At 37.6% G+C, this 243,793-nt stretch overlaps 6 protein-coding genes across 6 annotated transcripts; 4 read left to right on the top strand and 2 right to left on the bottom strand.

Annotated features, from left to right (window-relative positions):
* Positions 1-245: 245 nt before the first annotated feature.
* Positions 246-12,890, bottom strand: LOC139138781 (WD repeat-containing protein 18-like). Its single transcript, XM_070707307.1, has 10 exons — positions 12,655-12,890; positions 10,692-10,802; positions 9,743-9,876; positions 8,715-8,862; positions 7,361-7,504; positions 6,271-6,353; positions 4,338-4,462; positions 3,273-3,430; positions 734-790; positions 246-408 (listed from the first exon to the last, which is right to left on the bottom strand). The coding sequence occupies exons 1-10, from the start codon at positions 12,862-12,864 to the stop codon at positions 286-288; spliced, it is 1,293 nt and encodes a 430-aa protein (XP_070563408.1). The 5' UTR covers positions 12,865-12,890; the 3' UTR covers positions 246-285.
* A 511-nt stretch (positions 12,891-13,401) lies between these two features.
* Positions 13,402-34,402, top strand: LOC139138780 (ATP-dependent RNA helicase DDX4-like). The gene is given in 19 exon segments (XM_070707306.1): positions 13,402-13,681; positions 14,315-14,474; positions 15,203-15,265; positions 15,629-15,709; positions 15,976-16,053; positions 23,459-23,722; positions 23,725-23,741; positions 24,037-24,124; positions 24,489-24,544; positions 24,547-24,664; positions 25,647-25,772; positions 26,317-26,495; positions 27,294-27,584; positions 31,184-31,496; positions 31,756-31,855; positions 32,337-32,607; positions 33,450-33,557; positions 34,155-34,228; positions 34,230-34,402. Coding segments are annotated over 19 exon segments (2,487 nt in total). The 5' UTR covers positions 13,402-13,615; the 3' UTR covers positions 34,264-34,402.
* Positions 34,403-37,770: 3,368 nt separating this feature from the next.
* LOC139138778 (tubulin polyglutamylase TTLL7-like) lies at positions 37,771-92,078 on the top strand. The gene is given in 18 exon segments (XM_070707303.1): positions 37,771-37,882; positions 48,657-49,269; positions 64,145-64,339; positions 66,087-66,144; positions 66,574-66,637; positions 68,254-68,321; positions 69,746-69,904; positions 76,419-76,635; positions 81,085-81,249; positions 81,938-82,096; positions 82,636-82,824; positions 83,349-83,606; positions 84,669-84,899; positions 84,902-85,015; positions 86,171-86,305; positions 86,672-86,913; positions 87,535-87,708; positions 88,211-92,078. Coding segments are annotated over 17 exon segments (2,652 nt in total). The 5' UTR covers positions 37,771-37,882; positions 48,657-49,184; the 3' UTR covers positions 88,350-92,078.
* Positions 92,079-97,878: 5,800 nt separating this feature from the next.
* On the bottom strand, positions 97,879-110,242 carry LOC139138779 (CMP-N-acetylneuraminate-beta-1,4-galactoside alpha-2,3-sialyltransferase-like). The gene is given in 7 exon segments (XM_070707305.1): positions 97,879-98,309; positions 99,533-99,673; positions 100,161-100,273; positions 100,276-100,346; positions 103,077-103,172; positions 108,993-109,059; positions 110,140-110,242. Coding segments are annotated over 7 exon segments (774 nt in total). The 5' UTR covers positions 110,177-110,242; the 3' UTR covers positions 97,879-98,060.
* A 39,480-nt stretch (positions 110,243-149,722) lies between these two features.
* Positions 149,723-163,829, top strand: LOC139138022 (CMP-N-acetylneuraminate-beta-1,4-galactoside alpha-2,3-sialyltransferase-like). Its single transcript, XM_070706242.1, has 8 exons — positions 149,723-149,861; positions 152,059-152,155; positions 153,231-153,296; positions 155,239-155,337; positions 155,887-156,066; positions 156,887-156,902; positions 157,118-157,258; positions 157,693-163,829. Exons 2-8 carry the CDS (start codon positions 152,064-152,066, stop codon positions 158,059-158,061), a joined length of 963 nt encoding a protein of 320 aa, XP_070562343.1. The 5' UTR covers positions 149,723-149,861; positions 152,059-152,063; the 3' UTR covers positions 158,062-163,829.
* A 5,690-nt stretch (positions 163,830-169,519) lies between these two features.
* Positions 169,520-242,293, top strand: LOC139138777 (dual specificity testis-specific protein kinase 2-like). Its single transcript, XM_070707302.1, has 10 exons — positions 169,520-170,137; positions 198,208-198,329; positions 202,382-202,430; positions 211,040-211,186; positions 213,777-213,856; positions 216,203-216,287; positions 233,727-233,810; positions 234,321-234,407; positions 235,401-235,536; positions 242,138-242,293. The coding sequence occupies exons 1-10, from the start codon at positions 169,823-169,825 to the stop codon at positions 242,200-242,202; spliced, it is 1,170 nt and encodes a 389-aa protein (XP_070563403.1). The 5' UTR covers positions 169,520-169,822; the 3' UTR covers positions 242,203-242,293.
* Positions 242,294-243,793: the final 1,500 nt, after the last annotated feature.

Raw genomic sequence — 243,793 nt, 5'->3', positions numbered from 1 at the left:
GTCATCGACATCAGCGTTCCAGAAATACTTGATTTTTGTCACTGCTGATGAAACATTTGCGGTTTTTATTAAATGTCTGCCTCAATGGTTCATCAGTGGAAAATGGCTCATCCACAACCTCTGCATCCACAGTCATCCTTTTGCCACCAAGAAGTCGTATGAGCCCATTGTTTTGAATAGGATGGGTGGATCCATTCATGTGGAATTGGGGGTGAAAGGGTTAGATACAAACAATAACTCATAAATGTTGATAAATCAAAAAGATCATATATTTATTCATGTTTATTAGGATTGGGAGTGTGTGAGCAATTCTTTGACAGCAAATTTAAAGAGATTCTTGTTAGCTGTTTGTAATTGGCGACATTCTTCTTGCAGCTGTGATGTCGTCACTCTGTCAGTGTCTGTCATCTGTTGAGAGCATAGAAAATATCAGATATGGTCAGGATTCATTGTTGACAGTTTAAATACTACAAAGTAACAAACATTCCCTCTTCGATATTTTTATTATAATGCGCATGAAGCACCTGGAGATTAAACCACAAACTGACACTATGTTCTGTACATTTTTCCTCTTCACAATGAAACACTGCATCTTTTACAGCAGATGCCGCAGATGAACTTCCCTTCAATTGAGAATCTGCGTTGGCAAAATGATAAAACAAGCAATATATGACAATTTGAAACATTTCACAGACAAAGATGACAAGACATAGGTACATAAAATGTTCCTTACCCCTTGAAGACACTCTTGCAGTCTTCTCTGTGTGACAGACATGTCTTCAGATTCCAGCTGTTTGCAAAGAGGGAAAAAATATCAACAACTTGAAACTTGTATTTCAACTTTTTTTTCACACGTGGTGTCCATCCTACTGTATTTAAACATGATTTCCTCCAGATGAAAGGGTTAAAGCAAAACATAGCTCATGAATGTTGATACTTTAAAAGATCGTATTTTGATTCATATTCCGTAGGACTGGGAGTTTGTATAATTATCATATCAAGATGGTTGGTCTTTCAGGGAGAATCACATTTTAAACAAGACTGTCTGAGATGAATTCTTTCAAAAGGATATATTCAAAAGAAAGATATATGCAGATAATATATGCTGCGGTTTTGAAAAGGTCTGTACATGGGTCAAAATGTAACATACTGCAATTTCTGAACAATTTCACCCGGGTACCCAAAGATGTCTTCCACTATTCAAAGAAACCATGGTATCATGTTATTTCATTATGTGTGATCCGTAAAGTTCACCTGAACACCAAATGACTACAATTGGCATACTCTGTGACAGTCATGGCGTATATGTTCAGCACTGAAGGTCTGGATAATCTGGCAATTGTCATGTTGTAACAAAGTGATGTGCCATCTTTTAACTTACTAATAAGGCAGCCTTTTGGACTCTCTTTGTATTAGAACAGCAATATCCTTCCGTTCTACATCTAATTCTAATTTTTTTCAAGTTGTCTGTCTGACTTTCATGTAAAGATGATCTAATTATTGAATTTTTGATTACGGTGTCACATTTTAGATAACAACTAAAATTAAAGCTGCAAGCAGCGTTGGCGGGGCCCAAGCGGTGAACATGTTTGAAAAATCTTGCACTAATGATATTATGTGCAAAATTCGAGCTTGAAAAAGTAGGATTTTGAACATCATCTAATAGTTACTGTACGTTTCACTTGGAATTTAATATTTTACGGAAAATCCAATATGGCGGCCAAACCACGAGACCGATCAAAACCTATTTCACAAACTTGAAACACATCACTTTAAAGATGGTATATGCAAATTTCAGTCAATTCGATGTTTGTTCGGGAGAAGAAGATTTTTAAAGATTAAATCACGATTTTCGAAAAATCCAATATGGCGGCCAAACCATGTGACCGATCAAAACGCCTTTCGCAAACTCGAAAGAGATCACACTTAGATGTTACATGTCAAATTTCAATCGAATCTGTGTATTGGTTCTGGAGAAGAAGATTTTTAAAGATTAAATCACGATTTTCGCAAAATCCAATATGGCGGCCAAACCATGTGACCGATCAAAACGCCTTTCGCAAACTCGAAAGAGATCACACTTAAGATGTTACATGTCAAATTTCAATCGAATCTGTGTATTGGTTCTGGAGAAGAAGATTTTTAAAGATTAAATCACGATTTTCGCAAAATCCAATATGGCGGCCAAACCATGTGACCGATCAAAACGCCTTTCGCAAACTTGAAAGAGATCACACTTAAGATGTTACATGTCAAATTTCAGTCGAATCGGTGTGTTGGTTCTGGAGAAGAAGATTTTCAACGATTAAATCACATTTTTCGCAAAATCCAATATGGCGGCCAGACCAGTGACCAATCAGAACGCCTTTCGCAAACTTGAAAGAGATCACACTTAAGATGCTACATGTCAAATTTCAGTCGAATCGGTGTGTTGGTTCTGGAGAAGAAGATTTTTGAAGATTAAATCACGATTTTTGCAAAATCCAATATGGCGGCCAAACCACGTGACCGATCAAAACGCCTTTCGCAAACTTGAAAGAGATCACACTTAAGATGTTACATGTGAAATTTCAGTCAAATCGGTGTTTTGGTTCTGGAGAAGAAGATTTTTAAAGATTAAATCACGATTTTTGCAAAATCCAATATGGCGGCCAAGGTCACGTGACCGCATGCGATTTTATTGGCAAATTCTTAAGACATTAGGCCATGCTTGCTATACAAAAAATTTCAAATCGACTAGACCCCTTGGTCTTCTGGAGAAGCCATTTTTAGGTTTTTGGAAAATCCAATATGGCCGCCAGGTCACGTGACCAATCGAAATTTGTATACCCAGGTGCACGAGATCTCATAGGTACCTATTAGCTCTGCAAGTTTCAGAAGTTTGCGGTAAGCGGTGTTCAAGTTCCAGGTCGACAAAAAAAGAGCGGAAGAAGAAGCAGTAGAAGAAGAAGAAAGTTGAACTCCTACGAAACCAATAGGGGCCCAGCCGGTAGGCTTGGGCCCCTAATTACATGTGGAGAGGTGAACATCAACTTCAAACATTAACTTGACACATTGCAACAAAATGTTTGTGTGATGATAATATTCCTGTTATCAGATGAACTAATGTGTGGTTGTGTGTGTGTGTGTGTGTGTGTGTGTGTGTGTGAACTGAGAGAGAGAGAGAGAGAGAGAGAGAGAGAGAGAGAGAGAGAGAGAGAGAGAGAGAGAGAGAGAGAGAGAGACTGTCAGTCTGTCTTTTTGTCTGAGGAGGAAAGGAAACAGGTATTTACCTGAATAGAGTGTTTAATTCTCATATCAAGAGAGTGAGTCTTTCCATCACTGTCTGTCTGTGAACTTCTCTGGAATGGTTTGATAGGCATAGCTGTTTTGTTGACTGTACTGAACATCTGAATCGGAGCTTGTGTGAACATGGCGTTGGTGACAATACCTGTGAAGACACATCATACATTTTGCAAGTGAGATACTTGGTCACATAACCATGCATGCCTGGCCAAGTGCTAATCCCACGCTCTTTGAGAGTTTATATCTGCAGTTAACTGTGAGTACAAACAGACAATTACTACGGAAGGTTTTCAAGGACCATGCCAGCATCTAATCTGATTTTTTAAAAGTTTTTAACTTGTCTATACATATTGTATTTCTATTTGGAATCACAGCACATGCAGCACGATTATCGGATACATGAAATGAGATACGAGACCTTTGTGTTGAATTGACTTTGCCACGTTTCATTGTTCTGGATTTCTCTGTTGTCTTTTCAGCCGTAAATACACCTGACTATTTACGTTTATGCTTTCTGTAATTTACGCCTTTTGCTCTTGCCAGTTTCTATCATGATATTGTAAAGGTACCTCCCAAAGCAAACACGGCAATGACCTTTCCAAGTTCTAAAAGGTTGTGTTCTAGAACTGCTTGCGCTCAGTGTTACTTAAAAGTTTACACATTCAGACTCCTGGTCAGATAGACAATAAGAAGTTAAATAGCCACACATGATACATGTATGCTTTGATAATATCTGTGATGTTTTGCCATAAAAAGTATCTCGATGTTTAAAATTCTTTTTAGGTCTAAGATGCCTTGGTTCTAACAGGGTTTGAAAATGTAATCATCAAATATTTCATGCAGTACACAGTAATCACTTGCAATTCACTGAACAGTTTCGACAAACTGTTGGAAAGTCTTTTAACTGATCAATATATATCATGGTAATACAATATTGAACAGTTTTTATGGCAATGAGAACCTGTCTGTCCTTTTTTCATAAACTTATTTTTTCCGGAAATTTTTTAAACAAGATGCACCTCAGCTATTTTGTGACTGACACAATAGCCTACCTTTGTGATTGAGAACTCTTATACACTGTCTGCTGGCTATATCCCATAATACTACGGTGCAGTCATGTGACCCGGAGAGTAGCATGGTGCCATCTATAGACACAGACAGACAGTTCACTTGTTTACTGTTGAAAGGAAAGGAAAAACAGTGTAAACAGGATTTTCTCGGTGTGTACAGATAGGAGAGTTAAATGTATGGGTAAACAAATACATTCAATTTATTCCTTTGGCATGGCCATTATGGATGGTTCACTTTTATCGTCTTATTAATCAAAGCACACCTCACAAAAACTTTCTCTAATTGTGACAGTTGTGATGAGGCAGTTGCAAAAGACATGAACCACTGATTTAAAAGACCCACAAAAATATTTCACAAAATGGAGAAATATAAACATTTTGGTTACTGCTATCATTCACTCAAAAGTCCACTAATAAAAGGTTTTCTGACTTCTGTTCTGACAAGCAACTTTAATACACTGTTGCAGATGCCTGAAGTCCTTGTTTGTAGATTAGAACCCAACTGCCTCAATTCACCATGATCAGTTCATTCAAGAGGAGACTATGTTGGTTTATCACATGAAGAAACACTGATCTGAACAACAACATGCATGATGTAGTTGTTTACAACACTGTAATTCTGAATAATTTATATGTCAGCACTACATTTTTTCTCGGGGAAGGACCTTAAGATTTAATCCTGTTTACTGAAAGGTCTTTTTGTGGTGATGAAAATCAAGAACTTTGAGAAATTGAAGTTGAAACATTAAACCATCAGCATTTTTGTCTGTGTTTGATATTTCAAGAATATAAATCCTTACTCAGACTATTAAATGTGCATTAATGAATGACTTATCTAATAAAATGAGAACGTAGTTTTAAAATAGTTTTATCTGCACATTCATCAAAAACTGCTGATGTTTCCAACCATAGACGTTGAAGGAGAAATCAGTCTGGTGATTTTTTACTGTAATCCATTTTGGAAAAAAGGATTACGTGGTAATTTTCAGTCCAAACATTGTAGTTGACAAATTTCTCGCTGAGATGTTGCCTTTATGCGCATACAGACACAGAAGCAGATATATTGTTACAGTTTAACAAAACTTTGAAAAAGCAACACTCTCTCATGAGGATCATGTGACACCAATACAGCAGTAATTATCCAATTTCGTGGAAAGGGCGCAATCAGTTTATTCTTTCAAAACAATGATGGAAGTTTCTTCCAGATGGTACAATCGATCAGATGACAGGTGAGATTACAACTGGATCATTGCAGATTGAATCGGTTGTTGAACACCCATGGAAGTGCTTTGAACATGTTGATCTGTGTGAAAATCACCTCAACACAGCATACTAGGCATGCAGTTCTTTCTGTAAACTATTGTGAATCAAAACGATCCATTCTGGAATGATGCAACCAGTTTTGCTGATATTTAAATTTGAAGAGGAGAGTAGAAGTAAAATACAGAAACTTGCCCGGGTCAGAATTATCACCAATTGATGTGTGTGCAAGATAGAATTTTTTCACAAATTGTTGACCGATGACTGTTTCAGTAACGTTTCTCTAGTGACATCCTACCTGGTAACTTGTTTCTCTCATTTTCACTTACAGCTACTCTTTCATTTGATGTGGACTCTCCTTATTTGAAGTTACTCAGATTTTGTCGTATGACGCGGCCATGAGAATGCCAAGTGTCAGTCAAAGCTATGAAGGGTGCTGTGAGAGTCTGCTTAGTGGAGCTTGGAACAGGCAATTTAAGAAGCAAAAACAAAAGATTACAACCCCTTTTTGTCAGAAGTCAAATGTAATGGTGCATTATTTGTGAAGTACAGTATGCAGTATTCAACAAGACCACACACTTAGCAAACAACCATATTGTTTCATTTTTAAAAGAAAACACTGTATTTTATCGACAGCAAAGTTTCTGAAACTCACCTATGCCTGACAAATGTCTGTGTTTTTCCTTCATCATCTGTTGTTTCACTCTCGCTGATGACAACGCGACCTTTCACCTCTGCCTGAAACGATATGAAGTGATGCAAATTTATTACACTGTGGCAATTCTACCGATGCTGTTGTTATGAAAGAGACAAGAAAAGAAATGTTCCAACTGATACCAAAATATTTCCCTCCCATGCGTGGATACGCATCTGTTTGTGTCCCAGCAACATGTTAAATTTGTCAAGTTTTCTATGAAACTGTTCACTTAGTGTATGGTTTTACCCTTGAACTTTTTTTGCAGATAAAGCTTACTGTGATGTCAAAGGTCAATAGAGTGTTACGGTGTGATCGGATATAAAAACATATTGAGCTTGGAATGTTATGTTGTTGGTCCATGAGCAAAAAAACACATTGAAACCAAAGCCGTTGTTGTTTCAAAACTTATTTCCTGCTTAATGTGTTGAAACAAAAGTGAAGGAAAAGTTTCCATGGTACAGACGCAAAGAACTCATCATAAGAATAGCACTAATGATGATTCATTAAAACTTAAATTTCACGCTGTCGATGACACTGGCTGCTGCCAATGGATATTTGGACAGTGTGTCTGTATTTACAACCTGTGTTTATTGCTGCATCTTGCAGCCTGTTCTTGTGACATGGAATTTTAATTTGTTTTTCAAATTGTAAGATTATTACATAAGTTGTGCACATACCATGCTGAAAATAATGGTAGCAAAGTGATAATTTCACTATCATTTCATCAAATGGAATTTTCGAAAGACTGGTGAAAACTTTCAGACAAATATTCATTCTTGTAAATGACTTTTGAAAAATATGATGCCATTTTAATTTGAAACCCCCATATTTGAGTTTCCCCATGAATAATGTAACAGCTTTGTGTGCTTCAGTAAAGGTTCAATCTTGACTCTACTTTCTCAGTTTTTGACTTTACCAGATCCACTAAAGCGCTGTATGGAGACACAAAGCCTGCGGTTCCTCCACTTGAAATATCCACTTCAACCAGAGCTGAAACAAGATAAGACGCATTCACAACAACTGAGTATTTGCTGCCATGGTTACGAACCTGACTGAAGAGGTTGATCTGGTAAATGCTGCCGTTGATACCACCAGCAAATAATCGATACTCTGCTGTATCCATGGTGACAGATGTGATGCTGACATCATAGACAAAGCAGCATAGCTCCTGGCCTGACGACAAGTCCCAAAGCTGTGGATAGAACATGGAAGAAAAATAAAATATTTCAGTCAATTAGTCTTGAATTTTTTGTGAATTTGTTTGCCGCATTGTGAGTTTCATGTAGAACAGCAGATTGTATTAACAATTCGTCACATCCATGGCTATGAAGTTTCATAACTTTTTAGGATAAACCTATTGTGGCAATGACAGAAGAAAAATGTTTTTGACACACTGTGTCACCTCTTTTGACCTCTTGTGACCTTTGATGAACTTGATCCAAGGGATCAAAGGTCATGCATTTCAAGCTTCACATGAGCTGAATAGGATTTTGCAGTTATCATATTCTGAGTCAGAATCAAATACTTTGTAGAATGTAGGATGTCGGAATGCCCGTCCATTTCTGGATGAAACTTCAATAATGCAAGTAGTTGTGTCATTGTCAGTGTTGTTCCCTCTTTCTGGATTCCACAAATATTTGAATATAAAATATAATGACATACTTCAGAAGGTTTAAATGGTGGTTCAGCTACTAAGGTCAGGGATCATAGGCTAAGTAAATGATTTCAGAATAAAAAAGGTACATGTGTTTCTGCTGCCCTATGGTATGAAAGAACTGACATGCAAGAGTAGAACCCTGGTAAAATTCCAACGTATCCTTGGAAATATTTTACCAGGGTATGGCACTGAACAAAGCCCTGTAAAAATAGAAGACAGGAAGTTATATACAGAGATTTTGAGATAACTGAATGGCCAGGGAAGTTGCTATGGTCAAATATTTTAGAGAAACTTATTATTTGCTGCATGAAAGGGCTACATAAGCATATTTACTGCATGAGAAATCTACATCTTCCTTTGAAATGAGCGCAAACTGTTTGTCAAAATAGTATCTTTTACCTGAAGATCCTTAAAAGCAAATGGCTAGAACTCTCTGCATCTATTTCTATGTAACAGGACAGCAGATAAGTGGGTCAAGCTTGAGATTCAATGGCATCCAAGTGTGCAAATTTCTATTTATTTCCTATGAAAGGGTGCACCCCTAAGACAAGTGTATCACCATTGAATGAAGCACTGAACCTACTGTCCTACTAATATGCTGTGGACACAGTGGATAATACTGATGAGTGCTGCATGGCCAGCACAACACTGGACAGCACTGACAAGCAAGTTCAATGAATAAGTACTGGGTGCTTTTTTGGAATGATCACATGAACATTATTGAAAAATGGTGAAGCTCTCTCACCCTGCATGTCTGGTCCAAAGATGACGATACCACCCTTGCTAATAGTCCTCCACAACCACAGTAGATGTCTGTCACCGGTAAGGAGTGATTTGACCAGACATACATTGGTTCCAGTCTTGCAGAGATACCGCTGTGACTCTGCAGAATACTGTTGACATGGAAACATGAATAAGAAATACGTCAGGGTAGTCTCTAGGTTTTTGAGTAATTCACTCTGCCTATCTAATACAATGAGAGTTTCAATGGTTGCTTTGATCCTAACGTTCTTGCTTGTTGAAAGTCATGGTATGTCATTGATAGCTTGAATCCAGAGGTCTAGTCAGCTTGTCCAGCAGTCTAATTTACTATTCCTATAGTCAAGTTTGCTAGTCATGTAGTCTAATTTACTATTCCTATAGTCTAGGTAGCTAGTCATGTAGTCTAATTTACTATTCCTATAGTCTAGTTTGCTAGTCATGTAGTCTAGTTTACTAGTCCTGTAGTATAACTTACTAGTCCTGCAGTCTAGTTTGTCTGTCCTATAGTCTAGGTAGCTAGTCATGTAGTCTAATTTACTATTCCTATAGTCTAGTTTGCTAGTCATGTAGTCTAGTTTACTAGTCCCATAGTATAACTTACTAGTCCTGCAGTCTAGTTTGTCTGTCCTATAGTCTAGGTAGCTAGTCATGTAGTCTAGTTTACTAGTACTATAGTCTAGTTTACTAGTCCTGTAGTCGAGTCTAGTTTACAAGTCCTGTAGTTCTAGTTTGCTAGTCCTGCAGTCTAGTTTGCAAGTCCTGTATTCTAGTATTCTGTCCTACAGTCCAGTTATCTAGTTGTGTAGTATAGGTGTGCTAATCCTGTAGTCTCATCGGTGCTAGCCTTGTAGCCTAGTTTGCGAGGCCTACAGGCTTGTTTGCCAGTTCCAAATGCGGCTGTGACACCTTGCTGCATTAGCTGTCAACTGGATAAGACTATTTCATAATGTCATATTACAATACGTTGATCTCAATCTAAAAAAGACCATGGATTTAATCTTGATAGCTTACCTGGCCATTGACCAGACCAAAACCAAACTATCATTTCCACCCGATATGAGACAGCTACCATCATCTGTAAACTTCAGACATGTTATATTCTGGTAGTGTCGGCTGAGTATTGCTACAAGTTTACCAGTGCTTACCTGTAAAACAATAGAACACAACCGGCTGCTGATCTGATCGAAAAAAATCGTTGCAATTAATGAAAGAATTAATATAGGAGAAGAGGTAGTGACCAACAACTGTCGGGCCAAGTTTGTCTCAGCACAGACACAGAGGGCGCTATACACACAGAAAATCCTGCAGACTTCTAAGCATTGAAGAATTGCCATGCCTTGGCAGCTCAGGGAACGTAAAAAATTATAGTATGTTTCATGTATATGAATAAGTGCCATCCTAATATTCTGATTGTAATTCAATGACACTAGTTAGGATTAGTGATACAAAAATTGTTTTGCTATTTCTAGATTAGTGCTGTAATTACATTATGCATGTTGGCTGCTACGTATTGAGATTACCGGTAACCTAAGAAGAAAATAAGGTGGCTTGACCCTTTTGATTTTTACTCCAAAGGGCAAACAAACTGAGCTTCTGCGATTTTCATTTATATTTCACAGGTGAAAAATATTTCATTTGTCCATCAGTAGTTGATATAAATTATTATACTTGATGTATAACACTAAAATATCTAACGTCCCTTTGACATCGGATTTCTGACAATTTGGATCACCCGAATGGGCAACAGGGATGCAAAAAGGTTCACCCTGACAAGAGGAATAATAAATTTTGTTCACAGCAGGCCTACCTGTAAAGTATAAAAGGATTAATATTGATGAACTTGTATTTGTGGTTGTACTTGAACGTTTGGTTTGGAGGCATTCCTTGGACTTATCAAATGGTATTAAAGTATCATAAACATTTCACAAAAATGGAAGTTTCACTGGGATTTAATACTTACATGCCATACGTGTAGTCTCTCTGCAATACCAGCTGCACAGTAGTTACCACACGGTGACGTTGCCAATGCCGTAACCAACCCTGGACATACTATCCTCATCTGTTGTTGCTCCTTATTCAAATTTAAAGAACAACAAAATGCTATTGTAACACCTCGTCAACACTCTCTATCGTGATTTGTTAGTTTACGGGTCTTGAGTTATGTATCATTTTCATGCTGATATATGGAAAGAGCAAGTTACCGGTTAACAGTTTCCAAAACTGTGTACTGGTTTCATGTAAAAGTCCAGAACAATTGTTAATAGCGCCAGTTACACATGCGTACATTCTAGAATGTGTAAAGAAGATGGCAGTGTTGTCTGCGGAGTGATGCAAGCTGAGGAAGAAAATTGTATGAAGTGTGTTACGAAACGCATATTAACGGGCCATATTTGGGTAACACCATACATTTGTTTGGGCCTGAGAGTTGCCCAAAACAGTCTGTTACCCTCGGCTTATGGCCTCATGAAACAGACTGTTTTGGGGCAAGACTCTAGTCTCAGGCCCATGGGCAACAAACCTATGCTGTTACCCTCATGGCCAGTCAATATGTGTATACTGTGAAATTCCACATGAGAAGTTAGGGCATCATCTGTGAACTTTGCAGGAAAACCTTTAATGATTCTGTACAATTTACATGCAGCTTTGGTAGTCGGTTTTCTTAAAAATGAAATGGGTGTTTGGCTATTGATACTATATTCAAGATCTTAGAATCAGTGTCGATAATAAGAATTATCTTCAAATACACATGACTACATTTTCTTTGATACATACCATTTCCCCTTGGAGAGAACTAACATAACTTTAAGAATTATCAGGTAGAATGCTTTTTGGGGACAGATATTCTGACTCCGATTTTACAGTGTTTTTCTAGTCTACCGCTCGTGGAGACTCATTTCCATGCTCTCAGAGTAAGGCTTCCCCTTGGTATATCAATGCAATCAGACTAGGGGACAGCTGAAACGTTACCAGGGTTCCTAGCTACAAAATTGTAGCTCTATGGTGAGGCGGTCGGTGAATTTTGGTTTTTGTGACCTTGCTCACCAGTGGCTACAATGCTGAAGGCCCTGTAGAGTTCAAAATAAGCATGTCGCACATGGTGCAGCATGTTGATGAGAATCCCACATATTTACTACATTTGGTCGTACTGATTTATCACTACTGAAGACTAAACACTATACTACACTAAACTTGTCATTTATGGGTTTTGGTATTTGTTCAAACACGTCGATAGCATTCCAAAAACATTGAGCGTGTTTCTGGGTACCGCCATTACTGGAAGTTGGTAATGGCGGCTCCCACTTAAGGAATGTTTTTGGAACACGAAACCAAAACTCACCCACCGCCTCACCGTAGAGCTACAATTTTGCAGCTGCCAGGGTTCCCAGATCATTTACCAATGTTCCCTAACCTTAGCAAAGTGCTGAAATTTTTATTGCACATCCGCGCATTTATTACAGAGAATATGAAAATGAGCTCACCATTGTCATTAATGTGTACTTACAGCCCTGTCCCGGACTGCATTATTTGGGAGGTTATAGCCAAGTAATTGAAGAAAACTCTGGAACTTGACTTATACTTGCCTGATCCTGAATTTAATATTACATGTAAACCTTACTGTGAACCCTGTTTTTTAAGAAGATTGCTGACTGCTGTCCTAAGGTGTGAACAAAACAGGTTTGACATGTATGATGTAATGTACCTAAAACATTAAAAAATAACCACACTGAAGAGGTTGAAATGAACTGCCATCTTCACAAAAAGGAACTAAAACCTAGTGGATAGATTTATTGTATTTCTTGTCCTCCGGCCCCTATACAAATCTATCCTCTAGGAACTATACCTGTGGATGGGACACATGTCGACATGGCCATGTTTTTGCTGATATTGATGTTGTCGTACATGTGATTGATTCTTGAGCTCACCTGTCTGTGCAATGCCCACACGTGGATGAGTGGATGGTTGTTGACACCCGATATGATGTAGTCTTTGCCTAGGAAACCTAAAGTACGAGGCGCACTGCTGCCGCCTTTATATGTGGTTAGTGTCGTTCCATTGTGTGGGTCCCAAACGCAGGAATTCCACATCTGTCCAGAAATTTCGCTGCTCACGACCACCTCGATGGGGGCTGCCATATTGTTGAGTATATTACTTCGTTATTTCTTTCCTATATGATAAAAAAAGGCAGCACGATATGCTAACTACTGAGGGCGTTGAAAACTTTTAGCAAAACCCAGCAAGCCGGGTCAGGTCGCTATGTTTTGCTCCTCAGCCAATCTTATATTTGATCCTGCTCCAGTATTTCTTTCTCATTTGTCTTCTTTTTCTACAGTATTGTTCTATATTTTACACTTAATGATCTGTAATCCTAGAATTAAGGCGCCAACGTGTGGTCGGTCGTGCTGAGGCGGTGCGATTATCTGATGTTGCAAACTCACCGTTTTACATACTTTGAAACAGTGAGATGTACAATTCCGACCTTGAAAATAGTATTAAGATCACACCTTTCTTTTAAGTTTTCTAATTAATTGGTGCATATTGAACCGAATACATAGATATGTGTAATTTTATCAAATATTGAATATTAAGGGGACAAAATCGACCCGGTGAAGTCTTGAGATTGAGGGAAAAGGGGACTATATAGCCGTGTATTGATTTTATTTATGTAACTGTGAAGTAACCTTATATCCGGCCTGACGCACATGTTTTTACGGGCAGTCAAACTTTTCACCAAATCTGGGAAGCCGTTACAAACCTCATTTCATGTTCTGGGTGAAAAAGTGTAAGGCAAAGTACATTATATTTCCCGTGCAACTAATACAGCTTCGTCGACCAGTAAAACTTTAGCAAACTTTTCCTTTGTAACGTAACCCAAATTTTGTGAAAATGTCTGAAGATTGGGATGAAGAGAGTGCTGCTCCAGTGTTCGAAAGCACAGGCAACTCTGTCCAGGTACACACTTAACCTCTCCTTTCTATACATATGTCACAGGAAGTGAAGTGATAGATTGCAATATTGATAACGCATTTTGCACGGGCGTCAAAGGGGAAACTGGCGGGGATTTTTGGACACGGGAGATAGGCGCTCCTGGAAGGCGCAGCCGTCGTAATTTGCACAAACTTGTCTTGCACACCCCAGAGATTGACATGCCGAAAGACAGGTACATGTACTTGGAAAGTTAACCGTGCAGTGATGTAAAAAGGGGAAAGGTATGGCATGGCCTTTGTCCTCTTGGGCCGTAAAAGCCCAAATGCAGTGTTTTTCCAGCTTTATCTCTTGAAAGAGGAGAGATGAAAGAGGAATGCCCTCTGCGTAGAAGTTAGGGTATATCGTCCAGAAATCGTCATGCAAATTTAAATTATGCAAATTGAGGTTTTACTAGGTATAGCAAATATAATTAAAACTATTATATTACTCACTGCAAGAGTTTTTCAAATTTTTTGCTCTTATCCATGTAGCAAACATGTTAACTATAAGCTCACTCAAATCATTCACACTTCATACTAGCTGTGAATACACCTGCTTAAAAATGACATGTGAAAGTGTAGTGGAAGAAAAATTACCGAATAAATTTCTGATGTGCAGAGTAATGGCTTTGGAGGCTTTGATCAGCCCAATGAAGAAAAATCAGGTGGATTCGGAAGCCGCTTTGGAAGCCGAAAAGGCTTTGGCCAGTCAGGTGACTCTGGGTCTTCTGGCTTTGGTAGCAGAGGTGGGTTTGGAAAATCATCAGGTGGTGGTGGAGGTAAGTATTTTTTATGGAAACTTTGTGTCCCATATTTTTACATCACAATACATTTTATTCTGGTACTTAGCCCGAGCTCCTGCCATGATAATTTTCAATCCACCAGTTTAGGCAGAGGAGGATTTTTATGACAAGTCTTTTATGATAAAGTGATATCAGCTTCAAATAGAAAGAGCAATCAAAAAGACCTTTCAGTTTAACCCTTTCACCCCCAGTTTCCTGTGTACAGGTCCAACTTTACCATAGAAAACAATGGATTTGGGACAAACCATGGTGGTGAAAGGGTTAAGTCACAAATGGAGAATTTAGGCGGTGTTCCTGTCAGTGACTTTTGTCAGAGGAAAGTGAGAAACTTCAGTGTAACATACCCAAGACGTGTGTTTCAGCATTCAGATTTTTACAATGTTTCAAGTCCTCATAACGTGTTGACTTATTTTGAAGCCTGTTGAGTAATTTAGGTTTCCACTGCTGTTTTTGTGAAGATTGGAAGTTTACACAGGGTATTGCTGCTATGTTGAATCAAATGTTTGTAAAATTTTAGGAATTTTTTCTAATCCAGATCTTTGTATGGTGACCAACATTTTGTGATTTAATGAGTTAAAGGCTTATTGGGAAAAGTTACAGCATAAGTTTTGAACCCTAGTTAAGATGAATGTAAAATGTAAATATTATCAGCAGTCAAGATTTCTAATCAGGGTCTGACCTTTTCACCTATCATTGTTTTTCAGGTGGACGTGGATGTTTCAAGTGTGGTGAAGAAGGCCACATGAGTAGAGAGTGCCCACAAGGAGGCAAGTCTTTTTGTGTGTCCCTGTGTATATTATTTTAGTCTCCCTAATAGTGCTAATTTATGACAATATCACTGACCGGAAATACTACGCTGTTTTTTTGAACGTTAAGATTTGTTGTGCCCGATTAACAATGTACCTTAATATGAGAAGGAAATTATTTGTGAACTTAAAAAGCAGTCAATTACTTAAAATACATTACTCTATGAAACTTCTCAATGCTTCCAGTTTTAAAAAAACCCGCAGTGTTCGAATTCATATTGTGACAATCCAGTCCACACCAAAGATGAGAGCTGGTAGAGATTCTGGAAAGCCTTGTTAAAAATGAAATAGTATCATCCTTTCATTTGCCATCCTTATTTTCAGGTGGAGGAGGAGGAGGGGGTGGCCGAAATTGCTACAAATGTGGGGAGGAAGGACATATCAGCAGAGATTGCCCCAGTGGAGGTAAAGATACTGCAATGCACTGATATCATTGTCATGAAAATAAAGGAGTTTCTTTGTGAAACCATTGACAAGTAAAACAGTTGTTTCAAAGTTTTCAGTCAAACTTGTCAAAGCTTTTAGGTTATCAAAAATATAATCTTGCCATTCATCCACTGAGTAGATTCATAGTATCTAATGAAGCATTCCATTCAAAAAATGCTTGATTATCAAGTTCGGTGTTGACCAGAAATGACAGAGTTTCTGCACTTTGCTGTCCTTAAATTCAGGTGGAGGTGGAGGTGGCAGCCGAAGTTGCTACAAATGTGGTGAAGAGGGTCATATGAGCAGAGATTGCCCCAGTGGAGGTAAGATCAGCATTTTGCAATAAGTGATGTTATGGCTATTAAAACAAATCTTTTTGAAAAATTGAACTGTTGACACATTTCTGTCTCAATTTTAACTTCCAGTTTAGAATGGGTTATGATCTATGGTAAGTACACTCTGTTGTAGACTCAGTACCAGGAAATTGTTGTAGACTAAGCACCAGGAAAGTACAGCAAACTGTTTCACAGGAATGCCATAAGTGGGTGTTCATGGATACTAACAGGGACAACGTTGGCCATTTTTCATGAATTTTGTTTGATACAAGACACTAATTATATTGTTCAACATGTTGGAAGATGATGAATGGGTGACCATGCATATATTCAACCCCAATTTTAGACACAATACATGAAACCAACACAAAGAATAAATGGTCATGACGATTTATTCATTCTCACGATGGTTTCATTTATCTAAAACCAGGTCGAATATATGCATTGTCACCCATTAATTAAGTATCTTTCAAAATGTGAAACAATATAAAGTGTCTCGTATCAAACAAAATTCAAAAAAATGGCCAACTTTTCCCGTTAAACAGGAACTTCCCCTATAAATGCCGGATTACAGTAAATCTATGCAAATGTAAGAAAGCCACGCTACTGATCCTACGTGCCGTGTTTGGCCCAAGAATCGTGTCATTTTACAGTGTTCAAGCTGTTTAATGTCACCGAATGTCGTATATATTGTCTATGAATATACAGCGAATGCAGTCAGGTCGAAAATAAACTTTGAAAATGTCGTAATTTTTGTCAGACCCGGCATATATTTTCAACAGTGTGTTCCGGAACGAGCATTTGACCCCCATTTGCAAATGTCACGACAGTGTCAATCATGAGTATTCAAATTTATCACGTGGTCAGAGCGATGTTTACCCCACTGGCCGAGACAAATATAACGCACCGACTTATCAGAGCAATGCAATTAGATAAAGATTACGAACAACAAGTGCTAACACGCATACAGGGAAGGAGTCCACGATACACGGTTTTCTCTCTTTGGAGCATGTAGTGGTCCTGAAAAGGAGCGTTGGCATTTGGTCCTGAGAAGGGCTGTTTTTGTGGTTATAATACCACCTGTGTCCCAAATAAGGAACGCCTTGGGGATTTGGGTATAAACCTCGAACTTTGGTAAGCACCCAGTCGCGCATTTCCCTGCGGGTGAAGACGTCGTTTCTGTTAGTCAAGGCATGGCATTTCTTCTTCAGATATCTTGGATCTTTCCAGCCTTGCTATTTGTCTATCAACCGCCAAAAGTCTTTTTACATGCTTCTTCTCAGGCCGGGGTTGTAATGCGAACCCAGGGATGCGAAGGAGCCATTTCTGCTCCCTTGCTGTGACGCATGGCTGGCGAAAACAATGTTGACATTCGGGCAGCCCTTCATCTCTCTGTACTTTTGGCGTTGGCACTTCCGGAGGAGGCAAAATCTCTGTCTGCACTACGTTTCCATCTGCCTGTCTCTGTACTTTACTTGAGCGTTGATCAATAAGACAAAGCTCCCATCCTGATCGAGCAAAGAAAGCGCGGGTTGCTTCCTTTTGATCTTCGGATAGGAAAACTCAGTGTGTGGGATAGGCATAGCCGTAGTTGTTACCGTTGCAAACGACCAACAAGAAATGACGCTGAAACTTAGTACCAACGGCTAGCAAGTCATCATATTCATGACAAAGATGACGCATAATAAATCAGCGTTTAGATTTGCACACGTTTTATTGCAAGATGTGACAGCAAGTCTTACCATGTCGTTACTAGATAAAAGTTATAGAGGTATAGCATGACAAAAACGTAAGGCCTAGAAAATTAAAATAAAAAAAACAAATATATAAGTGCTACTTCACTGTATTCTCGTACCATAACTTGAAATTATGGAGGACATTGCCAGCTGATGCTATTGGGCATTCGGCTTTTCCGTTCACGTCCAATTTTCTCACGGTCTATTAGTCTAAGACAACAAATTACACCTGTGTACCCTAATCAAGACACAGATGTAAACATGTGAGCTTTGGATACCCTACTCGTGACACAGGACATGTTCCAGAAACGATTCACACATTCAGCTTGCGTCTATAGATTGCCAACTTGGAGGGACCGTGCTTCTTTGTACCGTTTATCAAACTTGATACCAATGCCTGTCGATCCGTGTCGACAAATGTTACTAGTGATTGACGAAAAGCGGGCAAAGACGCATCTGTCTTTTCATTTTCGACAGTGTCGAAACGTTATCAGGCTTCGGAACTTAAGTCACCAGATAAACGAAAAATGCAAAAACTGCATGGACAGACAAGCGTCATTCGCGAGTATAGACAACTCTTGACGGCGATGTATCCGAACAAGCTTACTCGCGCGATCGCGGCGAACTACACCACAGCGTCATGAAAATTGAAATATCAACGCTCGGATTTACAGTATTCCAAGTCTAAGTTTCAATGTCAATGGAAAACTTTAAGTTTTGTTATGGTTTGTCACAAAATTTATGCATCGTGCGAATTCCTGTAGGCATATCGTATCGTATGCAGTCAAAGTTTACGTTACCTCAACGTACATTTCACCTCAATTACGTCACCCCGGGGTCAAAATCCTGCCAGTGACAGTCACGCTTCACTTCGTTATGGTCGGTGTTGTGTCCCATTGTTTGTGAATTTGCGGCAGTTGTCGGACGCTGCCAGCGCTGTTTATGTTTTCAAATAGAAGGCGAAAATGTTGCCTTTGATTCATTCCTTATAACAACTGAATTAGTTATACATAAGATGTCATCATGCTGTAGTATACAACGAAGTTTTAGTCGACGTTACCCTGACTGCAGTAGGCAGACCTCAAGCCCGGGACCTCAAGTTGGACGGGGTTTACTGCGGCCATAAAATGATCGCGTTCAGTTTATTTTACCCGTGGAGACAAATTCCTTGTTCAGGTTTCCATTACATTTAGACGGAAGGTGATAATTGAATGCTCTAAATCCCTCTTAATCGGTAACAGATAGTGTTTACCCCTCCATTAACCATCGTCCACACGTGACTTCGAAAAATCCCGCCCAGTGTATGTAAATTATGAGCGTCATGAATAATCGCTCTATTGTGCGCCCACGGTCCTGTAAGTTCCTGTTTAAGTACTGAGCAGGTAATACAGCTGAAGTTCCATAACTTAAGGGTTGTCATAAACACAAACAGTTTTGTTTGGACTCTGTCACAATCTAAAAGCAAAATTTGAGCTCCCATTGAGTGACAATCTGCATACTACAACGACCTAAATAGGTGTACAACTATGTATAATGAAGTAAAGATTGCAAGCAGACAGACAATGCAGTTCCAAGTTCAAAACTCCACTACTAAATCAGTGATTTACACAGCAAGGAAAACAATACATAACTTGCCGGTAGACAAATGGTTGGTCAAAATTTTCAGAATAGGAAATATTCATATCACAGCCATGCTATCTTCTGGGAAGATGAGCTGATGGATCATTCATGAAATCTTGACAACATGCTCCTGATTTTCAAGTTCTCTTTCATGTGGAAATTAAATACTTCTGCATTTAAATGCAGGTGGTGGAGGCCGGAGTTGCTACAAATGTGGCGAAGAAGGACATATGAGCAGAGAATGTCCTAGTGGAGGTAAAATCAGTAATGTTTTGATGTGTGGACAGAGAGTTGCCTTTAAAATGTTCCTGAAATACTCCAATGGTTGATTGGAAAATGTGTTTGCATTGACCTGATGTGTACATTGCAGTTGCAGGAATGTTAGTTAATCTGTGACTTGAGTCTCAAGCAGTGGCTATCTCATAGCACACATTAATTTGCTCCATCACCCAGCAGACAGTGCTATAGTTGCAAAATGCAATAGAGGCTGGAGGGCTGCCGTTACCTTTATTAGTAGTAATTAGGATTTGGAAAAGCTTTGTAACATTAGGCTGGTTTCAATCAATCCTGTTTAAGGTAGCTTTCCACCTTTGCGACGACCTATTTTCAAATGTGAATTTTGCCATCAAGATGTGTACTTTTACCCAAGTATTATATATCACCTGAAAGCTATTTCTATGAATTTTTTTGTTTTATCAAGAAATTAGTGTGCGATGAATATTTTTGAAGATCTTAGTGAAAGTGTAAAGAAAATGGGTGGTGTTCACGTAAAAAAGTTTAGGTCTGAGCGGAGAGGGGCTATTGTTTAGGTGTTAACGGGCAATTGGTCTTCAGAATACTAGCTACAAAACCGTGTCTCAGATTTTGAAAAAGGCCTTAGTTTTTTCACATCGTTGAGTCAAAGTTTATCCACCGATTAGTCTTACAATGCCGCCTAATTAAGCAGCAATAACTCGACTTTAAAAATCTTCATAAAAAACTGAGACACGGTTTTGGAGACAACCTACTTGACAAACGTCTGTGAAAATCTGGTGAACTTCCGTTCACGCGTTCTCGAGTTAAACTCTTTTGAACGTGCTGCAATGTGACAAAATGGCGAACTGAGAAAAAGGCGATTTAGTAAATTGGTTCGGGTTTTTCCTTTTGAATGGCAATAAACGATGTACTCAACCGACAAAATACTAAAACCAGATAGTGAAATAAAAGTGTTCAACTTCAACAGTATATTCACACATTGAAATCAGTGTCAACGGTCGAAATGAGGCTAAAAAGGATGATTTTGGGAGCGTTGTACTCTTTTTAGAGCGCAATCTACACAGTAGCTGATGAGTAAATAAACTTGGGGAGTGCCAGGGAAGGGATTATGCATAATCTGTTGACTGATTAGTTGTAAGGTGTAAATAGAGTATTAACTGTTCGACCTAACTGTCGGAACTGCTACGGCATCTCGATGCCGTCTACACGAGCGCTTGGACTAATTACCTCCATGACAAGCGTACACTACAGTGTAAGTTTATGGCAGCATTCGATTCGACCTCGAAACGACTCACGGAATGAAAGCGAGCCCGATGAGTGATATAGGGAAAACAATATTGGCTGACAACAAAAATATCTGCGTTTGTATGTGGATGTACATTTGCGGTGTCTGTGATCATGGAGATAAAAAGAACAGCTCCATGCTGTGATTCATTACGGTTAGAGTAACCGAGGATTCTAGTGAGCAGCCATTTTTAGATCTTCACGCGCCTTGAAAACCGATTAACACTAATCAACTACGAGCATTTCTGAGACAATAGTTCGTCCTCACTCTGTACAGCATGAGCAAATCGCCTGTCGGCGGCATAAAAGTCAAAGGAGAGAAGTTGAGAAAACATGAACGTACATGAACGTACGTCATTTCATCAAGCGCAAGTTGCATGCGATAGACCGCTAGTCAAGCGTCATACGTCACAGATAGATAACTCTCTGCTGTTTTTCGTATCCAACATGATTACCATCGATTCCAGGCGAATATGATATCAGACCCGTCTTCATTACATGTAAATCTCAGGATTTAGGATGGTGTTTTGCACTGTATTCAAGTAGTTAGCCCGTAAGTGTCTCATTCAATGGTTTACCGACCAATGATGACATGTTGATGAAAACTCAGGGCGATTACGTTGTGACGGTCAAATTCATATTGAAATTTGTCTTCGGTCCTGCAGCATTTTGGCTACTGCCATGATAACTGATAAAAATGTTGTCGTGTCCATTCCCATAAAATCATTTGATTCATATTCGTCCGGTGTACGATGAACATTTGTTAGTCTACGTATGTTTTTACCTTGTCAAGGTCGGTAACGAAATGGGACAAGGAAAAACGGGACAGCGGGATTGAAACGACTTCGACATTATCAGTTCACTGCCATTGTGCCAAAACGTCTGCAAACCAAAGCAGATATTGTTTTGTGGCGTGTGATTTCTGCATCGCTACGTATTTTGCCCTGGGAAAATCTCCTGTCGCTGTCTTGAAGCCCATGCAATTTGTTTCCACCTTGTATTTTCTAATCCCAAGTAGTTCCAGTGCCGCGGTTTCTGATATTTCATTTTATTCATAAATTGTTCAACTCACTCAGTATTCTCATCGAACGGACAATGTCGGGTTTCTAGACCTTTTGGCGCAAAGTCGTTTTGGCCGCACAATTTCCGACGCCAAGACGTTTAGGCAACGCGACCAAAGACGTTCGGCACTACCTGGTTGGGGGAACTCGTGCCAAATGTTACAAATCAAAACACTGAGAAGTATAGTCTCAGAATTCACATGCTCTAAAGTTTGTGAGAACATGGTGAAAAACCGTGAGAAAAGAGTTTCATATCATTTTCAATAGCAATAGCCACCGACACTGCCAAAGTTTGAAAAGCGGCGCCTAAACGGCACTGTAAAAGTCATACTGGTCAGAACGCAAAGGTCACGCTTATGAATATGACTGGTCTGTCAGTTGCTTTGAAGGGAAAAAAATAAATCGTAACGGGGGTGTCGAAATGTCTTGGGGCCAAAAGAAGCCGAAAGAGGCCGAACGTTGCTTGAATATTGAAGATGTGAAGGGTGTCGGTTGCGGTATTCAAGTGTTCCCGCTGTCACCAAGGCCGCCAGTGGAACGTACCATTTATGTATACGGGACAGCCTCTTCAAAGATGTTTAACATTACGAAACTTATCCACCACTCCTGGTGCTTTTACAAAAGCACGAAAATGTCCCAGATAAAACATTAAGTGTGTGGGCCATTGTACCGTCAACAATGTCACAAGTCTGACCTTGTCCGATTGTGTCGATAAATTGTGATCTTTTGGGAGCGGCCACCCTATGAGAAAAACGGTAATTCCCACCTTTCGCCAGGTACACTCTATGGTCTTGACCCATGCAGTGAACGGTAGGTGTTAATGGGATTTTCACAGCGCATGTTGTCTAAGTGCATGTGAATACTGTGACGCTGACTGCTTAGCGTAATCCCTTGTCAATCAAGACTTAACGGTTGTCTCAAACGCCAAAATCTACACCTGTGCCTCTCGTACATTTTTATTCCAAAATTTCACCCAAAAACAGGAACTTCACGACCAAGATATTCTACACACAAGGAAGATCGATATTATAGGAATACTTTTCAGGGATAAAAGAAAAATCGTGTTTTTATCTCAAAATACCAAACAAAGGCGGAAAGCTACCTTAAACCAAGTGTACTGTTGCAGGAGGTATCTGTTGAGTTAGTGACATCTTCAAATATGCCGTATTAGAAATTGAATTGAACAAGCCTTTTTGGGGGGTTGGTATTTCAAAAATGAATGTACACATGTGACAACATGTTGACATTCGACAACACATCGTGATAGATTTAGCTCATGGAAGATAGTTTGTTGTAAAACTTCATCAAAATCAAGCGTAATTTCAATAAAATTCAGTCTTGTCCCTGCAATTGCAAACTTGACAGTAGAAGTATTTTACTAAAGTGGTGATTAAGGTGTGATGTGGTGAATTATTTCCACTCGGAATATTTCTGTAGGAGGTGGTGGCAAAGGCAAGAGTGGTGCTTGCTTCAAATGCGGTGAAGAAGGGCATATGAGTCGCGAATGTCCCAACGGCGGTGGTGGTGGTCAACGTCGTGGTGGATTCGGCAAATCAGATGGTGACTCTGGAAGTGGTGGTTTCGGAAAGCCTCGTGGTGGATTTGGACAATGGAACAATGATTCCGAAGATAAACCACAGGGTGGATTTGGTAGGGGGAGAGGTGGATTCGGCATGGCAAATGGTGATGCTGACAAACCTAAAGGTTTGGAGGATTTGGAGTGAGTTGTTACCACACTTTAACCTGTTCACCACAGTGGTTTGAACCAGTCCCATTGTTTTCTGTGGTAGTACTAGTGAGGGAAATGGGATGAATAGGTTAAACATCACACTGTCATTGAAGTAACCCACATCAGCCTCTCTCGTCACTTGTTTAGACCAGTTAGTGTTTTAATTTGTGTTGAGTCTGTGAGACACGAGACTAGTTTCATATAAGCTACTTGTGGCCACTGAAATCATACAGAACCCAGATGTTGAAATGTGAGCAGAATTATATTTCTTTTCTTTCTGTTTCAGAAACGAGGTGGATTTGGAAGCAGTGATGATGGTGATGAGATGCCAAGAATAGGCGGTGGATTTGGAGACAAGTCGGACAAGAAGTCAGGTGAGCTGTATTTTAAGTACTCATTAACAAATTTAAGGGCAGTGTAGTTTTTGCCAGAACTGGATGAATGTCACAAGCATTACAAAGAAAGGATTTTGCTGAATATGGACAGATGATTTGCAGAATCTCAGAAGCTCTTAGTCACATGGTTGGCTGAAACTCTTGAATTATTCCTAAACAGCCAATCAGCTATTCAATAGCCCTTATTTCAGACATTCTTTGCACATTGCTAGAACATCATGAACATCAATGCATGCTCATGAGCACAAACGTTACCTATTTGGTACAGTGTGCAACATTTGATCTGCCATGTTGGATAATATCATTTGTAGATCCTTGATTTTAATGTTGGTTGTTTTTGAAGGTGGTGGCTGTTTTAAATGTGGTGAAAGTGGACACTTCTCAAGAGAATGCCCAAAGCTGCTGACTCGAGCGGTGGCGGCGGCGGTGGTGGTGGAGATGGTAGCTGCTTCAAATGTGGAGAGAGCGGACATTTTGCCAGAGAGTGTCCAAATGCCGAAAAGAAGGAAGGAGGCGATGGTGAGTGTGCTTAAACTGAAAATGAATTTAACTGTGAATTCCTTGTTAAATCAAAATTTCAAAATAATTTAACCCGAACTGTAACCACCGGGTATTTTAAACAGGAGATGTTTGTAGTCTGTGCATGTTCAATCAGAGATGATAGACAAGTGAGTTGTCAGTTACCGACTTTGTGGCATTTGTCCCTGTACAGATTGTTTAAAATCCACATAAAATCAAGGAACCTTTTAGTCACTGAAATGCTGCCATCTTTATTTTTGTTGGAGTAAGTCTATGAAAAACAAGTACAACAAATATACGTATGTCTTCAGAGTCTTCTAATGCCCAAATACATCATATGAAACACATATATATACTCTCTGAGGTTCAAACTTTACATAATGGTGACAGATTAACCCTTTCCTGCCAGACAGTATCACCTCCCCATCAGCCAAGTCAGTGAAAAGCGGTATTGAGCCAAAACATGACGTATTTTCGATCACCCACTTGGCTTGGTCTGTTATAGCATCTTTAGTCCAAAAAAATCAAGTTTACAGTATTTATGTTTTCAACAGCCTTCAAATGTACAGTATTATGTTAAAATACACCATATGGAATATGTTGTGTTTCATTAATTTTAACTATCTTGACCTGGTGGTGAAATATGGACTTGGCAGGAAAAGGGTTAAACTGGCAGGAACATGGTTGACCCTTTTGCCACTATGGTTTTGCCCAACCCCGTTGTTGGCAGTGGTGACTGCGGACCTGTCAACAGGGAATAAGGGATGCATGAACTTGTTAGGACAGACCACTTCTGATCAGTCTTATCAAAAGTCTTGAGACTTGCGGAGACTACTTTGAAGGGTTGTGTTCCTTTCCTCACTACAGTAAATTTAAGAAATATTTGTGAGAAAACTACCATCAGAAGGGAGAGAGACAGCCATGTGGTGCTTTCTTCTGTGTGTCAGTTGGCAATAAGCGTAATTCTTTTATTTTGCAATAGGTGACAGACCTGCACCCGTGACATACATACCCCCTCCCCCGCCAGAGGAAGAGGCCGAAATATTCAAGTCAATAGAAACTGGCATCAATTTTGACAAGTACGATGAGATTCCTGTTGAATGCACAGGTAAGTGTCAGATTTTCAAAATATTATACCTCTACCTTAATTGTGTCAAGTGCTAAGTGTTCTTGGTCAGATTGTGAGGTGTATTTGGCCACAAAGAAGTTTGCCATTTTCGTGACCCTGCTAGACCTTCATTAAAGAGTTTCCATTGGTATACGGTTCCATTGATTTAACATTTCACATTAGCCAACCATGTGACAGAATTCCTCATTCCATTACAGACGGGACTCAGTTTCAAGTGAAAACTTCATACCGGTATCTTTCTTACAGCTTAATGTTGAATTTTATAGACAACATATCGGTTTAAATACCATGACGTACAGTCATTTTGATCTTGTTCATGGCATGTTTTCCATATAACCACTCGATTGGCTTATGTCCTAAGACAAGTTCTGCAAATAATGACATTATGCTTCACGAGTACTTCAGCCACATAAAAGGCCAACCAATTGATAAACTTCAGGAAAAATTGATTTGATTTTATGCGTATGGAAGCAACTACATCCTATTTTGCCGAGTCAAGAGAGTAAAATCTTGTTTTTTGCAGGAAGAGATGTCCCAAAGTTCATTTCGTCATTTGAAGAGGCTAACCTATATGAAACATTAGCCAGCAATGTCAAGAAAGCCGGCTATTTGAAACCAACTCCAGTGCAGAAGTACAGTTTACCGGTTATTTTAGGTGGACGGGATCTGATGGCATGTGCTCAGACTGGATCTGGTAAAACAGTAAGTAATAGCCAGTGTAGAAAAAGAACTTTGTGAGAGATGGAATTCATTCGAAGCCAGCCTGTCTGAGAGAACGTTTGAAATGAATGTGGTTGTAGAGATATTGTCAGAGACTAACAACTGATACATCAGAAGAGACTGCAAATTATTGCTGATAACTCTTATATATAGTGTTTTCTGTATGTGGACTTCAACCATCATTGTACTCCATAACTCTGTGCAACAAGTTGAGAATAACTGAATTACATAAATTTGACATGTAATTTTCGATATCAAAAGTAGACTTTCATTTTCAGAATGGATTTTCAAATCAGTGAAGCGTTAGTGTAAAATTTCAAATTCATTTATTGCTTTCAGTTTTACTGGGATTCAACTCATGAAATTTGAATTTTATCCGCCAAGAATAACTATTAGTAGAAAAGCAAAAATAATTGAAAGCACTTTGCATAATGTGTTGTTGATGCAAAATGAAAATTCATCCGGTAACCTTTGTCAGTGTGTTGGTGCCAGTACCATGGCAAATTTTACTTGGGTTCCCCTCAAAATATCCGCGCAGTTCAGGAGAGGATAATGGACATGATACTGGGTTCCCATATTTACCTAGCTGCCAAAGTCTTAGCAATTAAACCACTTGCTTGCACTTAATTTCAGATTATATATAATGGTATATGTGTAGTAGTCCTTTATTCTTTGTCTGTGTAGTCCCCTTTGCTGATGCTCTCCCGTTTTGTACAGCAAAAGTTAGTGTTCTAAGTGAGAATATAGGACACATGTTTGAATGTACTTTGTCTCCTGCAGGCTGCCTTCTTATTACCAGTGCTGACTGGCATGACCAGAGATGGCGTTGGAGGCGGAGCATTTTCAGAAAGCGGTGCCCAAGAACCCCAGGCTCTGATAGTGACGCCGACAAGGGAGTTGGCCCTCCAGATCTTCCATGAAGCCAGGAAATTTTCCCACTCGACCATGATAAGACCGGTTGTGGCCTATGGTGGAACCAGTGTGCAGTATCAGCTGAGAGAAATCTCAAGAGGCTGCAATCTATTGGTGGCAACCCCTGGGAGACTGATGGACTTCATTGAGAAAGCCAAGGTAAGGATGTGAACATGCATCAGATGCATGAAGAATAGTTACTACCACAAGTAACCATCACCTGACAGAGGGGAACTTTGTCAGAAACCTACAATCATACTTCTGAATATAGATCAAAAGTCGAAACTGAACTACTTTAAAATGCCATCACCTGACTAAACCACAGGAAAAAACCTGATGGAATTGTTTTTGAAAAAAAAAATTATTTATAACATTTATTGTGATGCCACCTACATAAATTGACACTTTTGTTGGTGAGGCAGACATAGCTTAAAGCGCAGTGGTCGTCGCGCTGCGCATCCTCCTTAGGGGGTCCCCCTCTGTTGTAAACAAATCCAAGAACGCCGCACATGTTACGGGTTGATTGTAATGTTTGCGATATTGCCGCTTGTTAAAATGGCGGCTGATCTGTCACAAGCATACCAACTATCCAAATGTAACACGCAATAAAAGGTCAATTAATCGAAGTTAAATATCTGCTGAATATTGAACAATGATTGCACGCTGGATTGAGATCACATTTGCTCATGATTTTCTTGAATCAGTTGAATGGGGCTCGGCTACTGTTATCGCTCGAGCCATAGAGCTAGACGTACGCATGTATACGCCAACAGACTATCAACGACCGGGCTCTAGTTTTCGACATCGCTAGCAAGGACGAGAGCTTTCATTTCAAGAGGCCCGACAGGAGTACAAAGACAACAACCCAAACTACAGAAATCTACAGCTCGCAGAGCAATGCCCGCTGCAGCAAGAAGCATCTCTGCATCTGTTCCGTTCCGTGGTCTGTATGAACGTCCGTGTCACACCGGGTATATGACGCGCTACACTCGGCTGTGGAGAATCCAACTCAGCTACAAAGTTTTCCCCGTTTGGGGTGCAAACGAGAATCCGAGTACAGGTATCAAGTCAAGCGAAGGACCTTTCATAGGTCCTCTTGTTATGTGGGGGTTATCTCACTTGAAAGAGGATTCAGACCTACCCGGCAATCAGGAGGTACAACAACGAAGTTTGCTCAGCACCGGTAGGCTTACACCAGCTAGCGGTTGGATCACTGCCATGACCGTGCACAGGACCGGGGCACAGGATCTCTCGATACATCTATGCACGGTGTAGTCGTGCAATTTCCCTGCCAAATGCCGCGAAAACCCGCTCTTTTGTTTATTGTTCCTGTCATTTTACTATTTCTTACCACGTAATACTAGGAGAAGTAAGACATGGTGATCAACAGTTGGTTGTGGGCCAAGTCGTAGCGGGCCGGTACGTTGTGGGACCGGATTCTCTATATCCGTGTACGTCAACGCGGTGACCGTCTCCCAACAACATCTCACGTGTCCTGCTCTGGCTTGCCGATCATGGTCTTGAGTGTAATTTTTAGCTCCCATAGCCATATGTATATATGGCAATGGAAGCTATTCTTATAGGCTAGGAAAATGTCTGTATGTCTGTATGTCTGTATGTCTGTCAACATCAAAAAACTCCAAAACCGCTGCACATTTCATCTTGATATTTGGTGTGTACATGGATGATGGGCTGTAGATGAGATTTTGTTCAAATGAAGTTGTCATTGCCAAAAATATGCAAATAAGTGCCAAAAAAGGCGTTTTTGGTAAAAAATCTCCTTCTTCATAACCGCTGGTCAGACAGCTTTGATATTTGGTATACAGGTCCCTAGGGATAACCCGACTTGGATTTGTTCAAATTGTGATGAAATATGCAAATCTGTATTTTTAAGGAATTTTTTTGTCATTTTTGGTCAAAAATTTATTTCATCAAAACCTCGTCTGACAGCTTTGATATTTGGTATACAGGTCCCTAGAGATAGCCCAAATTTGATTTGTTCAAATTGTGATGAAATAAGCAAATCTGTATTTTTAAGGAATTTTTTGTCATTTTTGGTCAAAAATTTATTTCATCAAAACTGCTCGTCTGACAGCTTTGATATTTGGTATACAGGTCCCTAGGGATAGCCCAACTTGGATTTGTTCAAATTGTAATGAAATAAGCAAATCTGTATTTTTAAGGAATTTTTTTGTCATTTTTGGTCAAAAATTCATTTCATCAAAACCGCTCGTCTGACAGCTTTGATATTTGGTATACAGGTTCCTACAGATAAACTAAATATGATATACAGAATATATGATGAAATCTGCAATTTTGTATTTTTGGTGCAATTTTTGCCATTTTTGGTCAAAAAATGTGTTTCTCAAAAACTACTTGTCTGATGCCTTTGATATTTGGTATACAGGTTCCTGGGGGTTCTCTTAGTGTGATATAGTGAAATTTGATGAAATCTTCAATTTTGTATTTTTGGGTCAGTTTTTGCCGTTTTTGGTCAAAATATTTGTTTCTCAAAAGTTACTCATGTGATAGCTTTGATATTTGGTATACATTTTTATACATAATTATGATGAAATCATCAATTTTGTATTTTTGCAGCTAATTTTGCCATTTTAGGTCAGGCCATCCTGAAATGAGCTATCAAAGATCTCAACCTTCTTCATCAATACATATGTCACAAAACGTTGTCTCTCTTCATAACACAGCAGAGCTCTGTCGACCATTGGGTCGTTTGTTAGCTCCCATAGCCATATGTATATATGTTTACAAGTTTACATTTTATTGAAAATCTCAATAGCCACTGAGCAGATTAGATGAAAAATTAGCATGTAAGTACTTTGGGCTGACCTGAATGATTGTGCACATCTGGGTCAGTATCTTGGACTTGCTATTTTTCATGAATTTTTTTGTAATTTTCTCCCATTTTTGGTCAAAAAATCTTCTTCTCTGAACCACAAGTCTGATTGATTTGAAACTTGGTATGGAAGTGCATAGGAGTGACCTTCTCAAATCTGGGCAAATCGTGGTGAAATTTGCACATTTGCATTTTTTGGCTATTTTTTTCATTTTTGATCAAAAATTTTTTTTAACTCTGAAACCACACGTCCGATTGAGTTGAAACTTAGTGTAGAGGTTTTTACGGGTGACGTCAGTAAGATTTGATCAAATTCTGGTGAAATTTGTATAATTTTATTTTATTGGGGAATTGTTTCTATTTGTGATAAAAAAATCTTTTAGCTTGATTTTAGCTTGTTTTGATAACTATATGGGAGCGACCAGTGACATTGTCACTATTTTGTGTTAGGCATTGTGGCTTGTTACTGGTCTACAATATATAGGCACTGTTGATCATTTAATGATGTTATTTTTACTGTACTGTACATAGCATTGTGTACAACCAGCGTGACCGCACGCGATCAAACCCATTTGTTCACTGTGTCTGCGTGCAGTAAACTCAGCGACATAATGTACTGAGTGTAGTGTCCAATGTTCGTAGCTCTACACGAGTTTATAGATAGAAATACACCACTGAAGTTCGTTTCCGATCTTAATATTTCACTATTGCATGATGTTGAGTCTCACAAAGGCCTTAACAAGTGAAGGACTGCTCCCATCTCACTCCTATTGAAGTGGAGAAGACTTATGTTTAAAAAATTTATGTTTATCAACAAAATAATCACGCACGCGCAGCGCGATGACCACTGCGCTTTAATATACTACTAGCTGCTTATATTTTCCTCCATCTCATCCACAATTAGGTTGGTTTGTCCAAGATCAAATATCTGGTTCTGGATGAAGCAGACCGAATGCTTGACATGGGGTTTGAACCAGTCATCCGGCGATTAGTTGGCAGCCCCAATATGCCAAATAAGGGCGAGAGACAAACACTGATGTTCAGCGCCACCTTCCCTGAAGAAATTCAGAGACTGGCAGGAGACTTTCTCAATGACTATGTCTATCTGACAGTTGGTAGAGTTGGAGGAACAACCCCTGATATCGAACAGACTGTCCTTCAACTTGACAGCCAATATGCAAAGAAAGACAAGCTCATTGAAATCCTGAGTGATTTGGGTAAGTGTCATTAAGAGAACCGGTGATGTGAGACGTTTATTCTTGCTAAAACGCTTTCCACCCATCAAAACAAGCTGACCGTAGTTGTCTTTGCTTGATGTTTTCATCAGTTTATACTTTGTTTGAGTTTGACTCTTGTAACAGCCACTCACAAAGTGGATAAGTACATCTATGATGATGGAATGCTGTTTTGTTGACTTGAATATTTTCAATAGTATAATTCCTGTACTATCTCTTGTCTGTTTGTTTAAATTTGTAGGAACTGATCGTGTTGTAGTCTTTGTAGAAACCAAGCGAAACGCTGACTTCCTGGCATCATATCTAAGCCAATCTGGTTTCCCAACGACTAGTATTCATGGGTAAGTGGATCCTTATTTTTGCCAAAAATAGAATTTTGTTGTTTCTACTGTGCCTGTGCAATTTGAAAAATATTTGAAATTTCCAGTTAAAGGGTAGTTATGATGTTTCAAAATAAACATCTACATAGACACTATCAATTAACAATAACATACAACTTTACTCCTAATCAAACTGAACTTGTTAAAGATATTCCTATTTTAAAGTTCATTGACAATTGAAGGTTCATTCAACTAAATTCAGTTGGTTCAGTGGGAATTGTACTGACCATCTGGGAACAAATTGAATGGAATAATAGATGCTCTTTCTTGGTAATTGTTGTACATTTGGTTCAAATATAAGCTCATATGAGGTTCTTTCTCTCCAAATGAAGTATGAAGTAATGGGAAAAAAAACATCTCTAGGTTAAAAACTTTGCAGCTTGCTAAGTAGGCATTTTGCAGCTTGCATCAAAAATATTTTAATGATTTTGTGTTCATTCAGTGATCGTCTGCAGAAAGAAAGAGAAGAAGCCCTTGATCACTTCAAGAAGGCCATAACTCCTGTCATGGTGGCAACGTCTGTAGCTGCTAGAGGGTTAGACATCCCTGGCGTCAAGCACGTCATCAACTTTGACCTTCCTGATAACATTGAGGAGTATGTGCACCGTATAGGACGTACGGGCCGTGTCGGGAATCTTGGAAAGGCGACAACGTTCTATGAAACTGGTAGAGACTCTGCCATTGCAAGACCTTTGGTGAAAACACTATCAGATGTAAGTCGCACCTTGCCTCTGATTCCTTAGCATGTGGAACTATCAGTTTTAAGAAAGATTGCTGGTGTTTGCAACCTTTGTAACTTCTGGATCTTCAGTACTGACTCTGTTGTTTTCTTTGGTGCCTATGATAGATGTAGCACTGTGCATTCTCATCAGCAAATCACTTGTTTCTTTATTGATAACCATTTGTTGAGGAACGTACATTCTAGAAATCTATACTGAAAGGAAAAATGTTACCCACTTCTTGATCAGTTCCCCTCTTCTTTGCATTCAGTAATGTGAGCATCATAAAATTGTAGCTTTTATGGTGTCTTTCATTGCGAAGTATCCCAAAGAGATGGGAGCACCACTTTTTCTTGGCATATTTCTACCGTACTCAGTGTAACCTGCAACATGAATTGATCAGTAAAGAAAATAACAATATTCTAACTTTGGGCTGTCATTTATCTTATGAGTGTTCTTGTAGACCAGCAAATCCATGTTGTATTTGATCAGGCCAATGTCAAGATAATTTCCTCTTCAAGCAACTGCAGTCGTGTGCGGCGCTTTCTCAATTATGCACAAGGAAAGTGATCTCAGCTGTGCCCAAACTACTTTGTCCAACTGTAACTGCCCACTATCACGACTATGAGTGGTGACAATTTTGCAAGAGTGTTCAGCTTGAGAAATCGATCACCGTTTCAAACCAAACAATTTTGTACAGTAGACCAAGGGTAATAGAGACGAGAATAACCAAGGGTAATAGAGACGAGAATAAATCACTCTCTTCATTTTGGATAAATTACATGTAATTTTATTTATGACAATTATGTCACCTGTTAATTCCATTCCATCTACAGGCACTACAAGTCGTACCTGATTGGTTGGAAGAAGCTGCTGATCAGGCGGTTGGAACCGGATTTGGACCAAGAGGAGGAGGCAGGTTTGGATCCAGAGATGCTAGAAAGGTGAGAACAGTAGTTGAAATCATTATTTCTGATAAAGCTGCAAATCTCAAGAGTGCCGTAATATGTTTTCTTACTGTCACTTTAATGTCTATGGACAATTGTTTACACTAGTATGCATCTCAAATAGCTGTAAGTAAAATAATGATACTCAAGATTGTCTATAAAACTCAAATTCATCTGTGTGGAGTCCATCTTGCCCATTAGACCATGATCAGTAATATTGATGTTTGTTATCAAACGTGTGTGACAGTTATCATGTCTTCTACTGTCTACTTCATGATCCCCAAATGTCATGATTGAAGTTCCTGCTAACAGAGAAATCAGATAACCACCTCACACATCTGAAAAATTGTTCTTACTTCCGGTCGATTTATTCTCTTGTAGTAGCCCAAAGTTCTCAACTAATATATTTGTGTAAATTCTTTTATTCTGAAGGATGTTTAAGCCAGGTACACACTGTAAAATGTTAAATACAATATAAAGTGGTAACAGTAAAACATGCCATTGAGTTCATGCATTCAAAGTTATTGTTTTGTCCTGAGATATATACCATGCTTTTAAGTTTTTAACCTTGTTTGTTTATGTGCTTGTTCACAGCCAGGAGAATATGCCAAGAAGAACGATGGTGGAACTGGTGGTGGTGGCTCTGAAGCACCAAGCTTTGATCACTTGGAAACGAGACGAGGATGAAGAGTCCTGGGATTAGAAACATGGAAAAAGAAGCGTAACACGGAATGTTCAAGATTATAAGCCAATGGATTTAATCTTCATTTGTCAACAACTTTTTGATGAGATGATAATAATCGAAAGTTGGTAAATAACTTGAACATTGTTGGAACTTCAGTTTGTTCGGATTTGGAACTTCAGTTTGTTCTGATTTTGAAAAAATTATGGTGACCTGTGTTCCAAAGGGATGCATTCAAGTTGTTCCAGTTTTGATAGTTTGTTCGCAAGTTGTTACTTTCTGTTTGTTAACATGTTCTATTTAACAAGTATATTTAACTTTAACGCGTCTGCCTAGTACAGAGGATATGGACCAACTGCTGTTGTTTTGTTGATGTCAAAATGGACCAAGAAACTGGACTTTGTTACTGATGTCAAAAGGGATGCAATTCATTGGTATTATGAGAACGCTGCCCTCATTGGAATAATGTTGCAATGAGTTGCTATGGCATTACCGGACATCGTAGTCACATGACATGACAAAGCAATAGACTTCTGCCTGGCCTGGATATAAACACAGCATTGTGCTGATAAGATGGTATCAGCAACCCAGTACATGTATACCCAGGTCAGGGGCAACACAAAGACTAGAGGTAACAGTCTCAAGATTCAACTCATTCACTGCCAGGCCTTTGTACTTCCCTCTGTTGTCAACAATAGGCTGGTCAGACCATCATAGCAGGGAAATGGCAATGAAAGGATTGATGAGATTTACTGCAGATTACACATTTGCCGACGGTGTCGTGATGGTAAAGCTGATGATCAACATGCTCCTTCCCAAGAAGACTCTAAAAAGTGGAGAACTCTAGTGTAAAGGTAGCATCATGTCATGTTGAGTGACCGTGTTAACCATTTTGCATGATAAATGGTCCCCCAAGTGTCAGAACCAACTGAATGAAATGCGGCTTATAGAATGTGAATTTAGCTCTGTTGTAAGCAATACACTGTCAATGCATTCAGACAATCCTTAGAAACTGAAGTAGAATCAGAAGGAAACTAGGTGAAAAAAGTTTAATAGCATCAGCTGAACTGAATTTTTGTGTCAAATGGTGCAAGATTTGAGCAGGACAGCATGCTACAAGAAGGTCAAAGATGCAACTAAATATGTGTACACAATACAACAAAGTGCATGGCCATGTGCAAAGTGAACAGGTGGTTAAACATTGATGAAATAAGTCTCAGGGAAGTCTGAAGAGGCAAAATTGAAATAATGTAGTATGTTGCACTTGTGTAGCACTTCATTTTGGCAGCTATTACCAGATGTTTCACCTCTTCACAATGGTAATCATATAAAGTACTGTGCGCATTGACGCGATTTTATCAGCACAACAGTTCAGCCAAGGCACTAGGTAGCCTTCCCCACATGAACTGAGAGGCTAGTAGTTGTCTGATTGCCTTGAAATGTTCAACTGCATCATCATGTATTGACACTGTACAGAAAGATCGTATAGAAATGTAAGACTTTAAAACTGGTTTACGGGACAGTTCTGTAAGTCGTCAGTTCACAGGGGATGCTTTAGAGAATTGCATGTTCATCTTCAAAGAAGATCCATTACCAATCATGACACCAAGAAATTGTTTATTGTGCAAGACAGAAGAACTACCTCAATACGAAACACATGGCAGAATAAAAAAAACATTTGTTCTTTCATTAGTGGTCTGGTTGGCTTTTTTGTTCCAAGTACCTTGTATAAGAATGAAAGACAGCTTGTCTGAGTGCTGTTTACAGTCTGAAATCGTGTTCTCAGAAGAAGTGCATTGTTTCAAAATGCAATTTTGTTTAACATTTATGCTTTCTGATGGAGACCTGAACGTAATGAGTACATGCAAATACATGCACCACAAATATCAAAAGTTGAATATTCTATATCAAGTGAAAAGAAAAATGTTCCAAGAGCCGTTGTCTGACAGCTGTTGCTATTTGCCAGTAGGTTTCCATGAATGAGCTCATGCAGGTAATCTAAGACTGAAAAATTTGACCTATGGAAGTTCTGTAAATATCCACACACTTTGCCAAAACACTTTCTGTTATTTGTCTGATAGTTTTCAAATCTTTGAGAGGTCTGTTTGTGGGCAAGACACCATTTGAGTCCTTTCAGCTGATAAAAGAATATGCTTACATAATTTTTTTTGAGCCAATTTAAAGATTTTTGTTGAAATTTCATTTCCTCTGAAGCCAACTTCGATGCACAGGAGAAGATCAGGTCACATGCTGTCTTGTGAACAGGGATGTGATGTAGATGTTCTCGTTGACTAGCGCCCTCTAGTGGCCACCTTACTTTCCCAGTTGACAATGAGCTCGAGTTTTACAATGCTCATCGGTATACTGGTTGTGCTGAGGACAGGCTGTGGCTTAACTACCAGTAGTTTTGTCAGAGCTTGCATGCAAACTCAACTAGTATACATATAAAATATCTAGTATAGTTGTGACTTCCAAAATATTAATATGCAAGAGTAGAAATAAATCGTTATGTTTCAATTATCTAGTGTTTCTTCAAGTTATAGCACTGGAATGTTTCTAGTTTTGCAGCTTAGTTAGCAATTTGCGCAAGAGAATTAATGTAATCCAGAATATTACGTGCCACTTATGTACGTGCACAGAGTTTGTCTAAGTTAGGTTGATGAAAGTTTGAAAGATTCCCTGTGTTGGGATAAGACTGGGAAAGGCTGAAGACTGAGCGTCCACTTGTAACTCATGATTGCACACACTTTTACATGTAACTATACCGAATGGCAAGATCTGGTTGTCAGACAGTGCAGAGTGCTTGTAAAATTTGACAGCAACGGCTTTGCATATTGGACTGAATAATTGCTATACTCTGGAAGTTAATTCACAGATATATCTAATAACCCTTGGTTTTTCTAGTCTTAGAATTGCACCTAACATTCTATCACTCATTACGAACTCGAAGAAATATTTTCATCTATTGTTAAAGAATACATTAACAAAAACAATAGTATTTTCTTATTGATATATTTGGAAATTATTTGACCGATATTTTGTTATGTGCAGTTAGTTGTACAGTAAATGATTGTCTTACCGATCTCTTTGAAATCCGTTGACTATCTTTCGTTTGAAATGTATTCTTTATTGGCTCTCTCAGCATTGGATTTGATAAGGTCATCCAAAAACTATATTTTGGCTAAAGAAGCTATATGAATGGATGACGTGTTTGCTGTTTGAAGATGTCAACAGCATCTATATTGTCTACGGACGGTATCCGGTATGACGGTATCCGGTATGAGATTATTTTGATGACACTGGGCTCTGACATAATTTTTACGGTTAGTCGTTAACCATCTGGCTACAACACGTCAGACATGTAACTTGCACAACACTGTAATCTGTCTATATATGTTTTTAAAAAAATAACTGAGTCGTATATATATGTTGTCAAGCACAGCGCGGCTGGCAACACCGCACCGCGGTAACGGTTGTCAAGATGGGGCGACTGGTGATCACGTGACATGATTAGCATACCTGCCTTCTGACAGCTGCCCAGCTTGGTCGGCCATAGAATGTGTTGATATTCACTGCTGGCACAACGCGTGAGGGTCCGAGTATTTAACGTCTGAAATAAGACTGGAACAATTAATAACAGGTGGGTACATGGCTATTTTAGCAGCAGATCTTTAGTTTACACTCAGTGACATCGTGGCGAAGGTTTTATCAACGTTTACGCTTGTGTAAGAGCGCTGTCCCCAGCGACTTCAAATTATGTGTGTGTTACCGTACGATCGATTGGTGAAAATGGCCGGTCGATGGAAACTGTCGGTGTTCAGACAGAAAACGGCACGTCTTACATGTAAACTTGGCATTATTGTCATCTTTGCATGGTCTTTGCCAATGGCAACCTCTGTTTGTGCATGGATGTAAAAAATACATCCATGGTTTGTGGAAGCAACCATCCCATTGGGAAGCGAGATAACTTTATGACAGCGGGAACAGGTCAGGTTTGGGTGCAGTGATGTAACACAGTCTGCCTTCAACAAGAGAATACATACAGTATGTGGTGTTGAGTTGCTGTCAGAGTCCGGTCACCTTGTGGTTGCGACGCGTGGACATCTCGCACTTCCTGGAGTTAACAAACGCGTTCAGTTATTTCTATTACATACTCAAGTTGTACAGGTTGTTTAGCAACCACTTTCGTCGATAAGCAATTCGTCTTGCTTCGTTCAAAATAGGTGTGAATGTGTCTTTTCATTAACGACAGACAGGTATTCTCACACAATCGTAATCAGCAGACTTGGCTGCCTGTCCATAGTTGACTCAGAACCGTTGTATGTAAATAAACGTATTCACAACTTGACACAAGCAGTTTAAAATCATATCATGATGCTTTTAAACCCGGATATCAGTCAGCGGTCTGCATTATTAGCTCACATATCAAGCAATAAATGTTACATTTGTGTATTTGATTTACAATTTTATATGTTTATTTTGATTTAAATGAAGATCGCGAGTGTAGAGCGAGACATAATTCAATCACAAAATAAAAATTGTAAGATATGATACCCCTGTTGACCTCTAACAATTAGCTAAAACAATCATACCCCATGGCAGTAACAAAAAAGATTATGGTGAAAAGGATAAAAATTACAACAAAAGAAAAAGAAAGGAAAAGTAAAACCAAGCGAACTTCTGAAAGCATATCTGGTTTGGCTGATATTCAGATATTAGTACACAAAACCTTTTGTCCAGTATAAATAATCACCATTGAATTATTTATGAGAGGTACTGCTCACTGAATTATTAATTTCCAAGTTATGACGATTTTGTAATATTGCTAGTCACGTATTGGTCAGCCATGTGAGCTGGAGCCATTTTCAGAAAATGTCACTTTTGAGCTCGATTTAATAATGGATGTTAATCGCAGCAAAGTTCAGCATTACTTTGACATTCAAGTGCATTACTAATAATGGTTTTTATAATCACTGAACCTAGGTTACACAGTTTGCTTTCACATTTGTTTAAGTCCCCTGGGTGCCAGCCAAAAATCCTAGACAAGAATGGCAAATACTGTATGAAAATTGTTGTAAACCAAACAACTTCTTGCCTTCTCAAATGCTCACACATGGTTGTCTCATCAGCAGCAATGTCTGATTAGTCAAATATTATAATTGTGCCTGATTCCCAATGAATCACTGTTATAATTGCAACAGTAAATATTTGTCGAAATTTTCATGAGACTTTTGTGAAATCAGGCTTACAGGAATGACAGGATTGGTTGCCAGGGATGTTGTAATTTGGACTAAATATCACAGGTCAAGCAATAAAAACAGGTGCAGAAATTTGTCCGAGTGTAGATACAATGGAAGCAGCCAATATGGAGCACATTGCTATATATGTTTACAGTCAGCATGAAATTCCAAGGTGCTCTAAAAGTCTAAACTTAGACAACTTCAAAGCTGAGGCAATTTCATAAATGTTTAATGTGTATATAGTCTACTATTTACAAGTTGCTCTTACCTGAGTCAATTTCATGGCAACAAACCTCCAGTGGTGAGAAATGGCACTGTTTTCTCAGTTACAGACATATTACTGGCCGCATATTGTTCATAATCTGCTGTTACATACTATTGCAAGGTTGTCTTTTGGTAGAATCACAGTGTACACAACATAGAAACAAAGTAACGGTATTCATAACTCTAGATTTGTAGGGAGATAACATATCAGTGTATATTTATGTCATTGTCAAAGTAAAACTTAAATTTACTAAAAAATGGTGCTGGAGATTAAGGGTAATAACAAATTACGTGAATACATATTTGAATTATTATTTGTCTATTTTCCCAAATGTATTCAGATATTTGCCCACATAGGAACTTTGCAGAAAGCAGTTGTAGTCTGCGACACGTCAGCGTGCTTTGTTTACATTCCAACAGGATGTTCATGCTTAAAGGTCATAGTGACAAAAGTGTTCCCATGAGATACATGAAAACTCAGTATTTCAGTATTTCCTCATGTACTACAGCTGTATTTCTGTCTTCAGTTTCAACCATTAAAACCTCTGAAAAGAATGGGCTTGTAGTTTTTATCATAGCAGTGGGCGTGAACAGGTTTGTTTTTCCCACAGATACATGTATTATAGCAGCCATATTAGTAAGATGTGCAGAGTTGATATTTTACAGTATAGGTAGCGTTTTACGATATAGTGTAGGTGCTTATAACACATTCTGACAACACCTGTCACTAAGCATCCATATTTAACATTTGTGTTGTCTATCAAGTTTATCAATAGGTACACTTAGTTACTCCTCATGTCATAGATATTTTTCCCTGCTCTTGATTTTTTTTACACATGCATGATATTAGAAATTATTTGAATGGCATTGTAGTTTCAATGAATATCGAATACGTTTTATTTCTGAGAAATAATACTAAACATTTCAGGCTTTGATAACCAGTATGTATTCATGAATGCTGATTGAAAAGCAATAAATTCAAATCATTCTGTATTTCAGATCTGTCACGTACTCATTGTGTTTTTCAAATGTTTTTAAGGCTTTTACCTCAGATTAACAGAGAAGGTGTCTCATGCCATAGAGGATACTTTGAAAATAAATAGGTATATTGTAGTCCACTGAAACAGACTTTGCATTCAGTGGATCTGCGTTTACCGGGGTGTTCAGTGCCCCCTACTATTCCGATAGCTGGTGACTGTGAGACCTAAATTTTGTGCGGACACATGACCGTAGCGTGCGCGTACATAAGGGTTGCAGTAATGAGTTATGTAGAAAATACACCAGGCAGATCACCAGCAGACTATTACATCAGTTGGAAAATATCCGTGAGAAACTGGGTATTGTTATAACTGCAACTGCCATGAACACCTTGCAGTTATACATAATATTCGCTATTCAGCCCAGCCTCCTGTGGAGTAAACATTTGAGCATTTATATATACATGTAAATGGCGACAACAGACATTCTTCTTCCAGACAACTTCATCAATGTTATTAATGAAACAATGTCTGTGATCATAGTTATCCCTCCAGAGAAAAGAATTCAATATTCAAAAATAGCGTACAGACCCTGTTATGAAATCATTGCAAGCTTTCTGTTGGTAGCAACACAAAAATGTCTAGATTAAACCACATGTATATTGCAGTGAACATTATGCCTCAAATTTTACAAACCCAAGAAATATGAATTACTGAAGGACAATCGAGTCTGGACTGAAATATCTGTAACGTTTGGGGTGAAGAGGAGGCAAGTGGGGTCCAGTGCCCCCATATGATGGATAATCTAGTTTACATCCTTTTACTGTATTTATCCATGTAAGCACCCCCCCCCCCCCTTGAAACTTTCACTGAAAGCTTCAAATTGAAGTGATATTCAAGCATGTGCCCACCCCAATTTTTTCAGGGTTTTTTTGTGAGGCCATTTGCCAGGCTAGTTTTGGACTCTGACATTCTAGGGAACAAGACTAAAACCAGGATTCAAATCTCTAGATACAAATTACATCATCTTGACCCATGCATTTTAAATGTAAAATGTGCGAGTATCATCACATAGGAATTGTTTGCGATAAAATATTCATCCAGGTTCATAGAAGATAATGCTGGCCTATGAATTATTCAAAAACGTCTGCATAGGTTTCACTGCGGGGTGTCCACCTACAGCATTGTACATGGTATACACAGCGGTAATGACCTGCCTAAGGATGTTGTAAAGTGGCCAAATATTTAATAAACGTGAAATGACAACATGTATCAAGCATAGCACTGTAGGAGCTGTGTAGTTGCCTTTAATAATGCTGACTTTGCTACGGAGATGTGGATGTTTTTTAGTTTCGGAAAATTATGAAGTCTGGCCTCTAAGTTGATAAATCACTAAATTTCACAGATCTAGCTGTAATAATTGTAGCCTGTGCTATGTGGGTATAATGGCATGTAGGTACCAAATGTTTCAGGCCCAGCATGAGTTACAATTTACATGGCTGACTGCAGAATTTAGCTTTTCTGTCCACAAAAGGACAAGCATATATTAAATGAAAGAAAAACCGGTGAAAGAAGAGAAATATGAGACAAGTGAATTCTAGCAGCTAAATTATACTGAAGGTCATCTCTAATTGCATTGTTATTTTATGTTTGTAAACAGTGCAGTTCACCTTCAGAAAGAAATGCCTCCACGGAAAAATAACCTGCCTTCCCATATGGCGAATTATTGTCAATTTTCAAACAATAGCTGATTTATATCATGTTAAACAACTGTTAGAGATGTGTGTGAATGGTAGAGACAGTTGCCATAGAGTTAGTAAGCGTCTTGAAACTGAAAGACATAAAATTTTGTGCAAACTTTAGTCAAGGAGACTTTTGCCGTTTTAGAAATCAAAAGTAGAGATGGGGTAACTATGCAAAATTTGGTAATAGAGACACAAATTACAAAATATTTACTGACTTTTGAAATTCAAAATGGCCATTAGCCCAGTGTTAACTCTGTTATATGGTAAAATCAAATTTTCAATTTAACAAAAATAAGATGATTAAAACTGTTTACTGTGAAGAGCTTCAAAATCAGCCCCTCCACAAGTGGTACATCAAAAAAGGTTTTTTAAAAGTTTGAGAGTCAGAATATGTTCCCGAGGTGCCGGGGCGCGGTGCATTCTTCCTTATTTACAAATATATGTATAGTCTGCAGTGATTTCAACTCAGCTACCGGTATATGAGGAACTACTGCAAAAAATCTGATTTTTGTACTGTGGTGGGACCAATGTAACTTCACATGAAAAGTGGTCTAGAACAGCACTGTTAAAATTTCTCATTACCAGTCAGTGTCTGATAACAAAATTCCAGCAGTAGCGTTACTGGAGAGGGTTTCAAATCTGGGGTCAGTAGGTGTCAATAGCCTGGTTACCAATGTGTGACTTCACGTAGATCCAAGTTACCAAGGCTTAAAAAGAAATTATTGTGCACACATGAATCAAATGAGCAATTATTGACCAAAACTTTTGTTCTTTCTATCTGTTAAGTTTTCTATATATGTATCTTGCATGCAATTACAGGTCTTCTAGTTTGAAAAAAACACGATCTAGACAGTTGGCCAATAATTCATAGAACTCTGGCATAGCAACAATACATAAACAGCCAAGGTAAAGTTGTACAGAGTACAGAAAACACATGCACAACAGCATTGCAGCTGCCACTTACTTTATTACAAAACATCGTATGATATTTTAATAAGTTAACACTTTAATTAAACAAGCGTGTACCCACACCTGGTAACTGGACGTGCAGAGTTGTATTAATACACCTCTGTACACATTTACCAAGGAGAATTCAGCCAAAGTAAGTTGTACATTTCCATTCCTAAGCATGAAGTTAGTGAACTTCTCATAGAAAATGAAGGATCGTGCGTATGGTCCAAGACAGGGTTTTTTTTATGGGAAACCAAGAAGAAATTAATATTTTCATGAATATGGCGGTGAAACATAGTGAGTTGTTCATCCACTATGATGAAGAATTCATGAATGTTCGTGAATGTTCATCAAATAATGAAGTTTCACTTGTCGGGGACTGCTTTTAATTCCAGTCTGTAAATAATTTAAAGCCCCAATCCTACATCCCCAGTTCTTGCATTAGTTCTCTTGTTGAAATAGACAGTTTGTGTGGTTTAGTCCAAATGTTTTCCCTTCGCAGTGTGTTTACGATGCAAGGTTTACAGCGTTTCTTTCACAGACATAAATCAATTTCATTAATGGAAAAGCCAATTACGATCAACGTCAATAAGAGTTGACGTGCCATGTTGAGTAATGAAACATTCATGCCACTAATTATGACTTACCCATCCTTTTATGATGTCTTTGTTAACAGCAAATTGCATTGTACGTCGGTAGTTGCACACTTGCCTAAATAGTTGAAGTAATAAGTAAAGATATTAGATTTTCCTTCAAAATATTTAAAAAGATAACACCTTGTATGGTCAGCATTTGTTCAAAGGTTTCGGAACATACACATGGTTTGTCAACTCCAATATGGCTCCTATTGAAAGGTTTTAATACTGAACAACTACATACTGTAACTTCACAGTGAGGGTAACCGCAATTCTTCCGAATGCAAAAATTTACACCTTGCGGTTGAAATTCTCACCACACAGACCGGCAGTCCGGCAATTCAGCAAATTCATGTAAAACAGAATCACATACAAACTCAGGGCTCGAAATTAGCGGTGGTCTTGCGTCAAATGACCACCATTTTTCCACGCTTGACCTCCAAATTCTGTAACTGGTGGTCATTTTGAGCACCATGGAAAAAATTTAGTATTTCAGCGGTTGCAGGTTTGTCTGATGGCGAGGGCACCGTGTCATCAATACAACATTACAATCGGCCTTGAAGAAATTTATACACATAACGTTTTGTTCCTTTTTGTGGCGCAGGGCCTTCACAGGTGCTAAAAAACAAAATTTCATTTTGCAACATTTATGCAAATATTTTGGCAACGGAAAAAACAATTTCAAAATCCTTCTACTTATCATTACAAAACATTAGACAATGCAGCGATCACTTTGGAACTCTTGTAAGTATAAAAGTACGATTGCAAGATAGACAACATGAACGAATTGTGCCACCTATTTGCATGTTATTTGGTTCCAATAAAGCACGAGTCAGTAGATGAGAAGTTGTTGGCAAAATCATTTTCAGTTTTTTCCAACATAGGTATAATTTTTTTTTATCAACTGTACAGACATGTACAATTTGGGTACAGCCATGTTCAAAGACTCCCTTCACAACATGGACCTCTCTTTTCGTGAATACAAAAAGCCTGATAATGTAATTGAGTTCAAAAAAAAATATTGACCACCAGTTGACCAAATGAAAATGTGGTGGTCAAAATAACTACCAGGATAAAATGTTAATTTCGAGCCCTGAAACTATGCCGATAACAAGTCTTAGTATCTCTATGTCCATTTCATACATATGGAATATACTGAACGGACTGAAAGAAACTTGACTTGCTCGACCTAAATTGCAAAGCTAGAGCTATGGTCTTAGGCCATAACCGTTGCTATACACCACACACATCAGTTTCCAGGAAATGCTCAATTGCCCACAGCAAACAACAAAGGCAGTAAAAAGTGATCTGTTTGGGTCCTTATCTGGAGTCTACCCTCTCATGTCAAAAGTTAATCTCCAGCTGTTATCATGCCTAAGTATATCTCTCTTGTTTATGTGCAGATAATGATAAGGCATTCAATGAAAGGAGATTAAAGAGCCACTTTAAACCTCTCCAACATTGGACAGTGGTGATGGCTACATTATTTATATCGAAAGCTATGAATAGTGTGTGCACCGTGTATTGGTTTCTGTTTTTGGAAGACAATTACGGTATTTCAGAAAGCGTAGTCTGTATTGGATATTGCCTTTACCAATATTTGGTGGTAGAATTGTGTTTGTTAATAAGTTTTTGAAAAAGGCTCGTGTTCATTATCTTCTAAAATTGAAAATTTAATATATTTTTTACGCTCCCATATATGCATATATATATATATGCAAATGGGAGGTATTCGTATAAGGAGGCAAAATGGCGTCTGTGTGTATGTATGCATGGATGTCTATTTTTACATCCATGATGTATGTAAGTATGTATGTATGTCTGTTAGTCCGTCCACATCAAAAACTCCTAAACCGTAGCACCTACTGTCTTAGTATTTGGTGTACAGGTGCACCTAGGGGTGGAGATGTGAATTTGTTCAAATGAACATGTCAGTGCCAAAAATATGCAAATGAGGGGGGGAAAAAGGAAAAATCCTGCAAATGGCTAAAACTCAGTAAGCATTGGTCAGATTTGGTTGAAACTTGGTATGCAGATTTCTTTAGGTATTCTAAATTATGTGTGCAAAAATTGGGATGAAATTTGCATGTTTGTATTTTTAGGGTATTTTTTTCCGTTTTTAGTCAAAAAATCTTGTTCTCTGAAATCGCTCGTCTGATTTGCTATGAAACTTAATATTCATGTTCCTCAGAATGACCTCAGTCATGCTTGTACAAATTGTATTGATATTGTCATATTTGTAATTAAACTCAAACATGCCAGGTGTATGAATGATAAGCCATGAGATTTGACTCACTGAACAGTTCAAGATTACCACAAAACATTTGTACCAATTTTAGAAATTAGTGTTGAACAAGTGAGAGAAATATTCATACTACATGTACCTCAGTTAAGTTAGTGTACACCTCAAAACTGAAAGACTTAAACTTCTGCTCAAACTTTCCCCAGGGACTTCTATTTTAAAATCAAAGTGAAAATTTTTGGTCACTGTGCAAATTTTGGTACGAAAGAAGCAAATTGCCCAATATTTATCGACATTTGTAATCGAAAATGGCCGTCATCCCTGTGTGTATAAACCCTATGGAGAAGAATAAAGTTTTTGATTTGCACTGCCACAATAATAAGATGGTGAAAATTTCATTCAGTCCAATATTTTCAAAATGAGCCCCACACAAGTGGTAAATCAGAAAAGAACTAAAAAGATGAGAGTCAGAATATCTGCCCCAAAGGCACAGTCTACCTTAATGTATGTCTGGCGGATAAAGTACAGGAGCAATATATCGGGTGCAAAACTATCAAACATTGAATGAGCTCTGTAATATTTAGATATATTTTCATCCTGAAGATACATTTACTGTTCCTTTAGTTTATTGATTTATCTAAGTATATTTCTTACTAGAATACTTTGTACTTATTAAATATTTCATTTGATTCACAAGTTTTAATGTTTTGTCGAAAATTTGACTGCAAGATGCTGCATCAAAAGCTTTGACCACAGTGACAGGGGTACATCCATTATGTATAGCGTAAACCATGCCTGTTGTATGTAGACACAAAGAAAGGCTTTATAACTTGGACCTGTCCCTGTATGGCTAGGGTGAATCTATTCAATTCACATGTGAAGTTTTAAAATTAATAGATGTCTCAGTGGCTTTGATGTCTCAGTGGCTTTATGGTGAACTTTGTGTTAGGCGAAGAACAGAGTTTAATCATCATGATAGAGATGATTTTCTTTGGAATTTAGACAACACTGGGTGCTATATTGATTTGCTGTATAATATTTTCTTGTGAAACCGTAAAAATCTTTCTCATTAATGTCACAAAAATTGTCAGTTGTCAATAGATGCCGGGTATTTTCATGCAGTCATGCAGTTATGTCAATACTTATGCAAGCCGTTGCAACAACAAATAGAAGTCATTCAATGGGACTGAGAAGTCCTCTTTGAAATGATGGTTTGTAAGCGGCTATGGATTGCATTGGTAGGGCTGTATTGATCCAAGCTATTGTCACCCTATTCTCTCTGACACTTTCCCCCATTGAGAGCAGTCAGTGACTCGCCAACATAGCCAAATGATTGGATTATGTCCGCCCATTGTTCCCCAAATACCGTTAGACGCATACATTAGAGATCTACCTGCCGACAATGGAGGTCTGGGACCCAGATGGGATGGGTTTACAGTAATTCTGAACTATCATAAAAACATGGAAGTTTTTCAGCGATTTGAAGCGAGCGTCAATCCTCTACATTGCACATGCATTTCCCTGTATCAGACATGTTGACTTTGTGAGTCGAAAGTTTTCTTTTGAAGTATAGTTTCTATTAATGGCATATAGGTATTCAAATATCAACAAAAAATGCAAATTAATCGAAGTGAGCTATGTCTATAGAATGTTCCACCACAACCATAACACAAAAACATTGTACAGGGTAGATTAATCTTGCAATGATTGAGGGCCATAACTGCCCGAAAGATATTCGCAAATTTCTTTCATTGCACCACACAATGTATTATGTTGTTTACAATTTAAAACATGGTGACTAAACTGATAGTCTCTGTTACACAATATACTTGAAGTGTATTGTCTTATTTCTGTACATGATGCATTTATCAATCAACCAAAAAATCTTTCAATTATAGTGTCTGTCTGTCCTCTGTTCCCTAAGTACAGTATGCAGTAATTCAAACCCCTCCAAATAATTACCGTTCAAACTCTGAATTTTTTGGACAAATTTAATCCAGTACCAGATTGCTCAGTATTGTTTTGTATGTTTTGTTGTTTCAGATTTTGCTGACTTGGTTTTCTCATGTATCAAATATATAGCTAATGTATACATGTATGACAGGTATAGCCTCATTGCATATTTCCACCTACAACTGTTGCAGTTTCACTCAATCAACAAAAACTATGATTTTACATGTAAATCTAAAGCAAAAGTTCCTGCCAATGTTTCAGCCTACCTCGGTATGCAAAATCACGCACAGTGGGCGACTGTCACACTTTAGTGAACAAACAGAAACAGATTTAGTCTAACAACAGTATATGTGTTTCAGCACAGATTATGTGAATTTTAATCAGATTTTTTCCCTTCTTTCTTTCAGGGGGTTTCTGTCAACAGTACATCAGCTTGCTTTGTTTTCATCTAGTGAAATCTGTGGTTTTAAAGCCTCGACAAAGAATTCCCTTTAGCACACGGGGGTCAACTTTTGACGTCACATCCCTGATATTTAAACGTTGGACGTGAAGCGTGCAATTTGACAAGAACCAAGGCGTCTCTCGTTTAGGTGCTGCGGAGAGCTTCATAAAGTACGGCCGCAGGTGGGACCAGGTGGGACTGTGTGTGTCTTGCATGTACTGTAATATGCATCGGGCATAGCACGGGTACAAAGTTGAATCACCTTGGATACAGGGACAATACCATGTTTGCGTAGGCTCTGACAGCCACACATCACAGCTGACAATACACAACAATACATCCCACTGTCTCTGTGTTCAGGCCGGCAGACTTTTAAATCCTTCCTTTCCCATTGGTGGACGTTGGGGAACTGTATGGTTGAATTTCAGGACAGCTGTTTGCACTGCTGACAGGGACAATGTGACAAACAAAAGAACAAGGAGTTGTCACTACCATGCCTTCTGCATCAGCACCACCGGTCCACAAAACATCACTGACGAGCAGTAACTCACTTTCATCACTGTCATCGTACGATAGAGGTGAGTTTACACTTTGTACTTTTATATTTGGGACCAAATGTTTAAATATTGTTTCATTTCTGCCAAAGTCAATTTTGTTGTCACTATGAAATATAACTCAGCCAATTTTTGTCAGATTTTTTCCAAAAATTTGATCAGAAACTGAAGCCAACGAATACTGAAGTTCGCTAGGTCCAAAATTACCAAAAATTACAGAAAAATTCGTAAAAAGTGGTGAAATGTTGCACTAAAATTTTGGCGGGAAAATTACAGCACTCAAAGGGGTAATATACCCTGATTGGAAGCAGGATGTTGGTTCAAGAGTAGGTAAACTCAATTATCTGAAATGTAATCAACCAGAAGTTTTCAAGAGGAATGAAAATTTGTGTACATGCCTCATTTGTTCTTAAAGATATATACGCACATAGCAAACCTTCCTGCAAGCATTTATTTTCCTGTGAGAAAATCTGACCCCTATACATTGAAAAGGACTCCCAAGGTTCATGGTTGTGTATTAAGGTAGTGTGTATCTCAAAATTGAAAGACTTAAACCTATCCTCAAACTTGCCTCAAGGAAACTTTCAACCATTCAGTCGGAAAAATGAAGAGTGAAAATTTGAGGTCACCTTGCAAATTTTGGTTCTATAGAAACAAATTTAAAGTAACTCAAATGTGCCGAGATTTGAAATTCAAAATGGCTACCATCTTTGTGTTAACTCTATGGGGATAAAAATTAAATTTTTGATTCACAAAGACTGTGAAAATCTTGTTTCCTTCGAGAGCTCTAAAATGAACCTCCACAAGGGGTATATCAGAAAAGTATTGTAAAAATCCAGGAGTCCATATGTCTGCTGCCAAGACGCATTCTACCTTAAATATTGGGTAACTTACATATGCATCTCTAAGAACCTGTTTTCCTAAGAGATAGGGGAGCTGAATTTCAGAATGTGAAATGTCAAATAAATGTCAGGGCCTGAAATTTCCCTCTTTTCCCACTGGTCCCAGGACCAGTGACCCGTTTTTTTTCACTGGTCCCACGATAAAATCCACTGGTCCTCAAAAATTTGCATAACAATACGAGAATGATTCATTTCTCGTACTCATGTTATATATGCATTTCTATCAGATTTGCTTGGGATTTACATACAGCAAAAACTGTCAATCTTTGTAATATAGACACTCTGCATAAACATTTACTTGGTAGACTTCTCAAGTTCTGGTACACACACTTAACATTTTATTTTTACTATAGCTATAAAGTTCATTTTATAATTGCCCAGCGATTGATTCTTTTCCATTTAAAATGCAAAAAAAAAAGGTTGAAAACACCAAATATCTGAGAAGAACTTTTTCCTTTGATATCAATAGCAAATTGCCATAAAGCTGTTTTGACAAGCTAGGCGGTTCTTGTTAAGGTCAGCTACAATCGAGCTAGGGGGTCTTGACTATATAAGGAAGTCAGCATACCAGCATGGTGACCTCCTAAAATCTGAAGCTTGCTTGCTACGGACGATCGGAAACTTATAATGAGACTCCTTCCAGAGAAATTTACTGCAAAATACTACTTTGATAGACAGACATATAATATTTTCACACAATTTTGGGGTTGCTGATATTTTTAGGTGAGACTACGGTCTGGTTTTTGCCACGTTACATTTTACATGTAAGATGAGTTCATGGCCCAGGGCCCAGTGCAGTTAGTCTCGCATGCCAGACCTCGAACCTGCATGCGACGCGAGCGGCGAAGCCGCGAGCAGCGAGTAACCGCAGGTTCTAGGTTACGAGGTCTGGCAAGAACCAACTGCTCAGGAATGTGATGACGTCAAAAGTGGGCTGTCTTTCCTATGCTAATAAGTATAACTTTGGACCACCGCATACAGACGGCCATATACACATTTTCACTGTACTTGTCCACCACGTTTCACATATCTGCGCCGAAAAAACACTCAAGCAAAAATCAAAGGCGAGAATTTATTTGTGAGGCCATTTACCACCAGCTCATCGGCAGTTGAATGGGGCCAAAATCTGAGCTTCGTTTGAACGGAGCAAAATGAAAAAGCAAGCTCCATAGAGGATGTCAACGATCAACAAAATGCAATCGCAAGCAATGAAGCAAGGCCATATCTTGTCGGCAAATTCACGGAAACGTCGTCTCCTTCCAGATAATCTATCATGGCTACCTCCTGCTTCGGTTTCAGGCTGTCCATCACCACTTTCTTCAACGGCATAGATCATTTTTGCAGATTTTTTTCATAATGGTTACTGGGGATAGCGTAACCGTGATTTCATGAAGCCGTACTGTCTGAGGTCAACGTAAGGCAGTTTACTTTGAATGAAACATTTCTGGATGAATGACACAATCATTCAGTCAAATTCAAAAGGCTATTTTTAGACGCTCCACCTACATTCATGAATAAACAACAGATGTACTCTTTCATCCAGCCGATTTTCGAAGCATTCTATTGGACAGTATATATAGCACGTCGGTTCTAGCCAGACCTCGTAACCTGCGGTTACTCGCTGCTCGCCGCTTCGCCGCTCGCGCCGCACGCAGGTTTCGAGGTCTGGCATGCGAGACTACAGTGCAGTGGCTAGTGGACGCACATTGCCTTGCTCATATCATGAATTGCTACAGAGTAACTGATTTTGTAGCTAGAAGACGTAGTCTCACAATGGACTCTTGGTGTCGGTGAAATTCTAGGCCTGATTTTAGTGCGTCCCAGTTACTCCCGTATTTTGGGGGACGTACCGGTAGTTTCCAATTTTGCGTCAAAAGACACAAGAACACAATCTTGGAAAAACACTGGAAACTCCCTTGCGAAGTAAATTGACTCCCGTTTCTACTGGTCCGCGGACTTTTAAGGGGTAATTTTATACTGGTCCGGGATAAAAAATCACTGGTCCGGGACCTCGGACCAGCGTAATTTCTGGCCCTGAATGTAAGTAAAGATTGTAAACTTTTGATTAAAAAAGCACAGGATTAATTTAAAGTATGTCTTTCATGGCCTTTACAAAAGACTAAATAAATATCAAATTGATCAGGAGAAAAAACAGGTATGAAATGTTGAATAAAGGAGTGAGAAGTGTGTCCGTGAATACCAATATTTGGTTGACCACCACTATTTCAACACTTATTGACAATGCCCTTTTCAAGTGTCATTTAGTCTAGGACTACTATGCACATATTGTTAATACCAATATTTGGTTGACCACCACTATTTCAACACTTATTGACTATGCCCTTTTCAAGTGTCATTTAGTCTAGGACTACTATGCACATTTTGAAAGTCAAATAGAATGATTCAGTTATGAAAATATTGCCAGTGTTTGTAATATTTTCGTGTGCAGAGTTTTCAATGAATGTAACATCAGATTGGAAAACTCCTGTTCCCTGGCTGGCTTACTTTAGTTATTTATTCATACATCTATTTGCTTATCTATTTGTTTACAGTTGCATCGTATGAGATTAGTCCTTGGAATGTCGTTTTTTGCCAAAGAATTTAGAACAACCATTTTAGCATTCTACCATGGTTAATATACTCTGAAATCTTTGGTTGAAAATGAAATTTAAAGAATGTTAATGTGGCGTAGTGAAAATATTTCTATAATATCTTTTCTTAAAAACATTGCCTTCCTTCTACTACGGTAAATGTCAAGATAACTAAAAGGCCTAATTTCTATTTTTTGCAAGTATAATTGCAATAATAGGTCGTAGCATTATGCAGATTTTTCATATACCATGCAAGTGAATGCATCAAATGTATTGTAAACTTTATGATACTTTTGTAATCATCAAGGAAATCTGTGGCCTTGTTAATGAGAACAGCACAAATGTCATTTCTATTGGACGTTAGAAACAGGGTCACTGCAGACAGCTGAAGGTCACCTTGGACAATGACTTGGGGGTCGTTCTTGTCAAGGCAGCTTTTAAAAGACTTTTTATTTGACAGGCTGGTTGTGGTTCTCTCAAAGATGACCTAGCTTTACAGTTTGAAAAGTGCACCCACCACCGCTGTTGTCAAGGAGTAACGGCCCGTGTTCTGTGTTTACAGTCATCCGTTGTTCCGCTTTGCCTCTGATGAAAACAGTACTCTACCCTTTCATTAAACGGGGACGTTTGTCCCCATCTGTTCTGTTGTCAAGTATTTGTACCATTGTAAATGCCTTCTTTACTGTCGTACTACGAGTGTTGTAAAGTTTTGATTGCGTTTTGGACTCTGGTGAAATCGCTGGGCAGAGCATGTTTCGTGTTCACTCCAGGGTGGAGTGACCAGTGTTTACGTTTGTTTTAAACAAATGCAGCTCAAGTCATCATAGGAACAAGATATGGGTGTGGATTGCCGTATACACTGTGAAAGGTGCTTGAATTCGACCAGTGGTCACAAAGCAGTTGCTATACGCTCCATGGTGCAAATCTACAACAGCTTGCTCTTTCTCGCACAAAAATAGAAAGTTGATGTGAAAAAACATGAAGAAAAATCAAAATGGGATCAACGATGTATTTAAAACTTAAAATGTAATCTATACATGAATTAAAGTCTTACTTGGCTAGCAATAACTAGAAGCTATATGGCTGTACAAGATTTTATTGTTTCGATGACAGGTTTTGATTTTCACTGGATATAAAATGAAAGGGTTATTTCTATGAATAAGTGGAGTGACTCATGCACTACTCTGCTACTAAAATATTTCAATTTTAATGTAGAATCTGCCCCATGAACAGATTTTAGGACTTTTTGAACTTTTTCAATACTCTTTGTGGCCTACAACTTGTTTGGGCTCATTTTGAAGCTCATTGGAGTAAACTTAAGTTTTCACAGGCTTATTTTTTTAAATTTCAGATGTCAATAAATATTTGATAATTTGTTTCTCTAGTACCAACTTTTGTGCGGTCACCCCAGATTTTTATTCTTGATTTTGAAAGTGAATGGTTGAAAGATTCCTTTGGTAAAGTTATAGCCTTTCAAGCCTGCCAATTTCAAGGCACATATTACCTTATAGACAACTTGTTCTATCACAGTATCAACACTCTTTTACCCATTTACAAACGGTATTATCTTTGCACTGAACATACTTTTCTTGATAATCACAGGTCTGATTCGTTGTAGTCACAACATATCACTCTTTGTTAATGGGGGCTCTTTCAACTTACAATCACCTAAAATCCATTCCATCAATTCAACTGGTCAAAGACATATAATTTAATTTTTATTCCATGAGCCATGAGTTTGTCCTGTCAGAAATCATAATAATTTTTTTCTGGTTGAACTATTATGGTAATTTACTACAGGAAAAAGATACTCACTTTTTTATCGGAACAGAAATTAAATATTTATGTAGCGTTGAATGTTCAATATATGTTTGGTTACAAGGACAAAAGCTGTGTCTGTTGATACCTGTTTCCTTTTTTTAAGAAAACAACTACATCTTCTCTTTCCATAGGAATATTGCATATTATCAGCCTTGCAGACACAACACGCAATGTTATGTTGACAAATGAATTCTTGTCTGGACTAAAATTCTGTCACCAACAAAAAAATTGAGCATTACACATAATAGATGTAGACTATATATTGACAGGCTGAATACTAAGCTTTTGGAGTACAGTTGAACAAGAAACTGCATTTTACAACCAGAAAAATTTACTGACCAGTTCAGATGTAGGGATGGTTACATCTAATGTCTATAAATCTCTCACTGCCATTTTTACTGTCCAGCCACTTCAATAAAAAACTGCAGGGCATGTCTTCCAGTCTAATAATGGCGACTTTTACTAACTGTAAAATTGCAACATGCCCAGAATTCACCTTCTCTTCAAAAATGGAAGCCAAAGAAAAGGCCAAAAATTACAAACAACTTCAGAAATATGAAAACAACATATTCTAGGTCTAATACTTTTGTCAATGTTTCTCTCTGCTATGAGGTAAAGATAAACATTTTTCGGCTTGAACATGATGTTCATAGCGATTATTGAAAGTTTTTTTTCACATGTGCGGAAAGTAAAATCACCTCAACCAAGCTGTAAAAACATCCTAAACATTACGTACATTCTGACAAATGTTCAGTGTGTAATTCAATTGACTATTTCCCAAAAACACTCATAATCTGAATATGCTCAGATGCATTTTTGTTTGAAAGGAAGAAAATTTGTCAGCTAAATGAAAATTATGGGCAAGTTAGGACAAATAGAAGAATATTAGATCAGAGTACGCGATACAACACCCCATAATCAAATGTTTCATGAATACAGGTGTTTGCAGTCATATATGCATTATACATGTCAATGAGAACAGCACAGCAAAGCATCGTGGCTTTTGAATTACTCATATCCCGCCATGCAAGAATGATTATTCTCAAATGCCTATTAAAGGGCACTGGGGTTCAGGGTTTGCGTTACCATGGTGACACGATGGCTGTTTGTACAATGTGTGTATAAACACAAATTAAATACTAATGCATTGTGGCATATCTAATTGTACTGGTGGGTTTGTAATAAGTAGAGTATTAATAATAATACATTCAAAAGTTTTTAGGGAAATTATATAAAAAAATACGTACACATACACTCTCACACACACACACACATACACACACATACATATATATATATATATATATATATATATATATATATATATATATATATATATATATATATATATATATATATAGCACACAAATATATATACAAATAAAATTTATGTGTAAAATTTATGTATAATTATATACATATATATTATTTATACATATATATATATATATATATATATATATATATATATATATATATATATATATATATATATATATATATATATATATATTATATATATATATATATATATATATATACGTATACTTGAGATGTACAGATAGCTCCCAGTGTTGTTCGTAGCATGGTTAGGTAATAGTGGATGAATAAAATTGCACACGTCTACTGATCTGCTTGTATATTTTCTGTTTATTCTGTTGGTAATTTTGATACAACGTTTCGTCCTAAAAGTAGGACTTCATCAGGTTGAAGATGTCTACAAGGGAGAATACAGACAAATACAGAACAGTGTAAGGATAGTGTTGATCCTAATTAAATGCTAAACGGACTTTATAGGCTGAGTAAATTAGAAAGTTACAAAGGATATAGAATATGACAATTCTTACCGTTTATGTGTGGCGCAGATGGAAAGTGGCGATTCAAAATTGGCGGTAATGGTTATTTATAGTGCCTGTCCGAGGGCGCTGTGAGCAATTGTTATTTAAATTGCTTTTAGCTAAGAATGTTGAGGCCGTTTGGTGACAATGTATCCAGTTTTGAAATCCAGATGGATTCTATTTTCTTGCGAAGCATGTGTCATCTTGTTTATTTATTTTGATAATCCCCATTATTGAAACGTCGTTAATGGTGTGTTGATTTTCGTTGAAATGAATCGCGACGGGAGTGTTAGCTTTGAGTCTTATGGTTGATAGATGGTTATTGAACCTGAGGCGAAATTTTGTTTTAGTTTCTCCAACATACTGTTTATTGCATCTGTTACATGTGATTAGATAAACAGGTTTTGGATTTGCAAGTAATGTTATGTTTGATGGTGTAAACGGAGTTTGTTACGTGACTTTGAAATTGCGTGGCATTAGTGAAGTACTTGCAGATGTTGCAACCTCTGTTAGAACCGCATTTGTAGAAACCTGTTGGAAGTTTTGACTGTTGTATGTCGCTATGGACCAAGAGGTCTCGTAGATTATGACTTCGTCTATGAGCTATTATTGGTGGATTTGGAATGGCAGTTTTGCAGCGAGTTGATTTGTGTAAGATATCGAAGTGGGAATTGACAATTTGTTTGATGTTGGGGTGGTGTGGGTTAAACGTTGTTACTAATGGTATGCGTGACTGGTCTTGTTTTGATTTATATTGTAGTAGGGCGTCTCGGGATATTGTTTGGCGCGATGTATTTGATCATCTACGAGATTTTCTGGATAGCCACGTTTAACGAGTGATGCTTTCAGTTCATTTAAACGAACATCCCGCCAGTCATTTTTGGAGCAGATGCGGCAGATACGCAACGCCAGGCCGTATGGAATGCCTGTTTTTGTATGCCTAGGGTGAGAAGAGGTAAATAGCAAATATTGATTGGTGTCGGTCGGCTTTTTGTAAAGGTCTGTTTCTATGTTTCCATCTTGGTCCACGTGCTGTGTAACATCAAGAAAGGGGACAGAAGTGTTAGAGACGGTCATAGTGAATTTGATTGTAGGGTGAATGTCGTTGATAAATGTACAGAACGCGGTAATTATTGATCGGTCACATGACCAGATGGAATTGACATCATCAATAAATCTAGCCCAGTCAAGTGGTTTGTGAGGTGTTTGTGCTAAGATTTTTGATTCCAGTTGGCCCATGAAAATATTTGCATAACTTGGGGCCATCTTTTGACCCATCGCTGTGCCGAATATTTGTAAATAATGTTGACCATTGAAGCTGAAATTATTGTTATGCAAAATGAGGTGAGGAATTTGATTATGGTTTTTGTTGGCGGGTTCTTTTCTTTGCGGTTTTCCAGGGCAATTTCACATGCTTTGATTCCTTCATCGATAGGAATGTTAGAGTAGAGGGATGTTACATCAAATGTGGCCAAGGTACTACCCTTTGGAACTTTCCCTAGGTTTTTGAGTCTCTGTAGAAAGTGAGTTGTATCTTTGATGTGGGATGGAAGCTCGGAAACAAGTGGTTGAAGAAAGTGATCTACAAACTCTGAAATCTTTTGAGTAGGGTGATTTATAGTGGAGATTATCGGACGGAAAGGTATACCAGGTTTGTGTATTTTGGGTAAAATGTAAAATTTGCCAGGGGTTGGGTTGGTGCAGATTAAATAATCTTTGGTTTCTTTGGTTAAATTCCCCTCTTTGTATTCTTCTTCTATTGCGTTTGTTATGATTTTGTTGATTTTGTTAGTGGGGTCTGATCGAAGTCATTGATAATGTTTGGGGTTGTTCAGGATTTTGTCAGCTTCTGCGATGTAATCAGTCTTATTCATGACCACAGTGGATGAACCTTTGTCCGCTGGTTTGATTACTAAATCTGGTCTTTGTCTTAAATTTGTCAATGCATCTCTCTCTAGTTTATTTAGGTTGTCCCGAACTTATTAATATAGGGTTGGTTATTGATGTCATCGTTGACAAAGGCGATATAAGTCTCCAGAAAAGGGTCACGATTAGGGGGTGGCGTGAAATTACTTTTTTTGCGAAACGGATTTAGATCCTTGGTCAGTTGAGCGTCATCGTCAGTATGAAAAAATTCTGTGAGGCGCAGACGACGATAGAAAGAAGTCATATCTGTATCTAGCTGGATTTTGTTTGCTTTGGTGGGGGTGGGACAGAACGTGAGTCCTTTTTCTAGGAGACTTACCTCGGCTTCGCTGAGAGGAACACTGGATAAGTTTATAACGGTGGATGGGTACAATTGAGTGTTGTCAGTACTAGGTTCAGAAGTTTGTGAGTTCTTGTTTTCATACTCGGTTGTTGGCGGGCTTTCAAACCGTTTATAAATATACTGATGGAATCGATGATCGGAGAGTTTGACGTTGATGCCATCTCGGTGAAGTTTTCGTTGTTTAGTGTCAGTAATTCTTCGTACCATGTCGGTTTCCCATTGTTTGAGTTCATCGCAGATAATGGACAAAGCATCTGGTTGACATTGTTCTTTCAGTGTTGAGATGATGTCGTCGACATTTTTGTAGTAATCGGCTGCTAGACGCCTACATTCCTTGATCAACATATTTTGTAGAGTGATTGTTGTCTTGTGTATTTCTCTATGCCATTTCTCGTGGAAAGCTGTCGAGCTTCTTGGCAGATTCGGTTTCAGCTTGATTTGTAGTCCCTTTGGAACCATACTTTTACGTTTATAGAGGCGTAAAGTTCCACTATGTGATGTAAAGGATATGAGTCGTTCTGCAGATCTCTTGAGATTGTTAAGAGTCTGTGGTGAGTAGCACATCTTTTACCAATAAACAGTACAACAGATTTACACTGGTTCCAATGCCGGAGTTTAAGGACTATCGGAATGAATACGTATACTTGAGATGTACAGATAGCTCCCAGTGTTGTTCGTAGCGTGGTTAGGTAATAACGGATGAATAAAATTGCACACGTCTACTGATCTGCTTGTATATTTTCTGTTTATTCTGTTGGTAATTTTGATACAACGTTTCGTCCTAAAGTAGGACTTCATCAGGTTGAAGATGTCTACAAGGGAGAATACAGACAAATACAGAACAGTGTAAGGATAGTGTTGATCCTAATTAAATGCTAAACGGACTTTATAGGCGGAGTAAATTAGAAAGTTACAAAGGATATAGAATATGACAATTCTTACCGTTTATGTGTGGCGCAGATGGAAAGTGGCGATTCAAATTGGCGGTAATGGTTATTTATAGTGCCTGTCCGAGGGCGCTGTGAGCAATTGTTATTTAAATTGCTTTTAGCTAAGAATGTTGAGGCCGTTTGGTGACAATGTATCCAGTTTTGAAATCCAGATGGATTCTATTTTCTTGCGAAGCGTGTCATCTTGTTTATTTATTTTGATAATCCCCATTATTGAAACGTCGTGAATGGTGTGTTGATTTTCGTTGAAATGAATCGCGACGGGAGTGTTAGTTTTGAGTCTTATGGTTGATAGATGGTTATTGAACCTGAGGCGAAATTCTGTTTTAGTTTCTCCAACATACTGTTTATTGCATCTGTTACATGTGATTAGATAAACCAGGTTTTTGGATTTGCAAGTAATGTTATGTTTGATGGTGTAAACGGAGTTTGTTACGTGACTTTGAAATTGCGTGGCATTAGTGGAGTACTTGCAGATGTTGCAACCTCTGTTAGAACCGCATTTGTAGAAACCTGTTGAAAGTTTTGACTGTTGTATGTCGCTATGGACCAAGAGGTCTCGTAGATTATGACTTCGTCTATGAGCTATTATTGGTGGATTTGGAATGGCAGTTTTGCAGCGAGTTGATTTGTGTAAGATATCGAAGTGGGAATTGACAATTTGTTTGATGTTGGGGTGGTGTGGGTTAAACGTTGTTACTAATGGTATGCGTGACTGGTCTTGTTTTGATTATATTGTAGTAGGGCGTCTCGGGATATTTGTTTGGCGCGATGTATTTGATCATCTACGAGATTTTCTGGATAGCCACGTTGAACGAGTGATGCTTTCAGTTCATTCAGTTCGTTTAAATGAACTGAAAGCATCACTCGTTCAACGTGGCTATCCCGAAAATCTCGTAGATGATCAAATACATCGCGCCAAACAAATATCCCGAGACGCCCTACTACAATATAAATCAAAACAAGACCAGTCACGCATACCATTAGTAACAACGTTTAACCCACACCACCCCAACATCAAACAAATTGTCAATTCCCACTTCGATATCTTACACAAATCAACTCGCTGCAAAACTGCCATTCCAAATCCACCAATAATAGCTCATAGACGAAGTCATAATCTACGAGACCTCTTGGTCCATAGCGACATACAACAGTCAAAACTTCCAACAGGTTTCTACAAATGCGGTTCTAACAGAGGTTGCAACATCTGCAAGTACTCCACTAATGCCACGCAATTTCAAAGTCACGTAACAAACTCCGTTTACACCATCAAACATAACATTACTTGCAAATCCAAAACCTGGTTTATCTAATCACATGTAACAGATGCAATAAACAGTATGTTGGAGAAACTAAAACAGAATTTCGCCTCAGGTTCAATAACCATCTATCAACCATAAGACTCAAAGCTAACACTCCCGTCGCGATTCATTTCAACGAAAATCAACACACCATTAACGACGTTTCAATAATGGGGATTATCAAAATAAATAAACAAGATGACACGCTTCGCAAGAAAATAGAATCCATCTGGATTTCAAAACTGGATACATTGTCACCAAACGGCCTCAACATTCTTAGCTAAAAGCAATTTAAATAACAATTGCTCACAGCGCCTCGGACAGGCACTATAAATAACCATTACCGCCAATTTTGAATCGCCACTTTCCATCTGCGCCACACATAAACGGTAAGAATTGTCATATTCTATATCCTTTGTAACTTTCTAATTTACTCCGCCTATAAAGTCCGTTTAGCATTTAATTAGGATCAACACTATCCTTACACTGTTCTGTATTTGTCTGTATTCTCCCTTGTAGACATCTTCAACCTGATGAAGTCCTACTTTTAGGACGAAACGTTGTATCAAATTACCAACAGAATAAACAGAAAATATACAAGCAGATCAGTAGACGTGTGCAATTTTATTCATCCGTTATGTATATATATATATATATATATATATATATATATATATATATATATATATATATATATATATATATATATATATATATATATATATATATATATATATATATATATATATATATATATGTGTATACATACACACTTTGACATCAGAAAGACCATAGAAATAGCAGTCTGAAATCATAAATCATAGATTGCAGGCAATAGAAGCAACATATGGTTTTAAAAATCTGGGAAGGGAAGGGAAGGGAAAGTGTATCATGACTCTGTAATCAATATTGCATGTCGTGATCTCGTATAACATGCAATGGTATAAGATAATTTAATAGTATGAAATTAAATGATATATGATATTATATCATGCTTACAGGGTTGATATTTAAGCAATAAAGCACATCCAGCGACGGTATACCACAAGATTTTGACCAGTTCACGACATATATGCACGAGCGATAACGAGTGCATATATGAAGTGAACTGGTCTAAACCGAGTGGTATGCCGTCACTGGTGTGATTTATATCATAACAGTATATTGAAATTGTGGTATGGAACGTAATAAAAGGACTTTTTCTCAAGCCAAGAGCTAGTGCGCAAGCCAGCCGTGGTATATCGCCAATATACCACGGTTCTTTTCGCGTCTCGACCAATCAGATCACTGTATTTGCACCATCAATATACTGGTATGATATAATATTGACTATAATATGACAAATGTATGAACAGATATGGAAAAGAATTATGATCTTTCTGCTTTTATATGTAATGATGTCATCAGTAATAATTTGATATTGCAATGAAATAGAGCTGAATCAGTAATACGCCTGTTTGTTTGATATAATTTACACATTTTATAGTTTGAACTAAATTTTGTGATCCAGCCTTGTGAATTTTGTTCTGCTTAAATTTACTATGGTAAAGTGATTTAAATGTACATTCTTTTCAGCACACTTGTAGAATTTTCATAGAAATTGGTAAGCTGTTCAGCTTCAAAGTTTAACCATGGAGCATGTTGCAACTGCATATACAGTACTTGTGCCAGTTGCACCCTGATCAATACACAGTTTTTAGAATTTTAACCCTTTCACCACCATGGTTTGACCCAAACCTATTGTTATCAATGGTGATCATGGACCTGTTTACTGTGAATTAGGGGGTAAACAGGTTAAAGCAATGTGAAAAATCACCAACTTGTAGAACGACTCTCCTTCCTGAAAAAATAAGACATAGTGATCATATCAGAAGGGCATTAAACTCTGAACTTTCACCTCTGTTGCCATGGATTAGTGTGGTTGTTGTCAGGTAGGCGTGGATTGCAAGGATTAACCCTGTGAGGGCCGTGCAAGTGTCTACAAGGATAAATACTTTGGACCCAGAATACATAAAATTGTAATCCCTACCCCTACTCTCAAAATAGATGTAGCAAGTGAGGCAAGCTTTTGCCTTTCTTTGATTGTTATTATAGGTGTTTATTGTGTTTTGTATTTAATTATGCTAATGATGTGTGGTACGGAAGAGTTCGTCATGGTAACACAAGAGTGATGAAAAGAAAGGAAAGATAGGTACACTTTCTGCAAGGAAATGCGTCTTTTAGTTTGAAATTTGCTTCAAACCTATTAAACCTGTCAGCCCGCTATCCACTTTTGCATGTCCAAATCACCCCATTGGAGTACAGGCATTAAAATGGAGCTCTACTTTGACGAGGGTCAAATGTACATGTACTGTGTAAACATTGGTTTCATGCAAACTTTCCGTTTCAAAGCTACAGTGCTAAGATACAGGCCTCACCTTAAATTCCACACAGCAATATTACAAGCTCCTAACAGTGGTGACAATAAAACTGGAGAGTGGGTCGCTACTTGAGATGTTAGAATATTAGGGTGATTATGTTGAATAGTCATTGGTGTCTAGTATATACACGGTCATAACATGAAAACTTGTCACTGGAGTTTTTATCAGTTTTTTAGGGATAAAAGTGGTAAATGAAAGGAAACAAAAATTTACTTTGTGATAATAAAAATGTCATTTCTTGTTATTTGCCCTGTGATCAAATTGTTCAAGTTTCAGCTTTCTTCAAGGGCCATTAGCTATAACTTTTGATAATTTTTTAACGTTTTATTCTTTTTTGTGTGTGTACATGTATGTCAATTGCTAGTTCTTGTTCTACTCTCAAGATCATTTTAAAACACCATTTAGCTTGTCAACACAGTCTCTTTACATGTAGAGTGCAGTGTTACTGTTTAAATTTGAATTCTAGTGAGAACCAGAATTCACTTATAAACCTGCAGTTGACACAAGTACAGGCTGAGTTGACAAACTGAATACTGTATATCTCAACATGCTTGAGGGAGTAGAACAAGAAACTGTTGTTGACATCAACAACAAAAATAGTGAAAACGATAGGTTACAGCTACTGGCCTTTTTAATAACCAACTTAACTTGATAGTGACTGAGGAAGCTGGCAAGAGGAGAGTTTGTGTCCTAATTTCATCACTTTATCCCGGATAACAATAACAAAGGGTACATCAGGTCTTAATGGAATTAGAAAACATTGTGACTTTTCTAAACATAAGTTGATGTCTTGTTGCATTGCAGGAGACTTGACTCATAGACAGAGTGTGCATCAGTCAATGTCCAACACTGTGATGGAAAATGGAATTGACGACACTGACGATGAGAAACAGACAAGATTATCCTCTTCCTCCTTGCTCAGTCTGAATCAAAGAAAGAAAGTGAAAAAGAAACGTCTACCAATCACCATCAATCTATCTGGTACTAAATATGATGTAGGTAAGTCTATGTTAATTTATCTGTCAACTCATTGAAATAGGTAAGTATTTATTTGTGTTTATTTATGTGTATGTTTTTATTTATTTATTTATTTGTGTGTTTGTTGAATGTTTTACTTTGCAACCTATTTACTTCACAGTATAATAGATTTTTAGAGTTAACTTACCATTACCGGGGCATAGGTTTTGCGTCCTGCTGTGCATTAGCAGATACTGCTGTGCATTACCAGATAGTATTTTTGTAGTGGAAAGTATGAGGAAACATAGTTATGTCCCACATTTTCCAAACTTTACGGTCTAGCAAATGTTTATCAGGAAACATTCAGGCTGTTGGTTGTATGGCAAAGGAGAATGCCTGTTCAGAAACCACAGCAAGTCTCAATTTTCAAAATGACTTTGTTCGTTGGATCAGCACACACCTTTAGTCAATAGTTATACTAGCTCTGCCTTTCTTACCCAATGCTTGGGTTCTTGTGTTGATTTGTGTTATTTGCGCTTATAATATGTACACATTGCATTGAGAAAACAGAGTACTGTTGTCTCTAGTTTCATGTTTTTTTGCAAATAAATATGTGTTTCGGCATTAGATAATTACAGAAACTCTACCCAATCTGGTGTTACCATGCTATGTTATGCATTGCTTACTCTGCTTAAACAAGAAACCCTGTCTAACCGTGTCTTGTAACATTTTTGACATTTTCAGTTTTGTTGGCTCACCAGTTTATCTGAGCCTGGTGACATCCAAAGTTTCAAAACACTCTCAGAGTTGGGTTTTTTCTTTAGAATTAGAAAAGATTTATTTTCATCCAGCCCATGCCAAGATTCATTGTGCAGAGCAAAGAACCTTCTTTGCATCAAAGAGAACTAAAGCTAGCGAGTGGTGTAATGTGCAAGCCCTGGGGAAAACTACTCTCTCTTTGCAAAGTTTCAGTGAAATAGTCTTTTAACTCTGAGGAAAATTATTATTTTATACCGCCAAAGTATGGATGAAAGGTTTATGAGAAACATTTTTGGAAAAAATTAGTAATAATCTGCCCAAAAGCTTTGAAACGAAATATCTCAGCGTGCTCCAGAAAGTATTGATGAAAGAGTTGTGAAAAGCATATCAAAACAAAAAAATGTTTGTAAAGCCTAGAAATAACATTGTAAGCTCATATGTGTATCAAATGTGAGTTATTACATCATCATAAAGAAAGTTTTCAAATAGCAGTTACGTTCCGAGTCTTTCCACAAATTCTGTCTCTTTTATGATGAGCAGACAGGCCATAGGGAGTCTGAGATGCCAGATACTGGATTCCACACATACCATATCCAACTTTCTAAAGTCTCCAGACATTGATTAAATGACATTATATCCATGGAATTGTTTCAACCAGACTTTCTTGAGAAGACTGTTTGGGGCGTCGCAAAGCAACCATTGAAAGTCTAAATAGTACACTGTATGATGTAGTTTTTACCCTTTCACCACCATGGTTTGACCCAAATCTGTTGTTGGCAATGGCAATTGTAGACCAGATTACAGGGAAGGGGGCTGGTTGGGGATATGTTAATCCCTTTGATGTCAATACTGTGTTTAGGGGTTCTACAAAGAAAATGTTAATGAGCAACATAAATTATAACTGATTTCTCTATGGTTGTGATAAACAACCAGACTTTTGCAGGACATGTACATGTGTTTTATTTTCTTAGAAGAAGCTATTGTAAGAAAAGTTTATGTTCTGAAAATACATCTTGTTCATTTATTACAGTGAGAGTAGTTGCTGAAAAATTTGGTTTGGTCACTCATAGAGAAGATGACGCAAATAGGTAAGTCTTATATATTATCATTCGAATTTTTCTGTGTCCTGGTATTTTTCCATGTTTTCCAGATTAGCCAGTAGCAGGTGCAGTTTCTCGAACTAAACAGAGCAAAACGTTATGTAAGAAGAACTCTTGAACTTTGAAAATGTTCATGCAGGGGTACTCATAGACATATACAGATGCACAAATGGCTAAAGAAATACAGACAGACCAATACAGACAGATACATACAGACAGATACATAAACTCATACACACATATGTACAATGGAAAGTTTTATCGGATACAGGCAACCCGTACAACTTTTCAAAGTGAGAGCATATCAGTATTACAACAATCATTATTTCATTTTCACTATATACTTGAAGAGGAAAGACTTGACTCTCCCATGTGAAGAATTTTATGATATTAATTATTGTACATTTTTTGTTTCAGTTTTCTATATTGGAGTGACAGTTTTGTTTCTTCTGAAAGGATCGTTGACCTCAAACCATACCAGGTAAGGCAATCTTCGATATTCAAACTTTCCTCCTCAACGTATACATTGATAACTTTCACACGAAATACGTACATCATATCAGCAGCTCAGATGACAATCCTAAGTTCTATTTGATGTGTGTATGAGTACGTTTGCTGACACATTCTGTTGCAAGCAAAGTAGAATGTTGTAGACGAACAATTTGTATCATTTTGAGTGAGAGTCATGAGAAATGAACAACCAAGCTGTGGTGAACATTTCTTCATCTCTTTTTATACTACATAGAATTTTGCAAATATCCCACCTCTGTTATAATATGGCATTTCCAAATATTAATTCAGCTCAAATGGACAGACAATAACAAGAATCATTTTGATGGTAATAAACAAAATAACACTTATAATCAGAATACTGTTAGTGACCAAACAGATGACAGATCAAATCAAATTGAACTTGTGGGAGATAATTTGAACAGTAAGGAGTTCCTCTATAGTTCCCGGTAGTTAAGAATGATAGTCGCCATGCCCCCCCCCCCAACCCCCCTCCTACATCATCTACAGCATAATTTGGTTCTATGTGATTGAAACACCTGTTGGTAACCAGAGTTGAAGTCTTCATGAGCGCATATAGATTTTATGCAGAATAGCATGTCAAAACATATTGATTGATGCAATGGGCAAACAGTAATGCTACGTTACATGTTTGATATTTTACTGTAGGAAAAGTGGTCTAAAATAAATGCTACACGTATGAATCAGATTTCAATTCATTCATGTGCCAGAATCAATATTTGTTTCATACATGTCTGTTTGCTGTAACTGTGCAAGGAAGTTGCCATTTGGAAGTGTCTGTACACACCGAACAATCACATTTATTTAAAAACTAGTCACAACTGACATATGTAACTGAAGCAAAGGTGTATTGCCATTAAAAAGCAAAATGTCATTTTTAAGTAGTCTGTCGTCGAGTTCCAAAGTTCATCCAGAGTTGACACTCCGCCACCGCCAAGCAGATGTTTTGCATCGGTTTTTAATTTTACAAACCCTGCCCTTAGAAAAAAAATATTCTGATACTTTCACCTTTGACCTCTTGTATTTCAAAAGCACATGGAAGGGTTCACTGTTGATGAAAGAAAGATATGCATTTTTTTGAGAAAACTCCAGACACAAACTTCTGATTTGATAAAAGTATATTTGACAAAGTATGAACTGTAATGACGTCAGTTATACCTAATTCCTATAGGTTGATATCTCTGATCAGCTGACACAGATGAGAGAAATTAATACTTCTGTGAGTATTCTGTGGGATCATTGCAGAGACAGTGATTTGAAAACTGATCTGTTCCTGTGTCAAAGATTTCTACTGCAGTATAAAGACATCAACCTCACCTCATTCCAGTCTGGTCATTTCGCAAAAAAAGACTTTAAACCAGTTAACCCCATTTCCCTATCTGTGTATCAACCCATCCTAGTGAAACAATAGGGATATACCAAAACTAAGGTTTTGAAGGGATGGAACAAGGTTGACCATACTGGGGTCATGTCTTTTTGTATGAATTTGTTTCTTTTTTTTTTGATTGGCCACTGTTTCTCTCTGCATTCAACTTGTCCGCTTGTTTGTTCGTCTTTTCCTTGCAGAAAATCAATCATTTTCCTGGCATGGGAGAGATCTGCCGGAAGGACTGTCTAGCCAGGAATATTGCAAAGTAAGTGATGATCGATCACCAGGGGGAAAAACAGACACAATATCCTGGTTGAAGTTTGTTTTTAAAATCAGTCTCAGTCATGTGCAAACGAGCTGATCTGACCCAAGTCTAGAACTCATAACCTCTGAGAAGTTTTGTGAGTGAAATCAGCTTTGATATTTACCATGAGAAAACACCGAATGTATGCTGAACTAGAAGCATTGATAATGACACATGAAATATCCATTGCTACAAGCACCAATCAAGGAAAACATTCTGCATCAAGTTGAATACATTTTACAACCCAATGAACAGTGGTTCTGATAATGGCTGAAAGCAGGTGAATATTACCCAGGGTTCACCTTGGTATATCAATCAGATTAGAGGACAGCAGAAAATGTTACCAGGATTCCCGAATCATTTACCAGATCCAATGTTCCGAATCCTCAGTAAAAAACACTGAATGAAGCAGCGTCTCTTACGGTTTCTATTGTTTCTTGTATCTTCTTGAAATCCAATGGTTACAAGGGATAGATCATAGATTAGATGCATGATTCATGGATGTAGGGCATTGTGAGAGTGAAACTTTCATCAGTTTAGTGAAATAGGATTAATTCAGCATGATGTCAGAATTCTGTGATCAACAATAAGCAAAAATGAATATTTCTCCAAAAATGTTCACGTGACTTTTGGAAATTAATCTTGCAGGAATTGTGAAAATGTTACCTTAATATATCCACAAATGTTCTGCATGAAACTGTCGTTATCATACCCCTAAGAATACAACCTCAAGCACCAGTAATAAAAACACATGCACTGAAACAAACCTTGTCCGTCAAGAGCTGCAAATATCATGTGAATGTTGCTATATTTAGTAACAAACCAACAGTCATGATCAGTGCTGTAGAGGCCTCTCAACCAGGCTGTTCAGTATTCAAAGCACAAACAAGCTGTTTATACTTTTCATCATCAATTTTCCATGCATAAATTCTGTTGAAAGGTCTTGATGACTGACACAAATATATGCAAGTGAAATATGAAATGCAGTGAATTTTGAAAGCCAATTCCCTTCAGGCATACAGCGTTGATGTATTATGTTGACAATGTTAAGAAAAAAGTTGTATCAAATGTAAAATAGCCGAATGTAAACTTCTGTACGGTAAATAGTACAGACTTCTGCATCCCAACTTTGTACATTCATAGACCACATTTTAATTTACGACCAAAAGTGTTGAAACCTCAAGAGGCTCATTTATGTATGTTCATTTGTACAAGAAATTTACATCAAGGCTGCTGGTGTATACCGTACTTTTATTAGTATATAGCTTTATAAATAATTAAACTAATTTTCACTGTGGTATTAATGTGCACATTGCTTTTAAAAGAGATTAAAAAAACTATCAATAGCATTAATTCAGATACATGTGTGTCTATGTGTTTTCCAGAATTGCCAAGGCTCATCCGGAAGAGTACAGTTTTTCTCCCCGCACATGGATCTTTCCCTCGGAATATAATTCATTCCAGTGCCATGTCAGGGATCTCAAGCGCAAGAAGAAACACAAGACATTCATATGTAAGCCTGCCAACGGTGCCATGGGCAATGGGTAAGTCTGCATCCACCCCTCAGACCCTACACTACCCCTGTATGGGCATTTGGTGTGTCCTCAGCGTTGCAGAAAATCAGAAGGGTGATACTATTGCATGAACGTAGAGAGGGGTGTGCAGGTCCCTGTGACTGAGTAAGGGCCTCCTTGATATTGATAGTGCATACATTTGGATACGGAAGATTTTGTCTGTTACTGTTTATCTTTCTTCACTGGTTTTTCAAAAATTTTGAAAGTACCAGTAGGTTGATCGCAGATAATGTCAGAAAAAAGAGTTCAAAGTGGAATCCTTCCCTCAATGATTAGAAACTAGTTGGGCTACAATAAGTGAAAGCTTGTCTGCATGTCCGGCAAATGCATTGCACATGCCCACACCAGTTTGTGCAGAATCAAAGACTACTAATATGGTAAATGATGCACTGTATTCTCAAATACACTGGTAAACATGTCAGGGAAATTGCAACTCAATGTTAGGGAATTTAGACTGTTTCAATATCCTGCAGCCTATGTTTAAATGACATGCCACACAGTGTGATTAATGGGATCAAGTTGTTATAAGTGTACTTGACAATGGTAATGATATCTTAGGTAAACACAGTGGCAATTCCGTCTACACAAACATAATAACAGGGATATCTGTCTGCTGTGTTTGTATTGTGTGACTGATTAGATTAAGGAAACTGTGGTAATTTGACAACATTTATGTGAAAAGTTCAACTTCCTCTTGTGAAGGAGAGATAAAAATAATGAAATAAAAGGGAATTGAGAAGTATTATGTATTCACAAACCTGTGATGTCTATGTAGCAGTGAAGTCAGAGTTTATAGGGATCTGTCTGTCTTAACCTTTCAAGGACGTTTGATTATAAATGCTTGCTCTTGTTCTGTTTACAATTACCCTGTCTCTGACAAGCAGACTGGTGTTTATGTAAAACGAAACGCTATGATTTCTGTGCTTGGCTTCTCTTGAAGCACAGTAACACAGATCGTAACTTAATTGCAGCTTTGTGACTCCCCCACCCTGCCAGAATCCCTCTTCGCAAGATTTTGAAGCCGAGTTTGGCGTCAGACTTGTTTAAGGTAGTATGCACCTCGAAAGTGAAAGACTTAAACTTTTGCTCTAACTTTCCTCAAGGAATCTTTCAATCATTCTCTTTCAAAATCAAGAATAAAAATAGGGGGTCACCGTGCAAATTTTGGTACTAGAGAAAGAAATTACCCAAGATTTACCGATATTTGAAATTCAAAATGGCCGCCATCCCTGTGTTAACTCTATGGAGCAAAAAAAAAAATTTTCGAATTTCGAAAAACTAAGCCGATGAAAAGTTTTCTTTCACCAAGAGCTTTAAAATGAACCCCCATATGTGGTATATCAGAAGAGAATTGTAAAAGTTTGAGAGTCCGAATGTCTGTCCCCAAGGTGCGTTCTACCTTAAGGATCAAATTCAATGCACTGCCATCAGCTGTAGGCTGAAACTTGTATCAGATATTGGTGTGGTGTGAAGGAGGGGATTTTGTTACTTGATTTTCAACAAGCAGATGTTTGCACAGTAATTTAGGAGGGTTTATGAGACATGTTTTCAAATCCACACTTTTGTATACAAGTCACTGTATGGATTGCACCTGTTTTTTTCCGTCCATGAATCAAGACAATGCCATTCTCTTGCGTCATGCAGATTTAAAACGCATTGTCATCTGTAAGCAGCTGTCTTCGCTGACTAAATCTCTCCAGGCAAGAGTCTAGCAGCTTTGACTTTTGAAAAGCTTTTCACTACCTATGTCCAAAAATTATGCGTTTCCTGTTCTTAACTCACAAGATGTGATACATTATGTCAAAGACTTTGCTATTTTATTAATTCATAAAAGATTTCGGTCTTGAATAAATCATGTATAGTATACAATACACATGAAGGAACTGTTGAAATCCGTTTCACACAGATGTAAAGATTTCAAATGTGCTGAGTATGACTTTTTGAAGAGCCTCCTCAGAATAGAAGTTTTTTCCGTATTGAATATTCTTTCAAATCCCCATGACTTCTAGCTGTCTTCTTTGCTCCGATACAATTACAAATTAATTCCGACGTTGAAATACTGTGAAAGAATTCATTGTAAGCTGGGAACTTGCGTCACATCAAGCTAAAATTGTTACAATAATTGACAATGGGGAGATGTTACAACTTGTGTCTGTGACGACTGTGGCAGCTGTCACCAATCCCCTGACAGGGCCGTGGTGTTGAGACGTGCTCAGTTGATTTGGTTGTGTAATAAAGTGCAATGGAGTGTATCCCATTTAGGAGATTTTCACTTGGATCCATTGTTGAAGAGCTGAAACCTCATACAATGGCGAAAGTCTACTAAAAAGAAGTATTGGAATTTTAAATGTAGTGTGAGGATTTGAGCCAACCATTTAAAATAATGAGGTCATCAATAAATATAAACTGTAATTTCAATCATAAATTTGACTGGAATTTGCTTTTAAATAACCTAGAGTATTTTTATATGTCGTTTCTTCATCTGTACAATCCATTCAGTTAGACATGACGAGACATTAAATGTGCCCTGTAAGGTAATCAAGTCTTCTGTCATCTGTTATGAACACAAATTGTCATCTTTCTCCTTGGATATTGGCTAAACTTTGCAATTTTTACCATAAGTGTGAACACTGAATTTATAACACAACTGATAATGGTCATCGTGAATGTTAAGTTACACAACCAATAGATTTATACCAAGGAAAAAAAATTATTAGCAACGCGTGGGTGAACAGCAAACGTGTCAAGAGATTGATCGGTGAAATTTATATAATTCAAGGTTCCCAGCCCAAAACATTTTCACAGACCTCTAATCTTTTATACATTGTCTACCAGTGATATTACTAAGGCCAAACTAATTAAATTCTTTGTTTTGCGTCCCCACCCACTCAGGTTTTTAAGCTTTCATGAAAAACACACACACTGTATTTAAATAGGAAATTTAGGACATAACCGCTTAGCTTTTCTGAACTAAAAATTTTGTTACAATTTTTATTGCTGCAATCAAATCACATTGTGTTAATTTTCTTGTGTGTGTTTTTCAGCCGCTTAGACGCGTACCTTTTCCCATTTAGAGTGGACGCAAAACAAAGAATTTTATTACTTTGGCCTAAACTATTATAATAGTTTTCTGAGACAGGGAGGGGCCAAAACCTAGCCAGGGAATATATTCAGAAATGTTAGCAAATGCAGTGGAGATGAGCATGTCATGATGTGTGTTGTCGTAGATTGCCCACACCTTGATTCTGATGGAAGCACTTCAGACTGTATTTCTACCAGTCATTACCACAGAGCACCGTGGCATAGAGTAACCGTACACAGAGAAATTGTTTTTTTTTCAATTACTGTGACAGGATTTTCAGTATTTTTTGAAAGGTCCAAGTAGAGTACTTGCATTGCAAAAGAATTTTTTTGTTCGTGCAGTCGATCCCTGATGAATAAGATGTGCTGTTAGCATATAAAGTCAGATACAACTCTGCCAAATGCAGACTTTTGTGACGATAGCAGAAAAATCAGTGTATCGCAGGCACAATTATTCATAATCGTTTCATCAGAGTCTATCTGTTTTTTAGATTGCATCAGTATCTGCCAAACTTATCAAAAATCTTGTCTGCTACATCTCTATTTGTATCACTTTTCTTCTCAAAAATATCATCTCATTTTACTTTCACATCCTGCAAATTACTCCATTCCGACAATATAAGCTGTACCAGTTTTGATACGGCATTCCTTTGTTATATGTCAGTATTGTAAATATACAGCAACCATATTTGAAGGTCCTGTTTCAAAACTACTGCTCTGTTGTTTTCTGGGCTGGTTTCATTCAACACACAAGCGACATCCGCTGTTTCAACAAAGCTGTATAACAGCAGCTATATTTTAGGTACATGCCAAGATAATTTTGTATATTGAAGTTTATGGACATTGTTTTCTGGTACAAACAAGTGGCTATGTGATTACCCGTTGGAGCTCAATAAAGTGAAAAAATCTCTTAAGAATTTAAAAGACATGAAACATGTGAATTGTGGATAAATAGAGTTAAAATTCTTTCTATCAGGAGCTTGGTGTTTTGTTACACAGGGAAATAGACAATCTTAACCCTTTTACCACAATGGTTTGGCCCAAAACTATCGTCATAAATGGTGATGGTGGACCTATTAACAGGGTATAAGGGGTGAACAGGATAAAACTCAGCCATTTGTCACCGTCTTCTGACCTCACAAAATTTAGAACACTAATTTTCCGGGCAGCAGAGAACCAACTGGAAATACAGTGGGTTTTGAGAAAAACAGCAATTTACTCAGTGATGCATGGGCCAGTAGTATTGCCCGCAGCCATATAAATAACTCATTGATTAAAACCATCTACCGGTATAGAACATGTGGAAATGTCAATGTGTATGATTAGTGCCCTGGAACAAATAGTCAATTGTATTCTGTAGACTGTTTCTACAGAACAAAAAGAATATAGTCTGAAGCAATTATCAAGATGGCGTGTTATTATAACAAGAAAAAGTTCAATAATTAGTTTTTCTTTAATCAGTAGGGCAGTCAGTGAGTAGAAAATTGCTTTTTTTGAGCTACTCCATTTACCATAGTAATTGGAAAGTTTGAGACGATATGTAACTGTACATTGTGAATGCCTAACTGCATAACCAGGTATGTCTTTGAGATATTGCGTCTGTTTCAAAGGCTGCACAGTGTGGTCTTTGCAGGTAAATGTGTACCTGATTCTAGAGCAGATATTTCTGAGTGTAAGGCTGGTGTAGTACCCTTTGGCTCTTCAAAAAAAAATTGACCACATTGATTGGATGTCCAGGGCTGTTATTCCAATATCCCAAACCCGATTTCTTCAAAATTGACTTCAAATTCAGATACTTACACTTATAATACCAGCAGGGACTGGATCATTGACAGTGACTTCTGCTTTTACCATCCATGCTGAGGAAAATCTGTTTGATCATGAATTTTAATGATATTTTGCATTAATTTTATTCTATAAATCTATATGTATATGATGTCATTGTGGACAAATGAATTCTAGTCTGGACTAGACATCATTCCTCAACAAGTACATCAGAGATAGCACACATACTGACTGTGTTGACCAGTTGACCACCGGGCTTCATTTTGGGAATATGACAAAGTAGTTGAATTTTTAAAAACACAACACCAACAATGGAAAATACATCAAGACTTACACAACTAATGGAGTTAAGTAGGTGTTTGTATGAATGTCATAAATGTGTAAAACATTGATCAGTAATCTGCCAATTTTGAGTTAATGCCCAAATTCATGTCGTATCTGTGCATTAATGAATTTATATATAGGTATGTTGTCAAGCTGAATGAGGTGTTCCATTGAATCTTTGAAAGCTAAATTTAATAGAAATTGCAATCTTGCATGCAATTCTCCAATTTTCTTAGGTCTAAAATTGGTACTTTGCCAATTTGGGGAGAGAATTCAAGATATTGCAAACCAAATTTCACTTCTTGTTCAGAAAACCAATTGTTACTTTGAAATTAATCTGTTTTTATCATCTTTCATTTTCCCCAAGAGCAAAAAGCCAACCAGTATGGCCCATGTGATTTAGAGAATTCTGAATTCTAATATCAGCATTACAAAGTTAATGACTAAAATCAATATCGTTCTGTTCCACCATATGCAATTTTTATGGCTCAGCTAAAATGGCCTGGGGAAGTTTGCAAAATTTCAATGAGTCTTTCCTGAACAGCTGACTATAGTACACATACTCATTCTAGTCATGTAAAAATTGGTAGAATCAGCTCTGAGTAGCTTTATGCAGGCTTCCGTCATCAGGATTAGAATCTCTACAAATAGAATGATGACGTAAATCCCTTGTTTGTCAGTGCCTAAATATATTGAAATCAGAAATATTCCGTATAGTTGCTCAGGGCTATAAGATAGTCTTTCATGAGGTAAAATAATTTGATTCATTCTCTCAAAAACTTCTTGTATGTTGCTGGTCATCGAGCTGTATCTCTTTCTAGCAAGCCGGAATTTTATTTCAAGGGACATAAGGGTACCCTGATTGTAATCTTCAACACAATGTAACATTGTGTGGTCCTCTTGACCAAGGTCAAAAGTAAATCCAGTGGCTCAGAAACCACAGATTCTTAGTTGCAGCAGAGTCAGGTACTATGTGCTAACACTGCTAATGTATTCATAGCTTGTAGTATAGTATAGTAGTTGTTGATTTCTCTGGTGCATGGTAATCCAAAAACATGCAAAGTTGGATGTTTGTAGACCCATTAGAATTGCTCATCCTCTCTGCCTTTGACTCCATAAAAGAGTAAGGCAATAAAATAGTACATTACAGGTTAGAAAAATGAAGTTTTGTCCTTTATTACATGGAAAAGTGAATTAATATAACAATTTTCAGTCTCGGATCCAAATTCCTTCCAATTTTCGTGCAAAGTCATGGAATTAAGTTTAACAGAAGTGTAATTTCTTGTGTCCACAGGATTGTCCTGTACAGAAATGGTGAGAAGATACCACAGCACGATCACATGATCGTTCAGGAGTACCTGGACAAACCTTTCCTGATTGATGGTTACAAATTTGATCTGCGCGTGTACGTACTGGTGACGTCTTGCGATCCACTCAGGATATTTCTCTTCAACGACGGATTGGTCAGACTCAGCACGGAGAAATACTGCCATCCGTCAGATTCCAATGTGGTGAGTAGCTTGAAGGGGACAAGCAAAAAAATGATGCAGTTGTCATGGTGATGTGTGGTAATTTGATGTCATGGTGATGCTGCGTGCTCCATTGGTTGTGTCCATATTGTGCAATATGTGAATTCAGAGCCAATTTAATAGTTCATCCATTACTTGGATGGATAAACTAACCTCAAGAGCAGTCTATGCACAAATGATATTTCTCACAGCTCACCGTAGAAAAGCAAAAGAAAATTTAAAAAGGGAAACTGTCTTTGCGGACATTCAGCAGTAGAGAAGTGTCCAGGTAACATTCTATTCAAATTGCAATTTTCAGCCTAACCCTTTCAGCAACATGGTTTGGCCCAAATCCATTGTTATCAATGGCGATTAGGGAGCTGTTTAAATGGAATGTAGGGGTGAATAGGTTGTCAAAAAGGTGTGAATGTAGAGGTTTCCCAGTGAGAGAGGTGACTATGTAGACAGGTTCCACTGTGTCAAGTTTCACTTATACCCAAGGAACAGGGCAAAAGGTTCCAGCTTTATTGCTGAGTAACAAAAGAGCTCTCACATACTTGCATGGTTCTCTTTCACTCTATGTATTGCTTCTCATATTCCTATATTATTTCAGAGGGCGTTCTAACTATCATATAGAGACAGGTTCTGTCAGATTGCAAATTCGGTATTTCACGTCCCGTCATAGGTACCCTCTCTTAGCAATTGTATTGAAAACAGCAGTACTGACTCAAAATGCCATAATGAAACAATTTTTTTTATGTCTCCTTACCTCCCCCTACCCCTTGAGTCAAGCAGAATTACCTCCCCTCCCCTTGAGTCAAGCAGAATTATCCCCCCTCCCCCTTGAGTCAAGCAGAATTACCATAGCTGTGCAGTCAAATTTATTGAAGGATTATACTCATGGCCTTTCAATCTGTCAATAAATTATCCATTCCATTTTGTTTTCACCAAAATCAAAACCTTTGTATATTGGTGAATAAAGGTGTGATTTTACTGTACAGATGGTGTCTGGGATGTCTTTAAAGTGCTCTTCAATTATATAACAGGACATTCATAATTTGTGAGGAGGTCACTCACTGGATTTATTGATTTTATTAATGCTAAATACACACTTAAAACAATTATAAACTCTGAATGCAGGATGACTAATAATTAAACAGTGTAGCTCTTTCTTGACGACATCTTCTGTTCTTCACCCTTTGTAGTTATAAACCTGTCTTGTTATATCACAGTGTAAGGACAATATCATATTTGTCTGTAAACTCGCATCAGATCTCAATTTGTGAAAATGTCAAGATAAAAGTCACCAAAATCAACCGTGATAGTATTATCAGTATTATATAGTAGCAAATTAGATCACAATTGATATTTCAATATTCATTATTTGAAAAGTACCAAAAATGCTATGTATTTGAACTATTCGAACTGGTTGGAATGAATTTTTTTGAGTGTTTGCAGTGTTGACAAGGGACAGCCTTCATCATTGTATAGACATAGTACGTTTACCATCTCAGAGCATTGTTGTCTGTATTCTGCTGTCCTGTGTTTATCAAAAGAAAGGCATGCCGCATAAAGCATTGCTCTAGATTCCCCAAGTGTAAACTCTGAAATCGCTGTTTTCACTTCTTCTTTTTGTAATGTAAATAAAGCAAGGGATCAAGGGATGTAATTTACGAGATTTTGAACTTCTCTACAGAGAGTTTCTAGTCACCTTTTGTTATGGCCATTTAATTATTTATGGTTGTGATTGTATAGGTCTTCTGTTCTATCTAGGCATCCTTTTCTGCAGTGTAATCTGCAAGTGTTTAATCTGTCTTTTCAAACCTGTATATCTATTCTCTATCCTGCTTGTTAAAGTTTGTTTTCTATATCATATCTCTGTTGATTTTGTCGTCAATCTCTAAATCCACTCAAGCACACACTGTCTCTTTCGGTCTCTCTCTTCCTGCAAATAAAATATTGTACAGTGTAACCCTGTTACAGAAATAGTTTGGTCCACTTCTATTGTTTGTTATGCCAAAGCTGGCTCTCCACACTAAGAGATAGGTACAAAAAGGGTAAAGATATCCAAACTGAAGGACAAGAATACATGTACATGCTTTATATTCAGATTCACAATGAGTTTCCCCATGCCCACATTTGATATATGGTGGCGTTGAAACTTCCTCACCAAAATCCTGGCCCCCAAAAATGTAGCCCATTTGCCAATTGGTTCTGATGGCTTTTAATCATACCAAAAGTATGATAAAAAGAACATAATGATATTTAATCATAACAATTTCAATAAAATATCTTGATAACTCTTATAGCTAATCATGGAAAGAATGTTAATGTTATGAGTGCAATCAGTCGGAGAGTTTAAATTTGAAGTGCAAGATACACAGTGTTATCAAAACCATCCAGTGGACTTTGACATAATGTGATGAAGAGATACCAAGAGGTGTCTACTTCCTCATAATGCCAGCCACATCGCTGTGTTACCAAGAAAGACTATTCCTAATAGTAAGTACATGTTGACATTGGTGGATACTTGCATAAAATTCTCCCACAACTTTCTAATGCAAAAAATTAAAATATGAAAATTGTGTGTGTGGATCTTTTTTACAATGATATTAGCTGATTAATTGTGCATCCAGTGTGGCTAACGTATACAGTCATTGCCGTCTCTCTTTCAAATGGGCACAATCTTGAACCTTTATTTGTAGTAGTTAAGAAAATTTCCTGTAAAATGCAAGAAATACATCCAGGGCTTTGAAAATTTGAAAAAAGATCTAAATTTATTAAAGAACTTTTCAGTATGGATGTTTGTGTCTATCCTCTACGTTAACTCTGTCAGGAAGAACTAATTTTTGTTCTTCAAAAACTGAAGGTGAACACTCCTTTTCATTTTCAGTTTTGAAAAGATCCTCACTTGTATTTTGTCATGAAGTATGAAAAATATTGGGACTTGCATTTCTATGACATGCTGCAACAGTTTATATAAGATCAGTGCATGCAGAGAGGGAGTTTAGATAGGTGCCAAATATGTCAGATAGGGTTATCCAAAATAAGTTTGTATTTCAACAATAAAAGAGGCTTGTATAACAAAGTCAGAAAAAATCCTACCCTAGTTGTGTACGAGGTAGTTAATCTTATGGCAGAGAACAATGGGTGATTTATGTTGTCTTCAGAAAGCAGAAGTGTTGGTGTGTTGGTGATGTGGCTACACTCATTAGATGTCATACACCTGTCTGTCTGATTCTCTGAGGGTCAAATCACTGTCTGGTGGTTTTGTTTAGGTTACCATGTCCCAATGTGTGCACATGTACATACACGTGTGTAGTTAGTTATCAAAGGCAAGTCCATTGTTGCCTACGACTGTTGTATCAACAAAAATACCTTTATACATGCCTGTAGCCAGACATCTCAACTGCCGGGACAAACAGCCTGTAGCGAAATCAAACACAGACAAACAAACTAGCTATCCAACATTTTTATTAATTAAGTTGTTGTTGGTATATGATGTTATCAACAAATATTACACAACTAAATTTTTCCTAATGCGATTTCTTTTGTCAGACCAAAAAAAAATGTACAAAAATGTAATACTGGTGGAAAAGTTCCACTATGAAGGCTGAACTTTGTTGTTGTGACTTGTGAACCAAAGGAAGCATTAAACTTTGCCAGTGGTGGCGCTCTTCATGTCATCAGTGGTTTGTGGTAATCAAGGCAGTCTTGGGACAATTTTGTTAAGGACAGCTGAAAAATGAGTTCCTAGGAAAAATTTAATGTCTATGGATGAAAAATGTGTAGAAAGATGTAAATTGTTACTATATTCCTGGTGCGTATGGTCAAAGAAAATCATGTAGTTGATGATCATGAATGTCATTTTATGCAATCTTTGACATTTGATATATATTGCTGCAGTAATTTTTTGCATCATGTCTATCCTATGTGCAATTTTATAGTTGGCAATCCAATTGATGTCATAACTAGAATTCATATCTGAACCATAACATTGCATATGATTTGTAATTGTGATGTATTGGCATAACAATGACTGAAATCTCATCATACCCCGGTACTTTAGGGATGAGAAGAAGCGATGGTACTTGCTTTATAGAAAAATATTATGAACATGTTGTGGCAGTTGATGGATATGGGTCTTTATCTTGTGATGATTCTGCATCAGTACCAATATGATGTTTATTCCTGATATGCAAAAGATGTGTTTGGAAGATTGAAATTCAAAATTTGTAATATATTTTCTTGCCGTGTCTCTTTGTGGAGCCAGTAGAAATCAGTGTGATCCAAGTGTAACAGTACTATACAGACTAGTAAAAATGAAACTGCTGTTCAGATACATTTTCCTGACTGATGCACCATCTCTCCCCAACAGGTTACAATACACCTTGTGTCTTTTGATGTTGATATCTTGTTAAATCATGGCATGTATGTCTGACTCTCTTGCAGGATCAACTTTTCATGCATCTTACGAATTACTCGGTCAACAAACGAAGCGAGAACTTTGAGAAGACGGATGACGTGGACAGCGGTAGCAAACGATCCATCAAGTTTTTGAACGACTTCCTCAGGAAAAACGACTATGACGTGGCAGCCATCTGGAAAAGTATAACGGTGAGAGAAAAAAAATAACATCTGTGTTGAAAACGATTTTGAAATTTGTTCTATGGATAGAGATCCCACACTTGGTGATGAGCCAATAGGATTTGCTTGTAAGTTAATTTGCATATGATTTGACCAATTAGAAATTCATTTACTTCCTTGCAAGTCTGTGCAATTTACCCCGGAAGTTTTTGAACATACAGTCTGGCTCACTTCTAATGTTTCGAAATTAATTCAGAAAATATCAGATGATCATGGACATCTCTTTGGATGATTTTTTTAACATCAAGTGTAAATAAATTGCCCTCAAATAAAAAAGCTTGAATTTTAATAAAATGTCTGTAAATGGCGCATAGAGCAGCAACTTCAACGTGATTGTTCTGTACACGGAGACTTGCAGAAAAGTTGTGGCTTTTAGTTTACTTTCATATATTTGTAGAAGGTGCAAGAAATTATAAATCACATGTTCTGTACCTGTTGTATCAATCAGTGTTCTAAATGTAATGTTTTTTAGCATGAATGTCAAATAATATAAGTGACTTGTCATATAATACAGCATCAATGAAAATAATCTCTGCAGAGAGCAACTTTTTCATTAAATTGTACCCAACCTGTTTGATGCCATATTAGTTAGAGCGTTCAAGAAGTCACTTCCAAGGTTAATGTTAAGTACATCTTCGTTTTAATTTCAATATTTCAGGATCTCATAGTGAAAACCATGGTCGTGGCAGAACCACACGTCTTGCATGCATATCGTATGTGTCGTCCTGGACAGCCGCCGGGCAGTGATAGTGTCTGTTTTGAAATTCTGGGATTTGACGTCCTCTTAGACAGGAAACTCAAGCCATGGTTGCTAGAGGTGAGAGCTGCAAGAATTTATGTCTTTGTGTCACGTATAGAAAATAGTGAAAATTCTTGCAAACCAAAGACAATATTGTCAATATTTTCCAAGCTATTTGAATCTAGCTTCAAAGAAAACAACAAGAATAAGAGAATGTATGCTCGCTTTACTTTTCAATGGCTGAATGAATGGAATCAAGACATGATAAGGAAGCAGTGATGACTTCTGTCAGGGTAGGAAACACATCAACATACCACTAATAGATTTTCACAGGGCACACGTGCTTGTAATGTAAGCAAAAAAATGGGATTCTTTCAAGCAACCAATCCCAGTATATTTGTTAGAAGAGGAGTCATCATTTGAACATTCCATATATATGGAAGAAATACATTACTAGCTATGAATTATTGTATCCCTTCGCTGTAGAGCTGTTCTTTTGTCTTTGCTGCCATCCATTGGAAATGTCATATTTCAAATGATTATGAAATCTTCATCATCAGAATATCACTGTTATTGTCTCCATCTTTGCTGTATGTCATCTCTTTTCACACACACAGATCAATCGATCGCCTAGCTTTGGCACCGACCAGAAAATTGATCAGGAGATCAAAGGTGGCTTGCTTGAAGACACGTTCAGGCTACTCAACATCAAGGCTTCTGACAAACGCAAAGGGATGGCCGCCCAGAAGCTGGAGTCACAGAAGAGATTGCTGAGGCCAACAAGGAGATCTGAGACTGAACTCACTGTAAGTTAGGATGTTTGGCTCTCACGTTTCACTTCTCGGACCCTGTCACTGCCATGGTTTAACCCAAGCCCATTGTTATCAATGGTGAATGTGGACCTGTTTATAGGGAATTTGGGGGGTGAACAGGTTAAAGTCGACTGTTTTGCCGTGATTTACATAATCTGCCTCCATACTGTATGTACAACTGTCTGTGATGCCAGGCACTGATGTTATGCACATATACCTATGTGAAAAGTTTTGCGATAGAACATACGGATAATTTGTTTCAAAAGTATGGTTTCACACACAAATCATTTTTAGAAGGGAAATAGTGTGCCTTCTTGTCTGCTATCTATTCTGAGTGAAAAGAATTGTGAAGAACTGTCAAAGTTTGACCACATCAGAAGTGAATCACAGAGACTGAATTATTCATGACAGAGTCTGACAACAAACCAAGACATGATTTGTAACACAGTGACACGTCAGACATTTTCTCTATGCAAAGCTCAATAACCTGATTGTATACCATTCCGTTGAACACACAGGAACTAGACAAGAAGAAAATCATCGTAGACAAGAGAAGGGAGGAACTGAAGGAGAGACTGGCACAAGTGAGAAGGGAGAACGCGAGGGAGGAGTTTGAAAATCGTAACATGGGACGTTTCAGGAGGATCTTCCCACCAACGGACAAGTTCAGCATCGATAAGTACACGGGGCTTTTGGCAGATGCATTCCAGCTGTTTTTGTCCGGCAGAGCGGCGTCATTACAACGGGAAGTTACGAGGACTTTCAGACAACTCAGGGTGAGTGGCAAAGCAAAGTTTAAGTATACACAAATCATTTGCAAAGTTCTTATTGAAAAATTGCTTTCATGTAGAGAAAGTGGATGTTCTGATAAATTTGTTATGGTCCAATCGTGATGCAGAATTGTTTGCTATCTCTGTCTGATGTATCACCAGTTTTGTCGCTGTAAAGATTTAGAGAATTGAATCGTATTTGACATATCAAAAACTAATTCCCTTGATAGGACTGGTTTGAACACGCCATAATAAATTGACTTGCACACGTATATATAACGTGCACTTTTACTTGAGCTTCAGTTTAGCCCCTCTACCAACCAACTTTGATTAAACCCTATCATTTTAAACTGGTTGCCATACATATGGGTTGACCTATATACCTAAAGGTGGGGGTCCAAGGATAAAATTATATGGAGAAGTATGTTAAGGTAGTATGCACCTCGAAAGTGAAAGACTTAAACTTTTTCTCTAACTTTCCTCAAGGAATCTTTCAATCATTTTCTTTCAAAATTAAGAATAAAAATAGGGGGTCACCGTTCAAATTTTGGTACTAGAGAAACAAATTACCCAAGATTTACCGATATTAGAAATTCAAAATGGCCACCATCCCTGTGTTAACTCTATGGAGAATAACATAAATTTTCGAATTTCGAAAAACTAAGCCGATGAAAAGTTTTCTTTCATCAAGAGCTTTAAAATGACCCCCACATGTGGTATATCAGAACAGAATTGTAAAAGTTTGACAGTCAAAATGTCTGTCCCCGAGGTGCGTTCTACCTTAAGTGAAGCAGAACATTAGTACCATGCCATAATCTACATCAAAATCATAAGTTCCCACCATGGCCATCTGTGGTAAACAGTAAAACTTGAATGAATATGGCACACACTTTCTCCATGCACACACTGTTCCATAGCATAGCTGAAACAGATCATCAGGTATCGCTTTATACATGGATGTATGCTGATTGCATAAGATAGGAAAACAGCAAAAAAACTTAGAACCACTGCCACATAGTGTGTTGAAATAACTCATGTATTTTGTTTTGGTGGTATTCTGATACACAGGAAGATGAAATTCTTGACATGTTACAACAGTGTGAGATGGATGGCGTGGACTTCAGAGATGGTAAACTAATACCCAGAGGGCCTAAACCACTGTCATCCATGCCCAGTGCTGCCGACTCAGTCGGCGACGAAATGTCAGAACTCTCCCCGCCAAGCTCCCCCGAGAGAGCCGCAGCGGTCGCTCTGCGTCGCGATCGCAGCAGGGTAGCATGGGAAGAAAGTCGCGGCCAGTGTCGGCGCAGAGGCCGACAACAAGACCACAGTCTGGTGCTAGGTCAAGATCACTAACAAGACCATTATCATCAACCCACAGAATCACACCAGTTGGCTCTATCAATCCAGTTGTGGTAAGTTTACTTCAGCTACTCAAAAATTGGAGTCTAGTAAGTAACACACCCTTCTCTCCGCCACATACACACACCACAGGTTACATATTCCTCTTAGCAGCACCCAAAGTCATCATAGACAGTCACACAATGCTTTGCTGAAATATCTGTCTTCATAATTATCCCAACAGTACTAAGTATTCTTTGAAATTAAAGGTATACAGTCACCTGTAATCTAAATATGCCCATATATGGTCAAAGGGGTGTTCCTTGGTATTCAAAATGCCCATGTGAGGACACTGTTTTTAAAAAGCAGCCACCCGCTTAAAATCTGTGATTGGTGAGATTTTCTCTTTCCATGGTAACTGTGGCAAAGTTGGAACAGGTGACAGTATACCTTTAATGAAATTTCATTTATTATAAATATGGCAACTCATCTAGTATTCTGACAGCAAATTTATATTTGATATCTAAGCTGTTTGTACAATTACAGTTGAGCTTCAAATCGTAATAGTGCGTACTCAGGTATATCACATTATATCTGCTTTTGCAATGTTCTATGGACCTTAACGTTTCAAATCACATGAGCAATCAGGCAGAAGTGGATACATACAGTGTGTGCATGTATCTACATTTATTCACAAACTCAGTGTGTTAGTACTGCTGTACGTCTATATGCATTCATGGTTTATACAGCTATGCAACCATGACTGAAACCTCAGAATGCAACGTTTTCAGACATTGATCAGAATGAAGTCACTCCTTTGATGCTGTGCACAAGACAGTTATTTGATATCAATATGTCAGAAAAAAGATGGATACAATAGTAACTTTATTAACTCATATTTCTTTGGGAAATGGCAATGGTTACAAAAAATTAAAGTAAAAAAAGAAATACAAGTATTCAGATTGGTATATAAATGTCAAGGAAAAAAAAGGATCAGTAAAATTAAATATAAGTTTCAGTTTGAATAAATAAATCAACTGGAAAAAAAATCAATGCATGGACTTGTTATGGTTTTCAGTGGAAACACATGCTTATAACAGATTTATACATATATGCCATTCATGAAAAAAGAATTTACAAGTGTGTTTAAGCATTTGCATATCACTATGGATACTACATGTACTGGATAGGATGTGAAAAATTGGAAATTCTTTATTTGATCTGTGCAGGATGAGGCCTTTATCACAGCAGCAGTTAGAGAAAGAGAAGAAGAAATGACAAAGAAGACGTGTTCTGCTCTGACCGACATGAGGATAAAATTCCCTGGCAAGACAGATGAGGAAGCAGAGGTCATCTTACAGCAGGTGAGGTGAATTAAGGAACAAATGAGTGTCTCGATAAATGACGATAAATGACGTCATTGTTCTCTTATTATATTCAAAAATAAATATCTTTCTGGAAATGTACATTACGCTGGAGAAATAAGAATGCACGCATGATGCAAATAACTTCATAAGCAACTGCCAACATTACAGTGAACACTAGGAAGACATATTAATGGCTCAGACAACAAGCTGCAACAACAGCTATGCATGCAACACTGACAAAATTGTCCGCATTTTAAGCAACAGCTTCTGATGTTGCATACTATTTAGTAATAAATCTTCAACCACGAACAGCGCTTATCGCTCGCACTAATCAAAAGTTTCCTATCTGTGTTATGTCAACAGTTACAAGACAACTGGAAGTTTCACAAGCCACGGATAGCCTCCTACTGGCTTGTCAAACTAGACTCCATCAAGAGAAGGAAAGTCATCGACATAGTCCGCTCCAACGTGCGAGCGGTATTGCAACGCACTTGGCGATGCAACGATGTGGAAACTTTGCGACTTTATCGCATTTTCAACCGCGTGTTCAATCGTTTGTTGTGGAGTCACGGCCAGGGTCTGTGGAACTGTTTCTCAACCTCAGGGTAAGTGGAGAGCTGTCTTCCCTCGATAGTACATTGTAGTGGTACATTGAGGATGTATTTTCAATTGCTACATTGGATTGTACCACTTTTGAATTGGGAGGTTTTGTATTGTAGGTTATGATCAGCCATTTCTGTGATAATCTGATTGGTGAAATTTGGGCACATTACTGAATACCTGTACCAAAATATTTGCACTTTAAAATCAAGCCTAAATGTCCCTGGAACGCTGTCGCATGTTTTAAACCATTTTGAATTTTTCAGAGCATGAAAGTATTAATGTAGGAGCAAAGTCAATGTCTGGTTTTTCATGTGAAAATGATTTAATTTGTGGTGACTCTGTAGTATGATGAATGGTCAAACCAAACAAAATTGAGTAAAGACTGTAACCAGTTAAGCTGTTCATCCCTGATATCTAGTGAACAGGTCCACACTCACCATTGATAAAAGGTGGGTTTGGGTCAAACCACTATGGTGAAAGGGATAAACATATATTTTGATTTGAACTGGTGTGAGACCTGCATACATGTAAGTTGTCAATAAGCAACAGTATAAGATCACTGAACAAGAGTACACTTTATTTATTCCGTCATTAATTCCGTGTTCTTCCTTGGACTTTTGCAGGAACTCATGGGAGACCATTTTCAGTAAGAGCACCGATGTGATATCTGGGGCTGAAATGAATTGTTGTCGTCGCATAGTACAGCTGTGTCGTGATTGTCTTCTCATCGTCTATCAGTTCGCCTCAGAAGCGAAAAGTACGCTGTCAACTCCCTCTGAAGGACCTCCACCAAGCAGGTCTGTGTAACTTTTGTATAAATGGTTTTGAAGCATTGATGACATCTATAAGTGACCTTAATGCTGGTAGCATTCTGTGAACAACACTTCATTATACAGCTACATTTGGTGTCAGTTTTCTCTTATTTCGTTGGCATCTGTCATAACTGTGTTTGGGAAGTATTCTTTTTCTGAAATGACCATTTTGTCAAAAAAAAATCAGTGGAACAGCCATTTCAGTTGTCTTCATATTTGATTTTTAGATTCTATGCACAGAGACAGTACATTATTAGTGTTCGGGGGTGGGGTTTGGGGTGGGGGGGGTGGGTGAAAAATAACAGTGGAATTACATCGGCCACCAGGCAGCTGGGTTGGTTCACTTTATAAGGAAATTGAAATCATGATGTTTACAGTCAAGAAGAGAATCAAACTTAGCAAAATTCTGTCATCATTCTGTAATATCTAGAAAGCATTGAAAAAAATAAAAATTGACATGTTTATTCCTTGCCTTCTTTCCACACAGATCAATGTCTGTACGGCCACCAAGACCAATCATGCCAACATCATCGGTGTCTTCGTTCTCACAACAGACAACGATGAGTCCTGTCAGTCAGAGAATGTCCAGATTGTACAGCAATAACCGCTCTGTCCTTGACTCATGAAGATGACATGTCTGACACACCGGGAGTTTGTCAGCTGTACAAAGCACAGTGAATATCTCAAGATGTGTATTGCATCAAAATTCTTGAAAGTGTCCCGGTATATTTATTGAGTAGGAAAAGCCTGCAATTCGTAACTTTTACTTCAATCTTTGGACTGGCAATGGACCTGAAACGTTCCAGAACCTACAAATTATGAAATATTGAACCTCAGAAATTTAGACAAAAGTCTGACTGCTGTCTGTGAAATGCTTTCCTTCATTTCTGTATACAGACAAAAATATATCAATATGTTGTCCCACTTTTCTCACTTTCACATTTTACAAAGTTTCCTAAGAGAGAAATCAGCAATCATGTTAACATTTTAGATTGTAACTGATAGTTTTACTAAGAAGCTTCTTCAGTTGCACTATTTACAAAAAAATATTTAATTTTGAAATTTTTAATTTCGTGTAGAAAAAATTTTCCATGAACCACAACCTAGTGACACATGCACTAATGCTGTTCATTGAAACTTACAATGTATGATAACATTTACATGTATAAAACTGCAAGTACACAAATCACTTTATTTTGCAGTCGCTTTCCAAAAAATTCAAATTTTCGTTCAATATTTACGAGACACCATTGTGCAGGATTTAGAATTTGTCTTGATGAGAATTGTGTCACGGGAGATATCCAAGAAGTATGTTGCCTTCTTATTGTCATGAAGTGACACTGATAGTGAAGTAAGTTCTTTCAGATTACAAGCAATATGAATTATTATCCGTCGGAACGACAATCATGTGTTCAGGAACAGTTGAATACTCATTCTCCAAATCAGTGGTTTGTTGTTGTTTCCTTCTTGAGTAATTTCTTCTTGGCAGCGTTTTTGTAAAAAGTATGACCAGACTTGGTCTGTTCTTTGTTCCAAGTTAACAGACCAGCTGCTGATTGGGTAAGAAAAGCAACAGCTGTTTGGTTCATCAGAAGCCAACTGCCGATGAGCAGATCGATCAGCAATTAGTCACTGATTGGAAGATCAAAATGCAGCCACGTTTGGATATTTAGAAACATACTTATTCAATGATGAATCAATACAAGTCAGTGATTGGCTGATCAGAAAAAAATGATAGGCTGATAGATGATTAGCTGATCAGTGACCAGGTGTTGATTGTGTCTTAAAAGAGGCTGTCACTGATTGAATGATTGAACTCATTAAAACACCAATGGCAGATTAGACGACCATGAAACAGCCACTAGTTGGTTTCTGAAAAAAGGCCATTGATTTTGTGCTCAGAAAGTAACTACTAACACGGAAGGAACACAAACCAGCCACTGATTTCATAATAAAAAAATGCAGCCAGAGATCCAGCTGCTGATTGGATGATCAGGAAAACAATTTAGACAAAAAAGGAGCCAATCAGAATCAAGACTAGTGAAGTGTCAGTTTTAGTTTTCTCTCAGAGATGATGGCCATGTGTTGCATAGCATGCACTGTTTTAATAAGTTATTTTTATGATCCCAGTACTTACATTCTCAAGAAAGGTTTTAAAGGTATTTAAGTTGAAACTTCAAATTTACAAGCTTTCTCCAGACCAAAAGTTCGTACCCACACAAATAACCTAATCAGTCACAAAGAAAATAGAGTAGCTAACAGTTGTAAATGATTTGTAAATACAATATGTGTAAGAATATTTTCTAGATTTTGTGTAAAAAGGTTTAATCCACATATTACAGAATGTAGTGTTTGAGAAATGGTTTTTAGCATTTCCTTTGATTCGTGTTATTTTTTTCGTTTTAAAGTGTATTTTACAATTATGTAAGTTTGAAAATTGAACGATGAATATTGTAGGATAGCTGATGATGTATGAGATAATTACGCACACCTTCCTCAGTAAGAAAACAAAGCAGTTTTGCTGTTGGATCTGTGATATCGAATTGTTATGCAAGACTTCCTATGTGATATCGAATTCTTACACAAGAATTCCTGTTTTTGTCACTATTCAACCAACAAGTGTTGTGAAACAGTCTCAGTGCAACAGAACCAGAGCTTTAAATTCTGTATTTATCTCAGAAAATGGCTTTCATTCTCTTCTTAAGCAGTGTAATCTTCTGACTGAGTCTCTTTGGTTAAACCTAGATGTGAGGGTTTTCCATCTTGATGGTTGTAGCAAAATGAAGCTGCTGAGTCATGATTCTTGGTAGTAATTCACTGAATTGTGGGATATTTTCGCTCAGTTGTCAGATTTGTCTCCTGAAAAGGACAAGTCACCTCATTCAACTGCTAAATTTTCAGACAGACCATCTTTGGAGTGTCAGGTGGGACCTGTACTTAGGGTGTTGGGGATGAAATGCAGAGAGAGTGGTTTTGGTATGTTATGCATCTAATGCAACGCGGTCAGCTACGAAGACATAGCTATTTATAAAGTAAGTCAGTCCGTTGTAGATAAAGGTACTGGGATGTTGCATTGTGAATGCAAGTTTGATGTCATTACCGTACACTTTTGAAAAGATAATGTAGGGTTGAGGTTTATATGTTATGATTGTTCAAATGTGATGAGCCTAGCGCCTGGCCACATTTTTACAAGGTTTTAGTGGGATGTCATGTTCATGACATATCTAGAAAAATTGCACCAATGGCATATATTTCTTTTATTGTCAAGGAAAATTTTGGATGAAATTGGGCAGTAAACTTGACCACTTTGTTTTGAAATTAGCAGTGATAAGTTCACGCAAGAAAGAGCAAGTGGAAAATGCACTCTCTAAGAAATAGAATGAAAAATTGCGCCAACTTCTATGTTACCGTGGCTAACTAGAAATTGAACTAACGGTAACCCTTTTATACAGTCACTTAATAATCAATAGCGTTTTTGAAGGAAAAATGAGAATTCAGTATTTGAATCTACAGTTAACCTAATGACCAAATTTATGGCGTTTTATCGCAGGTTTTGGTTATTGTTTATCCAGATTTTTTGTAATTTGTAATATTTCAGTAATGACTTCATCATTCCATGCGCCTCTGTTCAAATCTTGCAATGGTTGCACAATTTTATCAGAACTATGAAGACATTCCAGGACTTATTTCAGTGAGTTGTGAGGGATGTTCAATTCAATTCAATTCAATTCGATAGAACTTTATTTATCCCAAACACGGGCAATTAAAAGCTTGATGTTATGTATGAAGTTGTGAAGGGGTCCTTCATAAATATTTTGGGTTAAGATAAATGCAAGCGGTAGATGAAAGTGTAAGACCAGGGTGTAAATCTGATTTGCATATGAAATGCCGGTATTGACTTGGGCTCATATGTAGAATATGTGCTTCAACTGTGCACCTGGTCCTCTTCCAATCAAAACTGACTCTTTCAAACAGCACAAGAATACACAATCAAACTTTACACATCTCATGTGAATATACCGGTATTGCATATTACAGAGCGCCCTCAAGCAAATTAATCCTGGTAGTGCAGGAGAAAGATTGGCCTACCAGTTGACTGTTGTTACAACTGGTTATGGAGAATGTCCTAAACCTGCAAAATTTTTCTCAATTTTCTGTGGTACATTTAATCACCTAGAGTACAATCACTTTTTCTATTTAAACTCAAGGTTTGAGCACTCATTTCCAAACGAAAGAACTGTAAAAAATTTTGTCGCTAGGGCATCACATCTCCAGGTCATTTTCGTGGCAGGCTGTGATCTGGAACAAATTCCATTTGTGTTCAAAATGAACACATGTTCAGTCTCAAATTTTTTGGAAAATGTTTTCAGTCTTGTAAACATTTGATTATTATACATTCCATGAGATAAAACATGCCAGAATGAGATTTTGTGAGAGCCTTATTGTATCACACTCCGTTCTGTTATCAACTTTGTGTGAGGACAAGAAATGTGAAGTTTTGTAGGCTACCCACTTCTGATGCTAAGTGAGCTTGTGGAACAATTGTAGATGATCACAATCCTTGCTGTTGATTTCTGAAGAGAAGAACACCTGTACATCTGTAAATAAAATATGTTTCTATGATACAAGAAAGTCTGCTTGGAGTCTAATTAATTACCGAGTTACTGTGTGTGGAATGTTTGTTTGCGGCTGTTGAAATCTCTGAAAATATTAAAGAACAAAGTCAAGTTCAAAATCAATGAACAGATTTATTGTTCAAAAACAATCATCCATATGCGGTTCAAAAACAATCATCCATATGCAGACTCTTGCTCAGTGTTGTACAGATGATATTCAAAACCCATGGCATTTGTAAGAGGTAGCATAAACATCAAATTCAACCAAGTAGTGGTCTGGCTTTGAAAGTGACATTTGACCCTCACTTTTGAAATGCTATCCTGTACTGTACTGTGCTGTACAGAGGTAGGATTAAACACTTTATTTTTGACTGCACAATGCAAAACGGAACAGCATTTTATACCGTCTCAGACTGAAATATCCGTCTCTTGGGGATGCTCTCGAGCGGCAGATCTTTCAGTCTACTACAGTGCATGCAAAGGACAATTTGTCAGAATAAGTTTTATGTTCTCCAATTTCACAACAGAACAATGTATACTGCAAAATGTTTAATACTCTATGTTGCAATGGAAAAATAACAACACACAGGTTGAAAAATATTCATTATCATGTTCTACAAAAACAGCTCTCATCAACAAAACTGATAACTCATACTCTCCCTCTAAGGAGGAAAAAGGTAAGGATATTTATCCTATAATTTACAAATTGTTGGGACGTTCTGGTTTTTGAATCAACAGTAAAGCTGCTTGGACAATCTTGTTTGATCGTTTGTTTGACATGGCCGGCATGGCCGGCACACAAAACACTTTGCAAATACATCTTGCAAAAAATTTCACTGATTGAAAACAGGATGACATGTCTGCCCGTCTCAGAGAATGCAAAGTTTCCATACACCTTGCAATGCCAATAATGATGTAATCAAATATTTGCCACAGACAAAGACGAGGAATACACCTACGAACACACCTAATAAATTATGTACTCTTGTTAAATTTTAGTTAAAAGAAATACGTTTCCCTATACATAAAAGATACAATAAATAACCAGTATTTGACTGCAGACTAGGAATGAGGTCCTGCAGTTTTGAATACCATCGTAAATAATTAAAATAATTGAAGTTTACAAGGACAGTTTGTTACTATTTACATACCTACATAAAGAGTAAATTAAACTCACAGAGGAAAAACACAAGTTGTAAATAGTGCAAAGTTCATTAATCCTATGATCTTACAATTGGCAGTGCCATATGCTACGTTAAGAGTGCTTTTATAAATTAGTAAACTGCAAAAATATAAAAGAATAAATAATGATAATAAGGACACACGTGAGGAAGACAGACGAAGCAGTAAAACAAGGCAATAACACGATGTGGAAAAAACTTTTTCTCCAATGCTTTCAAAGATGACATTCTGATCACATGACCTAGAAATGGGAGTAAAGATTCAGTGAAGGAAACCATAGAGATTTGTTGTGTATGGCTTACACAATGTTTATTACCTATGTGCATCTGACGGCACATAAATAGCTTATCAAACATAAAGATTGACACACTCATGATGGCTTTGATTAAAGGTCAAACAGCTGCAACTTTTTATATTTTCATTATTCTTGTCTGAGAAAACAGGTAGAAATCCATGTTCTCTGTTGTTGAAGTATGGAGAATTAGGAAGGGAAACCTTGGTACATTGTGTACAATATGCTCTGTTTGGTTTCAATGAAAACGAATTACAGTCCAGGTTACCAGTTGTCAGATTATCAACAATAACAGTGAACATTATACACACACACACAGGTTGGGGTGATGAGTTTAAACATGAGGTATTTTGACACTACGGCGGGACTAGAACAAGAAACTGTTCTTCTCAGCAGAAAAGATAAAAAGAAATAATGGTAAAAGTGAAGTCACTGAATGGAGCGTGAATGCATTCCAAACTGTTTCTCTCAGTGATATCATACTGTATTTCAAGTCCCTCCCCTATCCCCCCAGACATCTAGATGTGATCTCTCTTGTTTACATTAACACCAAACTGTTACACAACAACGTTAAAAGAATACTGGAAGAACATAACAGGAGTTGTAAACACTGCAAGAGATAGTGATTTACAAAATATTACAAAAATAATCTACTTTCTGTCAAAATAGTTTTCTAACTTTTATAAATCCTCTGTTAAATCTGAAAATAGGCAAAATATGATATATCAGTTCAGGTAGACCATAAACTTTACTTTTTATAAAGGCAGAATTGGGCCTAAAGATGAGAAAATGACCTACTGTATGTGTACTAATAATTACAGAGATATTTCTTTGGAAAGTTCTTTTTTTAACATGCAAATTGGGTCTACTGTCAAATTTGGTGTAACAATATATTTGTCTATATATACTAAAGTCTTGATTAAAGCCCTTGGACAAAACAAATATTCTATACCTTTACTCAAAGGTTTACCTACTTTCTAAATGCCATGGGTAAGTATTGCTACAAATTCTACTCTACATCTTCTGAGATGGTCTATACTGCAGCTTTGAAACATGAATGCTGCATCATAGTCTGGAGGTCAAATGAGGTCGTAGCATGCAGCAATGGAGAGCCTCATGTTACACATTGGAACTACAATGTGATAGTCAACTTAATACAACACACTCAAAGTTTGCATAGACCTTGCAAATTTCACTGTAAATCTAAACCAAAAGCGTGATTTTTAACTACCTTTGAGTTGTCAGTCTCTATTTGAATGTAGCCATAAGAATTTGGCAGAAATCAGTGTGCAGCTGCAGCTACGAAGGTCATCTCAGATAGGTTTCAATAATTCACAGCAAGGCTATTTGTGTATACCTGATTGGCTGATCTGAAATGACTCATCATCATCAATGATATTCAGCCGACCAGTAAGCTACAAGCTTCTGAAACACGCACACAGCAAGAAAATCAATACTCTAAATTTGGTATACTGTCGACTGACCATATATATCTTAACAGCAAGAAGTCCTTCTGTTTGAGCAGTATTTTTTGCCAGCCGAATCAATTTGTCTGGAATCTGAAAATGCGCTGAGATGAGGGCAATGACAAAATGACAATGAACCAAACCTAATGTAACAAATTACATACACCTTTCTATAAGGAGAGTAATATTACAGTTGACCCCAATCTGATTGGTAACCCTTTGAGTGCTGTAATTTTCTCCCACCAAAATTTTAGTGCAAAACTTTACCATTCATGAATTTTTCTTTAATTTTGTGATAAATTTGGACCAAATGGTCATCACATTTCATTGGCTACAGAGTGTTATCAAAATTTTGGCAAAAATCTGAGAAAAATTGACAGGGGTTTATTTATAGAGGGGACAAAAATAGACTTTGGCGCTCAAAGGGTTAAAATCAGATGTAGAGTACGGCGACGTCTATACCTACGTGGTATTCTCTTGCTGTCACCTCTCACTGCAGCAAGACAATACCACGTAAGTATATACGTCGACGTACTCTACATCTGATTTTAATCAGATTGAGATGACCATATATCCTACCAAGCATCAACATCACTTTGTTTCATGGATGCTTTGGGTATTTCATCATGTCTTGTAAAAACTGCAACAAAAAGTGACTTTTTCCACTTGAACAACTTCAAACCAAAATACAAAAAAAAAATAAATACACACTGCTGTTAGCAAAAATAAGTCAACGATGACGAAAAGGTAAATATAACATGGAAGTAAACATACATTGATATATAAAAGATGACAGTCAACACATTCTGACATATCAAAAATGGATCTCTCATTGAAATTTTGTGACATTTCACAACTGAAGTGGCATATGCTTTCCAGTTTATCGTTTCCCCTTTTCAATAGTATCTCTAATGAACACTCATGCTTTTGTATAGAACAAAAGACTTTCTTTAAAGGGGGGGGGGGGGGGATGGGAGGAATATCTTCTCTTTCAAAAATATACACAACTGAAATGAAATACTATTGCACACAGAGATGAAAAGCATTTGATCACATTCAAATGTTTCAATATTTGATAGGATGTCAAATTCCCATTCCTTTTGTCACTTTTGAGCTCACACCGGCTCTATAGAAAGATAGTGATGGTAAAATATTTTCCATTTATCGGTAACCCCCGTTTTCATTCCCTGAAAAGTCAATGAACTGGATCCAAATAAAAACCTTCAAAATCCTATGATGTATTCTATAACTGTACATTCCGCAACTTGCACAGAAATATTTATATATTCAGCTGTACTTGGGCCAGAATAATTTAAATTCCTAGTGATGTATCTGAATTTATGATCCAATCATTATAACTGTAATTCCAAAATTTCTGTAGGAATAATGCAGTCTAGATCAAGTAATTATAGGCCTAGGGAAAGTACAAAAGAATACAGTTGCAAATGACCACCATATAGACATTACATAATTCTATAATGAGGACGGTATCACTTTTATTATACTTTCTCTAATGACATGGTTAGATAAACACATCATGAGTTCCAGGCACATAGTGTATCTACACTATGTGACCATCAGATAGTATCTATACCAGATACCATATCAATAAGATCAAGTGATATCAGCCTTAAAAAACTCTCAGGCGTTGAGTTTCTTCTCCATTGATGAGGTATGGTTTGTCTGGACAGTGATAAAGCCTTGTAAATTAAAGTTAAAACCCTGTGAAGTAGAACCAAGCACTTTAACCCTGTATCCGAGTTCAAGGTCATGTCAAAACTGAAGCAGAACCTTAGCACTGTGTCAGAGTGACTTTAAAATGCAATAAACATAGATTGCCGTAACACAGCTGCTGTATACAATAAAAAAAAATGTTTTCAGTAGCAATATGGGTAACATTAATAAAAGATTGCAGCACACTAGCTGTGTTAAGAATTTGCAAAGGTACTTATAAGTACCATAGAATTCCTCTTTTACTTCCTGTAATCTCTTGACAGTGTGTGATTATACTTTTGCTCTCCTAAAATGAGATTTTGGACCTGTCCTTCAAGTAGCAAGGATAAATTTTTGTTTTTAATGTCAACCACCATTATAAAATGGTAGTTTCTTATTCTACAAAAGCATATTGAAACACTGACTATTTCACTTGTCAACCACATCAGTGTCTATATGTGTAAAACACACTGTTATCATTTACTTTTGAAATTCTTGTCCAGACCAGAATTCACATGTCACATAATTGACAATGCTGTGAGTACACATACTGAGCTGACAAGCTGAATACTAACTGTATATCCAAATCAGCAGCTTCAGGGAGTAGAACGAGAAACTTTGATAAAAAATAAAACTAGTGAAAAAATGAGCACAAGTTAGAATTACTGGCCTTATAAAGGAACGGAATAGAGAAATATTACAAATACAGAAGCTTGGAGATGGCAAAGAATTATAACTGAGGTGGTTTTCTTGACATCTTTGGAAAGGAAAACACATACTGTCCTATCATGATATATTGCATACATGGTAACACATGATATATAATGAACCTGTTCACCCCTAATTCCCTGTAAACAGCTCCAAGTTCACCATCGACAATGAGGAGTTTGGGCCAAACCATTGTGGTGAAAGGGTAAATATGAACAACTGAGTCTGGGCGGATAGTTTGCCTCTTAAATATTTACAGCTTTGTCTCAGTAAAAAGCTTGAAAGTTATACTATCCAATTCCCTCCAGACTAAAACATTCACTACAACCAAATTAAAAAAGTTAACACACAAAATATACCCTACCGATTCATGTGTATCCCCCCTGTCAAGTCTTTAATGACGCCTTTTTCCACTAATTTTCGAAGGAAAAGTTTTTCTTGGCTTAAGTTGTGGGTAAAAAGTGATGGAATGCTTTTCATTTTTGTGTTTTCATAGTAGTGAAGATACGCTTCTGGATTATTGGTCTGGTAGCCGAATCCTGCCACGTGGACCTCATCGCAGAATCGCAGCGCCATCACTATCGCGATGGTGCCAGTGGTCGGTACGTTCTGAAATGGGAAGAAAAAGAAGGCGTGAATTAAGAATTTAAAAGTATAGTAATACATAAACTTTAAAATGCCATGCATATTGACAATGGCGCTGTTTCGCGTCGCAGGTTTGTTACTAAATATAGCAGCACACGTGCAACGTCAGACACCGCTGCTTGAAATGTGGACAAATTTTGTCCGTGTTGTATGCATGTCTGTTATCACAGCTCATAGTCTGAGCTGTTAATATGTCTTTCTGCTGCTCATGGTAGTACTAACAGTCAGCTATGAAGTTAATCCCCTCGTTATTGCATGCGTAATTTCAAAAGGATGTAATCTAAATTGAGGACAAATATTTATTTTTGCATACTAACGGCAGTTCACCATGACGTCATTCGCAAACAGCTCTATTGAAAACATTAATTCATGATATCCAAAGTTAACCAGTTGTTCAAATGATATTTGTGAGCACCTGAATGATTAAATTTGGAAAACATTTTACTCAAACAAAAAGCAATGAGAAAGACAAATAACTCTATCTTCCACTAAATGTTGAAATGATGGTTGTTGACAAAGAGGTATCACTGTGTTGAGCACACTTCCTCACAACTGAGGTTTGGCAAAGCATATTGGTATGCAGTAGGTTTTCTCTCATGAGACTCATAAAGACTGGTCACACTTGTATAGACTACAGGCTGTTTATCAGCTTCATCTCAAAACAAACTGATTACTTTTAAAATACATTCAAAGTCTGACAAAGGACTATACTGTCATGTGTATGGTCAATGTTGACAAGAATTGTATGAGAACCAGATATCAAAGAGTCTGAGGAAGCACCTTGAAACAGAAAGACTTAATTATCTTTTTTGCTCAAACTTTCCCTTGAGGAAACATTCAATGATTTTCTTTCAAAATCAGGAATAAAAAATCAAGGGTAACCATGCACATTTTGGAACCAGATAAACAAATTACCCAATATTTACCAATACAATTCAGAATAGCTGCCGCCCCTATGTTAACTCTATGGGAAAAAGTTTAATTTTTGATTTTAATGAAAATGAAACTGTGAAAACTTTATGTCGTCCAAGAAGTACAACATGAGCCCTCACAAGTGATAGATCAGAAAAGTATTGTAAAAATTTGACAGTCTGTTCCTGAGGTGCAGTCTACCACAAGAACATTTGGATTGCCTTGCCTGACAAAGAATACCAGCCATCATGATGGTGGGACAGTATATCACTTACTTTGCTCATTCGTCCCTGGTTTGTAGGATAGCCGAGGAGATCAAACGCCGTCTCTCTGACCAGCATTGGATTTACAAGGCGGACTTGTTCCGGCCTCTTTGGCAAACTCAGGGCTATTTTGGTCCAGAAACCTTTGCTTGGCTATATGGATGAAAAAAAAATATGTTGAAGTGTGATAACTGAGCAAACAGTGATAGAAAGTTGCAAAGACTTTCCACTTTCGTCTTTCAAGAGTCAATTTCCCCCTTTTCATGCTGACTCTAACAATACAAAAATTTGGTCAGTATCTAGAAATATTTAAAAAAAGAGAAAATATCTTGGAACAGCTTTGGTAACAGTTCTCTGTTATAATCAGTGTGACGCTTTGGGGTAAAATTTATCACTTAAATTCATAAAACCACAAGTAGACACCTACACAATATAGAAATGTGAAATATTTGTCCTTAAGGAATTTAAATTTAGTCTAGAGTCCATGCAGGATAGAGTAACACTTATGTAAATTTACTGTTTTCAACCATATTCAATTATTCAATTATTACAAGTTAAAAACAAAGGACAGAGATATACCGGTATAGCCATTACAAGAAAGATACACTTCGTTTTACATGTTGTATGATGCATCACTTACTGGTGCTTTGTCATGAATGACGTTCTGCAACCACTCCAGATCTTTGGCTTTGAACGCCACCATGGAGAACAGCGAATGTCTGTCATATCCACTGCTGGTTTTAGGGCTGCCTCTGGGTAGGCAACCCGGATAGTTGTTTTGTTACCAACCATTGATTCATACCCTCGAACAGGGGCAGAGTTAATCCTGTCAAATGGGGAGAGATGATCCACAAATATTAATAATGGGGAAAAAATGAAGTACTCGATCATGCTAAAGTGAAGAAAAATTTGGCTAAAATATCTGACAAACAAATACATTACAAGAAATAACTTAAATCATAGGGCCAAAGTCCCTGAAGCTACTATAGACATGGATACAAAATTAAGTATTTCCTGACTGTATGAAACTATCTCACTAAGGTCATCCTAGGGACCTGTAAACCAAATATTAAAGCTGTCTGACCAGCGGTTTTGAAAAAACAAGTGACCCAACAGTTGACAGAGCTCTGCTGTGTTATGTAGAGAATAACTTTTTGTGACACATGTATTGATGAAGAAGGTGGATATCTTTGATAGCTCATTTCAGGATGGCCTGACCAAAAATGGCAAAATTAGCTGCAAAAATACAAAATTGATGATTTCATCATAATTTCAATATATTACATTAAGATAAAGCCTAGGAACCTGTATACCAAATATCAAAGCTATCAGATGAGTAACTTTTGAGAAACAAATATTTTGACAAAAATGGCAAAAAATTGACCCAAAAATACAAAAATTGAAGATTTCATCAAATTTCAATATATCACACTAAGACAACCCCTAGGAACCTGTATACCAAATATCAAAGGCATCAGACAAGTAGTTTTGAGAAACACATTTTTTGACCAAAAATGGCAAAAATTGCACCAAAAATACAAAATTGCAGATTTTGTCATATATTCAATATATCATATTTAGTTCATCTGTAGGAATCTGTATACCAAATATCAAAGCTGTCAGACGAGCGGTTTTGATGAAATAAAGTTTTGACCAAAAACGACAAAAAAATTCCTTAAAAATACAGATTTGCATATTTCATCACAATTTGAACAAATCTAAGTTGGGTTATCCCTAGGGACCTGTATACCAAATAACAAAGCTGTCTGACCAGCGGTTATGAAGAAGAAGATTTTTTACCAAAAACGCCTTTTTTTGGCGCTAATTTGCATATTTTCAACAATATCAAAAAATTAATAAAATCAGTTTCTCAAAATCATATTTTTGATCTACACAAGTAAATATCAAATCAGTAAGTACTGCGGTTCTCAAGATATTTGAGTGGACAGACGCCTCACAAACGGACATACATACATACATACATACATACATACATACATACAGACAGACTGACGATGGACGCCAGACGGATACCCATCCCAATAGCTTCTATAGACTATAGTCTATAGTAGCTAAAAACAACATTTTGGGCAGGTACGATAATTGAATATTTCTATCTCACTATGAAACGTTCGGTAGTGATAATTGCCTGCATGTTTAAAGGGGAAGTTCACCAAGGATGATTTTTACATATGTGCTAGCTTTGTGGTCACTTACCCCGGAAAAGCTATTTTCGCCATTTATAACTTGCACGATTTTTACAAAAACGATAGAAATAGTACAGGAAGTTGCCCATGTAATTTGAATCATGGGAAAAAGCGCCAAGCTTGGAGCTTGCATAATGTGATATGGAAGGGACCATTTTCCCATGGGTATGGCATTGTCCACTCACCCATGCTTAAACCAGGCTATGCGTATTTACATAACTTTTGTTTATACTGAGTATCCTTGCATAAACGATGAATCACTTATAATAAACTGTCCACTGTCAGATTTTGTATTGCTGTTTACTACTGTGTTACTGTGAGTGGACAATGTGGGGGCCATACCCATCCGAAGATGGTCCCTTCCATATCACATGATGCAAGCTCCAAGTTTGGGGCTTTTTTCCCATGATTCAAATTACATGGGCAACTTCCTGTACTATTTTTTCCAGTTTTGTAAAAAATTGGGTGAGTTATAAATGGTGAAAATAGCTTTTCTGGGGTAAAAGACCACAGAGCTATCACATATGTAAAAATCATCCTTGGTGAACTTCCCCTTTAAATAGCAATCTTCAGATACCTTTTGAAAGCTCATTTAGGCATGACTTTTGATTTATTTTCAAGTAATTTTGATCTGTTTGAAAAAAACAGGTTTTGTTTACCCAAAAAAATAATTCTGTTGGAATGTTTAGTATCCACCTTATCAATTAATAGTCTGCATGTTCTTACGCTGAGGTACATTATCCAACACAATTATTGACAACTTTATTTTAGGTCAGGATTAAAATTTGTTTGTCAATAGTAACACTTGAATTTTCATCCCAACTTAACATCAAGTCATCACAATTAACAAACACAGCTCATTGTTTGCAAGGCTATTACTTCGGTTTAAAGCATACTTCAAGGAGAATGGAGCTGTGTTGTGTTTACAGAACAAATTTAATGAACAAATTATCAAAAATTTTACAGTTATTGTCTCTTTGACAATACAGGTGAATAGCACGGTTACAGAAAGCTCAGCTCATATACATTTAAGCATGATGAAATTATGGAATATAAGTCTGACTAATCCCTGAATACCTTTGGAAGATGTGCACAGGGTGACTGCACCTATGGAAAAGTAGTAAAGGGCGCCCTCTAGAGGCAAAACTTCTGTCATGAGAAGGAGACATTGAATGTTTGTATGGGTCATGTGATTGTGTGTGTACTGGTAAGTTGATTGGATGAAATCTGAGAAGACATACAGTGTGTTTGATTTATAAGAGTTGAAAAAATGTGAAGTAAGATTGAGAGAGAGAGAGAGAGAGAGAGAGAGAGAGAGAGAGAGAGAGAGGAGAGATACATGTACTTACCTGAACACTACATCATATTGATCAAAAAGTTTTCCAAGTGTTTCTCTCTCAGAACTCCACCACTGCCCACAATGGACACACAGTTTACATCCATTTCTGAAAATCAAAATTTTAAACAGACTTTTGGTGACTACAATTATGGATGTCTTCATGTATGCACCAGTTTATAACAGACTGATTATTGTGTTGAGCAGCACCATAGGCAATTTAAAAAAATATGTGCTTTTCATGATCAATACCGATAGTCTGATCTCAGATCAATTCACAAATTCCTGCGTCCACTTGTGACTGAAATGACATTGCAGTGGTGTCAGGATATCGTTCCTGAACAGTATCAAAATCCCAACTATCAACAACTCTCATCTCATTTCACTTTTCCAAAAGATGTTATCTAGATTTCGCCACCTGAAAACATATAAATTTTTTTTTTCCATTTCTGCAAAATTTAAAGCAAAATATTAATTAAGTCTTTTAGTGGTCTTTACATTAAAGAGTGATGATAATAATAATAATAATATTGGGTTCTTATATCGCGTACATATCCACAAGTACATGTGATCAAGGCGCTTTACAATTATTATTACCCCTGGTCACTGGTCCTAATATGATACCACTCAACTCCCTGGGGAGCAAACAACAGCTCACATGTGCAGCCCTCCCAAGTCACAAAAACAATGATTTTGAGTTTCATTGTCATAAACAATCCTAAAATAATCCACCTAGAAATTAATAATTTTGTTTCCGGTCATCGTTTGATTAAGTTCCAGACCATCACTTCACATCCTATTTTTTCTACTGCATTTTAATAGGTATGTTCAAACAAAGTCCTTGCCGTACTGTGATATTCAAAACACAAACTTTATCAGCACACAAACAAAATAAGAGACACATGATCAAATTGATAGATTCTATGGTGGAGATCAACGGCTGCCTTCAATACTATAAACGATATGAGAAAGGTATTTCGCAGTCAATAAAAATAAATAATTGCTATGTGTGTAGAGTCCAACCAAAGGATCAAGGAAAAAAGAGAACTATAACAGAAAACGCATCATCATGCAACTTTTTGCAAGATGTGAAGGACTAGATACAAATCTCCATCTCTAGCCTAAGTATTAATTGTTTTTGACTTCTGCAAAGTGCAGGGGCAGCCAACAAAGCTGCCTGTACATAATTTCTTTGTGGGCAGACGGGGAATATTTGTCCATAATAGCGGGCGGGGAAAGGCAGTATTTCCTCATTTGCAGGCGGGGAAATTCATTCTGCTGCTCAGTAAGGCCAGCAGGAAAGATTATTATTCACATTTTGTTAAAATAGCATATTTAAATGTCAAAACACTTATGGTTACAAATTCCGAAAATAGGTTAGTTGGCGGCCCCTGAAAGTAACATACGTCCACTGCTGATTACAGGAACCAACATAAGGTCTTCAAATAACACAACAAGCCATAAATAATGATTAATTGACTGCTACTAGTTCTCTTCTACTATGTGGAAATGTCAAACAATAAATAATGATGAAACTCTTTCTGGACATTCGATTAACACGCTACGTTGTCCATCCATCAACGTCTCTTTTTCCAAACCCCAGAGTCAATTTAACAAAAAATTCAAGGCCTATTTGCACATGATATCCTAAGCATATGTGACGTTACATGAAAACCATACTTTGTGTTTGATGCGTCGCTTTATAGATCATGCCAATGGTGTAATCTTTTCTACAGATGATCATCGACCATTCAACTTAGTCTTAAAGGGAGGTATATGCTACAGGAAGCTATTAAAATCAATGGTTTATTCTTTTCTCCTATCTGAAATCATAAACTCACATTTGATCAAACAATTCCACAAAAAGATAAAACACTGATAAAAATTGTACACACTTCCAATGCTACATCAAAATGCCTGTTGATTGTTTGAGTCGTGACTGTTTATGATGGAACTGTTCATGCATAACTACATAAATGCAGTATTTTGAATACTGTATTTACATCAGCATCTTTCATATAATTCATTTGTATAGAGCTGTATAACTAATATTATTCACACAATCAGGAAGTTACAAAAAATACAAGCACAACTTCAATGTGGAGTATGTGTTTTTACATACATATCATGACATCTGTGAACTGCACTCAATATCAGTGATAAAACTGGATTTGTTTACTTCATGGTTTTGCAAATGAATTGTACATCTACCCGGATGAAGACTCAAAGATCGCTGTTTAATTTAAAACGAGCAAGAGTATTGATTTAAGTGTCTCTGTGTGCACACTCAGACCCTCTGCCAGAGTCGATCTACCTGTAAAATGTTTATTGGCAAGTTGAATGTTTATTTGTTTTCAACATATCATGATACATGACACAGCATGGCAAAAACCTAACACAGACCTGACAAGCAAAGCTAGCTCGTGCAATTGTATATATAGAAGTAAACACAACAAGTGTAGATGCAATTTCTTTGTGTCACATTTCAGAATCCAGGTGTTTACGGACAACCAACTGTAGCACGATCAAAGGTAAATGACTTCTTGACCCCAAATTCAACAGTTTTTTAAAAACTAATTGTTTTTTTGATATTGTTAATAAATGGTACATGTAAAACTTCAAAATGATTACATGATAGTGATAATGACATTAACACTCAATATTAATATTGCTATATAATAATAATAATTACTTTCTTGATTTTTGTTGGCAACAAAACTCCCAAATTTCCTGTCTGTAGACATAACTTGAGCAACACTTTGAATATTGAAAAGGTTCTGTAATTTGTGATGGTACAACCACTTGTTATAATTTGCTGTGTTCATCACTAATATGCTGTAGTATATTGTAAACTAAAATGAATATATAAAAACGCCCTGAAAATTGATTTTTCTTGAGGTCAACTCGGTGGCCAGTTTGAAAAGAAACTAATTTCATATACAGCTTATACCACAGCTGGTATGGGTATTTCACACAATGGACTTGGACACTATATCCATGGTCAGTTATACATGCACACTTTGTTGTTCATTGAATTATAAAGGCAAGCACAAATTACATAACTGACATCCACAGATGATGTTTCTTGTAAATATAACATAACAGCTGTCAGTTCACTGTATTTCACAGTGACAGCTTATTTTGCTTAAAAGTTTCATTCACAACCTGTTCAGTTTTATTCATGGCCTTTTCAGAGAAAGCTGATCCAAAACAAGTTCATCTTCTGCATATTCCCTGTAGGACTGTACTTGTCCTACATGTAGATTTACAAGTGACAACATTCGTTACTTGTACTGAGGTGATTCCTGGCTTCCTTTTAAGTTAGTATGCGCCTTGAAAGTGAAAGACAAATTTTTGCTCAAAGTTTCCTCAATGAAAATTTCAACTATTCTCTTATCAAATCAAGAATAAAAATCAGGGGTCACCATGCAAAGTTTGGTACTAGAGAACAAATTAGCTAACCTTCATGGATTTTTGAAATTCAAAATGGCCACCACTCCTGTGTCAACTCTATGGGGAAAAATAAAAATTTTGATTTTTGAAAAACTAAGATGGTAAAAATGTTTCTTACTCCAAGAGTTTTAAACGAGCTCCCACAAATGGTAGATCAGAAAAGAATTGTACAAATTTGAAAGTCCCTATCCCCGAGACCTATTCTACCTTAACGGAGGTGTTATCTTCCTTCAGGTATCAAGAACTGCTGCTCATACCATGAACTTGCACCATATTCATTATCCTGTCTTGAATTTCATAGAAACCTTGACTTATCCTTGACTTTCATGGCACATTATCTTGAATAGTGTTGCTGTTGATTGCATCCTACAACTTAGCTGATAAATATAAATTTTTCCTTCAGTTTTATTTCTTGCTCAAAGCTAAAAATTAATAAAATATTAAATAGCAATGTCCAAATTCACAACTGACATAAAATTTCTGTAATACATAACAAAGTAAATTTACATTCTGACTTGCTTTCTTTGTGTCTTTGTTTATTTTAGCTTTCTGTTTAAATTGTTGTATTGTCTTTTATTCTAGCTTTCTGTTTATGTTGTTGTATTGCGCTTGTTTATTCTAGCTTTCTGTTTATGTTGTTGTATTGTCTTTTGTTTATTCTGGCTTTCTGTTTACCTTGTTGTATTGCCAGCTTTCTGTTTACGTTGTTGTATTGCCAGCTTTCTGTTAATGTTGTTGCATTGCCTTGGCTGATAAAGCTACCTGCAAAAGCTGAATTACCATTTCCTGATGAGAAAGTTAATCATGTCCAATTTCCACTCAACGAATGAGGTGTGACTGTCATCACTATCATCAACACACTCAGGTTGCGTACACAAACTCTGACGAACACAACATAATATTTTTATCAAGTTTCCATGGGGAAGTCCTGGTAACCATGGATCTCCAAGAGTTTCACTTACGAAGGATCCTGATGCAGTAGAATGATAAGAAGGATTGATACACTAGGACAAGCCGGAAAATTCCATCCTTTGTAGTCAGCAAATTACTTTCTCAGCGACGACATTCTCGAGAGCAGTTGACACAAAACATTTCACATTTTGTACAGGCTTGATTGAAAAACCAGGAAACTTCATCCCGTTTCAATCGACAAAATTACTTTCACAGAGATGAGGTCCCATCAAAAAAGGTGACACAAGATTTGATATTTAGAATCCAATTTCATCAGGAATGTCATAGGGGGGGCATCTTGCAGCGGATATGTGCATTGTCGCTGACAAGAAACACTTGACATCATGCACAGGATAGGATGGGGATTGATATATTTCATTAACCTGTTCATCCCCAATTCCCTGTAAACAGGTCCACTATCACCTCTGACAACAGTGGGTTTGGGCCAAACCATGGTGGTGAAAGGGTGAAAACTAGGATATTGTCAGTCAGCCAAATTTCTTTCAGTTTTGAGGTTCCTGAAAGAGATGACAAAGGATGGGGCATTTTGAACCAAATTTCATCAGGAGGGAGGTGAGCATATCTCGCATGCGAAATATCATCACTAAGATGACCAGTGAGGCAAGCAGTGATGTGCCAAAAACATCAACCATTTTTTTTCTCCCAGCCAACTGTCATGAACATTTTTTGAAATTTTTAAAGACACAGCTGCAAATACTTTAATAATGTTTCTCTGCAGATTTTTCCCATCGTTTGACCATCCCCCCGCTCAAGGTTTACCGGTCAACCTCTTAGCTGCACACATCATCAAAACAATTAAGATCTACTCATTCAGACTTGGGTTGCATTTCTGCTATAATATATATTCTTTTTTTCAATAATTCTTTCTTCTTCCTTGGTTTAATAGCCTTAATTATGCTTGATAAGGTTTCGTTTGGTAATTTGATCATATATATATATAAGGCACCTGTTACGACAGTATGAGTAAACACGTATTGTAAATTATCCTCCTGGAAGTAATATCCTTGTTTTTACAGCATAGCAAGAAATTAACACTTGCAAGAACCTGCCATCTATCTAAAAATATTATTTTTCACTGTTTACTCACAGCAAATGAAACATTTGTTTACACTACAGTCTGTGGTTTATGGCTTCATGGCTAAATAATCATTAAATTAATGATAAAAATTTTCAGTGCTCTCTTGGCCTGACAGAAACTTTGTCTTTCATGTCAATCATCCAAGTTTGACTCTGAATGCTAAGGTATTAATCTCTTTATTGAATAATTTATTTATTCATAATTAAGTTTTGTAGATATTTAGATATGCACTTAGCATGACGCATAAAGCTGTATTCAATCATATCTTATCATAAAATCATCGGATTTAACACTGAATGCCTCAGATTTTGACATTGGAATAAGGATAATCAGTTTTATGGATCACTTTCAATGTTTGATATATTACACAGTGTTACTACCGAACGCCATTCTTTGTCATGAAAAAAGTGAAAATGTCAGACTTACGATTGGGTGATAGATGCCGGAAGACTTGAATCTGTCATTGACTGTAGGAGATGATTGATGACAGTTTCTGAAAAAAGAGGACAGGAAATTACTCTCTTGATTGTTTTGATTGTTTTTGTTTCCTCTTGTCGAAAGGGAAGGAAACAACTTACAGCATCCAATGGCGCTTCAAGTCAAAATAGGCATCCTGCCACTCAACATCATTAGCATCACCATATGCATTTCATGCGTAAATCACAGTTTCATCAGAGGCAGTTGATAAAACTGTTTAAGCAAAAAGTCTGTTTGCATGTGATTTCTTTGCAGGCAAGCAAATAGGCAGTTTCTTTTTCTGTATCAGCTGACGGGCAGACAGATCCCCAGTGTTTCCTCATTACATGTACATGGGCCTGGACATTTCATTCCACTGCTCAGTAAAGAACACAAAGGCCCAATGGGCAGGCAGTGAATATGAGTTGCTTGCTTTGAGGAGTTTCCTGATGAGCAGGAGAAAAGCATGTGGCAAGGAGATAGCATTGGGAATTTTTAATAGTGAGTAGAGAAGAGTGAGTTTTTTTGGAGGGGGGTGGCCAAGGGATATGGGAAGATTTTTTTCATAATACATCAGACTAGCATATTTATATGTAAAAGCATCCCTCGGTTACAGATTCTGAAAATCAGCTGATTGACTGCTCCTGTTTCACTTGTTTTCAAAATTGGTAAGTCTTTTTCACTTCAGAGATTGGATCAAGTTCTTCTGCTTGACGGATGGTGGCTGGATATTTGAAATATTTACAATTTAATATATCTTACATAAAATCCTCACTGGCCAAATACAAATCTTCATTAATAAAGACTGGAGCTGAAAGTTCCACAACCTCAGATATATGTTCACTTTTCAGCAGTTTTCAATTGACATGTAATTCAATACTCTTTGTATAGGGGCCTGTCTATGTTATGAGAAGGTATTAACACTTGCATCCCCAATATTACCATATTTTTGGGGAAGGACATTACCATTGTTCGAGTAATAGATTAGTCAAAATAGCTTTGTAGTTTTAGTACAAAATTTATCACCAGAAACAAAGCCATCTAAAAAAGGTTATCCTTTTTTAATGAAAGTGCCATTTCCATTCTATATTTTAAGAATTCTTTCCCCAATACATACCTTGACCATTAAGCCCAAACGGTGGTTGAAATTGCATGATTCTTGAATCCCATGACGTGAAACCAGGGGATATAAACACTGGCTGATTTTCATTGAACCTGAAATGGTGAAAAAATAATTTAATCCAGTACCGGATGCCCAAATTTTACATATTTCACACCACATAGATAGAATATTTTGTACTAGCCACTGTAAAACAGTACTGGACATCAACAAACTGGGTATTCAGGATAAAAACCACTTATACATAGAGCAATAGAAAAGTGACTGTCGTGTGTAACCTTTTATCAATGTGACCAATGATTGCACCAGAAATGTCTGCTTTCTATCCCTTTACTACAAGTGGTTTCAGTGGTTTTGATTTTGAATATCAATGTTGTTTGTTTCTTCTTATCCAGCACAGCATAGTGATTTCACTCTCTTTTACAATGTGGTTTCTGATTACATTTTATGTCACACTGTATATCTCACTTTTATTCAAAGCTCACAGAATACACCTTGGAGAGATTTTCAGATTCCAAATCTATAAATCTATTTCTAGGTCTTACACATACTTAGGATGGTGTGCATGCCGCAAGTTTATGTACGATTATGATGTTGTCTCCTCAACATTTCTCCGCGAGGTGACTGCTATATATGTCTGACATACCTAGTACATGGATGATAATTAATACACTCAGAATTTTAAAATTTCAGTGTTGTAAAATTCAAGTAAGTATTTCAAAAGACTTTTCCACTATCTTGAATAATTTCACAGCTATCTTTCCTAAATAAAGCAAAATAATCCCCTGTTTAAGAGGCTTAATTCATGTTATAGAAAGACTACAAGTACCTTGGAAACAGGAATTTACAAATTTTGACATAAATTGCTTTTGTATAAACGGAACTAGATACATCATTGCTAAGGTTATTATGCAAATCTGCATGGTAATAAACTTGCTTATTAGAGAAAGATTAATTATGAAAATTGAAGTGCTGTACAGCACCTTGACAATGTCATCGCTGTACACAGTAATCAATTTAATAATAATATTTGTCATGGTCGACAGCTATATGACCTTTTACATCCACGCATGGTTTGTTCAGTTTCAATTAAACTAAGTACTGCTTTTCAACTTTTGAACCGCATTGTCATTTACATGTAAACTGAACATACTGGCCACCAAAGCAAAAAACAGAGGGATGCTGGGTTAATATATGTACCAAGAAAACTAAGGTTATGTAAAGGTCAGACTCATAACACTTATTGTGCTTGCTCTATTTTCATGAAAAAGATTTTCCTCTATCTAAATAATGGCATTTCAGAGAATATTTTAGAAAATTCTGAATTTTTTTTATCAAAAGCAGCTGGTGAAAAACATTTTAAATGGACAGTATGGAAGGTGGTTTCACAGAAATCCTTTCTTTGATGATATTATAAATTACTCAGATGCAAAAAAAACACCCTTTAGTGACTGGTATACTGTGGGAGTTTTACCAGTTCACGAAATACATACATGAGCAATGGCTACGTGCATACATGGAGTGAAGTGGTCATAATCAAGTGGTAAACCCACATTGCTGAAGTGGTTTATTGCTGTTATATTACTGTATATTTAAATTCTGGTGTGAAACGTTCAAAAAGGCATATTTCTCTCTGTGATAGCTTGTCTACGTTCCAATTCTGCTACCAGTATTTCTGAATATAGCACTGTTTTCATGTCTCGACCGATCGTATCATTTTATGCTCATTATGCAGGGATGTTAATCCATTTCAATCGCATACATGCAGATATATGATGTATATCTGCAGCAAACAGATTACAGAATAATTGGCGAGCTTACAGTCAGCTTGCACGGAGTATCCACAGAGTTCAGAGGTCAAAAGGAAAGCAACAGCTGTGAAGGCTGTCTCATCAACATTTTTTATATAAGAGCATTATCAATATATGACGTCAATTTTTTTTTAGTGTATTCTTCTGTTCATGCAAATATGTCATTAAAAGGGGCTTGATAATGTTATTTTATGGACCTTTATTTCGGTAGGTATAATTGTAGCTTAATGCAGTGTTGTTTCTTGGCAACAACATTGCCTAGCAACCCATATAGCAACCTTATCATTGTCAATTTCTGAAATGTGCTGATAACAAACACTTCAGAACAGCATAGTGCAATGCCCTGTTGGAGATTTGAGTGCCACTCCACTGTATATGTTATGCTGTTGACATTATCACAAGTACTTCCCTTTTCAAACACATCCTTCCTTCAATAGAACTTCCTTCTGCTAAGACTGAGTATTATTGAACAACATTCTAAGCCACTTACATTTGGAAAGAAAATAACATATTATACTGTGGTAAAAATTACAGGGCTCGTTATGTGATATTGTGAACATGGACACTGACTGCTAACCAATGATGGAGATTTTGATGAATCAGATCTCATAAAACATGAAGTGGTTGTGATAGTAGACTCTGACAAACACAATGTCTAATTGTTGGTTCTATGTTAAAATTAGGCCAAAAGAATCAAGGCAGGGCTCTGCACAAGGAGATTTTAAGGATTGACGTGGTTTTTTTAGCAATCTATTCATATGTTAATGACCATACAAAAGTTATATTTTCAAAACAAAAGAATATGCAAATTATCCAGTGTTATGTAAATCACTTAACTCAAGAACCTCACGTTTCATGGGAAGTTCCCTCTTTCAAATTCTATACCTTAGATGGCTAAAAAATTCAATGCCTTGCATTTGCCGAGACATTTCCTTGTCTTGGTCTAGTACCAACACCTCTGTTTTCGGTTATATTTGCAGTTCACAAAACACAGAATAAACCATATAGATACTAGACTGCCTGTCTCAGAACCTCAGCACAGTCCTGCTTTGATATGCAATGTGAAAATATGAGACCTTTGTGATCCATGTGAGTGATGAGTTCATGCCTTTGAGTAGTATAAGAAACCTTGAAATTTTTTTTTTCCAAACATGATCAATATACTTACTTGCTGTATGTGCCTTCATTCTAGTAAGTGCATACCGTGGAACACAGGAAAGATTTGTGACAGTTGGGATTGTCACACGTTGATGGGCTTCACAGTTTTCTGCTCCACAGTCAGGCTGACATTAACTGCATCGTGAGTTACAATTACGCTGAAAGTTTTAAAAAAAATATGCTAGTTTTTTCTTTCATCATCAAGCTTGTAAATGCTGCATCTATAAAGTATATTTCTGCACTATGCAATACTGATGACAGTGACATTATGAAGATAAGTACCATATGACGCTATAAAATACAACAATGTCAGAAAATTATCCCTTGCTACTGCACACTTTGCAGATTGCACAACCTTTTGTGTTCAGGACGCATGTTGTCATAGATTTTCGTTATGGATGAACATGGCAGACAATAGCATGACACCACTGACAATTAATGAAAGTGCTGTTGGCCATGGCCATCTACATATAAAACATTCAAACTGCTTGTTCAAAATTGCTTGTTCCACCATGGAATATCAAACATTAATGCAGTATACAAATACATGTGCTGAATACTGTGTATCTCAATATGCTTTGGAGAGTAGAACAAGAAACTATAATTGAAATCAAAAACAAACCAGTGAAAAATCTCTGGAAAAAATTACAAAAGTTACAGCTACCGGCCGATCTAATATTATTTCCCTCTTCAGCCGAAATATGTTCTTCAAACTACATTACTAATGATTAATTATTTTAAACGGCTAAGGATTTGAGACAATTTGCAGTCTTCAAAACTTTCCCCCATGTCCCCGTTTTGCATGCCCCTACAGACAATAGAACTGTTGCAAAATTTGGTTGTCTAGGCGTAAACAGGCTAGCTTGTCTGAAATCAGGTTATTGACCCTTACTGCAGCAGCAATGCTGTGCTATTGGACTTGCCTCTCAGGAGGCAATGTTCACTGAAGCTTGAAGGTCATATTCACTTCTTCACACAGCAAACCAAAACTTGGTTCCTTCTTTGTACCCACTATTCATTTTTATGAGAGAGTAGTTTAGAGGGCCAGTAGCTGTAACTTTTGTTTTGTACATCAACAGAAAGCTGTGTGTTTCAGCTGCCCCCCCCCGCCCCCCCCCCCTTGCTTAGCTTTTCTCATCAGCAGGTACTGGTTAACATCACCCCATTGCATCTAGGGATGGACTATTAGATCTTGGCAGGTGGGGGTGGTCACAAACAGATTGTGAATATTTTTTTTATAATTGTAAATTTATTAAAATTTTTTATTCCAAGTGAGTCATGATGTGCTAATTTTTTCTTCTACGTAAACTGTCTTATTTATAATTTTTTAGCGTTCTGTTATTTTTTTTAATTTGCAAACTAGGTTGAAGATTTTTTTCATAACTTTTTGCTTTGAAATTTTTTTTCTGTTTTTGACCACCCCCTTCCCAAGATCTAAAGGTCCGTCCCTTACCCCATGATCTATGCAACAACCTCCTACCAATATGACAGTCTGCTTGAAGTTTATTCCTAAAATTTATACTCCAAAATATTTCACAACACTCAATTTGCAGTTTTTCAACACAAAATCTATATGCCTAGAATACATTTGAAGTCTATGGTCTTAACTAGAATTCACTTGTCAACAACAACGATGTAGTCTATATGATGCAGAGGCTGAGTTGACAAGCTGAATACCGTGTATTTCAACATCCTTTGGTGAAAAAACAATCTATACAATTCTAAATATTATACAAGCACTTCCAGGGCTCAAATAACGTATTACAGACATGCTATCAAACATACTTACCTTGTATTAATATTATTGCTAATGGAGTTGTTCTTTTCTGCAAAAGATGTTTGACAAAAATTGTTTTGTTATTCTCTGACGAAGCATGGAGGCAAAGTGAATACTATGTGCAAATCATTTTCACAGTTGCAAGTTGGAACCATTGAACCATGAGAGAAAATGGAGGGGGATCTTGAATATTGAATAACCAATGCTTAAAGGATCAAGTACAACATCTTGGTAAGTGTGGTTAGAAATCTGGGGATGTGGGCGGGAGAAATTGCACAGCTACATTTGTTTATAGAATTTTACAGTGTTCCTTTCATTAAAAGCTCAGTTGCTGTTCTTTTTGTTGCTTTTTTTTAAATATTTTTGTTCTGTATGTCAATCACAAGTTTTTGCTGAACTCCCAAAATCATATCAAAACACCGACAAGACATATAGCTTGTCAACACAGTGTCAATATGTGTATAAAAATGTAATGTCAATGTTGATATTTGAATTTAGTTAGACCAGAGTTCACTTGTCAACGATAACAACTTAGTCTACTGGTAGTACAAGCCGAGATGATCAGCTAAATACTGTGTACCTGACTGGCAGCTGCACCTCAGACCTGATTGCTCTGATTGTCAAGACTTATTGAAATGGAGAAAAGACGGCTATCTGCTTTATTCAAATTTCAATGGACATTTTTAAGATTATACAGTCTCAATTTTCATAGATTAGATGTTTGCCAATGGTAAACATACCTATCATGGATTACACTTCAAGATAGGTGTGGGGGTGTGAGCCACATATTTTGGGAGCTATGCACCAGGCACACAGCACACTTGTAGACACAATCAGAGCTCTCTGATACAATGTACTTTCTGGGGGTGACTGGCAAAAGTAAACCTTCTATTGTAAACTATGATGCTCATATTCACAATACATTTGGACCATGAGAAGCCGATATGCTGTCGAACCTTTGAGTGCTGTAATTTTTCCCGCCAAAATCTTAGTGCAACATTTTGCCAGTTTTTTGTGAATTTTCTGAAATTGTTTTGATAGTTTTGGACCAACTGGACATCGCATTTCATTGGCTACAGTTCTTTATCAAAATTTTGGCCAAAATTTGAAAAAAATTTATATTCTATAAAGGCTACAAAATTGACTTTGCTGCTTCAAGGATTAATATGGTAAGTTGGGAAACTGGTATTAATCAATGGACAAATTGTTTTTTATTGGCAAAACAATCAACAATAATAGGCAAAAAATTACCATTTGTGTTTTACAAATTTGATTTAAGTACATTGTCATGTACAATGGCAGGGATCATCTACATAATAACCTGCATCTTGACTTTTTGTTTCAATGATTTACGTCTTGTATACGCACATCTACACGACAGTACAAGTCACAGTAAAGCATAAAAAGATACTAGAATAAATAGGAGAACAAACAGACAATCAAAGTATTGGTTAAAGAAAAGATTAACTTTGCCATATTCCAATTTAAAAGTATAATAATATAATTGTTGTGTTCGCACACTGTCATTTGAAATCACTATGTTTTTGTCGTATGTTGTGTTCATACCTTGTAATTTGACATGTACAAATGAGTCCTCTTCAGCATGTCTGTTCCTGACAAGCCTCTTTTTGTCCAGGAGCATCAGGTACACCGACAGAATGACGGTACCCAGAACGCAGATGGCGATGAGCTGCCGGCGTGCATGCCTCATCATCTTGGCTTTGTGGTGCACAGTTGTTTCAAAAAGAGTCTGCAGGCTCAAAGCACCGACAAAAGGCGAACCATCCGGTATCTGCAAAATAACTAGCGCCAAATCAGAAGAATATAGGATTACGTGAAATCATAAATCTGTTTCCAAACACTGGCAACTGGGAGAAAATGTACATTGAAGCCTGGACCCTTTAACAGCCAGACAGAAAAAATGTTAATTGTTTGAAATTTGGGGTATCAAAGATAATTATTTCAGAATGGACATAAATTGTTAAAATATGCACATTGTGGACAACACGGTATGTCAAGTTCACCAGCACTGTCCATTCTTTTCCTAAAATGTATGGTAGTTGCCACCTTCCTGGCTAGTCTAGTATCTGTACGTCGGTTTACTACTAAGTGCAGTTTATAGAGCCCTGACGGAACTGTATAGAATACTAGACTACAACCTTACAGAACTGTCTAAAATAATAAACATTCTGTTGACTATGATAGACTTACAAATCAACAGTCGGTCTCATGAAGATGTCATACTTCACCTTTTGAGCATGAATTATACTTTTAACCCTTTGAGCGCCAAAGTCAATTTTTGTCACCACTTTAAAATGTGCCCAAGTCAAATTTTTTCAGATTTTGGCCAAAGATTTTGGTGAAAAACTGTGGCCAATGAACTATGATGTCCATTGGATCCAAAATTATCAAAAAAATTACAGATAATTTCATAAATTGTTAAAATGTTGCGCTGAAATTTTGGCGGGAAAAATTGCAGCACTCAAAGGGTTAATATGTGGACAAACTCTGTATGGGATTGTAAATCTTTGAGCTTTGCTTGTCTCACACAAATGACACGCTGTGCTGCAACACATCTATACAGCTATACATCATCCTCTGATTAGGAGCAGCTTAATTAAAACTGTTACTATAGCAATAACAAAGAATATTCAGAGTAAGGCCCAGCCTTCCTCTGTTTCTCATCCTCTCGTGCGTCAATTCAGACCCACTGTGTCAAAGTTTTTTTTCTGCTCATGAGGAAATAAAATGAAAAACAACCCACAAAAATACACGACGATAGTGCATAACACAGTGCTGCATAAAAAAGACCTATAAACAAAATAACTGACACTAACATTCCATTCAGAACTGTACACATATGTCACTGTTATATTAAGCTGTCAAAACTCTGCATTGCTGCACTAAACTTCAAAACTGTACACACATGTCACTGTTATATTAAGCTGTCAAAACTCTGCATTGCTGCACTAAACTTCAAACCACTGTTGCTATACTAAAATACTGAAGCAACACTGCTGTGCATTTATCTGTGCGTGCATTCTAATGTTGTTTTCATGTTGGTTTTTTTTGCGCATTCTTGTTCGTTGAAGAATAAAAAAAAATTGTCAGAAGAAAAAAAAAACCTGCGTTACCGCATCAGTTTTGCAATATGGGTAGGATGAGAAACAAACTTTTTGTTTTTCTTGGCCTAAACATAAACATTATAATAGATTACGTTTTCATTTTCTAAATGTAAGTTTTAATTTTTAATACATAGATTTTTTAAATGTCAAGTGTGATGGTGAGGAGTTGTATAAATATAATTGGTTGAGGAATAAAATAATGATATCTCTGACTCAAATTTGATTATAGGACATGCATGTGTCTGAGGCAGGAAAAGAAAACCTCTCCATTGAAAACGGTATCCCTACGGATTTTGCCCATAAAATATGTCAGGTTCTGTGTGTCCATAGTGTATTTGCATTGTGTCTGCACTGCCTTGTACATGCCGATACTGTGATATCAGCTGGGCAGAGTCGTTGTCAGGGACAACATAAATGCCTTTGATATGATCAAACACATGCCAGCATTGTATAACGCGTTCAATAATGACAACAACAGCGTATACTCCTCTTCAAGGTAGAATGCAACAGAAATTCAGACTTGTAAATTTTACAATACTTTTCTGATGTATCACTCGTGCTGGTTCATTTCTTTTCTGAAAGTTGAAAATTTGTTTTTCCCCCTTTAGATTTAACACAGGGATGGCAAACATTAAATGTCATTTAATTTCAGGTACATGTAATTTGTTTCTCTAGTAATAACATTTGTACGGCACTCCCGATTTTCATTCTTGATTTTGAAAGAGAATGGTTATAAGTTTTCTAGAAAAAACATTGAGAAAAAATTTTAAGTCTTTCACTTTTCAAGATACATATTGTTACCTTGACAAAGTGACTTATGATTTTGAGATGATGGTATTTGCGTAAGATCCATTATAACATTCAATATATGGGCTGGTAGGTACTGGTACAATCAAACTGTAATATGGAATAAACAGTGGAACCAAAGCACAGATTCCTGTAGCTCTGCGTGGCAGGTCTGCGTGTTACCAGCGTTATACGGCCTGTAGTGGGAGGCTGTTAACGCCGGTAACACACAGCCCTGCCTCGCAGAGCTAAGATTCGTACCTAATATTACATTTCCACTAAAATATCTGGAATCACTGTAAATTCTTGACTAGAATAATTTTCTGCCGATGACAGATTATGGACAATTACAGGGGATCGCGATGTGCTGTATTATAATTCACTATCTGAGACCAAGGGTTTGCTGTAATCTGAAGCCCTATAAAACTGCTTTAATCTGCCTTGGCTTGGGGTAGCGCCCCCCCCCCCCCTTGACGCAACACATTGGAAAGGAGGGTGGGGCAACAGATCGCTGCAAGGGGTAAACTGGAGCCTGTGTAGAGCAGTGATGTTTCAAGAGACCCAATAAAATCGACTAACTGTATGGAGGTGACCCTTTCTTTACGCAAAATGGCAATAGGGAATACCGTGCGGACTATCTAGTAGTTTTACCCGTCATCCGATGCAAAAGTCATGATTTATTCGCTATTGCATCTGATTTCATGCTTTTAAGAGGTCGTTACCTCCTTGGTTCATTCCAAGTCCTTCACAGACACTTCTCCGTTCACTTCCACCGGTCGTACAATTAAAACAGCAATGGAGGAATATTGATTTGAAAAGCGACATTGTCCACGTCTTTTTGTTATGCTCAGACTGCAGAACACGACGCACCCAGTACTTGTAGTACCTCTTCTCGATTAAACTTTTTCTCTGTATGTTATTTTGAGTTTGATTTCTCATATTTACTTAATATGTAACAAATGAAATCACAAAATATAGGACTTCCATGATACAAGGCCTTCAAATATCCTACAGAACCTAAATTGAGCAACGTGTTCAGAACTCGGTGACGGATCTGCTCCAGTGATCGCCTGAGAGTGTGAGTCTCGCAACCGATTCACTGTTTTCAGTCTAGTGAATGCATGAAGCTACAAACGGTGGTGAATGCGACGTTAGGTCCCAGGGCGTTGGGTACAACAGGTTTCGTGAATAACCGTTGCTCCATTCTTGTAAAATAAGGGTGATTCGAAAATCTATAACACAGTCTGGCTCATTGGGGTACTAGAAGCACAGATGACTTACATTTTTACTAGTTTCCAGCGGTCAAGTTCTACTCGGTCCTTGCCACAATCAAGCGCAGCGACAGCGCTTTCGGTGAATCACTTTCGCGAGAAATCAAAAACAATCAAAATAATAATCTAATCCTACCTGTTATTTCGCGACCTCAAGTTTCTCGGGATACCTCTTCGCCAAGTTGGCTGAAAAGTTAAATTTAAGCCCAATCCACTTTCACTTGTCTCATTGTTAGCCCTTGGCATTCGTCCGTATGCAACCGTACTCCCTATATTATTAGGTAATGGACGGCTACGTCATACAAGAGCCCCTAAGTCTCTATAAAAAGTAAATCCATCCTGGCTATAATTCCGGACCCGAATTGTCAATACTGAGGCTTCGTTCACAAAAAAAATGGTGGGGGGGGGGGGGGGGGGAATTAAGGGGGGATTCGAAAATTTTTGGGGTAGTAGAGGGAGGACTTGAAAATTTTGCTCAACCTGTAGGGGGTACTTGACAATTTTTTTGGTTCTCTTTTTTGTTTTACATTTTCAAATTCCACGTTTTTGTAGGTAATTTAATGAAAAATGAATACGATTTTCATTCCATCCAATTATTGTAATGTTAGTAATAATTTAAGAAATCTACAACCATTTTGCTACATTTCATTACTTTTATCTCAAAAAAATCTAATCATATGTGATTTGTTGTAAAAAACCAAACTTGAGCGTAGTAACAGGGCGGAACATGCAACTGTTGATGATTTTTGCAATATTTCTATGCAATTTATCAACTACAGTTTCTTGCTATCTCCCTACAGCATGCTCAAACACATAATATTCAGTTTGTCGACAAAGCCTGTATAAATATGTATTAGGTGATAATTTAATTAGAGTCCAGACTGACAGTCAGTTGTCAGTGATACAAATGCATGGTACACATACACAGGCTGTGATAGCAAGCTGAATACTGAACAGTTCAACATGCTGTAGGGAGTAGAACAAGAACACAGTTGTATACACTGAAAAAAAAATATATTGCCAAATTATCAAAGTTAATAAAGCTACTCCCTACGGGAAGTGTCACTGTCAGCTACCGCCTTGCTATTGCAGTGTCACTGTCACTGTCACTGCATACCTGAAAGAGATAGCTCTGACTCTGATGTACTTGGTTGCTGAAGAAAGAGTTTGGGTCAAATGACGCTCGACAGTGAAACATACTTGAGCACAAGATCAGGCCAGAGAGTAACACATGGAAGACAAGGAGACTTGAAAAATTATTGGGATTTTTTTGAATTCCGGCATAAGAGAATAATAAAATATTAACCCTTTCAGGCCTGACTTTCTGGTAACTTACCAGAGGTACCGATATATATAGAGGTTTAGGCCTGAAATGTTTAAAGAAAAAAGATGGGGTCAACATGCTTGATTTTCTAAATTTTCACATTCTTGTCATAAAATAATTATATACAAAAATAAAACTTTGAATAGTAAAGACTAAATGAAAAAATATGTGACTAAATTTGCCATTATAACACCCAAAATTTCAGAGATTAAAATATTTATCTTATGGAATATTTTAACCTTTCAGTATTGTTTGTTTTGAGTAGCATCTAATTCATATATGTCTTGTACTTTTGAAACAAATTTTTGGTATGTCACTGTGCTCAGTTTTATATAATATGGCAATTAGCCAGAATTCACAATTTGCCTACTCTCCCATGATCGTCATTTTGTGTGCTCTTCGGCAGGAGCAATTAACCTGGCCAGATTTGGATTAACTCAAGTTTGCTTAGACCGATAAAACCAAAAAAGTTCACCGATGCGTTTAAAAATGAATCAATTTAAGAACTTGCCTTAAAAATATTACTTAACAAACTGCTAATAACAGATAGCTTTGAACACTTGCGAGCGGAACCGCGCAATACGTGTTTATTTTTTCTGCGCGTACATCCTTTACAAATATGAGGGCTTGTGATAGTTTGGGGGGGACTTGAAAAATTTTGATCATATAGAAGGGGACATTTGAAATATTTTTTGGGTATTGAGGGGGTGATCTGAAAAAAAATTAGATGTCATTCGTGACTCCTCCAGTCCCCCCCCCCCCATAATCGTTATTTGTGAACGCAGCCTAAGACACGTTTCCCCGAAGTTAAAACCAAATAAAGTGATCTTCAAGAATTGAAGACAGGCCGTATAACGCCGGTAACACACAGCCCTGCCACGCAAAGCTAGGCAAGGACTAACAAAAACGTCCGCGCAAACAATCAAGAACTAGTACATGTGGCTGTGTGTACTGCTATAGACTCCGCGTTGTCATCACAGAGCCTGTATAAAGATGCTATTATGTAAGCTGCAGACACAAACACTTGTCTTATTAATAATGTGATACCGACTTAGCAAAATTGACATTAAAAAAATGTCATAGGCCTATTCATTATACTCAACAATTGAAAGGACGCTTTTCAAAAAAAGCTGTTTGTCAAAAATGAAAAATGAAAAATTCAAATTATACTCACAGAATTTTTTAGGTTGTCTACAATAAGTATTTTAGCTTATTTTAACAAACGACGAACAATATAGGTTAAAGGGAAACCGTCGTCGGAACTGCGCCTGTGCGAGTTTTTTTGTTCACATGTATTTTGTGCACGATATTTAGATGCACCTCACCATCATGTCATAGTTGCAACATTTATATTATACAATGTAGATATGAGAGACATGTTTTAACTTTCACCATCGTACATTGGATACAGTGTTTACAATGGTCGTATGCGTCCCATACGACTTTTGAGCACTGTATCCCTTTAACGTTTGTAAAAGTATGTTGAAATTTTGTATAGGTCGCAACAGGAAACCTTATCGCGTCTCCCCTTTTTTCATCGCTGATGAAAAGTTCAGATCCAGGACACATGGTGCAGGCACCGCCGTAGTTGACGGCTCTTTTAGTATAGTGGCATTCAGTAAGGGACCTTCCCTTACTACTACACTAAAAGCGATGTCAACTACGGCGGTGCCTATGATCCAGGAGGGGATAACAAGCTGTGGACAGGTGCATTGTGCTGTTTGGTTTATGAAACATTTTACAGTAATTGCATATTATTTGAATTTGAATTATACATGTATTTGTGTTAGACGAGGGCAATTTATTACACGACGCAACTCACCTGCAGCATTAGATGAAAATCACGGTTGCATTCAACTTAAATCGCCTATGATCCTCATAGAGATCGATAAAATGACCACGGTGCGAAGGAAAATGCTCTATTCCCGCAACGAACTGTTTCTCTCTACTTCAAAAGTTTATTTCAGTCCGTGATAACCTGACTACACATTGTTGTATTTAGTCCACAAACATCTGAACATGTCTAATGGCAAACTTGTCCATCTTTATATTGGAAATGCTGGACATTGAAAGGGTAGGACAGCGTTAATTGCGAAGCCAAGGACCATTTTTTTTTTTTGCCAGTTTCGTCCCTTTCTATCAACGCAGAACGCGCCTGTGGGAAAGATAGTCGGACTCAAATTTCTACAATTCTTTTCTGATCTACCACTTGTGGGGAATTATTTTAAAGCTCTTGGGGAAAGAAATACTTTCATCGTCTCAGTTTTTCGAAAATCCAATTTTTTCTTTCTTATAGAGTTAACACAGGAATGGCGGCCTGTATTTAGTCCACAAACATCTGAACATGTCTAATGGCAAACTTGTCCATCTTTATATTGGAAATGCTGGACATTGAAAGGGTAGGACAGCGTTAATTGCGAAGCCAAGGACCATTATTTTTTTCTTGCCAGTTTCGTCCCTTTCTATCAACGCAGAACGCGCCTGGGGGAAAGATAGTCGGACTCAAATTTCTACAATTCTTTTCTGATCTACCACTTGTGGGGAATTATTTTAAAGCTCTTGGGGAAAGAAATACTTTCATCGTCTCAGTTTTTCGAAAATCCAATTTTTTCTTTCTTAATAGAGTTAACACAGGAATGGCGGCCATTTTGATTTTCAAATAACGCAAAATTTTGGGTAATTTGTCTCGCTAGTGCGAAACTTGCCACGGTTACCCCAATTTTTTATTCTTGATTTGGTAGGAGAATGGTTAAACGTTTCATTAAGGAAAGTTTGAGCGAAAGTTTAAGTATTTCACTTTCGGTGCTCATACTACCTTAAACCGGTCAGCGATAATCGAATTAAACCTTCGAAAATATGACCCCAAGTCTCTTTGTTTTCGTTTTCACCATGTCTCAGCGGAGGGTCCATCTCTCCCCTACCTGGGTCCAGCCGTAACTGAACAACACATCATAACTGTTACTGTAAAGGCATTCTGTACCCCTATGAGCTGTTAACGAGTTGTGTAGTTAGGATGATAATCGTCCGCGTTGTTGACTGAAGGCAATAAAGGAGGGTATTAGGGTGACAAACTATCTTGAAAGACTGTACGAAGATAACGATAGGGTAGAGACACAGTGACAGTCCAATTGTGTGTTATGAAATATTTTAATATGTGGTATTTATATATCATAAGTATCAATCAAAGTCGTTTTCGTTGGCCCATACGATCACAGACTTTAATTGGATATAGAGTTTCACAGTTTTTGTTGGACAGTCTTAGTGTCCTCGTTTCAGACTTCAACGCGAATATTACGCTTACAGTTTTTATAACTTTGAAGTTCAAAGCGAGGGTTACATTTCAAACGACAGAGTTAAACTTTTGCTTTCAGGCCTGAACAGGACATTAGGTCACGTAGTAAATACCAATGATGGCAATGAAAATATTAGTGTATCGGATATATTGATAACGTGAATCCAACAAAGCAAAGGATAGGTCACTTTTGCAGAAGGTTGAACAAAAATTAAACCGTGGCTCGTGGAGAAAGTACTAAAGAACTAAACACAGTCCCTCTATTCACAAAAATATGTGAAGTTCATGTACTATAATTCTTTATGATAAAACGCGTTTTTCCTCCCAGGCTCTCAGAAGTCTCATACGCTCATGTGATCTTACCTTTGACCTATCCAACTCGGCGTGTGCATCTTTCCGTCCTGTATTTTAGCATTTCTCTTTTTACCACTCTTGTTTTATAATTCTGTGATTATGATATAAATTTGTTCAGATAATAACCGACTTTTTAGTATCGCTTGCATCGGTAAACTTCGCCACATAGCTTCTCTATTGCACATAATGTAATGATGTCTTGCGATCATACTGATTCCCGTTTCAACCGCTTGGTTGCCTTAAAAATTGATCAACAAAATATCGAAACTGGACTTTGGAATTCTACTAAAATGTGATGTGGGACAAGGTCACGAGGAAAGATTGGCATTGAAACATCGGGTGTTGAAATGATGCAGCGTTTTCAGGTATGCCGGTATTAGCCCTCTTCGGCTGTCGTGCGTAACGTCACGTGCGTGGTGATCAAGAATTCGTGCGACCTTGTATATTCACCTGCTGTAGATTTAAATGTTGAGATTTTATTCAGATTTACCTGTATAGGCATATCGTTTGTTGTTGAGGACCAGTCGTGCGAACATTTAATACGCAAACACACCTCACAAGAGGCGCATCTTCCCTCTTTAGATAAGAAAGGGTGCCTGGCAAGCCGGTATATCTTGGAAAGCGATAGAGATTTTGTAAGAAAAATGAAGTTCTGTGCATATTATAGCCCAAACAAGAGACATGTCCTCGGGGACAGGTGACCATTTGCCCGATGTCAGGAGGGCAGATGGTCTTCTGTCTCTAGGGTACACAGTCCCTTGTTTGGGCTATTATGTGTTATCACATAGTTTTCACTCCAAAGTTTTCACTTCAAATTTAACAATCATATGTTTTATTTCCATGTTAAACGAAAATGCAGTACAAAAATAGAACAATTTTCATCAGCAAGGCGCGCATCGATATATTTAAATAAACTGTTATGCGGTTTATCGAATATTTTGCATAATATTGTGAAAACACTATTTCCTATGTAAAACATGTAATTTGGTAATTTAAAACCCAAAGTTGTCAAGTAAAAAATGTATTATGAAATGGACTGATAAGATAATCAGTGCGAGTTGAATAGTCGCGACATTTTTACCGGGGTGGGGATACTCCCATAGAAAGGTGTACGGGCATGTGCCGCCAAATGGATCACTTTTTTCGTGGGAAAAAAACCTTAAAACTTTCACACCTAAAGATCGTTTTAACAAGGAAATGTCCCCATACTTAAGGATAACCATCACATTCAAGAAAATAACGGTAAAATTCCGGCAATTTGTCGAGAAAATCCCTGACAATGCAGGGCTTGAAATTAACTTTTCACTCTGGTAGTCCACTTGGGCTACCATTTTCTGAAGTTGGTAGCCCAGTGACAATGGCTGGTAGTTCATGAATATTTTAGTTTAGTGATACTGTACTCGTCCGAGTATAAGCCCCGGTTCAGCAACTCAAAATAGCAGTAAAACTAGGGCTTCAACTCGGGAAACTCCATGTTATGTGTCACGAACGCTCAATTTATGCTAATTTATGTACATTTTAACATTTTCGATCACTTTCAAAATCGGCTTACACATCGAAATTGTAACTTGAGTAAAAAAAAAAAACCAGAAAAAAATGTTCTCATGATCTTTATGAACTGGCATGCCTTGTTACACCCGAGTCTCTCTATACAGAACATAATACATAATACTGATCGACAACCATAGATAGCTTAACTGACACAGCGTTTTATATTACTATTTCAAATCAAACTGATTACACAATCTCTTGATATAGAAGTGACAGTTTTGTGAAATTTCAGAATCAAAACCCCAAAACTTGACACAAGTACGTCTTGTATGCTGCCGATCAACAGCATAGTGTGAACTGGCATGCAAAGACTGCACACGGAAAAGCAACTCAACATTCTAGTATCAAACGCTCTGCATCTTGTGAAAACAGCAACATAGCTGTGAAAATTGTAATAGTCACCAGAAAAAACTCTTCACAGATGAAAGGATAATTGCTTCAAACAAATGAAACTGCATGTTGACTGCATTTAGCTCCTCCGAAAGTGACGGACATCACACGCCAAGTATTTCATGTCCCAGGCTTTGGTAGTCTGAGTGGGCTACCATGTCGTGGACTTTGGTAGCCCCAGGGAAAAGTTGGTAGTCTGTGGACGCGGGACTACCGCTAATTTCGAGCCTTGCAATGTGTCATATTTTGGAATATGAAAATGTTAGGAATACCTCCTCCCCAAAAATGTTTGCAATGGATGAAAACGAAACACCAGGGTATTCTAGGTGGCTGCAAAAATATAAGTATCTACCAGGTGCAAACCTTTCCCTAATATAATTTATAATTGTTCTATTTTTATTTCCTAAGACGAAAACGACGATCACTATTCGTATTTCTGTCCGTCAAAAGGCATTTGAAACTACATCTTTGAAAGCCGTTATCTTGAGTATACCTGCTTATTCGTATTTCTGTCCGTCAAAAGGCATTTGAAACTACATCTTTGAAAGCCGTTATCTTGAGTATACCTGCTCACACCTGATTTAATCGTCATTGTCGTGTGGTGGCGCTGTCACAAATGAATTTATGTACTTCCAAGACTGAATCACTGTGGTTGTGCGATAAAGGCCAAAGTAAAGTGAATTCTTTGGTTTGCATCAACTCAGAATTCCGAAACGAAGACGAGTAAGCCGTTTAAAATAACACACACACACACACATAGCTCACAATTTAGCACAAACGTGTTCGAGAGTTTAACCATACAAGGTGCACTTTCCTGTAACTGAATGCTTACAGAGGGTACGGTTTTACGTCCCCACATTTGGATTGTTTGAAGTTGTACAATAAGTGCAGTTGGGAAATAGTTGGTCGCAGGGTATAGGTCATAGCTTTGTTTTGCGACAGAATATTTCCAACGATGGGAATAACTTCCGCAAGAAGAGTTTGTGTTTTCTCCCGAACGAAAGCCTACGCGAACGCAGACGCAAAACAAAGAATTTACTTAGTTTGGCCTATATGAATGCGCAAACATTGAGAAAACTGATGGCAAAATTGTGAGGAATTCTGAATAAAATTTAAGAATGCTTTCGAGATGAATAAAAACTGGTATAGCTTTATTAGAACAGTGGCCTTATAACAAACCTATAGGACGAGAAGAAGTGAAGAAGTGATTATATGGATTGAATTTGATTGTACAATTATCTCTATTATATTACATGTATATGTCATGAAATTGCATCTCTTAAGCTTTGTAACGGCCAGTCTAATTACTGGGTGACACACCACTACAAATCGGAAAAGCTGTGTATGCAAGTTATCTTGCAATTGGAGATGCGCTTATAAAAGAATGACGGCGTCACGATTGGAACTAATTTGGGATGATTGGATCTTCATACTTTTCAAATTTCTCAAAAGTGTTAGGTGCCCTATAGCTGAATGTTGCAATATTACAAATTACTAAAAAAACAAGTGTGTAACTTAAAAGGAGAGGCCGATGAGCTTACAGTTAAAGATAAAACCGACCTTATATCACCATCCAATTATCCCAAATTACTAGTAGTTCCCATCGTGCATGTACTCTAAATTTTTGATATTTTCATGCATTCTTTTAATATCTCTCTCTCTCTCTCTCTCTCTCTCTCTCTCTCTCTCTCTCGTTTCCTGAGTGTCAATATCTTGCGGAAAGAAAGCAAGTTACATTGGTGCCAGTGTAAGTTTTACTTTGATTTATTTTGCCTAGCCTCATGGAAGAGCCGATACTGGTATACGTTTGCATAAACAGCAAATATTGATATCTTTCGACTCAAATAACTTCATTTTGACATGTAATCATATGATATTGTAATTTTTAAGTTTTGGAAGCACGGGTGTCTTGCCTGAAAGAAATAACCAAAGCGAACTGAGACGTAAAATTGATAAGTCGGGCATCGTTGAGGGCGCGCCAACGTGTCGTTGAGAGAGTTGTCAAACGTGAAAAAGCAACAGATATATGTTGAACAAGAAGAAATCAAAAGGTCTATGAGCAGGGAGTTTCAAAGCCGCGTTAACTCTATTGAAGTGACTGATTTCTCGAAAAACGTGTTTCGAACTATTGGGATCGGATTTTGAAATAACAACGTGCATAAAGATAACCGGAACCCAGTGACGGAAAAATTTACAAATTGTCTCAAGATAATGGATTTTGTAAACCTGCGCTTTAAAAACGGAGACAGAGAGTGCTCAAGTAGAGCTAGAGCTCCTCTATTGCTATTTTTATTTATTTTCCGTCTGTTTGTTCCTTTTTTCAACAGCACCTTCTTTAAATTAACTGTTACAAAATCATGTCTGGATACCGATACGTGACCAAGTTACCGGTACGTGATAATGTCCTTGTCATTGTTGACAATTTGATTTCTAGTCGATTAATATCTGTGCGATTGCATATTGTGCAAAATGTGATATGTTTGCAATATCAATATTAATTTTTTGCAGAAGAAGAGTTAAGAAAATGTTTTCTGTTTCAAAGAATGATGATGTCATCAGAAGTTGGGGCAATTGTCCCTTCAATAATGTTATCGGCTGCTGCTCGACTGTGCAACGGGAAGTCGAGCACCTATACAGTATTAATTGTATTGTGATAGACAACTGAAGGCGCTCGACCCCAAACACACCTGACGTTTTGTATACGTATAGATAGTATTGACGTATAGGTGTATATATATAAAATAGGGCACTGAGATAAAGGACAACCATTATAGGGAAACGTCGAGAGTATGGCGTATAAACATGGCATTTGTTTCACAGCACGTAAATTGTTGTCCGGTATAACAACCATTAGATATCGTGAAAACGGGTATAGACTACTGTTCTTTGTATCATTGATGATAGGTAACGGGGAAGCAAAACGTCAAAAAGTCTAAGTTGTCACTGCACACACACTTTGCATTGAAGCTTAAAGTAGAATATAGAGGTCTATAGACTGTTTTCAAAGTTGCAGTATGCATGCTCAAGTGTATCGGTTTCCTGTACCAGACATGCCCGACTTAAAGGACAGGACACTTTTCCACGTACGTAGCTCGTCAGATTTCATTGGCATTTTGCCAACTTGTTGATTTCAGTACAAAACATGTTAAGATTCTGGGTCACATGAACAAAACATATTTTCTCAGTAAAATTCTCATATTCATAAAACCTGATGTTCCAGCTGCTACCGCTAGTCATAAAATTAATAAGTTGGTTTTTTTTCTGTATATTTGGCAAGCATTAGATCGTTATGCTTCATCAATTTCACATACATATGATACACGTTTATCTACTGGCGACAATTTTGTTGTTCCAAAGGTAAATTTAAAATTAACTCAAAATAATATATATTATTCTATTGCTAAGCATTGGAACGAAATTCCAAGGACGATAAAATCTGTACAATCAAGAAATTTATTTAAAACCTCACTTAAAAATTTTCTTTTGAACTCAGAACAGTGAATCTCTGTATTTTTTGGTTTTTTATTTGTTTTCACCTCGCTGTTGAAATGTAATATGTACTTCTTGAAAAGGATGGCAAACTATATTACTATGATATCATGATTTGTATGAATTCTGGGCCAGGGACTTGATTAGTTCCACTAGAACTACTTCCCTGGTCCCCACCAGTAATGTTGACACATTTTTTACTGGTGAAATAAAGTCATTATCATATCACATTATCAGTACCTATCAGTCATTCATATCTAAAAAATATCCTAAAAACATCACATGAGATTTTTGCTAAAATTCAGGGCCTAAATATCAAATAGGAATAAAAAATTAAGGATTTAGGGGTGTCTTGGTATAAAAATAAGGTTATACTTGAATGATACAGCTACGTCCTGGCAAAATAAATGGAGTATAAGAAGGATCAACGTTCATAATATCCCGACAGTGACTTTTGTAGGATGGCTTGGCATACCTGTGTTCGTTCCCTCCGTTTCACGGACTGTTTAGGAATAAAAACTGCCCCTTTTGCACAAATCTACGATAAAATCAGACCTAAAAAATCGCCCCTGGCATGTATCAACACCTTGGAGACTTAGTATTTAGTATCTTTCACCGTTTTTTTCTTCTTATTCTCGATTTCATGGGATGGGGTAGGGGATGAAAAAATACCCTTTTTCTGAAGAAACGCCCGAAAATTACGTCACCATCAACGTAAGGAATTTAGCCTGTGCGTATTTTTACACGTCGCGCTGGTTTGTTGTGTGTAAAATCATAGACTACTGTCTATGGTAAAATTAAGCTGTTCCAATCGACATAGTTGTTTGAGCACCTGCATAAGTTAAGTAGCACCATCAATCGATCCACACAATTATACATGATCAAATTCGACCGGGCCTTTTAAAATATGAATTTGCAACAATCTCCATGTTCGGAAATAAACCACTTGATCGTCAAATTTTCGCTGGGTTTCAACAAAATCGATTTATTGCATTTTGGATTTTTTTTCATGTCTTCAAGTTTGCCATCGTGTTCAACTGCTTTCACATTGCAATTGCATCAAAAATTACATCGAAACCACAGAATGGGTACCGTTGCTTGTCTTTGGAGTGAGTTCCGGTGTTGTCAACACGTATGTACATAGTTTTCACTGGCTGACCTAGGAGGCCAGTAGGCTTCCTTAGCCGACTCGTCGTTTTCGATACAAGCATAGCAAGATTAGTGCTGTGGGCTGAAACGGCTGATGCTATCAGTGATAGTGGTGGACTTGTATTGTTTCGGAACAACCAGAACAACTCGTCTCATGCCAACAAGTCACAGTAAGTGTTCACCACCTCTGTTCATCTATATATCAGGCATCCTGTGATAAAATAATTGGACGGACGGGGAGGACACGGCGCACCAAAACATACCATGTAATCGCCAAGTTGACTCACTTCTCATTTTTGTACGCGCGTCTAGTCTCCGGGCCGGCGGGTGCCTTCGTGAAGGGGGTTCAATCAAGGACACGTCACCCGCATGGTAACGTATACACGTCTCGAAAACGCTGCGTTGCATGTATAGCTATGTTTGCGAAAGATTTGTGCTTAGATATTTACATGTAGTTGCCTAAATCAAAGTGGAAGGGGCGAAAGTTAAATGTCTGTTTCCCCATGTTAACGCCATATTCTATACAGTCAACACAACCAGTAGATAGCTATCACTACCTACGCATGACTACTAGACTAGTCTTTTAGTTATGAATCATAGTGTGAATGGACACTTCAAGCTGTCCGTTGCGAACCACTGGTCGCGGAAGTGGAATGGCGAGTTCCACATCAGCAAATGACCAGTGGAAATAAAATGGCTACTTGTTAGAAACGGAAGGCCATCTCTCCATTTGCTGCGAAAACGAGCCCTGCCACTCCTTTGCATGTTCTTTTGGGAGTGGGGGCTGCGATGTGGAGAACTGAAATATCACACAGGATAGTATTACACATGCATAATGCCGATGCGCACGGAATTTCGAACGGCGCGACTTTGAACGCCAATGTTCGATCTTTACGGAAATAATTTCCATACACTTGGTCCAAAGTCCATTTAGCATCTATCCATCGGAAGATGTCTAGGTATTCCTCAAGTTTACCTACTTTTAACGGGTTTTTCCAACTTTAACCGACGATCGCCTTGAAATCACCGCCATCTTGAATTTTAGTTGCTGCGAGTATCGGTAGCATTTGCCACTCGGGTAGCTTGGTCATTGGAGAGAAAAATTACAAAACACGGGAGTAATTATTGAGCGGGTAGGTTATATGAACACCGGACACAGTCCTTTTTGAAAAGTTATGTCAAATTTGTGTCTTTGGAAAATTTCTGGCGAAGGCCGTATCCTGTGCGATATTTGCGTGTTACACATCGTAGCCTAGCCACTCCAATGACCAAGCTACCCGAGTGGCAAAGGCTACGGATTCGCAGCAATCTCTCCATCCGACCGTCCGTGGAGCCATTGGAGGTACATGGATATCCCAACAAAGAGAGATGCCCATCTCCACGTTCTGTGTAGTTCGAAGTTCATAATCTTATTAAGACAGCTTTGCTAAAGTCGGGTCTGATATCAGTCACGGTCAGTTCTTGCCCTCAGCTCTATTTCGACCGTATGATTTTGTAACACGGGCACCCGTGGGCTGGGTAGTCTGCTTAATTAATCGATTTTCTGCTCGATCCCGTATACTCGTACTCGATCTATCGATCTGCCCGCCACTGAAGTGCACTGTAAGTTTCAGTGGCGGGCAGATCTAACAGAAATCGATTGATCTGGCAGACTGCCCAGCCAACGGGTGCCTGTGTTTTGTTGACCATCGAGTATGTACACGGGATAATTGGTGGGCAGAGGGATTGTGGTTAGATTTCGCCTTTGGACCGATGAGGTAGCATGTGACATTGTGCAATCTCTATTCTTTAGTACACCTCCATGATTAACCCTCAGGCTATTGATACTGAGAGAGCAAAATCTATCATCAGATTAGAACATCCGCTATACTTTATAGTTCTGACCAACTTTACTATAATGAGATATCCTTGTTTGTGTATATAAACATCCTGATTGAGCTTTATCAAAGATAAGGTCAACAGGTCTACCCCACAGGTGCCTGGAGTTGCCTGTGTAGTATATACATTGAGAGAAGAGGCGCTTTCTCTATGTACACTACACTGGCAACTCCAGGCACCTGTGGTCTACGCTGATAACCTTAGACGTGGCCCAGCTTGAGATTCTGCTGCTAGATCGTGAACAAGGGGATGTAGAAACATAACAACATGCCCTTCACAGCAGCAACTGTTTTGCTGACTCAAGGGCAGCTGTTCAAATATGTAAATGATCACAGACTATAAACCCACGTCTGAGAGAGAGAGAGAGAGAAGAGAGAGAGAGAGAGGAGAGAGAGAGAGAGAGAGAGAGAGAGATTGCATATCCTCCATTAATGTTAATTAAATGCACAGTGCCAGTGATGAATGTGGAGTATGAAAGTGAACTGTTTAATATTAATTAATTTCCATGCAGAACGTCTGCTGACCTAAATTGTGTACTATAGTACTTAGCATCATGTCTGTCATGGTTACCCTATTGTTTATAACTGAGCACATAGCAATATCATTATGCCACTTTAAAGTGGTATTTGCTTGCAACCAATCCTCGTCTTCTTTGTGTGCAGGAAGCTGTAATGATGTAGTAGAGAGGTTTAGTTACACGTAATTACGTGTACAACTGATGGCACGCAGAAGCGTAGGTGTCTGTGCTTATGTGTGAATATTTTGGTGTACATGTAGTTATGCGTACTCAACCATTTTGCTGCATTTTCAGTGTTCTCACCAGAAAAAAAATTTTGTGGGACATTTTGTCCCGCTGACCAAAAAAAAGCGGGACAACGGATGATTTTTGTGAGACAATATATAAATATGTTAAAAAAGTCAAACTGCAAATACGAACCTTATTCTATGCATGGAAAAAATAAAGGACTCAACAACTCATTCAACTTAACAACTTTTTTGTAAACATTCGGTAAACATATCAACTGATATTGAATATCAGTGCCTTTTAATGAAAAGTCTATGGGACTTTCGTTCTTTCCAGTGTGAAAGTCCATTTCGGGGCCCTCTACAATAACAGTAGTTGCTAGAGTGTCCAGCCGTTCAGCTCCCAGTTGATTCCTGTCATTAGTTACGTTTTTTTCGCACACTAAACCCCCTTTCACAACCAGCAGAAGGAACAGGCCAAGTCAGCATTTATTTAGATCAGGAAACATATCCCTATGATGTTTGTAAACAATCATCAACTTTTGACGTGAAATTTTGGTCGCCAGCCAAGGCTACAAATTTTGTCAATTGATTGAAGCATGGAAAAAAGACGTCCATGTTCTCACGTATAAGTTCGCCTGGAATAATATACTTATCACATGCACAAGCCAAGAATTGATAATTTTTTGCATAATAGAGAACTTTCCTCCAACTATTCCACATTTAAACCTCGGAACTACTTTTGGAATAATATTATCAATCGGCAGTGGGCCAGTTGTCGATCATTTCCAGTCGTGGGTACTAGGTCGCATGGGCGAGGAACGGAGCAAATGCCTGATAACATCACATAACACGTATCTCCCGCGAAGTTTATACATGATTCCAAACATAGCAAAGACCTAAAAATTATCTCAGACAAAGTTGCGTTATTTTTCGAGAACAAAAATTCACTGAATCTCAACGGCACAAACACTATAACGTCGTTCCCGTCAAGACCCTGGTTGCCATGCGGAACTCACAGTACAATGCTACCAGCTTCGAGTTCGTTGTTTTCGAAAAATGTTCATGTAATTCCTTAGAGATATACAAGCTTTACATTCTTGTGTTTTCGTAGTTCGGATTATTGTTGTCGTAGCCTATGAAAATATTTATCGTGCCCATGACGCCTCCAGCTTCCGCGAATTCCGTGGACATGTACCGGTATGCATGCAAGGCGAACACGTCCAGTGCGTCAGACTACCACAGTCTCGTGTGGTTCAATACACGACGGCCGCTGTGTGGTATACGTAATCCATCCACAACATAGGCCATCATGTCCCAAGTGACTGTGGCTTAAGTACGCCCTCTGACGGGTATTGCCTCCAGATTGCCTCGGTTTCAACCAGGAAGTGTAATTACTCACGTCAATCATTTACGTCCATTATGAAAAGTACTGGCTGTATGATACGGCCGGCCGGAACAGGTGTTCTGCCATCTATTACTCGTTGCCATCTACACTCCGTTTGACCTTTGACACATACACTGGCATATCACTCAAATTGTTATGCAAATAAAATATCGCATTCAATCTATACTCCGCCCTTGACACGGCTCAGGGAAATCGGGAGAAAACATCTTTTACAAGTTGAATTTACGATGAACGGGCTGACTTGCCCAAGCAGAACCATGACAACGACTCAACAAAGCGAGGGCTAGTATAGTCTATGGCCAGAAGAAATGGTTGCAGGGAGTAAAGATGGCAATGGGTGGAGTATAGATGGCAAGTGCACTTGCCATCCCCATACTCCATGGCCATCTATACTCCATTGCTGTTGATACTTTGTTGTCATCCATATTCCATCACTATCTATACTCCATTGCTATCTATACTTAATTGCTTTCTATACTTAATTGCTATCTATACTTAATTGCTATCTAAACTCCATTGCTATCTATACTCCATTGCCATCTATACTCCATTGCTGTTGATACTTTGTTGTCATCCATACTCCATCGCTATCTATACTCCATTGCTATCTATTCTTAATTGCTTTCTATACTCAATTGCTATCGATCTATACTCCATTGCTATTTATATTTTTTAACCTTGACGAGAAAGAAGTTTTGAAAGGTACACAATGAATTCTGAACTGAATTCATTTTCTCTTAGGCCGATTGATTTTAATCATTCATTGTTTGATTCAGAACAATGAAAACTTCACTGAGGTTTATTTCTATAACAAGTAAAACAGATTTCTTTTTTTTAATTTTTATTTAGTCCATCATCCAACGGGCACTAGCCCATTTACAGGATGAGGTACCCATAACCCTCTACCCCAATGGAGCACTGAAGAGTAAAGTGCCTTGCTCAAGGGCATGAAGATTCACTTTATTTTAGACATTATGTTTGACAGTGACTCAACAAATCAAGGGCTAGTATAGTCTATGGCCAGTAGAAATGGTTGCAGGGAGTAAAGATGGCAATGGATGGAGTATAGATGGCAGGAGTATAGATGGCAAGTGTGTTGCCATCTATAGTCCATTGCCATCTATACTCCATTGCCATCTTTACTCCATTCAGGGTTCGAAATACCCGGTGGTCATGCGTCAAAAAGACCACCAATTATCTCATTTGGACCACCAGATTCTGTTGTGGGTGGTCAATGTTGACCACCAAATTTTCGGAGGTCACACTAGTGCCGCAAAGCTGTAAGTCTTACATTCCTCTCACAGTTTATTGCTAGGAGTATCCAGAAACAATATATTATCCTCAGAGATAGATATAGCAGTTATCTAGTACACATCTTTTCTGTTCAATCACAGTCCCTCCACTTTGGTTCAATGTCAGTCCTTCAACCCCACTCCAATCTACCCAAGTGAGGCTTTGGATAGACAATGTCTCTCTTTGTTTTACTGTTTACTGCTATGATTATTGTGATTAAGTCTGCAAATGTTGCATAACATCTCATTGTACAAAACTCTGACAAAACTTCATAAGTCCAAAAAATGCAATAATTGTCATGTTATCAGCAGTAATTGTCATTTCTTGATTACTCAGTTTGTAATTCTGTCAAAACTTACAGTCAGTCAGTCACTCATGCACTCATTTCAAGTTGTGAAAATACTGAAAATTTTCTAGTGGATTTTACTGGGCATCCAACATAGACCAACGTAATACGAGTAGCAGCATAGTGAAATGGTTCCAGAACAAGATATCAGCCCACTATTTACCCTATGGACCCTGACCTCCACAAGAATTACACTCTGACAATGACAATTATTTTTGACCACCAGAATTTTGCAATTGACCACCAAAATTTGAATCTGGTGGTCAAACTTGACCACCAAACAAAAAAATAAATTTCGAACCCTGCCATTGCTATTTCTATTCATTACCATGACAAGAGAGAGGTTTTTGAAAGGTACACAATGGATTCTAAACTTAATTCATTTGATCTAAGGCCAATTCATTTAAATCATATACTGTTTTGATTCAGAACAATGAAAACTTCAATGAGGGTGTTTTTTTATAATAAATAAAAAAACTGAGAAGAGACTTCTTGGGGCTGGTACATTATTTCTTTGTTCATTATATTTCATGAGGATTTAATTTATTTTGAAAATAAGTTTGACAATTACTCGACAAATCGAGGGCAAGTATAGTGTATGGCAGGTAGAAATGGTTGTACGGAGTATAGATGGCAGGAGTATAGATGGCATGTGTACATGCCATTTATACTCCACTGCTATCTATACTCTTTTGCTGTCTATACTTTGTTGTCATCTATACTCGATTGCTACCTATATATGATAGGTTCTGAACTGAATTTCTGATACGGAGCTTCATTGTAAAAGCTGCACTGACATATTTTTAATATACCAAAGGGACAGTGAATAAAGACGATTACTGCTGTGAGTTAACGGAATCATTGACAAATTCTGCCAGTCAGCGACTTTGGTAAATGGATGCTTGGAGTACAGTTGGCAATTGCTTTCAATAATCAAGATTACAAACTAGAAACAATGCCTTTCACTTCGGGCGTTTTGCAAGAAAAAAATGTTAGAAATGGATCTGAAATATATTAAAGTATTAGTACATTACGGACACAAACAAAAAACAAAAAAAAAACAATGAAAACATGACTGACAACACAAAAAACTACCAAAATTCAGAATGTGAGTTCACACAAAAATATCATGGATCAACCAATTGCCAGTATAGCTACGGGACCCGGGCCACTACCCATGCACTGTACACCCTATGAAGTTCGTACATAGAGTTCCGATCTGGAAACTGGTGAGCTTAGGTGTGCACAGTGCAGTGGGTTCTGCAATGAAATCAAACATTTATCCTTTTGCAATTTCTTTAACATTGGGAAAACGATATTTTTTTCTGTTAATAAAAGTGGAGTATAGATGGCAAGAGAGCATAGATGGCACCTTACACTGCCATCAACACTCACACTGACAGTTTTTTGCATAACAATGGAGTGACATGCCAGTGCATGTGTCAAAGGTCAAACGGAATGTAGATGGCAACGAGTATAGATGGCAGAACACCGGCTGTACGGCTGGCACCGCGAAAGTTTATAATTTCAAAGGCGCGCCACTATTGGCGCGCACGCCCAAGAAATCCGCGACAAAAACAGAAAAATACGCGAGAATGTCGCGGAATCGCGGCCTGGTGAGAACGCTGCATTTTTTTCTCGGAAACATGCGAAATTCATGTACTTTTTAGAAAAATATTTTCTTCATATGACGACTATTCTTATCTTATACCTTGTTCTACCTTTGAATTAAATTGGTCTATTTTCTCTGACACAGTTGTTTATCAGATTTAATAGATTTTTTCGAGGCGTCAGACAAAATGTGGAATTAGACTTCAACATTTCGTTCATATTGTGAAATCAGTGTCAAACATGGTTTAAAAAAAACCATAAAAAAACTCTGACTTTAGCCTCCCTTGCCTCATTTTCCTTAGCACTCAGCAATGTTGATGAATAACAACAGGTTTTGGACAACAGCTGGGACTAGGAAGAGCTTACAGAGCAACCGTCAGTGCTATTCACCCCCCCATTCCCCATAGACAGGTCCACAATCACCATTGATAGCATTGGGTTCAGGCCAAACCATTGTGGTGAAAGGGTTAAAAGACATCATGATGTACCAGGAGTCCATTGTGATCTGTTCATCAAAAATATTAAACCATTTAACAGTAGTGACTGTTTATGAATGGAATAAGAGAACAGCAAGTAATAATTAAAATATTTATAAAAATAACAATAACAATGACAACAACATCAGCAATAATTGTCATAATAATAATTTACATAAAAGCAAAGATCATAGGAATGTATTTATTTACATGTTTATGTCCCATAGCATCAATGTATATATAAAACATAGGGCCAAAGTCCCTGAAGCTACTATAGACATGGATACAAAATTAAGTATTTCCTTAAACTGTATGAAATTATCTCACTAAGGTCATCCTACGGACAAGTAAACTAAATATTAAAGCTGTCTGACCAGCGGTTTTGAAAGAACAAGCAACTCAACAGTTGACAGAGCTCTGTTGAGTTATGTAGAGAATAACCTTTTGTGACACATGTATTGATGAAGAAGGTGGATATCTTTGATTAACATTGTGAGTTCTGTTTAATAAGTTGAGACTGTACATACTCAGAGAAAGCACACTGAAGAGACAAAGGTTTGAAACTTAAGAAGTTCAAGGTCATCAAAAGCATTATAAGGAATCATGTTACACTTTCATTGCACTGTTTACACAGATTGCATAATTGCTATAAATAGCACATGAGGAATCTTTATACAGCCCAGCTTTACCATAAAAACCCTATCACTTTGACCACTCTTTTAATTGACCACTCTATTTTTTTCCTCAAAAAGTAATTTTATTTTATCCTTACCAAGTCAACCATAAATCGAAATTAGAACTTTCTCTATCTCTATCTCTATCCCTATCTCTATTGACTATTTTGAGCAATTTCTTTTAGATAACATACGGCACAATAAATGACGGTTCAGAATATGTCAAAGTTGGGATTCAGGAAAGTTGCCTTTACATGTTTTAATCCTCCAAGATGGTAAGCATTTCACTATGAACTGTCAAAAAAAGTTGAACTTTCTGATAATTCTACACTAAAATTTTTTGGCTTGATGATTTCCTAATTAATTCAATTATTTAAAATCATATTAATTATTTTTTTCTGGGTGAATTGATAGGGTTTATACAGTACAAGAATTACATACAATGTAAGTCAAATTTGACCAAAAATGACAAAAAAATTCCTTAAAAATACAGATTTGCATATTTCATCACAATTTGAACAAGTCTAAGTTGGGTTACCCCTAGGGACCTGTATACCAAATAACAAAGCTGTCTGACCAGCGGTTATGAAGAAGAAGATTTTTTACCAAAAACACCTTTTTTGGCATTAATTTGCCTATTTTCAACAATATCAAAAAATTAAAAAAAATAGTTTCTCAAAATCATATTTTTCATCTACACAACAAATATCAAATCAGTAAGTACTGCGGTTCTCAAGATATTTGAGTGGACGGACGCCTCACAAACGGACATACATACATACATACATACATACATACATACATACATACATACATACATACATACATACATACATACAGACTGACGACGGACGCGGACGGATACCCATCCCAATAGCTTCTATAGACTATAGTCTATAGTAGCTAAAACCACAGTAACAGGCATGAGGATACTATCACCAGCTAAGGTAGAATGTACCTCGGGGACAGATATTCAGACTTACAATTCTTTTCTGGTCTACCACTTGTAGGGCTCACTTTAAAGCTCTTGGAATAAGAACAATTTTCACGGTCTTAGTTTTTTTCGAAAATCAAAAATTGTAGTTTCCCCCATAGAGTTCATTCAGGGATGGCAGCCATTTTGAATTTCAAATATCAGTGTTCTCTAGTACCAAAGTTTGTACACTGACCCCAAATTTTTATTTTGTATTTGGTAAGAGAAAGGTTAAAAGTTTCACTGTGAAAAGTTTTAGCAAAAGTTCAAAGTCTTTCACTTTCGATGCACGTACTACTTTAATGACAGAATCAGAAGCAAAGTCAAACAAATTAAAAATTACCAGAATCAGGAAAGAATTGTACAATCGTAATAAAAGAAATTGGCACTAAAATGTGTGTGAAAAAGATATCTGTAATGAAAACAGGATTGAAAGTATCAAAGTTTATAGTGGTTAATTTTTGGAGCGCATTCCATTAAAATAGGAGTAAAAAATACTTTGTAAAAATTCAGAGACTGATTATGTAGTATAGATATTGACAACCAGATGTGTTCAAACTTGATTTAGAGAAATTTGTTATTTGAATCTCTGAAATAGCACACAGATACACATCGGCAAACAGAACAACGTGTTCAACATGTTACGCTTCTTAGAAGAGTCATTAGGATGCATTTAAAGAAACGAGTAAGAATTATTGAACACCTAGGCAAGACTTAGCAAGGGCCGCACTGTACGCAGAAAGCACTCACATGCTGCCACAACTTAATTGATGCATATTTGCATGTGTAGGAATTCATACCTCCCAAATGATTTCTCTCCATCACAGAAAGTCTGCAATTGTATTCAAAATTGCTGCCAATCGCCTCATTTTTCAGAAATACAGTCACGACTCTGCTGGTGTAATTGTCCGCCTAACAAATCATAGGAGAAGGAATTTCACAGCTGTTCCAAAACTAGGGTATGGAGCTTACATCGGTATGAATGTATCTGGATTTCATACACAAAGAAAGCATTTCAACTGTGTTTGAGCAGTGCTCCAGCAATATAATGCGGGGTTATGGATTTATATGAGTATGATATAGTAGAGAACATTTTATATTTATTGCACAATATCTACAACGCCTACTGATGTATTTCCCATGTTTTACCTTTTCAACACAGATGGATAATCAAAATAGAAGAAAACTTTGAGAGCCCAGGGTTAATGTGCAAAACGTTCAACTCAGCCATGAAGATCTGATATCATTTAAGGGGGAATCGATATCATTTAAGTGGGAATCGAGATGGTGTTCAGACATTTCCGGAAACTCTTACTGGCCACCACTTTATCAAGTATTTTCGTTATTATACTCAGTTATTTTATCTTTATCGACAAAACTCCACTCATCGTGCCTCGTGTGGCCACCATCACTGGACACTTCAATATATTTACAGGTATGTGCCATATCTGATATTACATTTTTTTCCACATGAATCTGCTATTCATAATTTCTATTATTAAGCACTGCGTCTGTATCCTATGGGGTTTTGTCATATAGTCAGTTTCGGTATCAGAGGACACGGAGTCCAATAATTTTGATGTGGTGTACAATTACGTTAGCTGTTATTGCATGTTATTTGACCTTTGACCTCAACACCTGACGTCAACCCGGGGAAAAAAACAAGATCTGAGCTGAACATGTACACTTTGATGTTGTCCTTGACGCTACGTGTCTTGGACGATACCTCCACTGCGCAATGTACCGGTACTCAAACATAAATCCTGGTATTTTGTGTATAACGTTATATCATAGTTCACGTGCGGTCCTCATTCTTATCAGATCGAAATCTTATCATATTTGTTCTGGTGTGTATTTCCCAGTAACGTCATTTGCTCTATCCTTTCTGTCCGATTGACTGACTTCAATATCGAAGTTCCTTCAGAATGATGCAGAAAAATACCCTGACTGAAATTTTAGACACAACTTATTGGAAATTGCTTGTACAGAAATATTCCCATTTGGACTTATATGAGTACCATTATTTCCAAGGAAACCATAAAAATCACATGACAGTGACTCTATCCATGAGGTGTAAATGGTAAATGCGGGGACAAAATTTGTCTAAATTTCTTTTTGATATCAACCAATCTTGCATAGTCATCGATATATTGTGTAGCAGACCTGATATTACAGGCAATGCTATTGGTCAACCTTTAGATCAGACTAAAACCTCCAAGATGTGCCATATTTCACATCACATCGGTAACTACCAGTAGATAAGCTAGTACCCCTGACATCAGGAAACTATTATATCATACATATATACTGGCATTTCCAGTGACTGAACTTCTCATACCTTGATGATCCTATGTAGCAGTTCACTTCAACCTTTAACCTTACAGCCTGACCTCACACCCTAACGTTCTCATATGTGACCCTTTCTCACAGTCGTACAAAAATCAGATACACAGATGTGATCGGTTGTTCAACTTTCTGTTGATTATTTTGCCTTTCATGGATTGGCTACCATACTATGAGTCCTTGCAAAGCAAGGACAAATACAAAAGAGTACCGCAAAACAATAAGGAAGAGGACAAGTCAATCCCTGCCTCTGGTCAGATTGTTTTTCTCATCATCAGCAAAGTGTTCCATTCACACTGCTTTCAATGCAAAGTTGTACTCATTATTGGAAGGAAATAAGGGTGTAAGGCATACAGACTAGTCATCCACTTCACTGTCGCATAACTTACATAGCATACAGTAACTTCGTTTTGGTTGATTAACCCCCAGGGATTAACCATTGTCTGCCATACCTCAATTGCTGTTCTTGACCTCTTTTCCCCTTTAACCTTTCACCCTATTTTAAATTTACATATAGGCATCCAATACTGCAGGATTTCCTATGAATTTGACACAATTTGTACCTCATGGTATGATAGTGTACTGTTTAAATGCAATGGATATTTTGTTATAAAGACTGGCTCTTTATCAGTTCATTTACATACACAACACTCATATCATACATTTTCCATGTACAAACATATTTATTTAGGAAATGAAGTACGTGTAATTATACTGGAATTGTGTCCTACTGGGCTCAGCAGTGCTTCACTTTGCACTTCAATATGGCAACCTTTATGAGGCTGACGATCGATCCTCAGTCAGGGCTACGAGCAACCTTGAGAAACTTTTTTCCGTCAGGGTTTACTGATAATCAAAGGAAGGTACCGGTAGTATTGAAACTCAATTTTAGAGGGCTTTGACGCCTTGACAAACAGAACTTGAAGTGGCAAGACCATCCCACCATTTTGCGTCACTGAACCCAACCAGACATTACTAGTTTGTATTTACCATTCCTGATTGGTTCACAAAATTTAAATTGGCAAATGTATGGCTACATATGAAACTTCAGGGTTTACAAGTAGGGCTTGTTTTGTGAGCGGGTATTATACCAACCATGGAGCTACAAAAAGCTCCATTTGCCAACCTAGCCAAGCATTGCAGATCGGACAATGCGCTAGCTCACTAATGCCATTTGCTGTCCTTGAACAGATTCCATTACATTACTCTATTGTCATAATCCCATTGAGTAGAACTTCACCTTTTTGTGTTGACTGCGAAACATGTTTCATGTTTGCATGAATATGGTGTGGTCTTGATGTACCGGTAAAATTTGACGAGGTATGCAATATTGGCAAAAAAGTAACACTATATGTATGGGAAGCTTAGGATAAAATTCACACACTATAATTAATCATTATGAGACAATTTTACTTGATCCCTTTTGTTGAAAACACCATCAAGAAATTAAATAAATGTGTTTATAGTTTACTTTGTCGCTAGACTACAGGTGATTGCAAAGTAATACTGATTTACAATCAATAGTTGTATTATGCAATCAAACAGATGATCGTTCGGAAAGGACCGCAGTGTAGCTTTAAAGTATTCAGGGCAATTCTTTTCAAAAGTAATGACTTCCAAATTGAGTTTCAAATTTCATATTGTCAAATTCTGGTGCTAAAAACGTGTCGCAATAAAATATAGCCTTTTGTATTATATACAGCAGTGAATTTGCATGTGAAGTGGTAACACTCCATGATAAGGAGTGCATACAAATAATCAAATACATACACTGTTAGGTGATTTTGATTTTCTTTGCAACTTGTCAGCAAGCTTACAATAGTGGATCATAGCAAATTATATTTTTTGTATATTGTCCATTTTTTTGGGTAGGGGGTGGGGGTGGATTGTTGCAGGTAGCAATTTATGTTATTGCCATTAACACTGTTAGTGCCAAAGTCAATAATTGTTGCCTTTTATGGAATATGATGCAGACAATTTTTTCAGGTTCAGACAATTTTTTTCAAACTTTTTCTAAAATTTTGTTAAAAACCTTAGCCAATGAAAATTTATGTCCCCTGAGTCCAAAATTATCAAAATAATCACCAAAAAATTCATAGAAATTGGTAAAATGTTACAATTAAATTTAGGAAGGAAAAATTACAGCACGTTTCAAAAGGTAAAGGATATCTCAGAAACATCTCTGCTGGTAAATGATTGAGCATGTGACACTGCAATCTCACTATTTGCTTTTGTAAAGAATTTAAAACTCAAAGTACGCCTGCCATGGTTGTGAAAATCAATATTTTGAAGTGAAATTTTCTAAATGATATCCACCACACACATCATGCAGCTCCGCATGTACATATGTGCTCTTGAATATTCCATTTTGTGCTTTTTATAACCCGGGGCTATTTTCAGTCGGACTACAACCAGCATACAAGGCTGCACTGCAAATGTTTACAGCAATAGACAATGGACAAGTGACTGAGCAGAGGTACGCCTACAATTTCTGATAACTGCAGGTCGATGGAAATGTTTTGTCTGTATCTACATGCTATAACCCTCTGAGTCTGCTGGCTTGTAATTAATACTGTCGGTAGTGACCTTAAATTTCCAGTAGCGGTGAGAAGATGTACAAATTCTACAGGAGTTTTCCTGAAATGAAAAATCATAAAAATTTTATCAAAAGCCACGGCTAATATCCCTTCAAATTCAATGAAACTTGTAAATGGGGTGATATTTCTTTCACCATACTTAGGGGGCTTAATGCCATGGCCCCCATAGGGAAGAAACAAAATTAAGTAATGGAGTGTGGCAATACCTGTAGAGCTTCAAGTATTGTTTACTATCATGTGGTTTAACCTCACACAGGGAAGTCTCTTGCTTCTATTGATGAATTGTCCTGAATAATTATGTCATGTTGATTCTTTAGGCGATTACCTGTGTTATCTTTTGACTTTATCTTTTTACTTTTCCTTGAAAATGGTTGTCTTAATGTGCAGATCTGTAGAAACCTTTGTGTTATTGCTTTGTTGTTTTCAGACCTGTTGACTTAAAATTGAAATTGCCAAAATTATCTTTTTTCTTTGAATTTTTACAAAAAATCAAAATGCAACAAACTGACTTCACAGTTTTTTAGCCAGTTTGCTATGTAAATCATGGCCGTGAAATGTAATAAAAGTTGGTTCCAAAAAATGTTCTGCAATGGTCCAAGCTAAAACTACCGTTTCAAGTGTAAGCCATCTTTTTACAGGTATTTTTTTCAGGGTAATGTTGATGTAGGATGGGTCATAGGTCTGAGACTATGGTCATGCACTTTTGTAGTATTACTTCAAAAATGTGACAGGATCACAAGAAATGACATACATGTAGATTAAAATGACCAATACATTGATAGGTAACCAGTCATTTTATACTGATTATTGACCAAAATAAATGTATAACTATGAAGTGTTTGACAGTGTTCACAAAATTGTAGCCGGTGCTTGAACAGTGTTTACAAATGTTGTTTACAAAAGTGTTTACAAAACTTTAACAATTATGAATACAGTGTCCAAAAAACTGCTGCCAGCATCTTCAAATGATATACATGTAATCACACCAAATTTTGTGATTCCTATCTGGATCACCCCTATGTCAGGGATTTTGGGCTGTGTACAGTTTGTACCGATGTGCTGGCAATTAGTTTTATATCCATCAGTGACAGTTGCCATAGATTTGTGTACACAGCCGACTGCCCTGATTTGACAGACTTCTAGACGAGTGCTGCCACGTTGCTCTCAAACCTGTCAGCTGTAGTATACTTGTGAAAACAGTTGCTATATACTGACAAGAAAAGGCAACATGTTCAAAGTACAAATGGGAGAGGGCAGTATGCCATTGTGTGATTTTGGAAGGTTAAATCATTGCCCCCAGAAAAGATAAAATTCACATTGTATTCAATCAGTATCCTTCTGTTATCATGGTCCAGCTGTTTTACACATACAGGAGGGTCTTGGTCTAGGTAAACCTTCATCAAGGTTTAATATATATATATATATATATATATATATATATATATATATATATATATATATATATATATATATATATATATATATATATATATAGATGGATAAACCTGCACCAAAGTTTATTCATTGAACAATGTATGTATACACATATTTAACCTTTAAACAATATATTTTTATATATATATATATATTTATGTCTCTAGATATGTATGTATGTATATGTACACACACAAACACACATACACACACACACACACACACACACACACACACACACACACCTTTGTACTCAGCTGTCATGAATCACATGAATATTAGACAAGTTGGATAAAATTGCTGGCATCACACAGTCAGCCATATTACCATTTTGTATTATCATAGGGTGTATCATTCATTGACAATAAAGTAACCTAGACAACCCTGGCAACATCTAAAATTGCCGTAGTTCACTGGATATCATTGATATTGACAGACATTTAATTAGACAAGAACTGTAACTCTTTAATGTAGTAGATTTTACAGTCTATAATCAAGAAAATGTGTGACATTTTTACATTATCCTGCCAACTGTATGTTGACATAAAAATTTCCTTCATTATAAAAGATATTTGAAACAAAAATTTCTATTAAATTAAACTCATGGCTTGTCCACTAGTTGTTACTTTTCATGCATTTGGCATTATTTCTGTTCAGTTTACGAAATAGCGTTTACTTTTTCCGTCCCAATATCACGGCGAGCTTCTGAGTGTTGAAGTTGTCAATGCACCTGCATGTGTCTTATTTTCTATGTTATTGGCCAACAACTGGATTTAAGTCTATACAAGTTGTTATCAACAATAATATTATGTACTTGTATTGTTCACAATTTGTTGTTGTAAAGTTAACAGACAGAATCCAAACATTTATTGCGATTGGAACTAATTTGGGAGAATAGGATATTGTAGTAATGTTAGTTGAATCAGCAAATCTAAGTTCATTAACTTTTCTTTTAATGCAATTCACATCTTCTTATGGGAACATGTAAATTTGTAATATTGCAACTTTCAGCCGTAGGGCACCTATCACTTTTGATTTTGATAAATTTGAACAATTAAAAGATCCTGTTCTCCCAAATTAGTTCCAATCATATTATTTATAAAAAAATCCCCTGTTATATGATGTCATCTGAATAGTTAGATACATGTAAAAAAGGTGTTATTTTTTTTATCATTTATATATACTGGATATATACTGGATCTTACATACTGTAGCAGTGTTGTTGTCAATCATAATGTTATCTGAATGAGATGCCAATCATTTTACTACAGTTTCTCCCAGTGCATCAACACATTTATTAGTTAAACCCCTAAACTAATCACCCACAATGTGTACGTCTACATCCCCAACATTTACAAAATCTGATATATATCGTTTCTAGCCAAGGCATATATTGCTGTCCTGAAGTCTCCACCCCAAAATCTCCTTCGTCTTGAAGACATATTATGTTTTTGATAAATCATGCTTATCCTCAAGTGAACTTCAACCCCATGCTGATATGCTGACCCTGAAACCTTTCAGAATAATGTGATATATGCTTCCATTCATACCATGTAGCACTACATGTATGTCAGCTAGTGGGCTCTAGAAAGCCTAGGACAATTTGAGTTGCTCATCTGTTTCTTCATATTTTTGTTCTGCATGCAGCAAGACATAATCACAATGCAAGCACAAGTCTAACAGATGATAACAAGGTTATAGATACAGTCAATGTTCCTCTGATAACTCCTGGACAGAATGGCAGGTAAGTTGAACAGAAGTTTATTAAAGATTTTTCTTATTTATTGAAAAACTAAAAGAATCGGCAAAGTTCTTTCTCTCTCTGTCTCTCTCTCTCTCTCTCTCTGTCTGTCTCTCTCTCTCTCTCTCTCTCTATCCACACACATTTATGTCTGTATGTATGTGTGTGTATATATTACTGATAAAACTTATATCTGAACTTGATTGAAATCTCTAAAGAATTACTAAATTCATATTTACATTATTGATAAAGTTCAGCATCAGACAAGGTGAAAATGTGAAATAAGACAATCCATTAAAAGCTTGATACAAAATGCGATTTCAATTTTGGTCTTGAAATAAACAATCGATAAACTGGAGAATTAATTCATCATGTACAGCAGAGAGATCTCACCATCGGATGTGAACATCGTAAAAGAAGAAGTTCATGAGCCCATTGCTGTCCCTGGCAACACACAAAGTTCATTGAACCAGAGTCAGCACATCGTCATACCGACAGCGAAGCAGAGTCTCGCTCCAAAGACAGTACTTCAAGTGAAGCAAGATGTTCCTCACCAAATCTTGCCGACAGAAAGACGTGATAATGCTGTTCCGAAGACCATGTTGCAGGCCAAGCCCACGGAAAGGCGTGACAATCCTGCTCTGAAGACGACACTGCAGGCTGAGCCTCCGAGTGCATGCACTCCACATCTAGCCGTCAACATGATGAAGAGGATGACATCAAAGTAAGTGAGAGAGTAGACTATCGACAGGTGCTGCACCGCTTGTGCTGTTTTCGGTCTTAATTTTTGCTGAATTAATAGTCTGATTCAGTTTGCTAGCTCAGACCCATTCACGGCCCAATAACTGTAACTTTTGATTGTTTTGAGTGAGGTTTTTGTTACATGCGTCAGCTGCAGTTTCTAAGTCTGCATGTTGAAATGCTGGTATCAAACTGGTCAACATTGGCTATCTACATGTATGTTTGTCCGAGCCTGCGTGCAGTGCATGTTCGTGTTGTTAATCAAAATCAGGACAATCTGGACTTTAATTTGTTTTGTCAACAATAACAATTCACGTCACAATGATGAGCTGCTTTGAAAAACCAAATCACTTGGTATATATACCATAGGAAGTACACTGAGAAACTATTTGACACAGGGAACGTTATAAATACCGAAAAAATTGCCACAGTTACTGTACAATAACTTGACACTACACATATTACACTATGGTTTTTAGCACGAATCAGTGGCAGTGAGACCAGCCATGATATGATATGATGCTAATTTAACTAACAAAAGGACACGAGGACTGTCAAACATCTGATGGAAGAGACTTAAATTTCTGACGTTTTCTGATCAGCATGTGTTTGATACAGTCGTCTGTGTCTGTTTTCTCAGTATGCTATTCTTATTTTGAATTTTGATTTCATGACAAATGTGCTCCATTTTGTATTCGCTTAATAACAACAAAATGGCGACACTAATGAAAATTAACATATCAAATATAGTGATGTTAATATTAAATATTATTTGTGGGATAATATTTATAAAAACCACCCTATAAAGGTAATGCTGGTTGCGCAGACATGAAGAGGATTTGAAACAGAATGCTCTACAGTTAATGCCAATAAAGCAATGGATATTGAAGAAGAAAATCAACGATGCAACTTGTCATATTTTAGCAAATGTATATTTAACTAATTAGGTACGATATCACTTGTTGCTATAACAACACCCTACTCTCCAATGTGGATGATTATGGCTCTGCTATAATCATGGTTAATGCTGAGTTAGGGCACGGAGACCTTGGCCATGTCTACTAATCTGTGCAAGCTAACTCACAGTGGTCTCATATCACCCCTCTGCTCCAGTAACACATCAAGACTACACCAATGAAAGCCGCATCCGCCCCATACTCATTATCACCGTCTCATAAGCATGCCATACATACTTGCATGACACCCAGTCTGATACCTATCTTTGGTTGCATTTCTCATCGGCCACTAGTGATAACATCTCCCTGCTCATTGCCACATTGCAGCCATTTCAACTTCCTCCACACTGACATTCACATCACAAATTATTGGCCAAACCTTTGTCTCTGTGTCTTTTCTTCGTGTTAACACAGCTTATTGAAAGCAAACAAACCAACGATAAAATTCATGCATGCCTTTACAATCAACAGGTGTTAGTGACAGGTGAAAATTATCAGTATGTCAAAGAGACACCTCCCAGAAGATTCCACACCTGTCCCAAATGTTTGTTTTTTCATGCATATTACGTGTACCCATTAAGTGCATGCCAATAAATCATTGCTACTATTGTCGTACTATTATTCATGATATTGTCAGAGAACATATTGTGATGATGTCATCAGTGTTGAGTTAACTTAAAATGTATTATTCAGCATCATCCTTTCACCCACATTACCCTTAAATAGTTCAGCCCAACCCATTGAAAACAATAGGGATTTGCCAAGGTCTGGTCTTGAAAAGGGTTAGGTGCAAAATTAATGCTCATGTATGTAATTCAATGTCAACGAAAGTAGTTTGTTGCAATAGTAAGGTTTGAATGCCCTATACATACAGTATTTATATTTTTTGGTTCAAGTGTAAGGCATAAAAGTGAACAACAAATAAAAAGAAGAATTTTTACATCACCATGAAATCCAGGTACATCAAACTACGGCTGATTCAGTCTATCTTATAATCATGAGTTTCAGTTCCAAAATGCAATCCTGCCACGATAACTCTAGAATTTCATGGATATACTCACATATGGCAGTGTTGTACTGCATACCTGAAATAAGAAAGAGAATGGCAAATTTGCGCTGACAGCGTCGGGACAGAAGATTTTATCATCGCAAAAAAAAATCATGCCGCTTTTTATCGTTGGTGCTTATGCATTCATGTTTACTATCATCTTATTAATTTTGCAGATTTGATGAAACCATTCCAGTGTTTCTATCAACAGGATTTGAAACTGGAATCAGAAATTGATGCAGTACGCACCACCGTTTGGTCTCAGGAATCAAGGTTATACTCAAATCTTTTGTCATGTTTAATTGGAGAGTAGCTGTATGATTTTTTTACCATTTTTGGTTTCTGTATCATTGGCGCGTTCTTGTTCTACTCCCGGCAGCATGTTGAAAAAAACACTAATAAGCGTGTCAACAAAGCATGTATACAGTAAAGTGCACTGTTACTATTTACATTTGAATTTCAGTCCAAACAAACATTCACTTGTTACCGTAGCAATAACAATTGAACACAGCCTACAGGACCTGTGTACTGTGTATATATGGATACATTGAAGCTGAGTTGACTAGTTGAATGTTGTGCATCTAACATGCTTAGGGGAGTAGAACAAGAAACTGAAGTTGAATTGAAAAAGAAAAATAGTCCAAAGCATTAAAAGTTAAAGCCACTTTCCCTTATTATATTTATGCAGGTTAGCAATTGTCGTATATATGTGAATGTTTTTTATGTACTTGTGTGTGTCTGTGTGTGTGTGTGTGTGTGTGTGAGAGAGAGAGAGAGAGAGAGAGAGAGAGAGAGAGAGAGAGAGAGAGAGAGAGAGAGAGAGAGAGAGGATGGGCAACCAAGAGATGAGAAAAAATGCAATTATAGTTTTATAGAGGCAGTGATGCATGTAGGTAGAATATGTAGTATTATAAGAGGTATATGAGAGGGTCAGACAAATGTACAAGCAGTAGACATCTAAAAAAATTACATGTCAAGTGAAGTCAGTGTTTTATCATGGTAATTCTGTCACAGATCTGCAGTTCACTCTGACACATTTTGTTAAATTTATTGTCCAAGTGAGGATAATCAGTGTAAAGCTTGCAAATGTGGAGGAAATTACATAGGACATAATTATGCAGTCAGCAAACAAGAGGTACAACAACTACGGTATGATATTTGTCACATTTATGCGCTGATGAGTAAAATGACCTGAGCATCAGACAGGTGACAATACCAAGTGGACAGTCCTTAGAGGAAAAGCACTGAAGCTGTAAATTGATTGAAACCCATGAAAAAATTATGTATGCCTTTAAATGAAGGAGTTAAAATATCTGACAGTGTTTGCCATGTTGCTCTTGTCTTTCAGTTCCCTTAGTAACCGTATGTTAAGTCTACTCACCGATTCAAGGACGCCAAGAGAGATGCTTAACAAGTAAGTTGGAGAATCCAGGGTGAGATATCTTTCTATTATCAAGATGTCTGCCGTTTGAGTACTTTCTCTAGGTGTTCATCAGTATTTAACGACATTTCTGAACTCTGTGGATCAACTTCTTGAAATTTCTTTTTAATAAGCCCGGCAAATAATGTAATGTGTAAAATTTCTTTTGTTGATGAGAACTCTCTGAAATCATTGTGTATGAATTTCACATAAGGGCATGTGCTAGTGTTCATTAAGAGGGGTAATTTGTACCATGCTTATAGAAGTGATGAGAGGGCAGGAGAGGTCAGCCTTGGGTCTGTAGAGGTGGCAAAAGTTATTTGGCATTATAATGGAAGGAGGTGCAATCGTCTTACCCAATTCTTTTCTATTATTTTTAAGTTTTCTGGTTTGGCAGTCACAAATTATTCCATAAAAAATAGCATATGAAGCAAACTTGTTTGTATTTAAACTTTATTGTTTCAAGTGTGAAGAACTAAATGTTGAAACAGAAGAATACAGGTTGAAAATAATGTATTTAGTAAAAGGATCAAAGCCTCGGATAAATCGTATTCGGTTGATCAGGCAGCCACCTTTTTTGGCTTCCAATACTTTTTTAAACTTTGATTTGCAATAACAAATTTACTTGAAGCTCAATTAGTTATAATTTTGATATGTTTTCCAGTGTTTTTATTTTGTTTCATGAAATGAAGTTTCTGGTTCTATTCCTGAAATCATGTAGAAAATTCTTATAGCACAACTTGTCAACGTGGCCTGTATATATGTACACGTTCAATGTTTTTGTTGACGATTAAATTTTAGTCAGGACTAGAATTCATTTGTCAACAATGATATTGTTAGCGATGCTGATACTCAGTGTTTCAACATATTGTAGGAAGGAGATCGAGAGAAAAGTATACGTCTTATGGAGTAATATTAATGAAAATATTATGTAGGGATACAAACGCCTTTTCTGTAATTAATGCCATGATCTCTGTAACATTGATCTGTCCATCTGTGTTAGTGTACAATCAGGTGCTAATTAATATGGACACATAGCAGCCACTGAAGACGAGGCGCATCACGCCTCATATCATTCAGTAATTTACATTTGTGGATTGACTCCATAACTCATTCAGCAAATGATGTTATTTGAAGCATGTGATTGAGTTGTAATCAATAACCAGATGCAAAGAGCTACTAGTACAAATGGTATACTCTATATGCTTGTTACTGGGTTATATGTCAATAATCTGACCCCCTCTAGAAACCTACTACACATTGAAGTTACGGTATATCTGAACTTATTCAAGTCCTTGGGGACAATTAGTTGGATGCTCAAATTTTTGCAATACTTTTCTGATGTATCTGCTCATTTTGAAGCTCCTGGAGTGAATAAAATTTTCATGGTCTCATTGTTTTGTTAAAATTTGAAAATTTACGGTTTCTTTGAGGTTTTGCGCGGGGATGTCAGCCATTTTGAATTTCAAATATCAGTCTTAACACAGGGATGGATGGCAACCATATTGAATATCAAATATCATTATATCTAAGGTTTTTTCCCATATTACCAAAATTTACACAGTGACCACCAATTTTTATACGTTACTTTGAAGAGAATGGTTGAACAATTTTTTAGGAAAGTTCGAGCAAAAATCTAAGTCTTTCAAGGTGGTACTACCTTTAGGAAGGTGTGGAAACTTTTACATGTGTACTTGTAATGACAATGAATGTTTTCAGTAAGAATTATCTTTGGTCAGTTGCAGGTCAGTTAATGTTAAGGGCACAATGGTTGTGCTGTGTTGTTATTATAAGGACTAATATTATTATCGTTATTGTTATTTTTAAGGTGTCACTGTTCAGTTGCCTGCCCCATCTAGAACATCTACTTGTAACTTCATGCAGCAGATATCATGTTGCAGTGTTTTTACTGTGTCATTTTTACTTTGTTTTGCAGTAATAATGGTTGTGTACGCTGTGTCATTGTTGGCAGTGGTGGCATTATGAAAGGGACCGGATTGGGCAGTGTCATCGACGGATATGATTTGGTTTTCAGGTAGGTGTGTGTGTTCCATGAGACTGGTTAACCCTTTGAGCGCCAAAGTCAATTTTTTTTCTGATTTTTGCCAAAATTTTGATAAAAAACTGTAGCCAATAACATGTGATAACCATTTGGTCCAAAATTATGAAAAAACTTTAATACAGAAAAGTTCACAAAAATTGGTAAAATATTGCACTAAAATTTTGGCGGGGAATAAATACAGCAGTCAAAGTGTTTATGATGCTGTTTCCAATTGTTACCATAGTTACGATATTACAGAGTTAAGCACAAAATCGATAGCTGTGTATAAGTTCACCAAAAATTGTAGCCACTTACAAACTCTTGTTGCAAATTCAATGTAAATCTGTAGTAAAGTTTGAGATAAAACTTGAACTGCTCTTGGTGATAAAAACTGAAAGTGATCAGTTCTAAACTTCAGAGGTTAAAACAAAAATCTAAATAAATCCAATAAAAATCCATGTCCATTGTGCTTTTCATCATGTTTTGTTATTCTCCTCAGTGACAATGTTCTTTTCTTCAAATTGTGTACAGTGTATGCCACAGGCTGAATGCGGCACCAATTGCTGGCTATGAATCCGATGTTGGAAGCAAAACCAGCATGAGAGTGGCCTACCCAGAAGGCACGCCTAGTTCCTATGGTGATCCAGGCTCTCTCTATGCCCTGGTGTCTTTCAAAGACAAAGATTTCTATGGTTGGAGAAAGTCGTCCAGGGGCAGAAACCGGTAAGTGCGACATCGAGTCTACCAGTAATTTGTTTATCCTGTGTCATCCCTTTAACTGTCAATCTCCATAATTTTCAGAGATGTCAAGCTGTTGCTGCTGTTTTCATGATGCTAACATACCCATAGTTTGACTGGACAAATGTTCTGCTTGTTTTCAGAATAACTAAAAAAATTCATAAAATAAACCTGTTGGTGTGCTGTCTGTGTGTCAGCGAGTTTTTTTGAATCTGTGCCATATTGTACAATTTACACGTGTGTTATCTGTTTTTGAAAAGTATGATGCACTGTGCATAATTTACATTTAATGTAACCTTTGAGCGCCAAAGTCAATTTTTGCCACCCATATCAAAATATACACCAGTCAATTTTTTTCTAATTTTTTTGTAAAAATCTGAAACCAATAAAATGTGATGTTCATTTGGTCCAAAATTGTCTAAAAATTACCGAAAAATTCACAAAATTGGTTAAAGTTGCACACTATATTTTGTTGGGAAAAATTACAGCGCTCAAAGGGTTAAAATATGTTGTGGCATTAAAACCAGTTTGTACATGTACATCTGTCAATTGTGCTTGTATATCTTCCCTTTGAAGCAATCATAACTAAAAATATCAAATGTACGTAATTTATTTTTCAATTATACCTTAGAGTGAATGTTCAGTCTGTGCATAGGCCCTAGGGCTTGTGGTCTATGTATAAGTAAACATTTTTTAAATACAAATACATGTAATTAGCCTGTACAGGAGGATTGATATGCCGAAAGCCAGAACAGTTCATATTAATACCCTTTGAGCGCCAAAGTCAATTTTTGCTCCTTTATAGATTTACCCGAGTCAAGGTTTTTTTCAGATTTTTGTCAAAATTTTGATTAAAAATGTAGCCAACAAAATGTGATGTCCATTTGATCCAAAATTATCAAAAAAAAATTACAGAAAATTCATAAAAATTGGTAAAATTGGTATTGAAAATTCACCCAAAGTTGCTGTTGACGGAGCTTGATGAGCGGATGTTTCTAAAACACAATAGTTCACAAAAGATTCATTCTTTTTGTAGTCCACTTCTGGATTTTGGAAGAGCGTTCCAACGGCGATGTCAAAGAAACCATCAGAAGCACGGCTTGTCAATCCGTTGGTAGTGCGAGAAGCCTCCTTTGATTTGATTGGATTTCCTGTCAATAACGGAATCATGAGTAGGGTGAGTTTTTTATTTCATTCTCTGTTTTCAAATAGAATGCACCGTGGGGACAGATATTTGGACTTCTATCATTACAATACTTTTTTGTCACCATATGTAGGGCTGGTTTTGAAGGTCGTGGAATAAATATACGGTTTTTACTGGTATTTTTTAAAAACAGAAAATTAAATTTCCCTCATCTAGTTAACTCAGGAATAGCAGCCATTCAGGTGTCGGTAATATTGGATAATTTGTTTCTCAGGTGGATTACATTTGAACATTTCCCATCGGTCAACTTTTAAAAAGTTGAAAGATATCAGTGGATGTTCAGTGCCACCTGAAAAGCAAACTTTGATGTCATTTGTAAAAAAATAACTTGGCTAAAAGATCAATGTATTTATTTTTGTCAACTTACAGTGTTTTTTTCTTTGGTTTGACATTGATATTTTTGACAGAACACACCGACTACCGGTACTATGTTGATTTCCATGGCGATCAGGATGTGTGACGAGGTTCACGTGGCGGGCTTCGGCTACGACTTCAGCAAGCCGGAGTTACCCATACACTACTATGAGAACACAAAAATGAAGGTGATTGCTTCTCATCACACCCACAACGTCCCGCTTGAAAAGCAGTTTCTGAAAAAATTGGTGGACCTCCGGCGTCATCAAAGACCTGACGGGAGGTATTCACTGGGGATGAGGCTTGAAATCGTCCAGGAGAAACAATTGGAGCTCTCATGTACTGGTAAAGTACCCTTGAACGCGGGCAGCCATAGTTTGCTGTGTGTTGCCATTTTATTGCACAGCACACCAGGGTTTTAGACAAAAAACGGGATTTCCAGTACTAGACTACATACGAAACCAAAATCAGTAAATTAAAACTTTTTACAGTGACTGAAAGTGTTTAGGGATTTTTGCAATTTTATACTGCAAGTAAACAACTTCTTGTCATCATATCTCTAAAATATGATGAAACATCAAGTTCACCTCTATTAAGCATTTTGTACCATTGAAGCATTTCATTCCATTATCATCAGAGATCAACTTCAAGGGTAATGGTGGTATGGTAGCTGTGTAATCATAAAAATTGATATATTTATCTTATTCAAATGTGGTGACAATTTTATCATTTTCATAATTGCTTGGAACTAGAATGTTCATAAAAATTGTCAACAACCACCAAAATCCTGTCAATGGAACCTATTGTCTTGCCACTGCAATATAAAAGATTTTTTGTAGGAAAGGATTTTTATTTTGAAACATATTTCAAAATGTGAGCTATTTGTACAACTGAGATTACATAAAATTTGAGTTGCAGATGGCCTCTAGAGGGCGCCCTTTGGAATATTGCTTTTTGCTCAATGGAGATCGTCCTGTGCCGAATTAAAAACCTAACTCTAACAATTGTGAGGTCATTGCATCAACAGCCTTGATGTGCTATATCCTTCAACGTTGTGTCCGTTCGATGTAAATGTACTATGTATATGTGCTATGCGATAAAATGACGGTCGCCTGTTCTAACTGATAAATGTGTATCACAATAAGTAAAATGGCAATTTTACATGTTTTATTTTCCATCTTTGACAAAGATATTTTGTCTTTGAGAACTTTTTAAAGACTGACCATGCCATTCATGTTGTGAAGAGGACTCATGAAATATGAGGAAACATTGCACAACATGCATACACAATGTTCATCGGTTTTTATCTCCAGACTTTAGTATATTTGTTTTTAGAAATCAAAGACTACATGAAATTTTCAGTACTGGGTGTTTTTAATTGTGATTATGCAAATGTCATTTATTATGTAGTATTTTTATGATAGGTATGTCTGCCAATCTTTGTGGCTGAACTTTGTAAACTCATCAGCTGTATCCAAGACATCCCATAATATTATCAAACTGAAGTTTTCAGGGGAGGGTAGCTTGCTTTTTCTTCAGTATCGGTAGACCTAAAGGCTGAAACTTTCCATAAATACTTGTGCAAGCAAACCACAAATCCTCACTGAGATATATTCAGTGGTTATGTTGGACATTTACAGAACAGTTTTTCCGTACCAAAAATCAACAATCGATGGGCAAGATACCTCTTTTGCTCATCATGTACATGGCATTTTCACTCTGCAACCCCTTTGTTGAAAATGGATTCATCCATTTCCCTCTGAAGAGAATCATTGGGGTTAAACCAACTCGAGGATTGGTCGATGCACATTGATGGACTGTCTTTTTTTTTATCAATGCTGCTCTTATCTTTTGATGATTTTTTCACTGTTTTTTTTACTTTTTTGTTGTACTCCCCAAAGCATGCGGAGATACACATTATTCAGTTTGTTAACTCAGCCTGTGTGTGTGTTTGCCACATTGTTATTGTTGAAAACTGAATTTTGGTCCAGACAAAAATTCAAATGTAAACCATAAAGATATAGTTATATGTACAGAGACTGAGTCGACAAGCTAAATAGCAAGTGTTTCTACATGCTTTGAGGAGTAGAACAAGAACTTGCTGGTGACAAACAAAATACAAAAGTAAAAGCTTCAAAAATTACAGCTACTGGCCCTGAAGATATTTCAAGCATTTCTGATCACATGCACAGTATTTGTCAAGGCAAAATTATCCTTTTATTACTGTGCCTAACATTAATGAGCATGTCGTTCTCTAGTATCTTTAATGAAGACACAGGTTTTTTTAGACACAAACTGTAAAGCTGCTAAGAATCACAACATTTTGTACAATATTTTAGGTTAGTACCGGTATAATAATCATCAGGACTTGAATGAACTGCCTAGCTGTCATGTTTTGATAACAATGTGTATTGTACACCTTGCTTTCTGATAAAATTTTAAATTTTTATTCTGTGATTCTACAACTCTTTATCAACTCGTGTTTTTGGCCGGTCCTCGCCTCAGTGACAAGCACAAAGAGGCAGGTAATGGGAAACTGCCATATATGGAATTATGAAATCTGATTGGTTGAACCATGGGGCGCTGTCATTGGCTGTTCAATTTTACTTGGCAGTAAAGCTAAAATTACTACAGCTTCATGATGCGAACGTGGCTAGAATTTAACCAAGGATTTAATAGCCATACTTACAAGTATTGAAATATTGACAGCTACCAGACAAGACTAAAAAGCATGTGACAAAAACGGACGCACTATGTGCGGACATGCGCAATTAACAACTTCCAGGAGACCAAAAACTAGCACATTTCAAAATGGCGGTTTGCCTGTATCTGCGTCTTACTACATGTACATGCTGCTTGTCTGGTCACGTGAGACGCTGTGATCAGCAAACTCGTTTTTAGGATTTTTTTTTGTCACTTACATAGGTATTGTGTAAGTAAGCTAAAGTGTTTTATCACCTGTCGCAGTACTAATGTTTTTATATAAGTGCTACAATGTCATGCAAGTCCCTTCTGAAGGATCGTATTTTAGCATCAAGACAGTACGAGGCTTTCTTGAAACGAACAAATCTGACATTTTTGTCTTTCAATATCATGTACTTTTTACTCCTGGCAAAAGTTCTTAAAGGGAGGAAATATTGACTTTCTTATATGTTAATCAATTTTATGGAAGAAGTGATCTATTCCGTTATTCAGATTAAAAAAATGCTAGGAAATCTCAAGCCATAGACAGTGGCTATCACCATGATACAGACGTAATGTGTGAATATTTCCAAAATTGATTTCCGCTGTGTGTACAAGTACAGTTCGCAGATATTTTATCCGTACAGTGTTTGTACATCCTTGGTCAGCAACCCATAGATAAATTGCAAACACACACATACTCATTCAGTACTTTAGAATAATGCGAATCACTTTTTTTTTTGACATCAATAATGATAATATTTTAGGAAGGCAACTCGGTGTCGGAGAAGTGAAATAATATTCACATCAGTTCTATAATCATACAGATGTTTTATCTCAATCTTTTGTCAGCCATGTCAACAATTATCGAGTACTGTTGTTACATCAGCCTTTTTCACCCAGAAACAATAACTAGTGTTGGGGGTCTTTTCTGTGCAATAAAGTCTTCTAGACATCTCATTAGATTTTTTCCATTTTAAAAAGATTTTCTGAAAGAAAATGCTAGTACTAAGCTCAATATTATGTTGTTGCTTTAAAGGTACACGGTCAGGGGCGGGGCTTAGCGTACTACCCTGTAACACCTGTGGCTGTCATTCCTCTGTATTTTATACGTCAAAGTTCATGCAGATGACGCTACCAAGTATGTCATGGCTAGTTGTGTGGGGGCGCCCTTTTTTAAAAGCAGTCACCTGCGTAAAATCTGTGATTGGCTATTAAAAAAGGTGACCGAATACCTTTGTGTGGCCTGAATGACTTGTTGTTTTGTGGACCGTATCACTGCCAACGAGCATTATTGGTCACTGTATCAAAAACATGTCCGAGTTTTGTGTCAGAGAAAAAAACACACTTTATGGTGTTAAATGAGAAGTGTTTTGAAGAAATTTTCATATACTCTGTATGTATTTAGAGAATGCTGATGTTTGTTTACTGTTGTTCATGTATAAAATAAATAAAAGTAGATTTTGTATTTTACTTTTTGCAAATCTCGCTTCTTGCCGTCAAATTTTACATAAAATGGGATGTTCATGTGCCTTTCAAAATCAAATGTACTCTTTTACATTTTTATGCTGATATTAGGAAATGTTGATAATTTGCAGATCTATATGTATTCTGTGACTGTGCATGTTAGTATGGTATTACAATTCCTTTCAGAAGTCATATCACCTCTAGAGGGCGCACAAGCAGGTCTCCCTATCATAACGACCAAAGAGTTCATTTCTAAAACTTTGTCAGGTGAAAGAATTCTTATTGTTATAATTCGATGTAACCATCTCTTGAAATCGTAAAGATTGTTCCATTGTTGAGTCAAACTAAATTGAAAGATAAATTGGCTCGATGAATCTTATTCAAATTTTTTTAGAGGTAAAACCTTTGACTATGATAATAATGTCAATCAGTTTGATATGATCTTTTCTGTATTTTATCAACTGTTCTATTAACACTGTTCTTGTGCTTAATGAATTTCATTTTGACAAGAAAAATTATATCCCTGGAGAAAAGATAATCATGATGTGTGTATACAATATACTTTACATCACAAAATAATGTACCACTGTGAAGAGTTTAATCTTGATTTTGTTTCTGTCTTGACGTCTTATCTAGAATAGATAAAATGTGTATATTAATGTTACCCGATGTCAGAGAGGCTGTAACAATGTTATCTCACTTTTTCTGCCTAGATATGCCATATCAGATTTTATTTTTGTAATCTTTTGGAAGCCTTTGAAAACTGCATACCAGTGTCATATTTGATTTTTTCAGTCCTATGTTGTTTTGTGTATTGACTATTGGGGCAATGCCCCGTTTACAAAGGCAATTCTGTTTGTCATTGTTGATCACTGAATGCGTGTTTCACGATAGACAGTGGAAAGGACACATAATGTATCCTGCGTGCAGTAGTAAATCACGAGTTTCATGAAATGGATACAATATTATGCCATATTAAGTAACAACATCAAGGACACAAAAACCAGGAAAACTTGTGAGGTGTAATGTACTATAAAATACTTTACAAGTCTCTGGCCTTGAATCTTGCCATTTCTAAACTCTTGCCACATTTCACTGGGCTGGTTCACAGTACGTCTATGAAAATGTTTCAGAGAAATTGTCTTCTGCATGTTCTGTGTCATAACCCATGGTTGTAAAAAACGCACAAGTGAAACTTTCAACACTGAAATTCATTGATTGAAAGAGTTGCTGCTTGATTCAGTGATTGGTCAAGCCTCTTTTCCCTTGATGTACAACACAATGTAGACTGGAAGATCCGTAAGAGCAGGGGAGCGTAGGGAGCGTCCTCAAGCGACGGATCTTTCAGTCTAAACACAATGAAGCTTGTCCTGATTATTATCCCAAGTGCTAAGTTGAATGTGCCTTTATTATAGTTGACAATCTTATACTTTGAATGTAACGTCATTTCTTTGTGTTTTAGATCTGTAGATTGTACTTTAACAAATCAAAATAGGAAAGTGGTATGAAGCTAGCAAGTGTAATATGAAGCCGTGAAATCGCAGAGAAATGTAAAAAGCTGAGTCAGCGTTTTTCACATTTTTCCCGTCGTCGGTAAAACTGCTGACAAAACTAAGCACAGTGGTTATTAGATTTACTGAACCATTGAATGTATTTTGTTGTGACTGGTGTCACATGCAAATTTCACAACAATGACAACAGTTTTTCTAGAAATTCTCAGTTTTAATAATCCAAGGGGAAGAGTAAAAAGTCCTGGTCTCCTTCGTGTGTGAGCCCTTAATAAACTAAAAAAAATAAATGAACAAGTATTCTCTGATTGGTCATCAGGAATTCATCTCAATTCAGAACAAATACAAGGTCATCTCAGTACTTCTCATTAGAGGAGTTTTATTTTCTAGCTCCCTCTGATCGATCCTTCTAGCCAACATATGAATTTTATGAATTTCCGTAACTTTTTCTCTCATATTTATTTAGCTTATTGTAATATTAACAATTTATCTGCTGTCTTTGAATAAAATAAATACAACAAAATATAAAATTATCCTTGTGCTTTGAGTTGTAATTCCTTCACCCTAGTGAAGCTGAAAGCAGTTTCCAGAATTGACTAATCCAGTGGTCTGCCGTCATAGAGGGCGCACTTCTGAATACGACTGCTTGATTTCATGTAACAGTCGCACAAACATGACATTGTTATGGAGTTACAGTTCATCATAGTTATATGAAGTACCAAAATTGCATATATCATTATTTATGTACTGTCTGGAAAATGACTCCATCTACATCACACGTAAAAGTTTCGTAAAGGTGCTGTAAACAAGCGCTTTAGCATTGTCCTTCGCAAACTTTGAGCAAATCGAGTGAATGAGATGTCTGACGATGTCTACATTGCAGTTTAGTTTTTACAAAAAAATTATAATTTTATTATTTATTTCAGGACTCTATACATCCCATATGAAATACACATCTTACTTTAGTATAAAAATAATTATATTACAGCTTTGTAAGTACCAGTGAGTTTTGTGACGTCATCCCCTCTGATTATTACTGATAATGTATCCGATTATCCAGGATTGTGGCCTAAGATGTTTTCTACATCTACAAATTCACTGGAATTGCCAATATTATAAAATAATAGCATTAATGTACCCCCTCCCAGCCCATAATGGACTCAAGCAAACTTTACTCTCCGAATGCACTCAGCATCACCTCGTAAATTATGTCGCACAAATTTACTTTCGTCCAGTCTGGTCCGTGGGGGTGAGGGTACATTGTTGTTTAATTAAAGTACACTTACAAACAACAAGCAGAGCATCAAGATCAAAAAGAGAGAAGAAGCAAAGAAATAAAAGAAGATAAACAACACGAAACAGACCTCGAAACAGATCTCACACGCGACACAGGTAAGGCTTGTGAAATGAAACCTGTGTATACCGAACCCTGTCTATTAAACTGGAAACCTGTTTAAACTGGACCCTTCTCCCAGTGCCATTCCAACAGAACTCTATGTTAAAAGGACCTCTCTTCAAACTAAACAATTTTCTCAGTCCCTGAACGATTCTGTTTAGACAGGTTTTACTATATAATGAAAAAGTTTTATACATGACATTTATTGATCATAATTCCTAGAGGAGAAGTACCTAAATACCTTGTGTTCTGCCTGCAAGTCACCAGCAAATGGTGTGGATCGTTTGTTCATGTCACCATTTAAAGGGTTAGTGGTGTCTTCTTGGTATATGGGTAGCTTTTCCCCATATCCTATGAGGTCTTTGCACTGTCTGTTGTATTGAAAATGTTACTTTTTTTCTATGCCACCCTGTGTATACTTTGATAATGTGGAATGTTTGTAACTATTCTTGATGTCCAAATGGCGGCAGGTACACTTCATCGGTGGTTAACGTTTGGAAGAAAAATCCTAGGGGAAGACAGTAATAAACGTACGTGCACAGAGTAAATGGAGAAGAATACGAGAGCATATGAGAACATATGGCGAAATGTGATAAGAGAGAGAGAGAGAGAGAGAGAGAGAGAGAGAGACAAATTTTACGCGAAAAGGGGAATATTTACAGAAAGAATATTGTATGGTTGCAAAAGTGTCTTATTTAGCTAACTGTCCTACACGGTCCTCTGAGTGTCAACATTTATGTTATTTGGCTTTGTAATAGTAACAAACATAACTATAAGCCCTTTAGAGGATGTAAAATAGTAAGTAAACTCGGTTGAATATACTTACCAATACTTAACAATGCAACCTGCAAAGAAGTGAACCAAAAGCACCCAGCCAAATCCTTGTCTCCGTATATGGTCTGAAGATATAGGGAAGGGGCGGGGTGGGAAAGACAAAGATGGTGATATAAATGGCGACAATTATGACTAAATTGGCAGAGATGAGAAAACGTTACGGGACAAACGAATTCAATGTAAAGAGGAAAACGTTTCAGGGAAGACTCAGACGGGCAATGAGGAAGATGAACACTCTGTGAATCAGATAGCGGCAGAACGAGCTCGAGGGACGCGATCTCCACCTCTGGCATCACAGATTGCATTGAGGGAGTAATACACCACTGGAAATATCATATACTCCGAAACTCTAACAGAAAACGCATCAGATTCTGTAGTATGTCAATTAATAAAGTTTTTCCAATAACGATACCTTCCCTGTTGTGTGCCTTTTTCTTGATTGTTGCTGGAGTTTATAGTAAATAAGACTTTATGGAAATGTTTATTATAAAGGTTGATTTTCTATTAAAGTGGGTGTTATTTGTGCCGGTTTGAGTGCGATTTTACAGACGTCACCTTAAAACAACATATCGTTCAAGTCCAGATTCCGTGGTGAGTAATATAATTATAACTTTGGGCGGTACATGCACCATGGTCAAATATAGCATAATGACATGTTCGTTTGCTTTTCTCCGAATGGTTCGAAAATGAAATCGCCTGCACTTCATGGCACGTTTGTGTTTGCAATAAATGTATGTTGCTCTATGATCTTGTATTATATATTTGTTGATTTGTTTCACTACTATTTCTGTTCTGTATGTCGGTTGCAAAAAGCATGTTGAAACGCCCACTATTTACAGTAACCTTTTTGTCTTTGACAGAATAACTGTGGAAATTTAAGTGTTGTATACATGCAAAAATAAAATAAAAATACAGCTTTGCCGGATAATTTTAAAATTGCGGTTGAACTATGTTTTATCAGTAATACAGCATTTTACATTGTTTGTTGTTTAAACCATTAACGTCGGAGCAGCACGTGTAATTCACAACCGTTTTAGATTTAAAAGTTTTTTTTAATTCTCGCATATGCAAATTTTTTTTTAATGCTCATACAACTTGATGAGATCATCTCCAAAAATCCATTTATCAAATTTGAAAATGTCAGACTAGCGATGTCCCAGAAAATGTTTGATAGAAAATGTTATCAGCTCTAAAATATTGCAAATGCAAATTTCCGTACCATAAAACGTCATTTGTATATCACATATAAATGATTTCTAAGTGGCAGTTCCAAGAGAGAAGTTCAAAATTGACAGTGGATGGCAAATGCAAACGGAGGAGCAACCTATCCGACTAGCTACCTGTCACTGACAGTGGAGCTAGCAAATGTCCACATCTGATAATTGCCGCCTAAATCTCCCTCATTATAGACACAGATCACCAACATGGAGGATTATCACCCTCACCAAATGACTTGCTGTTTTCAAACTCTAAAAGGGCTTTTCCACCTCACGAAACCAATATAATTATTTGGACTGGAATAATTAATAGCATGTTGCACAGTATAATCTGTGTCTACACATTACCACTGAGTCGAATGAAAACGACCCCTGTACGTGTCATTGCTATCGGATACTACCGATGAACAAAAACAAAGTATGTGGCTATTTGTTTCCCATGAGGGCGGTATTATTGGCCATTCTTGAACAAAAAGACCCTTATTTTGAGAAGTATACGAGGAAATTAAACCAAAAAACATCCGTTATTAGTTAAACTATCTAGGAGCAGGAGAGTTAATGCCACATTGTTAAAGCCATATTAATAGTAGTCAAATGAGATTGTTTTAACACGTCAACGTAGTCTATGTCTATCGAACTATTCGATGTCCATAAAATTGCAGTACAACTGCACTTTCATTCCAACAGATGAACACAGAACATATTCTAACCACAGAGCTTTCACACGCACAGGCTGCAACTATTGTATTGTTTTTGTGGAACGATCTTTGTTATGATAGAATACCTTTTCCCGCTCATCTCGCCAAATTGTTGACGAATCCGAGGGAACTACGTGACCGACTTGACCGTAGAATTGCAATTTTATCAGCGAACAGCAACCCTCAAAACATGTATTAAAGACTGCATGGGGAACGATGAATCTCCTTTATTAATATCATGGGACAAAAAAAATTATTGGGAGTACAATCTGGATAGAAAGGGGACGTTGCATAAAAAGTGTCAGCTTATATCAGAAGACGAGGTTGAAGAACTTTGAGAGATATAGTCGCTCAGCATTTCACCGAATTTTGAGAGCATGCTACTGGTCTCAATAGCTATTGCGATTAAATATTGTCGTAAATGTTTCGCAGTTGCTTCAAATATTTGTTTCTAATGACCAGCATCGGATTCTCAAAGATAAGATTCTCAATCTCATTTAGAGTCGATTTTTACGTTCCCGATGTGTTACCCATTCAATATAGCGCTTCTCAGAGGCCGGCCACGTAGGCACCAAAGATATGTAGTGGTAGAATTTTTGAATATTCTTAATGTCAAGAAAAATAACTCTTCCATCCTATCAACCGGCCAACCATGAATGCAAGAGTAGAGTCGATCCATGGTCTGTCAAGTGTAACACCGTGGTACGGTATTGTTTGTCAAAGCATGTTTGTGTTTGCAAGAGCAGAAGTCAACCCCGTCAGCATATTTGTCTGGACAAGACTTCCCGCTTCCTTTAGCTTATGTACTCCAAAGGGAACGGTATTGATCTCGTAATTATGAATATTATCAATAAAATTATTCTTGTATTTTATCAGGGTTGTGCTCCTTTCACTCTGCATTACCTACGGTAACACCTGACAGCGCCATCAACGGTGTGTGCGATACTGCCAGTTCCGTGATTTTTAGTAATCAAATATTATAGAGCGGAAAGAAATTCCATTCCTAGTGGAACACCACTTAGACTTTATTAACAATATTTATGTGTCACAATTATTATGTTATGTAGATTTTCTTAAGCTACATACAACTAGTTATCCTGTGTTGTATTACACGGGAGGGGTAGGATGTTGAAACTCTTTCGGGCTGTTTCCTGGTAAAAACATTGCAACAACTTAACCAGATAAATTGCGACGATGACTTCGGATCTTTACTCTAAACGCAACCTAAATCACTTGATGTACAATTAATTCTTCTCGGTATTTTTCTTCGGAATGGTAGAAAATAATGACTTTCTGAATGAATTTGATATTGACTCAGCATACAGTGTCAAAAGTTCAATTTCAGTTCTCATAAGCTTACCTCCGACTTGACATCTTGCCATGTTGAACAGCAAAAAAAAAATAAATAAACACAAACAAAACCGGAAAAGCAAAACAGCAAGAACAACAAAAAACAAAACAAACAACAAAAACCCCCAACATTTTTTATAAAAGTTTACCTCCCTAGGTTGTTCTGAGATTCTAGGTTGTTCTGAGATTGTTCTGTTTCGAAAGCAGTTTTTTTCAGTGTCAGAAATATAAGAAATGTAAAAGGGAAATGTGTGTCATCAACAAAACATACTCCACATAGGCCTACGCTTACTTTAACTTCCCGGTAAGGGATGGTTATTTTGAACATAAAAAGTTTCCACCTTTTCCTGGATGGGAGTATACTAGGCCTTTTATGTAAAATGTAAGCTAATGAATTTGGTTTTCACACCATTTCTGCTTGAGCTTTTATGCGCCAAGAACTGACCGCGCTTTTGGAATCTCTCCCACGCAAACAGCGTTTTTGCATGGATGTAGGCCTACAGGTAAAAAGTAGACAAACTGGAATTAATCTCTATTTAGTCACCGCTCTTCATCGCCAACTCCATCCGCACAGACAAAAAATCGCAGGGAACAGTTCCTAATTTCTGACCTCCTATTAAGCCTAGTTTAAAATTTTCTCCAACGCTGTCCTTGCCCATCCCACGTAATAAAGGCTGCCATCGTAATAATCAAGATTAACTTAAGGGTACACATCGGATGATAAAATCGTTCGCATGTCCAGAAGTGACATGAAAGACAGTGAAGTGGACGATGTTGTTGTTATTGTCTTTTCTCGCGACAACTCTCAAAATATGTGAAGTTTTCAGTGTATCCAGTAGCTCTTGTCCGTGTCACCCTTAGGTGTTAGGAATGTTCTGGAAGTAAGTGCTGTTTCCTTTCTGAGCACTTGTAGTTTGTTGCTGTGGTCATGAATTCACCCTTACAGCAGCAGCGTGTATCGATCACAACAACAGAGTGCGTTATGCAGAGCTTATCAAAAGCAAAACAACTTTACGAATACTAGAAAACGGATGCCAGGTAAGCAGAAAATCGACATGAATAGAGTCGATAGCGATTCAGTGAGCTGCAGCACTCCGCATTTGGTCAACGGTAACAAGGAGAATGAGCCAGATCCAGACGGACCTTGGAACACGAACGACTATGGCGACCCCGTTTTCGCCAGTACACCAACAGATGCATCGGGCGACCAAGCCCCCCTTCCCCTGTGCTACCGCAGACAGGGGGCATCGTTCAAGGCCCTAAAGACAGCCGTCAAGAATCTTGCCAGCATGGACGACTTCGTCTCTGAGAAGCTTGGGTCAGGATTTTTTTCCGACGTGTACAAGGTAAGTGTATTACGGTGTGAAATTGTTTATTTACCCAAACAAGTGCATCGCGTCGTTACGTCGATGGTTTGGAGACAGTGTGGTGTGTACCTTTGTCATGGCCACCAAACTGTCCAACCCACCGTATTGATTGCCACACACTGTCTCACTCACTGTACCAGATTCACACATCGCAACGAGGGAGGTATTTCGGTGCCAGCAAAAATGAAATTCGTTATGTCATTATTTTTGCACCCGAGGCCTTGTTGCAGCTGCAAGCCCATCATAAATTATTTCAGTATGCTTATCTTACATAACAATAACAGCGGAATACTTCTGTGGAGTTTGATTTAGTCGTGACAGCATCAAAACCATGGTCAAAACCGATACTTGCTGAATAATAAACTCGTGCAATTTCTGCAAAGGTTTATTTTTGTTGTACAAACTTGAGCCACAGTACCCCGATGGATTAGCTCAGCGTGGCAGGACTGTGTTACCGGCGTATAACGCCGGTAACACAGCCCTGCAAGCAGAGCTACCCGATGGATTTGCTTCAACCACATATTACTAGTTGTACTGTCTCCGGACTTGCTGCTCAATATAGTATATTTGTAAGATATTTCATCTGTAATCACGTTAAGTAGGTTTGATGGATTTTTAAGTTCAAGATGGTTATCAAATCAGTAGCGGGGCGATTGCCCCAACCTAGAAATACTTGGGATTTTGAGACTTCTTCAAAACTTGGAAGAGAGTCATCAGTTTTCACTTTCCTTGTCAGATACTGAGAGTTTCTGGCGTAGAAACATAACTGTCATGTTTGTTTAATACCCCTATGTGTATGCATTTTCAGCTGCGCCCAACTTGGTGCACCAACATGTACTCTATACATACATCTCTGTAACAAACCCCTATCAGTTGGCAATCCTAACAAAAAAAAGGCAAACTTAAAAAAGTGTGTTCTTCAGCCATGTATGTCTGTAAACTTACAAAAGTTGAGGGAAAACTACTGAGTATCGGGTGTGTGTGTTGTATGGTCAGAACTGTCACCACTCTGAATATTGCAGATTCAAATTTTTTCAAATAAAACGTTATTAGATAACGGTTATCTGATAAAGGTGTTTACACAGGTCTATATATAGAATCTTACTCCTCAGAGATAAAAGGCATTTGTACAGAGGTTCTGTCCTCTTGTTATTGAAGTTAACATTTTTCCATCAACAGAGTAAAACAGTGACAGGAAAGTTGTCAAAAAAGTTTGTTCCCATTTTATATGCAACTGCCACTGTGTATATTGATAATGTCTTGCATAACACCGTTGGACATATTTAAATCCTGTTTATTGTCTCATGGACTTGCTCTAGGCAAAGACTTAGTGCTGAAACAGAAATATTCATCGCAGTCAAAATCAGGAAAATGACTTGGCATTTTTACCAGCATCAGACTGACAACTTGGCCGTCACCAGTCATTTGGTTTGTGTGGCAAATCTATTGTAGGATTCTAGGCAAGACCTTCCCTTGTTCTAATACTGTATAGCAAATGTTAATGTATTTATCAGTGAAAATTGCAAAAATCAGGTAAAGTAACAATGTGGATAAATGCCAGAAGAACCAAATAAACATTCAAACAAACACACACAAACAAACAAACAAACAAAAACAAACAAATAAATGAATAAATAAATAAATAAAATAAATAAATAATTGTGCAATGGTGATTTACTTTGTGGTGTTTAACACTATGTATGCAAGGTCTTTGGTGTAGCAATACCTTTGATGACTGTACAGGATACCATAGGTCAAGTTAAAATTCAAGTTGTGTTATCTCTGTTGATGTGTTTTCATTGAGGGTGCGGTCTTCAAGAGTGCAAACTTTGATTATTTAAATGGTAACCAGAAATAAAAATAATCTGTCCAGAAATGAAAATAATCTGTCATTGTTTGCCTTCTGGCAAAGGCTAGGCATGAAACCTCCATGCAGTCATCATTATTTTGCAAAATACATAAGTTAAAAATCATGCATTTGAAAATATGCTGTGGTCTTGTCAAGGTCAAACAACATACAGCAACCTTTTTCGACATGATTGATCAAGTCCAAGGGTTTATCAGTGACTGTGTACTTGTGGTCTTGTTGCTAAGTACTGTTGACTTGTTTAGAAGGGTCAATGTTCTGTAAGCTGCTGCTCAGGGTTCTACCAGTACGGTGGTGTAACTGCAAATTATGTAAATTTTGCTTGTCTAATTTTTAGGATTTTTATTACATAACGATTATTACCATTTTATGTGGTTTTGACGTGATTGTTTTTGATGTGAGAACTGCGCATGATGACTTTCAGTTTTTGTCCTACCACTTTGCTACAAACCATAAGTAATAGGTTCAGCAGTGTGGTGTGTGTGCAGGAGGCTGGCCTTTTTTGGATTGAGTACATAGGTACACACACGTAGAAATGATGTTTTATGAGGTAATTTAACCCTTTGAGTGCTGTAATTTTTCCCACCAAAATTTTAGCGCAACATTTTAACAATCGTTATGAATTTTTATGTAATTTTTTTATTATTTTGGACCAAACGGACATCACATTTCATTGGCTACAGGTTTTCATCAAAATTTTGGCAAAAATCTGAAAAATTTTTTACTGGGGTACATTTCATAAAGGTGACAAAAGTTGACTTTGGCGCTCAAAGGGTTAAAGCCAAGAGGCCCTCATGATTTGCATTAACAGAGCCTTGTAGCCAATGAAACTAATGTGTCCAAATCAACTAAAAGTGAAACCTGTACCACCTGAAAACCCACCAACTCTGCAGCTTTTCTTGTACTTCAAAAAATGAATAATGATTTTGCAATTTTTTTTCTCCTTTGATGGCAGCCATGAGAAGGAAATTGTTTCCTGGAAAGTTTAAGCCAACCTTTTTTCCAGAGAAAATATATTTCTTTTGAGGGGCTGTTACACCTCTGTAAAGTTCCCATTCATTTGTCTTATTTCCCCGACTTCTCCAGAAATTCAAGCAATGTACAGTGTACACTGGTGTCTGTTTTTATCTGTAGTAATTTTGGAAAGGCATAGTTCCTTCCAGTCCACAGGTATTTTATCAACCATTTCTTAAATCGGTTCATTATATCAATTGATAGCATGTAACTGGGCATGGCTGATTCTTATTGTAGGTTTGGTACTGAATATTGGATGTGGCCGTCAAAACTCTTATGGTTGTGTCTTGTATATTGTCTTCATTTACTGCGTATAAATTGTGAAATTGTGATTTTTATCGTAATTTAGGTAGTGACAATGTACCACTGATATTTTCAATCTGTGTCGCCAGTACTCTTGCATGCATAATTCTTTTGTGAGTCCAGAATAATACCAGACAAAATTCATTTTTTGCATATCAACGTTAGAAGTGTGATAGCATTCAGAATCAACTGTATGAGTAAAAGCTGGTCTATAAATTATCGTGCGGTTATTTTTCCAGGAAGTGAGTGCAATGCGTTTATCTATTTTAAGTATAGTCAGTTCCCCACAGTGTCATGATTTTAGTTCCACGTAGTCACCCGAGTGTCATGATTTTAGTCATGATGCAGAACTGGGCAACATATTTTTCACAGTGCGTGCCAGCTCACAATAATAATATACAAGCAAACCCTGCGGATCCCTGCTTCTGCTCCGTGTGCACATTCCTGTGGCAACATTCTTATGGCAAATTTTATTTTCTCCTCGCTGACAAACGCCAGATTATTGCAGATGTTTTTCCGTTCAGACTTGCATGTGCATGTCACTCGTTGGTTGCAAGTCAGGCATGTGTTTCTGGAAGCAAAGCCAGTGGTAAAGGTCCCCAGGCAAACACACTCCTAAATCTTATTTTCAGTGCGATTGCTCACTGCTGAACTCTGCCAAATCATTCTCTCAATCAGAATTTCTCAAGCGTATGATTATGCGCATTGTTAATAGTCACAGGTGATTTATTGCTAGAGCGCTGTTGATAATCTCTGAGATTAATGTAATTATGTGTAATTTTATGAGTCGGATGGTCAATTTTTTTTTCATTTGTGAAATTGCCTCCCAAACCCTGTAATTCATGAGTTACAGAGTTCATGGAGCCGTTTCTCTCAACAACTGACTCATGTGAACGATATGTAGGTCTTTTGGGAGAAGACTTGAAACAATGCCGCCTTTACTACAGCGGAACAGTAAACTGATAAATTGAACCACAAAACAAACAAATATTGAGGACACAAGTCATAAATAGATAGGGAGATCTAACAGCCAGTTTGAAATCTGGAAGTTCCTGGGAGAAGTTAATGTCATGTTATAAACCCCCATAAAGATTGTAAAATGTACACAGTATCCTGACTGTGTCCTCCAAATGATGGCCATTATATGTGTGTAATGTGTGGTAATGTGTGTGTGTGCGTGTAAACATTGGTGGAGTTCAGCTTGTTCTTATCTGTATCGTAGAAAAATATATAAGTCCTGGTGTTTTTATCAAAGAACTCTTGAACCATCCAGAAATTTTAATTTAATTTAATTTATCTTTTTTGTACTGGTAATTTTGGCTCATTATGAAAAATTAGTCTTGTGTTTATATCGATGTCAGTAAATTAAAAGAGCCAGTGCTGGTACTGCAGATGTAACTTTTGATGAGTTTTTGCTATTTTTTTGTTTTCAATGTCAACCGCAAAATTTCTTGTTTTCCTCCCAAAAGCAGGTTGAGATAGATGGTTGGAGCTGGCTAGCTCAGTCTGTATATGTGTAAACTGCATTGTTATTGTTGCTAAGTAGAATTCTGGTCTTGACAAGGATTAAACTGCGAACAATAACAGTGCATTTTACACATCTAGATTGTGTGTTGACAGTTCAATTTGTATTTCAGCATGTCGGGGAGAAGTAATCGTCAAACAAAACAAAAATAGTGAAAAAAAGCATTAAAATTTACAGTGACAGGCCCCTTACTGCTCACTGGAGTACACATTTTTGCAATGACCCTGTAATAGCAAAAGCAATACCTAGTCTGGTTAATGTTGTCTCAAAACATTTTCTTGTCAATAATGTGGAATGTTTGTTTTATATAGTACCACACAATGAAAGGATATAGGAAAAAATTTAGTGCTTGATTATTATCAAGATGAACGATAAATGTAAGGCTACTCATAGACAGTAGAAAAAAAATGTAGGGTCTATGGGCTATTTTGTTTTTGGCAGCCCCATGAACCAGACTACAGTACTGTTAATTTTTTTATTTTACAATATTCGTACGTCGTACATAGTTTTGAAATATATTTTGACTGGTCCTATATGTTGGAAAGAAGAAGAACCGAGAGGTTAGCTGACATAATGAATAACAGATTGAGATGTGGAAGTTGGAAATTCACATTCTTGAAATATGTGTGTGCAAGCCTGGTATGTGTTTGTACCCATCCACTCCCAACGGTGCCATAGTCAGTTCCTTCGCTACCTACATTTATACCAGATTGCATTTTTTGGTCATGATTTTTTTTTTTAACATCAGAGGCGGTCACGCTGGTAATAAGATCCCAGGGGATTGTACAAGAACAAATCGGAATAACAGAAAGTTCAATCTTACTCTGGAATGTTGAAGTGAAAGCCGAGACTACGATATAATTCAGAATTCCTGAGTCAGACCTTTCACAATTCGGGGGTACTTCCTTTTCAATCAATCCTATTACATATAACAGAGTAAAACTGAGAAATGATATTCCAGTTCTGAACAAGTAGGCATCGGTGGTTCGCTGTTTAAGCTGTGAAATGTGCCAACTAGGTGTGTGCCCCAGTTTGCGACAATTTGCCAATTGCTGTACACTAATAAAACAATAAAAGCTAGTCTGTTATGATGGTTTGGCATCGACATGCAAATATAATTTGTATTTATCTATGGTTTACACTGTCATCTGTGACATTGAATTACTGCAAGTGGATGTCAAATATTCCATTTGAAATGGAAGAGAAAAACCAGAAAGGTTTATACTCTGTAGTTTGTGTTTGGGAAAAATCTGGAAATTGAGTATATAGTACTTCTTGGTATACTGGTTCTAGTATATTTACATGTACACTATAGGTAGTGTGGTATGTGTTTAAAAGGAATGGATATAGTCTGTTTTCTTTACTGTTTGTCACTGCATGGCAAATAAGACTGATTTTATGCAGTGAAGGACATCACAGTAACGCAAAAGTAAAATGAATAAAGCAATAAATCAAACTGATCCTTTGTGACGTCACAGTTCTGTAATAATATGCAAAAATTTAATTAATCATATTAATGTGAGAAATTTTGATCCTTTGGAGTCATGCATATGCAAATTCATAAAAATGGTACCTTATAATATTATGGGAATCTAAAGTAAATCTCATAATATATGGTTGGTGGTGTGTGTACCACTGAATTGCTGGCCATCAACTCATGGCCTTCCTATTGTTGCTAGAGGCAACACAACCATGCAAGTCTACTTGTTCAATGATCTTACATAATTTCTGCATGCCAAATGTTGTGACTTTCAATTGTACGCCAAGTGAATTTGACAGTGCATTGAACAGACAGATGGTGTTTTGAAACGATCACACAAAGTGATTAAGTGGACGATTTTGAGACGTTTTATCTGTTTGGACAGAGGAGTAAGGCATTTTATTCAGTAAAAGCAAAAACAATCATTTTTATTGGACGGATGCAGTTATGAATTGTATTTCTTGGGATTTTGTTATTTTTGTTTGATTGTGATTGTTTTTTGCGGTAAGAACTGTTTACAGGAGACAAAGAGATCCAACAGGCTGTCTGATTGTTGCAAGACAACAACAGTTACGTTACAATGGGAACGGAGTTTGCAAAGCCACGGCTTCATGGTCATCGGTTTGCTTTTTGTGCTTTGGGAAAATAGTGTTGAGGAGAAATCAAATCGGCTACAGTTATGCAATGTACCTTTCATTTCGTTGCAACCGTTCAATGGTGTTGTTGTGAAGCCCGTGGGATTTCTTTGGATGACGCAGTTTCCAACAGGGCAACACACGAAGGATGCAACGATTGTTTTTGACTGTATGAGTGTTAAAACTTCCTGACACAATTTCAAGAACGAAAAAATCCCAGAATATTTTCCCTTGTCACATGCATTTCTATCTCATTTGAATATGCATACATGTATGGTATGCAAATATTTCATTAAAAAGATATCTTCCATTTCCCATCTACCTTGTTCAATCACAAGAGTGATTATGTTTTTGAACTTTCCATCCCTGGCAGTGGACCCAAATTAATACAGTAAAGATTAAATCCTTCACAACATGATCGTGTAATCTGGCGCATCTGGACAGCAATGTCGTTGAAGTAGATTTGAGTATTAAAATTTTACTTGAACCACACAAATATATCACAAAATGTACAAATTTGTGACATATTTTAGTTTTAAGCCAAAGCACACATTGAAAGGCTCCACTCACACAGTTCTGAATGTACATATACCTCAGTGTGCCTGCTGTCTATGTACTGTAGCGGGTAATGCATGGCAGTTACAGCATAGTGTTATAAGTGTATATGTAACATTAAAGAAAAAAGACATCTTCTTCATCATTCAAAGTTATCGTTGGAAAGTTTTTTTTAGCCATACAGGTATTGCATAGAGTTTGGAGAATTATTTTTTGTGTTTTCAGAATAACTGGATTGAAACGTCCAGTGGTGGAAACCTTATTGTATATAGGTACACGTAGGTAGGAATGTCAGTCAAAGGTTAATGGCCTATACCTGTCAACTTGTCAGATTAGATGAAATGGCCACCTCTCATGGCAAACGTATCATGCACAGTATATACAGTGTACATTGTCCATTGAGATTCATATCTGTTGCTTTTTGCAAGCACTTGACCTTTAGTCAAGTACATATAGGTTAAAGTTTTTGGGTTGACCACAACTTCACAAAAGTTAGCAAGTCACCTCAAGTGCATATCCCCCTATGTAATGGATTTTCCATAGCCCACAGCACGCAAACATTTCTTAGGGGTTAATGGCAATACTGGTCTGCCCATGAATTAAATATGTATAGTTTTGTACATCTCGGGAATTTATGAAAAGAATATATTTGTTTTCAGCTCATTATACATGCAAGATAGATACTTCTTCATTCCGGACCAGGGTTTACTTCCTACCTGACCTCTGAAGTGTGTATTACTCATCCTCATACCTTTGAGTATACTCATGTACCCATGTATAAACATCAGTTGATTTCAGTTAGTGGCTTTTCAAAGATTAGTCTATGTACAGTGCCGGGTAATGTGATTTTACAGTTGTAGAATGAAAAATCTATGTACAGAATACCAGACAGTCTCGTAGACAGACACAGGTTCTACTCGGAGGATATTTTAATTACCTGTACATGTGTGTATCTGTGAGACAGCTTATCTGTGTTCAATGACAACCATTTTTATCTCCAGACGGAAGGCTTTGTGCAGATTATAAAGTAGACCTGAACTTGTCCTTGCTGTTGCTTATCAAAAGACACTATGCATATACTGAGTATCTGATAATGCATTGCAGGACTAATGAAATATTTTAAAGTCATTTGCATGTTAGTGAAATTTGTGAAGTCGGAACAAGTGTTTACTAGAGATATGAGTACCTTTATGTAGTGAGGACAGAATGTACCAGTATGTTGTTGTTTCCAGCAGAAGGTTTATCCCCTACACCCCCAATTCCTGGTACGAATATCCAGCCATACCAGTTGAAATAATTGGGCTGTACCACGTGATGGATTTAAAAAGGTGAGGCAGGGTTGAATCGCCCATTTTCACATCGTATAAATCATGAAAATGGAGACAAATCGAATTAAATATGAAATAGTTTTCAATGCTTATGACACCAAAAAATGAAACTATGTATTCTAAAACCCCTTTACCGGCAGACTTTGATCTTGTCTATAAATCATCTTGCTCTATTTTGGCTCAAAAGTTTTGTGTTTGCCAAACACAAAATGAGTATAGCTGGCTTCTGGATGGACTTTGGCTTGTTTCCAAAATCTTCCCATGATTAGAGTGTGGTCCATTGCAGTATATAGGGAAAGGTATATTGAAAGGATCAGGCTTCCACCATGCATCATGTATCCATAGATTGAATCTAGAAAATGTACCAAATTCAGATGTACATGTATGTACATGATATCAATGTGCTTATTGTTACATTTCCAAATGAATGCAGAAGAACCAAGCTTTCAACCTTTCCACTCTGAGCCTGTATTTGTGTAAAAAATCCAATGTGACTGTTGACAGCTGAATTTCATCCCAGACTAGAATTCCCTTGTCTTCAATAACAAATTCATTGTCTACAAAACACAATGTGTTAGCAAGGCAAATGCCATGTATTTCAACAATCTGTAAGGAGAAATATCAGATAAACGTTCTTACTTTTTAACACAAAACTAACTTAATACAAAAAAGTTACAACAATTGTCGATGCCCCTACTTTATATTGACAAGTAATTCATTCTTGTTCATCCTTCCACCTATTTCTAAGTTTTGATGTCATCGGTGTAAAAAGCTCCACCTTTAATAGGTTATAGGGTTAGGGATTGTATGTATGTGTACTGCAGCACTTTCACACAACTGAAAATTTCAGTCTAAACATCCAACTCTGCTGCATCGAAAACATCCATACTGGTTATACCAAAGTTTGTTGGTGAATGGTGTTACAGTGACTTAAAACCTTGAACAATTGTATTTCGTGTTCTGTGTGTCGTGCATAGTTTCTTGGTCTGCATCCAGACTTATGTTTGAATACTGTGAATACTGCAGTACATTGACCCATTACGTGTATTTGGTGTATCAACACAGCCAGCATTTGTTTGATGGTCATTGCTGCTCTTGTTGACACTTCAATTTAGCGGCATATTAGCCTCCATTGTGGTAAAACAGTAGTATGTTGGTACGATGTGTATATCTGCATATTGTGTTGACAAACTGCACAAATATTTCTCAGCATCACTAATGTGTGCAAAGAAGCTGTGTTTATAGACACCCTAAACAAAAGCACAAAACCATTAACTAATTATCAAGTTCACAGTTGTGGGGGTGATACTAGTATCTCCAAGTTGTATGGATTATTGCCAATACTACTGTGAAGGCTTCCAGACTTTTGGAAGCAACTACCACAGTGCTAGGGGGTCAGAGATTTGTGATCGCTCCCCAGCTGAACCCTGATGTGTTTGTATTGAGCATCAGTGGTACATTGCCTCCACAGCGTAGTGCATTGACTTTCATGTGCAGCTTAACAACTGATTTATAGTTCTCTATCAAAAAAATGCATTACATCATCGCTAAAATACTTTCAATTGTTTTCAAACTACAAAAGTGCCAACTTTTTCTCATGATAGTTTCGGTTGCCTAGTGTTTTAATGAAAGATAAAAGTGATTTATTTTGCCTGTACAGATAGAAATATGCTTAGTTATGGACCATCAGAAATTTGCTCCCACTGCGCATTTAGAATGTAGGACATAAATTACAAAATACTTGGATAGCATAATTTTTGGCATACATCAAACATTACTTCATTGATATATTGGTATGTTAGCAGTAGTGCTGGCATAACTTGAGAACATCTTTTCGCAGCAAAATTCTCATCTTACAGTGTTTTTGTCAGTGGGGTAACCACATTACCTCCAGTCTAAAAGCCGTATTATGGATCGAGAAATATTTGCAGTTGATATAGTGACATGAGGATCAAAGTTACCACATTCCAGACGTACGTAATGGACATTACATGGAATTTCCTTGCCAGCTGTCGAGTTTCAGTCTTTGATGTAGCTCCCACCTATATTTTGTAATACTGGTTGCAAGCACACCTCTGAGACATGCTTGGTATTGGGCTGAATAGCGTTGATCGCGATTTCGGATTTGTTACTAAATATAGCTGCACGCGCGCGACTTTCGGACAAACATGCTGAAATTCGGACAAATTTTGTTGTTGCATACGCGGCTGCTGTTGCAGCTTGTAGTCTCAGTCATCAATTCATACGAATAAGTGTGACGCTAAATATCCATTCTAACACTCGCAGGTTTTATTTACGGTCGTTTATACGGAAAATGCGGAGAAATGTTTACTTATGCATATTAATGAGATAGGACAGTGACGTCATTTGCGATCAGCGCTATTGCAGTCTTAAAGAGGGATGGAGAATCAAAATTCAAAGCTATGCCATTTTTGTGATTGCATGGTTTCAGTGTCATTGATAGAAGTTAGCACATTTGTAGGGCTAGCAGCTGTAACTTTTCATGTTTGTTTTTCATTTCTTGTGATTTTAGGTAGAATGCACCTCAGGGACAGATATTTGTACTCTCAAACTTTTACAATATTCTTTTGGCTTACCACTTATGGGGGCTCATATTGAAGGTTATGAAGTAGGCTTAGTTTTGTGAAAATCAGAAATTTTAGTTTTCCTGCATAGAGGTAACACAGGGATGGCAGCCATTTTGAATTTAAAATATTTGTAAATATTAAGTAATTTTGTCTCTATTACCCAAATTTGCATGATGACCCCTGATTTTTATTCAAGATTTTGAAAGAAAATGGTTGAAAGTTTGCTTGAGGAGAGTTTTGAGCAAAAGTATAAGTTTTTCATTTTCGAGGCACCAAGTACCTATATTGTGAACTGCAGTTTCTTGTTCTACTTTCCCAAAACATGTTGAGATACACAGTATTCAGCTTGCAACTCAACCTGTACATGTACAGACTGCACTAGTATTGTTGGCAAGTGAATTCTGATCGGGACTAGAAATCAGATATAACAATAACAGTGCATTCAATACATGCGTAGAGGATGTGTTGGCATGCTAAATAGTTGGTGTTTCGACAAGCTTTGGGGAGTAGAACAAGAACTAGCAATTGACATACAAAACACAAATACTAAAAAAATTTATCAAAAGTTACAGCTACATGCCCCGTAAATAATGACAAGTGCCCTTTCAATAATATTAATAATGAGAAAATTTACTTTACTGTTCCTGGCATTCAAGCTTTAGGATTTGTCGCCTGGAAATATAATGTGCTGTTTGATTTTATGCAGCTTACATGTATAATACTGAGAAAATCTCAGCCTTCAGAAAAATAGGGAGTTGACTAACCTTAGAACAGGTTTCTTAAATGTTCCAATACAAGTGATTTTCAAACACATGAAGACAGAAGAGGGTTACCGACCTAGTAGAGTGGTACAAGGTCTCTGTTTATAAAAAGATATTTAAAAAAACCCTGCTGAGTTGGCAGTTTTTCATGTAGAATTTTTAAGGAAAGGTATACTGTAGCTATTTTACCTTGAAACCAAGTGGAGCGTCTTATTGATACCATGTTTTGTGTACATTTTTCAATTCTTGATGGCTTCTCGTGCCAAGTCTTATGAAAGTTTCGACAAGATGACAGAATAACTGGTATTTTCTTGCATTTTAACATGTACATATTTATATGTCAGTAGAATGAGCTAAAGCTTGGATGCCCAGTGGAAATCTGCCACCTTAAAAGGATTAAAAAAATGCGAAAATAAGTCTAACTGTAACATGTATGAAATATTGAATGTACTTATGTGTTTATGCCTGCTCATAGACAAAAAAAAATTCAACCTATAAAATAACAAACCAAAGATTCAGTGTAATCGAGAGCTCCAATGACAGTAATACTGGGACATATAGCCTCAAAAAAAGGGAAAATCTGAGCCATACTGGTATGTATAAGGGGAGAATGCAGCCTGTTGACAGATATTCGCACTCTCGAACTTTCATAAGAACTTTTTAGTCTACCCCTTGTAGGGGCTCATTTTGAAGGTCATTGAATAAATAAAGTTTTCACCGCCTTATTTTTGTGAAAATCTCCCCATAGAGTTAACACAGGGATAGTGGTCATTTTGAGTTGCAATGTCAGTAAATATTCATGTGGATAATTTGCTTCTCTTGGGCCATATTTTGCTCGGTGACCCATACTTTTTAGTTGTGGAACAGTTTAAAGTTTGCTACGAAAAGTTTGAGTGAAAGTTAGAATCTTTCAATTTCAAGGCATGTGATGTACCTTAACCCTTTTCCTGCCAAGTCGGTGAAAATCCGCTTGAAATTCGGTGTAGCTAGATCTGAGCAGCCACGGCCGTTATCCTGCCAAGGCGGTGGAAATCGGGCTACTTTTTGGTACCCCCTTTCCTGCCTAGTCGACGGAACTACGTGTAGCAAACCCTTGCTCGCGCTAGGGGTCGTTCGAGGACAGGTTTTGGGCGAGGAATGGCGTTTGCTCTCGAAATGGGTTCACAGAGAGTCCAACGACAGGGAAAGGTGCGGAAGCTACCCAGCCAGTCCCCACCCCGGTGGGGGACTGGTTTTTTGGGGACGAGTAGCGTACTTGGCAGGTTAGCACGTTGACGTATTCTAGCGGAGTTTGGGTTAACTTGGCTCTGAGGCACTACATAGATTGCGGCCGAAATTGACCGTCTCGGCAACGCTAATCTGTAAGGCAACCGCCTAAGACCGCCTCAGCTGGCGGTGCAATTTTTTGCCAATGGTGCGAGACGAAAATCACGGACTTGGTCCTGATTCACGGGAAGTGCGGACGGATTTGACGGACTCGGCTTTCTGTAAGGCAACCGCCTAAGACCGCCTCAGCTGGCGGTGCAATTTTTTGCCAATGGTGCGAGACGAAAATCACGGACTTGGTCCTGATTGACGGGAAGTGCGGACGGATTTGACAAACTCGGCTTGATTAGTCCCTGACATGGAACTGATCTGAACGGACTTGAGCGACATTTGTGAAGGGTAACCACCGCTTTTAACCGACTTGTTACCTTCTCGAAAAGACTACCCACTCAGATGTCGGACGTTGTCGGCTGCACTTGGCTCTAGACGTTCAAGCCGTGCAACGAAACACACCGCCTCAGCCTTGCCATTCAGGAACATGGCCTCAAAATTTGATACCATTGTTCACCGACTTGGCGGCTGCGGTTAGGTGCGTGAACCGTTGTTCACCGACTTGTTACGCCTATGTTGTCCCTGTGAAGTTCGGCTAACGGCCGAGTCTAACGGGAGTTGGCAGACCTGTGTTTGGTTTATACCGTAGTATGACCGACTCAGGTAGAGGTACCTGTCGGTATATTCCGAGTTTTACGCACTCGGGCGTCAATGACGGGTTGTCATCACCGCTGATGACGTAGACGTGCTGGCCACGTTATTTGAAGGAGCCATGTTTGCCCAACGGACGAGGCCGAGACAGCCGTTGACAATTTTGGCATCCTTCATCTTTGACCGCCTTAGTTGGGTAAGCCGCTCGGCAGGCGACGGTTATGACCTAAACAAGCCGCTGAAGCACTGTTCGTTGCCGTACAAGAACGAGACGGCCAGTCCATTACTGCTTAATGGGCGATCTGTCGGGTTGGCTTGTCACCGACTTGGATGACAATACGCCCTGCGCAGGCGTACTTAGAAGGGACATGAGGTTAAAGATACGGGTTTCCCACCCGTACTAAACATGGGCTTGGGCCAACGTCCTTGGGTGGCAGGTGCGCATGCCACGTACCCAGCTGGACGGAATGTCAAGTTGAGATGCTAATGACATTGACTATGTTATGCTAAGTGCTCGAGGGATTTGCATCGCAAATGAGTATTATTAGCATATCAAATGGTGCGGACAGGCAATTTACATGACGGGTAGGAATGTCAGCGCCGGTTGGTGGACTGATTGCCGTAGGTCCATTATAATAACAGGTGGATGCATATATTAACACCCCTGCGTCCAATCATGTCCAGGGCTTTGCTTCCCTGTGGCTTTAAAAGGGAGGGACCTGCTAGTCTGTCGACACTGTTCCAGACATGAGCTTGACGGACCGCAAAAGTTTTCTGAAGGCGAGCAGACGACTGAAGCTCAAAGCTGCAGAGTCTCCGGGCGGTAGTGGTAGCGATCGTTGTGATGTCCCTAGTAAACGTTCTAAGAAGTCGGGCAAGAAACGCTCCCGTAAGGCGAAGCCATCTCCGGCTGAAAACCCAGTGGTAAGCGTAAACGTAAGAGCGATCGTTCTGCCGATGAGGATGATGACGGGTCACCGGTCGCCAGTGGTTCTCACCCGGCTGCTCCGGGAGAGACTACTTCACCTGCAGAGACTACATCTGCTCTTGTGGGAGATACTTCACCTGCACAGACTACGTCTGCTGCTGCTAGTGAGACAGTGAGTAACGAGACGGCTGATGCCATTGGTTCTCCCCCGGCTGCTCCGGGAGAGACACCACCTGTTGCTACTATGAGCCCTCATCCTGCGTCAGGAGAGGTTCCTGTGCCCAGTGCGAAAGAGCTTGAGTCCTCGTCATCAGCAGAGGCTGCCGAGCCCGCTCCTGCCATAGTTTCGTGTGCTGCGATGTCCCCGCCGAAAAAGATAGTGCGGAGGGTTCGTTATCAGGATAGCCCACCTGATTTTGAGCCAGATATGATCCTTGATGCCGCTACGGGCGAGTTCAGGCCCAGACGCCCAGACGACGGTGATATCACCGCTGAGTCCGACTCGGAGGTTGACGAGGATGCGGCAGAGGACGATGACTTTTATGACAGGCAGTATGTAGGTGAGGCAAGCTCTGACGACGATGATGACGTTGCTGCTGTGTTGGCGGAGGACGACACCCCTCCTGTCTGGCGTATGTCGGAGACTACCGATGCTAATATATTTGAGGAGACCGATTTTGACCATGAGAGAGGACCGACTTTCACCTTGCCCAGCCACTCCCGTGAGCTCGATTACTTTTTTATTCCAGCTACACTGATCAGATTGGCCAAGGAGGAGACTAATAAATACGCCAAATTCCACCAGCGATATATCGCTAGGAAAATAGATAAATACTGGCGTAACGCTGACTACCGAGAGGTGCAGGCGTTCATTGGCGTCTTAGTCTGTATGGGTGTCGACCGTAAATCATCAGTGGAGGATTATTGGTCTAGCGATCCCTTTCTGAGAAACCAGGGTATTTCTACTGTGATTACCCGCAGTCGCTTTCAGCAGCTTATGCGATACTTTCATCTGGCAGACCCAGAGAACGATCCACGTCGTGATCCTGATGAGGCACGCCGCCGACGTCGGTGTCAGGAGGATCCCCTGTATAAAATCAATCCATGGATGGAGCCCATAGTTGACCGGTGCGTAAATAATTATAAGATGGGTAGAGAGATCTCCATCGACGAGGGCATGGTGCGATTTAAGGGCCGTTCTAAATTTAAGCAGAGATTACCGCATAAGCCTGATCGAGACGGTTTCAAGATATGGCAGCTGTGCGACTCCACCACTGCATACATCGCTAACTTTGCACCGTACCTAGGTGTGAAATTTCGGGATCGGACTGATGGGGACGGCAGGAGCGAGGTGTGGTGAAAAGAATTACGATGGAGCTGGTCCAGCCATTCTGTGGATATAATCACAGCCTATTCTGTGATAGCCTGTTTAGCACGGTCGTTACTGCTAGAGAGCTGATGGAGACCGGGATCTACATGGTCGGGAGTTTTACCGCCGTAATCGTCGCACCATGCCCCCTCAATTAATTCCGCCGGGTAAGAGGAAGCGCCTTCCTCTGTCTGTTGGGGATATGAAAGCCACGACCAGAACGGACTCTCGTCTTAACATCACTGCTTATCAGGATAGTAACGCTCAGGTGCTGATCTTGAATACGGTCTATCCACCCTTGGAGTGCGTGCCAGTGGGGGAGGGAGACGAGCGGCGACAAGTGCCTCTGTCGCTGTATAATTATCGCCGGTACATGGGAGGCGTCGACCGAGCCAACCAGAAGCGCAAGTACTTTCACACTGGGCGCAAGAACCACAGATGGTGGACATATCTGGCATGTTACCTGATTGATGTTGCCCTGGTAAATGCATATATATGCTTCAAGCATGTACACCCTGATAGTAAGCTGACCCATAAGATGTTTCATCTGCGTGTCGGGAAACAACTCATTGGCGGTTATTGTGGGCGATCGCAGCCCAGGGGGAGAGAGGTCGAGGCCACCGTTTTTCTTTGCCTCGTACATCAATCCACAAAATCAGCCGATGCACGTTGTCAGCCGTTTGGAGGGGCGGCAGAAATGCTGTAAAGTATGCAGCAGAGAGGGTAAGACCACTGCGAGCGGACGACTGTCTGAGACGTCCAAAGGATGTAGTCTGTGCGGGGTTCATCTTCACGAGGGCGAGTGTTTTGCGGCTTTTCATCATCGCATGATGCTACGAGGTAAGAGGAGCATTGGCGTGCAGACCTCTACTCACACAGCCCACCCCACAACCGACCCCCAGCCCGCAAGACACGACACCCATCAGCAAGAGAACCCGACGTAAATAACGGACAGGGACAGCTTCGCCTAACAGTGGCTTGACTGTATTCGAACACGGACCATGATCACATTTTGAGCACGGTTGTGCCGTTTGTTTGTGCTTTACGATCCCGCTGATTGTAAATTGAAACACGGATTATTTTGTACAATCCCCGATTGTAATCTTTGTAACACGGACCATGCACTCGGACGTCGAGACAGACTCTGAGATTTATTATTCGGCATAATGTAAATTATTCCCGAATAAAATACTATCTATGGATCGCATATTTTCGTTTGTTTTGTTTAGACGGATTATTTTGTACAATTCCCCCTATTATAATTTTTGAAACACGGATCTGCCACCCCGATTGTAATTTTTGAAACACGGACCATGCACTCGGACGTCGAGACAGACTCCGAGATTTATTGTTCGGCATAATGTAAATTATTCCCGAATAAAATACTATCTATGGATCGCATATTTTCGTTTGTTTTGTTTTTACCCCCACTTTCGTTTTTGGCAGATCCGTAAGGACGCTATAGTAATGGATGAACGTGCGTTGTATCACGTGGGAGGGGCACAGCCCAACGGAGGCTGTGCTCGTGCGACGTAGACGTTGTACCAACCATCTGTCGTTGGGGTTAGTGCATAGAGCAGTTGCACTGTCCAGAGCTAAGGTGGTACAAAACTGCACCTTAGTAACAACTGCACAACTAACCTGTTAGGAAACGGTAACACTAACGAGCTAAGTGTTCACTGAACTGGCCAAACTACGTACACGCCTTCCTTCAATGGCGAACTATGTCGGAACTATGTCGTTGACACTACGTCAAAGCAGACTGCACTGTGCGACTCTTCCAAGTCGTTCAAAGTACGTGGCCAAGTGACACAACCCAGGGGAAACAGGACAGGTTTGAGGGTGCTCCCGCACCCATAGCACTAACCCCTGGGTCTTCTACTAACCCACGAGAGAGGTGACGTTTCCCCGGTGTGGCCGTGCATGCCGGCGAACGAGCTTTACTTCCGCGAAAGTAAGCTAGAAAAGGGCATAAAAGTGCACGTCCCCCGGGGCAAACAACGCCCGTGACCTCGTCATTTTCTGGACACAACCTCATCAGCGGTTGCCCCTCTATACGGGCATGCAAAAATTTTTGAAGTCTAACACGTATATGGTCGGTAATCGTACCCCGAAAATGCGGTATTTTCCCGCCAAATGCCTGGCAGGAAAGCGTGCAGGAGAGCCTATCTTCTGTAGACACGGAAAAGGGGGCCGGTTTTGACCGACTTGGCAGGATAACGGACAGGGGCGCTCGGCAGGAAAAGGGATGTACCTTAATGAATATTCAAGTTTATAATTCCTGAACTTTTGCTTTTCCTGGTAAGCAATATTGTTACATCCTCTGTTCCTGCGCTGCATCAAGCATTACAGAACAATAATTCTTGTCTCAAGATTTCCAAGAAGATCATTTGTTCCTTGAGACATTCCGGAAAAAGGGCCACCGAATACACATGCAGTAGTCCGTCTGCTAGCTAAAGCGCATGGCTGAAGTAATGGATTTGTTTTCCTTGTTAGCAATGCTGTTTGCTGTGTAAATAGTGGGCAGAATGGACCACAGAGAGTAATGTCATACCTGTGGCGTAACCTCCCGAACCTTGCAATGATTCTTTGAATGCTTTGCTTTCAAAAAACTCCTTGTCAGCTTGTTAAGGTAAACATTCGAAGTCAGTGCGACAATAAAGTTATTCTTTTGTGCCACTGTTGAATAGCACAGTGCGCCTCCAAGCACGGCAGAAAACAGTGTGAGGGTTGTCAGTGGTGTAAATTATGTCAATACAATATCTACGTTCTGCACTTTGCCTTCTGAGCAAATTTGCGTACCCGGGAAGAAAATTTGACACAATTCAATGTCCTGGAAGAAATTTTTGGGCAGATGCGTTTAGAAAGTTCAAGAATTCCCTACATTTGTTTAATAAAGTAGAGGCAGTTCTTACCTCGAAAATTAAAGACTTGAACTTTGGCTGAAATTTTTCTGAAGCAAACTTGCAACCTTTCTCTTTCAAAATCAAGAAAAAAAAATCGGGGGTCACTCTGCAAATTTTGGGAGAAACAAATTACTCAACGTTTACCAATTTTTGAAATCAAAATGGCTGCCTTCCATGTGTTAACTCTATGCAGTAAAATAAAATTTTGATTTACACCCCTCTAATTGTGTGTCAAATTTTCTTCCAGGTAATTATTATTCCAGAAGCTCAAAAATGAGTCCTCACAAATGGGTGACCAAAACACAATTGTAAAAGTCTGAGAGTTCGAATGTGCATACCGGAGACACATTTCACCTAAAGGGTTCGTAAAGCCCAAAAGTTCTTGAGCATACTGTTACTGTATTAAAATGAGGAAAGTTGAAACTAATCACACAAGAAAAAACCCACTCCTTTGCATTGTTCATTCCACAAAAACATGGTCATAGCTTGTGGGTTAGAGTTCATGTCAGGACACTGTGCACAGTGGTGTAAGACAACAGTAAACTGGCCTGATCCAGTTGTTCAGTGTCACAGAAAGTTCACAATCTGACCTTACATGACCTTTTCAAAATTTAATGACCCAAGGCAGAGAAATTTCAGTCTCCTGGGAGAAAGCCTGTTTCAAGTGGTTCTTAAAATCATCTGTTCTGTGTCTCACATCTGTTGGTGACTCATTAATTATTAATAAATTCTCTTGGTGGCCAAGTTGAGTCCTGCTGAAAGCTAGGTCTACGGCTCAGCAAGAAATCCTGCAAATTCTGGTTTGACATAGCTGACCAGGCTACAGTGTCTACTTCAAGTGTGAATTTGATATCACAAGAATAAACATTGGGCTGTGACTACCAAGGGTCATTGAGTGGATGGTGTGTAGGTAAAACAGAACTTGTGTGAAGTTCAACAGGCTTGAATCACAATGTCATTGAGTTTTGCACTTATAATTAAGCTGAAAAAAGGTAAGTTTGAATTGGAATTCTTTTAGGGGAACGGAATTACAAAATTTAAATAGAATCGTAATCTGCAAAAAATCTTATGACCGGGAGAATCAAACAGAAGGAAATGGGATACAAATTGTAAAATCACATGCCCGTGTATTTGCTCACCAGTGATCATATGGACAGAAAGATTCTGACACCTTGAATCAGAAAAAAATACGTGCTTCTAGCCAGTCTTCATGAAAGTTAAATTAAACTGTGTTGTGTGTTTCGTATCCTGTATGAAAAGCGTTGTGAGTTTCCCAGTTTAGAATTACAATTTATGAGTCTGGGGACGGCTGTACAGGAACCGTGCTGAAATTTGTCACTTTTCTTCAGGAAATGTGGAAATTTTGATGTATGAGACATTTAACCTTGTGAGCAGAGTCTGTGCCCAGCTGTTCAGAAAAAGTTGTTTCCACTGCTGTGGGCCAGAGAATTATTAACGCATTGTATGCTATAATTTTTTTTCCACCAAAATTTTAGTGCAACATTTTCGCAATTTTTGTGAATTTTTCTGTAACATTTTTGATACTTTTGGACCAAATGGACTTCACTTTTCACTGGCCCATTTTTTTACCAAAATTTTGGCAAAAATCTGAAAAATTGACTGGGCTATATTTTTTTTTATAAAGAAGACAAAAATTGACTTTGGTGCTCAAAGGGTTTTGATAATTGTATCATGGTAATCATAAATGTAAGCCATCCTTGGAAAATCTAAAAGGTCTGTATTTGACTAAAGAGAGTGATATTGTATTGTTAGAATCACTGCTCAAAGGAATTTTCATAAAAATGTTCAAAACAGCATAAATACCAGTGGATTCATTTCATGAATTGGAATACTTTGAATTTGTCAGTTGAGAATTTTCACACGCCCACTTCAGAGTTACTATTAAAAGTATCATGTACATGTTTTGTGTATTGTCTTTCATTGTGTGATTGAGCACACATAGTCTGGTAGGAAATGAACTAGAAACTGTAAACAGAATGCATTCAGGCAATGTAACCAACTGACATGAATCATATTTTGGAATTTTGTTTTCTGACAGTGAAAGAGACAGTAGCTGTAACATAAGATAATATTTCTATTGTTTTTGTTCAGTTAGAAAAATAATGTTTTGTTATTCTTCACCTGAACTTGTTGAAATACCAAAGTACTAGCTGCATGTATGTACGTCAGCATAATGAATTGTACACAATTTGTGATACTGTGGTGAAAGACAAATCGTAGTCCTGATTTCAGTTTAGTTGTCAATTATAACATCAGACACTACATGCCTTCATTGACTTGTTAAACACCAAGCATGTGTACATGATTTTGGCAGTGATACCAGGAATTGTATTGTACAGATTGAACAAAATTATTTGAAAACACATCCACAGTTTACAGCTCATGGAGCTGTACCATTATGTAAGATTTGATATGTTGTAGCAGGTGTCTGTCTTTGCAGGGCTTTGAAAATCAGACAGGCAGTCATTTTCCCACTGAACATAGTATATACAGTATGATACCAGTAATTATCATGTTGGTTGTTAGATTTTTCTTTTCTAAGAAAATGTCCGGGAAGATTAGAATCACATTGTAGTGCGGGGTGGTGTTGGTGAAAGACTTCTAAAGTACTTGAGCTATAATCAAGAGCAAAAAAGTGTTCTTGAAGTTTATGGCAAGAATTCAGGCCTTGAAATGTGGAAACTTTTATGTCAAGTACGGCCCTTGAGTCAATTGTGGTGAAGTACTTGCAGTAGGTATGCTTTTATAGTCAGCACGTTTTCATATACACAGGGATATTCTAAGAGCTGATGTTTTATGTCCACATGTGGTTCTCAGCTATATGTGGGGGAGAAAAATTAACATTTGATCAATTTTGTACATCTCATGGATTGAATAGAACATGTACATGTACATTTACAGCACAAGTACAGCTATACTTTACCATGGTAATCACTGTGGTACAATTGTAACGGCCAGTCATCGTTCTTTAAACAATGAAACATTCTTGTACTATTGTTCTGCTATACAGTTATTCCTATGCAAGAATACCAGTACATGTGTACAACATTTAGTCACCTTTTTAGCTTTCAACATACATTTTCCACAAAATTTTAATGACTGACATCAAACTGTAAACAGTAAAAATGACATTCAATGTACATGTTTGTCATTAAGTATACCAGTACTGTGCCCAGTAGAGCTGTCCAGTATGATATACATTTATAGGTGTATTGCCATTGGTATATCTTGGCTGTTCTGAACACTGTGCATGACTGGTAAAGGGGAGGGGGTTATCCCATCTGCAGCTGTGTGACTTTCTTGTCGATAAATATTACGTCTTCCCAGAAATTGGCGGTGAATGTCGAGGAAATGTGAAGTATATTCAGCATGTGATGCAGAGTGATAGTTCAGTGGTTTCGTAGCTTTCCAACCACTGCAAGACTTTGCCATATAAAACTGTGGTGTGTCTGATGATGTGTGTGTGTGCAGCTACTTTTAGTAACAAACCTGCAACTGCAAACAGCGTTATTGCAACAATTTCTGTTGTTAAGTTGCCTGATCCTTCAATAAAAAAGATTAATCCAGTGAAGTCGTAACAAGGTTTAAAAGTGAGCCTTGCAAAAAACAAAATTGATATAAAAAAATTCAATAATTGCAGATACAGCTGTGAACAAGATTAACGTCACAAAATAAAAAAACATACATTTATTTTGGAAGTCTGGTAAATAAAATAAAAAGTTCATACATTTATAAATCAGATTTTATCAACTTGAGTACACAATGACTTTGTCGCTGTGGCGCCACGTACCAGTACATGCTAATTTTTTTTGAGGAACAAAAAGTATACATTTCTTTTGTTTATCATCTGTCATTGCAACAATATTACAGTTGTTGTGATTGAGCTGGTAGCTTGAATTTCCCTTGAATTCCGTTCTCCATGTGTTGAATAACAATGATTGGAATGTTGACAGTTTCATAGACTGTACATCCAATGGGTGTGTGGTTGATGATTGGGCAGTAACCTGCACAGTGTCATCTGCAGAATTCCTTCTCATATTGTTGTTAAGAGCCAAGCCATTGACAGCGGTCAGTGCTCTCCGTCGTGTCCTCAGTGATTGTCTTGTTCAGTCTCGGCTGCAGAGAAAATCAAGAGATCAAACCTATAACATTAGTAATATTCTATTGTGATACTTCACATGGGTGATAAAGATTTTAATACGTCATTTGTTCATCGTTCCTGCCCATTTGAAAAATATTGTGGCTAATGACTTTAAGATATCATTTGTTTTTTGTTCCTGCTCATTAGAAAAATGCTGTGGATATGTCCTGAAACAAAAGAGTGTTGGACAGAAAATTTTTTGGTATAGGTCCTCAAGGCTGATACAGTGTAGTTAGTTAGCAGTTTAGTAGGTTTTCTGGGTGTTTTGTCCAAATTTACAGCAAAGATGATTTTGCAAAGAGGTTCCAGTTTTGTCAAAACCTGACAGCAATATGTAACACACATTGGGATGTGTACACTTTCAGTAGGTACTGTAATAATGCCAAGGAAGCTGTATTCATGAATTATTTGGAGAGCCATTGTACATGTACCCGTTATGTAAAAAATATACTTTGCTTTAGTAGCATTTCCAGTAAATTTTCTGAAAACTTCTTTGCTGAATATTTTGAGCAGGCCAGTGGTGCCCAATATACATAATTTAGTCACTTTCATGTATTGTCCACTTGTTCACAAAAGTGCTGACTCAGCACATTCTTCACATTCCAGTATTTCTTGCTCTGGTTCCCTATTAGCACCTGCTACATGTATATCATTTGTTGATAATTTACAATGGCTTCGCTGTTATTATCTCTCTACCGGGATTTTTTTATTGAGGAATATGAAACTTTTCGTATATTTTGGAGAACAAACAAGAAAAAGAGTTTACAAAACTTCAATAAGTTTACTTGCAATTGCAAGGGATCAGTTCTGGTTCTGTCTTTAAAAGCCAGTTTTGATCTAGATTTTAGCCAGTCATTTTCTTACCCTGCAAAGTCTGGTACAAGAAACTGACATGCCAGATTCTAGACAAGTTCTTATAATGGAACTACATGTACAGTAACATGGTGCACAGTAAATCATAGTAGAGCATCTGATACCGGCTTTAGTGATTGGAAAACTTGTGATAAAAAGAAGAGGATTTTCACAATAGGATACATTATTTTATAATTGCGATTTTATATGGAAACAATTGCTTCTGAGATAAACTAGGTTATAACACTTTCAAGCAATGGATCAAGAAGTCAGCATTGCTTGCAATTTAGATCCTGATATATTTGACAAACAATATGAAAATCCTGATATTGCTATAAGATGTGTCAAACAGAGAGAAAATTGGCAGTTTTCAGTTTGATGTGTGGCGCAGGGTACATTTTTTGTCAAGAGTCGGTAGACTAAAACGCTAACTCAGGAATGGTAAATACAGACAGTTATTTTTAGCGTAATGTATGAGTGCAAAGTGCTACTGGTTTAACTTCCACATGCACAATGTCAAATGAGGAGATGGCCATATGTGCTGAAGTCACCTAGTCTAGGTTTTACTGTGCTGTGAAAACTTCAATCTGGATCATAATGAGTCTCCAGCTATCAAATGTGATGGCTATAGACATAAACTGGAATAAGTCATACTTTAATTCAATCTCTGTACATGTACAGTGTATGTAAAGGAGGCTAGAAGTGCGGTAATTTTACATGTAAAGGGAAAATAGCTGTTATTATTGATGACATTTTCATTTATTTTGTTCTGTAAAACAGGTTCATTGTCGTTAATTCTTCTCATTAATATGTTTTGAAATACTAAGAATTAGCCTTGCCAACATGATGCAGTGTGTACAGTATGCTGTATCATTGTCGATAAATGAATTCTAGTCCGGACTAAAATTCCGCTGTCAACAACAGTGGACGTTATTACATATACAGGCTGTGTTGACAAGTTTTGCTATAAGTACTTCTATATGATTTTGGGAATTGGAAATGAAATTGTTCCAGTGAACTGAAACTCAGGAAAATCTACCAAAAGTTACAGTTGACTAATCCTCCACGTAACAAATCAAAAAACCTGGAAATGAAAATAAAAAAAACAACGCTGAGTCACAAATTGCATTAGATAAGCATGAAATTTTCAACATACGTACATAAACTCATTGAAATAGCAGGTACATTGCGTCTCCACAAGTTAACCATGGTTAGGTAGATACTTCATGAAAATATACTAAAACTTGCATCTTGTTTTCAATGGGGGAAAATATGAGACCAGCACACAGATGTGAATTCTATGAATGGAAAGTATTTCAAAAGAGAGTCATTCTAAGTTTGGCCACATGTTTCAAACACTCACACGGCTAAAATTTCCCACATGTACATGTCTGGTCAAGTTGTAGGTTGTCTCTTGCACTGTAGACATTCAGTGTTCCAGACGTTCAATGTTTCAGGACACGCGAAATGCTTTTATGGTCACATTCTTGGAATTACACTTGCTTTGAATATGGAACATAGATAGATACCGCCTTAGGAAGAATAATACATATTTGACCTCAAACAGAATTGCTTGTCATAGAGGAAGTGGAATGCTTTGGTAAAATTGCTTTGATTGTTTTGTTAGACTGCAAAGTTGTCCATTGATGTCTAAAGATAATAACGGGATTGTACGGTATGGTGAAATATATACATCACTTAAGTGCTGTCGTGGCGTGAGAGAGGCCTGGACAGGCCGCTCACTGACATCAGCACACAAGTCATACACATACATGTTTACACTGGTGCAAAGGAAATACTGGCAAGTGGCTAGACAGTGCAACCAAGGAAATAGTGCAGCAATGCTTTATACCGATTTAGCAACGCTAAAAATATCGCGTAGGATCAACAGTTACATTTCCTGCTAAGCCATCGCCAGCACCTATGTGATCTGGTGCTAAGTCGTGTATAACACAAATGATGCCAGACCATAGTTGCTATTAGTACATGTATACTCATATAGTTCCTGTGAGGAAGCTTTCGAGGCACCCCCCTCTGCCAGTGTCCTGAAATCCATCCAAACGTTTTTATTGTGGGTGTGTAACATACATGTATGTAGTAGAATTCTTTCAGAATTATAAGGTCAAGGTTACGGCAGTGAATTTGATACAGGGGCTCAAATTCAGTGTGCGACTGTTGATACATAGTTGTGGGTTCAAAGAGGAATTTGAGGATGCGACCACGTATAAACAATGACGCTGAGAATTTTACCATGAACGATCCAGCAGAACATCTCGTCATGTTGATCCCGTTGAAAATGGTTTGATCTCTCAGCAAGGTTATTGAAGCGAATATGGCCACTTCATCTTGATCTGTGTTGACTATAACGTAATGAAATAGATAAATGAGAAAGACCTGCAAGCCGGTAGACCCATCAATCAGATTAATTTTTGAAATGTGACTAGTCACCACATCTCTCAGTGTTTATACTTGCTGTGAATCCATCAAAGTTTATGGTGCATCCCATGAGAACGACTTCAAGTCAGCTAAGCATGAATATTCAGTACTCAATGGAGAAGAGAGTATACAGTACATATTGAACCATTCTGTGCTTAGCATGGATAAAGTGTTTGACCAATTAACAGAGAAAACAATGATGGTGGGTTTTCTTCATATCTGTTTCATGATGAATCTATTAAATTTTATGGCTCGTCCAGAAACCTATAAACGCTGGAGTCTTCCAGCCATAGCTGGGGAGTCTATTGTGTACAGTGTGAAACTTGATGTGAAATAAATTGATGGCAGCTGTTTGTGTGAGACTTTCATGAAACCAAAAGTCACAGGATTGAGGTGAAATAAAACTGTTTTTAATAATTACAATTTACATGTTTACGGCATGGGGATTAGTTCTTGAAGAGCGGTAATCTAATCCGTCAGGGAGTTGGTGTTTGGCTAGATGAGAGTCTCAGAGAAATGGACAGGGAGTTGGTGTTTGGCTTAGATGAGATTCTTAGAGAAATGAACAAGCTCACACGCATCGCAAAGCAATGAATGGTCAGATCCAAAACGTTAACAAAAAATCCACAAATCACATGAGAGAAACAGCAAACTGTAAGGCCAACTTTCCAAGGAGCTGTTATTGTCAGATGTATTAAAGATTTTATCTTGATGGTTCTACAAAGGGGCACTCATGATATGTGATTTGTCCAAGATAAAATCATCAGTCTTGTTCACATTCCTTTACTTTTCCTTACTTCTTTTGTTCCTTTGACAATTTCCTTGGCAGTGGGTTGATACTTGTGATTGTCTGGGAAAATTGTTGAAGTGCCATAGCATGGGTCATTGTGTCTCAATGTAGAAAGTCCACTTCTAGGACTGTGAAGTCAGAAATTTGATGTACGCTTGAACAAACCATTCTCTAAACCTCCTTACACAGATGTACAGTCTGAAAGTCAGGGGGGCTGAATTTGAAATTTTAGGTTCAGGGTGATGGAACTGCATATGAGATCAGGATGAAATGGCTCCGTTCATACTGAAGTAGATAATTGAAGTTTTCACAATTACCCATTGAACAACAAATTTGGCTCAATAATACTTCTTGAGTCTGTCAAAGTTTTGCCTCCTACAATCTTCATGAAGATTTTGATTTGATAATCTGAGGTGGCAAAGTTAAGATTTGCAGACAAACTCCGATAAAATATATTCAGTCAGTTTTCATTACATACATTTTATCAAAAACAAAGGTCAAATTTACGCTGATCCCTATATGGATAACTGTTCCTGGCATACATTTATGTTTGAATTTTTATTTTTTAAAATTATTTTTTAGGTGACACATCGACAGAATAATCAAGTGATGGTGCTTAAGATGAACACTTTATCAAGCAATCGTCACAACGTCCTTGGTGAAGTTCAGTTGCTTAATAGACTCTCACATCCCAACATTCTCAGGTAAGAATAAAATTTTCACACCTTCCGATCGTTGGACTCCAAGTTTCAATTCCCTCTCTCACTCGTCTGTTCAGAATTTGAACAAAGTTCCCTATTTGTTATCGTTTTCTTGTAGTATAATCATAAATCGCTATGAACTTCAACAGTCATTTAGATCAGCGCCTACATCAAAAAGGGTATTAACAGGGGTGGTGCATGGCACAGAGATAGATTCTATCGTAAAAGAATGGTTTAAGATTGAATAAATGTTATATTTGATGTGTTGAATATGCAGATATCCACCATTATGAACTTTTTAGTAAAATAATACAAAAATATATCAACATTTATAAAATATTAAAATTGTATGTAATTTATTGGATTTAGGAACTTTGTCACAATTTTTTTATCCACAAAGAAAGGTCACGCCATGTAAGCTTGTCACCGTGCTGGATTTTAGAAAAAAATTACACTTGGTGGTGAATTTTTTTGGCGTGCCATAATCTACGAAATGGTGCCGAACTACTAAAAATATGGAACAGTGCTGTTGAGTCCTACATAGGTGTCATTGTACGTCAGTTACATCGTGACATGTTAGAAATGGGCACATGCTTGACTTTTCTCTATCAACCCACGACTTTTACACTTGAAACCTTGATACAGCTTTCTTATCACGTTTGACACTTAGGCAAAAACAGTATTTGTTAATTGAATCGTGTCAATGAATTGTTGAAGTATGCGTATCCGATGACCCACACCTAACATTGATGATGAACGCCAACAAATTGCAATCACAAATTGTCAGTTCTCAGTATCTTTTTGAGGTCAAAGTCAATATGCTGGCCAAGCTAAACTGAAATGCCACATGCTGAAGAAAAATCTATTACACATATTGACATACAGCTGACACAGAGAAATTTCCAGAATTTCCTAAATTGACTGAAAGAGTTCAGAATTTTCATCCACAATGTCATCAAAAACATGTTGACTGGTGCTTGTATTTCTTCTCATTGTATCCCTTCCTTATTATAATAATATCCTGAATTAATGGTGACCTGTAGCATCTTGCTATCACGTACAGTGTACATGTACAACCCTTTCACGTTATGGTTTAGCCCCAACCTATTGTTATCATTGGCGTGTGGACCAGTTTACAGGCAATTAGGGGTGAACAGGTTAAACCGAAAGGGCTGAATAATGAACCGCCTGATGGATAAATCTCCAAATGGATCTTACACATTGTAGGATGCGTTTTCCAAACTCTTAATGTGTTAAGAGAACGTGCAGATATGGGTGAACTGAAACAAGTGGTGATGTGTCAAAAGGCCACTTGACACAAGAAAAAAACACTTTCTAAGACGCCACATCCTGGATCAACTTCAGAAATCAATCTCAAATTTCACTTTTTAGCCCTGAACCAAGGGTAATAACTCTAAATTTTTCCTTTGTCGGAAAGTTTTACTTTACTCATGGTTGTATTTGATTGATGTTATACCCATGTCACTGCCATATTGTGTCCCAGCTCCATTGTTTTTCAAGGTGAAGGTTGGACTTCTACATAGAGAAATAGGGTGGGAAGGGTTTAAGGTAATATGCGCCTCTAAGTGAAAGACTTAAACTTTTGCTCTCAGTTTCTTCAATGAAACTTTCTACCATTCTCTTACCAAAGCAAGAATAAAAATCAGGGGTCACTGTGCAAAATTTTGTAACTAGAGAGACAAATTACCTAAGATTTCCCGATGTATAAAATTCAAAATGGCCGCCATCCCCACGTTAGGGGAGAACCATTTGATTTCTGGGGGGGGGGGGTATGGAGGAAGAGGGTATGGGAGCAAATTTTTTTTTCCTGTCAGAGTGACAGCAATTTTTTTTTTCTACTGTCAGACCTGCATCAATTTTTTTTTTCCAAATGGAGTAGCAGTGCAAATTTTTTTTTTATTGGTCATCAAGTTTGTAATGCGTTGTATATAAGGGAGCCGTCATTATTGACGGCCTGAAACTCCGAAATTTCGAGTGACCCTCCCCCTTCACCAACCATGATGAATTTGAGTAACCTTCCTCTCTAACTCTGAAATTTTGACCATTCCCTACTTAGAAAAGTTAAATACCAATACATGTAATTGTAAAATTTACAAAATACAGCAACAGTAAAGACTCTTCAAATCCTGATGTACCCTGCTAGACTATCATCAGCTATCTCATGATCAGATGGTTCAAAAAAGGTGAACATATCAAAATGAAATTCAAAGTCACAATAAAATAAAGATATAAAAGATCAGGCAGTATCTAATCATATAGTATATTGTTTAATTTGGATGGATATTATGACAGGGTTTTTCACTAGGATATCTGACCGGGCAGAATTTGAAAGTACAGGGGAGAACATGAGAGAGGCTTAGGGGGAAAGTGTCACAGGGGCTTTCCCCTATCTTGCATGGAAATTTTTAAGATATTGATGTGTGCAATGGTGCAGTCTGGTGCAATCTGAGAGGTTTTTAATTTGTTTACTAAGTGAAACTGTTAGAATACCCATAGGGGGAGAGCACGAGAGAGGGGTTCCCCTTCTCGTATTGGAAATTTTGAGAAATTGATGTGTTTAATGGTGCAATCTGAGAGGAGTTTCAGTTTATTTTGCACTCGTAAAACTGTTTGAAAATGACATTGAACACTGATATTTTTTACATTTTTTGCATGATCAGTTTTTGAGTCACAATATTCAACAACCAAACAATGACAATACAATTTGTGAAAAACAGTTCTGTTTGCCAGAGACTGAAGACAAATGAATATACAGGAACGGAAAATCTGTGACCTTCTTGTGTCATTTCTACAGCTGCCAGCTTCTAATGAAAAGCCTGAATATGGTATGTTTGCGATCCGGTGTTTGTGGTCAGAAAAACAAGGCTCACACATTGTATTTCATTATATTTTGTTTTTCCTCAATTTTCTTTGTCAAGGTACATCTTTCTAACAAATTTATATTGAGAAAATAATATATTGGCTTTAACACTAGTTGATTGACTCCTGTCTTGTGTTTTAAATTTTCACAATTTACAGAAGTCAAATAGTCCCCTTTAGATAGTGCCTATGCCATTGAGATATTGCAACAGAAATCGTGAAAATGATTTCTTGGGTCAGAAAATGGAAGGAAAACATTGAGTGTACTGAGGTGTAAAGTAGACCTATGTAGTGCATGCTTATATCATAAGTGCTGGGAAAAGAAACATAAGAATTGCTTGTGGTAAAACATTTGCGCCGCCTATGGCGGCGCGCCGGCAAAGAATACATGAGAATAAGGTTTCCAAATTTTGCTTATTTCTGGTGCATTGTGACAATTTTTTTTTCTCTTCTGTCTGTTATGACAATTTTTTTTTTCTCAGGCCATGACAGGATCAATTTTTTTTTTCTTCTCTCTCACCTGGTGACAAATTTTTTTTTCTCAAAATCCTCCATACCCCCCCCCCCAGAAATCAAATGGTTCTCCCCTTAACTCTATGGGCAAAAATAAAATTTTTGATTTTCTAAAAACTAAGACGGTCAAAAGTTTTCTTTCATCAAGAGCATCAAATTGAGCCCCCACAAGTGTAGGTCAGAAGAGAAATGATAAATTTGAAATCCCAAATCCAGAACAATTTGCGATTGATGTGCAACACAAAAATGAATTTCAGAATAAGTGAATAAGTCATGAAAAGTTGTAGCTTCTGGCGCTGTAAGCTTGTAGTAGCACACTGTATGAAAGCTGGGCAAATCTTTTAAAACATTCCCTTTCAAAATCAAGAGTGAAAATTAAGGGTTACTGTTCAAATTTGGTGCCAGAGAAACAAATTAAATACTCAATATTTCCTTTCACTTTAAATTCAAAATGGCTGCCATCTGTGTGTCAACTCTTAAGGGAAAATCTTCCATTTCCAAATTTCACAAAAGTGAGACGATGAAACTTTATTTACTCCAGGAGCTTGAAAATGAGCTTCCATAACATGGTAGACTAAAAAGCATTGTAAAAGTAAATTTAAGAGTCCTAATATCTATCTCTGATGTACATTCTACCTTACTTTTTTTGTTTTTTTTCTTAGGTTCATGGGTGTGTGTGTACACGAAGGAAAACTCAATGCTCTGACGGAAGTAAGTAAATAAACACTGTCATATTCACATAGAGTTTGCATCGCCCAAAAGAAACTCACGAGTGAGCCAAATCTACTTGCTCAAGCTCATAGGCAAGTGGATTTTTAGATTGTAGCTTGTACTAGCGCAAGAGGCCAGTGAAATATTCTGCTGGTGAATCAGTGTTTGCTTGTAGCTGGGCTAGTGATCTGTCCTTGCTACTTGTCCATTGATCTTAAAATTGTGTACTCACCTTTGAAATTGTAGCAGAGGTCCCTGTTTGTGCAGTATGTATAATTTGTTTCTTGTCTGTGTATAATAGTTAACCTGCACTACGTGACCATTGTGAGTGACGTTAAATATTTTGTTTTAAGGTAGTGTACTGCATCTTGAAAGTGAAAGACTCAGAACTTTTGTGCAAACTCTGCTAAATGGAACTTTCAACCTTTTTTCAAGAATAAAAATTGGGTCACCATATAGAATTTGGTATGGGAGAAACAAATTACCTAACATTTACCGATATTTGAAATTCAGCATGGCCGCCATTCCTGTGTTAATTCTATAGGGAAAAATAAAATTTTCGATTTTCAAAAAACTAAGATGGTGAAAAGGTTTCTTAGTCAAAAACCTTTAAAATGAGCCCCAACAAGTGGTAGATCAGAAAAGAATTGTAAAAATCTAAAAGTCCAAATATCTGTCCTTGAGGCACATTGTATCTTAAATGTATGTCCTTTGTGTGCTATACCAATCTGTCAAGCTATTACTCGGTTTTACATGCAAAAGAGCTGACTATGGTTGCAGTCCAAGGTTTACTCTAAGGTTTAGCATTATGCATGACATTTGCTAATGCTGACAAATTTTCAGATAAATTTTGTATGTTTAGTGCCTGTTTATATATCACTATGGCTAGCGGTAAGAGTCCTCCGCTTGTTGTTTTGATGGTTTTCATGGCAACGTTGGTACTATTTTGGTAATCGTTGTTAAAGTGTAATTCAGAAGTATTATCAAAATATTCTGACAAATATTTGTGTTTTGATACAAATGAGAGAACTGTGGCGTCATTTTCTCTGTATCAACCATTCTTACAATGTATATGTATCCATAGGATTTCTTATCAAATGATGTCAACCCAGCTGACAGACCCAGGTTAGGTTAGGAACAGGTAATGTAGATTCAAGTGTGATAGAAATGCTGATAGATAGTGGAACAGATAGCTTGTGCCAATACAAGGGCATAAAGAACTATATCTGCTGACCTCAATTTAGCGTGTTTTTTGTTTCAAATTTATCTGGTGCTGTGAGGTGTTCTTATACTGTTTGTGACCGCGGAAATTTATTTTACAGTGAGTTCCTCGAGTCAGCAAATAAAAATGTTTATGATAACATTTCTGTTGTTCCATCATATTACTAAATCCGTTAACCACAAGGGTAGATTTTGATAATGTCATGTAGCTGGCCAAGGTAGTGTGCATGGAGAAATTAAAAGATATAAAATGTTGTGCAGACTTTCCTGAAGGAAACTTTAAACCATTCTCATTTCAAATCAAGAATAAAAGTGACAGGTCACATATTGTGCATATTCTGGTACTGGAGAATCAAGTTACCTGAAAGATACTGATATATCAAATAAAAAAAAGGGCCACTATACCTATACCTGTGCTCAAAGACCCAAGTTCAGTTATTGCAAGTGGAACATCCGGACCTGAATGTCAGACATTGAGGGTGAAAGGTGAACAGTCTCACCATTTGTTGTTTCAAGAACCATGTGTGTGGGAATATTGGGCAGAACCTCTCAATATTAGCCATACTTTCCATAGTACGATGTCATCACCACTTGATATCAAAGGACTGGCTTGACTCAATATAGCCAGCAAGTTGTCATCTACCAATTCGTAAATGCTGAAGTCCCAAGTTGAAGTATCGCACAGTATGTGCGTACGGACCATGCTGAAGCTTTGAATTATCAGCTGTCTGTGGCATTCTCTGTGCACTCAGGAAAACACTGTGTTTCTTAGCTTCAGGCATTGGTATTCCACTTCGAGAGATTCATTCAGGTTTAACATCTGCTCTTTTATTTCTCTGCTCCGTTTGTTACACACCCCAGTGGAAGACAGAGATAGAAGCAGGAGCAATCTCTTTTGTAGAGCTGCGTGGGTAAATATTTACCATTCAGGTACAGCTTATTCAGTAGCCAGCTTCTTGTATTTTTCTCAAGAAGGTAGTGTGCACCTTGAAACTGAAAGATTGAAACTTTTCTTCAAATTTTCTTTGGGGAAACTTAAACTCTTCTTTCATAGTTAAGTGTAAAAGAAAAGGGTCACCCAGCAGATTTTGGTAGTAGAATTGACCAATATGTGAAATTCCAAATGGGAGCTATCCCTATATGTATGTTAAGTCTTAGATAAGACTGTAAATTTTTCATTTGTACAGTTTTCAAAATGAGCCCGATAAGCAGCATACCAGAGAGATATTTTAACCTGTTCATCCCCAATTCCCTGTAAACATGTCCACATTCACCATTTATTACAATAGGTTTGGGGTAAACCATTTTGGTGAAAGGGTTAAACAATTGAGAGTCTGAATATCTGTCCCTGAGGTGCATTTTAGGATAAAACTTCTTGAGGAGTTCCCTGAAAACGTTGAGGGATATAAGCATTTTGTCTTTGTATTCGTATCGTGAAACATAACATATTCTTGTTGAAATAGCATAGAAAATTAGAGTCGTACTTGAAAACCAAACAGGCAAACAACTTGTGTTAACCTTTTCACCACCATGGTTTGGCCCAGTCCTGTTGTTTTCAGTGTTAAGTGTGGACTGTCCTACCGTAAAATGGGATGAAATTGTCAAGAAATGCAAAACAGAACAAAAAAAAAGATGAAATGAGCATGTTGTAAATTGCGCTTCAAACTTTGACATGGAATAGACTCTGTGTCATCGACCGAATCTTTGTCCTCCTTCTTTGAGTCAAAGGTCGCAGGAAACAGGGGGTCAAGTGTCAAAAGCCTGTCACCTTATCGGCACGCTGCCACACAAAGTTTGTGTAAGGTGAGACTATGGGAGAGGCAAAGCTGATTTCTGCCTGTTCACCCAACCACCTGTCCAGTTGAACTGCATTGACCTGTGTAATTTAACAGTCTCAGATCAAGGAGTGCGTTATTTCAAGCAGAGAATTTCCTGACACAGAAACCACTTTGTTCATGTTGCCATACATGTGCACTAATCTCTTTTTGGAGCACTTTACATTGAGGCTGTCACTGCCGGATTTAAGGTTTTGTAAAGTGAGGGCAGGGATAAACAAATCTCACAAAACAGACTGCACAGTATAGCTGAAAGCTTCCATTCATCTGACCTCTTGGTGTCTAACTCAGTGGGTCACAAGGTACAGGGTGGTGTAAAACGATATACATGTATAGCGCTGGCATATAAATCATACAGGTCTACAGTGCTGTATATGGTAGCTTTCAAATCTTAGCTTGTCATTTATATGTATGTGTGTGAATCTGGAACGGCGTTCACTGTGAGAGTGTAACTTTCCTTACTGGTGTTTTTGTGCCACAGATTTGTACAGTGAGTGGGCATGAATGAGGATTTCCCTCCCTTACGATAAAGGTTATAGAATTCTGTAGAGTTCCATAGCTTGTAGATATCTATGTAAGTTCTATAGAAGTTTATAGAGTTTTGGCACCATTTTCTAAAAGCAGGATTCAATAGAATTCTGTAGAAGTCATTTCTTATAAGGGCTGCTATTTGCCAATCGAGACAAAACATGAGCTACTTTGCCAAAAATCACTTTATTGGAAAGTTTCTGTCAAAGAACCAAGTGAGCCCTGTTCTTTCCAAGATGCAAACCTTAGGAGAACCAATCTGCAGGTGTTTCTGATCCAATGAGATGTTAAACTTGTTCAAAATTATTGCTGATTGGCTGATGGGCACTGCTCATGAATAATTCAAATTTACCGTTATTGGTACTCAAAGTAAGTTGCTGGTACACGTTTTTTGATAGTCCATATATGTAGATTGCTCTGACATTCAGTGGACAGACTATTAAATTAAGCAATAATGTACCTGTCTCAACGAATAATAGATGAAATCAAACTTTGCACAAAATGATGTATGAACTGACGGCAAGTATGTTATGGAGTGCTAAGTTTGCTTGAGCCCATTATAGGCCAGAAGGGGGTACAGTATTGCTGTACAGAGGGTACAGTATGTCTGTGAATTTGTAGATGTAGAAAACATCTGGGGCCACAATACTGGATAATCAAATGCATTATCAGTAGTAATCTTAGGATATGATGTCACAAAATTCACCAGTATTGACAAAACTATAATATGATAAATTGTGTTTATCCATGAGAAACATCCTTTCAAATTACCAGAAGCTTCCTTAACATTTTTATGCATATGCTTTCGCTTCTGTCAAATTTACATCATTTCCCAAATAGACAAAGACACCATTATCTGTAAGCTGTCCACAGACCACCCAAAACCGAGAAATTTCTACCCATCATTGCTCTGGCAGATTCCTGTTACTCCAACCATAGAATGTATTCGTCATTGGCAAACGTACGGTACATTTGAAGGGCTCTCTGTACGTGGCAGAAGATTATGATTTGCTGTTTCCTAGCGACCGCTGCTCTTTGCACCACAGTCGCACTGCAAATGTCAGTGCAGAGCTCACCTGTTGCAACAACAGCGCAGTGAACCCTGGACTCAAGTTTTATACATGGTCAGGGATAAATCAGTGACCAAGGTACTTTGTCTGTGTCAGTACATCATCACATCTGATATAACTCTATCAGGAGCTGCTTCATATAAAAGATACTCAGTGGCAGACAGTGTGATGAAAAACACATGAAGCCCTAGTTCCCCAGTTCCCATGATCTCACTGACATGTCCATCAATGCCCAAAACAAACGGAACTATTTTTCCCCACTTTGACATTTAAAACCTCCTGAGATTTTCACAAGCGTTTTACTGCAGGAAAAGATCATTGTAATGGAACTGTGTAATGCAAGAAATCATTTGTAGAAGAAGTTGGTGTGTATTGCAGATAAATACGTTATGCAATGAACGGAGTATTTGACAAACACTGGAACAGTAGACCTTGCAAATCTGCTGGTGTGTACACAGAGGGTAATACAGACACAAACATGAGCATTAGGCAATATTCAGCCATGCGGAAATTTTCAGGTGTATGATTACATCCTCTGTACAGGTGACTTGTGTAATCAGACACAAACAGCAAATGTACCATGCACAAAACTTTGTACTAGATTTTTGGCCCATGCTGTCTCCGTGGTATCAAAATACATGTAGAACTGTGAACCATCATTGAGGTCTCTCTCTACGTCCATGAACCGTCCCTCCTCCCACAGTGACTGTCCCTCCCCCCACGGTGCTCCATGGAAACATTGAATACTTTATGTGTGCAGCCTTCCGATATCTTTTGTTTTCCTTTGCAGAAAATTCAGCAAACTTGTGAGTGGAAAAACCAGTGGGTTCATTGAAGTCAAATTAATTCACTTGCTCTAGCTCATTTCTGATGGGTGTGCATGCTTGTCCATTGGTCTGTGTTTCGACCAGTAGTTTCTGCCAGTGTTAAAAATGTTTGAGTGCCAATGGAATTGATAAAATTCTAGATGACTGCCTGTGAGTGCAAGATGTCTTTATTCACCAATTTTAGGCCTACCATAACTGAATGTTTATAGGGATTTGTCCACACCTGGATGGGGTATCCATTATTGGTGGTGGTGGCGGTGGGAGAGATTCAAGATTATATCCAGGTTGCAATTCGGTACAGTACATGTACATTTTGCAAGTTTACAGGTATCACACAATAACTGTCTGTTTCAATGAGACACCTAACAACAAACAAACAAAGAAACAAAAACAAACAATGGAGCATATTAATTGTTCTGTCTGTTCATAATGTTTTGACTGTATCTTAGCTGTGTCTCAGTACCGTACATTAATGCATATTTTGTTTTGCTGAAGTTACACATTTACTGTTCCAGATGTTTCCTCGTTAGTTCACTGCCAGCCTTCGGCATTGTCAGGAAAGAAACCTTTTTAGACTTGGATTGATGTCGTAAATCGTGTCCAGGTGGTCTCTGGCATTGTAATGTGTCGCACTGTCATGTCAGGAAACTGTTCACAGCCGCCTTTTGGAAATTTTGTACTGGAATCCTTCCTGGCAAATGGTGTTTCTTTGAAAACTCACAGGATAAATCCTGGATCACGGAAGACAGTCATGTAACTCAATTATGACAGCTGCAGCTAGCCAATATGAAGGCATGGACTTTACGAGATGAGAGTGTAAATCGTGGTCACATATCCAAAATGAGAATTTCATGTGTGTGTTAAATGTACACTCCTGGCATGAATTGATTGTTGTTATACACAGACAGCGAAGGATATAAATTACTATGAAGTCAACCTCTGGCTCACAAACAAGTTAATTTCCAAATTAAACCGTCACTTCCCTTGTGTTCAGAACAAGTAACGGGTACACCGGCCTGTAGCGATACAACAAGTATGGCAGAATGTATAAAAAATTTTCACAGATAGGTTTACCATGGAACTTCCATTTGGTTGGCTTTCCAGTTTGGTTAGGTCTGTGTTTAATTGAAGGGATTATGGAAGTTAAGCCGCTTTAACATTATACATTACTTGGTTTCATGGTTACTGATTACACACATGCCTCGTCTAGTACCTACAGCACCCTGGTATTACATACGTCAACTGAATAATACATCAGTGTTATTTGTCAGATGGTTCCAGGCACGTTTAGGAAGTTATGTAAACTATAAATCATCCATTGGCTGTTCACTTCCGCCTCTCTGTTTGTTGTTTAAGTTAATGAGGGCGTTTGTCTTTTCTGAAACCCTTGTAATCAGAATGATGAAAGAGCAAGCTCTGCAAAACCTCTCCCAACAACAACCGGAGTATTTCACTGCATCATGTGCAGCATTATAGCACAGCGCCCTCTAGTACGGTACAAACAAAATCCTTTGTTGTTGTTTGTTGTTGGTGCATATCTTCTGGCCTGGCAATGTGCAGCAGCTTGGAAGGTTATATGTCAGGGCTCGAAATTAACTTTTTACCCTGGTAGTCCACTTGGGCTACCATTTTCTGAAGTTGGTAGCCCAGTGGCGATGGCTGGTAGTCCATGAATATTTTAGTTTAGGGACACTGTACTCGTCCAAGTATAAGCCCCCAGTTCGGAAACAAAATAGCAGTAAAACTAGGGGCTTCCACTCGAGAAACCCCATGTTACGTGTCACGAACGCTTAATTTATGCTAATTTATGTACATTTTTAACACTTTCTATCACTTTCAATCTCGGCTTATACATCCAAAGAACTTGTATCTTGAGTAAAGAAAAACCAAAAAAAAATTTATGATCTTTATGAACTGGCATGCCTTGTTACACCCGAGTCTCTCCATACAGACCGATACTGATCGACAACCATAGATAAAAGACAGCGAAACTCAGCCACGACTTCCAAGCTTAACTGACACATTGTTTTATATAACTATTTCAAATTAAACTGATAATACAATCTCTGGATACAGAAGTGACAGTTTTGTGAAATTTCAGCATCAAAACACCAAAACTGGACACAAGTACGTCGTGTATACTGGCGATCAACAGCATAGTGTGAACTGGCATGCACACGGAAAAGCAACTCAACATTCTAGTATCAAACGCTCTGCATCTTGTTAAACAACAATATAGCAGTGACAATTGTAATAGTCGCAAGCAAAAAAACTTCACAGATGAAAGGATAATTCAATCAATCAATCTTTTATTACTCAACAAACACTGACAGAGAGTGTGGTATGGTACATTTCAGATGAAAGAACAACATGTCCAAAACTGAACAACATCAAATGGATATTAAAATCCAAGTAAATTGAATTGATAATTGCTTCAAACAAATGAAACTGCATTTGACTGCATTTAGCTCGTCCCAAAGTGTCGGACATCGCACGCCAAGTATTTCATGTCCCAGGCTTTGGTAGTCCACGTGGGCTACCATTTCATGGACTTTGGTAGCCCCAGGGAAAAGTCGGTAGTCTGTGGACGCAGGACTACCGCTAATTTCGAGCCCTGTATGTGATTGGCAGATTTGCATTATTTACAGAGATTTAAGAGGAGTCTGCAACTAGCCTGATTAGCTGTTTGGAAATAATTCAACAAGAGCAAAGAGTTTCAAACAGCCAATCGGCTGAAAGCTTCTGAGACACTGCACAATTAGCCCTAATATCCTCTGTGAATTACTAAGTCACATACCAAGGGATGAGACTTGTAAATTTTTATGGTACTTTCATGATTTTTTGCTCCCTGAAATACCGCCATGTTTTATTCCACAACCTAATGCATTGGCAAAATTCATAACTGTAGCTTTGCCAGCAGTTCTTGGCTTGTTTTGACTTTCCTTCAAAGTGCATTTTGTTCATAATTTCAGGGTTAATGAGAAATCGTGCATAAATCTACCAAATTATTGAGTGTATTGGTTAAATAAAGCATAAATCACCATTACACCTGTTCTAGCAATCTACCCAACTTCCTGTGTGTGATAGAAAAGTTTTTAACTTCTCATAATGTTGTGCCTCTTTCCTAGTTTTGCAATAGTGGGAATCTAGAAGACTTACTCTCCAGTGACACAAAGTTAGACTGGGACCTCCGGTTGCACTTGGCCTTGGACATCGGAGAAGGCATGAAATATTTACACAGCAAAGGAGTGATTCACAGAGATTTAACTTCAATGGTAAGTCATAGTGAGAAACAGGGAACAAAGACAGCTACCTTGGAGCACCTTAAGAACATTTTGACGTATCATTGTTATGGAAACATGGGGTTCCCCATAAGGGGGAGTTTTGGAGCAATATATTCATATGTTAATAACTATATAAAACATTTTATTTTCACGAACAAATATGCAAATTACCTATCGTTATGTAAATCAACTCGCCCTCAATTTTTCCAAGCTGTAGAGAACACTGAAACAACAAGGTCCATCCAATAGCATAGTGCACCAACTGGACCCTCTAGAATTATGCCGTTTGTAAAATTGGACCCTCAATAGTTATTAGTCCCCACGGACACCGTCCGGGGGGACTTATAGGTTTGGTCATGTCCGTGCGTGTGTGCGTGCGTGCGTGCGTGCGTGCGTCCGTCCGTGCGTCCGTCCGTGCGTTCACGCAGATATCTCAGAGATGCCTGGAGCGATTTCATTCAAACTTGGTACAAGGATTACTTCATATGTCATACAGATGCACGTCAATTTGTTTTTTGATACGATCCAATATGACTGCCAGGCGGCCATTTTATTATGATTTTTTCATGTACAGAGCCATAACTCAGACATGTTTCAACTGATTTTATTCAAAGCTGGTACAAGGACATTGACCAATGTCATAGATATGCACATCAATTTGTTTTGTGATACGATCCAATATGGCCGCCAGGCGGCCATTTTGTTACGATTTTTTCATGTACAGAGCCATAATTCAGGCATATCTCAACCGATTTTATTCAAACTTTGTACAAGGACATTGACCTATGTCATACATATTCACGTCGATTTATTTTGTGATACGATTCAATATGGCCGCCAGGCGGCCATTTTATTACGATTTTTTCATGTACAGAGCCATTACTCAGGCATGTTTCAACTGATTTTATTCAAAGTTGGTACAAGGACATTGACCAATGTCATAGATATGCACGTCAATTTTTCATGTGATACGATCCAATATGGCTGCCGTGCGGCCATTTTTTACGATTTTTTCATGTACAGAGCCATAACTCAGGCATATCTCAACGGATTTTATTCAAACTTGGTACAAGGACATTGACCTATGTCATACATATGCACATCGATTTGTTTTGTGATACGATCCAATATGGCCGACATGTGGCCATTTTATTACGATTTTTTCATGTCCTGAACTACAACTCAGACATGTATCAAGCGAATTTATTCAAAAGTATTTTTATCACAGACCTAAAGAAGAGGACTCTATCCTCTCTGAGGACATGTAATCAAAGTACCCATTTAACAAGTGGGGACTGTGTCATCAACGATGACTTGTTTGTTTTGTAAAATTGGTCAAAGTGGGGCCTATCATTGTTCAGTCTTGCCGAGATGGCTCACCAGTACGTCATATGTTGTAGGGGTATCGCCCAGGTACTTTTGTTTCCTTAAAAACTTGATAGGTTGTATTGTTACTACAGATGTACTTCACTCCTGCTAGTACTTGATCTGTAGTCAGTAGGCCTTCCTATCCATTGAAACCAGTAGCTTAAAAATGGGGCAATACCAGTCTACGATTTACCCTATCACCACCATGGTTCGGCCCAAACATATTGTTAACAATGAGGGTTGCTGACCTCTCTATTAGTGATGAGGTGGAACAGGTTAAAAGAGAGGAGTTCATGCAATTTTAGTGCCAGTGTCCCTCTTCTGCTGCGGTGTATTGTATCAGAATAACCCAATATCTATCTTTACAGGAGAAGTTTTAACCCTACGCTGGAGTTTCTCATGTGATCTCTTTTGTATAGACTGTTCTTTTTGCCATTACGATTTATCAAATCACCATATGCATTTCTAAACTGCAGCATTTTCCAGTGTAGAGAGACAGAGGACTTTGAGTGTCAGAGCTTTTGTGTTGTTCTTGTCACTTGAGATCAAATTTTCTCTCTATCCTGGCTCACAACACCATCTTTATATACATACATGCAACAGCTTTCCCGTTACTTCCAAACAAGCTTTTGTTCAAACTGTATTCATAAAGTCTCGTGAAAATGTGTTTGTTTTGACAATTTTTCCAATTTCCGGTTTCCTTCAAGTCTTTAAAACATTTCCTTTCAATCAAATTACTGTAATAATTCATTCTTCTTTAATTCAATTTGCTAATTGCATGTCAGGTGTCTTCAGAACAGACTTTGATGGAATGACGGAATTTAAAAAGCAGGGACATTACCTCTCGGAAATTCTATGAGAGGTCTTTGAGAAACATGCTTCATGAAATCCTGAAAAAGTTGTATGTTACAACCATGTCACAGACGCCTCTTTCAGCAGACTATCCGATCCGAGAACGTTCGGGAGGTGATTGTCACAATTTGTGTATGGATAAAATCCAACCTACTAGTCCAGACAGTGTTGACATGAAAATGTATCAAAAGTTGATGATGACCGAAGTAAACTGGTTTTACTTTTCTTTAAAACCGACCTGATTTACATGACTCAACATACACGCATGGTGTATCGTATGGTGCACAAGTGAAAAAGCTGTCAAGTGCGCCCCCAGTGACGTTGTATACTTATTCTGTTGTTTTTTTCGTTATTTTCACAGAATTGCCTGATAAAGAAACAAGAGGATGACAGATATCGTGCCGTTGTTGGAGACTTTGGGCTCGCATGTAAAATACCAAAGTAAGTGTGGATATTTTCTTATCAGTGTTCTTGTATTTATTCCTTGTGAGAGTATTTTGTAGCAGCTAAACCCAGCATGCACAAGTACAGATCAGTCTTAACCCTTTGAGTGCTAAGGTCACTTTTTGTTGCCTATATAAATATACCCAAGTCGACTTTTTCAGATTTTTGCGCAAAATTTTGATAAAAATCTGAAGCAAATATAATATGTTGTCCATTTGGTCCAAAATTATAAAAATAGATACAGAAAAATTAATGAAATGGGTAAAATGTTGCACTTAAATTTTGGTGGGAAAAATTACAGCACTCAGAGGGTTGATATTTTTGATCTAACAGTACTGTTGTGAACTGTGGGACAGAGTTTTGAAGAATGTACATTTCTTTTGGTCATCTTAAAGCTCTATAAGTTGGAACTGAAGACGTACTGTACTCTCTGTTGTTTTTGCTCATCGTGTAAATTACAATTTCTTGTTCTGTATTCCTAGAATTATTTGAAATACTTGGTGTTCAACTTGTCTGTCCAGACCAGACTTTCATTAGTGACTAATAAAATTGCGTATTGCACACAAAGTATTCCATTTGCAAGGCTAATACTTTATACCTAAGCTTATGTTATACCTCAGCTTATGTTCGTGGGCAGAATAAGCAAATGCACATGTATCATGGAACAAAAATTATAGCTATGTTGTCAAAAGGCAGTGGCCCTTTTGTACTAACATGGTTCTTGTACTTTGTCCGTGACGGGCTTTCGGGTAGGACGCCCCTTGAAATTGAGGAAGTTAAACTATTCTTAAGGAAACTTTAAAATCCATTCCCTCTCGAAATCAGGAATAAAAATCAGGGGTCACTGTGCAAAATTTGGTTTTAGAGAAAAAAATTACCTGATATTTACTGACTCTTCATAGTCAAAATGGCTGCCATCCCTGTGTTGAAAGTCTAACGGAAAAAATAATGTATTTGATTTTCATAACAATAGGGTGAAAGTTTTTATTATTCCAAAAGCTTTAAAGTGAGCCCCCACAATTGGTAGACTAAAAACTTTTGTGAGTTTGAGTCTGAATATCTGACCTTGAGGCACATACCCCCATAATTAAATGCTGAGATTTTGTGACGCTGCTCATTTATGAAAGCAAATGTATGTCAGATCTTTTCTTCAGTCAATTTTGTTAATGTGCAGTCTCAAACTTGAGACTGCTTATGGCTAAAAATCCCTTGTGAGCAATCTTGGATAAGATTATTTGACTGACTCTTTCGTGTCTTAGTGCCAGAAAGAGAACTGTGAGTCAGAAAATGCAGATAAAGTAGATGGGGTTTTCAGATGGTTATGCAGATCTCAGTAAAGTTCATGATTAGATTGTAAGGGCCTGCAAAAATGCATGAATTTGTGAAAAAAAACCCTGAATATTATGCACATTTAAAATTACTAATCCTAATAGTGCTATGATTGATACCCACCAGAAGAGAGAGAAATTAACAAATATCCTTCAAACTCATTGAACAAGTTACGAGAAGTTTTTATTTAACAAATCTTTAAAAATCTCAAAGACTGCTGGTATTCAAAAAGTGGAACATTGTATTGCAGATTTGTCCACCATCAACATGAAACGTCATGTCCACACAACTGTAAATAAACGGAAAAGTGAACAAAAAATTGTACTGAAGAATGATCTGAAAACAAATGGTGTAAAAGATAGGAAATATTCATGTGATTTATCAATTAGAATGACTTCATTTTGTATTCTATACCTTGAAGTGTCACCAGGCTTGAAAAGTAGACCACAAAATCATCAACTCTGTTCTTCATCTTATAAAGAAAGAAAAATCCTATGAAGACATCAGTTCCACTATGCAGGATTTCAGAATTGACTTACATACAATAGCGCCCTCTAGAGTTCATTTGTAAAAATATCTCATCATCTCTTCACACAGCGGAAAAACTGTTCTGGCAGTCGCCTAAGTAGAGAAGGATTATTTTAGTTTTCAAAAAACCCCACTCAACGGTATCTTACCTTTTTGCCCATTTATCACAGAGATTGTTTTGACCTTGATTCCAGTGATAGGTGGGAACCATTACCGAGATACGGAATGCTTGCAATAGGGAGGGTACCATTTGATATTTATGAAATTGTGTTCATAGAAATGTGACATGGTGATTAGATGTGCATCAACCAACTTGGCTGTTTTACTTTAACAATGATGATCTTTCCTATATAAATATCAATAATGAATAAGTTGTGTAATATGAAAATGTCAACCCTCTATGGTACATTCCAGCTAGTAAGTAAATTGATGACCTGTTCATGAATATCAACTCAGTTGATGTGTATTTTCTTGCGTTAATTTCAGGGATAACGATCCAAAGTTACACGTTGTGGGTTCACCGTTCTGGATGGCACCGGAATGTCTCAAAGGTCATCCATACAATGAACGGGTAAGGAGACTATCATGAACTTCACCTTTCTGGCTGATTCAGATCAGCGATATCATTTTGTTACAGTCCAAGAAACTGGGCCAAATCCTTCTTTGGTGGCAGTCTTCTTGTCTCAGACTTTACAGAATAATAAAAGAACAGAAATGTCAATTTTTGGAGCAGACCAATGGTTGGGTCATATACAAATGGTTGGGTCTTATACCAACTTTGGCTGGTAATTTTCAATCAAAACTTCTCTTCCAAGTATTTTAATACACCAGGACATTTTTGCCCAACCTCCCGGTAATCACAAATTTCAACCTTTTGTAGTTTTTGAACACCTTGAAAGATTTATCATAATAAGACCATAATTTACTCATCAGTAATAACGTTTAGTAAATATAGAATAAATAATTATGGGTATTATTATAAACATCCCCTTCATGAAAATTTTGAATTTTGATATGAGGTGGTACGAACCAAGTATATTTTCAGGTATTCCCATTCTGAAAATAGTTTTCCAGATAAATGTAGTAATGAATGGAGTTATGTATTTCTCATATTCATCATTTTTCATTTTCATACAATTTTGTGTGGGAATTATCTCGAGGAGACAGAAAATGTTGCTGCTATTTGCCGTATAATATGGCTGATTGTGTGACTCTTGATAAAATTTTCAGCAGATCATCTCTAAGTTCGACAAAAATATGTTAAGACTACTTTGCAAAAATTTCAGCAATTTGTCATAATCCCCAAGCACCCTGAATCCTGCATTGTACAACTCAATGCTTTAGTCACGTGCCCAGTGCTTCCTGTATATACACGTCCATATTTATTTAGGAAGTGAAATCCCAGGGCACATTGCTGTTTCTGACGCTTCAGATACCAGCAAAAATAAAATAGAAATGACAAGCACATAAATATCCGCCATAAACTCATGGCATAGATACATATATATTACACCGTATTGATTCAATTTCCACCGACAGGCAGGCATGTAGATACGTAGCTGAATGTCAAATTATGATAATGCGTATGGCATTTCAAAAATCTAAACATCCGTGCCGACAAACACGACTGACTGCACGGCAGTAGTCACTACCAAGCTGTACTGCAAATTAGTTGAGCTTGGGTACGATCAGCCCCACCCAGCTCTCACAATTTCATGGGTGAATTTTTATAGTATGTTGGGACTTTGAAAGCACGTATGTTGCTTTCATAGTAAAATATGCCAGGGTGAATTGGAAGTCCTAAATTTCAACCACTCCTTTATTTGTTTTTTTTTTACATGAAGAATTGATGGCTCAGATAGGAATGTACTTTGAATGTGAAATATTGGTATTCCTACCACCCTTATCTATTTGCGCACGTGAACAATGACAACAAAACTCTGCATGTTTTGTCAATGGACATAAAAAAAACACTTTGTAAGTTTTTTATCAGAATCAGGTGGTGCAGATCTCTCCCACCCAGTCAATATTTTCTTTACTTATCCGTTATTTCACAGAAAATATCATTTCAGTAGGATGTAAGAATTTCAAATTTCATTGGTTACTGCATTTACTAAGATGAGAGGACCTCATGACAGTTTCACAAATTCTTTCACATGAACTTAAAAAATTTGTCATGCAACAGAAAAATGAGCCATCTTGGCAAAACACAACATAATATGCAATTTTGTGTTCCACATTGCCTACAATTAGATTGGAACTTGTCTGGCCTCAAAACACAGATCTTCAACAAATAGACGTATAATACAGTGTATCAATAGTTAAACATTAGCTTACAAATATTTTGAAAGCTTTTAAAAAAAAGGATCGACCATGAAAAGCGGATGTGTTTCATTCTGCGTCTTGTTCATCATAATTAAATTTTCAAGTAGTGGCTTGCCTCCGCACTGTGGCAATTCTTTGCATTGGGTGTGTATATTTTGTACACGTATCTTTGTTGTCATATGTAGATGTCACAGATTCTGAGTTCAAAGCAGGCTTTGTTTTTCAATATGTTCATAAAATTAGACTGCAGACAGCCACATGACAGTGTCATGCCCTTTGATAGTCAGTGCAGCTTGAACGTTTCGCTGGGCACAACCCTCCAGCACCACCCCTCAAACCCTTGGCTCTTGATCATAGGGAAAAGCATAATGGTATATTCCACGGCATTTGCCATACTGGCTACATCAGTATTTTAGGCAAAGAAGGCATGAAGAACTGCAGTACAAAACTCTAACTTTGTCTGTAATCAGAAAGATAAAAATTGATTTGCATCAATATTTAGACATCAAATGAAAAAATACCAGTTGTGTAAAACTAATTTATTTTTAGACTACACTGAATTACAGTTTAAAACACATCAGAAAACCCAACAAAAACACAACTTTCCAAGATTTTTGTTGACAAATATCAAAGACTGATGAATTCGGATAAAATGGTAGATAGTTTCCTTCATGATATTGATTGGATTTTTTTGGTTCATTGACAATATGGTGTCATGTGTATGGAGTAATATACAATATTTTGCTGTGTACTGTCGTCTCATGAAAAATTGTCAACATTATGAAAAAATGGAGTTAGTGGTCTAGCCGCCTGTCTCATGGAAACTACAAAATCTACTCAAATTTAGATATTCTGTATGCAACGACATTCTGGATTGGTAACAATATCCGAAAGAGTTGCATGTTTTAGTCTACACATGTAGAGCTTCACTAGTGAAGTACATTTTACTGAAAATTACATACTGTAAACAACTAAACTAAATTTATATACAAATATGGCAAACATGTCCTCTCCAAACAGTCATTCTGAAATGAATATTGTTGATACGTGTCATTTCAGAACATTTGGTTTTAAATGGATACTTGTCGATACTAAAATAAGCCTTGTTGATCAGTGTTTGTACATGACAGAATTAAAGAGCTGATGATGCAGAAAACTACCATATTTAGTTTGGCTTTAATTAAAAAGCTAAAAATTCTGTGCTTCAATGGTTTACCAGCTGCTGTCTGGTTTCATCTGGAATCATTGGTATTACCGGAATGTGCGGCCATTCTTTTGTGCATTGAATTTGTGAATGTAGCCACTGGTTTGACCTAATGGCGCCTTGTCCAATGAATAAAATTGTTCCTCTGAAAGACCCTTATCAACCTGTCATAGCCGAAGTTCAAGGTCACTTGGATGTGTTGGCTAGACTCAGATAAGATAGAGGGCAGCCGATACTGATATTAGCAATGAACGGTCCATGTACAGTAGGCCAGAGTTTAAAATTATTTTTAGCACACACTCTGCAATTGACCTTTGGAGTGTTAAATAGTTATCAGTTCATCTTGGGTTCGGTTGTGACGACATTTGTCAACATACAGATCCTTGTCCACACAGTGATAACAACGTGTGACCCCAGATAGTTCAGGCAAAGAATGCGTCATTGATGCCGTACTTCCATAGTTGGACATTTTCCCAAATTCTTAACATTTCTGTGTGGTCAGAGTAGGAGAACACTAAATTCATAATTTCAGAAAAGATTTCAGCTGACAGAGATATTTGTTTCTATTCAGTGTAAATATAAATGAACAAAAATGGTAGAAGTTATAGAAAATGTTGAAGACTTTTGACAAATTAATTAAAAAATATGAAAATTTTTCATCTGCGTGATTGAATAATTAACACTATGGCCCAGAATTTTTTTCTGGTTTAAAGCATAGGACCCCTGACAATAGTGGTACAATGTATTTATAGAGTGAACTGTGACTCATAGATGTCTATGGAAAGTTTGTTGACCCTGCTGCGTGTGTTGTCGATCTGCCACAAAGGCAAATGCATGTTATGATATATACATGTATGCGAGGACACTGAATAACCCACACTAGAGGGCGCTGTGTAAGTACCCGATGTGGCTTTGTGTGCCATTATTGAGTTGTTTAAAAGACGTCATGCGTAGCCTGAATGATTTGGTTTTGATCAAAGGAATTGATTCTGTAGGATTGTCATAAAAACATCTTCATCTTTCAATAATGTTGTGAATTCAGAATCAACTCTGTATTGCTGATATGAAATTTCAGCGCACAACTGAAAACAATGCCTATAAATAGCACAAGGTACTGAGAAAAACATGTAGTGTTTTGACATATATTCCTCTGTATTGAAGATAGTATTTCCTTTCCTGAGGTCTGTCAAGTGTCATTATTGTTGTGTAAAAAATATCTATGGAATTTCCCTCACCATTTTATGCCACCATGCACACTGGCAAAAAACATGCGTAGGTAGAATTGTGTACCCGAATATATTATGATAATGAGCCATTATTGATGCAAAAGTTTGTTCACCCGTACATTTTCTGATGATGAAGGATGTCTTTGTAAGTTATTGCCATGTCTGTGAGATCTTTGAGAAATTGAGTGAAAAATCTTACAACGGGAACAATCGTTTTATGTTAAGAAAAGAACCGAGATTTCCTTACATCGCCTTTTGTGAGATTTTAAATAATTTATTGAATATAACCAGAGATACTCAGTTTAGTGACCTGGATATATTTTATGATAAGTTTCTCAATATATTTTATGATAATTTGGTTTTCTCTCCGGCAGCAAAGTTTGTTCACCTCATGTTCTGTCTTCTTCGGAGGTTCACGGCACCGGTGTACGTGTGGCTGTACATGTACATGCGAGACTTCACAGTGAATAACAGGAAACGTGTCGCAAATCTCTGTTTATGTCCAGCTGTATTGTCTGTGTAGGATAAATTCAATTAAAAAAGGCTTTTTTTTCCCCCAGTGTACTGGTTCTGGTTGTGAATTTCATTCTGAAATACAGCTCATAGGAAATTTGAATGAAGTCAGGGATATTTTAATTTTTTTATGGTAGTTTCGTTTCCTCATTGCGCAGTTGAAATTCTACAATTTGGCTTGCATCAGGGGAATTTTGTGGGGGCGGTAGGTTAATGCCCGCATGCTGTCACAAGTCGTAGAGGATTTAATACTCAACAAATGTCGTAGACTGTTGTGAAAATAGATCTGATTTGATCACATCTACCTTTGTGTCAAGTGGGTCTGTAATGTTATTTATTATTCTAAGGTCCTTTACGCTTTGTCATTTCAGAACAATTGTTATCCTTCTTAAATCATTGTTCCTTTGAATTCTGAAACACTCACTGTATGTAATTGAATGTGATGCTCTCATTATGATTATCCACCATTTTATACCCTTACTCAAAAATCAAAGCCATTTCAGCTTGATAAAAGTTTGTATTTTTAATGTGGAATTTCAAATTATGATCTAGAATTTCTCCCCCAAGCTCCAAGACCCACAAGCATATAAACCAACCGAACCTGCCGCCTCCACACACAAAAAAAAAAAAAAAAAAAAAAAAAAAAATTTCTATCGACCAATAACCTGTCTGATCTGGTCTATACCGGATTAATACAAATCATTTCATTAACAGGACAACAAGCATGCAGGTTTTTTCTGGTTTTTTTTTCTTTCTTTATCAGCCATTTATCAAATTTCACCAGAAATGTGGAGAATTTCATAAAAATATTCTAACTTTGTTTTTCTCAGTGGTGTAAAATGCAACAATACCTCACGTCATAAATACGTACAGGCCTGAAGCTTACTAAAATGTCTTATTGGAAAACATAGGTAGAGTGTTTTTGAGCTGTGTGGTTTGACCGAGAAACTAGAAAAGAGAGTCAAACGGGATGGATAATGGTTTTCAAGTCTCATATTCAGAACGGCAGCAGAGATTTTCATAGCTGTCATGTGCAGGACAGAAAGTTATTGTCAAATCCATCATGCTCAGAGCAGAATTTACACTGGACTTCATAACTGACATGGTCAGGCTGGCCAGCAGTGCTTGATAATTTTCGAAAACTTTCATTTTTACCTTCTCGTGTCTATTTATAGACAGAGAAGGTATTAGAGTTGAAAACCAATATGCTGCTGTCAAGAACTTCCGTCTGTCAAGACTTCCGTCTGTCAAGATCCGTGGACGTCATGCTATTGTGATGGGTCATATCATAAACTGGTGGGGGTGTTCATGGCAGGTTGAGGTGTGGGAGAACGATTTGAGCTATGACAAAAATCAAAAGGGACTTAGCGGCATAGCCACAGTGTTAAGCCTTTCTCCAAAGTTTCTTAGTTGACTACAATCTATTACAGACTACTTAGCTGACGTTAGGGGTACTCACTTTGTGTTTGCTCACTCTGTTAGCGCTAGTGTTTGGTACTGAGTTGCGTGGATATCCCCTCATGGCCTCACGTGATCTGGGCCTGTTGCATAATCTGCAGAGATGATCATATGCCTCCGAGTCTGAAAACTGTCATTGTGTAAGCCTGTCGGCATTTTCCTTGCATTTTTTCTCATTTAATTTTGCAAAATATCGGCGAGTACCTCAATATTTCAAGATAACCCTTTCTTCCCAATCGTTTCCTGGAGTTTCAGAGTCATATGAACGAAAATGAGTGAAAGTTTTAGACAGGAAAATCGGACGTCGGCCATGTTCAATGTTTACAGTACAATCAGAAGTTTACGTGGAGGAATTAACCAACAAACACAGGAGTGTTCATGATGCCCGCCCTCTAGAGGCAGACCCTCCTATATGAAGTACCACATTTGATGCTTGTGGAAAGCTTGACCACACAATGGAGCATTTAAACTTTTAGAAAATGACAAACTGAATAAGAAGGTATTCAGAAAATGTCAAATACTGAAGAAAAATGCGCAAATATTCAAAATAAACAGGTTAACTGATTGGTCAGCTATAAAAAACAATGAAAATGTTTATGATCAAAAGTTTTTGAGATGCGCACATTTTAACAAATACAGAAATTATTAACATTATAAATATAAGACCAAACTATTTTTTCAGGGATGGGACAGGTTGGAAATGAGGGGTGAGAGACAAAGGCACTCCTATTGCTGCATGTGGATGCAGCCACACCATTTCATTTACAGCATACTTATTCACTGTGTTGTGTTCAAGTTCCATATTGTCTGACTGTCATACAAGGATAACATAAGCAAATCAAATCAAATTAGAAAAGGATCAATGCTGTTGTGTGGATTTTGCTGAACATGGCTGATATTTCGCCCTTTTTATTTGGTATCCAGCAAAGGCATATTTTGATGTAAAGTCAAAATTAACACTACATTGCTGACAATATATTTTACCGTTTCTGCATGAACTTTTCTTTTTTAAATTATAGTATATTAGTACTTCAAACAGATTAACAGTTATCGTGATGTCAACCCATAATTTTACATCACAAAGACTGTAATTCTGCCAATTTTCTTTGTTTTTCAGTCATTTTATAAATTTTGCACTGCACAAGATGATTGAACAAATTGCAATGTTTGAATTTGTAAACTCAAAGAATAAAAATCCTTTGGTCACAAATTAAATTATTATTTTTTGAAAAGAAATTTACTCTTAAACACTTTTAGCATATATTCTTTACACGGTCATGTATTTCAAGGAAAATATGCCTATTAAAAACAGTAATTTCTTCACTTTCAATTTTTTTCAATATTATGACAATTATCAGCCATGAGGTTATACAAACACAAGACCAGATAAGCGTTTTTCATCATTTCCACAGGACTCTTTGGAAAATCCATTAAAAACAGTTAAAAGTGACTGGAAATGATCACTTGGTATACATTTAATTTACAGATGCCAGGTTGTGTATTTCACATGCACTCAGGTCAGTAAGGAAGTGCGTCATTACTATTTTGGACTGTTAATCTTATTTCTGAATTGTTTAACTTTTTTCCACATTGAACTATCTTTAGGCAGTTTATACTGTAGCTTAGAATTTTTTTGATTGATGTATTTAATCATCTTTGGGTTCTTTGGGTCCATATCCCACCTCATGCCCCTACATCATCAACTATTTACCAACAACTCCATGCCAACAACCAATTACCTGACCTGGCCACACATTAGAGAAGGTACAGCGTCATTGACGGTATTTTCATTTTCCAGAATGGGTTATCTCTACAACATCTCTATACTTCATGTTAAATAAGGTTTTCGTAAAATTTTTGAAGTCCTAATTCCAGAAACATTCATGAAAAAAATGTGAACTTCATAATTTATCTTGAGAGATTCAAACAGCCAAAGTACTTTAGTCTTTTGATTTCCATCTTTTGATAATGTCTGTCAGAGTCACTGTACTACTGCTCACCAGCACTAAAAGTTTCACTGTTTCTCTTAACTCTGCTGCCTAGAACGTATTTTGAAATTTTCCATGAAGGTTCAGTAAAATATACAATGATGTTTTTCCCTCCATGTCTCCACAAAAATTGCCATTCTGAGAATGAAAATGCATCACTGTTTCTGTAATCCTGAATGGTGAAATGCAAAATTTTTTTTTTTTCAACTTTTCCGTGAGATGTTTTTATGTGGAGGTTATATAGCCCTAACATTGTGTTTTGGTTGCCTGTTTGTGTGTGCTGTCTTGCCTGGTAGTAGTTTGGCCATTTTGAATTTAAAATATCAGTAAATTTAGGTAATTTGTTTCCCTTGTACCAAAATTTTGCATAGTGACTCCTGATTTTTATTCCTCATTTTGAAATGTGAAAGAGAATGGTTTAAAGTTTTCTTGAGTAAAATTTTAGCAGAAGTTTTAATGTTTCAGTTTTGAGGCACAAACCTGCATGTATCGGTAGTGTGCTGGACTTTGATACCATCAAAGGTTTTTCCGGACAGCCAGACTTTTCTCTTACATTCATCTACTTGAAGTGAGACCTCACCTCTACCCTAGCGCTACTCGTCCATTGTGTGTGTCAGTCACTCTGACAATAAAATAACTGCTCTGCCAGGACACAGTACTCTGCTATCACAAAAGAACGTCTACCAGTATGCTTGACTGGGGTTTCACCGTCCAAGGGTTAATAACACACTAGCTGGTACCATGCCAAAACTTTTTAGGAGAGTTGCCAGTCAGGTACAGTATCTTGCACAGTGGAATCGTATTGTTATGTAGAAGGTTGGGTTCATAGGTCACACTGGGTCACGCTGTACCTAAAAATGTTTGAGCAACCCTGGCTATGTACATGTATGGCTTGCCGCGTGGGAGGCAAATATGGCAAATGTTAAAGATATTCAAAGTATCAGTTGACGAGACCGAAAAATAGACCGAACAATAGCCAAGCTGTTGAGTGCATTTTGGCAGATTAGGTTGGATCCGAAGGGGAGGGACTGAGTGTGATAGGGGAGAGGGGAGTCCCTATTTGAGGTTTTTGAGGGCGGCATCCACTGGCATAAACCAATACCTGACATTTAAATGTCTTCAAGCTGAGGTATACTCATTGCAGGCCAATTATTTGTTTTGCCGTATCAAATGTCAGTCTGAGGTCTACATTGCCACGTATGTTATAGAGCAATTGAAATGCGTAATTTACCTCACTGACACATTATAGTCATGTAGGTGTCATGATCAACAATAGGGATCTCCGCTCTTGCCTGTCAAGAAAGTCAGTTGCTTGTTTGGGGTTAAAATTTACCTGTGACTCCCTAGCCTTTTCCACTACCATAAACCGTTTATCTCTGAAAACATTTTAATGGTTCTCTTCTCTGTGTAAAGTTTCATCGTGTTGTGGTTGCATAGGGTTGCATAGCCTTAAATCTGTATGCAGAACCCAGAAATGAGAAGACCGGTTCTCATAGTCTTTGATCAGATCACAGTACTATTGTTAGCAGTCTTTCAGAGAAGTGCAGTGCGATATCGGAATTCACGACATCCAGTCCCATGTGATGTATCTCTACATATAGCCTGGCATTCCAGATATGAATAGAAAGGTTTAGTTGAGGGACCTTTAATGGGGTCAGACAGTGTGTGATACAGTTCTCTCTTTGCTACTACTGTCTGGTCCAGACAGACACATTCCGAACTCTGTACTGAAAGAGCGGTTTGACATCTGGCGAGGACCATAAACTGACACAATGCGTAAACCTCATATCATGCACATCCTGTTGGCAAGCTTCCATCGGCAAAATGCCAAAACTTTACCGCCGCAAATGTGGTCAGTTGGCCAACTCCTCAGACTGTTTATAAACATTAAATGTCATTTCCCATCAACCTTGTACACTGTATATGTATATTTGGCATAAGGAGCTGCTGTGGACCACTCGGTGTCAACCTGATCTAGTCAACCCTTGAATGTACAAAAAGTATGACGATCTAACCAAGTATGAAAATGTGAAACAGTTTTGAGTGTGATTTAAGGTAGTATGCACCTCGAAAGTAAAAGACTTAAACTTTTGCTCAAACTTTCCTTAAGAAACATTTCAAATATTCTCTTTCAAAATCAAGCATAAAAATCGGGGGTCACCGTGCAAATTTTGGTACTTGAGAAACAAATAACCCAAGATTTACCGATGTTTGAAATTCAAAATGGCCGCCATCCCCGTGTTAACTCTATGGAGAAAAGTAAAATTTTCGAATTTCGAAAAACTAAGCCGGTAAAAAGTTTTCATACACCAGGAGCTTTAAAATGAACCCCCACAAGTGGTATATCAGAAAAGAATTTTAAAAGTTTGAGAGTCCGAATGTCTGTCCCCGAGGCGCGTTCTTCCTTAAACCAAGTTTTTGGACTGAAACACTGTTCAGTGATCTTTATGATGTTCACAAAATGCTACACCTCTGTGGTGATATGCTGACTCTTTTAATAAATTTCAACATGTACATGAGAAGTTATTGGTACATTTGAAGCATTCCCTGAAATGAAACCTGTAAAATCTCCTGTCTCTTCCTGATATAAACAAATGGAAAGGGTTGCAGCAACCGAATCAGAATTCTCCTTCAAAGATTGATTATTTGTTTTATACACATACAAAGTTGAAGGTAACATCAAAACATGAGCAGTCAAGACAAACAGATATTTCATGATGTCAACATGTGGTTGTGTAATTCACAACATTTCATAGTCTCAGGGTAGGATATTTTGTTTTGACTTCACTTTATTGCGAGACAGTGTGATCCCACTACTTAGTGTACCATAGGTCAATCATACATATGTACAGTAGGGATATTAGTACAAATGCTCTGATCTTTTTTAGGTTGTTTTCCACAGTGTTTGACTGTTGTCCACACCTCCCCTCCTTGCTGCTTGCCCCCACTCTTGACACTGTAATACTTTCAGATTTCCTACAAACACTTCCTGCCCTGTCTATCACTGTCTGTCTCTTCCATGTTCCTCTCTGCATCATGTATTTACACACACACACATGCGCCAATTCACACACTCACCAGGACATCACTTTCTCTCCGCTTGTACATCATACATACACAGCTGCATATCTCTCTCCATGGCTCTCTCTGTACGTCTTTCTCTGTCTCTATCTGTCTGTTATCTATCTGTCTGTCCATCACTTCAGACAAGTACCAGAGATTCTGTATAGTCAATATATAAAACCAACACATCATAGTCTCATTGGCAATGAGTGCTATATTGAGTTGCCTTAAAGCCCCCACTCAATTATCAGATTTATCTAATATAAATATGATTTACTTGATATTCAATGGAAAACAAAAGAATGACAAACTGTTAATGGGCTGTTGACACACTAATGCAAGAATCTGGGATTGAGAAGGGTGCCTTTAAGTTTTGGCAGCATGGACCGTTGAAATTTAGGTCAAGGTCAACAGACTGTTGACTGTCTGCTGTTGAGTTTCTTGTGATGTTTGTCTTTTAGCATTACATACCTACACATATGCTTGTCTGACCTGTTTTGCAGACACACCAAGCTAATACTTGGCTTGGCTAGGATTGCACTAAAGTGTCATCTTATCCCAACGCAAACTCCATCAATAGCTGTGCGTACCAAATGATTGCTCTGTAGTTTCAACATAAAAGGTATACTAACAGTGAAACTTGGTTAATGTGGAGTAATCCTATGGATATTGGAAAGGGGGAACATTCACGTCATCTGTATATGAAAGAAAGCAACAGATTTTGTAATTGCTGAAAATGTATTGTAAACTGTCGGACAACAACGCAACTGAAGAGGTAATTGGTCCTACGGTAATGGACCAGAACGTGCCATATTGAAAAACAGTATTGCATTTTTAGCATTCTGTACATACATCATTGTCGGTTATATTGTGTCTGTCGTTTGTGTCTGTCGTTTAAATGGTGTAAAGTTCCACATACAGGGGTGTGTTCCACTCTCAGGAACCAGCTTTGAGTACCTGTATCATTTCTCTTTCAAAATAATCCCTCCCTTCAACAGGTGACCCAGTTAGGTGTTTTGTCTTCAGTGTGTAGACCTGCAACTACAGTTAATGGTCCAGTCCAGGTTAGAAGGATTTTGTTTCAGTAGGTGAAAGGTGAAACATAAATTTGTCACCAGGACACTACTGAATATACACAAAATATTGTCTTTTTTCGGCACAGAATGAATTTAAACTATAGAAAATAATACAATAGTCAATAATGTGTTGTTGAATTGAATTTATTGTGATCACAAGGGGATCAGGAGAAGTTATGTTTCAATGAGTGTATTTGCTTTGTAAAATGAAATTCAAAGAGAGATAAAATCTCACTGAATGGAGAATGTGTTGATACAACCTGGTGTGGCGTCAATGACGCATTTGATAAATATGGATTTGAAAGGCTTTCTCAGAGCTCAAAACCAGAAAGTAGTTTGCCAAAATAAGCAGATGTTGCATTTTGTATGAAATGAGTGACCAAGTAGAATTGCGCAATGCTACTTCCTTACCTGCAATATTTGTTTTGGAGATCATAAGTGTATTCAAATGGACACGGGCTGTGATTTTCGGTAATAGGTTTATTATTTTTGTTCCAAAAAAATTAGTATTGCTCATTCTCATCCTATCTTACTGTGAATAGTATGTAATCTAGCCTTGCGAAAACGATGCTTTGTGTACATATGACTGGTAATGTTATTGTTGACAACTGAATTCTGTTCTGGTCTGAAATTTTGTTCGCCAACAATAACGCGTTTTTTCGACACTGCTCACCCTGATCTATTTGAATAAGTGAAACACTAGGCCTTTAGCAAATGATCTTTTCCGAGGAACAGGAGAAACTACATCAAATAAAGGACACAGTAATGCTGGAAAATGAATGAAAAGTAGAGCTTTAATTATGTTCTCACTACTGTTGCCCTGATTGTTGTCTGAAAATGAGTAGAATTGTACACTAGTGAATATATTTGAGAAAACTTAAGCTGGCCGCAGATAGCAGTGAGATTTAGGACATTGATACTACCGGTCTGAAAAACCACCGCCACGTGGCAATGAGAGACCAGCATAGTGCAATCACATTGGTTTAATTCAGGTCAAGGTCATTGGGAGAACCGCTCTCCAAACATATTTTTATGTAGATTTCTTGTTATAAAAGGCAGTAGAGGATATCTTTCAATATATCATCTGTAATAGTAGCCCTTTGTAGCATTTAAGTAGACACAGTTTAGATTAATAGATTGGCTAAGTCAATATCATTTCTGATACTGTGTATATTTGTCTATTGATAGGGAAATTTGTTTGACCCAATTCTGACTACATTGATTGACAACTGTTCACCCAATGGCAAGTTCTTGAAATTCCCGTTGTACTATGAATAAGTCTACCCTACGGCAAAATGGGACAGATTTTCAGACTCCAAAACTTTTTTCTGGTCTTTTGTGACCTTTCTCTTTCTTCTCATTTTGAAACCTATTGGGAAAATAAGGTTTCCACCATATTGTTTGAATGAAATATTTTTTTTTCACACAAGTTGGACACGTGTGTATACGGAAGCTCTTTTGAATTTCAAACAGCAGAAGCTTTGATGTACAATTTTCTCCTTGATACAAAACTTTGGCACAATTGCTTGTTATCACTATTATTGATTGTAAAGGAGAATACGTCGTGCTTTAAAGTTCACTTTAGCAAAAAATAAAGAAATTAAAAGTTCAAAATGTTAATTTTTTAAGTAGAATGCACATCAGGGACAGATATTTGGATTCTCAAACTTTTACCATATTTTATTGGTTTACCTTTTGCAGGGGCTGATTTTCAAGGTCATAGAGTAAATAAAGTCTTCACCAGTTTAGTTTTTTGAAAATAGAAAATTTTAGTTTTCCCGATAGGGGACTGGTCAGTTTCTTCGGCCTGGGGGGGGGGGGGGGGGGGGGCGGTGGATTAGTTTTTTGCCGATGTCAAAAAGTGGCTGACCCCCCTATTCCAATTTTGAATAACAGGGTGACCCCCCCTATTGCAAATTCTAAACGAGGTGACCCCCCCCCCCCCCCCCCCCCCCCCCCGGGGCGCGACAAAGGTAAAACCAAAAGATGGACATAAATTATATATATATATATATATATATATATATATATATATATATATATATATATATATATATATATATATATATATATATATATATATATATATATATATATATATATATATATATATATATATATATATACACAAAATGTATACAATGTGCCCTCCCGGTTATCACCATAATGGCTTTATGGCAACCTCTGAACTTGGGCACAGAGCGTACGGTTCACATTGTTGAGAATTGAAAAATATGGACTCACCAGAGTGCTCTAACGGCAACACGTACCATGAGCGAAGCATAGTGCCAACAGTGAACGCCCCTTATATTACGCAAGAGGCTGCCCAACAATCTCAGAGTGCTCTAACTACTATTAAAGCAGTGAGCGAAATACACAAAATGACAATGTGCCCTCCCGGTTATCACCATAATGGCTTTATGGCAACCTCTGAACTTGGGCACAGAGCGTACGGTTTATATATATATATATATATTATATTTTACATTTTACATATATTTGTATTTTAAATAGTCATTCTATGTTTTAGTGAAATTGTTGACATGTCAGTTGTAAGATAGGAATTTCAAAGTGTCAATCTTAAAGTTTAAATACAGTACATTTTGAATGAGCTGTATTTAAATGAGCTGTATTTTAAATGAGCTGTGAATGTATTCACACTTTCTCTGCTTAACCAGATGTCCTGAACTGTTGTACAGAAATGGATGTCAATCATTAATATCAAAGAGGAAAAGCAGTGAATCAAAAACTTTGATGGGTGTTAAGACTTGCCAACCATCCAATTAAATCTACTGAGGAGCCATAGAGAGCTTGTGTAGCCAAATCTGATGTATACAGTGTCTGAGAGGACCTTTTCTTGTGTAACATTGAAACCATAAAAGCACAGCTAATAATGACAAAAACTGCCTTTTTTAACTGTTATTTTGTTCATAAAAAAAGCATCTTTCTACAGAAAACCTATGAAACAAAGGAAAATAATTGCATCAATGAGAAGGAAAGATATCTTGTCATTTTTCTATCTCTAAAATAAGTCACTGTATCAAATATATATTGTGAAATATTTGTGCATGTTGCTTTCTCATACTGAATTCTCACAGAGAGAACAGAAAAGTATCAGGAATTTGTCATCCTTTTCATATGAAATGCAGATTTCATAATGGTACACTTTCACTTAGCAAACATCAAGATATCTCTGAAAGTATGGCGCCCGAAGGGCGCGCCAAAAAATATGAAACATCCTGATATCTCTGATATATATGCCTTGTACCGGTATATTAACCCCTTGACTACCTATGGCGCCGGATATATCCGGCGCCATATTGAATTACCATATACCTTGAGTGCCGGAAATATCCGGCACAGTTAAATAGGCGTATTTGCTTCGTTTTTGTCGCTAAAAATCCCGTAATTTCGGCATCGGCACGCAGCGCAACTAAGATTGATGTATTCCGATCTGGCCTGAATGTGATTGCGCCCCGTACGTCCGAGTATGGCCAAAATCCGGAAGCAAATGTCGTGACCCATGACCTCGACCCTGAAAGGTCAGGCTGATCACAGAAGAAGTGTCGCGCTGATTGTTTACAGTTTTCAGAAGAAGGACGATCGCGAAGATGTTCATGGTTTGTTTTTTTTTATGAAATGAATGTTGGTTGTTTTTTTTAATGAAATGAAATGTTTATTTATTGAAAACAAATGATTTATATGTAAATATGTTCTATTCACAGCAATATTCGTGAATGAAACTAGAGGAAATACAATTTTTTACTACCGTATAAGCCAGTGAAATTTTACAGCAGCCATATTAACATTATGACTGGTCACATGACTGGTCATGTGTTTCGTCATGTGATATGTTGTTCCCTAAAATGTATTTTTAAATATTGTAATTATTTTTGATAAATCATAACCATTTTAGATGCATGTTTCTGCAAGGAAGACATAAAGCAGGTGTTTACAAATATAAAATGTGTTGATTTTCAAATACAGAATCATGTTGTTCATTTACTCTGCCTTTTGTGAGAAAAATCTTAAATAGGTACATCTATAAATAAAGTAAAGGGTAGTTATTATTACATATATGTAAAGACAATGTCATGAAATTGCAACTGTATTCAAATTTGTGTCATTTTATGGATTCAAAACACGTCCTGATGCTTCAAATATTCATATTTTTTGCCAACTCTGGTCACATGATGTGTCATGTGATCAGTCACGTGACCTGGAAATACAAAACTTATGTATGAAAAAGTGGGAAATTTCATGCTGAATCAGAAAATATATGGTTTATTGGTACTTACTTAATTTTTACTCTAAGCAGTGTTCATGCAGTGACAACACCCAAGATTTTATCAATATTTACATAAGCGGCCTGGTATATAGGAATACATTGGCCTTGGTAGTCAAGGGGTTAAAGTCATGCACCTGAAGGGCATGCTGAAAGATGTATGATATATTAAAGTAATGAGCTTGAAGAGCACGCTGAAAAATATTGAACATACAGATATCTCTGATGTATGTATGCTTGATATGTTAAAGTTGGGCGTGCTGAAAAATATGACTGATTATTAAAGTTACGCGCCCAAAGGGCGCGCCAAAAAATACAACTGAATGATGAATTTTGTGGCTGACACTAGCATTTTAGGCAATGATGAGCCTGTGTCAAAATTCAAAAACACACTGACCCCCCTATTGGGCATTTCAAAAACATGGTGACCCCCCCCTATCACCAAAGTCAAAAACAGGGTGACCCCCCCATGAATCCACCGGCCCCCCCCCCCCGGCTGAAGAAACTGACCAGTCCCTAGAGTTAACAAAGGATTTGCAGCCATTTTTAATTGCAAATATCACATTTTCTGTAAATATTGAGCAATTAGTTTCTGTAGAACCAAAATTTGCACGATGACCCCTGACTTTATTCTAAGAAGTTTAAATCATTCAGTTTGGAGATGCATACTATGTCAATTGCATTTTGCCACCACAACTGATCCAAAGTTATAAAGCACAATGAAGAAGTGCAACAAAGGCATAAAGACTTCACCGGACAGTCTTTCAGCACCTTTCCATACAAGGTGTAAACGTTGAATTCTTTCCATACAAGGTGTAAACTTTGAATTCTTTTGTCAAGTTTCTGAGTTTTGCCATATACGTCTTTTTCAGGTTGATTTGTTTTCCTTCGGAATAATCCTCTGTGAAATCATCGCAAGAATACCGGCAGATCCTGACTATTTACCGAGATTGGAGGTAAAATATCTCACGTTATACTCCTTTGTATCTCAGGACAGTGCCGGATAATGAGGGAAATGAGTTCCTGTACAGATATGACGCGAGTCATTCATATCACAGATTTGTTATCTATGGGTTGCCATGCTACATACTGAAAAAAGATGATTTTCCAAGATGATAATTATCATGTGAAAAAAAAAGTAATGTAGGATTTCAATAATGTGATAGTGTTCCTTTGCAGAATATGAATATGTAGTTTGGAAACTGCAGCAACATTTCTTCAGTTTCTTTCATATGATTCCTTGAATTGATAATAGTCTAGGAGCTGAGGTTTTTCTTTGCTCTACAATAGTACAATCTAGGTTTACAGAGCCTGAAATAAACCAGACAGATTCTAGATGAGTAATGAATGGAACCTCCGTACAGTGACTTTGGAACCAGTGTAATTATTCCTGCCCTGCTATCCCTATCAATAGCACCACCCATACTGCAGCCACTTATTCTGTGTTCCTTCTCTTTCCTTCACAGAACTTTGGTCTTGATGTTGCAGCCTTCTCAACAATGTGTGGTGATTGCCCCAACGACTTCCTCCAGCTGGCCATTCAGTTATGCAGCGTAAGTCACGCAGTATTTGTTTCCAGGGTTACAGCCAACCCTTCTTGTCCAGTTTCAGTATTCAGAATCAGATAAAATATGATATAACTTGACAAGTCCCAGTAGTTTTGAATCACTGACCCATTTCTCTCATTCAGCAGTCAATACTGAAGCCATTACGAGGTATATTTTTGATGACAGTCTCGTTCACAGGAAGTGAGGTTACCCACAATGCTGCTTGATTTGTGCACTCAGACATCGTTTGCCAAAGGCTAATTCAATTTTGTATTCATTTCTTAACAATTTTAAAGCTAGAATTTAATTTCAAGATTATCTGTTCAAAGTCTGCCCCAAATTATCAGTTAATTCAAATTCAAGTGTACATTTAATTGGAAGCCGATGTTTGTAGGTGCTAGAGATTTCACACTTTTTGGTCTCATCTTACCAACTGTCAGACATCTAACTTTTCTTGTCATATATCAACATTCAAAAAAAAATCAGTGCCCTTTCTTTTGCCAGCACAGATGAAACTTATCCCTTAGTTTACTTGAAAATATTGTGTATGGAGAATCATGGGTAACATCACTTACTTACTGTGTTGTTGTTCTGTTAATCGATGTACCCTTAGATTGTAATTTTTGTTTCAATTTATATGTAATCAAATTTTGGTTCTACAAAAATAAAATGAGGGAAACTCAAAATAGTTGAGTGTGTGTAACTTACAAATGTGTTCTAGAATCCCTGTCTGTGTATAACCGATTGATACCAGCAATGATGTTTGAATTCCATGTATATTATACTTCAAATGTTACGCATGAAAAATAAACCATACTAAAGTCTACCGGTACTGTACATATCAAAATATAACAAAGGGGCCTGTAAAAGATGGAGGCAACTAAAAAAAACTTGTATTTCATCAAATATTAAAAATGTATGAAATTGTAAAATTGTGGGTAGTTTCAGTTCACTGTGCAGATTTAATGAATTTTTTTTTGTGAAATTTTTCCAACTCAGAGGGAACCAGCTGAGAGGCCGACATTTGCAGAAACAGTTGACTTAATTAACAACATCATAGCCACACAACAGCTCAGAGAAGACCTCATGGATGTTGTGTTAGCGGACAGGGAAAAAGAGGCACTCAAATCTCCAGGTGAGAAGAAAACAAACTCTTTATCAAATCTCAAATCTACAAGTGAAAAGAAGGTTGTCAGGTGTGGTGATGCTCCTTGAAAGTACAGTAAACTGCTTGTATCATCGATGCGTGGAACTTCCACAGCAGTTCTTGTGAATTTTCCTATACAATTGCAGCACTTACCGAAGTGAAAACTCGCATGTGCATTGAAAGGAGAGCTAACTGCTTAAAGTGGTAGCTTTGTAGTGTTTTTCTGTTTTTACCATGTGAGCGGAGGAAATCTCTCCGTTGCTTCTGATGAGTGGCAAACCAGCTTACACGTCTCAAATTTTTCCCATACTCAGAGAGGAAAAATGACTGTTTCATTATCTTGAGCCTCAGTGGACCCAGTCTAGTAGTATAAGTTGAAGAAATTTGCCAAGATACTAGAATAATGTCAAAATGTGAGTTGTGACTCGGTGCTAGAGTTGCAGTTTGAATAACTTTCAGATGGCATGTTGTATTTTTTTGAAGCCCCAGGAATGTGAATTTTGCACTGGTAGTAGGCTCAGCATTCCGTCATAGTTACCCAATTACATTTGGCCACCGGACACTTTATTACTCCATACTCTTCCCCCCTCCAACTTGTGGAAGGGAAATTTCAGGTGTAAATGTCTATAGGTAGTGCCACCCGCCGTAGTACCATGCAGAAACAGATCATGTATACAGTGAATGAAATGTTTTGTGAAATTGATGACCAAGGCGAGGGCTGTTGTTGAACCTCTGTCATTCATGTACCTTTTAGGTAGACACTTAGACAGCTATAAGAACTCTCAAAATTTTTTCAATTCTTTTCTAATTTACCATTCATGGGGGCTTATTTTAAAGCTGTTTGAGTGTAAAAAACAATTTCATTGTCGTAGTTTTTTTGAAGTGGAAAATTTTGTTCTTCTTCATAGAGTTAGCACAGGGATGGTGGCCATTTTGAATTTCAGATACAGTTAAATATTAGGTAATTGATTTCTCTAGTACCAAAATTTGCACCGTGACACCTGATTGTTATTCTTGATTTTGTAAGAGAATGGGGAAAAGTCTCATTGAGGAAAGTGTGTACAAAAGTTTAAGTCTTTCACAATTGAGCATTGAGGCGAATACGAGTTTAAGGAGACACTTAAAGGCAGGGGGAGCCTATAAATACCCCCTATCTCCCTGGGGATTCATAATCCAACATGAGTGGCACATGGTAACAACGTCAACGAATGCTCCCGAAAATCTGGATCTTTCAACAACCATGGTGTAAATTAAAGCACTGTTCCAACATATTACGTTTTGTGAATACTTGTGGCATCACCCTGTTGGCGAAATTCTCTCATTTTTTCCATTTTAAGTTGATTTTTTATGCCAAAACTGCTTCGATGCTGTGTTCGAAGCGTCCAACGAACAATAGATGAAAGCATTCAAACAGCTGCCAATCACGAGGGGACGCGCAAAGGTGCAAACGATCAAACATTTGTTGTGTACATCGGATCGATTACGATGTCAACAATGAATAAACGATTCAACGAAAAAACTTGACCAACGGTTACTGAACACGCGCCTCAATGAATTCAGACACAAACGGACTACTTCATGGTTTCAAGCAGATTGCCTCTCCCTTTTTGTTCGTTGATATGTGTACCTGTAGGCCTATTTTTGTTGACCTGCAGTACGATATTTTACGATAGATCGCCTTTGGAAGTATGTTGTGGCATAGCCCTGCGTACGATGACGTGTATTCCCGGCGTTATACGGCCTCCCACCACAGCTCTGCTGATTACCATGGACAAAACCGGCACATGCGGATCCAATTTGGACGGAGCACGAAAAACTACTTTCTAACTGTTTTCCGCCGAAATCAACTCGATTCCGATCTACATGTATGCAGCCTACCCAAACCACTCAACCGCTCACAGACTGCGAAAAAAATGCTCTCGTGACATCCAAAACCGTTGTTTGCTCGCGATGCACGGTCAATGGCTCATGCAGTGGACGGGCATTGGATACGTTCATGCCACGATTTATACATGTATACAGGTGCCAATGAGCTTCATTATTTCCTGTCGGGTCGGGGCGATGAAACTAAATCGTGATTGATTCATCTCTGTCGGATTTGACCAAAAAGAGACACTTGACATAGATTATAGCATCAAATGTTGACCGTTCAGACTGAAACATGATAAAAGATCTGAAGATCGCCGTGATCGGTGATGTCGTTCTTCTCTATACGTTTTCTGAGCTATTTTTTACTAAATGTTCGAGTATTAGCTGACGTTTTTTTTGAAAACTTAATCAATTTTTCTTTCCAACCAGGGCACAACATTACCTTTTTTACTTTCATGGTAACCTAGGATGAATTAAATCGCAGATAATAGACTCTTATGTTCTTCCTCGATTGTCTGTGACTGATTTTGCTATCTCCATATCGATATTGCGTTCGCACTCGGGTGTCTTGAAACTTACGTCATTCACTGAAATAGTTTTCGGACAAACTCAAGAAATTCGACAACTACTAACGAATAGTCGGCAAAATTTACAGAGACAAGCAATAATAATTATGGTCATTTTACCGTCTTTTTTACCATTTTTGCCGTCTTTAGATAAGCGGACTCGTTTGACGGAAGCAGTATATAACGATCTGAGTTCCCATATTTTTACCCTACCATGTGAGTGTAGTATTCGAATGAGTGAGATCATAATCTTACGCTGTTCCGAGTGGCCTGGAGATTTTTTATAATATACAATAAATTGACCTTATCAAAATTATTGTTTTACATTGCTTGGATATTGATACTTTTTACGTACGTTTTGACTGTTGATTTGAAGTCTTTTGATTCTCCATTGGCAGCAGCACATGTACGGTTACAACCGCCATGTGATGACCAGAGTGTGATTGTAAAGTTGTCGGAAGTTGTTCAGAAGAAAAATCATTTTGTATTTAGAGGCTTCAGTTCGGGATTTTTCAAGATAAACAAATCATTATACATTTCCTACGTCTTTGAAACGGGGATTACGGTAATGTGATGAATGTGATGAAAATTTTGTGAACGTCTTTGCAATGTGTTCCCACGATGAGTGTGAACTGATTCTTTGTTAGTAAAAATCGTCAGAAATGGTCCAGTGACCGTGATAAAATAAACACAGATGCAAAACCATTGCGAGGAAGATAGTAAGAAATTCACATTGCAATATTTGCTGTCGTATTTCTCAGCAGAAATAATCAATTTTTACACGTTGTGTATAAGATCAGCAAGCAGGTGTTCGGCGGTCGATTGCTTCTATCATAATGATCTTGATCACAGCTATTTGGCGAGAAGACAGCGGGTACTTATAATCTCGCAAAATTATTGATATCATGTCTTTGTGTTGAAAATTTTCGATCGGAGGCAGCTCAAATCAACAGCCGTGATATATTCGGAATCGTGTTCTCACTGGACACCGAACTACCTGCTATCAACAGTACGTTATGTACCATCGGCGGTAACACATTGGTCGTAATCTTGTCTAATTCTGCCCCGCCGTTTGTACAGTCCAGAAATTCAAAGCTAGATTTTTTCACCCTGACATATAATACAGCGACCTTGCACACTAATGATCATTCCACTGTTTCTGTTGGGGTTTGTTGGTTTTTTAATTTGCTCCGTGGCCCCGGTAAGATTTTTTCAATACGATACAAAGTTTGAATTTAGTATATTCCCAGTTTGTGGGGTAAAGTTTTCTGGAGTGAAAGTTTGAGTTGACGCTGATAGAGTAGACGTCGAGCCCGGCACAGTTGACTGGGACCCGGTCGGTTTGGGGTCGTTTAGTCCAGAAACCTGCAGCAGAGTTCATATGATCACCGTTCGGCATTTGGGTGATTTTTTGGTCAAAGTAATGCAGTAACAAGTACGCCAGATTTTTTTTGTTGTTTTTGTCACAACTGTCATGTGCGTATACGGACGGTTTTCGATTAAAACGGTAGTAATATCCAGTGCTCGTAAATGCGTGCAAAATTTATTCAGTGACTGTTTACGCAGCAGTCGTAAATACGACTAGGATTTACCACTACGTAACAACTGTAAACACAGCATCAATAGTCCATACGAAAATTTTGTGCTGAATCGAGGGAGATAACAATTGAAGTAGAAAAGGTCAGTCCATCATCCGTCAAAGTTGTTGATCGAAAAATCTTCACTGAGCGCCAACTACATGAGTGGCTGTTATAGTTGTACACGTAGTTCTGTGGGCTTTCCGCTGTCACTTGTTACGAGCTATGTTCAAAGTGCGTCAATGCCTGTTCCTCGTGTTGTTTTTTGTGTCCCTAACGTCGACAGGCTCTATGTGCGTACAAACATAGCAGTCGGGATTAAGATTTCCTGGATAAATAGATTTATTCCGCCTCTGACGCAAAGATACACACTGTTTTACATGTGCCACTCCTAGGCCCTGGGATCGATTTCCATACCTTTAAGATCACTAATCTTTGGGCCTATATATTCCAATTGTTATGTAATACTCACTGGACAAATGGTTTTGCAACACTTAAAAGCTGCCCTGTCATTGCAGATAATTAGCTGAACAAAAAGTGGTACCCAGCAGACCAGTTGTGAAATTCAAAAGAAAGACAGGTGGCTGTTAAACATAATAGTTAGAAACAATGAGCTTTTTACATGTGTAACGTAATGCTCACATTGGAAGAGCTTCAAGTGACATGAAAATTGATTTTTTCTTGAAAAACTTAAAGTTGTTTCAGGAAACAGCCTTCTTCAGCCTTCTAGTGTTTTCAGTGTTTTGCAGTCGTTTTACAAAAATATCCAGCAGTGTAATAGGGTAATGAATGAATGTTGTCTGAGGACCAATTCTGACTGAGAAAACCTCAGCTAAGATATGTACATAGGCTTTTTATATACTGTTAAATCATTTATTTTCAGTTTGATTTCACTATCGTTATGTTTGAGACGTTTTCACCAGGATTTCAATTGTCTGATTTGAGTCTATCATTTATTTAACAATTTCTCCAGGATTTAATGTAACAGGTTTCATCTGACAGGAAAAATAGTGAAATTTTAGTCCCAGGGAATAATGCTTTTACAATTCTCATTATAGTGACGTGAATAAAAGTGAGAATGCTATTTGAAACTGTTCTGAAAAGGTGATTTTAATAAAATATAGTAGTAATTTGATTCTGTAATATGCTTACATCTTAACAATTTTAAATTAATTATTTGTCTGACAAAAGTGAAGGATATTATTTATATACTGAGTGGATTTGTCCTTTACAAATCAAAGCGTGACCTGATTACATCTGATGAATTTAAAATAGACACGGAAACACTAATATTTATATGTACGCTAATATGTTTTCAATAACGTATACAGATAGAAGTGTGGGTCAGCTTCAGTAGCACAGTACAATGTAAGGTCGGCCTGAAAACACTTAACCTGGATTGGTATTATTTCTGTATTTATTGCACATTAGGTTATTCTGTTGGTCTGTATCATTCTCCTGGTTGACCCAGTCTCCAAATCCTTCTTTTCACTCTATTCAAACACGGAAAGCTGGCATTGTCGGATTAGCACCGGCATGTTGTATTTAACAGGACGTCCTTTGTTGTGCAATATGCTGCGTCCTCCGCCGCTGACGTCAGTTCAGATTTTGCAGAGTCAGGATCTCTGTGCTGTGTAACATCTGGAATGCACGGAATCAGTAACGATGAATAGAGTAGGAAATGTTTGAGAAATGATGCATTTGTTGCCGTGAAAATATACGCCAGATCAAGGATCTGAGGAAAGAGTTCTAGTGTAAGATTAAAATGTTGGTGTCTCAATAACAAAATATGCTATAAAGAAAGCAAGCACTGCAGTATGATTGTATGGAGCTGTTTGAAAAAAAAATTTAAAAGGAGAGCTGTCTTCACTCATGACATGTGCTTGCTTTGAAATTCACATCCCTGATCTTAAAAAATGTTAAAAGTCAGAATAGCCTTTTCAGGCATTTCTTTGAATACAAAAAGTTCAAAGGTAGATCACCATACCATACATAATTTTAATCATTAATAAAAAGTTGTATGTTTACTTCATAAAGTCATTACATAATGTTTGATGAGTCAGAAGGCAGGTACATGTATTTACTGGTGTGCATCATGTTAGACAAGAGGCCGTTTTTAAAACACTGATTCCTTCTACAGGTGAATATCAACTTGAACAAAGACATAAAAGTCATAATATTAATAATGATAATAACAAAATAGAAACATGGCCACTAGCTGTAGCTTTCGGTGTATTTTGCTGTGTTTTTTTTGTTTTGTGTGTAAAATACAGTGTCTAGTTCAACTCTTAAAATCGTATTAATCGCCAAGTGTTCAGTCTGTAAACGCGACCTGTATGTACATTACTGTTCAAAGGTATTGATGAAACCCAGGTTTATTCTGGCATGACAATGATTTGTCGGCAATAACATTGTGTACATCAGACAATCAATAGTGTTTGCACAGCCGATGGTTTGTAAGTTTTATGCACTTTTGGGAGAAGAATAAGAAGTCCTTGTTTTATTACACAAAAATATTGACAATATTATCACAGCCATTGTCTTTCCTAGTAAAATTTTTTGTGTGTGTGTCTGTAGGTTTCAAGGGACACAAGAGAGCAAAATCAGCATCAGGAACACCATCTCCTCCTCTATCTCGATGATCAAGCCAGTATTGCCGGTCAGTCTGGTCAGAAGTAACTCTGACAGGCACTGCCGCTCAACTCCCAGACTGATTCCTGCGGCAACGCCCAGCCGGGTGAATCCTTTTGACACACCACACCTGAAGGGAGGCAGGACGAAACTGGTGAATGTGGATCCAGATTGCGGTGCATGCTTCAATCACAATGTGGAATCTCCGACCACGCCGCCATCTTCTCCCGTGTTTCCCGAGGATGTACTGGCTGACTTAGAACAATGGTATAGACATGGCAGACGCAAGTCCCAGTCTCTTCCCACCTCGCCTGTCTTTCGCCGGCGAAAGTCTAGTAGCACGTCCTCCGGCGAATCTGTTTCGGCTGTGTCGTCGTTAAGTCACTTCAGCAAATCCAAGCAAAACAGAACAAAATGCCCCTCACACTTTGATGAGCAAGGGGACCAGAAAAGCAACACGTCAAATATCAGCAGTGATGCTAGCGGCATCAACCCATACAAACTTGGACATGATTTCGCGCTACCGTTGATGAAAGGCAGGCGGCTGGACTCCGGCCTCAGCTCGTTGTGCGACGAGGAACTGGAGAGGATTTCTGAAGTGAGTACAATTAGCATTCCAAGGGAAGGCCGACTGGAAGAGGCAGGGTCGCCTGATCCATTACAGAGCAGCGGTGGGAGCACGGGTAGTTCCATCCCATCGACGAGACTCTCTCTTGACTTAAGCAGTTGGGACGAGGCAGATAAACACTGATGTAAAAGTTACAGTGTTTTTCCTCTCCCTTGTTGCAAAACCATCATGTTCATCAATAAGTCAGTAGTACTTAAAAAGTACCAACGCTATTGAAATGCTTTTTTGTGGACATTGAGAACAATTATCATTGATGAAAGTTCAGCTACATCCATATGAAGGAAAATTGGCATAACAAATTACACAAGGTGCGAATTAAGTATGCAAACAAATGAAATAGATAAATACATAAATACAGGATAAACACTGATAAATTTAAAAAGTGAATAATGCAAATTAGAACGATGACTTCCCAGCTGTGTATAAAGTGTCTGATAATGTAGAAAGACAGAAAGATATTAGCTTTATTTTGTGGCATAGTGTATATTATTTGAGTGATGTTCTATTATATCATGTGGTGCTTGAAACCATTGAAAACTGGTATTTACATCAACTATTGTATCAAAATTTATGTACATAACTGATTTGAAAAAAAACCCAGCATATCCAAGAGAAAACAGCATTTTTTTTCTGATTTTGAAATTGAAATGATTTGAGTATGCATATGTACCTACACGTGCCTTCATGTATTCAATGTATCAGTTGCTTGTTCTCCCCTCCTGCCTCCCCTGTGATTTTCTGTTTGGTATGATCCCACCCTTTGTATTGACAGGTCAGAGTATTTTTTGCAGGGGCGTTGTAAGGGAGGGGTAGCGGATATGGTGCACTATTTCTGAGTGATTATTCAGACCAATTCCATTTCACTGTTGGGATCTGATCAATATTTTTTACTGCCATATTAATGTTTATTCAGAAATGGAAGAGAGTGCACAAGATGAAACCTTGTTCTTTTGAAATGTATATAAATTGTATTT

The sequence above is a fragment of the Ptychodera flava genome, chromosome 8 (genome assembly GCF_041260155.1).
Source record: "Ptychodera flava strain L36383 chromosome 8, AS_Pfla_20210202, whole genome shotgun sequence".
In the NCBI taxonomy this organism is placed as follows: domain Eukaryota; kingdom Metazoa; phylum Hemichordata; class Enteropneusta; family Ptychoderidae; genus Ptychodera; species Ptychodera flava.
This window is presented reverse-complemented; position numbering and strand designations above follow the sequence as displayed.

Coding starts and splice junctions, on each gene's coding strand:
- LOC139138022 (XM_070706242.1), top strand. CDS start 152,064: ATGAAACCATTCCAGTGTTTCTATCAACAGGATTTGAAACTGGAATCA. Junction 155,338..155,886: donor GGATATGATTTGGTTTTCAG/GTAGGTGTGTGT, acceptor TGTATGCCACAG/GCTGAATGCGGCACCAATTG. Junction 157,259..157,692: donor ATAACGGAATCATGAGTAGG/GTGAGTTTTTTA, acceptor TATTTTTGACAG/AACACACCGACTACCGGTAC.
- LOC139138781 (XM_070707307.1), bottom strand. CDS start 12,864: ATGGCAGCCCCCATCGAGGTGGTCGTGAGCAGCGAAATTTCTGGACAG. Junction 10,803..12,654: donor TGTGGGCATTGCACAGACAG/GTGAGCTCAAGA, acceptor AATTTGAATAAG/GAGCAACAACAGATGAGGAT. Junction 4,463..6,270: donor CAGACATTTGTCAGGCATAG/GTGAGTTTCAGA, acceptor TCCTTTCAACAG/TAAACAAGTGAACTGTCTGT.
- LOC139138777 (XM_070707302.1), top strand. CDS start 169,823: ATGCCAGGTAAGCAGAAAATCGACATGAATAGAGTCGATAGCGATTCA. Junction 170,138..198,207: donor TTTTTTCCGACGTGTACAAG/GTAAGTGTATTA, acceptor ATTATTTTTTAG/GTGACACATCGACAGAATAA. Junction 216,288..233,726: donor GTCATCCATACAATGAACGG/GTAAGGAGACTA, acceptor CGTCTTTTTCAG/GTTGATTTGTTTTCCTTCGG.